Here is a 236654-nt window from a genome sequence, read left to right on the forward strand (position 1 = left end):
GGTTTTATCAAACGTATATGTTTCCCATCAATAGCCCCAAAACAATGAGGAAAGTTGGCTTTGAGATCAAAATGTAATACAATATTGAAGTGAAACTTCTTTATCGGGGTTGGAAAAAAATTTAGTGTAACATTTTTCCGTTACGCGCCATCTTTTGAAGTGAAACTTCTTTATCGACGTATGGGAGAAATTTTGTAGCAGGTTACGCGCCATGTTGCTTTTTGAAGTCAAACTTCTTTATCGGTTGGAAAAAAATTTACACACATTTGTCACATTTTTCGGTTACGCGCCATCTTTTTCTTGTAAAAGTTTGTTGGTTGATCCAAGTTGAAAAAACCACGGTTGATCCGAAGAGATTCAAAGCCATTAGTAACAAAAATATATAATAACGATAACAATGATAGTAATACCAATAATTCTATTACAATTAATGACATTCTGTAATAATCTTAGTACTACATAGTAGTACAGTAATAAGTTAAAATGAAATAATTGTATTTGTATTCATGTCTATGATAATAAAAGCCTTTTGTTAAACTTTATCTAATTTAACTTTATTTAACCAATTTCTGTAAAGTTGCATACAGTAGATCATTTTTCGAAAAATAAGGTCATAAAGAAGTTTCACTTCTTACGTGTGTACACCTAGTACACGCACACATTTTTTATTTTGTTGTTTTTCTACTGTAATCTCTTCTATGTACTGTGGTCGAAGATATTTCCTCACAGCTTGACAAACTCACGAAATAGTTCTAGAAATTGTTGATCTCACGTTTAAATTTGAAATGCAAGTCGTTTATCGAATTTCCACTGCCCAAGTACCTGAAATAGATACACAACAATTAAACAGGATGGCTCATTTAGATCTGCAATCATAGATTAATATTCTTTTCTTTTCTTTCTTTGCAGGTAACGAGATCGTGAAAAAATGGATAAGCGTGAGGGACAACTTTTTCGATATGTAAAAAAATTAAAAGAACAGTTCGTCTGGATCAGGGGCAAAACAATTTAAAAAATATCATTATTACAATCAGTTGCAATTTTTGTTGAAAATTGCCCAAAATAAAACTGACAGTAGCCTTGAAAACGTGCCTGATGAAACGGAACGAAACAAAAACACAACATCATCTTCTCCATCTCAAGAAATGTCCTCGTTACCCCCAGGACCTTCTCGCTACGTGCAAGCCGCAAGAGACAAACCAAGCAATAGATGATTTCGAGGCGCAATCATTAGAGGCGTTGCATGAGACAGAAAACCACTTATCATTTTTCAAAGGAATTTTGCCTTCTTGCCGTCCAGGCTTTACGGAATTACAGACTTTGACATTTCAAAGCAAAGTTATAAATATCATTACCGAAATGCGGTTCGGGGAACAGACTCAATCAACACCATTGCAGTCACGCTGATATCAAACTGGGAAACAGTATCATGCAACACCATTGCAGTCACGCGGATATCAAACCGGGCAACAGTATCATGCAACACAACGGACTACAGTATGGACAACAGTATGGATATCACACTACACAAAATGCCCAGTCACCATCGGGGTATCGAACAGATGAATTCGACGCTCCCTTCTCAGCCAACACTACAGTTAATAATTTTACAGATGATAGTCAAGAAGAAGAATATAACTTTGCTTTGTTGACTAGTAGTAATACTTAAATTAAACTGATTTTAAAGATAATAAATGAATAACTGACGAACATTCTTTTTTAGCTTTAAGTTTATGTATTATTATTTAAAGCGTATGCCCTTAATAGATAAGCTTGTTCAGTGCATATGCCCTTAATAGATAATAGCTTATTCAGTGCATATGACTGCAATAGATAAAGTTAAAGCTTATTCAGTGCATATGACTGCAATAGATGGTTAAAGCTTATTCAGTACGTATGCCCTTAATAGATAAGCTTGTTCAGTGCATATGCCCTTAATAGAAAAAAGCTTATTCAGTGCATATGCCCTTAATAGATAATAGCTTATTCAGTGCGTTTGCCCTTAATAGATAATATTAAAGCTTATTCAGTGCGTATGCCCTTAATAGATAAAAGCTTATTCAGTGCGTTTGCCCTTAATAGATAAGCTTGTTCAGTGCATATGTCCTTAATAGATACGTTTATTCGGTGCATATGCCCTTAATAGATAAGCTTGTTCAGTGCATATGCCCTTAATAGATATGCTTATTCAGTGCATATGCCCTTAATAGATAATAGCTTATTCAGTGCATATGACTGCAATAGATAAAGCTTATTCAGTGCATATGCCCTTAATAGATAATATTAAAGCTTATTCAGTGCGTTTGCCCTTAACAGATAAGCTTGTTCAGTGCATATGCCCCTAACTTCGATTTTGTGACCTTTGGTGTAGACTCTTGAGCCGTGCGATTCAAGTGCACAGACGCTAATTAAAGATTTAAGTTGGCGCCTGGTAGATACTACCGGTGACCCTAGAGCTGGTGCTTTCCTTAACGAATAAGAATCGCAATACAGCGAGGAAATGCTGCCAGCATTAAAGGTACACTGCCACAGGGACCATTTTTTTTTATTAATTTTTAATTATTAATATTATATTTTTAAAATTATTTTATGTGTGAGGATTATAAACGTGAAACTTTTATATGATTGTACACGTCATGTGCGCATACGCACTAAAGTATACGTGCGGTCTATAGATAAGCCCGTTTGAACAATTTTTTAGTAACTCCTATTGTTTTCTGTGTTTTTTCTATCTTGAGTATCTGTTTTTATTTCTTACTAGCTGTACCCTGCCACAATTCGCTGTGGCACATTGTGATTGAATGGTTGTGAAATGAGAAATAAAACAAAGAAAACATTTTATATAAGTTTAATTTTGCAATACTAGTGGAAAAACTAATGAAAAAAATAAAATAACACAAAAATATAGTTTAAAACAATCCTTGATGCGGATTATCGATCTATATATCATGTTAAAATTTCAGCTCGATCGGTGCAGAACTTTTTGAGTTTTTGAAGCGTACACAAACCAAAATGCGCCAAAACTTGTAATACAGGGTCACTCTAGAGTATTTTTTTTATAAAATATTTTATTAAAGATATATGTACTGAATAAGCTTTACCTATCTATTGCAGTCATATGCACTGAATAAGCTTTAATATTATATATTAAGGGCATATTCACTGAATAAGCTTAAACTATCTATTGCAGTCGTATGCACTGAATAGCTTTAACTTTATCTATTGCAGTCATATGCACTGAATAAGCTATTATCTATTAAGGGCATATGCACTGAACAAGCTTATCTATTAAGGGCATACGCACTGGATAAGCTTAAATATTATCTATTGAGGGCATATGCACTGAATAAGCTTATCTATTAAGGGCAAACGCACTGAATAAGCTATTATCTATTAAGGGCATATGCACTGAACAAGCTTATCTATTAAGGGCAAACGCACTGAATAAGCTTTTATCTATTAAGGGCATACGCACTGAATAAGCTTTAATATTATCTATTAAGGGCAAACGCACTGAATAAGCTATTATCTATTAAGGGCATATGCACTGAATAAGCTTATCTATTAAGGGCATATGCACTGAATAAGCTTTTATCTATTAAGGGCATATGCACTGAACAAGCTTATCTATTAAGGGCAAACGCACTGAATAAGCTTTTATCTATTAAGGGCATATGCACTGAATAAGCTTATCTATTAAGGGCATATGCACTGAACAAGCTTATCTATTAAGGGCAAACGCACTGAATACGCTTTAATATTATCTATTTAGGACATATGCACTGAATATGCTTTTCTATTAAGGGCATATGCACTGAACAATTTTATCTATAAAGGGCAAACGCACTGAATAAGCTTTAATATTATCTATTAAGGGCATATGCACTGAACAAGCTATCTATTAAGGGCAAACGCACTGAATAAGCTTCAATATTATCTATTAAGGACATTACATTGAATAAGCTTTTAATATTATCTATTTAGGGCATATGCACTGAACAAGCTTATCTATTAAGGGCAAACGCACTGAATAATCATAAATATTATCTATTTAGGGCATATGCACTGAATAAGCTTATCTATTAAGGGCAAACGCACTGAATAAGCTTTATTATTATCTATTAAGGACATTACATTGAATAAGCTTTTAATATTATCTATTTAGGGCATATGCACTGAATAAGCTTTAATCTGTTAAGGGCAAACGCACTGAATAAGCTTTAATCTGTTAAGGGCAAACGCACTGAATAAGCTTTAATCTGTTAAGGGCAAACGCACTGAATAAGCTTTAATCTGTTAAGGGCAAACGCACTGAATAAGCTTATCTATTAAGGGCATATGCACTGAACAAGCTTATCTATTAAGGGTATATGCACTAAACAAGCATATCTATTAAGGGCATATGCACTGAACATGCTTATCTATTAAGGGCAAACGCACTGAATAAGCTTTATTATTATCTATTAAGGACATTACATTGAATAAGCTTTTAATATTATCTATTTAGGGCATATGCACTGAATAAGCTTTAATCTGTTAAGGGCAAACGCACTGAATAAGCTTTAATATTATCTATTAAGGGCATATGCACTGAACAAGCTATCTATTAAGGGCAAACGCACTGAATAAGCTTTAATATTATCTATTAAGGGCATATGCACTGAATAAGCTAATCTATTAAGGGCTTATGCACTGAACAAGCTTATCTATTAAGGGCATATTCACTAACAATTTTATCTATAAAGGGCAAACGCACTGAATAAGCTTATCTATTAAGGGAAAACGCTCTGAATAAACTTAAATATTAGCTATTTAGGGCATATGCACTGAATAAGCATATCTATTAAGGGCATATGCACTGAACAAGCTTATCTATTAAGGGCAAACGCACTAAAAAAGCTTATCTATTAAGGGCAAACGCACTTAATAAGCTTTAATATTATCTATTTAGGGCATATGCACTGAACAAGCTTATCTATTAAGGGCAAACGCCCTGAATAAGCTTTACTATTATCTATTAAGGACATTGCATTGAATAAGCTTTTAATATTATCTATTTAGGGCATATGCACTGAACAAGCTTATCTATTAAGGGCAAACGCACTGAATAAGCTTTAATATTATCTATATAGGGCATATGGCTGACCGTGGATTCAATGTGCAAGATCTATTTGAAAAAAAAGATGTTGCCATTTATACACCAACATTTTTGAAGGGTCTATCACAATTACCTGGTGTAAAATTAAAACATGATAGACAATTAGCAAAAAATCGTATACATATTGAACATCTTATTGGGCTAACAAAAACATTTAAAATATTAAAATGCCATTATTATCAAGAATATTTTTCATTTGTGTTATGCTATGTAATTTTAAAGAAGGAATTGTGAAATTAAAAGTCCAAAGTAATCAGGGGGTTTTATTGTTTCTAAGTAATTCTTATAAATATATTTATTAAGTAGGGTCTTTTTAAAATATTCCATATAAAATTTGTCCAATACTGTTATCATATGATTGATAAATTCTTCATCCCTTTCCTCGTAAATCACTTTCAGATCTTTATAAGTATAGACTATAACCTTACAGAATTTCCTCCCTGAGCAATACATTTGCCCTTGAATTTGATAGAAATAAGGAGTTCCTTTTATTAAATATGGAACTGTAATATTATTAATTTCCTTGTTCTTGGAGGCTTATGGGCTTGCTGGCTCATACGAGTGCTTAATTGTCATTTTTGATGGGTGATTTAGGATCAAACTTCTAAATCTTTTCTTATATTCTTCTTTGTCCACTAGCATAGAGCATGGGGAAAATATTTTATTTTCCACATTTCTTTTCATGGGTAGTTTTGAAGATATCATAGGAGATTCTGTGAAAACTTTCTGTGGCACATGAAACTTTTGCAATTTTTCTGTTGGCACTTGATGTTTAATTATAATTTTTTCAGGCACCATATGCTCTATGGCATAGAGCACAGTAGCCACTTGTATGCAATGGGCATTTGTGGGCACCACTACCTGCCACAAATTCACATTGAGATTCCTCTTTCGATCCTCTAGCATGTATCTTAATGTTCACTTCATATTGAAGCTGTTTCATTGAAGCACGAGTTATGTCTTTAACAAAGGTATATTCACCTTCTGTAGCTGCTCTAACAACTACTAAAAATCTTGCTTCATACAATTGCAGCCCGTCAACTTGCTTTTTATGGAATCTGTAAAAAAACAGGGTTTCTAATTTATATTTTCTTCTTAATACTTTCAGACTTAGTAAGACAGAAAGAAAATGTTTATTCGGAAAACATGGCAATTTTTCAAATTGATGTTGAAGTTGCCGATTAGGCGGTGGTGAGCTGGACCTTTGTGGTTTGGACTACAGGGATGATTTTTAGTACCTACCAAACAATGTATGAATTCCTCTAAATTACTTACTCATTGTGAAAAAAAATACTTACTCATTGTAATATAATTGAATATGTTGTTTCGTCACGGGAGGAAGGCTTGTGCAGTGTGCTTGCATTGATGTCCCGATACATATACATCAATGGATGGTAAATCCATTTTAACATCATCCGTTTTATGAACTTGCTGTTCACCAAAATTGAAATTTCGGTCGAAACATTCGAGCCTGTAATAAAAAAGAATTGTGATAAGCATATATATTATTTTAAAAATCGCGTAAAAAAATCGCATTTCACTTTTAGAAAAAACTATTATTATCGATTATTTTCATAATAGATAATTTTTTCACTTCCCTACTTGACAGTTGACGGCAACAAATGAAAACTTAAATCAAATAGTGCACGAAAATTTTTAAGGCATTAAGGCAAGATTCTATGAGAAAAAAGAAGCTACTTAATAGTTAATACTACCATACTACTAAACAATTGTTAATTAACTTTTAAGGGAAAATTGTAAACAATCATAATTTCAAATTGTGTGTTTTAACTTGAACTTACTATTTAATGTAATGTGAAATCCACGTATTATATAGAACAAAGTCAACATAGTTTAATAATCATCATATTATTATTTATAAAAGAAAGCGAAGTGATTTTTGATTGAATGTTCGGTATCTTCTGTACTGGAAAAGAGAAAGTGATTAGGTATACGCAATATTTCTCGCGGACAGCAAACACTTTTCTTTAGTAAGCCTATCACCATAATAGAAAATGTTAGAAACTAGTGAAATAGAAGCTGATTTCTTTACTCCTGCGGCAAAGTACGTATTGTTAAGAAGTATTGACGTTCGTTTGTGATAAGACATATAATCAGAAACTTGTTTTAATTTAAGCACCTCTTTGGCCACAATATTCAGCAATACTCAAACAGATCGAAATGATGAAAATAAATCATTGATATATGTTCCTGAAACTCCAATCGCACTGCCAGAAAATCATAAAAGTGCTGGTGATGTGCACAAAGAAACATCAGCATCACAATGTCTTTTTGCTACTTCAGTATCAGCATATGAATGGTATGTGTACTTAATACTTATCCCTATTTCATTGATAATATTTAATTTACAAAATGTCTGACTTTCTTTTCTTTCAATTTAAGTTTTCATTTCCAAAATATGTCTTGTTTCAAGAGAATTTCTTTAAAAAGACCCTAAGAAATGTATCTGATTTTTGCAGTTGTCTGTTTCAGGGTAGAAAATAAGTATAACCTTCGTGATAAATTGGGTTTTGCCATTGTCAAAGATATAAAGGATGATGTTCATAGCCTCATAATTTACACATCTGAAAAAAGAACTCTATCTCTAGCAACTATAACATCAAAATTTGTAATTAATGTTAAAAAAGATGTCAACATATCATACTATGACAATTATAAAAAATATTGGCTTATTTCTTCCGCAGCTAGTAAAATTTCTGATATAGTGAAGTGTTTAGAAAACTTTAAAGTCAATGTGACATATTTAAATGATGCAGAAATTTCTTCACCCAAAGATGTAACAGAAACAGTGCCTGACCAACTACCTAATGAAAGTTTAGATATTGATACTGACAGTTTAACAAATCAAAAAAAAGACTCTATTTTGAAAAGAATGGCAACAATGGGCCAATCAGTTTTGCCTCCAAGTAACAATATTGTTTCTAAGTCCACTGATTCCTCTGATACAAATGACTATGATCATCCTTCATTACCAAGGCATAAGTCAGTAAAATCATTGCCCAAGAAACATTCCACAGAGAAGAATGCATATTCAGGAAAACAATATAATAATGAGTTAAGTAAAATATTACCGAACACATTAAAAATCCAAGATTCAATCATTCCTGTAAATGTTAAAAAGTTTGAATCATTCTATGAAAATAATATGCACAGTTTAATCACAGAACAAAGAATAAGTAACAGTGAATTAAGAATAAATATAAATAGATTATCAGACAAAGTTGACCATTTATGTAATAAGACATTGGGTGGAGGTACTCAATCACATTCATTAAACAATCAAAATGAAATAGTTAACAAGTTGTTAAAAGAATATGAGAGTAAAATTTTTGTATATGAAAAATTTATTAAATCAAAAGGCTTTGAATGCAATTTATTGTTTACAAATGAAAATGAACCATCCTCATCGGTGAAAATAGACAGTATCGTCGAAACAGAGAAGGATAAAGAAAATCAAGCCCTAGAAATTAATGAACTAAACAAAAAAATTGATCTCCTCACAAATGCTTTTTCTCAAATGACTGAAAAACATAAACAACATGAAGAGATTTTACTAAAAGAAATAGATACTTTGAAACAAGACCTAAATGATAAGAATGAAAGTTTATACACAATTAGTAGGAGTATTCAAAGTATTGCAGCCAATTCCAATTCAGAAGAGTATAGTAATAAACTTAAAAATATAATGAATAGTACTTTCCAAACAATATCATCCAAATTCAATGATGAGGATAGTTATTTAGGTACTGTGGTTAAGAGTATAGTTGCAAAAATAATAAAAAAGACAACAATGGAATCTTTAAATGATATTAATTAAGCACCAGTGACTTGACACAAGATTCTTATTAATTCAAATCATGTCTGTGCAATAAAATCCATTGCGGAGTTTACTTGCTATGTGCACAAATACCAATCCTTGTATGGTGAAAGAATACATCTTGAGGATGCATTTTTCAGAGCCATAAATCACAAGAGTGTGTCAGGCATAGAAGAAAATGGATTCAGAAATAGATATAGAAACAGATTATGAGGCTTTCTTTAATCAGCTCTAAATAAATACTTTATAAATGTTACTGACTGAAAATATATTATTCAAATTGCATTTTTATTAATATATTTTTTTTTATATAGTATTCAAGTTTGTTACATTATTTTTATTCTGGTGTTAAAAAGTATTAGCTTCCTGAAGTTTACTGGTCTTAAACTATAATGATACAAAACACTGTTTTTAGAAACTAAATATATAGTGAAAAATCTTAAATATAGAACTTACTCTTGAATAGGTTAATACTTCAAAATAAATAAAATCATATTTTCCGTTCAGGTTTTAAATGTATTAAGTATATATTGCTCTTAGTTCCTCACACTTTGTTGTGAGAATTATGTAAAAATTATATTTGATGTATACAACAAAAAGACTTATTAAAAGTATAAATTAATCTAGCCTTAATATAACACTACGGTTGTTTATTATATATATTATATACTGACATAGATCAATTCATATTTTTAGAAAAATGTGTGGCGCCAAATGCAAAAATTTAAATATCATGTAGGTACATATAAATAATACACTTATTTACGGTTGCGTGGTCACTGTAACTGATGCACGCTGTAAAGCACGCGAAACGTCGGATTTTTTTTTATTATGTAAAATAATTATAAGTTTATAATAATACATAACATCAATCCGGTATAAAAGTGTTTTCTTTAAATGTGTAAAAAATAAGGTAATAAAAGACAATATCATATACATACTTAAGTAGTAAAAAGAATGAAATAAATGTTATCAGTTCATCTCGAAAGATTTACTCCGCTTTCATTATGATAAATTTTTATCAACATAAATAAAATATTGAGAGAATTGTAGTGTATTTTGTTCTTTTTAAGGTATATTAGATTATTATTGTAATAATCATCAATATATTGTTAACAATATAGACGAATAAATTATGAGGGTAGAATAACAAAATAAGACTACGGTCCATAAAAAATCTGACCACTCTAGTTAGTATCTCTACATGGTCTGTGCTTCTACTTTATCTGTAGATACTAGAGTTGTGAAATGTGCAGTCAGCAGTGCCGTCATCGGTCATGTATCAATAATAATCATTTGCCAGTTGCCTTTCCCATTAGGGATAAATTAATATCATTATAATAATTAATAATCATATAAATGTGACAAAGTGATTAATTATATTAGTCTCATTTATTATTTTTCAACTTTTAACACAAGTCTTTTGTTCATTTGTAACCTTAATAACAAATTGCATATAGAGATGAGTTAATACTTAATAATGTATTCCAATTAAATGATGATATAGATTGTTACTGGTTAATAGTACTTTTAATAATTATTAAAATTCACGGATCAGTAAATAAATTATACTTTAAAATTATTGATATATGAATGTCTAAACTATTATTTTAATTACAATGGAAGATCTATCGTCGTCTATTAATCAATATAAAACTCAGGTATGTTGTACTCTTTCAAATATCTTTTCAAGACAAACAAAAAGTAATTTTACCAAATATTTGCATCTATATAGAGGATTTATTTAACCTATTATTTCTTTCTTTCTTTTTAGTTGTTGGTAGTCAAACAAAGCCTTCAGTCTACTAGTGATGCAGCAGAAAGACAATCTTTGTTGGAGTTGCAGTCAGAACTCCAGCAATTAATAGATTTAACACAAGAAAGTATAGATGCACAGAGCCAACAGATTTCAACAGAACCTAGAGAAGAAAATGATATTGACACAAAAAATGAGCTGGATGATGAATATGCTTTATTTATGGTAAAAATATTAAATAGTAACAACTATTTCTATATTACATGCTAACGGCCTGACTCTGCTACACATGGCTGTACATTTTCTTTATTTCAAATTATAACATAATTATATATAGCCTATGTTACTCAGGGATACCATAGGATTATAATAAAAATTTCATCTAGTCTGTAACAAACAAATAATTCCTCATATATATTATATAGTATAGACAGACTCCCATACATTAAATCAAGCTATTAACTGAATACTGATGAGTGCATAATATACTTTTTCTTTACTATGAATTTTACCCTTAATTTCCTACATGAACAAAAATCAGAGGCACAAAAACACACACATCAAATGCAGCTCTGGAAGGAGTATTTTTTATATAATGATAATATCTTAAATATTTTTATTTGTAGAGAGAAATGGCACAAAGTGGAGCTTTTGAAAATGAAGAGAGTAAAGAAGAGCTAAACCAATCTGACTCAAAAAATGATGATAGTGACATAGAGGTATAAATGTATGAAATCCTAAGAATTTGGTCATTGTCTTGTAGAAAAATTACAAAAATTAACTATCAGAACATCTTTAAAAAATAACTAACTATCACAACATCTTAAAAAAATCTTAAAAATTAACCACTTTGTCAATAATGCATTTTTTTGTCATTATTATTTCAATATGATGATTCCATATGTTTTAAGGATGAGCTGTCCTCATTGCTTGGTATGAAGTGCGCAGTATATCACACACACTCATGGGGTGGCCACAGCTTACATAATGCCATGGTTAGTTCAGTTGTTCCACGACAAGATGATGATCAATTTGGTGATTTGCAGGTAAGATGGGCTAAATTATTTATGATCTTTTCACTTAAAAATATGTTTTATTTTGTGCCATGTGTGTACTGTTAAGATGAAACTTTTTGTATATTTCTTCAGGGCGCCTTAGCAATGCATTGTTTTGATTAATATTCTAAAATATGACAATATAATTTTATGAGATTCAGGCTTCTTATATAAATTCTAAATAGTATTTGGGTTAAATTTAAAAATAGACCTACGAAATTCTTAATGTTATTTAAAAAAAATTATAGGTAAGAGTATTATTCACACATCCAACCCACACTGAGATGCTGCCATGTCCCTATTTTTTAAATGGTGAATGCAAATTTGATGATGAAAAATGTAGGTGAGTTTTGAATAATTCTACATTATATAAATCCAATACTGAATTGTTTGTATGTAATTTTTTTATTTGTTGAATGAAGCATCTCATATATTGTTAATGTTTTTAAATGCAATAGGAATTAAAATTCCTCTCTCTTAATCTGTTTTTTTTATTAATTTTTATATTATTTTATATCATTCAAAAGGTTTGATATTTGTTTTAGATATTCTCATGGAGCCATAGTGCAGTTGTCAAGCTTAAAGGAAGCAATTGAACCTCATTATGATACTCTAAAAGTAGGAAGTAGGGTACTGCTTAAACTTAAACCACCTGATGCTGAGGTATGAGCTGACTGCTGCTATCAGCTTACTTTTTTTTTAAATTTCAATGGTGGCCCTATGTTTTATATTTTATTTATTTTATTTTTATTTATTTTATTTTACAATTTTAGGGAAACTTACAGCTAAAAAGGTTCAATAGTATACAATTAACATGATGACGGCCAATTATCAGTTTCCACACTTACACATTATCACATCATTACACACCAACGCTCAAAAAACTCTCAAGGCTATATTAAAAACTAAATCTCAAAGTATCGGTCACAAAGGGCTTTCTTCGTCGCAGTAACACTTGTGCAGAACAAGTCCAAATTAAGCTCCAGACATGCCACATTAAAAGAACGACATGCTCGTAATAGGTAAGAATTTTTCCTGTATGTAGTTCGTGCTATGGGGACGTACAATAAATTTGGTCCGCGCAGAAACAATGATGGTGCGTACAGGCCCACCCTAGATAACAGTTCTGGCAACTCAGCCGCACCATTAAGTAAAGACACTAGGAACGTAATGTCCGATATTTTTCTACGCTCAGCTAAAGGCAAAATATGAAACTTTTTGCAGCGTGTATGATAGTCAGGCAGGTAACAATTAGATTTAAATTGAATGTACCTTAAAAATTTTCTTTGTATACTTTCAAGGCGGTCTATATAAATGTTGTATATTGGGTTCCATACCTGTGAGGCATATTCGAGGTGACTACGAACGAAAGAGCAATATAATATTTTAATGGTTTTAATTTCCTGAAAGTCGGACGAGATTCTTATAATGAAACCTAACGCTTTCGTGGCTTTATTAATGATGCTCTCAATATGTAGATCAAAGAGAAGTTTGCTGTCAAATATAACTCCAAGATCTTTGACAGATCCAACTCTTACTAAAATAGAATCTTGAAGTTTATAGGGAAAGGCAATGGGGTGGAGTTTGCGAGTAAATGTACAAATGTAACACTTAGATACATTCAAGTCGAGCCCGTTTAGTACACAATAATTTTGAAAGCGGTCCAGATCTTCTTGTAAAGAGAGTGCATCAGCGACAGAGTTAATCTGTTTCATGATTTTCATGTCGTCTGCATACAGTAGAATTTTGGACGACTGAAAACAATGTGTGATGTCGTTAACAAATATATTAAAGAGAAGTGGGCCCAAAAGCGATCCTTGTGGGACTCCTGAAGGTATATATCTGGTTCTTGACGAGTATCCATTCAACACCACAGTCTGACATCGATTCTCTACGTACGATGAGAACCATCTGAATAGATTACCCCGTATACCCATGGAAGATAACTTGCTTAAAAGTATGTTGTGGTCGATTTTGTCGAAACATTTGCTATAGTCTGTGTATATAACATCCACCTGGGATCCATTAGCCATGGAGTCTGATATAAAGTCACTACAGAGGATCAAATTTGACGTAGTCGACCGACCCTTTATAAAACCGTGTTGGTATTCACAAAAGTCCAGTTTCAGTGCTGCATATACTTGTCTGTAAACGATTTTTTCCATAATTTTAGCAAATGCACACAACTTGGATATAGGTCTGTAATTTTCAACAGCGGCTTTTGATCCTTTTTTCAGGACAGGTGTTATATACGCAGACTTCCACAAAGTGGGAACTACTCCGGAAGTAAGTGATAATTGGTATAAAATTGATAGTGGTAAAGTCAGGCTATCGGCGCAATTTACTATAAACACTGGTGGAATATTGTCAGGCCCCGGTGACTTGTTTAGATCCACATGTTTCAAGAATCTATATACTTCATCCCTATTAATTTCTATTGACCCGATATCAGTGCCGAAACAAGCAGCCCCCTCGGGTACGGTCTGTGTGTTGATTGGTGGCGAGTTGTTATTGGCAGCGCTCGGTTCCAAAAAATTTGAATAAAAGTAGTCGCTGAACATGTTGGATATAACATCCCCATCCCCAGATGAATGATTTCCATACTGTAGTACAGAGGGATAGCAATTGGACTGCTTTTTTGATTTTACATAAGCCCAAAAAGCTTTAGGATTGCGCTTTATGTTTGATTCTATTCCAGATATATAATTGTTAAACAACTCTTTTTCTAAATCTTTCACTCTCTGTCGTAAAACGACAAATGATTGATGATCCGAGAGGTTTTTATATTTTTTAAACTTTAAATGATATTTAGCTTTCTCCTTTATTATTTTGATTAGAGAGCTATTATACCAGACTGGGAATTTTGACTGTATGGTTACAATTCTTGATGGAATGTAGATGTTACGCTGGTCGTTGATAGTGTCATAGAAATACGATACAGCATCTTCAAAGGATCTACGCCTCAGTTCATAGTCCCAGTTCACGGAATCCAAATTTCGTTTTATGGCATTGTAATCGCCCTTGTTGTACAAATATTGTAAGCGAGGACGAGTGGGTAGGCTGTGCAACTGAACGAACTCGACCGAAATGCAAAGCGCTTTATGTTGGGGATCTTCGCATACCAGGGGATCAGCGCAGCAGGTAACAGTAATATCGTTATTGGATAGTACAAGATCCAAAATCCTATCGTTAATATTGTGGAAGCAATTATATTGTGAAAGATTACAGATATTCAAATTGTCTATAAAATTCCTTTGAACATCTCCCTGTATGTCACTCGGATAGAGAGAAGAGAGATCATTTGTCTGACACCACTTAATATTCGGTTGATTAAAGTCGCCAAGTATTAAAAATGCATCAGAAGGATATTTCAGAACAAGGTCAGCCAGACTATAAGAAAAATTATTCAATTGAACTGCTAATGTATTGCCCAAATTTTCGTTACAAATGTAGACAACACAGATGTGTATTTTATAAGAAATTTTAGGCTTTCTATGGTTCAATGTAAGCGTGATCCATAGGTCCTCGGCAGACGAGCGCCAGTCATGTCGAACATCAGCAGGTATTTCTCTCTTAACAGCTATTAAAACCCCTCCTCCCTTCGATTGTTCGGTAGCAGCATAATTACGATCTCGTCTCCAAACAAGATACCGATTATCAAACAACTCGGAATCCGAGATACCCTCCAAAAGCCACGTTTCAGTAATACATATAATATCATAGTTATTAACACACACATTTCTGTAAAAAGTACTCGTTTTTGTTCGTAGCCCCCGAACATTTTGGTAGAAAATATTAAGCGGAGCCATTGCAAATATTATCATAAAATACAACACAATAATAAATATGTGGGGTGCATTCTAATCGATGTGAATAAATATATTGCCCCACCAATGAAATGCAAATAAGCACCTTACTAGTATACAAGTTAAGTAGAATAGTTAAACTGCACAAGTATGAGCAAAAATAAAATATTAAATTATTGAGATAAATGTTTGTAAGCCTTACTAAGCCAGAAGCAGTTCTAATTCTAAGGAAATAATGTCTATAATCACAAAAACTGCACGACAAAAAGTCATTAGCATTGAGCGATAAGAGAACAAAAGGCGTGCAGGTACAAGCTGAACTGCAAAAAATGCTACCTGCGGTCCTCAAACTTATTGAGCCGATCAAGTAATGTGACATGCCGGACTGTTTAAATATGATTATGTAAAAAACTTTTTTAAGTCGCGTTCCGTATTGATATGATGTTTTGGAGACGATGTGTTTTTTCGTATAAAAATTTTGCACCCTTTCACCCAAACATAGTCATATCCCCGTTCTTTTGCGCTAGCCTTGGTTTTATTTAATAGGGCTTTGTTTTCCAGAGTTAGGTGATCGTTGACGTAAATCCTGCTATCGCCACGTAGTCCTAAATCCACCGCTTTAAGGGCCTTATGATTCTTTGCAGCAGCTACAAATTCATTCTTCAAGTAACTGTTCTGGACAGAGCATATAATGTTTTTGTTATGCTTATTATTACGCGTAGGCACTCTGGCGATGTAGTTGACCTGCTCCTTTTGGATTTTACAGTTAATTGCAGTCCCCAACTTATCTAAGATGTTGAATAAGTTCTCGGCACTAGACTCGGGTACACCCTTAATTTCAATATTATTCATACGTAGACGTTGTTCGTTGTGGTTCTGCAGTTCCTCCAAGTTGTTTACACGGTCCTGCAGGGTCAACAAATCTCCTTTTGTCTTAACCAAGGAGTCAATTTCTTGCTCCAGGGTAGATACCTTCAAGGTTAGAGCCTCAACTGTATTATGAACAAACTCGATAGACGCCTTCATATCCGAGAACTCCTCTCTGATAGTCCTAAATTCCACCAGTTCAGCCTGTATCGCCCTCACGCTATCCACTAATGCTGGTATAGCCTCCATTTGTGACGACAGACGCTTAAGCTCGACAACGATGGAATCAGGATCCGACGACACTGTTGGTTTAGGACTGGCTATTCCTCGGGACTTGCAACTGGAACATTTCCAGGTGGATTTGCGCTCTCCTAGTTTCCGCCATCCACCCTCAGTTATTCCAGCGCAAGGGAAGTCAAACTGACCCGCACAGACAGAGCATGTGGCGCCGTCCCTAGCTTCAATTTCACACCGTTTGCAGGCAAACATATTAATACGAGCTTTGAGAAACACTTTAACACTTGAAAAAATTACGCAAACGAGCGGCAAGCAGTTGTGCACCTGTGGTCGGACTCGAGTCTACCGTCATATTTGGTGGAGTCTACCACTGTCCTCCCCTTGAGTACTTGAAGTTGTTGGTTGACCTAGTTGATTAAGAAGAAATCTCATTGAAACCTATAAAATCTTTACTGGCTACTTATCATTTTCCGGGAATTGAGAAGCTCATTATTTTAAGTGAAAATACACATTTGAGGGGTAGTTCTTTAAAATTGAAGACCACTCAATATATAAAAAATCCCTAAAGAACTTTCTCCCAAACTGAGTAGTGGCTGGCTGGAATAGACTTCCGGAAAGTGTAATTAGTTCACCCTCTTTGGAGTAAAAATAGGTTGGATAATTTCTCCAAATCCTCAAATACACGCGCATCCGTTTATTAAGCTGCTAGTGTGTTTATATACATAATAATAGTCTAATTGTGTCAGACATTCATCCTGTCATTGAATAAGAGTTCAGGAATCAATAGTGCACTTGTGTATCTGAGAAAACACTTGAACACTCTAATATTTCCTGTGTACATGGTCCGTCTCACTAGAAAGAAAGAAAGAAAAAACTTTATTATGCACAATATACAAGATATTTAGATAAAGTAAAGTGCACTGGCCCCCACACTAGGATTCCCTGCGTTGTGGGCAGCCAGTCTCTTCCTTTTGACATGAAAACAGTATTTTATAAGTTATATTAATTATTTCTACACATTTATATTAAAACTATTTTTGTACAATAAGAATATTTTCAGTATCAGAATACGACAGGTTAACATGATATGTTTTGAGATGATTAGTAAATGTATGTAATGTGATTTTTGAAATGTTAGTGATAATTTTGTTTTTAATGAAGTGGTTAAAGATGAAAGGGCCTCGGAAGGAGAAAAAGCGTTGGGCGAAGAAAGTTCGAGTTTTGGGTTGCTAAAATATGAGTTTGCGTTTTGTTTGATGCGGTGCGGTGGGTGTTTGTTTCCAAAAAAGCCTGCTAGAAAGTATGCATCATAGGAATTGGTCTGAATTACACAATTAATACATATTTTTAAATATTGAAATTACATATTGTGAAATAATTAAATAGAGGATCTATAAAAAATAATCAGACCTCGGGCTACTTATTGCTTGTTTTTCTTAAGTATGATTTTTTTGTTGAACTTTATTTCATGGTTTTAGGATGTGACAACGCCAAAGAAATCAACTGAGAAATATCTCTTATGGCATCGAGGGGTTGTTACAAGCATAGATTTAGAGAATAGATTGTGTACTGTGAAACCAGAACAGAGAGTTAACACTGGAGAGAAAAGAAAGTCTTCTAATGAAGAATATCATGTGCAATTTGAAGAAATCTTTCCATTGAGTAGTATGTCCATTTTTAACTATTGTTATTTTTTAATCAAAGAAAAACTAGTGGAGCGACAATCTTAGTCTTATCCTCCAATTTCTGTTCCATTTTTATTATCCTTTAGTTTTTGAAGTGAAACTTCTTTATCGGGGTTGGAAAAAAATTTAGTGTAACATTTTTCGGTTACGCGTCACATTTGACCGTTACGCGCGTCTTTTTCTCGTCCCTACCACGGTTGATTCGAAGAGATTCTAAACCATTAATAAGAAAAATTTATAATAACTATAACAATGATACTAAAAATTATATTACAATTTGTGAAATTCTGTAATAATCTTAGTGGTAATAAGGTAAAATGAAATAATTGTATTATTTGTATTCAAGTCTGTGATTTTAAAAGCCTTTTGTTAAACTTTATCTAATTTAACTTTATTTAACCAATTTCTGTAAAGTTAGTTGCATATAGATAATTTTTCGAAAAATAAGGTCATAAAGAAGTTTCACTTCTAGCGTGTGTACACTAGTACACGCACATTTTTTAATAGCCTTCTATTTTCGCCTTACGAATGTTTTTAAAAACAAAGTCCGATGGTGTCCGTGATTCGAACGCATGACCAGGGTTGAGGGTTGTACGCTAAAGCCATTAGGCTAACATGGGAATATTAAAAAATCCACGAAAAAGAAACTTAAATATTTTGCTTACAATATCAACTATGATGCTATTTATAAGGTACCTCAACTGGACTTAATTATATTCATGAGGTTAGACTGTAATTTTTTGGATGACATGATAACAATATATATACACCTGAACTAGATTTCGGTAAGATTTGTATTCAGTACTTACCTACAAAGTCGTGTTTTTGGCGTCATAATTATTTTTCTAATAAAGTTAAATATTTTAATATAATATGTATATATAATTGGGTACAGGAGGTACTGGTTTTGCAATTAAATTTCTGTTCAAGCTAGTTTAATTGTGCATATAAATAGAAAATTCAATTGGTGCACAGCCGGGACTCAAACATGCGACCACAGGCTTGAGGGATATATTTTTTTTATAGTTGGAGACGACAGCAGTGACTCTGATGGCAGCATCAGTGATACAGAATATCCTGAGAGAAAAGTCACTCGCGTAGAGTCGAACTCCGCACTCATTGCTGACAAAAGCTTGCAGAATAACTCCCCTGCTTTAGGGGAGTGGGAGAAACATACCAGAGTGAGTATGTATTTATTTTTATCCATTTAAATAATAATATTAATATTACTGCTATATTTGTCTCTTTCACTTAAATTAACAAAATTCTTGATCCGCTGAACTGATTTTGATGTACAGGTGAATCTTAGCCACAAGTTTTATAACATTGACGGAAATAAATAGTGTTACACTGAATTTCTTGCTCTCAATTTTAAACTTGAGTGAACTCTATTATGTTCTATAGTGGGTTATATATTATTGATTTTTTATAAAAACATATTATCGATATTATTAAACTGTTGTAACTAAAGTATTCATTTATCTATGTCAAATTGTGATTGTGATAATTGGTGTTTTAATTAAAACAACTTTTCCCTCCTATAACGCATTCTTTGCCATGAAAAATCGTTGCCATGGCAACACGGCATATTTGTAAAACCCATTGTTTTGCTAATAGTAGACTTCCATTACCAGGGTATAGCCTCCAAGCTGATGCTGGCCATGGGCTATGTGGCAGGAAGCGGTCTGGGAGCGACCGGAGAAGGTCGCGTACAGCCGGTTGAAGCCCGCCTTTTACCCGCGGGCAAGACATTGGACCATTGCATGGCTATATCGGAGAAGGCGCGTGCGCAGGATCCTTTAAAGGTATTAAGACTTATTATAGACTAGTAGACTCGGCCAAGCGTTGCTGTGGCTAAGATTTTTGTTATATTACATAGTAGTAAACTATTCAAGAGAAACGGCAGGAGAACACCAATCCACTATGCTTTTTTGGTGGTTATGCCATTATATTGTAGCTTATGTGAAACGTTGGTATTTATTTTGATAAGGATCAATACCTAGGTACGAATAAAGAGCCTTTTCTAGCGGTGGTATTGTGACGTAACTAAGATAGACATTTTTTATAGATAGTGATGTGTCCTGAAAAATTGTAATACATCATTTTGTTCTATAATTAATAGTTTTCGCAGCGCACGCGATTGAAGGAAGTGTTTGTTTATTTTTTTAAAGCTAGGGTTAGTTTACTCAAGTTTTAGTAAGCATCCCTAATTTTTTGAATATAAAACATAACATATAGCCTATGCCACTCGGGAATAGTGTAGCTTGCCAACGGTGAAAGAATTTTTGAAATCGGTCCAGTAGTTTCGGAGCCTATCCATTTCAAACAAACAAAAAATCAAATCTTTCCTCTTTATAATATTAGTATAGATTGGGGCAAGACACAACTATGTACATATAGAGCCAGGCTATGTTTAATTTAGTTATTATAAATTATTATTACTGCAGGGCACTGATATTTATATTTTTTTATATCAATGTTAAGTAGCTTTGTTGTTTGTAGATAGGTTCCCACCTAATTCATTAGTATACAAAAAAAACAGTAGCGCTACAACCTTTGAGGTCTGAGCCTCAGATATCTGTATGTGTCGGGATCGTTGATTTTTTTAAATAGTGATCAGTCTTATGTGACTGACACGCCGTCGACTGTTTAGGTCTAAGACATGCCGGTTTTATCACGATAGCACATAGACAAAAAGCCAATTGGTGCATAGCCGGGAATCGAACCTACGACGTCAGGGATTAACACTATGTTTTATTTGTATGAATAACAAATGTAAAATCATTATAAAATATTTCAATATTTTTTATTAGGTCGAACAACGTTTAAAACGTCTACAAAAGAGGGAAGAAGAAAGAAATAAAAGAGCATACGAAAGAGAAAAGGAAAGAGAACGTCGTAATGTTTTTAACTTCATAAACAAAACGTTAGGGGATACTACAGAAGCAAATGAAGTACCCACAACTTCTATAGACATAAAACAAACTTCAAGCAAAGATTTAAATATAGAACAGTTTAAACTAGAAGAAGAGAGCAGAAGAGTAGAAGGTGAAATAATTAAATTGAAGAATACACTCGGTAGATATCCTGCAAGTACAAACGGACATAGAAGTGTGGCTCAGCAGTTGACAGAGAAAAGTAAAGAGTTGGCTACTTTGAAAAACAAAGAACAACAAATAGCTCGAGAACAGAAACATCGTAAGGACAAACAGAAAATGACTGTTTTTTAGTTATTTAGGTTTATTATTAAGTTTACTAAAGTATTTAATATAATAATAACTACAATCTGTCTTTTATTTAAAAACAATTGGCCGTTGTAATGCGTATAAGTTCTAGAACAATAATTATTGAGGTTTTTAATGAGACAGAAAGCATAATTTGCCACCATTAGAATGTTTTTATTAAATCTGATAAACGAAACAAATGCAAAAATGTATTGGATTCGTCTGCCTCTAAAGGCGGAAACATACTACTAAAACGCGACGCGACGTGTCGTGTCGACACCCGATGACCATCGTGCACATTACCAACACGCGACACCACGACACGCTTGCAAATTCAGAAGTCATTTAGCTGATTTATTCCCCGCGCAATGTGCCAGCAAGTTTTTACCAATTTGAGGTTCAGATTCGAGGAATGTTTGCAGCGCAATGGTGCACACCTGGATGATGTTATTTTTAAGAAATAAATTTCCCAGATGTCTATTTTAGTTTTTTCAAATTCGCAAATCTTTCTGGCCCATCTTGTATTTTTCTAATAAATTGAAATGATTATCAGGGTTTTTGTATTAAACTAACAACATCCTAACTCCGTTTTTGTCCTTGCATTGAGGTAATCTCATGTCATATAAAACAGAATATTGTTTCACCAACTCAATTAATTGTTCGTCGTTCATTTCGCCAAATAAATCCAAAAATATCTAAGTATATAAATTGACATTCGTGTCAAAAACTCGAAAGCATTGACGCATGACGTCATCATCACAACATCCACAACACGCCGATCCAAATCGATTGGATGTTACCGCGTGTGATCACATGGCGTGTTGTCTATGTGCATCTGACCATATTAAATATATGGGATTGATAAGTACTGACATGCGTCGGATGGCGTGGTGTAGCGTCGCGTTTTGGTAATATGTTTCCTTAAGGCTCTCATGGCACCTTGCATAGTTTATATTTTTGGTTATTAAAATTAAATTCTAAATATCAAGCGTTCAAGTATTACGAAATTTTTGACACCCCTCCCCCCCATGTAACGCGCCGTAACGTGTTTCTGTACCCAAGTATAGTAAAACGTTTCGTGAAAAATAAAACCAATATATATTAATTAAAATTTCTATATTTACAGGTGATGTTTTAAATAAGCGTACATGGCATATAATTACAAATTAATATATGAAATATTTCCTCTATAAATTAGATTTTTGTACTATCAAACAATATTACAAAATACTTACACATAAATGGATACTGAGACTAGCAAATAACATTTGCCGATTATTTAGTGACAGTGGTCAGGTATGTTTTAAAACTTATCTAGTTGTAAGAGGTGACAATAAACTTTATACATATTTTAAAATAAAACAAAAAATGGATGACCACAACCTCTATTAGACAAATTCGTTGTTACTTTACAAATTGTAATGTATTTATAATAAACAAAAAATCAAATTAAAAAAAGTGATGTACTTGTTTAAGGTCATGGCTCACCGTTAAGCATTTGACATGACGAAAGTTCTAGCAAATTTTCGATAAGTTTTTTACTTATCGAAAACTGTCAATCTCATAGTAAAATATTCATAAAATTACAATTATAGGGATTAAAAAATACATTATTATTATTAATACGATGAAAAATGCACTTAATTTTATACATAAATTCAGTAATAATTTTAATAACTTTCTAAGCATTTGGGATATTAATGATGAACGAAAGAAAAATTATTGTCACCATCTTACTATTCAGCTAATAGCTTCAAAAGCTTGAAGATAAATTGCAAGCATTAGAATTTTATCTAATTTTAAAATGAGTATAAATGACAACATTATAATTTTGCATATTAAGTGGTAAATGTGCTACATGAGCAAATTTTTGTACTCTTAGACGCATTACTGGAGTTTAGTAACTACAACACAAAATACACTAATAAGATCTAATTTGAGAGAATCGTCTAAAAGACTACACAATCCGACATGACATTTTCTCAGTCAGTATTATCCTAATTACACTCTACTCGCGTGAATTAAGAGCTGGCGGACATACAGACGAAAACGGGTTAAAACATTAGTTTATATGATAATAAAATTATTTACTCATAAATTTTGTACGTTCGTTTATATGTTCCCCAGCTCATCCGTAACAAATATTGCGCTGACGCTGTCAAAGATTCAGCTAAAATATCTATTTCGATAAAAAATTAATACTAATTAAAATGTTTCTGCATTGCAATTTACTAAAATGATCATCACAGTTGTTAAACACATTCTCTCACACACATACACTAGAGAGTGGTAAAATAAAGAGAGACTTTTGCTAAACTAAAATAAGACGTAAGTACATACGAATAGAGTTGAGACTCCTCGCCACCTTGAACTATTGGCTTTGTGATGTCTACTTTTGTGATTATGAACACGGTTAAGCTTAGGTTTCCTAGAAAAGCGGTGCCGTTAACTAACGGCCGTCATTTTACGGTTGTTAATAACGGCCGTCTTTACTTTTTAACATAATGCAAAAACACATAATTTTCGTCCAAGTCACGTTTCCACTCATTGTATTAATTAAATATGGGCACCGCTACACGCGAAAAACGTTGAACTAATGTTTATCACCGCTACGACGGCCGTCATGCAAATAACAGCACCGCTATTTGACGTTACGGTGACACTAAACGTTCTCTAGGAAACCTCCTCCGATGTTATTTATAGACAACGTATGGGTGACGTCACCCAACGCTACATTACGGCCGTTAGAAAACGGCACCGCTTTTCTTCGAAACCGAAGTTTTAGTGAAACGTGGAAACGGAACCTTCAGTAATAATATCGCCTTTTGAAAGTTCAATGAATATTTAGGCTGAACGCGCCTGCGCCTGAGATTCATATCTGTGATGTAAAACTTTTAAAATCTTAAATAATCGAGAATTCTATTCGCCGATTTAACCGTTTCTACGGCATTAAAAACGAGCACATACGTACGCATACTTGTGCAACATTGGTATTCTTTATATTACTACTGCTGCCCCGGCTTTGCATGTACATACTAACTAGTGACCGTATGGGGTTACTAATAATTAAGCTATGTTAATCATAGTATGTACATATCGTCATAGTCGTAGAATTGTGACGGATCTGACAAATAGTAAACTTTACAGGGCAGCCATTTCAAAATAATACATTCATGTTAGTATTATGTCATAACTTTTTTAATTATATATAATTATGAAAATTGGCATACAAACAAACAATAGGGTTTCTTTTGAAACAAAAGTAAATAATAAAAATAAAATACACCGTTTTCTAGAAATTTAAAACACATGATTTTTTTTTAATGTAGCCGTAATATTTAGTCAATGTAGTATCCAAATATGATAAAAAGTGGATTTTGGATATTTTTCAAATCCGACATTGTTCTACGATCATGACGATATACCAGCCGTAGACGAAAAGCGACAATATATTTGTATAAACAATAGTAATATACTCCATGAAATTTCCAAGTATACGCACGCAACTAATGAACCACTACGTGCGCAATCGGTTAAGTACGCAGGCCATGGCCTCTTCTACGTTGTCAAAGACAGGCACGGCCGCGCGACGAGCTAGGTCTGTTAGATAATGCCGCCCCCGGTTGTAGTCTTTTACCGCTGCTTCGCTGAACTGAAACATATTAAGGTAAAATTTTATATGATGAGGAATTTTAGGTCGCAGACTTATTTTTGTAGTATTGTCTTTTATTAATATTACCTTTACACTTTTGAACCAGATTAAAGTTATGTATTATTATAAATTTACAATTATTTTAAATTTAACCGACGTTTCGCGTGCTTTACAGCGTGCGTGGTCACGGTGACTGAAGACAAAAAGTGTTGAATGTCAAAAAGTATCACAGCTGTAGAAAAAGTTGCATTATCTGTATTTATTTCCTATTTATTTTATGGAGTTGGTATCGACTAAAAGATGGAGGGTTTCGGCAGAAATGGCTCACGTAATTGGCTCAAAATTTATAATAATACATAACTTTAAACCGGTTAAAAAGTGTTTTCTTTAAATACTTATTTTTGTACTTAAAACAAACAAGTTAAAACTAACTTGTATGTTTGTAACTAAATTGTATGACACGAAGTAAATAAGGATTGTAGTTCGCTTAACCACGCCAGTTCTTTTTCAACATAGTCATTAGCAATTCGAAAGTGTCATAAGCAATTGTAATATTCAAATTGGATTTTTTTTATCGTTTGCAGTGTTCATTTGCCCTTCTGGACGTAGTGAAAGCCGTGTCCTAATGTTAAATAAGACATGGACTTAATGTGATGCTAATTATGTACTCGAATACAGGCTATTATTATTCTTATTAGTGTTCATTTGAGGTTGGCATACCTCAAATTTCAAGACAGTTTAATTTCCGCACTAGCCTTTTAAATCCAATTTAAATAAAGTTAAATAACAAATCAAAAATAAGAAGTTATGATAATTCATGTGGCTATTACGTTGTTTATTATTGGTTTTTTAAGTTTTCTTTAGTTCATCTGGAAGAGATTGCTTATCGATCCTTCTAATTTATTCAGTTTTCAGCAACAAAATATTAAATTAAATGTACCTGATGCACCGTAGTAGGCGGGGCCTGCATCGGTTGCACGATGAGTAGGGTGTTAGCGGGGCGAAGGCCCATATAGTGCGCCGCTAGCACCATCGTCGAGAAGTTGGGCGATGACGATGACAGCGAAAACACTAACACGCGTGAACCTAGCAGCAGGTCCTCATCAAAGGTTCCTGTAAAGTATCAAATAATTTTTTTTTGTTTTTGTTTGCAAAAAAAGCTTTTTGTATCTATATATAAGAGCGTTCACGTATTACGTCACGCAATTTTTGGAGATTATTGATACCCCTCCCCCCATGTAACGCACCGTAACGTTTTTCTGTACCTAATAGTAAAACTTTTAAACGTTTCGTGTCCACCCAGTGACTCTTTAAATACCTAAAAGTTACCATTATGTGGTGTAAAGTACTGGAAACTCGAAAATAATATTAAAATTAACGCGTAATACAATCCCCGCCCGCATCGTAACGTTTTACAAATAGATAAAAATTCGTTATGTAATACTTGAATGCTCCCTAATTTAGCTAAGATAATTTTTGTATGAAAAAAAAATCGGTTGTCTGTAAAGTCGGTTTACTGACGATAGTTGAACGTGACAACGTCATAAGAAAATACTGATGGAATGGTTGCAATTTTCAAAAGAAAATTTTAATTTTATTTGTTTGATAGATATTTTGTATGGATATAGAGGAGGTAAATGGAAATCACAATTTAATTGATCAAGTTACATTTATTTGTACGCATAAATACAATTATGTCAATTTTTTAACGAACGAACGCTGCCGAACGTGGAGGCCGATTGTGCCTCTTTGTCGCTCGTTCCGCGATCTCGCTTGCACTTCAAGCCTTAAATGGAACGCCTCAGAGCTAGGTAACGCCGCATGAGTCATGTTTTTTCGTGCGTTCAGACGGCTCAATCGAATTATAAGACGTTGTCACGTCAATATATTATCTTACAATATTGATAATATACACAATGTAATAGAACTAGTAGTGATAAAAACATAAGAAATACCTTTAAATGGCTGCGGCGTTACATCCTCCGTGACAGTATAGAAGTCAGATGCGCTCAATCTATCCGTGCTTCTCTCTTCCTTTTTTTCCCTTAGTTCAACGTCCTCTAGCGGCGAAATTGGCGAAGCGGGCCTTGGCTTTTTATCTCTGCACGGCGATTCGGGATGCGCCGGCGCAGAGCGACGAGTGGGCGTTGAAAATAGACGTGTATAGTCGTTGACTCTAGGTATCACGTATGTGAAACCTTCCCGACGTAGGATGTCTTCGGGACGTCTACTGTTTGACTGGAATAACGAAATAAATTTTTGACACATTGATAACGACTTCATGTTTATCGTTTATTTGTTTTTTTTTTTAATTTTAGTCTAGTATTATTTTTTTTACATATTCCTTTCATTGCTAGAAAATCAACTCACTACTACAATCTAAAGTTCATCAGCTCATTATGATACTCTAAAAGTAGGAAGTAGGGTACTGCTTAAACTTAAACCACCTGATGCTGAGGTATGAGCTGAGTGCTGCTATCAGCTTACTTTTTTTTTAAATTTCAATGGTGGCCCTATGTTTTATATTTGGTGGAGTCTACCATTGTCCTCCCCTTGAGTACTCGAAGTTGTTGGTTGACCTAGTTGATTAAGAGTAAATCTCATTGAAACCTATACTGGCCACTATAATGTTCCAGGAATTGAGAAGCTCTTTATTTTAAGTGAAAATACACATTTGAGGGGTAGTTCTTTAAAATTGAAGACCACTCAATATATAAAAATTCCCTAAAGAACTTTCTCCCAAACTGAGTAGTGGCTGGCTGGAATAGGCTTCCGGAAAGTGTAATTAGTTCACCCTCTTTGGAGTAAAAATAGGTTGGATAATTTCTCCAAATCCTCAAATACGCTCATTAGCTTATTAAGCTGCTAGTGTGTTTATATACATAATAATAGTCTAATTGTGTCACACATCCATCCTGTCATTGAATAAGAGTTCAGGAATCGATAGTGCACTTGTGTATCTGAGAAAACACTTGAACACTCTAATATTTCCTGTGTACATGGTCTGTCTCACTAGAAAGTATGCATTATAGGAATTGTCTGAATTACACAATTAATACATATTTTTTAATATTGAAATTACATATTGTGAAATAATTAAATAGAGGATCTATAAAAAATAATCATAAATAAGAAATATCTCTGGCCTCGGGCTACTTATTGTATGTTTTTCTTAAGTATGATTTTTTTGTTGAACTTTATTTCATGGTTATAGGATGTCACAACGCCAAAGAAATCAACTGAGAAATATCTCTTATGGCATAGAGGGGTTGTTACAAGCATAGATTTAGAGAATAGATTGTGTACTGTGAAACCAGAACAGAGAGTTAACACTGGAGAGAAAAGAAAGTCTTCTAATGAAGAATATCATGTGCAATTTGAAGAAATCTTTCCATTGAGTAGTATGTCCATTATTAACTATTGTTATTTTTTAATCAAAGAAAAACTAGTGGAGCGACAATCTTAGTCTTATCCTCCAATTTCTGTTCCATTTTTATTATCCTTTAGTTTTTTAATAGCCTTCTATTTTCGCCTTACGAATGTTTTTAAAAAAAACGTCCGATGGTGTCCGTGATTCGAACGCATGACCAGGGTTGAGGGTAGGGAATGCAATCCCGATCCCGCGGGATTCTGATCTCGCGAGATCCCGTGTAATTTTTCGGGATCAATCCCGAAGCATAATATGACGAGATCCCGTTCGAGATTGACGGGATTGGGAGATGCTTATTTAGTTAGTGCAGAACATACGCTGCGTTTCATTATTCGAAAGCTAGAAGACCTAGAAACTACTCTCTCAGAAAAGTTGGCCTCTGCGATAAAAATCTGAAAAATCCGAATAATTTTCAAGATGATTTGGAGCAAAGGCAATGAGACTTTCCAATTGCCAAGCAAATATCTAAATCAAAGAAATCAAAAAATATAATCACACTATGTATTATAGAGATTAATAGAGAGTAGTAGGAACAAGTAGAAATTAATATATAGTATTAAACGAAGATCACTTGCCACTTTCTATGATTTCAGAGGATTTAAATATGTATAAATTCTACTGCTACACAAACTAATACATTTCACTAATACATACACTTCAAGAGGAATTAGAAGAAACTCTCCGAGCGTCTAAAATTCCTTTTACTTTTAGACGCTAGCTTAGACAAATTAGAGTCAGTAATACAAAAATAATGGATTTTGAAAGTGTGGTGGAACAAGGGGGCGATTTTTTCAGTTTACATAATATACATAATTGCTTATTCACGCTGTCGCCAACCAGTGTTGAGTTGGAGAAAGCATTCTCAGCAGCTGGGAACATCGCAACGAACATTAGATGCCGGTTATCAGATAGCACTCTTGATACACTTTTTTTAAGAAGTAACTTTCAAAATGTACTACTTTTTAATCTCCTTAAATTATATCTAATTTTGTTTTGAATATGTTTATGTTCGTAAAACTGTTAATTATTAAGTTAGTACTAAAGGCCTTTGTTTTCATTCAAATAATATTTTGTTTTAATTAACCTTATTATCACAAACAAGCAGTTTTCATCATATTCAGTCATGTGAAATTCACATTTTTTTAAACATGACGAGATCCCGAAAATCTCGGGATCCCGCAGGATTGATATTTCTAATCCCGCGGGATCTCGAATTTACGATCTCGAGTCGGGATTGCATTCCCTAGTTGAGGGTCGAACGCTAAAGTCATTAGGCGAACATAGGAATATAAAAAAATCCACGGAAAAGAAACTTAAATATTTTGTTTACAATATCAACTAAGATGCTATTTATAAGGTACCTCAAATGAACTTAATTATATTCATGAGGTTAGACTGTAAATTTTTGGATGATATGATAACAATATATATATGTCAACGTAAAATTGTAAATATTTATACATACACAATAAAATTGTCGGTTTCACTTCGATAGATTACAATCTACATAATACGAATAATAATACGCTAAATTGTAAGCAGTACATAAAGGTTCACAATCTTTCGACAGATTACAATCTAACGGTATTTACAATTTTACGGTGACATATACACCTGAACTAGATTTCGATCAGATTTGTATTCAGTACTTACCTACAAAGTCGTGTTTTTGGCGACATAATTATTTGTCTAATAAAGCTATAAATATTATATAATTGGGTACAGGAGGTGCTGGTTTTGCAATATATTTTCTGTTCAAGCTAGTTAATTGTGCACATAAATAGAAAATTCAATTGGTGCACAGCCGGGACTCAAACATGCGACCACAGGCTTGAGGGATATATTTTGTTTATAGTTGGAGACGACAGCAGTGACTCTGATGGCAGCATCAGTGATACAGAATATCCCGAGAGAAAAGTCACTCGCGTAGAGTCGAACTCCGCACTCATTGCTGACAAAAGCTTGCAGAATAACTCCCCTGCTTTAGGGGAGTGGGAGAAACATACCAGAGTGAGTATGTATTTATTTTTATCCATTTAAATAATAATATTAATATTACTGCTATATTTGTCTCTTTCACTTAAATTAACAAAATTCTTGATCCGCTGAACTGATTTTGATGTACAGGTGAATCTTAGCCACAAGTTTTATAACATTGACGGAAATTAATATTGTTACTATTTTAAACTTGAGTGTTCTGTATTATGTTCTATAGTAGGATATATATTATTGATTTTCTATAAAAAAATATATCGATATTATTAAACTGTTATAACTAAAGTATTCATTTCTGTCAAATTGTGATATTGACAATCGGTTTTTTTATTAAAACAACTTTTCCCTCCTATTAAGGGCTATAACGCATTTGTTTGCAATGAAAAAATCGTTACCATGGCAACAAACACGGCATATTTATAAAGCCCATTGTCTTGCTAATAGGGTATAGCCTCCAAGCTGATGCTGGCCATGGGCTATGTGGCAGGAAGCGGCCTGGGAGCGACCGGAGAAGGTCGCGTACAGCCGGTTGAAGCCCGCCTTTTACCCGCGGGCAAGACATTGGACCATTGTATGGCTATATCGGAGAAGGCGCGTGCGCAGGATCCTTTAAAGGTATTAAGACTCATTATAGATTGGGGCAAGACACAATTATGTACATATACATATAGAGCCAGGCTAGATTTAATTTAGTTATTATAAATTATTATAATTGCATATATATATATATATATTTATATATATATTATGTATCAATGTTGAGTTGTTTTGTTGTGTGTAGACAGGTTCCCACCTAATATATTAGTATACAAAAAACCACTAGCGCTACAACCTTTGAGGTCTGGGCCTCATATATCTGTATGTGTCGGGATCGTTGGTTTTTTTAAATAGACAAGTAGGTGATAAGTCTTCTGTGACTGACACGCCGTCAACTTTTTAGGTCTAAGACATGCCGGTTTTATCACGATAGCACATAGACAAAAAGCCAATTGGTGCAGAGCCGGGAATCGAACCTACGACGTCAGGGATTAACACTATATTTTATTTGTATGAAATCCAAATGTAAAATCATTATAAAATATTTAAATATTTTTTATTAGGTCGAACAACGTTTAAAACGCCTACAAAAGAGAGAAGAAGAAAGAAATAAAAGAGCATACGAGAGAGAAAAGGAAAGAGAACGTCGTAATGTTTTTAACTTCATAAACAAAACGTTAGGAGATACTACAGAAGCAAATGAAGTACCCACAACTTCTATAGACATAAAACAAACTTCAAGCAAAGATTTAAATATAGAACAGTTTAAACTAGAAGAAGAGAGCAGAAGAGTAGAAGGTGAAATAATTAAATTGAAGAATACACTCGGTAGATATCCTGCAAGTACAAACGGACATAGAAGTGTGGCTCAGCAGTTGACAGAGAAAAGTAAAGAGTTGGCTACTTTGAAAAACAAGGAACGACAAATAGCTCGAGAACAGAAACATCGTAAGGACAAACAGAAAATGACTGTTTTTTAGTTCTTTATGTTTATTATTAAGTTTACTGAAGTATTTAATATAATTATAACTATAATCTGTCTTTTATTTAGTAGAAGTTCCAGAACAATAATTATCAAAGGTATTAATGACACATAAGGCATAATTTGCCACCATTAGAATGTTTTTATTAAATCTGATAACCGAAACAAATGCAAAAATGTATTGGATTCGTCTGCCTCTAAGGCTCTCATGGCACCTTGCATAGTTTATATTTTTGGTTATTAAAATTAAATTCTAAATATCAAGCGTTCAAGTATTACGAAATTTTTGACACCCCTCCCCCCCCCATGTAACGCGCCGTAACGTGTTTCTGGACCCAAGTATAGTAAAACGTTTCGTGAAAAATAAAACCAATATATATTAATTAAAATTTCTATATTTACAGGTGATGTTTTAAATAAGCGTACATGGCATATAATTACAAATTAATATATGAAATATTTCCTCTATAAATTAGATTTTTGTACTATCAAACAATATTACAAAATACTTACACATAAATGGATACTGAGACTAGCAAATAACATTTGCCGATTATTTAGTGACAGTGGTCAGGTATGTTTTAAAACTTATCTAGTTGTAAGAGGTGACAATAAACTTTATACATATTTTAAAATAAAACAAAAAATGGATGACCACAACCTCTATTAGACAAATTCGTTGTTACTTTACAAATTGTAATGTATTTATAATAAACAAAAAATCAAATTAAAAAAAGTGATGTACTTGTTTAAGGTCATGGCTCACCGTTAAGCATTTGACATGACGAAAGTTCTAGCAAATTTTCGATAAGTTTTTTACTTATCGAAAACTGTCAATCTCATACTAAAATATTCATAAAATTACAATTATAGGGATTAAAAAATACATTATTATTATTAATACGATGAAAAATGCACTTAATTTTATACATAAATTCAGTAATAATTTTAATAACTTTCTAAGCATTTGGGATATTAATGATGAACGAAAGAAAAATTATTGTCACCATCTTACTATTCAGCTAATAGCTTCAAAAGCTTGAAGATAAATTGCAAGCATTAGAATTTTATCTAATTTTAAAATGAGTATAAATGACAACATTATAATTTTGCATATTAAGTGGTAAATGTGCTACATGAGCAAATTTTTGTACTCTTAGACGCATTACTGGAGTTTAGTAACTACAACACAAAATACACTAATAAGATCTAATTTGAGAGAATCGTCTAAAAGACTACACAATCCGACATGACATTTTCTCAGTCAGTATTATCCTAATTACACTCTACTCGCGTGAATTAAGAGCTGGCGGACATACAGACGAAAACGGGTTAAAACATTAGTTTATATGATAATAAAATTATTTACTCATAAATTTTGTACGTTCGTTTATATGTTCCCCAGCTCATCCGTAACAAATATTGCGCTGACGCTGTCAAAGATTCAGCTAAAATATCTATTTCGATAAAAAATTAATACTAATTAAAATGTTTCTGCATTGCAATTTACTAAAATGATCATCACAGTTGTTAAACACATTCTCTCACACACATACACTAGAGAGTGGTAAAATAAAGAGAGACTTTTGCTAAACTAAAATAAGACGTAAGTACATACGAATAGAGTTGAGACTCCTCGCCACCTTGAACTATTGGCTTTGTGATGTCTACTTTTGTGATTATGAACACGGTTAAGCTTAGGTTTCATAGAAAAGCGGTGCCGTTAACTAACGGCCGTCATTTTACGGTTGTTAATAACGGTCGTCATTACTTTTTAACATAATGCAAAGAAACATCATTTACGCTCGTCACGTTTCCACTCATTGTATTAATTAAATATGGGCAGCGCTACACGCGAAAAACGTCGAACTAATGTTTATCACCGCTACGACGGCCGTCATGCAAATGACAGCACCGCTGTTTGACGTTACGGTGACACTCAACGTTCTCTAGGAAACCTCCTTCGATGTTATTTATAGACAACGTATGGGTGACGTCACCCAACGCTACATTACGGCCGTTAGAAAACGGCACCGCTTTTCTAGGAAACCTAAGCTTTAGTGAAACGTGGAAACGGAACCTTCAGTAATAATATCGCCTTTTGAAAGTTCAATGAATATTTAGGCTGAACGCGCCTGCGCCTGAGATTCATATCTGTGATGTAAAACTTTTAAAATCTTAAATAATCGAGAATTCTATTCGCCGATTTAACCGTTTCAACGGCATTAAAAACGAGCACATACGTACGCATACTTGTGCAACATTGGTATTCTTTATATTACTACTGCTGCCCCGGCTTTGCATGTACATACTAACTAGTGACCGTATGGGGTTACTAATAATTAAGCTATGTTAAACATAGTATGTACATATCGTCATAGTCATAGAATAGTGACGGATGTGACAAATAGTAAACTTTATAGGGCAGCCATTTGAAAATAATATATTCATGTTAGTTTTATGTCATAACTTTTTTAATTCATATTCTGTAAATATGAAAATTGGCATACAAACAAACAATAGGGTTTCTTTTGAAACAAAATTAAGATAATTAAATTAAATTACACAGTTTTCTAGAAATTTAAAACACATGATTTTTTTTAATGTAGCCGTAATATTTAGTCAATTTAGTATCAAAATATGATAAAAAGTAGATTTTGGATATTTTTCAAATCCGACATTGTTCTACGATCATAATGATATACCAGCCGTAGACGAAAAGCGACAATATATCTGTTTAAACAATAGTAATACAATAAAAAGACTCAACGAAATTTCCAAGTATACGCACGCAACTAATGAACCACTACGTGCGCAATCGGTTAAGTACGCAGGCCATGGCCTCTTCTACGTTGTCAAAGACAGGCACGGCCGCGCGACGAGCTAGGTCTGTTAGATAATGCCGCCCTCGATTGTAGTCCTTTACCGCTGCTTCGCTGAACTGAAATATATTAAGGTAAAATTTTATATGATGAGGAATTTTAGGTCGCTGCTAAATTACTTGTTTTGTATATAGTATTGTATTTTATTGACATAACTTTTAGACATAGAAAAACACGTAAACCGTGACCACGCACGCTGTAAAGCCCGCGAAACGTCGGTTAAATTTAAAACTATGTAAAATAATTGTAAATTTATAATAAAACATAACTTCAAATCCGGTAAAAAAGTGTTTTCCTATGTTTTGTATATTTCAATTTCAAAAATTCTTTATTTCGTTTCACAAAAATTTATAGTGCTACATATCCAGTGTACGTTATTTCCTGGAATGTAACAAACTTACAACTAGACACGTTTTTACAGCCATTTTGCTTTTTTTTAAAACTTATAAAATAGATAAAACTAAAGTTATAATGTTTCGAAAGGTTTTAACAATAACAAACTATATTTAACAACGAGGTAAACTACCTAGTAATGGAATCTTTAGATGAGATTTGCATTTTGAAATGCCTAAATTGAATAACTAAATCCTGAAAAAAACCTGTTCATTTGAGGTTGGCAATCAAATTTCAAGACAGTTTTATTTCCGCACAGACTAGTCTTTTAAATCCAATTTAAATAAAATTAAATAATAAATCAAAAATAAGAAGTTATGATAATTCGTGTAGCTATTATGTTGTTTATTATTGGTTTTTTCATTAAGTTTTCTTTAGTTCAACTGGAAGAGATTGCTTAAAATCGATCCTTCTAATTTATTCAGTTTTCAGCAACAAAATGTTAAATTAAATGTACCTGATGCACCGTAGTAGGCGGGGCCTGCATCGGTTGCACGATGAGTAGGGTGTTAGCGGGGCGAAGGCCCATATAGTGCGCCGCTAGCACCATCGTCGAGAAGTTGGGCGATGACGATGACAGCGAAAACACTAACACGCGTGAACCTAGCAGCAGGTCCTCATCAAAGGTACCTGAAAAGTATCAAATAAATTTTTGTTGTCTTTGTTTGCAAAAAAAACTTTTTGTATCTATATATAAGGGAGCGTTCAAGTATTACGTCACGCAAATTTTGGAGATTATTGACCCCCCCCCCCCATGTAACGCACCGTAACGTTTTTCTGTACCCAATAGTAAAACTTTTAAATGTTTCGTGACCACCCAGTGACTCTTTAAATACCTAAAAGTTACTATTATGTGGTGTAAAGTACTGGAAACTCGAAAATAATATTAAAAATAACGCGTAATACAATCCCCGCCCGCATTGTAACGTTTTACAAATAGATAAAAATTCGTTATGTAATACTTGAATGCTCCCTAATTTAGCTAAGATAATTTTTGTATGAAAAAAAAAATCGGTTGTCTGTAAAGTCGGTTTACTGACGATAGTTGAACGTGACAACGTCATAAGAAAATTTTAATTTTATTTGTTTGATAGATATTTTGTATGGATATAGAGGAGGTAAATGGAAATCACAATTTAATTGATCAAGTTACATTTATTTGTACGCATAAATACAATTATGTCAATTTTTTAACGAACGAACGCTGCCGAACGCGGAGGCCGATTGTGCCTCTTTGTCGCTCGTTCCGCGTTCTCGCTTGCATTTCAAGCTTTAAAAGGAACGCCTGAGAGCGAGGTAACGCCGCATGCGTCATGTTTATTCGTGCGTTCAGACGGCTCAATCGAATTATAAGACGTTGTCACGTCAATATATCTTACAATATTGATAATATACACAATGTAATAAAACTAGTGGTGATAAAAACATAAGAAATACCTTTAAAAGGCTGCGGCGTGACATCCTCCGTGACAGTATAGAAGTCAGATGCGCTCAATCTATCCGTGCTCCTCTCTTCCTTTTTTTCCCTTAGTTCAACGTCCTCTAGCGGCGAAATTGGCGAAGCGGGCCTCGGCTTTTTATCTCTGCACGGCGATTCGGGATGCGCCGGCGCAGAGCGACGAGTGGGCGTTGAAAATAGACGTGTATAGTCGTTGACTCTAGGTATCACGTATGTGAAACCTTCCCGACGTAGGATGTCTTCGGGACGTCTACTGTTTGACTGGAATAACGAAATAAATTTTTTGACACATTGATAACGACTTCGTGTATAGTATATATTATTTGTTTTTTTTTTTTAATTTTAGTCTGGTATTATTTTTTTTACAAATAAAAAATAAAATAAAATATGTTTATTGTGGAACCATAAGAAAAAGCCGGCGTAAAAAACTCTCGGTACTCTTTTAAAAAAGAAAATCAACTCACTACTACAATCTAAAGTTTGTAAATTAAATTTCGCTTTAAGAAGAATGTGATGTGGAAAACTTTGCCTCTAGTTTACTCTTTACATATGAAACATCTCATTTGTTTGAGAATTATACACGAGTAAGCATAGTTCTTTTCCTAGAACTCATTAAACATATTTGATTATAGTGACAAATGACCTACTGACATCTTTACTCAGCTATTAGTCAAAATATAAACAGTACTATTCGTAATTAGTTAACAATTTAGCGATGAAAGCGCTGTAAAACTAAGTTAATATAACATTTATCACAAAAAATTACATTTCATGATAAATTTACGGATATTTAATTAATCATAATAAACGATACATGGGCAGTAGTTTATTCTAAAACAGAGAGTAAAGAGGCTGTAGCTCGCCCCACACTATCAACTATGAACTCTTAATACCGTGCCTCAATGTCAGCAAATTTAAATATGTTTAAATTTAAATACAGTAATACTCTTTTATTTCAATTTATGACTAAATAACTGATTTTGGTTGAGCCGTAAGAAAGCAACATTCATTTTAAAACTTTACGAGATTAATGTTAACCATAAAGGGTTAACAATAATAATCCCTGCAACATTAATTGTCCCTTTTATTAACTAGCTTTAAACGCCTTCGCACGGCTTATTTATATTTTCGAAATATATGTTTTAAGTATAATTTTCAGTCATTCCAGTATTTTTTATTGTTACAAATATACAAATCTTTATCAAATTAGTATATATACACGAATGGATTCGGTTAAAAATGTAAAAATCTATTTAATAGTCCAATGATTAACATACGCCTTTATATAGAAGAAATATCTTTATTTTCATGATTACTTTCTAAAATTATAAATAAAAATAATTAAAAAAATATAGTAATTGCTAGTAATTCCTCCTTTTATTGTAACCAAACTTTCCACAACCCAGTACAATAGTGTATTACGTTTACCGATACAAAACATAACGTGCTGATAAGTCGGAATGTAAATAACACGAGCATAAATATAAATTACATAAATGACTTTGTCATTATGTACGTTAATTAACGTCATTGAACAATTGACATTGTAATCATGTGTCGCCGTTAATTTTATTTTATCTTTTTAAATATAAAATCATTTTTACTGTTATATTATAAAAAAACGTCATCTATATATCTTTTTGGCCAGTGTTGGCCTAGTAGTTCCAGCGTAGAACTCAGACCCCTGAGGTCGTAAGTTCGATCCCCGACTGTGGACTTTCCTTTTATGTGCGTATTTAACATTTGTTCGAATTGTGAAGGAAAATATCGTAAGAAAACCGGCTTGCCTCAGACCCAAAAAGTCGACGGCGTGTGTAAGACACAAGAGACTGATCACCTATTAGATTGACAAAAGTACAGAAATCTGAGGCCCAGACCTAAAAAAGTATGTAGCGCCATGGATTTTTTTTATCTATATAAATTATTCAAGTTTTATTAATATTCTCACGCGAATTTGTAAAAAAAACTTACGGGGAAAGTTCCTGCAAGGTATACATGATGAGCAGGCGCTCCGAGCAGTGCGGGCAGTCGCTCCAAGCGTCGTTCAGTGCCTGGAGTGAACACGCTATCGGCGCTGCTTGATCCTGACTCCTCTCCTGTCTTTCCGCCATTCTGCATAACATATTGGGAAATGAGAAAACTGAAGTTCTTAACAGACACATTTCTGCGTCTGTTTTATTTGGTTTATGTAGATCACCTATGTGGGATTTTTTATGAATAAGAGGTTTAAAATTAACAGTAGTTTATTAAAGTTTTTTAGTCAATTTTATTTAAAATATTGCCTTTAATATACAACGAACAAATTTATGCACTCATAATATCAATTACAATATATATAGGTATATGTTATCTATATATATAAAAATGAAACCCGTTTTCCGTTGTCACGACATAACATGAAAACGGGTTGACCGATTTGTCTGATTTTTTTTTATAATATACCTTGAAGTACGAGGATGGTTCTTACGGAGAAAAATTAAAAAAAAATTGTGTGAAAAAGTCTAAAAACAACACTTTTCTATATTCCCATACAAAATATTCGTAATAATACTTAAAAGTCAATTTGAACTTTAATACCATAGCATAAAGTTCAAGTGTTAGTGGAGGGGTTCCGGGAAGGTAATTCAGTAGGTCTGAGAATCGGCTTCTATCTATTTTTCATACCCCTAAGTGATAAGGGTTGTCCACCCCTAACATTTTATTTTTTGAACGAAATTTTATTTTTTTTAATGTGCCAGTAAAAAATACATACAACCCTTAATTTTCATCCCTCTACGATCAATCCCTATTTTTTATTATAGTAGATAGTTATTTAAATTGAACAAAAAAAATGTTTCCTAGAAATAATATACGGCAAAACAACGTTTGCCGGGTCGGCTAGTAAAACTATTAAGATTTCTAACCCATGCCCCATCGAATGGAATGAATTAACCTACCTTGGGTATAACCAAAGACAATTTCTGCCCGTGCGCACGAAGCCGTGGATTACGAGCATATCCGTTAGAATCGCGTTGCGCGAGCGGCGACACACGCTCTTGCGTACTTGCTGATTCGCCCGCTTCCTTCTCTTGACCCTTGTTACGTTGGTATTCTGAAATATATTTTAATCATGTTAACTTAATAATAATTAAGCGTTATTTATTCCTTGAAAAATTTTGTCATGTTAACTTAATATGATAATATAGATAAAAGAGTTTCAGTTGTCAGTCGGATTTGTTTGGTGGAAAGTTCGCGTACATTTACTTTTAGTAGGAGAAATACTAGAAAATGTCTTTTGTTATGACTGGCAGGTCATTATAATTTTGATTATAATACTGCTTGTTCAACACGACTTAATAGGAGCGAAAAAATATCTTTATAAAATATCTTTTGAAAAAATATCGGTAGTTTTTTTTTTAAATTGTAACCTTTTACGTCGTAATGTCGAAGACGTTTTTAGCACCGTTTCATTTGGCCACCATTTTGGCTAGCAGCATTTTTTACACGGGCGGAAGTTAAAAATCTCTATCTTAAGATACTAGACAAACACACCAAGTAGAACTAAAATTGAAGCTTAAAACGTAAATAACTTATTAAAGCTGAAATAATGTTGTTATAAAATCCATATAAGTCAACACACTAAATAAAAAAATTAGAAAAACCAATTAGTGTTTTCGCAAAACAAAATTAAACACCAAACTATAACAGCATGATTACATTCGCAGAATTAACGTTTACTGATGTTTCCGCGAAATCAGATAAGTTAAAATTTCTCGTTAATTGTTAGTTTATACGTAGTTGTTTACGCATTAATTACTATGAAATCGTCGTTAATTTTTGAAGTTCTTTGTATCATATTATTTAAATATTTATATAGAGAAACTCACTACAACATCAAAAACGTCAGCCGAAATAAAAACACTAAAAATAATATTAAAGCAGTGATTCAGCGATTATTCATATGAATGTAGGCATATCATAAACTACCCACTTATATACACAATGAAATGATAAAACAAAGAAGCTATAAGGGCGCGCACAGACCGGGCGTTGTTGGTGAAGTGATAAAATCGCGGAGATTTCGAAACGCGCGTCGAACACGCGCTGCTACGCTCATACTTCGCCGGGACCCTTTTAACACAATATTTTAGATATATCAGCGTTCAAAATCAAACATATAATATGTATTGTTCAGAATCCGAAAGTAATAGACTGCACATATACTAACATAAACCTTTTTTTATCTAAGGACAGCAAGGTCACAAGATATATAATATAGTATCAATTAATTTACCTGCATCGGCAGCTAACTCGGCGACGGCTCCGCAGAATGTTTCAAAGTCAATTGTATCTGCGTTTGGTGGTAAAACGCGCTCTGCTACATCTCGGGACGCACGCGTCGCCTCTTTTAACGCATCTATTGCGCGAGCGCGTGACAACCACGCGTTTCGACCGCCAGCTGCATCGTATGCCCTTTTGAGTCGAAGAATTGTGTGGCCCAGAGAATGTCTGGGATGCGTTCTAGCGCCTCGTAGTACGGCCCGGGCGCAGCGTAAAGCAGCTGGGATGTCTGTAAAGGCGGGTAGGCCTCGCCTTTCCACTACTTCTTGTAACGTCGAACGGGCGCGAGACAGCTCTATGTACTCTCTGCAATAATTTGAACTTACTTATGACCCAAATATTTTAAATACAGAATGAACATTTTTGGGTTTAAAATTTGTACTTCATTGTTAGTTTTTCTCACTTCAACATAGGGACAAAAATTACATGAAACCACTTACTGATCTGATATCGTCTCCCTGCCGATAGCCTGATGTCTGGAGTAAGGCCTCAACACCAGCAATAGATCCCTGGGTGCAGCTGCAAGGTGTGCTGCCTCAACACAGGCCGCGACAGCCCGCGTCTCGCTGTCCAATACGAATAACAGCGCACGCGCCTGTGCTTTAGCGCGGTGCTCGACTTCTATTAACTCTGTCGACCAGTCATCTACTTGCTGAAATAAGAAATACTTTACGTTTACACACACTTAATAGGTCGTTCGCTATTTAATACTTTTAGTTTTGAGGTAAGCTAAGTATTGAGCTGTGCTGTAATTGGGATAACGTAGTGTACTTCAAATGTATACATATTGTATTGGCAATTAAAATTTAACATCGTAGCGTCTTGCACATGAAAAACGGATCAACTAGGAGGAAGAAAAGATGACCTACCAACTGTTGACAACTGATGACTACCAATGTTTGCAGCAATGATATTATTAAAACTGGACAAATCGTTTTAATATTTTCTCTTCTTTTGATAGTGTTAGAATAGGATATTGATTTCAGGCGCTAGAAAAAGGCGTAGATTAAGGCAACGAGGAGGTAAGAATAATATTCTTATATACCTACGTAAGATTTTACACAGTAACAATGTAAATTAGCTAACGTATTATTTCGTGATTTATCGTTATCAACATCTCATATTGATAACATAAATTATGTCGGTACAAGGTCGGACGTGATGAACTTTATCGTTCAATATGAACGTGTTTAAACCGATTTCCAAATTAATGTAATGTAATCACGTTCGGGTTAGGAATGTACGCACCTTACAATCTGGTCACGCAGTACCGAAGATATCAGGCACTATATGTATGTGCAATTATTTTTTGTCACCTTACGACCTAAGGAATGTTGTATACGATCAGGGCCGCGCCGCCCATGTGTGCGAAGTGTGCGGTGCACACAGGCGCTAAGGCAATAAGGGCGCCGCCACCGAAATTATTTATACTAACTACACTACAATATTCTTACGTACGCTTAAAGTTTCATTTTACGCTTTGGGTTTTAGTTTACATTAATTACTCAGAGCTTAGCAAATCAAAAGAAAGGCCGCTGCGCCGTGAGTTTTGTGAGTGTGTTTATGTCTTATGATTTCAATAATATGCCGACATACCTTGATAAAATCCAAAATGTACTAATTTTTATACTCGGTAACCAAATTCAACACAGCTTTTCTTTAATAAATTTAAGAAATGTATTAAAGAAAAGCTGTGTAAAAAGGCTTACTATAAAGTCAACGATTATCTAGTTGATAAAAGGGCCTGGGACTAGTGCTATACAGGCTACCTCTAATTAATTTGCGATATTTGTTTTAAAATAAGTGTTGTTTGATGATTTGATATTTTAAAAGAGTACCGAGAGTTTTTTACGCCGGCTTTTTGTCTCGGCCTACACCCTCTGTCTTCTTTGCCGATGAGTAGGGATGCCTACAAATTCAAATTTAATGACGTGGAATAAGTGATACATGTATCTTATGTTCCATAATAAACATATTTTTTTTTTCATTTTTTTTAAATTTATGTCGAATTAATAAATATTTTTCAATAATACTGGATTGTACTCCTGACGTTTCACACGAAGAGCAAATTAGTATGGTAATAAGATTTTATTGGAAATAAGAGAGGATTTCCTAGCTTTCTGCCCAACCATAGATACAACTGGCGCTGGAGTAACGTCATTTATAATAGTCTAGTCAACAAGTTGATAATGGTACAAAATAGAGATACTACTCTTAAAATTATGTGCGATAGCTCATTGCAAAAGTTATAAACAATTAAAGATGAAAAAAAAAATGGCATTTCGTTTTTTGCCAATATTTAATAAACTATTAATATTTAATAAATTTCAAAAGATTCTGAAAGAGGAGGAAATTTCCAATAAAAAACTCTTAGCTCCCGGAACTCTATCTCCATTATTTATAATTTTAATATAACACTGAAAATAGGTCTGCGCGTGACATTTTTAGGATTCGCGCGTGGAGTCAAAAGCGACTACGGCACATTAATTAATTTATTTAAGGTATTGCATATTTTTTTTTAAATTTGAAAAAATTATGGTGTGTTCTGAACACTATAATTAATTTATTCCCGTTGCAAATTTTACTTAAAGTTAATTTTTCAACAAGTTAAACAATTGTTAACTAACGAAATTTTCTCGAACTACCGTCTTAATTGTAAGTGAAAAAAAATGTTTAAATAATGGTCGAAAAAAAATTTCGCTTCGTAGAGCCTTTCCTACATACATACTAAACAAGATCGTGCCATAAAAGTTAATAAAATATTTATACTTTGTTTATAACAATTTTTTTAAAAAGATGGGATTTATTATAAAGATATGTCATAAATCTGACCTTAAAAACGGTTAGATATAACATAATAAATAAGCTATGTAACAATTTAATTCGCGTTTTATTTTTCACGGCAATTGCCAAGCGGACGTTTTACCTATTTAAGAAAATATTCTTTAAGTAAGTATATTAAACTAAAGAAAATTTTTCTTTCGGTCGAAATTAAAAAATAATAAAAAATATATTGAAACCTGAAGATTCCTAAAAAATAGGCCGAAAATAAATAAATAAATAAATAGTTCCCTCAAAGGCCTGCAACACACCCGCTAAAAATGTCTACCTATGGGCTGCGATGACTGCCATTTTTGTCCGTCCCTCAGGCTCGTTTGCCCCCTATAAAAAAAAGGAGGCGCTTCATGGGTTTCGCACACAGGCGCTGCCGGGGGTCGGCGCGGCCCTGTATACGATTGATAGGAATACAAAATAGTGTATGTAACTTCGCAGAACTGTTAATGCTTTTTTTTTAAATTCTATTGTCTAAAATATCTTGTTATTCTATCCTATATCTTAATCTATCTACATTCGTACCTAGAAATTGGTTCGATTCCCTTCTATAAAATAATTGAGTCGGGTTGGTAGGCTAAGACCGTTTCACCGTGACGTGAAGGTATCACCATAATAGCTTAGTTTTGACTAGGTAAATAATGTTTTAGTACCTACGTGTATTTATTTGTAAATTGCCACAGGACTGTTCAAAATATTTTTATTTGTGTACCCTGAGACGAAGGACCTCAAACCAAACAATAAATATAGCTTAATACTTTAAGCTGCAAAAAATTCTACTTAGAAAATATAAACAACTTAAATTCATATTTCAGACTTCCCCAACCGACAAATAAGTCCAGTTCTTGTGCAAAACTAAAGAAAAGATTAAGCAGCGAGATCATAAACGGAATCAATGACTGCTGGAATAGGACACTTCGTGTATATATAATTCCTCCAAAAGTTCACAGTACTTTCGTTTGAGTTTGTTATGGAAGAGCTGAGAACCCTGACACAGGTATTTTTTTACTTAAAAGGGTTCCCACATCTTACACATAATAATGCATATGTACTTATGATGAATAAACACATTTTTTTTCTACTTACAGGATTAAAATATGTGATTCCCATTTGCTTAAGCATCGGTATAGCGATATCCGATCTCCAAGTGGTAGGGTTGCACGAGCCGCCCAAAAACACCTCGCACGGTGCTGGCGACGCCTCGCTACCTGCGCACAAAACAACCATTACTTATACATTTTATTAGCTAAACGGTGTACCATCGAAACAGTCTATAATTAGAGAAAACCCCAATTATGCTTAAAACACTGCCCTTGGCCCAAACTGTTTAATCAAGTATGAAAAATGTTACGTAAAATCTCGGTCGTGCCTGACTGATTTTTTATATACTAATTATATTCAATCGAGATTGGTAGGGGTGTATGTCTACAAAGACAAACGATAAAGAGCTCCATAGTAGTTGAGACATTTGGTTATTAAACATATGATTTTTGAAATATAAAATATCGATGTTATTTTTTATATAATTATCTAAAACTCATACAAACATTTCGATTATCAGAGTGATCTACGAAATAAACAACATAATATTTTGTACTCTTTTCTATTTAGCGACACGGACGCTATTGTCTTTGAAAATGTTTGACAGTTCGCGGAAAAAAAAAGAATTCACATTAAACAGAGCTCAAAATATGCTCTTAACGATGTTTTTAATTTTTACATATAGAGGTCGACTGCTGCTCCAGTGACATCATCCATTACTACGCACTACGTTTATTATAATAACAAGTTAACGCGATAATAACAAAGATATTTTTTTCTTATAATATTTCATAATACAAGTATCACTTTTACATCTGAATATTTTAACGTTAATTGTATGTTTTTGCTACTATTACGAAATGCTGTATGTTATTAATGCAAGTTAAACTAATTAAACATTTAAAAACACTTTGTCAAAACGAATTCTATACCGATAATTATAAAAGAATATTGTTCTGAAAAATAGCAAAAGTGATGACGGACTGACTGCTACTAATTTTAAAGCACTTTTTTATATCAGAGGTGGAAATACATTTCGGCATACTCTGTTTCCTCCAGGCTCTTTTCGAAGAAGAGCACTGAGTGAATATATTACAAGAATGAGACTCGGAATTCTACCATTACTATTACAAAATCATAATTGAATCTGATAAAATTTATTTCCAGTATGTTCTGATTGACAGATAGAAAGTGACCTATAGAATTTTAAAGGTGAACTAAAGAGAAATAGCATACGTAGGTGTTGTAATTATAAGTATAGGATGTTATCACGTGTGTAGCCCACGCTTTATCCAACAAATTCCGCATCTAACCTAGTAACCTCTACGTCACAACTACATATAGTTGTATAAGGAAGGAAATATCCATAACACAGAGTACCTCTTCCAATGTACTAAATTCCTATCCATTTATGTCAATACAATGGATGAGTAGTCTTGATATTAGGGATTTTCGGATATAATCCGTATGTAGTAGTATAGTAGTTCCACAATATATGTAGTTATGGAAGACGGCTCTTTCTGTCTTAAGAGTCTGGGTATCATCATCGTTGTTCAACTTATTATTTTTCGGTAAGGAATAACTTTATGCAGTTATCTTAATGCGTTCATGTAATCTACACACGAATTGTACTTCCGAGTGATAATGTTTACCCTGTTTATGTATAATAATTGTACGCACACATACACAACTATGTTTAAATCAACTGCGATGTTTTGCACCCTTTTTTCTTAGTTATTGTATTATGAGGTCTTTTAATTCCGTTTGTGTGGACAGACATACTTCCTGCATATGCTAAAGCGGCTTTTCTCGGTTATCCAATCGCTTTAGAACTTCCGATGTAAATCACGGAACTAAAATAAAATCGTTTTTGGGTTTATCAAACACCTCGTCAGCTGCTTTTGGCCGGGCCCCTCTTTTTCTGTTTACGATCTTTTAGTCTGGAGATATTTGAATTTATTTTCGTCTATTTGCTGTCTCCGACACAATCGACATCGTTACATGTTCGCAGAGCGAGTTCATAGTAGCGATGTATTATATATTTCGATGTATAGTGATATATTATCCTATATATTATATATTTTATTTTAGTTTCGCCATTATCGAAATCCGACCGAAATAATTTTCTTACGTTATCTAACAATTGATATCATTAAATTTTACAAATTTCCGATCAAGTATAAAGTCGAGGGCAGAATTGTATTGTTTTCTCCTAGACGAAAATTAGGTTCAGAACTGAGCCATAGTAGTTATGGTAATAAATTAGACTATAATTAAACTCGCAGGATTCAAACGATACGCAATTATTGAATGGGACAGTTAATTGTTAACAATTATGCTGTGGCGTCTTGAACACGCAACTAATAGGAACAATAACTGTTAGCTGAATTCCAGACATAATATATTGTCTATTCCGGGTCCACAGAGCGAAGAGATTTACAGTATTTAAAATTGAGTTTTATTGATTTTAGTTTTTTAAAGTGATTTTTCATTGCAGGCATCGAAAAACCTTATAGCTCTGTTAATTAAAAGTTCTTTTGTTATTTGTCTGAACAATATAGGATCTCACTGAGCACACTTCGATCACAATTCTCTAATATTTTTCTAAGCGCAAAATTGACTCTTTTGGCAGCCTCCTTTAGGGGTAAAGTAGAACTCTCTCCGGAAGACATATTAGACGAATATAGGTAACTAAAAATAGATGTGACTAATATAATGATACACCTTAATTTAGAAAGTAAGGTGAATGCTCCATTCAAGTCGTGGTGTCCGTAATGATTGACGAGTTTTGGCGTGGGCTAGCACGAATTCATTCTACATAAAATATACACCTACATAGTGATCGACCACACGACCAATTTTAGTATGTACTTTAATAGAAATCTAATTATATTTTCAAACTCTTAGATAATTATGAAAACAGATATTTTTAAAAGGCCTATAATTTAAAATTACTGATTTATTTGTATCATTATCAACGTAATTATTTCTTCACAAATTGAACAAGGCTGAACAAAAATAGCTATTATCGATTTCACATTTAACGCGGAAGTAATAATAATTTATAGTAATAAAACGCCACAAGCGATTAGCTTATTGAGATGTGGACATCGTATTTCGGTCCGACATCCAGTGCCAAATGTAAACAACTAACAAACATATGGAGCACTTCACATCGCACAATACACCAAAGTGACAATCACTGTCGTGCAATTGTACTAGCACATTATTTTGTAAACAATAGTACCATTACTTGATACTTGTAAATGACTACTAACTATTAAACTTTGCTTGTTTATAGAAATTACTGTAGACGCACAGGGCACGATCATGGTGGTAGGCGGCATTGTAGAACACTCGCGCGACGCGCGCTACTCCGTCTGACGGCCGGCGGCCAACTGACTTCCCTTCCAGTTGAAGCCAACAATTCCGCATTAAAATAATATATTATATTGCAAAACGACAGCAAAATTATGTCTTAATACGTGCTAAGACAATTGCTCGTAGTACTATGCTACGTACATTAATTACGCACTCACACGAGTAGTAAATACAACACGTACTAAATCATCCAATTGTATTCGTTGTTTTAATTGTGTAATTATTCGAATTTAAAAAATGCTTCAACCAAGCTGTCAGCTTACGAACTTACGCTATGTGAAAAATAATTGTAGCACTAGAATTCGGGGACTAAAGCCGGAATTACATTACTAAATGCATGGGAAATCAGTTTCGCGAAAGTAGTATCGATATACCCGAAAGTAATTTCGTAAAATAATTAGTGTCGTGAAATCCTCAGTATCGCAGTAACCATGGCCTCATCAGCATCAAACCTTTATTTTGCTATATTCAATATATGTAAAGAGTTGCTGCGTTTTTTAGCAACAGGAAATTGTTCTAAGTCTTTATCATAAGAATTCAGGGTAGCATCACAGCACAGGCACTTTCGCGACACTAGTTTCACGTCGCATGTCCATCATAAAATTAGTTGCGTGAAACTAATTTCACCAAAAAATCGCGCGAAATATGAAAATATTGAATTACACGTGAAACTGTTGGTAAAAATAATGTCACGAAATTAATTTCATGCCACTAATTTCGTAATATAATTCCGGCTTAAGTGTATGTGTTTTATATTTCGAGTGCCTTAATATTTTACGACGCATTTACTACAAAACCATATTTGGCAATAATAAGTTATATCTTAAATAATAACAATCACAAAATGTAAACACGTCGAGTCTTTATTGTCTTCCTAGTGATAAGGAAGTCTGAATGACAATGATTTGTTTGTCAGCGGTTATTTTAACATTATAATCTTGTGCTAAATATATTTATTATTTTAAACCAAAATCCAGAAACACTGGTATGTCTATTCATCCTACTTACACAAAACAATTAAGGTATTTGCATTTATTGAAAATTTCACATTCGCGTCTAAACTAAGATTCAATTCAAGAATTACTTTTTAAACCTAAAAACTGTTTAAATATTCATAGCGTCAGTTGAAGGGATTTGTAAGTAACCTAAAAAAACCTAAACTTTATTGTAAAATTAGTTTGTAAACGATCCAGTTTAAACTTTATTAACTAACCAAGTCGACTGTGTGTCGTGCAACCTTTTGCAATTTTTATACTAATAATATTTTCTCCAAAATTAAAATACCAGCCTATTTTTATTAAACCTCACATAACCCGAATGCAATTATTGGATACGGCATCTCCATTCAAACGGTTGACATGCTCAGACGCATCGTAGCCGCGTAGCGCTTCCGTACTCCCATTATAGCGTTACGGAAGACTCAGGAAGGTCGGCTGTCACTTATTTATATCATTAGATAAATCTTCATAGTTTTCAAACCATAAAAAATGTAATATTATAAGTATTCAAATGAAGCTTCCGTGTGGGTAGCCATATGGAAAATTAACTTAAATTATTTTAATTTTAGATCCGTAGTATGATATATGCTTTTAATATATACCGATGGCAATTAAGGTTTACAATAAATTATGAAAAGAATTTAAAGACTTGTCACTAGAGTCTTTAAAAAGCGACTTGGTGTATTACTTTTGTAAAAAATGTACTATTCAATAAATGATTACTTGCGTGAGACAGAGTAGTTGATAATAATTTAATAAAGTATGATATGATATGTAAGATACAAATAATATAAGAATTGACTTTGACTAATAATGTAAAATGCAAAATTCCTTAAGACAAATTTGCGCGCCATTGTGTGTGGCAGAATGAGCGAACTTACGATTGTACTTACACATTTGTACCATATTCTTGCAATAAATAAATTAAATTAATATTATAATTATAATTCATTTACGTTATAAAGATATTAATATAAACTGGTCCACATAAAATGCGCTTTCCGCTTAAGTTTTTACCATATTTATATAATTACATCACTTCCTATATACGTCGTCTTATTTCAGAAGAATGTCGAGCCGGAATTAATAAATGACCTACACTAATAAGGAACTAATCCATGGGACGTGTGTCATCAGAATTCTGAATAAAATGACGGTATTTTTTTATAAAAGTCATGCTTATGATTCTGCGCAATATTAAATAGATTACACAGGACATCCGACCCACAAAATACCAAAGCATTTAGAACACAATATATATTGTATTATATTCATAGATTATAATAAAATTGTTAAGAAGAAGAGGCAAAATACAAAATACCATCCGTATGACCTCGACGTCCGTCGTTTTTGCCGCTCACCACCGTTATGTGAAACCAGCTGCCCACTGAAGTATTTCCGAACCAACTCAACTTAGGGGTCCTTCAAGAAAAGAGCATAGGTACCAATTCTTGAAAGGCCGGCAACGCACTTGCGAGCCTTTTGGCAATGCGAGTATGTTTAATTAATACTTAAAAAAAAATTTTTTTTATAATTTGCATGTAGTAAATTATTTAAATTTTTTTCAATCAATATTTTTAATCAGGGTAGTATTATATATTTATCACTATAACCTTCTTTTTTTACTCAAGATGTATATATACTTTAGTGTCACATAAATAATTAATTGATTAAAAACAACCTAACGTTTGCATATTCTATGGGCTTCATACTTTCGATTGGTATAGAATTTATCTAATAATCATACCGGTGAAATGTTTAAAAAAAAATATATTTTTTTAATTAATTAAACATACTCTGGACTGAAATTTGCTAGGCAACCCATATGGTTTATATTTATTGACATATAAAATTAAATATAAAATACGTTTTATTAAATAAGCATCTCGGCGTTGTATATCGGGATCTTAGACCATTAGGACTATCGATAATTGAGTGTTCAGACTAATATTCTTTATTTGTACGAGTAACAATAAAACGTTTTATGTACGGTTGACGTGAATATCGCTATTAATAAACAAAGATTCACATTGAATGACGCAAAACGCTTTTCATCTCTCACTCTTCCGCTGTTTAATTCCAAGTCCATTGTTGACTGTACTAATTTCCAAGTCGGCGCCGCTTTATCAATAAACATGTGGTGGCAACCTTTAAAGGTACACAAATAAATCATCATGATTAAGAGCCCAAAGTAATATAAGGCGTGAGTTGTGACCTTAGTATCGGATGAGGCCACTTAAGTTGGGCACGCATTAACAGAACGGACCCTATCTTCTATCTATAGGTGGATGGGGCTGTTGGATTAAGACCGTCGAACCCCGAACCCCAAACTCCCCACACGTCACTTTAATAAGTTGCCCCGACGGCGGGGTATATGAATGGATTTCTCTACAATTAAAGAAACCCCTAAAAGAAGCCCGAAGGTTCGTCTGGCAGTGTCTACATATTAGAGAATAGGAAAATATGCTTGCCACAAACTTGTCTATGAATATTCATGGAGATCCAAAAGAGCAACATAATTACTACAATCCAAAAACATGAAAATATTCTATCTATGACACATATCACAGTATAATAATTATCAACGTAGCGACACCTTTAATTATATGAAAATAGGTGATTGGCACACTTCCTCCACGATATGTATTTTTGCACTTCTTGCCTAATTAAGTTTAATACATTTTTCTCTAATTTAATACATTTTTTTTCTTTTCTCACAGTGGTTGCCTGGAAGAGATCGCTCGAAAGCGAGGCCGCCAGTTGCCCTCCTTTTTATTTAATTATGTGAAATTTTTATATTGTAATGCAACGAATTATATTTATTTACACATAAATAAATATAATATATAAAACTATATGTTAATTGTAAATACGTATGTATCAGTGTATCAGAGTAAACAAGATATGCTCGGTTATTACGTCAGCTTCATATGGAATAAATAGTGTATTGTTTATGACTTCAGGATCCGTTTACTGAATTATTTACGAAACTAATTACGAGTCTTTATGTTTAATATTAGACAAAGATAATTTAAGTATGTTGAGTCTAAGTATTCATTGACACAACATCTTTGATTCTATACGTAAGAATCGGAATCTATATTTCAGTGGAGGCTGTTGTTATGTCCTTTTTACAATCTTTTTTGGTTTGTGATAACAAACAATAATATGATTATTTTTAATTTTTTTAGTTGGCAAAGTTAGAAACTTGGGTATTAAGATAGTTAGATAGTTGGGAATATAAATTCTTTTATAATTAATTTGTTATGACTGGGCAAATAACCCTTAATTTTCACCCCTTTACTCCTCATTCGACGATATAATTACTATCATAATCTCTCAATAGGGTAAAACAAGTTTTCTGAGTCCGCCGTATACAAACATAATATCACATACAATCAGTCTCAAATAGCACAATTTTAAATTGATAAACGTGGAAAATGTATTTTATTGAGCCTTCCCTGCAACGATACAACCTCCAATCCGATTCAAGTGGATTAATTCAAGTAGGTTACGACCGGATACAGGTTGTTTTTATGGATCTAAAGCCTTTAGTAAAATATCTAATTGATGAGTAAATTATAAATGCATGATTACGGGGTGCGTATATTTGTGGATTAGTACCGTGCGGAACGTTAGTCATCATATAATTTGTGTAAACGCCGTCTCCCATCGACCTTCGACATCAAACAAAGACTTTTCATAATCTTAATATATATAAATTACGTGTCACGTTGTTTGTCCGCTATGGACTCCTAAACTACCGACCCGATATCAATCAAATTTGCACACCGTGTGTAGTTTGCCAACTTAAAAGATAGGATAGCTTACATCTTAATTTATACCCGCAATATTATTTTATTGCAAATTATTTGTTTATTATTTGATAGTCACAATTCTAACAGATGGCGCTGTGTTGAAAGTATCAACGTATCACATAAGCTACAATTTAATGGCATTACTACCAAAAAAGGCATAGTGGTCCCCATGACTGGTGTTTTCCTACCGTTTCCCTTGAATAGTTTGCTACTATGTAATATAACAAAAACCTTAGCCACAGCAACGCTTGGCCGGTCTGCTAGTTTAAATATATATTATTTACGACACGTAAAGCACAGCAGATAAGCTTCACTTGTAAAATAGAAATATAAAGAAAATACTTATTGTAATGTCCGCTCCTAATGGAAACGCTGGGCGAGGTTTTAATGATTTTTCGCAAGTCATAGAGATAATACACAGAACTTGTCAATACGTAAAAAGCCATTAAGTCCAGAATACTAGATTTTTCGAAATAACTTGAAAAAAAGGAGTTGACCCGAGCAGTAACGAAAGTTCGTCTCTGTACGTTGAGAGCAAACAACGTACGAGAGGACGTTGAGATATTTGCTACCGCGGCTAATAAATGGACCCAGTCAGTTATTAGATATCCTTACGTTAACCAACATAAAAAGTAAATTAAAAAACTACTTTTATATGCATTTGTCGTGCTCCGAAACAAGAATGCTATGGTTACATTTATACAATAGTTTTCTAATATAACATATCATGATTTTATTGTATTATTATATAAAATTATTACTTTTAAAAAAAGTTACTAAATTATTTTAATAGTATTGAAATACAGAAATCGATTAGATATGTATTTAAGGTTCAAATAATACCGATACGTTAAAAAATCGTATACAGGTTACGAAATAGCTGCTTGCTTGCTTTATGCAAAATACGTTTAATAATTAACCATACATTATTGGATTTACGTTCCCTAATTGCCATCATTTCATTCAACCTGATAAAAGACCTGTGGCGCTGCAATCTTATATGGGTCTTAGCCTCAGATTGCATCCGTTTCTGTGATCATTTTTATTTTATAGACAAGAAGGTGAGCAGCCTTCTGTCTGACACATATCGTTGATTTTTGTTTAACCGAGCTAGTATAAGATGCGTCTAAGAACTACCACCTTAGTGATGAGAGTCCCACGTTGAAGCCATTAGGCCCATACTACTTTTTACGTAATATTAGAAGGATATATGTTATATAAATATCATTGCTTGTGAGACAGATATATTTAGTTGCACACTGGCTGAATTCACTATTATAATTAGTTCTAAAACGGTTCACTTTAGTTTTTACTTCTTTTGTTTATATTGTGTTTAGTATTAAGTTACTGTAAAAATATGAAATAAGGAAAATAAATAAATGTTAATCGTAATAGTAATCTCTCAGAAAAAACTTGTTCTAAAAAAATAAAAATTATTATTAATATTTATATAACATTCATACACATATTCGCGTTAGATGGCAAAGTTGACAAGTTCTAACCTAACCTAACATAAGTTATTAAATAGATGATTAATAAGACGTTATTTACCCTAATCAGTGAATCACGTAATGACAGCATAGTTGATAAATTGTGCTAATAAAAATAATATTGAAATGTCAAATGGAATATAATTTACCTTAAGGGAAACGGAATTATAATTACTAATGCTCATTAAATTAACCACAATAAGTATTTTGCTCTGAAATGAAAGCTAATTAGTGCATCTTTTAAATGTTAGTCTGGTGTCAAAGATGAACTTTTCGCATCTAATAAAACCTAACATCTGCATGCAAACTTCTGTTGCTTCTCTCAAAAGAACACTTATGTTTTGTAATTTGTCAAAATTATTTAGGAACAATTTTCACCATAGCACTCTACAGTGAACAGCCTTATTGCGCAGCAACAGCCCATTAATCATACTAATCTAATTTTTCCTAATCCTAAAAACCTCTCACATTTTTTGTCGACTTTTAAAAAAACGCGCTAAACTTGTCACCCAGTATTTTGTATGTAGTTTTGCGATTAATAGAGGAATACGTTAAAAATATGACCAAAGTAACTTACCATTAACATGTTTACAGATATCCTTCTCTCTTAGCTCTTTGTCGACACTCCATACGGGCGACTCAGGTTTATTTGACGTCCTGCGAAATGAAAAAACTTAACTTGGGTGTGACATATCAAGAATGTTAGTAATCCATGAGATAGAAGGGAATATAATTTATAAAGGAATTTTATAAAATTACTCCGCTAACGCCCGACTTATATACACAATCGTAATTTATCGTATTAGGATTTAAGCTAAAACAGAGTTTCGACAATTAAGGTGCAATGTTCTAGGATGTTCCGGTCGTGCAAAAATGCGTGAACAATCCATGACCAATATTTTATGCGAGGTCAACGCACGCTGCAGCTTGTGCAGGTTCAAGACCGGCTAAGCCGTGCTGAGCATTGGACGTCATCGACAGAATTATATTTGAGTATCGAGGGCACTAATTGTGGACTTATATTATACGGTGTATATATAAAATAAACAGGTATTATAAAAACCCTTCGGAATATTTTTGTTTATATCACTATCGTATAAATTATATATACAATAAAATAAATGATAAATACAATAAAATACAATGTATAAATACAATGTGAAAGTAATATCAATTTTTTTAAATTGCTTACATCTTAATAATATCCAATATCTAGTGATGTGAAATAAATATTGGCAGGCCGATGTAAATAAACTTGATCATATATTTTTATGCGATCAGATATGAATGATAAATTTCATCTCAACAATCTTAGCCAAAATGATAGGCTTTTCTCGGAAATTGTGCTAATTTTCGTAGTAAATTGATAATTTTTGACTGTATATAGAATTTCCCTGTGAGTCATAAAATTTGCCAAAAGCGGTCTCGTACTTAGGACGCTTAGATATTTTATTGTATCAGTAGTCGAACATTTTCAGGAAAATCTTACATGCACCAAATCACAAAATACATAAATAAGGATGAAAGGGTGTAATACCCCCTAAGACGTAGGGGGATAATGGAGGCTCCGAGACCGGTAAGATTTCCACATGGTTAAACAATAATACTTACTTAATACATTGCATTGCATTTTCTGGCGTAATAGTTGTGATATGGAACGATATATGGACATTAACCAACCAAAATCAAGTAATGTCGACATTCTAGGTTTATATATTACACGGAGATTAATACTGTATATAATATATACCAAATAGCTGGGAGTAGAGAAAGAGTTTCACATACGAATGCGCTTACATTCTTATTTATCTCTTCCTACGAATCCTCTTGTGTTTGAATAACAATTACTGCAAACCAGTAAGCTTTAAGGCTTTAACAAAGATTACGATTCCTTAAGATTGACAACGCTCTGACGAACGTTATAATATGTGTGTATACGCTGAGTCACTTCACAACGTACGGTACCAAGCCACCCTTTTAGATGGTAATCTCAAATTAGTATCATAAATCTGGCAAGATAAAAAAGCGTATTTTTTTTTGTATGTTAATCCACATATTGGTCATGGGGCACAGGGTCGCTATAACATTCCGTATACAAACTTATATTTAGTGCAGGTATAAACTGTAACATTAAACCTAATAACAAAAGAGCGAATAATTAACTTAAGTTGATTTTTAAAGGCTGTGGGGCTTGGAAGGTTATCATGAAAGAGAAGCAAAAGCTACTGGTGGCGGAATGCTGAGTAAAATCCTGAGGTCGGAGGAAGGAGAGCGGGTCATGGAGGTACTGCTGTATCGGCAGTGTGTAGGACGTACTGCAGCTGAAAGCCAGTAATTGGCTGGAGGCAGCACAGAACATGGAGCGCTGGAAGTTTCTCGGAGCGTATGTGGTTCAGCGGAGTGAAGGAGTGATTTTTAAATCAAAGATATAATATGTTATAAAATACTTACGATCTGGTCTGCCTGGAGCACCGTCGCAACTCAGCAGCAAAGACACAAAACTCCCCAAAAGTGAGGATCAGGGATTTCCGTCGAGCACACTGGCGCGCACATACCAGCATCTCAAAAACTGTCAACAAGAGTGTACAGATTATAACATTTGCGTCAAGTTATTAGTACCACCAGACGCGCCGAATTTTCTTATATAAATATTATTACAGGCTAGGGGATCGCATAGAAAACGCAGTAGATCTCTTCACGGGTTTATTTTTTAAATGAATCAACGAGAAATTTGTTTTCACTAAAAAACAGCAAACTACGCGCAGAAATATACTAATTACCACACACAAAATACGGTCACTAGTTACTTTAATTAGGCGCACTTCACACGGTACTTTATCACTTGTCTTCACTATTCGCAACTTTACCTTTTCGACGTTAATCTCTCGGAATCGCACTTAAAACTGAATTGAAGGCTCGCGTTTCGGCTGGCTTATATACCCCAGGGAATAATCTTGAACGAATAATATTCGAGAATTTTCTAGGCAGAACTGGTACTGAGTAGCTGGTATATCCTTATCGCACAATTCTAGAACGTACGTACTCTTTATATCTTTCGCACATCGCTCCTTGTCGTACGGCGTTCTAGAATGTCCTGTTTGGCTTCGAAAAGGTTCCGATCTTTCCACTATTTCGCGTATCATTTCGCCCTTGTATCACACCTAGAAAATTCACTCTAGATTCATATTATCCTTCATCAAAGGGGTATAACCAGTCCTGAAAACGCCTGAAAACGGGTTTCCTCAAACGGTACCACTCTGAAAAAAGAAAGAAAGAAAAAGTATAGTCGTACAGGACTACACTTTTTCTGAAACTATCTTAAAAATGAAAAAATGTTCAGCCTACTAAAATAGAGAGAAACATCATGCAAGTTACAATTTTCTAATATGTGATTGACACTCTCCTGTAACAGTCAGAATTTACATTTCAGCTTGCTGAAACCGATTCTAACTTGTGGAAAAATCGAGAAACAACAGGCAACGCATCTTCGTAACACTAAACCCTCCTTAGACATGCTCGTCTCGACCATCATTACTCCCTTTATAGAGAGCCAATCGATTTCTGTAAACTACTTTCGGTATGCCCCTTGAACCACTCAACATTTTAATGCGATAAGTAACGTCGTTAATCTTTGTAACTATCGTTTTCAGTCAGCTTTGAGCTTATATGATTTTCCTTTGCGTTTTGGGATTTGGACTCGCGAGCTTTCTTTAAATTCTATGTGATTCGTCTTCCTGTCATACCTAATCATCGTAGTCTCACTTGTTTTACTTTGTGAAGCTCGTACGTGTTCATGCATTTTATGCAGTTTATTACGCAGATTCGCTGCATATTCTGTAACACTCTCCAGGATCAGAGGTGGTCGTCCACTTACAAGATCCGCTGGTAATCTAAGTTGTCTCCCAAACATGGCTAAAGCATTTATGAGCCGCATACCGGTATAACATTCAGTATAACGGAATATACTTGTCCCAGTCTATTTTAATGGCTGTATACTAGTTTTGCCAAGTGCCTTTCTAAAGCTTTGATTAAAGCGTTCCACCAATCCACATGATAGTGGATGTAATGGAGTAATCAGCGTCTTATGAATTCCCATTAATCGGCATAATTCTTGAAATATTTCTTCCTCAAAATTTCTTCCCTCATCACCGTGCATCTCCAAGGGTACTCTAAATCTAGAAAATACTTCACTCAACTACTACTACAAGTATCTCAGCTACTGTAACTGCCTCTAGAATAGCGAACACTTCGCAACTAAAGAAAATCCATACTACCCATGATGTACTTATTTCCTTTTTCTGTTAACGAAAATGGTCCAGCTATGTCAACTGCTATGCTTTCAATGGAGCTCCTATATTGTATTGCTTCATACCAGCTCTAGTTCTTGTCTGTGTCTCGAGTACCGTTATAAAGTGGTTGTGTTGTTCCACCATTTGGCGTGTGTGCTATTGAAGGAGAGCCTGTTACTCTATCAATCGGCAAACCTGTTCCTCTAGACTGCGTGTCTGTTCCTACTGATTTTGAGCCTATTCCACCATCAATCGGCTTGCCTATGCCTGTTCTTTCATCATTCGTCGCAGAGCAAGAAGGATGTTGGCATCGTTGACTTTGCCCATCCAACGAAACTTATATATCCCTGGGTTATTCTTGAACAATATTCGAGAACTTTCTAGGCAGAAGTAATACTGAGTAGTTTGTCTATCCTTATCGCACAATTCTAGAACGTACGTAATCTTTATATCTTTCGCAAATCGCTACGTCTTTGTGGTACAGCGTTCTAGAATGATCTTTTTGGCTTCAAGAAAGTTCCGATCCTTCCTCACTTTCGTGTGTCATTCCATCCTTGTCTCACACCTACAAAGTTCACTCTAGAATATCCATCATCATCATAATATCATCAAAAGGGTATAACCAGTCCTGAAAACGCCTGAAACGCCTGAAAACGGGATTCCTGAAAACTGTACTCTGAAATGTATGACTAAACTTGATCCTAAATTGCCTGAAAAAAAATGTTTCAGCCTCCTTAAAACGGGGGAAACATTATGGAAATTACAATTTTCTAATAATATGTCATTGACCCTCTTCTGAAACGGCCATAAATCACATTTCATGTGTGTCACGCTTTAACGAACGTATGGTATATAGTCTAGTCGACAAGTTGAAAATGGAACAAAATAGAGATACTACTCTTAAAATTATGTGCGATAGCTCATTGGATCCGGAATGACGTCTAGAAAAATGTGCTAAAAGCGTGTATTAGCACATAAAAAATTGCAAAAGTTATAGACCATTAAAGATGAAAAAATAATGGCATTTAGTTTTTTGCCAATATCTAATAAACTATTAATATTTAAGAAATTTCAAATAAATATTCTGAAAGAGGAGGAAATTTCTAATAAAAAACTCCTGACTCCCAGAACTCTATCTCCATTATTTATAATGTTAATTTAACGCTGAAAATAGGTCTGCGGTTGACATTTTTAGGATTCGCGCGTGGCGTCAAAAGCGACTACGGCACATTAATTAATTTATTTAAGGTATTGAATATTTTTTTTTAAATTTGAAAAAATTATGGTGTGTTCTGAACACTATAATTAATTTATTTCCGTTGAAAATTTTACTTAAAGTTAATTTTTCAACAAGTTAAATAATTGTTAACTAACGAAATTTTCTCGAACGACCGTCTTAATTGTAAGTGAAAAAAAATGTTTAAATAATGGTCGTAAAAATATTTCGCTTCGTAGAGCCTTTCTTACATACATACTTAACAAGATCGTGCCATAAAAGTTAAAAAAATATTTATACTTTGTTTATAACAATTTTTTTACTTAAACAAAAACTTAAAAATCCATGTAATGATGTTAAAAAAAAAAATTTTTTTCTAAATCATCATATAATCGTTTTTTTAATAATACAAGATATTTATTGATTTGCAAAAAAAAAAATTCCCGCCATTTGTTGATAATTTTTTTTTAAACAAATTGATTAAATCAATATTTTTAAAAAAATTTTTAACACAACTTTATTACAAATTAACAACTTAACAAATTGGTAAGTTAATAAACAATAGAATTGTTGATTAAAAAAAAATTTTTTTCTGTTACTTTATAGAAGACTCTCAATTATGATTTTTAGGAAAAAAAAATTTCTTAACTAATTATTTAAACAATAGAAAATTAAAAAAAAACGATTATAAACAATTAAAAATTGTTATTAAGGAAAAAAATTTTTTTAAAAATCATAAAATTTTTAATGTAATAAAGTTGTGTTAAAATTTTTTTTTAAAATATTGATTTAATCAATTTGTTTAACAGAAATTTATCAACAAATGGCGGGAATTTTTTTTTTTGCAAATCAATAAATATCTTGTATTATTAAAAAAACGATTATATGATGATTTAGAAAAAAAAATTTTTTTTTAACATCATTACATGGATTTTTAAGTTTTTGTTTAAGTAAAAAAATTGTTATAAACAAAGTATAAATATTTTTTTAACTTTTATGGCACGATCTTGTTAAGTATGTATGTAAGAAAGGCTCTACGAAGCGAAATATTTTTACGACCATTATTTAAACATTTTTTTTCACTTACAATTAAGACGGTCGTTCGAGAAAATTTCGTTAGTTAACAATTATTTAACTTGTTGAAAAATTAACTTTAAGTAAAATTTTCAACGGAAATAAATTAATTATAGTGTTCAGAACACACCATAATTTTTTCAAATTTAAAAAAAAATATTCAATACCTTAAATAAATTAATTAATGTGCCGTAGTCGCTTTTGACGCCACGCGCGAATCCTAAAAATGTCAACCGCAGACCTATTTTCAGCGTTAAATTAACATTATAAATAATGGAGATAGAGTTCTGGGAGTCAGGAGTTTTTTATTAGAAATTTCCTCCTCTTTCAGAATATTTATTTGAAATTTCTTAAATATTAATAGTTTATTAGATATTGGCAAAAAACTAAATGCCATTATTTTTCATCTTTAATGGTCTATAACTTTTGCAATTTTTTATGTGCTAATACACGCTTTTAGCACATTTTTCTAGACGTCATTCCGGATCCAATGAGCTATCGCACATAATTTTAGGAGTAGTATCTCTATTTTGTTCCATTTTCAACTTGTCGACTAGACTAATAGAGCGACAGTATGTCGATTTGTACGTATAACTCAACAAATTTCCAGGAATGTATTGAGAAAAATTTAAAGAATCACAAAGCATTGTAGGCCTAGTCGCTTCAGCACACGGGTTTCACCCGGATACATCTGAGGCCCAGGCCTAAAAGGTTGTAGTGGCAATATTAATTATTATAAGTATTACAGACTGTTAAACACAGATTAGTGCTATATAAATATCTACTCTTCTTATAACTATTTAAATATTTGTTTGAAAAATATACACAAATTATTAGTACGTAGATTATGATTACGAACAATCGTGTCGTATTTTTAACCGACAAAAGTTACAGCATTTTTATGTGCATATTTACCACATAGTAAACTCAGTACCATTACTTAGCCCGGATATACCTAGTAATAAATAATTAGAATATTATTTAATAATTACAAAGCGTATTACGTGATGGCTATTAATAAAAGTGACCTCAGTTATCTGACGTCTCTATTTAATAATTAACATTTTTCAAGTAGTTTATAATTCAAGTCTTTGTTTTGTTTGCTTGACTTAAATTTATTCGATAATTAAAATCTATTTATGTAGATGACTTTTTAAAATATATTTTTATTCCATAATTATATAATATGAAAGCGCTAAAATTGCTATTATTCATGAAAGAGAATGCTTATATATTCAAAGAGAAATAAGCGATATTATTATAAATTTGTGTATTTTGTACTGACATCATTTTTTATCTATGTCCTTTAGTCGCACACATAATGGTAAAACTGTAGACATTTTATTGTTAGCTACGAAGTTTTTTAATGGAAATTTTGACGGTACTTAAGCGTTAATTCAGAGCATTTGTGGTTTCAGCGTGCGATTATCAAACCTGTGGTAGTGTGTCAGGCACATAAGACTGAATCATCTACTTGTCTATTAAGTAATATAAATAATCACGAAATTGATACAGAAATCTAAGGCTGATACTATTACTACTATCAAGCTCAATTTTAGTAAACAACTAATCTTAGTCGAAACTTAGCACGAACTTTGACCTCCATATGTAAAAATCCAATAAATTTTTAACACATCCCCCTGTCAAAAGCGTATTGGATAGTGGAATAGATAAGTGTCGACTCATAATCTTATCCTTAAACAACTGAGTACACTAGTCTCAATATAAAATTATGTGTCGACAATACCTACGAGAATATATGGAAAACTTGTAAAACAATAAGCAATAAGGATGTAAATAATGACTTTAATCAAGAAATCAACAAGATTTATGTGACAGGCTTGATACAAGAGGTGTAACCCTTGTAAATTGTTTTATGTGCAATTTTAAATTATTGTACGGTCTGAGATAAAATCACCGCAATTCTAAGATTCCTCTGATTTATAACAATAGTTTGTTTAGTTGAGGCCCTATATATCGAAAACAAAAGCCTTATTCTGCGGGCGTTGGTTTTGCGATGCAATTTTTCGCGATATAACGTGACGATATATTTTATACAAATTTGATTTCGTTAAGTATCCTATACGAATATGTACTCGATAATCACTGTAATTAATTATTAAAAAAAATTATGTAATGGGTAAAACATCATTTATTTAGCAACCAATTTTATAGTCAAATTGTATTCCGACATCGGCCTCCCGTATTGTAGCCCATTCTGTTCTGATCAATCTCTTTGGAAGATCATCTATCCATCTTTTTACTTAACGTTCCCTCTTCTTTTTGCCTTTCCTTGCATACCCTTCCAATACATCTTAGTCTTTTTCTCTATTTTTCTCCTTATATTGAGCCTTGTACATATATTTTCAACAAATTTTCCGACTTCACCGACTTCAGATTTAAGAAAGTATAAGACAAAATAAGTTTTAAGGGCAGCAGCATCACCTTGATGGCAGGAAGTCTTCCACAGTCAGTTTCATGGGACAATTTCTTTTGCAAACTAGCGAACAGAGGAATCGACTCCCGGGGAGTTTTTCCCTAGGAGATACGACCTCAAATTGTTTTAAGAAAGAGTATTCCTCCCACGATGAACCCATTTAAATCTTGACTTATTAATCTATAGCATAATAATCGCATGACATTGTGGTATCATAGAAATAATTAACGATTACAAACCACAATAATCCAACGTTGATGTATTGATAATAATTGTGTAACGTCTGATTCACGAGTGACGTCCTTATCTCGTTCCATCGATGAATGTTCTTCGAAACACATTAGGGTTAGAAATATCAAGAATTAGATGACTAAACTGATAATTACAGCTGTGGATGACGTTATTATACCTAAACCCTTGTAACAAAAGCTGTACAAAAAATTATAAAGTGTATTTAGGTTAATATATATTACAGTATTAAAGTACGAGTAAGAGCTTGCGAATGTAGTTAGCAAAAGGCAATTATTAGGTTAATAAGCACACGCGACCGTTACGACGGAATTTATATGCATTACTGAATAAAATATTAGAGATTATAATATAAATTAGGTGAAAAATTGTTCTAAAAACTATTAAAATAATATTATTCATGAAAACTATTAAATGAATCGAAGAAGGTTTCAATTGTAGATACACTAAATTATTTCGTTTTGTTATATTAGGTACGCTTTTTTAGTATACAACTTACAACCAATAATTTAGATTAGAAAAGAGCAGTTTTTGAAGTATCTTCGTATATATGAACAAAAAACAGGTAAATTGAACAAAGTATGACCGCAAAGCTTAATCAACACAATACTTACCAATGCATCGATAGCGAAAGCACTTTTGTACATTTATTTAAAAACTAATTAAATAATATTTAATGTACAGCAAGTCTAATTACAACGATAGCACTTGATTTTTTATTGTAGTTGACTACACATACTACAACATAAGTTTTATTAATTGTAAATAGAATTTAAATTTAGAGAATCACAAGTTATTACAAATAACACTTACTTACTACAACTTATTTCACCGTCAGTCCAAAAAAATAATGAATATTAAAAGCAATACTCACCCTGAGTCTTAGTAGGATATAGTTCTAAGTCGTTGAAGAGGCTCTGCACGATGTAGGCGGGCGCGGGTTGGGCGGGCGGTCCCACGCGGCACTCCCAGGCATTCGCCACCTCCCTGCAACAAAAACACATTGATCATGTACACGCATTACAATCCTTTATAAGTGCACAAATGACACATTATATTCGCACTTATTATGAGGGTACTAAATGTCAAATTAGGTTTTGTGTGCAAATTCGATGTGATCAGCAGTATTATTGTATCATCGTAAGCATGTATTAAAAAACATACATACATATCGAGACTGGCTTAGCTTATGTACCAATGATTTTCTTATTTTTAGTCTTAATAAAACTAAAGCCTATTTCGTTGTATTTATATAAAATTAAATGTTATAAACACGTTTTTCAAATTATTTACATAATTATTGTTGGATTCAATAATATTCCTATAATAGGTTTATTTTTAATATAATAAAAACAATGAAGATCCTCAACACGTGATAACGATTAACATAAGACAACCATATATGGTACATTATATCGATTATGTAAATTAATAATTCTTAAGCGTGCGCGATAATTTTACAAGCATGCATAAAGAATTTAATAAGAGCTAATATGTGAATCTAATAAATGTCAGGATTAGTCTTTATACATCCTATTAAAATGTGTCTTTTTATATATTACCTTTGAAACATTTCACGAGAGATCACTTTGCATAACTTTCCTACGCTTGGAGCGCGCTAGGTGTTTTGTGATGATGCTTATTGTACGAACTATGGGTTATTACTGTGTACCCAGACATAACAATCTGCTATCATGTTACTATAAGCAAAGGGTCCATGCATTCCCACGTGAAAGCAATACGGCGTATGTCATAGGTTTCTTGTAACGCCCCGTAAGAACGCCGCCTACGCACGAATCGTATCACAACGGCACACGTTTATAAAAATAGTAATATTAATATTTAAATACCACGATTTGTTTACGTTGACGATTTGTTACGCTGATATAAGATAACGTGAATGTCTTAATAAATAGTACCATTAACATTCGTAAACAACAAATCTTAGTATTTATTATATATAAATACTAATCCAAAACCGCGCCCTATAATATGGTACTGTGTCGATTGTCCTGTGACCTTGCCTAGCAATTTGAACTGAAACTCTCTCTTCTCAAATGTATTACTTCTTTTATTATAATATTTTATAAAAAAATTAAATTCAATTAAAGCCTGACAAAGGTGTTTATAATAAATGCGTACATTTTATAATATTACAATAATTAAACAAAGACACTTATTATATTGAATAGAAATTAATTGAACAGTAGTTACATTAAGGGTCTGTTTCACAATGTATGGATAAAGTACCAAATAGCTATGCAACACATAAATTATTTGGAACATAAATTGTGCTATTTGACACTTCATCGGACTCATAACTTATGATGGACTTTATGTGACGAATAGCGCTATCTAACAGTCGTGAAACGCAACAATAGTGTTTATCCTACCCATAAGTAATAAATAGCTAATTTGGAACTTATGTAGAACTTATCCGTACATTGTGAAACAGGCCCTAAACATAGAAATTCAAAGCTTCTCATATGTTGACATATACACTCTTATTTAAATTTCTCATGCATGTGAGGGACAAATATAGCTTTAAAAGATATAAAATAAAGTTAAGAATTCATGCATCATGCAATTTTCTTTAATCTAACTAAAATTATCTAGATATTATAAGGACATAAAAATAATAAAACTTAAGTGCCGCTTTATTGGGAACAAGGTTGATAAGCCTTTTTAAACTCTATGTTAGGAAATCTAGTAATAGTGTAAGGTTTTCGCAATGGTTTCTATATTAAAGTTTACATAACTTTTGTTGGTATTATTTATATGTTTTGACTTATAGCGTAGGTCCTAATAATATGTCATTACGTATAATATTAAACAATAATTGATATTAAGGTGAAAATGACTCTAAAGTTAATGATTTTACACAACAACGGCACATTTCGATAAATAGCTAGTTTTTACAATAATTTGAAGACAACTTACACGAGCAATAATCAAATAACAATTACAACAACAACAAATTATTTATAGTATTGACAAAATTAAAAAAAAAATTAAAATCAGCTAGTGACAATGGATAAATAAAAACCGATATTTTCCGGTTTGAAGTCTATAAAGTACACAAAAATACATACTCTCCAAACGCTTCTTGAAGTTCGAAGTCACAAATACAATCAAGTTCACAAGCACTAGGTAATACAAAAATGAACCCCATAATGAAAAAACAATTGAGAATATTCATAACTTGCGCGTGTGATTACTTCATGTACCCTGTATGAAGTACGATAATGAATGTAGACGTAAGTGATAGGTCTTAGGCTTGACCTGATCGATAACAAGAGTCGCATATATAATATATGACTAAAGTCGTGTTTTGATTAATAACTTTTCCAAGAATTTCTCTTTTACAAGCCGTAGGTACTTCAACAGTCAATTGTACTGAATAAAAGTATGTCATTAAATATCAAATCAAATCAAAATCTTTCATATACGTAACATAATGTACACTTATGAACGTCAAAAAAGGAATACATATTAAATACTTATAATTTAACGCCAGTTCTCAAATCAAGGGCGTTGAACGGAAGAAGGTTGATCGCCAAGTTTTTTGTTTTACACAATGTTTGTAAGGAGCTGCAACCATTACACAATTAATAATAATAAAATAAATAAAAAACAAAGATTTGTCCTCTATCAGCAGGAGGCATGGTGAAATAGGAGCATCGTATCATAGCTTTGTTCACAATTCTTTGGAATAATTAGTATCATTAATCATAGGACATTAAGAATTTGTCGATGAGAATAAAGTTTTTATAGATAATGGTCGATAAAAGTACATAATAATTCGGAGACAAATTGAAGTGCGATCTAAAGTATTCCGTCCAATAGCAATTTTTGGACAACTGTCCAAGGGCGAGTAATTTTAGGGTGATTCAGAGACAATTATACGAAAAAAAGGCTTTTGGACTTTCATAGCCATTATTGGGACAATTTTAGCATTCGTTTTTGTAAAATAACTATTTACCTTCTTTCTATTTCCGTGACCCAGAAACGGCATAAAACTTTTACTTCAAAGTTAATTAATACTTAGTATTTTAGCGCAATTATTTGAAACGTTTCGTTCTATTAACCATATTTAACATTAGGCACTTTAATTTTTGCAATAAAAAACCCTAATATAAAGCAATTCATAACTTATTTTTATGGATATCACGAATTATGGGGAGACCTCAAAGCCCACTTACATGTCTATCTATCTGATAAAATATCACGCAAATTGTTACGATCAGAATTTTCTTGATAAATTACTATCAAAAACGCAATACCAAAGACGCAATCCATTGACAATAATAAAAATGCCTTAATCCCATAATTTTTTATAAAAGTAATTAATATCTGAAATAATTTCAAAAAGACCCTTTCTTTTTGGATTACATTGATTACATTGAGGAGAGACTATACCTTTTTTTTTTTTTAATTTAGTTTCTTAGAAGACTAGGTATAATCGAATCAGTAACCCGCCATCCTGAGCTGGGCAAGTTCACCACACATATACAGCTATCAGGCCCATGAACACTCGAAACAAAAGCAATATAATAATATGTCATGTTTAAGCATATCTTCATTAACGCAAAAGAATGACTTCACTTAAATGATTATAAAAACATTCCATCAATTGTTCGGCTCGCGGCAAACGTAGAAATAAAAGATGAGGTCAGTATGACAGTAATACAATCAGAGTTCAACCAACTCGTCTTTTTGCAACACGATTAATGGTTTACACTAATTGCTATATGAAAACAGAAAAATACGAATAGCGGTTGTGGTTTTTTGTTATTGTGGTCAGAGATTGTAATAATAGATATACATGAAGCAATCAATTACAATCTATGTATTAATGTTACATTTTTATAAACGTTAAAAATATAAATAATTTATTGCTCTAACATCACAACATTGAGTTTTTTCTTCTGCCTCGTAATTATTTCTCTTTTCATCTCGGCGTTAATACAATTTGATAGGAAGAGAAATAATTATTTAAGTTAAAACGCTGTAATAGGAATACATTGCCATTGAAGATTGAAGCAACTCGTTTGTAACGCTTTCGCGAAGGTTTTGACAATTAAATAAATAATAGTTTAAAAAAACTAAAAAACACGCTTTTAAAGCACATCAAACTAAAAAGTGAAAAATAATTCCTAATTTAGGATGAAAATGGTAATGAACAAAAAAAGCGTGGGTTGCTCGATAGACGAAAAATATGGCACAGAGCGCCCCACGCTTTTTCACAATAATACCAGTATAAAGTTCATTACCATTTTCAGCCTAAATTAGGAATTATTTTTCACTTTTTAGTTAGATGTGCTTTAAAAGTGTGTTTTTTAGTTTTTTTAAACTATTATTTATTTTTTATTTTTAGTTAATTTTTTTTTTAATTTTTTTTTTGGATTATTGCATTGTCATCGATCTTTGACAGGTGCGCAAAGTTTGAATTAAATCTGTCCGTTAAAAGTGGGTCAAAATCGAGTCCGAAGGAGTCGGTTACATACATACATACATACATACAGGTGAAGCTAATATAAAGCGTGTAAAAATATGAAACACAAATTTTTACTCCATGCCAAAAAAACATGCTACACCTGCTCATGGTAGGGGAGCCCAAGAGGGGATTTCGGGATTTACTAAAGCGCGGCAGATTAATATATAGGGGGATACCTTGTACCCGGTTAAGTACCTCCACAAAATATGAGGCCCATATATAAGGCCGCCCGTGAAGGAGACAGGATCAGATTAGTAAAAAAAAATTGACCATCAGAAATTCCCGAGCGCGTCAGATTAAGGTAGGGTGAGTTAATTACATCCTAAAAAGTGTATATTTCACTAATCTGACAATTTGAGAGTGACGGAAAAAAAGAGGAGGGCAACAAAGTTGTAAAAAAAAACCGTCATCTCGACATTCTCGAGCGTAGCTAATTTTTTTTTTATTTTGAAGGAAATAATTCAAGAATAATGAAAAATATATAATCTGACGATTTCCGCAAGCCGAAATAACAAAAAATCGTCGATAAAGTTAAATGCGTGCAGCTGCGTGATGCCTACATTTCCTTCAACCGATCGGAATCTACTAAACGGCGTTCTAAATATTTCCCTCAAAATTACATTTCCTGTGAATTTGAACCGATTCGGACCGATAGATTTTGAGAAATTTTGAAAAATCTTAAAAAAATAAGAAATATTTTTTTTTTAAGTGGTTTCTTTATTGATCAACTTCAAAAACTAATCCGCCTTTGAGCTTGAAAAACCACGTCGATCGCCACCAAGCTCGTCAAAAGCGGTTGATTAGTTCGAGAGATATCGTGAACGAAAGAAACCCGAAAAAGTGTTTTTTCGGGATTACTCTGAAATTTGTGGTTCTATCAATAAAAATTGCAAAATTACTTATGATGATGATAAAACTGCGTCGAATGCCGCCAACCGCGTGAAAATTGCATGATCCATTCAAAAGTTATTGCGGTTTGAAAATTCCAAAAATAGTGTTCTATGAAAATTCTATTAGACTTTCGAGCTGGGAGAGCTCAAATGCATAGACATGTTATTTCTTTGAACTCAGCGAGCTCAAAATATCAATTTTAAGCGCCCAGGAATGGAAGTAGCGGGATGTTGCAGGGATGGCCCTTTCGGTGAATCGTTTTTCTAAATTTTTTTTGTCAGATCAGGCGAATCCCTCTAGATAATCGTCAGATTATGAGACAGTACGTTTAGAACATAAAGATGAACCACATATATCTTAATCTGACGCGCTTGAGTATTTCAAAATTGCGATTTTTTTTTGCATATTATGAAAATGGCCGTGGGTTTGCGTCCCATAGAAATCGTCAGATTAGTGAATGAGAGCTTTTTTTTGGTGCACTTAACACTCCCTTAGAAAATCTGACGCGCTCGATAAAAATTTTTTTTTTTTCATTTTCAACCCTTAAATACAACCACCCGCATCATGCAAACGATCAGATTAACATACGTACATTATTAAAAATACGTAGGGCATAGATGCTATCAATATCTGACGCGCTCGAGGATGTCCATGCAACAGTTTTTTTTTACATATTTAACTATCTATAGCCGCTTCCCCCACCGATGAAAAGGAATTTATCATATAACATTTTTTTCTTTTTTTTATCTAAGCTTTGCATCCCAATAGGTCTCTACGACGCTCGAGTAAATCCCCATTTAGCATCGTGGGCTCCCCTACCATCAGAAAGTACCTTGATACTTTTAAATGAGGAATGTCATGGCAGTACTAGGAATTTGAGGCGGAATTGAGATTTTTTAAAACTGCATTGTCAACGCACATACGGAAAGGCATTTTTTTTTACTCTAATTGGTCTGTTAATTTTGTTCGCAAATGCCATTGATAAACATTTTTTCTCCCGGTAAACTTTAACTTATACGAACCCAACGTTAATTATTTCGTAAGCTCATTTAAAAAGAGACACATTAGTAGCTTAAACTTTTAAGCAAAACAGCTTCAATACCCCGAACCTAACTCAAAAGCTCAGATATACTCTCAAATGAATTCTTCAGGTGGAAGCCGCTGGAAAGTGTTTAATTGTCTGAATATACCTTTGAACTTGACCTTGGACCTTTGTTAAAAACATAGAATTACTGTTCTTAATCTTGGGCAGACGTAGTATTTTCTACTCTTAAAAGGCTGTCATTAACATTCAAATTTAGAATTCAGTGTAACTTTTACAATCATGCATGTTGTAAAACCCAAACCAAATATAAAATAACGCTAGTATACATTTTATTTCAATACATTTAAAAAGTCATGCTACCCAAACAGTCGGGCGTTTATAAAAATACACCATGACATCATGGTGAGCGAGAGGGACGCAACTACTCTTCTTCACTCACACATCATGCTCATTATAAAAGCCATAAGCGTGCATTTACTGCTCATTACGGATCAATTAGATACGTTCGAGATGACGTCGATTATACGAGTCAATTAATCGAAGTTTATATCTCGAGACTCTTGTCCAATTTTGAGGTCGAAAAAATCAATCTATATGAAAAAAAACCGTCACGTGCATCAGCTGACACGCTAACGTTTTAGTAAATTTGTATGCAAAATGATACTGTTTTAGTGGCAAAACTAAGATTATCCACACGAATATTATTGAAGCCTGTTGATAAGTGATCTACCCGTCGTATACAATCGATCTTTTCTATTTCGTAATAATTACGTCCTGTTATTTTTGATATTGAACCTGCCCTTGAGACATAGTCTCGGAATCCAGTAGTAATTTTTCCATACAAATTTGCGATAGTAGTCACGTAAAATATTATAGTAAACAAGTGTGTCATCAACAGCTGATCTACGCACACTATGGAATTATCAGCTAAATAATAATCGAAACTTTATCAACCAAAACAATAAATACATTAATAGAAAACTTGGTGCCAACGGGGGGTACACTGTATACATAATTATAACGTTCCGTTACTCGTTAGATGGCAATAGGAACTCGTAACATTCACATACAACGCGCTCCACTTCCGTGTGGATAACGGTGTTATTTTCGAAATGTCTGAGGTCATGTTCGTTTAAGCACGTGATGTCATGGACCAAATTAATTTCTTTCTTCTTGAACGCGATGTAGTTATTTATCTTATGATTCGATCAGCGTTGTAAAGCAACGGTTGTCACGGTCAAAACCTGACAACTTGTATGATGCAAAATCCTGTTTAAAATTTATTGGACAACGCGGATTTAAGTAAAATACGTAGGTAGTGTATTTACAATTATAAATAAACCACCGAACATAGTTCTTATTTTGCGAAACAATAATTGATTCTGGTTGAAAGGTACTAATCACTGTATAGCGATATCGGATACCGGCAGACACATAAATATTCGTGCCATATTGAGGGGTCTTCGGGACTTTACATATATGAAAGTGATAAGGCGTATTAACATACGTTAAAGAAAAATGGTTACAGTATTCATTATTCCTTAAACAAGTATTATTTTAAAATAACCAACTCCTATAATCTTAATATATATAAATTACGTGTCACGTTGTTTGTCCGCTATGGACTCCTAAACTACTGAACCGATTTCAATCAAATTTGCACACCGTGTGCGGTTTGATCTAACTTAATAGATAGGATAGCTTACATCACAATTTATACCCGCAATATTATTTTATTGCAAATTATTTGTTAATTATTTGATAGTCACAATTCTAACAGATGGCGATGTGTTGTAAAGTACCAACGTTTCACATAAGCTACAATTTAATGGCATAACCACCAAAAAAGCATGGTGGTCCCCATGACTGGTGTTCTCCTACCGTTTTCCTTGAATAGTTTGCTACTATGTAATATAACAAAAACCTTAGCCACAGCAACGCTTGGCCGGCCTGCTAGTATATATATATAAAACATAGAAATCGATAAAACATCTATAAAGCCAATAAATGCCGTGAACCCGCGTTGACTAACGTTTTGATTCATGTTTGAAGTAGGAAGTGAAATAAATACCGATGACTATAACTGATTTGAATGTTATCAATATACTTTAAACATGATACGTATTTTTTTAAACAACTGATTAATGTGTATAGGCGGATATAGTCGTATATACATTCGTCGCATCTTTATTGTAAGTTATTTAATAAGATGTTAAGGTATACCAAAAGACTCAGCTGTTTTAACCATAAAACAAAACAAAATAACTATCCAATGTCCAAACATTGTCCTTCGTTGGTCATTGAAAGAACTAATTAAATGTACATTGCTAAATGAAAAATGAAACATGACATTGCAATGCAATAAACTAACAAAATTACTATATTATTAAAAACGTTCATATAAACGATGTTTCTCCATTTAAAATTTTACCTATCTATATCTAGATGATATTGTTATCTTTCAATGATAACATTTTTCTCGGATACTAAATGAGAAACAAAGTTGTGTTGCAAGGGTAAATACATTTTAACAGAAATGAAGTAACAATCGTTTTCTTATTTTAAATAACTAAATATTTAACTGGATGTTTAGAAGCACAAGTTTGAAGGTTGAGTAATAATATCGTTATATATATATGTTTACCCCGAAAATATTATGTCCAAGTCAAACGCCAACTGCCTCAAAGGTGGTAAAATGTATCAGATATAGATCTTATGACATTATCTAATATATAAAATTCTCGTGTCACAGTTTTCGTTGCCATACTCCTCCGAAACGGCTTGACCGATTTTGATGAAATTTTTTGTGCTTATCCGGTATCTATGAGAATCGGCCAACATCTATTTTTCATCCACCTAAATGTTAGGGGTAGTCCACCCCTAATTTTATTTTTTTTATTTTTAGGTATTTTTTTCTGTTTTTATTTATTTATGATACAGCATACAAAAATACTAACAACCCCTAATTTTCACCCCTCGACGATCAACCACTATTTTTTATTATTGTAGGTTCAATAAAGAACTATAAAAATGTTTCCTAGGAATAATATACCTACATGGCAAATCAAAGTTTGCCGGGTCAGCTAGTATCTAAAGTATAAATAAAAAAATAATATACATATGAGGCTTAAATAACTTACCTAGCCAAAGTTCCCGGCAACTTCACAACACCATTCGATTTAGGCGTGTGATTGACATCACTAATGTCATTCGATTTCAACGGAGCTGGCAAATCGCACATAAGCGGCTCCATCCGGCATAAAATGGGTGCCCGCTTCGGCGGAGTGGCTCTTGGGTAAGTGTGATGCTTAGCGCTACTTGACGCTGTATCATTACTCCTCGATTTTGGCAGCGTACGAGCGCACAAAGCTGTCGCAGCATTCTTCAGGTGTGCACGAAATCTGTTATTACTCTGGGTGCTAAGGATAGCACCCTCCATTTTTACGATTTTTTAAAGGAACTCGCACTCAATCCAAATTGTAATCCATTGTTAATGGACCCACTGCACTTTCGTAAATATTATCGAAACATTGTTCTATGTAATATTTTTACATTTCAAAGAGTTTCACTATAAAAATATACACAGGTGAATAAAGAATGTCTCTTAAGCCCAAATATACGTTTTAACAAAGAACAACACTAGTAAATATATCAACCGACACTCAAGACAATTTAATGTGTATTTCGCGAGAAAAACGATTTTATCGATTATGATAATATTATTTATTCATGTAGTTGCGGAAGGCTGCGGCGGTCAGCCGCCGGGGCGAGGGGCGGGGAGAGCGTAGGAGCGCTGACATCACCGTCGAAGCCAGCCGATCTTACATCACCACGGCTCTATCGACAAAGAGCAAAGGCGCCCCGCTCACAATCAAATTATTCATGCGACACTATTCGACAAAATATCTGATCTCATCCTGCTTGAGAGATATATTTTTTATTGATAAGCGAAAATAACATATGGTGCCGTAGTTTATAGCAAAATCTTTTCAAAGCTATAGTGATTTAATAGATTTATAATAGTTGTTTATTTTTTATTTTTACAATGTATTGATAATCCACAGCTTTCTTTAAAGATAATATTATCTATGTATAAAAAAAATATAGCTAAAACCGATTACACTGAAGAACATCGTATGTACTAATAAAGACATTTCACTAATAATTTATTGGTTATTGGTGGGGGTGCGTAAGTGTGTATGGGTGTGTTTATGAATATTTTAAAGTTTTTAAAGAGTATTCCTTCGATTGCATTGAAATACATAACACGAGCTAAGTTTATGTACTATTATTTTTGAGAGCTTTGCTTACTTTTGCTGACAAGTGGAGGGGGGGGGGGGGGGATAAATTGCAGTAACTCTGCTTACGTTATACATAAGCGGCCCCAAATATGTTTACAAAAATGTAACATACTCATTTGGTTGGTACAATAATTGCCATTGCCAAACAAAACGTTTAAACGTTTAGAGTAAATGCAGCGCAACAATAATTTATTAACACCCACAGACATTTCAGTGTCGACGCTATCCAGTCTCATCCTATCCCATCTTGAATAACTTTTAAGATACCTTTACTACATTACATTTGATACATTATGAGATAAATAATATCTCTAAAGAGAGTTTTAGTCAACTATATTTTATTTAAATCTATATACTGACAGTACATCAGCACTGCATGGTCACCGGATAAAAGTTACAAAAATTATAAAACCACCGGAATAATAAAAATCACGATCTAAACGTTTTTTACCAACTGAAGGCATAAAGAAGATAGGAATAAAGAAGATAGGAATAAAGAAGATAGGAATAAAGAAGATAGGAATAAAGTAGATAGGCATAAAGAAGATAGGCATAAAGAAGATAGGAATAAAGAAGATAGGAATAAAGAAGATAGGAATAAAGAAGATAGGAATAAAGTAGATAGGCATAAAGAAGATAGGCATAAAGAAGATAGGAATAAAGAAGATAGGCATAAAGAAGATAAACATAAAGAACACACGAGAACAATCGCCTGATAAAACGGGCGCACGAAAAAAAACGTTATTCTTATAATCGGCGAGTATAACTACCAAAAGTTCTAAAAGAATATGAAAAATAACTTAACAGAAGACCTAAAACATATTTAAAAAAAACAAATTTCTAAAAAATAAACTTTTGTTCCAAAGTTGTCAAAGTATCAACGACGGTGATGTAATGAACAGAGGAGGTGTCCAATATGGATAATTATAAATACTATACTGGTGCAAATAGAGCAATAATAGACTAGTAATTACATAGGTTTACAAAGGTATCATTAGCAGGTAACAAGTATTTAATAATCCAACCTAGTAATTGTTAACGACCTAACAGGTACTCAGATCAAGGCTGTCGCCCACCGGCAGACAATCACAAGAGCTCGATTTCACGATTCCTAAGACGTAATTGTTAAAATTTGATTCGGTTATTAATGTAACACCTGAATCATCACTAAAATCTATAATTATCGCTTCTATCATTTGACATACTTGTGACCGTTACTTCGAGAATTGGCAAAACCTTTTGTGATTTTATTTATCTAAATATCATCACGCTTTTTCACGCATCATCTCCACTTGCTACGGTCCTGACATATGTAAATTTCTCGCTTCACCTATATGCTCATCGGTTATGTACTTTTAACTTGTACCTCCTGGATTTGGTCCAGGTATGTATGTACGACAAGGCCTATCCAACCCGACTTCACTTGACCATATTTTTTTAAATTTTATTATTTAGTTAATATTATTATATACATATGTTTCATTTGGTTATGAAAAAGGAGGTTAGTGTAGTGCGGTGAAATCAAACTATACCTACATCGTTTTTCAGTTCATCAGGCTCTAGGCTAAAATTGTAGGCACGAAGGTACATTATAACTAGCCATTGAGAAAACGTGCTAAATATAAAAACACAAAAATTTTGCATTGAATAATATACCTTTGTTCCTTATTATATTCACAAGTACATACTAAAAGCCTAGTCGAGTTGCAGAGCTTTTATATTAAATTCCGCTTGTATAAAGTACCTTTACCGGTAGAAGTAATATCTATATAATTAGGACTAGGCAATTGCGCATGTAAATCTATACTAATATTATAAAGAGGAAAGATTTGATTTTTGTTTGTTTGAAATGAATAGGGTTCCGAAACTACTAGACCGATTTCAAAAATTCTTTCACCGTTGGCAAGCTACACTATTCCCGAGTGACATAGGCTATGTTTCAAAAAAATTAAGGATGCTTACTAAAACTTGAATAATCTAACCCAATTGGTGTTCTCCTGCCGTTTCTCTAGAATAGTTTACTACTATGTAATATAACAAAAATCTTGTGAAAATTGCGACCTCATTGCAGATGATAGGCGCTCTTTCGCCTAAGTTCTCACGATTTATCAATCATACTACTGTCAACGGATGTGCAAATGTCGCTGACACCGGTGGGTGGTGTGTCACAGACACCAAAGCTGATAATATAAACAGCAAACAAAAAGAGAATTCTATGAATTCACGAAAGAAACAAGTTATGAATGCTTAAAAAATTACCGGATGAAGGGCTCGTAGTCTAAAATTGAGATACGCTATTTCCGTAACAACTGTTTCTCTTACAGGAATCAAGATAGAGACCTCCGGGCCATATTTCATGGCGTAACATGAAGGTGGTACCGCCTTTATTTGCTTGACTGAACTTCAGTGATATGTAACAACTTAAGCGATGTGGTGTAAAAAAAGGGTTTTATTATCAAACATTGCGTTGTTTTCTTTAACATTTTTATCTGACATAGTAATTGATGACTTGTAAAATCTAAGATTAGGCTCTAAACCAATGCATAATGTTCTGTCTTACCAACTAGTAAAAATATTTAATATTATGTTACAAAAGTATAGCAAATATGGGTTCGACGGATTATGTAGATCGAACTATGTCATGTTCCATTTGACCGTTTTTATGCCTTGCATTGAATAATAAATCAATTTGAATATGAATTGACGACCAATATAGTCTTATCCCAACAGCCAATTTACAATAGATGGAGGTCAGATCTTCAAGTAGCTCTATTGTGCTCTCATCATATAGAATTCATGAAATCAAGACATCCTGTCAAATACAATACGGCAAAAAATGTACGCAAATTCATTAATTCTCTATTTATCATCAAATGAATTAAAAAAAACAAGAGCGGGGCTTCCAACCTTTTAGGATTGGGCCTCAGATTTAAATATATCTGTTTCGTGATCATTTGTTTTTTTTCTAATAGGCCTGACACACGCCATCGACTTTTTATGTCTAAGGCATTCCGGTTTCCTCACGATGTTTTCCTTCGCCGTACGAGCGAGCACATAGATAGAAAGTCTATGTGTTCACATTGCAGGGTTCCAACCCCGACCTCAGGGATGAGAGACGCACACTGAAGCCACTAGACCAACACATACATAACTTTTTACACTTTAATTATTATTAAATTAAAATAATAATGAATTAATATTAAATATTTAGTGTTAAGAATTACTTAATTTAAATAAATATTTATGAGAGGTCAAAATAAAACGATCTCCTATTATGGATTTATGGTCAGTAGAAGTGGGCGAAAAGCCTTGTCTACTAAAAAAGTACAGCATTAGCAAAAAGCTATATCCTCCAACACGTACCTCAAATCATCTTGAATATTGTCCTTAATTCCAAAGGTCATGGTGAGAAAAGTGTGATATCTGCGTAAAAAATTCTACGAAAAAATTTACGTTTTGTAGAGGCATTAACATTTATAACATATGTATAGAGTTTAATAGATTGTCAAATTCGTGGCATAAAACATTGCTACTAGAAAATATTTCCATTTCTCTACAACTACATAGTACTATTGCGTGTAGAAGACCAAATAGTTTTTTATTTAGTAATCTTGTGCGTGTAATTTTACAAACAACCCGTTCCGCAAATAATCGCTATGATATCATAGTGCGTCGAAAATAACACGATAGCATTACTAATTTGTTAGTTGGGCAGCTATTTCACCACATAATTTATCAAACAAGGCTCAAACAAGATTTTCAATAGCGGTTATTAAATTTCTTGAATTATTAAATTTTTTTGCGCGACATGTACTTTTTTTAAATTTAAAAAACGATTTTTTTTAGCTTTATGGATATCGCACATGACGCTAAAAGGTGCTGATTACTATCAAAACAATAATTGTTTCGATGTTGTACGAAGGTAGAAGGTGATACGCATACTTGCCTTATAAAATTACCAATGAAATAGACGTAGAAATGTGTCCCAAGAACCCGCGGAGATTTTTTCAATTTAAAGTTCAACTTCATCTTGTACAAATTAAAATATGTATATTTGTGTATATCTGTTAGTAGCTACTGTTGAAGAGAGAAAATTCTCCTTACAAATACTGAAATTAGAGGCTTTAGAGGACTCTGACACTGAGAACCCCTTTTCTTAGGAACAAGCGTAAAGTAGGTTTTATATGTAAAAAACCACGGGTAGTATCATCATCCTTACAGTAAAATATAAAGAAGAAGTATATTGGACTAGTATCGCTCTATACGGGGTTTTTATTGGGAACTATCAATCCACCCCGGCATTTTTGTAGGCATTATGTTTCCGTATTTTAACTTGGCAAATCCGACAACTACGGCACGATTTTTAATTTTTCGGATTAATATAGCCGGTAGGTTAGGTAAAAGAATTTTCAAAATCAGTTCATTCGTTTCAGACATTACCCTCTCAACCTCACAAAATCTATTCATAATTTATTACGAATTACCATAGTTTTCCTATTACAAATATATAACCGTTATAAATTTACAACAAATAGATCACTGAGGAAATTTCATCCGCTTTTTTTTTCATTTCTGGCATACATTCAAAATGGGCGTTCAAACGCCTCTAAAATAAAGTACCATACGTCTATTAATCCGAGAACCGTGACAAGATGTATATATCATACGAGGTATAATGTGTAATTTATATTTATCAATTAATCAAAATCATAAGTTTCCAGCTTTACATAATAAAGATCTTACATCATTCAATACTCGATAAAACCTGATATTATATGAAAATAAGGATAAGTTATTTATTAAATAAGCAGTGTTGGCTTAGAGGCTTCAGCATGCGACTCTCATCCCTGAAGTTCGAACCCCCGCTGAGCACCAATATACTTTCTGTCTATGTGGGGGCTTTAACACTCGCTCGGTCAGTGAATCGTGCGGAAACCGGCATGCCTTAGCCCCAAAAGTCGACAACGTGTGTCAGGCACAAAAGACTGCTACTTGCCAATTAGAAAAGACAAATGATCACGAAACAGAGAAATCGGAGGCCTAAAATCTTGTAGCGCCACCGGCTTTCTTCCCAATTTTATTTGTTTCAAGTTTATGTGTCATCTTGTATAAGATATTATGGGAGGGTGAAGTCCGGTTATCCCCTAATCGTCGAGGCAGAGCAGACATCATTCCTTATTTATAGATATTTTTACTTTATCACAAGGTCTAAGCCAAAGCAACTATTATTTAAACGGCAATGAACCCAGGAACTCACAGGTCACACTGTGTGTAACCAACTCCACAATAAAGGCTATAATTCTATTCGAAGCTAGTTTGTAATATAGGAATAATAATAAAAACACTAAACTGAAAACTCTATAGACAGAGTTTTATTTCCAGTTTTACACAAATAGTGATGAATTTAGGATTTACACGTTACACCAATATAGTACGTTATTTTGCTACGTGACTTATTGAATTAAGTAAATTATTCCAACCTTCAATAACATTAAATATCTATGTATCAGATGTATGATATAAAATACTACATACTTCTATTATTGAAAAATATATTTGTATAGACTTTGGTCTCTTGTATTCTATCAAAACTATTCAAGGAAATAAATTCCGAACGCAAGAACGAAATGCGATTATAAATTCAAATTGACAAAGCCTAAACAGTTTGCAACCGTTAGACTTATCCCATAATTACAACGTCTCTATTCACCTGTGTACATAAGTTTACATCTTCAACTTTCCACTAACACTACCATGTTCATAATCGTTAACACAACGTCACTAAATAATCTTGACATGTTTGTTTAAGCGATATGAATTATTGCGGTGTACGAAGCGACGAGTCGCGAGTCGCACCGCTCGCACAACTGACTGCCCGAGTCGAACGATAGCACGACCCTACTGCTCCTACCCATTCACATTCGTCATCGAAACATCGCGTTTTCTATCGCTAATTCCTAAATAACGTATCGATGGAAATGTCGTTTTGTTCACACATTTTGTAAGTGGTACCGGGCGTACGTTGTTACAACGCTGATAACAGGTATACTAGTACTTCAACGGTTTGTTTCAACATCCACTAAGTAAATACAAACGCGATTGCCGTGTACTATGTAAATATTATAGAGGACCAAATGATTATCAAAGTATAGTTTTAATTTACAAGCACTCTAATGAGATTTATATGATAACTCCATACATACTCGACAGTAGAAATAAATATAACTCGATCCACAATTGTTTTACGTTTTCTGTTTTAAGTATGTCTTTATTCCTTTCATTTTCCAGGACTGTTGATGTTATACGTCTAAATGAGGTCTATTGGTAAACTTATAATCTAATCTAATACCTTGAGTAGACAGTATCGTTCGTGAAAATTACAAATTTGTGGTTTGCATTTCTTATTCTTGCTCAAAAAGTCCGCAGGTAATTCTCAACAAAGTACTAATACCAGGCAACAATGACACACATTTGGGGCATTGTTATAATCAAAGCCCAGAGCAGTCGAGAGCCGGCAATTTCGAAATGATCGCGTGAGGCCAACAGATTGGCGAAGAATAATAATCTAATATCACAAATTGGCCGATTTGAAAAATAAATGACTCCAGCTAAAACATATAATACTGACACATAATTCGCCTCATCACTTGCCTCCGGTGCTTACATTTTTTTAAATAAAATGTCTCTGCACAAAGACATCATTTAACATTACGTTCTAGTCTAACTTAAGACTAGTAAGAAATTTTAAACTAACCTAATGTACTAAAAAGGATATTTAACATAAAGGCCGATTTACATTATCTTAGTGTTTAGGAGAGTGCTTTAGGATAGTACTTTAGTTGAAACATGTAAACGCTACTTGCTTTAGTAAACGCTACGCTAAAGAACTTGCCTTTCAAGTTGTACTAAAGCACTCTCCTAAACACTAAGATAATGTAAATCGGCCTTAAGAAAGAGCACTACTTACAGTCTTTATTGAGGGTGTATCTTAAAGAATAATAATCTTATCAGCATGATCATCTCTATGAATGTAACAACTGTGCCTGAGCCAGCCTGAGCACAAAAGCCAGAAAGCTGTTGAGCTAGGTGTTAAACGAGTACACGGGAAGTAAAAAAGAAATCCTAGAGCAATCAGGGGCCGATCAATTAGTAAGTATAGCGAGGAGAACACCGAGGAATAATGACCAAAATAAAGTTGATCGCGGGGAGCTGGCCACGATATTTTGGCAAGCCGCGTGTCTCGGTGTGATGATGCCATCGCCGCGGAGAATCGTGACGTCACCACACATTTTCCAAACGTGGCCGCCAGACGAAAATAGTCCCCGCCCCGCTGCAGTCCCCGCTCGTACCGTACACCGTCACCGACCGATTTAGCAGCCCGGCTTTGCAACTCTTCTTGTTGACCATTGCTTTAACCCTAGCTCCGCCATTTCTGCTTCATCTACGACTTTCTTTTACAAAGATTAAGGGTTATTCTTGAATAAAAATTCTGCGAAATATGTATTTAATTTAAGTTGGCAACAAGTATGACTTGTTACTATGTATTTAGTACTGAAAAACGCTAAAAACTATAAATATCAGTACTTTTATTAAAAAGTATTGTTAAAACTACTAAACAAATTTTCATACATTTCACAGACCATTTATTATTTAAAAGACTTATTTTCATAGATGCACACAAGTCATAATTGAATGCCAATAGCAAGCCAAACAACCTCTTCAGAGGTTTTAGTATATATGTTAACGTAAAATTGTAAACACCGTTAGATTGTAATCTATCTCGCGAGATTATAAACTGTCGAAAGATTGTGAACCTCAGCTTACTGCTTACAATTTAACGTATTATTATTCGGTAGATTGTACTACACTAACAGGGTTATCATTCAAACTTCTTTGGTCAATTACAGATTAATTTTACTTTCCAACAATTTCATATAACTACCGAATAATAATACGTTAATTTGTAAGCAATTCGTTGAGGTTCACAATCTTTCGACAGTTTATAATCTCGCGAGATAGATTACAATCTAACGGTGTTTACAATTTTACGGTGACATATACAAAGAGAAAAACAGCTCGTATTTAATGTTTTTGAAAACCCTTATTAAGTATAACAAAAAAATATTATTTATTCTCGTCATGAATTATGTTTAAACATCGGTCACGAAATTGTTCTATCCTTGACTTCTGACAGTACTAACCAGGTGTTCTTTTCCGGAATGCCATATAAGACAACGACAAAAAATTCGTTATGATACTGTTTTTGTTGATCCTCACGATATGAAATTTTAATCAGATGTTTGCAAATGGATGTTCTATGCATCTTGATTTTTATTGTACAAACTCCCCCTTTTAATCGTAGTAACTACTTAAACGTTTTCCACATTCCAATAAAAATCTTAAACATTTTCATTACAAGACTGTAAATTAGTAAGTAGATTATGGTAAAAAGTTGTTAACTTAAAAAGGTAGCATGAGAGAGAGAGATTTAAAACTTGATTTGTATGACGTTATTTTAATCAATGTAAATTAGTTTCTTATTTTTCTCATGAATGTAGCATAAAGTATTCACTTGGAAAGCGCGATTCTTAACTCTATACCCTCATTGGTAAACTCTAACATTCTCTCTTTGGTAAATATTTTGTAGGGAAGGTCACCTTTTATTCATAACAAACTTTGTTTATAGTGATGCGGTACATACTATGTCAGAGATTATCTTAACGAACAATTACGACAATGCATTTGGCACTACGCACGGTATTTCGCTACAAGTCAAAACATAGTCTATGCATAATCGAACTAAAATAATACATTTAACATACACAACCATAAAAGTTAAATAATAAAAGTGGGCATTCTAGAAATATACAAAGAAACTCTTTCTCTTTCAAATTTAATCTACATAACGTTACAAAGACACGAATTTTAAATACACACTTACAAAGAAAAACTAATGTGTTTGATTTTCATTACTGCTACCAACTTACGTCCTACCTATACCTCTTTACTCAAGTACGTAATTTTAAGAGCTTGGGCGCTAACATTACATGAGCTTACAAACAAACAGTACAACATTAATGTAGACCGACTTTTAATTGTTAAACAAATATATTTTCGTAAGAATAAAATGTCACAAGCGATGGCAGGACACCATTAAAGGAGTGGTTATAACAAGAAAGACATCTATTAATAAAATTAGCATAACCTTCTTACATATTTCCAGTCACAAAATAAGCTCTTATCATTGCCCAAATTAAATACAACACATATAGAGGACGTGGCGATAATGGTAGGGGAGCCCACGATGCTAAATGGGGATTTACTCGAGCGTCGTAGAGACCTATTGGGATGCAAAGCTTAGATAAAAAGAAGAAAAAAATGTTATATGATAAATTCCTTTTCATCGGTGGGGGAAGCGGCTATAGATTGTTAAATATGTAAAAAAAAACTGTTGCATGGACATCCTCGAGCGCGTCAGATATTGATAGCATCTATGCCCTACGTATTTTTAATAATGTACGTATGTTAATCTGATCGTTTGCATGATGCGGGTGGTTGTATTTAAGGGTTGAAAATTAAAAAAAAAAAAAAATTATCGAGCGCGTCAGATTTTCTAAGGGAGTGTTAAGTGCACCAAAAAAAAGCTCTCATTCACTAATCTGACGATTTCGATGGGACGCAAACCCACAGCCATTTTCTTAATTTGCAAAAAAAAATCGCAATTTTGAAATACTCAAGCGCGTCAGATTAAGATATATGTGGTTCATCTTTATGTTCTGAACGTACTGTCTCATAATCTGACGATTATCTAGAGGGATTCGTCTGATCTGACAAAAAAAAAATAGAAAAACGGTTCACCTAAAGGGCCATCCCTGCAACTTCCCGCTAATTCCATTCCTGGGCGCTTAAAATTGATATTTTGAGCTCGCTGAGTTCAAAGAAATAACATTTCTATGCATTTGAGCTCTCCCAGCTCGAAAGTCTGATAGAAGTTTCATAGAACACTATTTTTGGAATTTTCAAACCGCAATAACTTTTGAATGGATCAAGCAATTTTCACGCGGTTGGCGGCATTCGACGCCGCCTTTTTATCATCCTCATAAGTAATTTTGCAATTTTAATTGATCGAACCACAAATTTCGGAGTAATCCCGAAAAAACACTTTTTCGGATTTCTTTCGTGTACGATATCTCTCGAACGAATCAACCGCTTTTGACCAGTTTGGTGGCGATCGACGTGGTTTTTCAAGCTCAAAGGCGGATTAGTTTTTGAAGTTTCTTTATCGATCAACGATAAAGAAACCACTTTAAAAAAAAATATTTCTTATTTTTTTAAGATTTTTCAAAATTTCTCAAAATCTATCGGTCCGAATCGGTTCAAATTCACAGGAAATGTAATTTTGAGGGAAATATTTAGAACGCCGTTTAGTAGATTCCGATCGGTTTAAGGAAATGTAGGCATCACGCAGCTGCACGCATTTAACTTTATCGACGAATTTTTGTTATTTCGGCTTGCGGAAATCGTCAGATTATATATTTTTAATTATTCTTGAATTATTTCCTTCAAAATAAAAAAAAAATTAGCTACGCTCGAGAATGTCGAGATGACGTTTTTTTTTTACAACTTTGTTGCCCTCCCCTTTTTTTCCGTCACTCTCAAATTGTCAGATTAGTGGAATATACACTTTTTAGGATGTAATTAACTCACCCTACCTTAATCTGACGCGCTCGGGAATTTCTGATGGTCAATTTTTTTTTACTAAACTGATCCTGTCTCCTTCACGTGCGGCCTTATATATGGGCCTCATATTTTGTGGAGGTACTTAACCGGGTACAAGGTATCCCCCTATATATTAATCTGCCGCGCTTTAGTAAATCCCGAAATCCCCTCTTGGGCTCCCCTACCATAAGATAGGTGCACCAATGTCAACAGCCTAATTATAAAATAACGAATTCAGCGACGCTTTCACATTCATTCATTGCTGAAATTGCGACAATCGCTTCACAGAAATCCATCCGCTTTTCTTGGAAACTACTACGAACGCACACACACACACCTTGTGCACGTATACGAACACATTCGCACGCGGCCGTGATAACGCGAAGGCGTGACGATCGTATCAGTGTCATAAACCGACTTATATTGCGTACCCGGTTCGCCTTACAACTAATCAAACAATTTACTCTACTACAGTAGTTATGATATTGTCAACAAAGATGTATCAACATTAGACATTCAAATAATGCCATGCAGTAGAGAAACAAATTGCATTTTTTTACACGGCGTTCATGGCTTGGACATTAAACCCTGCTGTAAAAATTAAATGACTGAAATATTTCTATCAAATGCCCCGGTGCTGGTTACTAAACTTCAAAGTATGTAAAGAAGTCAAAATAAAACACGAAAAAATCTGGAAACTTTGTTGTTATTTTATTACTATATCAGGTATATAAAAATGTAAAGCAACCTTGAATCTCCATTATCCGGATATATATACCGTTCATACGTATGACATTCGAACCTCAAGAAATGTCTATATAAAAAGCTTTTTGAATACAGACCTAAGGATTATTAATAAGATATGTATGAACAAAATACGCAACACTCAGCCATGATGCTACATCTATGCTATATGTTGCTATATGTTCATACAAGATGCATGTTGCGTTCGTTAATAAAAATTGATAGATCAATACTTGCTAAAAAGGAAAGGCTAAATAGATTGATCGTCGAGTCGGGGTCAAGATGATAATAGCGCCGTTTACTGATGATAACACGACATGTGAACTTCTAAACCATAAATATCAATTTGAATATTCTTCTCACAATAGAGCAAATCATATCACTGATTGGGTTAGTCCGCAGTCACTCAAAGGCCAAAGTTAACAGGCAATCAAAATATGTATAGATTAAACATATATATGAAAAAATATTTTTCCTATAGTCATCAACCAACATATTAATGTTAGTTGCTTGTAATATACATACCTACTATGAAAAAAGTAGAAATTTGTGGAAAAGATTATAAAAATAAGAATGATTAATTATGAGACTTACTTGGTAATGCTGGTGGTAACATTGTGGGCGGCCCGGGGCTCCGCAGCCGCGTCCACCATGCCGCAGCATCAGCACCATTACTCATCACCGCCACCAGGCCCCCACCATTAATACTACATGCGGACACATCACAACCCTCACTGACACCAGTACCTGATGCACAATACCAAAGTCTTGTTTGTTCACCTTCACACTGCAGTGCAGCGATGGCATACACTTAACATTACCAGATCTGTAACAAAATATATATTGTGATTTTTTTCTGCATACTCTTAGGCTAGTTGACACTAGAACTTATACTCCATTTTATTACAATAGCATATCCATTATATAATAAGAAAAAACCTTAAGCTAATATAATATATACTGTTGAAGTATAGTAGTAGTAGATGACATATGATGTACCAGCAAAAATTGTGCACAAAATAAAAAAATGCTTTTTTAAAAAACAGTATGTACTAAGTAACAGTTGATAAAATAAATAAATGTATGTAATGTTTTGACATAAATAATTTAAAAAAATCTACACAATTATAGAGCTAAATGATAAGAATATAATTTTATAAACTAAATTTCAGGATGGAGCGGAAGCTTTATGATAAAAACATTCATTTTAATTAGTTAGAGCAAACTTATCCACTAATTGGACTAAAATCTTGTATAAATAAAAATGAAATTTTTACAGTAAATCATACATATAATACATAAATTACCGAATATAAACAATTGAGGATGTGAATACAAACTAGTAGTTAAAATTTATCATTGCCACTATATAAGTGACTGAAATTTAATGTCAGAAATAAAAAGGTATTTTCTAGACAATTCCTAAAAATTTAAAATAGTTTTTAGGTGCCACCATTTATTATTAAATAAATATTTTTAGCAAACTGACAATGTACATGTAAAATTTTATTATGTGAGTAATATGTGTAGCTTGTATATAGCAAAAACAAAATGAATGTAAGATTGGTTATCTTTACCATCGTCTACATAATATCTATATTTGAAAAAATCCATGCTATATACCAAGATCGCTTTTTAAACATCCTTATTCTAGTTCTTTTCAGGGTAGATTGAGATGCTTTTGTCAGATAAAATAATTACTTCTCTTATTTATTCATACTAAAAATTTTGTATATCAACGAAAATTATATAAACATATAATTTAGTGTTACTGCCGAGTTTTTTTCTTCTTTACAATATCGCAAAATCTTGACTGGTAAGTTGACTTGCAATTAACAATTATCCAGCTATCAACCATGACAAAAATAATTCTATAACTCGCTTTATGTACAATACCTATAATACGATAATATGAGATCATCAATACAGCAAATAAATTTAAATATGACTCACCACTTTATATATTAGCTACAGAAAGAGCGTGTAGGTTATCATTATCACACAGTACATTTATAATAGATACGTCATGATGATCGTAAGTAAAAGAACTAGGCTTGTGTTAATATTATAGAAAAGATTGCGAGACTTAGAGATGATTATTATATCACATAGGGTTTCTTCTCTTAGACAGCATTGACTCAAAGAAAAAGCATAAAAGACATACGATTTAACTTATGTATTAAAATTAATTTAATATTATTAAACAAACAACAAAGCAAAGGTACCTACATATTTTTTAAACGGATGACAGGACACAGACTAGTAAAGAGATACTTATTTAAAATTAAGAAATAGACGGAACATTAAACTAAGGACAACAGTTTCTTGAATAGAATTAAATTTGGAAAGAATTTCTTACGTGAGAATTAATAACGTTTGTTTTTTAGTATGACACACGTCTCAGAATAGCCTGCCGCCTCCAGTGACTTCTCTCATGTTGTAAAACTGATGTAACTGCCATCTATCGATTACCCTAGCAATAACATAATGACAATATACGCAGGTCTTCTATGTGCTATCTGTCCCGAAATACTATTGGTAATCTAAACTTTGACAGTTGCATTGACCAATAACTGGCCTTTTGTAAAATTAATATTAACTGGTTATTGGTCAAACCAAATTTAAAAATAGTCTGGGTGGAGACCAAGTGCATGTAATTGACAGATTTAAGATTTTCATTATTAAAAATGTATGTTTGTTAAGACGTCTGCTTTGTCTGGTATAAAATAACAGGAGTTGTCTTATTTTAACTCGTTTATTTAAAAACTGTTTATTATGTCATTGTTAGGTTTGCATTAAGTATAAAAACAGTGGTATTATATTAAAGATTGTTTTCACAATTGTAAATATTAAAAAGATGCTAGCTGTAAAAATAAATTAATGCTACAGAAAACGAAAGACGTCTTTTCAAAGATATTAATTTCTTGATTGTTAACACTGAACAACAGCTCAAGATCAACCTTTGTGACAAATGTCTGCATCTGTTGACTAAAATTTGAAACCTAATAAGCTTATAACAAGGTCAACAGTTTTCGTCCACTTCTGGATAATTAAAATATTTGAGTGTCGGTGTGAATTCCCAGATTCTGTGTAATTGTTAATTTGTTTATCTCAATTGTGTTCGTGTCCGCGAAAATGATCTATACTTTGTTTTTCGCAATCACAACGTTACATGAACATGGATGACCTAAAATGCGAATACGTAAAGAAAAAAAGATGCTTTGCATTGAATCCAGAGGTACCAAATGAGAAAGCAAATGATGACAAAATCATCGAATGCCTGCAATCAGAGGTAGTCAGATTATTCGTTTGTAAAAAGTGTTGCAGTATCAAAAGTGAAAATGTGATGTGTCAAACTGATTGTTTACCTCACAACAGACAGGTGACGGTGAGAGTTTTATAGAAGTGGTTCGCCAGGGCGGCGGGAGGTGGGCGGAATGTCGGACCACTCGAGTCCACACAACGGTGGCTATGATGCTGCTGAGCCCACGAGATTGTCGGTCCGCAAGGACCTGTTCCCTGACGAGAGCTCCGCCAAGTCAGGAACTAGCTCGGATTCGGATGAGCAGGACCAGCTCGAAGACTTTTCCTGTGTCAAACTGGAAACAGACTTCGAACAGAGCATAGATGATATAGCACATCAAAAAATGCAGGTTGTGAATGGAACTATTCCGACAGCACCACGCTCTCGACACAAAAAGCACAAGCAGCGATCAAGGCGTGAATCAAATCAGTCAACACTTAATGGTTATCTTCCTTCAGAAAGGAAGCGAAAAAAACATTCTCGTGAACGCAGTAGGACACATAAGAGTAACAGTGTAGTCTCAAAAGTAAAAGGTGGTAAAAACCTGAATTTAGTAAGTAGTAGTGAGTGTCAACAAGATGAGGATGCAGGTGACTCTGCTGGTGAAAATGAAAGTTCAGAAGATGAAGTGCTAGAAAGAAGTGTTAAGTTGAAATTGATGCCGCGGCTGAGTGGTAAACCATACAGTCATGAACTTAGTCAATTATCCTCTAAAAAGAATAAACGTAAAGACTCTTCTAAGGAGCAAAGGACTCACATAGTGACCCCGTGTAGTGGTAAACCTCGGTCAATGTTAGGACTTTGTAGTTCTCGTAGCAAAAAGAAATCCAAGAAGTCTGAATGTACACCCACTTATCGAAGTCAGATAGTGGATACCAGTACTAACCTAAAGATTAAAATAAGGAAAACAAGTGTTCAAGAAGCAGTGAGTATAGTAAGTAAATCAAAGATATTGTGACACAATTTTTTTTAATATTATTTATAGAATCCTCAGTTTCACCATTTAATAGTGGTTATTCTTTAATCATTAAGTTCTTATCATTTTTAAAATAATTGCTACTGGAGCAGCCTCAAGCATATGTTATTTATTCTGCAATAATATTAAAGCTTTGACAACACTGAAGAATATAACACCTTACCAGTTAGTTATCTTAAACTATTTCCAGTTACATCATTTATTTCTTAATTGTTTTGTTAAGTAGTATAGGTTCATATATAAATTAATTATAGCTATAATTTTTTTAAACATTATTAACATATACTTAAAAAACTTAATTATACAGTTTTTTATATGAAAAAAACTTTTCTTTGATAGTCTTAACATGTTTTTGAAGCATATAACAAGTAAAAGATTGTCTGTGATGCAACCAAATCACTTTCACTTTATACCTCAGGTCAACTTCTGTTCAGCTCTTAATCTATATTTTTAAATGAACTTGTTCTTCTTATTTTTTACAGTTTAAATCAATTCAATCTTTTATAATATTTAAATATTTTGTTGTATTGGATAGTTTATGAGATTTTTACTATGCATGTATTCTATGAGAAACCTTGGTAGGTGGAAAAATGCTAATAAAATATGAAAACCTATTAAATTTTATATTTACCTATTTAATACATAATATAATATAAATTGAAGTTTGTATGATATGTGATTGAACTAAGCAGATAAATAAGTGATAAAAAATAAGTGAAATCTATAAGCATACTTGCTGATTTCTATGTCTTTTATACATGGACGAAATTTTAAGTCACAACTAGTTAAAGTGTGTGGTCATGTTTATTATTTGAAAACAGACATGATAAGGAGAGTGAGGGTGATAAGAACAAACAATCAGTAGCTATTTGAGTCTTGTTGTAAGTTTATAAAGGTTAGGATGTAAAAAAGTTTGTTATATTAGAAACTAGTATTCCAGAAAGCAGGCTGGTAATAACAAACATTTACACCAAGTTACCTATTTGTTTATTTCAATTGTATGATGTTTTCAGCATTATAAGATGACTTCCAATTAATATTATATACTTGTAAGCTATTTATACAACTTGCTGTTATTAATGTAAAAATAATATATGTGATAAGGAAGAATCACTGCAAATAATTATGTGAAAGCTAACTTATATTGATTTTATTCCATGTTTTTCAAAAGCACTTTGTCTGGCTACCTACAGGAAAAGAAGCATATATATTTTGTAGCTTTTGATAGGAGAATCCAAAATTAGAAGAATACCTACATAAATAATATATAAACAATATTTTTTTAAGAACCATATTGGTATTAAATTAAATCATATTTAATACAGTACATAAATAATATTTTAGATCGAACCAGCACCAAAATCAATATCAGATATTGGTCAAAGAAAGTCGAGAAAGAAACGTGCCGCATCGCCCGTCCCAAGCGAGAGTTCAGGCGAAGAGTATGACCCTGCACGTGGCGACACGGCAGCGGCTATGAGCGTCGCAGCGCCCAAACCACGTACTAGACAGAAAGCTCCACGAAAACCTACTAATTCAAAAAGTAAAGGTATGTACTTTGATTTCTCTATTGTTTTGCATTATTTTAATATCTACTCTTTATCTAGACTAATATTATAAATGTGTAGAATTTGTCAGTTGAGATCACACTCAGGAACTGGTTTGAACTTTGAATTGAAAAATTAATGTGACAGACACACAAACACAATAGCAGAACAACAACATATTTTGTCCAAATATGTATAAGTTTTTTATTTCTTACATTCTGTGGGCCTAAAACTTAAAGCATTTCTGATTAATTTATTGTTAAATAATTATAGAAATTATTGAAGTTAATTAATTACTGATATACATATATATACATAACACCTGTTGTATTATATAATACACAAAATTACTGCAAACCTTGATCAGCTGTAGTGTGGTAAATTAAAATAATCAATGTGGGTCAATGATATTTAAAGGTAGATAATGAAGAATCAATTAATATATCACGTTTTTGTACGTATTTATTTAAGCTTATAATGCTGCTTAAATCTAATTAATGCTGGATTACTATTTATTAGCATTTGCATTTATATTATGCTTCCTTGGTGTAGTATTTTATACAAATATAATAATATTATTAAAATTGCATGTATTGTCAACAAAATTTTCTCAAGATTTTATTCTTTGTTTATTACAGCTCAAAAGACTGAAAAAAGTAGAGATAATCCAGCGGTCAGAGACATTGGGCCACAAAGTCCGTGGGGAACTTCCATGCCTGTGGAAATTCTTTCCAAGATATTTGATAATGTAGTTGTACAACAGGGATCCCTACCGACTATTGTAAGGTATGCAAAATCACTTTATTTAATAGATTTGTTATTGGTAAAAAATTGTTTATGGTATTATGCTGATAAGCCATTAAATAAACATATGTATTATTAATGCTTTTTCTTTGAAATCATGTTATCTGACATACGTACGACGTTGTTACTGCCAAAAACATGTTTTTATTATCTAGTATTATTCCTTTAAGTATGTTCTACTAAGAATCTACCCCCTTATAGTCTACTTATAACTAGTTAAAAGTTGCGTATTGCTTCATGAAGGCCTTTTATAAAAATAGCTTTTAGCTTATATATCTTTCCAGTGATGGGTTGCCAAAAATTATAAGCGATAAGGCTGCGCTTGCAGTTAGCCTTTAGATTTATACCGTGTTATATTATCTTCAATGTTGATTTGTGTGAAAAGAAGAGCAAAAACTATCAAAATTGAAATTGTACAAAGAAATATAATACAAGCTGCTCTATTAAGTGCCAAAAAGGCTTCTTTTATCTCTGCATTTTAATAAATTTAAGAAATGTACTAAAGAAAAGCTGTGTAAAAAGGCTTACTTATAAAATTAACGATTATCTAGTTTTTACTGGTAAAAGGGTCTGGGACTAGTGCTAGACAGGCTACTTCTAATGAATTTGCGATATTTGTTTTAAAATAAGTGTCGTTTGATGATTTGCTATTTTAAAAGAGTACCGAGTGTTTTATACGCTGGCTTTTTCTCTCGGCCTACACCCTCTGTCTTATTTGCCGATGTGTAGGGATGCCTACAAATTCATTAATGACGTGGAATAAGTGATACCTGTATCGTATGTTCCATAATAAACATTTTTTTTTTGTAAAATTCAGTACTTATTTATTCAATAATTCCACAATTTAGTAATAAATGTTTATTTCAGATTGGGTAAAGTATGTAAATTATGGTATAGTGTAAGTTGTAAGGCTGACTTCTGGAGAAATGTGGATCTCGCACAACACACTTTAGAAAAATGGAAAACTGATTATAAACTGGTGTGGCTGCTAGAGAACAGATTGTCCCAGTGTCAGACTTTGAATCTTGGTATGTATAAAAATAAACATTGAATACATTTCTATATGTCACCGTAAAATTGTAAACACCGTTATATTGTAATCTATCTCGCGAGATTATAAACTGTCGAAAGATTGTGAATCTCAACGAACTGCTTACAATTTAAGGTATTATTATTCGGAAGTTATATGAAATTGTTGGAAAGTAAAATTAATCTGTAATTGACCAAAGAAGTTTGAATGATAACTAAGTTAGTGTAGTACAATCTACCGAATAATAATACGTTAAATTGTAAGCAGTAAGCTGAGGTTCACAATTTTTCGACAGTTTATAATCTCGCGAGATAGATTATAATCTAACGGTTTTTACAATTTTACGTTAACATATATATATTCCAAGAATAAGATTCATAATACTTTACATCTAGATCAGAGTTCCCCAAACTTTTTTGTGCCGTAGACCCCTTGCCATGTTTTTCCGTGTTGGGTAGACTACTTACCTGATATTGATTTCCTGTAAATTTCTAACTGTAGTGAAGTTTAGTGTTAAAAACTTAAAGTAAAAACACATGTTAATTTATACATTTATTAATTGAATTTAAATTAAAACTACTCAAAATAAAAATTTTGTATCTGTTATGTAAAATATACGTAGCATTAAATAAACATAAAATAAACTATAAATAAAATAACATAAGCAATAAGTCAATATAATGTATATGTTTTGATATTATAAGATAGTATAATGTAAGTAAATAGGTACTATCAGTGTATGTGTTGAGATCCACTATCATGGACCCCCATTTTCATTTCATGGACCCCCAAATTTTTTTTCGTTGAGCTAGACCCCTAGGGGTTGATATAGACCACTTTGGGAATAACTGATCTAGATAATATAAATAAACCAACTCAAATATGGTATAATGTCAATTTCACCTTATAGATCGGAGTCTTCTCTTAAAATACAGTAAACTGAATATTTTTTAATGAATTCTAATAATAATTATGATTGATTTTCAGCTCAATGGAATGTAAATAACGTGACATGGGTGCTAGCGTGCTTGGCGGACTATTGTCCTGACCTTATAGAGCTGAGCGTGGCCGGCTGGAGCCGCATCACGCCTGAACAGCTCTACGATCTATTTCAAGGATTGCCTAAGTTGCAGAGGATCGATTTGTCGTCGTTGGTACGTATAGTCGAATTTTTAATTAGACGAAGTCAACTGACGTTTACGGTGTTGTCAGTTTTTAATGAAATAAAAATAGTGTTGTGACAAAGTCAAAACCCGTGAATTAATGATCGGTGATGGCACTAGTCGCCGCGCCGCGCTTTGTAATAAGACGTCAAAAAACTGATTGTAGTTACATAGTACTAGTACCTAACTTATATCAGAGCACTTTTATACAATTTTGAAATAGATATAATATTCTTTTATTGTTTGAAATGATTGACTATTCACACTCATTGTTCATTCATCTGATTGAACAAGAACTGAACGCATCACTATTACTTTAAATATGGCAACATTATTTTACAAAGTGACATTAGCTACTGTCAGTTGGCTTCGTCTAATTAAAAATACGACTATAATTCTCTTTTTCTATGGAATATTTGGAATGCAACAATCTGCAAAGAAAACAAATGGAATAGCTTTTACTAAAATTTCATTATTTTGTTACCTTTATAAACACAATTGATACAAACAGTATTATAAGAACTAGTATCCTTAATAACTTCACTGTAAATTACAGTCAGAAACAGGCGGCCTAAGTACGTGCTTATCAGCGGCTTCAGTGGCGCGAGTGTTGGAGACATTTGGAAGTAGGCTCACTCACCTTACGCTCGCCAACAACAAATTCTCGGCCTTACAGCAAATACTAACTGCAGTGGCGGTAAGTATTTAAATTACATCCGGCTCGAAGGACCATATTGACTAGCCAGGGTCAAGTTTGTAGTAATAAGATAATTATGAATACTGCATAGTTCAAGCATCAGAAATATAAAAATTTAGTACTAAATTAGATTTAATAATAAATCAATAAAATATTAGATAATAAATAAATAATTAGCCTAAAACGACGTTAATATTTGTATTTCAGAATAATTGTCCCAACTTGGAAGTGCTGGATATATCTGGTGCGCTGGCTACGTCGCATCCAGCCGCAGTACCACTTGAAGCGCTTCAACGTGGTTGCACGAAGCTGCGTGTTTTCCGCGCTGCTAATGCGCAGCTTGTACTCGCCAACGCTACCACCTCGCAACAGGTTAGTTATTCCGGCTTGAAGGACCATTTTGTAAAATAGTGAAGTCGAACTTCAGTGGAAGAAAATACAATTTTGCAACTGTTTCATTGACAAGTGCATTTCTTGCCATTGTATAGTATATATCTGTGGTCATAGATCAGACAATGATAAGTACATTCATTCATATATCGAGTGTTTCATATTTTAATAGTGCCTTCAAGATTTCTTAATAACTTAATTCTGACCTATGGCCACAAATATAAAGTATAGGCATTTTCGTTTGCGAACTAGCGAACTGTTTAATCGACTCCCGGTGGGGGTCTTCCCTGAGACATACGACCTCCAATTGTTCAAAATTCGAGTGTACTCCTCCCTCAAAGGCCGGCAACGCATCCACAAAAAATGGGTGTCTATAGGTTGCGATGACTGCCCTTTTTGGGCGCCCCGCGTGCTTGTTTGCCCTATTATATTTAAAAAAATAAAATTTTGTGTTTACACCGAAATTCTATTTCAATTGAGGCATATGAGCAATTGAACTATATTTCCAAAGTGTTTGTCCACAAATTTCTCAGACAATCATAGTCATTTTTATTTAAATCAATTCCAACTTAAGAGTCTTACCAGTCACAAATTTCATAAAAACCAGCGCAGTAGTTTTTGAGATTTGGGTCCATTTCTTGCTTGACATGCAATATCCTAGGTAAATACTAGGACAAATTAGGACATATTACTTTTACAAATTAATATATTGAAAATGTATTAAATGTAAAATAAATTGGAAATGTATTTATAAATTTTTTAATGGTGTTGTCAGGCGTATTGGTAATATCCAGAAGAGAAGATAAACTTTGATGAATTTGTGATTTTAGATGGAAGCGGGAGGTTGGAGTATGTTAGAAGAACTTTCAATAGCGGGTGGGGCAGCCGCCGAAAGGACTTCGGTTGGTGAATACCGGTTTGGGGAGGAGGCTTTAGCGCGCCTTGTTCGTGGTGCTACGAGACTTCAGCTTTTGGACCTGAGAGGACTTCAACGCTTGACCGATTCCGGACTAGTGCGAGTGCCTGCTTGGGATCTACAGCATCTCTTCCTTGGAGGTATATATATTTTGGGATTAAGACTAGAAGTTACTGATTCAAATTTATTTTAAGTCGAATTAATTTAAACAATCTTAATATATATTAATTAAGTGTCACGTTGTTTGTCCGCTATGGACTCCTAAACTACCGAACCGATATCAATCCAATTTGCACCGTGTGTAGTTTGATTCAACTTAAAAGATAGGATAGCTTACATCTCAATTTTACTCGCAATATTATTTTATTGCAAAATATTTGTTTATTATTTGATAGTCACAATTCTAACAGATGGCGCTGTGTTGAAAGTACCAACGTTTCACATAAGCTACAATTTAATGGCACAACCACCAAAAAAGCATGGTGGTCCCCATGACTGGTGACCCTTGAATAGTTTACAACTATATAATATAACAAAAATCTTAGCCACAGCAACGCTTGGCCGAGTCTGCTAGTTAAATATATAATTGTATCATAATTAGGTTCGGTTTTAAATACGAAGTGAGTTCCTAACAGTTTTGACCAATTTTATATTCTTTAATGTCGTTTACAGTTCGTATAAAACTCCAATACGATGTTGATGTGTCCTTTTTCCTTTTGATACTATACGCGCCTAACGCACTACTTGGTGTGTATAAAGTAAGCATAAATGAATAGATTCTGGCTAAGTGTTGCCACACTTAAAAGAAATTCGGAAATATAAGTTATAGAAATCGTTTCCTGTTCCTATTTTTTTTAAAGATAAAGTGGAAACTCTATTTTCTTTTACATCTTTACTTTATAAGCATTGCTTGTCCTTTGCCCATTGGACTTATTAAATTCTGCAAGTCCGATTTTACTATAGTATTTATGCAACAAAGTGTTCATTGAATCTATAAAACTAAATCGGGCTAGTTACACAATTTATAAAGCGAGAACTGCTGGGCCGTGGTTGATGATTTATTTTTGCCTGCGAATAGCAGAACTATGAAAGATCGGAAAAATTCAATTAAAAATCGGAAAAGTAGGCAGAAATGTCGAGAAAAAATACAATTATTTGGCATTTGCTTCATAGAGTTGTTTGAGTTAAGCTAAAAGGTTTTCTTCGTAACAAATTATAATTATAATTTTATATATTATTATAATTAATAACAGAATGAACGCTATTTATTCAGAGCTTGATATATTCGGAACCGGGCTGATCAATTTAAAGAGCGATGTTAAGCAGTTACCTAATACGCATTAGGCATAAGTATCTTTAAATAAATAGTTAAATTAAAGTTAAGTTTTTTCTTCTCTTTTTTTAAAATGCAATGTTTACCTTAATTATGACACCGTAAATCATATATCTTATATATTAGAATGTAATTTACACTATTTATCAGTGTTTCCCAACGTGGGGCTTACAAAGGGAATAAATATTCGAAAATTTATTGAAATTTGAAATTTAGTATTCCATTGCCTTAAAAATATACTGACAGTGTTTCGTTAGAAAATTCCTAGTAAGTTCTTCCTAAAATCTATCATTTAAGTTTCTTAAGAGAACAATTGAATTTTTTAATATTTAAAATTATGTATGTAATGGCCGGGCCTGGCGATTTTAGAAAAGCTATGGTGGTGCACGTCCCAAAAATGGTTGGGAAATACTAATGTAGATTGGCTTTAATATATAAAAGATATAACTAAATTCATCGGTTTCGGGGGTACGAAGTTCGCCTGTGTAAGATAATTAAAGTATAAAAACCGATAATTCTTAGGATGTAACGTGACACGTCAGAGCACGGCGTGTCTGGAGCTGATCTGCGAGAAGTGGTCCCACAGCCTCCTTGAATTGGATCTGTCGTGGGCTTCAGCCACCAGGCCACTGGACGATGCTGTGTCAGCACTTGCAGATGCCACGGATAGCAGATTACGGTTAGTTACATTGATTATAATACCTGCTAGTGAACTTCTAACGAACTGGTAGTAAATGTAAATTTACGATTAATTTAACTTGACTATTCAAAAGTGTACTTAGTTACCTACTTGAATAAAGATATTTTGAGTTTGAGTTTAATCTAGTTGTCATTTCAGTTTAATAAACATTTTTCCTGTAATTTGTAAATTCGTAATAGTTTTTGTTATTAATATTATTAAAAATGTATACAAGAGGGTGAGATTTTTGCCCTATCTGTTTTTATTGAAACAAAAAGATTCAAAATTCATGGTGTCTGAATCCAAACCAAGAATCTGGGGTTGCTAATTTATCTTTTTAATTCTTATTTTCAGTATCTTGAACCTTTTCGGCTCGTCGGTATCACTGGAACCTGTCAAAAAGGTATTATTAAAATGCACCCAATTAGAATCAATAAATTTAAGCTTGTGTCGAGCTTTGCCCCGAGGCATGAAGCGTCTGTACACCGGCAAGGAATTAGAAGATTTAAAAATCAGTTTTGATCCCGAGAGGGCGAAAAAATCCGAAGAGAAGGTGAAAGAAAATAAAAAATCTAGGAAATCAAAAGTAAATTCTGATAAAGAGGAAAAGAAAGTGACGGCCGAAAGTTCTAGTACTTCGGATATAAAGTCTCCAGACAAGTCTTCCCCTAGCGTATTTCAAGAACCGCGAAAGGTCTCCGACGTAGCTGAGAAACATTCCGCTGTCGAGGCACAAATCAAATCCCCGCTCAACACTAAACTAGTTCCGTCGCCTTCAGAAGCTGTGACGTCGCAAAATGAATCTAAATACTCTTCGTCCATTTCCAAACTATCGAGTCCACTCGCTCAGTTAAAACCGGACTCCTCCTCCACTCCGAGATCCGACCCCATGAAGACGGACTTAGGAAGTCCACATTTTAGTCCCGTCCAGAAACCGGACAGCCAAGTCCCGAGCAGCCCCGATGTCCAATCGGAAATCGTGAAAAATAACGCCTCCTGGAACGTCGGCCCTTTCAAAAGAACACCGAATCACAAGTCTGAAGCGAGTCCTTTAAATAGATTAGAGAGTCACAACAAAATAAAACAGGCTAAAGTCATAGAACAATGCAGTCCCACCACCTCTCTAGAAAATAAACGTAGCCCGGAGACGATGGGTGTGAAACCAGATATAAAAAATCCCAACACCTGGAATTATGGCAGCTACAGTCCGATGCCCAGGCAGGATCAGTTCCCGTCGCAACACAGTCCTTACTCTGCTCAACCGAGTCCCGCCCAACCCAGTCCCTACTCGACTCAACCCAGCCCCTACTCCACCCAACCGAGTCCCTATTCTTCTCAGCCCAGTCCTTACTCCGCCCAACCCAGCCCTGACACGAGCCAAATGGTAAAGACGGATCTTCAGAAGTCTAACGCTTGGAATACCGGAAACTACAGTCCTCTCGCGAAACACCACGCTCCCTTCTCTCCTCACCCCGCGACCCACACGAGTCCAGATCCCGGCTTGGGGGTCAAGAGCGACACTCTAAGAAATAATCCAAACAAAACTCCCGGTCAGTACAGCCCCATGTCACGGCCGCAACACCAGAGTCCCTACTCGCCGCGGCCGGGCATAGATAACAGTTACGGCAACAAAAAGAGCCCCGGCGTGGCCGGCAAATACAGTCCCATGATGCGGGCCGACTGTCACTTGCCCAGTCCGGAAGGAGGGCACGCCGCTCGACCGCACCTGAGCAGAAGTCAGGAGATGTACGGGCGGCCGAAGGCCCCGGACGTGATGCAGAGTCTTCCGACGCCCGACATTCCAACTTCGTGGGGTCTCGACAGATACGGTCAGATGAACACGAGTATCGAGTCGCTCGTGTGGAGCGGTGGGGGGCTGCAACAGCGAGTCGACAGCGCGTCGGTAGCGCAGCCCCAATGGCCGGACCTGTCCGGCTTCGACACCTCGCGGCGCTCCGAGGCCAACGACCCCTGGACCTTGGGGCAGTTCCGCATCGAGCCGCCCCATCAGGTGCACAACACGTTCGTCGAGCAGAACGTGACGTTCGACTCATTGGCGTCCCACCTCCCTTCGCACCAGTCGTTGCCCGCTTTCCTCGACGACAGCTTCACGGAGACGTCCCGCGTGGACTGACGCCCCCGGGCGGAGACGGCGGCCGCCCGGGCCTGACGGACGATTATCGTTAGACATTGTAAATAAGATTATCTAAATAAATTTTAAGAGTAATAAAGCTAGAAATGCATGAAATTATTTTGCGGCCGATTCGTGTTTATAAAATCGCAAATTATTTATTATAATTTAGTGGTGAAATCAAGTCAGAATTTGTAATTGTTGTTGTTTTGTTTACGTTTAAAATGTCGCAATTTTGATGACGATGAGAATTGCGAGTTTTAATGGTGAACTTAATTCTGTTAGTATCTGTGTACGTCGGAGGGGCAACGCTCGCGTCACGAGGATATCGTTGTTCGTATTGATTGTTCGTTGTGATATATTGATAGAACGTAGTGAAGCAATAATAACTATAACGTAATCCTTGCGAATCTTCCGTTGTTACGATGATAACACAAATGTGAAACTGTTATTAATAGAAAACAAACGTATTGTTTTATAAACAAGGATACAATATATTTACAATTTTGACAATTGACATATTATTTAAATTTTAACAGGATCACGAACGCAATGAAGTTGTCATACTTGTTTTATATTTCAATAAACAGAAACTTGAGCATACATTCCGTACAATAGCAACTTAAAATATGGCTATAATGCTTATAAAATGTGGTATTCTTGAGAAAATATTGAGAAAGCAAAACCTGATGGAATAAACAAGACAAAAACAAGGTTCTCTTTATTTTATATCAGGAACTGATAATTTTTATTATGATTTTAAATATATGAACGCACGTCAAATGTGGGGGGTTTTAAACATGATTTTTTTCCTATGAGGCAGCTATTAAACTTAAATAGATTTTTATCAAATAAATAATTTTAGTTGTGTTTGAAAAATTAAACGTTCAGATTAAATTAAATGTATATTGAATAAGCTACTTCAAACAAATTAAAGCTTGTGCCGGAAGTTCAATTTAAGCCAGCTTAGAATCACTTTGTATTAGAACAAAATATTAAATTGTAAAAAACAAACCTCCACGATATATTTGCATTATAGCCTGGTATTGGAATAAGATATATCATTTCTGTATTTAAGTAATGTTTTTTGTTAACCGATAGTAAATATGTAGAATTATTGGTAGTCAAATGATAGCATCGCATTATGCACTTATTTGACAGCATTTTATATTTTTTTACCTAATTTAATTTTTATACTTTTACAGAATCTACCAAATCGTGAAATTTTATAAATTTTTAGTTAGGTTTGTTTGTGAACGTATAACTCGGATTATTTAAATTCATTGAAAGCAAGTACAAAGTGCTATGACAGCAAGTTTCGTTGTATTAAACCCGTGTTTTCACCAAATATTGTTTCCAATACCTGCATAATTAGCCTTAAAATGCCTAATCTTTAAACTGAAGAGAATATTATATAGTTTTATTAACTTATTACAAAATGAAGAATATTATCTACTATACATAGAATGTATAAAATATTGATTTAGGTAAATATAAATTAACGTTAAAATAATTGTGTACTATAGTTTGTATAAAAGTTGACTAATACCTATAAGTTCTGTTATGTAGAGATTTTTGTTTGTAATATTGTTAAAACTACCGCGGACTTCTCACGAGTGGTCCAATTTTTATAATCTAACCAATAAAATATCGATGTGGTTGTCATATTTGTTTTATTTTACTTGATGAAATATCCGATTGCTAAACCCAAACATAAAAGTCTGACGCCATTCATCTGGCTGCAGATCATGAGAGATGAAAACAGCTGTGATGTAATCTGCCACAATAAGGTCGGAAGCATCATGACGTTTAGCAGTGAGCAAGCGATCGGAGGAGGAAACCCAAACAATAATTCAACATAAACATTTGTTAAGATATAGAACATTATTCTTCTATCTTTTGTATGAAATTTGAGTAAAAACTTCTAATTTTTGTATGAAATTTAAGTAAAAAGCTTCACTGCTTAAAGCATGGTAATTTAAAAAAAATAGTGGTAATGTCTGATATAATAAATCCAGATAGAAGACGAACTAAACATTATTTATTTAAATGAACGTTATGTAAACTAAGTCATGTTCGTGAATATGGTGATCTTGAGAAGAATCGCTAAATAACTAAGTTTTATATTATTCTTGTAAAATCTGGCTCAATTATTTTCCAAGGGCCATAATATATAATATTTTACATTATAATAGACTTCAGCGAGTTATTTACTCAATTGATTGTATACATATGAGTACTAATATTATACAAAAACCACAGTACAAATTAACACAAAAACTACGACCGACTTAATTTTTTTCCCCCGTTAGAATACAACAATATCCTGAGTAAGATATGTTTATTTCCAAATTATTTAAAAAAAATAAATGTCCAGCTCTGACAAGCCGCTAGTAAATAAACGACATTTAAATGTAAACGCAAATATCTCGTAAAAATAAAAACCAATAATACAGTATTATAAAAACTTTATTCAAATGCAACAAGCAATTACCAACAACAACCTAAATAATTCACTTTCACGTATACCAAATAACAATAGAATAATTGTATTAAAATTACATACAACAATAGACATTGCATTGCTATTACTAAATTATTCCGAAACGATAAAATTTGTAAATTATGCAGACATAACTGCAAATCAGTCTTCATGGAGGTGACCACTACTAACACACGGGACCCCATATTCAAAATACTATTAGTTATTACTACGAGTCGTACGTTTTAGTCTATGAGCGGCTGTCAAATGGATTTGTATACATATATAATGTACATTACGAAGTAATTCGAAACTTGAATAAAAACGAATTCCGGTAATCTCAACCAACCTTAAAATATCAAATGTATTTTGTATTAGCAGTGCAATATAGTGATTATTATAAATAGATTCAAACTGTGCTAATATCAAGCAATGTGTTAAAATAAAGGCACAATGTAACTCCAATACTCGTCCGAAAACAAAAATGACTAGAAACATTCAGAAATTCATTACATCTCAATAAAGGTAATTCATTAATATCTCCTGATTAAAAATAGAATGCCTATAAGTAAAAATATTTAATCTCGTAATTTTTAAATAAAATAAACACATTAACAATGTTTATTTTGAATTGTTCCTCTAATCGAGCTGTTGTATAAAAGAGTATACATATATAATATATATACAGACACTTTTTTCAGTTTCGGATATGAAAAACTGCCACACACATACTACACATACAAAACAATATTTGTGGAATGTAATTTCGCTTAAAAATCATAAGCTTTATACCTTAATAAGCTTTGACACACACATCTCTTTAAAGGGTAAAGTGGCTAATTAATTACCTCATAACTCAACTGGCTTTACCGAATAAACATCGTAACCATGGAAACGGACACATCTTTAGTCAACGTTATATAAAATAACCACCGTTTAAACGAATATTCGTCTCTTTCTGCCAAATTATGCTTTAATTAAAATTTAGTTATATGAATAAGGAAGTAAGTCGTGTAAAAATTAAAGGGCTTTTTACAGTTAAAAATCCCTTTGCAATTTTTATGGAAGTCCACCTTTACTGCCATTTAAACATAAATTAAGTAAATTTAATTTAATCTGAGATGGTGTATTCTCACCCCTCTTCATAAAAAATACATCATTCTAATTGCACAGTTTTAACTAAAGTACACAGCTGTCTCTTTTTATCACAGCGTAAACACAATTTGATAGACAGAGACGAAATAGTACTTTCGTTAAATGAGTGCAACTAGACATTACAATTATTTATTATGATTTTTTATATGTTAATTCATACTATAATTAATTCCTAAACAAACATAATAAAGCCAGAGATTAAAGGGGAATATATTTAAATGTACGGAGGTATGTTTACGCTAAATGCTATCGTATTCTTCATAATTAAATTCAGCCACAGTTGGGACCAAAAGTCCTTGTTGGCTATTGCCATTTTTCTCTGTTCGTGACTTCTTTCGCTTGTGTTTCTTCTCTTTCTTTTCTGAGCGGTCGCTGTAGTCGCCTTTGTCTTTGTCCTTCGATTTCTTTTTTTTATTTTTCTTTTCCTACATTAAAAAATATTTTATATTTAGTTTTATAACTTTATAAAAAATAAAGATACGGTGATAATTGGTGAACGCAGTTCACTTCACGCGTATCGGCAATTTTGTTCCGAGTGATAGCTTACTTTACGTTCTTTTATTTTTATTTATTTATTTAAACTTCTTTACCTTATACAAAAACATACGTATATAAAAAACCAGCTAAAACAAACTAAATATTCTACGTTACGAGCTTAGGCAATACTGTATTTTGCCGTTTATACTTTGACATTTAACAACCCTCTACTTTTACGGCTAAAAAATATAAAATTTTGAGTGGTTTAATTGTATTTCGCAACTTACCTTTTGATCTGGTTCCTTAGCTATAGGCTCTGGGTCTTCTCCCCCTGAAAGATTGAAAAAAAAATTTAAAGGACTTCATTCCCACATATTTATTCCGAAAGCCTTTTGTCGCACACTTGTATTTGGAACCAGCTACCCGTCGAAACATTTCTGAACCAATATTAAAGGCCGGCACGTGTTCGTTTATTGCATTAATATTTTAAATAATAGATATAAAAGAATACTAGAATGTATTTAAAGAAGTATAGCTTGGTGCCTTTCAGTCCGAAACAGTTGCTTTGCTTTCACTTAAATTTCAAACTCTAGTAACCATCAGCGAAAACGTTATTAAGGAAATAATAAATTTGACTAATATTTGGTTGCCCTACATATTTTATTTTATTAAATACTAGCTGGCCTGGCGAACATCGTACCGCCTAACAGTCGATTCTTTATTTGTTTAAAATACTTATTCTGCTATTCGGGACACCGGTCTAGCTAGTAAGATAAAAAAAAGAAAATTGATAAGACAAAAAATACATTATGTCAAAAAATAAAAATTTACCTTCCCGGAACCCCTCCACTAACACTTGAACTTTATGTTATGGTATTAAAGTTCAAAATTGACTTTTAAGTATTATTACGAATATTTTGTATGGGAATATAGAAAAGTGTTGTTTTTAGACTTTTTCACTAAATTTTTTTAAATTTTTCTCCGTAAGAACCATCCTCGTACTTCAAGGTATATTATTTTTAAAAAATCAGACAAATCGGTCAAGCCGTTTTCATGTTATGTCGTGACAACGGAAAACGGGTTTCATTTTTATATATAATATGTATAGACTAGCCGTTTCGCGCCCGCTTTGCTGGACGAATTAAAATAAATTTTATGTTTCATTATTTTATTTTTTTTCATATTTTTATTATTCTTCTTTTTAACTTCCCGCTAAGAAAATTGAAATATTTCGAAAATCGAGTTTTTAACAGATGTTGACGTTTAGAGGTTCTAGGAAGCCTCCCCGAATGTTTCCGCGGTGAAAAAAAAAATGGTTCCGTATGGATAAATTTTCATAAAAGTAAAACAGCAATAAAAAAATGAAGGAACGTTGGAATTTAATAAATAATAGCCATAAACCATCTAGGAAAAATTTCGCATCGAATGGTGGTAGTTTCATGTCGATACGATGAGTGGTTTAAGCGTGAAAGAGCCTCAAACGAACACCATTTTCTTTTTATATATATAGATAGATAAGACTAGTGGACCCGACAGACGTTGTCCTGCATGATATTTCAAGCAATTAGTAAAGCAAAGTATGAAAGTACCGACTGCAGCGCCATCTGGCGGGCTGATTTGTGAATCTAAACCATTCCCAGATCCCCTTGAACACACACAAAAAATTTCATCAAAATCGGTCCAGTCGTTTGAGAGAAGTTCAGTGACATACACACTCACAGAAGAATTATATATATAAAGATATAGGACATGTTTTAGTAAGCTTATTTTGCAATGACTAAATCATATATTTAAATCATAATTACCTTCAGGTGATCGCCTTGCACTGTAATCACCAGCCCACAGTGGGTACTCACTTAACTCTTGCGCAATAACATTTTTCTCATCTTCCACAGGTAACGCATCATTTTGATCCTCAATTTCCAAACTACCCTCACTTTTAAACATATTTCTTAAACTTTCCTCCCCTTTTTTACTTATTGTTGCTTGCTTAAACATGTTTGTAAGACTATCATCTGTATTATAGTCTGTGACCACAGGTTTAATTTCACTACTATCTATGTCAAGGTCGTCTTGGTCTATGATAACCCTAGGATTTATGGTGTTTTCTTCATCGCTAAAACAAAAACTTATAATTTAGTCTTAGCATTGGTTTGAGTAGTTTTGAGTTTTGAGTTTTTAACACACGTAAAAGTAATAAATGCAATATTAAAGAAATAGTTTTTCTTTGTTTCAATATTTGTGGCAAGAGTAGGTACATACCTCTCGCTATCTTCCTGTACATCTTGAGAGGTATTAACAGGTGCCAGATCCTCCAGAAAGCTGGTGTCCAATGTACCTGCGTAAAACTCATCAAGGGCACCCGAAGATGATACCGACATGTTTGTTGCTGATGGAGTGCTTGGACCACTGGTAATACAAAAATGATGTTGTTAATAAATGTTAAGTACAAATGTCAACGCTTGGCAAGAATTGTAAGTATGTATCAAGAACTGTAATGTATGAGTAACCCGGTATCCTCTTCTAAATAAATTCTAGTATAAATACACATATATATAGGTATGTTATCTAAAGCTGGCGGCTTCAACACATTTACACTTTGTGCTTGTGTAGTATCTGTGAATAAGCGCGAGACGTGATGTCAAACTAAAATGTTGATCTTTACTGTACATGTTGATCTTTTTTTTAAACATTACCAGGGCAATCTCCTAAAATGGTGCACAATGTTTTTAATTATTTTAAGCATCTTAATAAAAACAGTTTAATGAAAAAATGTTATATTTAATTTGACATCAGATGCGACTGTGGTTTCTAAGAGGAGTATTGAAAGAATAGTTAGTGAAATAAAAGTGAAGTGTGTTGAGCTAGATGGAGCTTATGTCGAAAAATGAAAAATTATTTACACAAACTACTCTTTTACGTTCTTAGTCGGGCTTACAACTTTGGGATCCACCATCGTATCACGTATGCACATAATATTTATATGTATTTGACACATTTTTATTTATTTACAACCCACGCAACCTTACTAAAACCAGAGTAGACTAAAATATATAGCTTGGCAAAAAAGTCATATTTTTAAACATACTGTATAGTGAAATTGCATTAGTGTGAGTACTGTGAACGCGCCAGCTTTCGATAACCGACCTATAGTGACCGTTACGAACACCGATGAATTACTGTTATTATAAAGAATTTGTACTAGTTTTTTATAGTTTTTTTGAAAGTAAAAGTAAAGATTGATTTTCTTTAACCAAGCATCTATTGATGCACATTTTCAAGGAATTTTATAAAATAAAATTAACTTTTAAGTATATTTGAACGATAGTCACAATTTCGTCTTTAACGAAAAAAGTTCTTTGTAAATAATAACCAAACTTTTATTTTAGAAACAAAATTTTTACAAATACAGCACTGACATTTGTTTTCGTAAGTTTTTCCTTGTTAATTGTCAGTGAATTATCAAAAAAATTATATTCGTGAGTAACAATTTATTGTATCTTACAACATCATATTATACTGTGTAAACTGTACCTATACGATTTAACGCCAAATCCCCTAAAGCGTCGAAATCACTCAGCTTTGGTTGGTTTAGCTTGTCTTCCATACAATGATTCACTCTACATAGCATTACACCCACCCTCAATAATGGTCCGAGAGCTGGCACCAATTTTTGGGCAGGTATTTGAGGCAAGCTGAAAACTTGTCACATACCTCTCCTATTATATTCCAACACGGAATTGCAGACCTGGCTGGTGAGTAGCGGGGCTAAATCAACCCCTACATTTTTGAAAATATTAATTTTTTTTTCCCAAAAATATATTTGAGGCAATACGCAATTTATATATGTTGCAGTGTAATACTTAATAAATACGAAAAAAAATAAGCCAGATAATTTAATCGGGGCTTTAACATTACCAGACGCGTGCAAATATTTTTTCAAAAAATTATAAAAAATGTTTTTGAGGCAGCTTGAAATTTTAATGGAGTGTTATTTATAACTATAAAATAAAATTCCCAAAAAGACAGATCGTTTCGGTAGGGCTTTCTACCTGCCAGGCGATCAAACAAATAATGGATGGGTACGGGCCTGTACTACTATAGACAAGCTGTAGTGTGAGAGAGAGCGCATATCGATAGCTGTCTTCGTTCTTGCTTGCCGCGTTACTATTGGCTCTAGCGAGGCCACGTGACTTACAATAACCCATGAGGTTTCTAGTTAGAATTTCGGAGTAAAAAATATAAAATTTTCTGAATTTGTACTAAATACATTTTGCATAAAAGTGATTGTATTGATTTATGGACGTTAAAGGGAGATATTTTTGTGATTTCTTTTTTATCTTAAAAAATTAGCCATTTTGCCAATTTTAATGCGAATTTAAACGAAATGAATTGTTAAATATTTGATATTTCCGTAAAAATATTTATTTTTTGAAGAGAATTAAAAAAAAAAATCAGTACAGAATTCATACTGTTGCCCCTACATTCAAAACTAAAAATTGTTTCTCTGACATTATTGCAAGTCAAAATTTATACGGAAATTTAAAACCTTTTTCATCTTAAAATTAATAAGGGTTACGTATAAAAAAAACCAATGATTAAAATACAAAATCGCAAAACTAGATTTATAAAAATATAATATTTCTTCAGTGTTTCAATTATTTAAGTATAAAAAAATTAGAAATAAATTAAATTCGTTTCACGTCAGATATAAATTATCATTTTTCGTCTGTGGATCAGAATCTTCATCAGAACTACTTGAATCTTCGGATTCATCTGTATCAGATTCGGCAACCTCTTCATCATCTGCGAAAAGAAATATATATTTATTTTTTTAATTAATCACAGAAATTTGAATGCAGCAGTTATTAAAAATAAACCATTTATTCTCACCTGTAGTAGATTTTCATCATCGTTATTTTTATTTTCCTCGTGAACAACAGCGTCGAAAACTAATTGCGGCATACACTCTCCGTCAAACCAGTGAAAATCTAGCGTATCCTCATTAAGTGTCCATCCGTTTCTATTAGGTGTCAGAGAACTGGGGAATCGAAGGGGGGAAGGGGGATGTTGTTTTAATTCAGATTTGCATGGAGGTAAAGTAGAGGGATCACAATTTTTTTTTTTTTTTCTGAAAGGTTCATTTTCAGTGTCGGCTTTGTAAGTCGCACAAAATTTAAGAAATCGTGCTTCATTTATATATGATGTATTTTTAAATCCATAAATTTCGCAAACGAATTGTTCTAAGACTGGCAAAATTTCATCACGCGAACTGGTAACATGCGCAACTCCAAGATCTGCTAATGCTTTTTGATAATTTTTGTTTTTAATCAATATTTTGTATGGTCTTATCTTGCCTTTTTGAAAAAATGATGGATTTTAATCGCATCCTGTTAACGCATGAAAACCAGGTAAACTCGTACATATAGATGGTCCTAATTCAATATGTAGTTTGGATATATCGATGTACCTTTTAGAGTTCCCAGTACCATACTCCATAAAAATATTAAGCTCATCGCTTTGGAGATGATCCATGTTTCCAAGCATGATTATCAGTACATCTGTGTCTGAAGTTTTCAGAAGAACATTTGTCTTCGCACTTGTTTCGAGCTTACAAACATGGTGGACAATCTTCGTATCGGCTTCTTCGTGATGGTTACATGCCAGACTCTCATCAACAGTCACTTCAACAACATTATTTTTTACAATATAAGAATAACACGGATATTTAACACCTCCTGACTTTTTTTGAGAGTTTTCTCCACAAAAGCAATCACTTTAGCATCATTTTTTTACAAATAACACAAACTAACTTTTCACTAGACATTTTCTAATTATTTGAGTTTTAAATAGTGTAATAATACCATTAGTAGAATAATACGACTGAAAGTAACGACTCCGAAATTCTAACTAAAAACCTCATGGGTTATTGTAAGTCACGTGGCCTCACTAGAGTACAGGCCCGTACCCATCCATTATTTGTTTGATCGCCTGGCAGGTAGAAAGCCCTACCGAAATGATCTGTCTTTTTGGGAATTTTATTTTATAGTTATAAATAACACTCCATTAAAATTTCAAGCTGCCTCAAAAACATTTTTTATAATTTTTTGAAAAAATATTTGCACGCGTCTGGTAATGTTAAAGCCCCGATTAAATTGTCTGGCTTATTTTTTTTCGTATTTATTAAGTATTAAACTGCAACATATATAAATTGCGTATTGCCTCAAATATATTTTTGGGAAAAAAAAATTAATATTTTCAAAAATGTAGGGGTTGATTTAGCCCCGCTGCTCACCAGCCAGGTCTGCAATTCCGTGTTGGAATATAATAGGAGAGGTATGTGACAAGTTTTCAGCTTGCCTCAAATACCTGCCCAAAAATTGGTGCCACCTCTCCTACTATAACGACAACAATTAAATACAAAAAGTATTTTTTAAATTTCCGAAATTTGTTAAAGCTGCGGAGCTGTTTACGTTGTTTTGTCAATAGGTTCGGTAGTTTAGTTTATGTCACGAGAAATAAACTCGACTACCTACCGAACTTTCCAAGAAATCCGTTCTTTTTTTTTCAAATTGCGCATGCTTGCATGTGCTTTATCACCAAGATCAATATCGAAGGATTTGAATTAAATAAGTAAAGAAATATCACCTAGCTACTGATACAGTACAAAAACAACAGACAATAACGTTCAAATACGAATTGTTTTTATGTAATTACTAACACTAGTCTGAACGTCAAAATAGACAGTCCCGTGAGTGTCGTTATATAGAGTTTACACTGTACATATCTTAATATATATATTTCTTGTGTGCGTGTGTATGTGACTGAACTCCTCCTAAACGACTGGACCAATTTTGATGAAATTTTTTGTGTGTCTTCAAGGGGATCTGGGAATGGTTTAGATTCACAAATCAGCCCGCCAGATGTTAAGGGTAGTCCACCCCTAAATTTTTATTTTTATTTTTTAGACAAAATTTTTAATTTCTATTTTTTTATGATACAGCATTAAAAAATACATACAACCCCTAATTTTCACCCCTCTATGATCAACCCCTATTTTTTTATTATAAATGATATACATGGCAAAACGACGTTTGCCGGATCAGCTAGTATTGTAAAAATGTTTGAAATTTTACTTTGGTTGTACAATAAGGTTGTATTAAAAAAAACAATTAAAGTATACATTACCTCTCCTGTGGTATTCGCGAGGGCGTGGTGTCCATGCTGACTTGATTATTTTTAGGATTCGTTAACTCTTGGCTCACATATGATGTCTGTTTTGGTTTCTCTTCAGAAGATGGTGGCTTTGGAGGCGCGTTTAGCGATTGGGCTAACTGCGAAGAAATATAAGAATAATGTTGCACCTCGCATTATCCGATAATGACCTAAACGTTTATATCTAATCACCAAACAATTTATATGAAAAGGACTTAAATTTGTATTCTTAACCGTATTATGTGCCTTAATTAAAATATATTTTTTGCGAACGGAACTTTTAAGATAATCTCTTCGGTTTATAGTTTCGGAAAATATGTATTGCATTTTTAATGTGTGGAAATTTGGTTACACTTATCAATAGGCTATAAAAGTTATTTCCAAAACCTGTTAATATTATATACCTAGGTATTATACCCCTCGAGATTTTTTTTAATACGTTACACATATGGTCTAACTAAACTTCGAATAGAATTAGAATCGTGTCATTCCACAGGCATTTTTATCTCGCTAAATTCGAGAACGGCTAGACCGATTTGGCTTTTTTTGATTTTGAAATGTTTGTGGAAGTTGAGGGAAGATTTTTTTTTTATTATAAATTATACATGATATATCTACTATTCCTGTGTCACGCATCTCTATATATTTATCACACACCGCAAAATGAGACGAAAAATTGTGTTTCATCTATATCAGAAAGCTTTAAATTGATCGAGTGTATTGCATTTAATGATGTAGATAAAAATCTGTACTAAGGTTCAACCACATTTTACAGAAATATATGTGGGTGATACAAACTGGGTCATCTAGTACTGGAGAGAAATAAATAATTAAATTAACTCACGAGTGGGTTAACACTAGGCGGTACTATGGGCTTCCCGGCCCCGAGTACAATACTCGGCGACCTGTCGTTAATCCGCGGCTCGGTCTCAGTACTTTGACGGCGTTTGTTTGCAAGTCGCTCCACAAACGTATTGTAGTGGCATTCATCAGATCTCTATAAATATTAATATTTTCAAAACTATTATTCTCCTCTTGCGAGTCCCACTCTTCGGAAATTAATAGATTTTTCCCATTAATAAAATAAAAAATAAAATACTTTTCATTACATACAATGTTTTTTTATCACAATAGGCTTTTACATGATGAATTGCTTGAAACTGTATTTTTTTTAAACTACATATTTTACCTGAAAATCATTGAGTTCTTGTTCCACCTCTTCTATATCTTTCTGATTTCTTTGTAATTGTTCCAGTAAACTTGTCTTCTGCAGTCTTAAAAATGGTACACTGAGGAACTTATGCAGAAATCGTAAACCAAAACCATTTCTCATTGATGACTCTGCATACCGAATAGGTGCAGTCCTATATTTGTAAATAAAAAATAAATTTCTTAGTTTGGGAAGGTTGAGTATGTAAATAAAATATAAATTAAAGTTAAACACTCAAATAAATTGAATTCAAATGGTTTTAGTATTATTATAACCTAGATTAGTGATTTCATTTTGAGTAAGCTAAAACAATATTGACGCCTACCTTGTCATTTTAGCATTATGTAATGCTTGTTCAATGTGATGGGAGTGGACTTGACGGTGATGTTGCATATCACAATGATTGCCTAGTAACATAACTGGCATATCAGCTGGAATCCTGCCGAGCTCTTTGACAACATAATCAAAAGTCCTTGAAAACATTTATATTTGTTTTTAATTTGTAAAGCTATTAGCTCAATAATTTCATTAAATTGTCAAGCCAGTGGTTAACAGTAGCTAACAGTTGTTTCATTCTAACATATGGAAATAATAAGTTCAGTTATCATTTAAAATACAAGACCAACCAGGGTTTAGTAATATCCAACATCAATATAACACCAGTAGCATTTTTGTACACATCAAGAAAAGTAGCATCTAATACTGGTGTCTCAAGACCTTCATCAGGTATGGAAACAGTCTGGTTTTCCAATTTCAAGCCCAAAGGAGCTTTTTTCTTAGTGCGCCCTTTATCAACAACTTCCCACACTTCCACCTAAGACAAGAGAGAAAAATAAATGTGAAGTTCTTGTTTTTTAGATTGAAATAAAACTATTTTATTGGTTGTGATAATTAAAATACCAAATTCAAAGGTCATATAGACCAGAGTAACAACACAGTTTTACAGGAACATAATGTATCTTAGTATTTAAAAATTAAACTGTATAAACCAACCTTAACTATAAAATCTGTATTCTTGTAAGTCCAGTGAATAGGGGCAACTTGAATTTGGTCTGTTGGTGTATATTCTTCTTTAAAAGAACCTCCTTGCAGGCGTTGTAAGAGGCAAGATTTTCCAACATTTCTGTCTCCTTTTATTAGTATTTTCACTAAAAAAACAACTACTTAATAATGGTTCTTTGTATTAAGATTCATTAAGCAAAATATAAAGTAAAAATACATACTGTTATAATGAACTCCCCTAGAAAATTTTTTTTGTAAAGAAGAAGACATGGGTAGAGGAGCCGGGCAGCGTTCATCATTGCTACGTGTTAACTTTTTCAGTGCAGAAAACATACTAACCGAATGCTTTATTAGATACTTCTTTTTATAACTTTAATTATACACACATTGATTGATAGAGTTATTATTAAATTAGCGCATACCGTTGAAGTGAAGCAAATAATAATATAATATTATTAGTGTCTAATTTGTTTGGCAAATATCTTTATTCTGGTTTTCAGAGTTCAGACTTCAGTAAACATTTGACATATTATGAAATATCAAATGTCAATTCTCCAAGTGACATTTATTAAATATACTGTCCTTTTCTTTGTCATGACAAAAAACCCGCCTTTTGGCTTGTTTTGTTTATTTTATATTTATCAACAATGCTAGTACTTCGCGTCATCGCTGGCTTTTTTGTTATAATTTATTAGGCGCCTGGTTACTTTAATTTTTAGTAGGTTAGGTTAATTTACTTTTTTTTACTCCATACATTTTCATGACAACAGAATTATTAGTGCTTTTCATGAAAGAAGTCCCGCGGCGATTTTTGGAACTAAATTTGACAGGTCGGCAATGTTGTCATTCGTCGATGTTATCAAGTTCGTTTGTTGTGGTAGATTTTGACGTGATAAAGTCTTTAAAATCGTTTTAGTCGGGTGACATGTTCAGAAACTTGTGTCACACCAAAACCTCACGAGCGCGATCGCAGGTATAACGAGAGAGAGACGGACCGATCTCCCGTCTCATCTCGAGCGCTGCCAGTCATTCCGTGAATGTATGAAGAAAAATGTATATCATAGTCGAATAAGTAAACTTGTCATTTTACACCCGAAATTTATCATCAAAAGTGTGAATAAAACGATAGATTTAATTTAAAATTTGAAAAAATTGTTATCTTCATTAATTCCTTACTTCCCAAAATCTTATATCACCAACAAGACGTTATCACGTAAACATCTCGATCGTAAACCTACTTTACAAACAACCAATATTTTTTTTGTGAGTTTTTAACTAGCTTAGTGCATTTTAAAGATTGATTACAATGCCAAAAGTTGTAAAAAGTTCGGCTCGAGAAATGATATTAAAGGTGAAAGAGTTCTGTGAAGCGGAACATAAGAATCAAGGTGTTTTAATACCACTATACAATGTTCGGAAGAGAGTTGCCGCCATAACAGGTACTTTTTAGAGTTGCCATTTAATAATTTTTTGCTGTATTGATGGGACTTTTATGATATAAATTCGTTTTGCGACAAAATTTAACAAATACATAACGTGATGAAACTAGGTAACTGAAATTAGAACATATATTACATATTACATAAGCATTATAAACTTCACAAGAATCACAAACGAAGGTATTGTAACAACAGCGGTGTGTACTTCAAAAAAAATTGTAACCCAACAATTATGCAATAAAACTCTGAATAAAAAATTGTATTGCTTTTCTTTATCCTATTTTCTCATCTTTTCCCTGTAAGTAGGTAGAACACCGCTAATATAAGTAAATAAAAATATACTTTTTAGATAACAGAAATATTGTTTCATCGAAGTATGCAGAAAATAATATTATTTGATAAATTACATCTGCTAAATGTAAATAAAATAGGTAATTTTTTTACTCATAAATGACAACATTACATCATGCGATTGCAGCGCCGCGCCTGGGGGACTTCTTTCATGAAAAGGAGTAAGGACTATAGTAAAGCAAGCCCACTGCAAAGTCCAGAAAATGGTAGATTGAAGTTAATATACAATGCCAGAGAGGCATGAAATTTAAAATATATGTGTTGTGTTCAAATGTTATTTAATCGGATTGTAAAGACCTGTTACCTATTTGGTATTATCTATAACATAACAAACAGAGTTATACAATCTAAAACTATAATTTATTCCTTAAAACAAGTAGTAACAATTTGTCAATCCCACTTAGACTTCTTTTTTTCAAATATCTCTTTACCATCGGCATCTATAGCTGAATAGTAACCCATTGATTCATATTTCTGCCTCATATATGCTATGTAACCTAAGGCAAGACCAAAACATGCTGCGCCTATACTCATTACCACAATGTTCTAAAAAAAAAGAAATGTTATAGTATATTTGTTCTTAATTCAAACATATTATATATCATATATTTTTAAAAAAGTATTGATGTTTAAACCAATTTAACTTACAAAATAGTTAATTTTTTATATCTAATGTAGCTTTTTTTTATCTTTAGACATTATCAATTTTATGAACATATTAATATTGTAGAATAAATATTTCATTATAATATGATGGTTGTGTAATCAAGAATATATGATGAAAAAAATTGAATTGTTAAAAAACACTCAAATAAATATTAAGAGAATAATTTAAGTTAAGAATTTCAATATTGATATATTAGCTTGCTTGCTTACCGGCTTAGCATAGAGTTCAAAATTTACAACACGAAATGCTGTTGTTGATTTCATAGATCTAATACCATCTCCAGGTTTCTCATGACTGTTTTTTGTATTATCACTCATTATAAAAATTGTATTCATCTGAAAGAAGCCATGAAATATTTCTTCTTATTTTTAAACACTGAATTGCATTGAAACACACATGCTTAGAAAATCGTTAATGTTTAATAATTAATATATTAGTTACAATATTTTCAAGAAATAAAAATTTATGTTGATTTTATCATAATAAATTTGGTTATTAATTACTTATTACCAGTAAAAAATTAAAATCACAGAAGAATATTACAGTCTACAGATAAGGAACTTTGAAGAAAATTAGGGATGTACGATCCCGACTTTGAAAATCACGGATACGCGATGTTGTGCGTTTTCCAATTACAGAGCATAATGCGACTCAGTGCCGCACAATGCCGCATAATGCTGAAGCTTAATTGAAAGTTGGAACTTTGTGAATTAGTTTTCAAGTGCATCAGCAGAGTGCGCTATGTCAGTGTTGAAAAATGTTCTGAATAGAGTTATTATAGCAACCTCATTAATGTATAAATAATGTGATTAACAATAATAATTGGTTGAAAACTTTTTACGCTTATTTTAATAATCAAATTATTTCATTAACATTTTTTTACTGAAATAAGAGAAACCCTTTAAAGAATATAAGGTTTTAACAAGCTAAATTAATAGTAAAATATATAGTTTCATGTAAGAAGTTTACATCATTTACGTTTTGAGTAATTTTTTTAAAATGATTTATAAAAAAAATTATATACTTTTTCAAAAACCATTGCAATGTTTACAAAAGTATAATCCTGTAAAATTAATTTGTTTACAGATCCGAATTTTAAAATAAAATTGTATTCATATTTTAAATGTGGAATATAAAAAAAGTAACTATTTATACCTTCATCCATACTTATATTTATTTTTTTAGCAGTTTGAAAATAACTTAAATTATTTTCAAAATCTACGACGAAACGAAAGCCTTACAAATTTTTCAACAATAAATATATTTACTAACGAAATTTCGATAAATGCTAACTTAAAGAAAAACACTGGTCAATTTTCTGTCACTGTGTTGGTATTTATTGCGAGAAGCACGCGAGAGCATTAGTTTTGAGAGTGCTCAATTGTGCGAAGCGTTGCTGTAGTTGGAACATTCAACGTTGAGCATTATGCCGCATAATGCGCTCTAGTGCTGTAATTGGAAAACGCACATATGATAGTAAAGACATTACCACAGATAAATTTAGACCACCGTGTCGTTATAACTTATAAGTATAATATATATTATACTGTAGCATAATAATATGTACTATGTAGGCGTGAGCCGTAAGGTAAAAACTAGAACTAATTTGGTAAAAACACGTAAATTCTCAATGTTTGGAATACGTAAGAGTAAAAACAATTTTTAGCTCTAGTATAAGTATTAAAAGGAACCAATATTAATAATGTATTCATAAGTTTGCAACCACCAAGCAAAGACATGTCATGTTACATTAGTCAACAAATTATTAAATTGGTACAAAAGGGACTGCTACTTTTTGTTGAGTGATGACGGACAGTCTACTATTTGTTAGGGCCGATTATATTTGCTTTCATATTGTAAATAATCTTTAGCATGTTTTTCTCATTACTTTTTATTTTGAATGTATATTAAATATTGAATATGTATTCTTGTTGATTCAGGGTCACTTGTTAAGATTAGATTGTTTTTTGTAAATAAATAAATAAATTTTAAAGTGAATTTATTGTATTAGGTTATTAATGTAAACTATTAATATGCTTCAGCAACAGGTAGATAATAAAATACTGTTTGACATTGAGATATATCATCTCTATTGTTATCATCATTCCTCTCCATAATACAGATTACTAAGTATCTGTAATAATTAACAAATCATCATGTTTATTGTGATAGTTTCGTTCGGTTTGTCTTATAAGACAAATATGTGTTCCAGAATAAAGCAATACCTTGTACAAGTAGCACTTGATACTGAAGTGGTACATAATAAAAATTAACTATCTGAACCCAAGGCCAAACATAATAATTTGTTTTAAGGATATCAACGTAATTGGTGTTAATATCATCCTCTATTAAATCCCATGACTTCCCTTGTAATGCACCTAATCCAACTAACAGGAAAAAAAGGAAGGTTGGAGCAAAAACAGCTTGGTCTATAAAAACTTTTTTGAGTGCAACAGTTTTACCACTAGATCCAACATGTCTATTCAACAATCCATACCATACCCTTAGCGCAGGGCCCTGTAAGAATACCATACAAATTTAATTAGTTTATGATTATAGAACAATTTATTAATAGATAATATTACATAAATTTCTAACTTACTCCAAAACAGAAGCCTATGGAAGAAAATTTTATAGTTCTAGCATAATCAGCATCTCTGAATGATTTCTTTTCAATAAAAGTCTGTGATATAAGATCTCCAGCTCCCATTAATGTTCCTGTTTGAATAGCTTGTACTAAATAAGGTCTTCTGTTCAGAAGCCTTTGATATATTTGAAATATTTCACGTGCTTTCATGATGGTAACGGGCATAATTGTGTTTATCTTATGTTGTTGTTTACTTTTCTCCTAAAAAATCCTATTACTCAAATGCAAAAGTATATCTTCGTAAACTGTTTACATTTTTTTTCATTTCTCGCACCGACAATATATTTTAAACTCATTTGTGATTTCTGTAAATTCTGTAATTAGTTATATCCATTTACCACAGGAACAGGAATCAGGATTATATTCAGTTGATAACTTAGTGAGACTATGGTAAATAAATAAAACTCTGTCATCTGCCACTAGCGGCCAATTTGCCAAATACTGTCAAATGTCAACCGCCAATTAGTTTAAGTTGATTAAGTTTGAAAGATCCTAGAATATGACAAAATCAAAGGATCAAGAAATTGTGAAATGAAACGGTGGATGTGAAAACGGTGAAAAGTGAATCGCTAATGATTGTAACTATTGTGTGTTAAAAATCCATTGATTACACGTTTTTTCATACTTATTCAGACCTAATAATGGATAAAAGAAAACTATCCACTGCGGGCGATAGTCTCTATCTAATATTACAAGTCCCTAAAACCGCAACGGCAGATGATGTCAAGAAAAGCTATCGGAAATTAGCACTTAAATATCACCCAGACAAAAATCCTAACAACCCTGAAGCATCTGAAAAGTTTAAAGAAGTAAACAGGGCCAATACAATCTTAAGTGACGCTACGAAAAGAAATATATATGATAACTATGGCTCTCTCGGTCTCTACATTGCCGAGCAATTTGGGGAAGAAAATGTCAACGCCTATTTCGTCGTCACAAGTACATGGTGCAAAGCATTATGTGTCGTGTGTGGTATTTTGACTGGTTGTTACTTTTGCTGCTGCTTGTGTTGCTGCTGTAACTGCTGCTGTGGCAAGTGCAAACCTCGTCCACCAGAAGAGTCTGGAGACTACCACACGCTGGAGCGAGATGACTCAGATGGAGTGCAGCCAGTAACTTCACAACCGGGACCTGAAGGCCGTCCCACCGGTGACCAGGCACCACCGATTGTGCTGCCTGCGCCATCGGCTCCTGGGGCCTCAGAAAATACGGGCCTCAATACAGGTGGGGTCAATTACGGCATTTCACACTAATTTACACTTTAATTGTTTGTATGTCATACATTACTAATTTTTGAGTCATTCTTAAATTGTTCTAAGTATATTAGCAATTTGCTGCTTCACCACATGCTTAATTAATGTTGGTAGAATATTATTTAATTCACACTTCCAAGAAATCCTATATACAGCTTTTGCTAATCTTATCAAATATCCAGTAGGTATCATAAAAATGTGTGTAAATGTGAAATTTTTGTAGGGTATCTTATCTTTCGAGTTTAAACTTAGAACAATAGGATGCCTTCAGACATATGAGTGCTGATGTTATCTTAGGTTATTATCACATAAAATAAAAGCTCTTTTAAATATTAATTAGACATTTTTATCTTTATTACATTGGATGGTTCCTTATGGTACTAAGGATATAGATTGTTATAAAATTTGTAACAAGTATTTTATCACAGTATTCTTGTTTTAATATTTTTTCATACATTTACCATAAACATATATTAAAACAAACATTCCATTATCCTATTAAACCTGGTACAGTCTTGAAAGTGAAATCAAAAGGTCCATTCACAGAATGTAATTTTACATTTACTAATGTATATTTTCAGATACCATTGTATCTGATAATATTGATTACTTTGATACTGGCAAGTTACCTTACAAGTGATATTTCTTCCAAGACCTTTTTATTTGATATTAATGCATGACTATATGAAAGTGATAACCATTCTGATTTTTTTACAGAGTAAACCTTTTATGTTCATTTGAGTATTGATTTATAATAAATTGTAACATTTTTAGTGATAATACCTTTTAGCTGTACCGTTACTGTAGATCAAAGTATGATTTGAAAATAATTTTATTCTGTTCTATTTTTAATATTGTATATGCAAGCAAACATTGCTTCCGACAGACATATGAAAAATACTTAATTTATAGCGGTCAATTTTTATGCATTAATAATAGGTAGACATATAACATGTAGTGCATTTGTTGTTTATTCTGTGACTACTGACTTCTATGTCAACGAAAAACTTATGATATACTGTTAAGATTGTAAAAAGGAATAATTGTATAGCTATATACAATATCAGCTATACAAGTAAACTATGTTGCATGTTTAATTTGATATATGTTGGTATTTTCTGTTTCACTCAAGCTAGCTAATTATTTGATGGTAGATAGTTATAGCTGTAATATGACCTTTATTTGTCAGATTTGCTCAATAGAAAAGGGTGAATTGTAGAATAATGTTTCTACTTATCCTTAGCCATAATGATTGTAGTTGCTGATTTAATTAAAGAAACCATTTTATGTGAGCATTGCTTTAATATAAAACAATGTTTTGACTTAAGATTTATAACTATCCTTAAATAAGTGTAGTTCACAAAATACACATTTATAGTCTTTAAGGTATATAAACTGGTATAGAACTTTGAATTTGTTTAAATGAATCATTAACAATCCTAGCTAGGAAAATATTATCTAACAGTTATTTATATTGCTAGCATAAATGATATTTCTCCTAAATATGTTTTGTAACATCATCTAAGATGATGTTATAAGTATGATATTAAACATATAAGGAACATGACATTTTATGTAAATATTAGCAGCCAATTGTCTACTAGGATTTCATTATCATATTTTTTTTAATTAATCCTGCTATTTAATTACTGGATACTGATGGCACTTTGAATGACATTATATGTCTTAGAGATTTATTCAATATTATACATTAATACCTATTATTAATAAAATGTCCTTATTATTCAATTGGCAGCTGATGTCAAGCTAGTCAACAAGAATGTATTGTGGAAAGCGTCATGATATAATTATTGTTATTCTGTAACTACACTGGTAACTTTCGATTTAATAAATATCTGCATAATAAAATCCTCTATTATTCGATTTCGTCTTTAAGTTACCTCTAATTTTATAATGTATAATACAAGTAATAAATTATGTATTGGTTACAGGCAGCAGTATTCCAAAATACACTTGAAGTGTCACCTAGCCTAAACTATAATGTAAGAGAAAAGAGGAACTGACTACCTTTTACCACCACCATGCAAATTATGTAAGCCTTAAGTTTTTTATGTTACTATTTTTTAATAGTTTTTTTTGTAACTTTGATTTAATTCATTTATATGTGGTTATTTTGATTGCAATTCTGTGATAGCCTATTTATTTTTACTGGACTACCTATATTATATTTACTTGAAATGCAGTATTAGCTAAAATGCATTAAAGACAGGCTGTATATTTTATCATTTCTTTAGCTGACTGCACTGTTTTTTAGCTGGCCAGTAAAATACCTAATAGAACTGAGTGGATCTAAGAATTACAAATAAATAATAATTAAAGTCTTTAATTGTGTCATAACATTGTAGTGAAAGACAGTTACTTATGCCGATTTATTAAGTAAAAATAACTGTTAATTTCCAGATTGTTTATATTTTCTTATAATATAAACACCACATCACAGAAAGAAATAAATTCAATAATAAGCTTCGCCTTGATATGGATTTTTTATTTAAATTACTATTATGCTTATGCTTAATCAATATAAAAGTTATCAGGTAGGATTACTTTGAATAATATGTAACATGTATGTTAAGAAAATTTGTCTTGAAGTATTTATCTAGCTGCAACTAATTACTATTATGGCTGAGATGTCCACAATTTTCCTTAATATATTAAAAAAAATACTTTTACGGGAAATTTCAATGAGTAAAACTACTACTCACTAGCTATAGTATAATGTGTTTAGAAGTTTAAGGCATCTATACATTGTTAATAATTTTATAGGTAGGTACAGTATTGCCTATTCAAAGCAATTTGCAAACCTGTTTTCGAACAGGTATTTGTCACCTGCCTCTACTTTCCGTAGCTAAAAATGTATCGTCGTAATGTTATTTGAAATAAATGTGTTTAATTGAATATGGTTCTTTTTATTTATTTTGTTTAATTTTAGACGGGTACTTTTACGGTTTTCAACATAAAACTGGCATACAGCACATGGTGGACCCTTGTAGGCTGAACATAGTATATTATATATAGAAAATAATATTCTAATTGCTTAACGCTCCCGTTACAGTTAGTTATTAGTAGTAGTTATTTGATTTAAATGTATGTTAAAGTAGGACGTAGTTCATGTTGATAAAAATATGGTTAAAAAGATACATCCTATCAAATCAAAAAAAATGTTATATTAATAAGAATCTTTACTTGGAAAACAAAATATAGTTGTTAAAATTGTTTTAGAGCTAGGGTTGTGGGTGACTTCTCTTCCACGGTACATGATATACGTTTATGGTTCGTAAATAATTTATTACTTTAATAAGAGTTTCGTTAAGAGGGAGATAATTTCTAAAATAGACATGCACATGCCTTAAGATAAAATAATTATATTCATATCGTTACGAATGACTGACTCGAAAACAATGTCTTAAATAAAATTATTAAATACTTCAAATAAATAAGTCGCTAGTCACGCATAACCCCGATTAAGAAGAAACTTATCGATATGGAATATTGATTATAAGTGATTCGCATTTAATTTATACGTAATAGTATTCTATGTTTTTGAGTCACTATAAAGATTACGCTAGCAGTGGTCAGTGTTAGCCTAGCGGTTAAGAGTGATTCTGGACCGCCCTTCGTGCGTTCCGGCTCCGGTTTCAGTAAAGGATTTTTTTGGAAATCTCACCTTTACAAACCCTTGAAAACTTGCCTAAAAAGTTAAACTAGTATGTGCCAACAAAGAAAAGTTGAATGGATTATTACTACTCAATAGGTACCTACATAGTATTTTTAAATCGGTAAAGAATATAGTACTACCTGTATAATAGCGCTTGTAACTATTGTATATATGGTGTAATTCTTTTTTGGATTTACTTTGAAAACTTATCCACGATTACGAAGTGTTCTAGTTTTGTTTCTATTTGGATTGGTTAAAATAGAGCACGCACATTAGACATTCAAGGCCAACGGTTGGCTATTTCTTTGCTTTATAAAAGAGTCACTTCTAAAATGCTGGAAGATTTAAGATTTTGGCAAGTTATCAGCTAGCTAAGTTGTAGTTCACGTGTTGACAGTTTATGTCCGTCTACAACGCTCAATAATAATCCTTGATTTTAATTATTTTTAGTTCTATCTTGTCTAGTTCTTTTTGGTATAGGCAAGATAAATATTTTACCAATGGTATGTGTTTGGCAAACGCTTTAACAATTAATTTTAAGATTAAGTCTTCACTTTGAATACCCTGGCGACAATAACTTAGTTTCACATTACTGCCAAGACAGGAACATTAAATATCTTGGAAATTAACCTATTTGGCGCATCACGCAAGCCAAACGTAATTTTGAATGTGTGTTCTGCGGTATTGTGTTGAATTAGGGATCAAATAGCCGCTTTGATGCATTAAATATACCATGTCTTATGAAAAGAATATTGTTTTAATTAAGAAAATGCGAATAAATACAAACTCGTTGAGCTTATATTATTATATATAGTATAGGCAGAATTAAGAAACTGCATACTTAAGTTGATAAAATTATTAATGTAATAGTATAAACCGTGTGTTTGCTACATCTTTTATTAGCGGTTTTTGAATCTCTTCGCATAAATAAGTATTTCTTACAATGTAGATCAGGTGCAATAAATAAATTAAGAACAAGTTATCTTTTCCCTTAATTGTACGAAACTTAGTCATCAAGAGTAATAAAATCAAGTATCAGGTAGTATCGATGTATCCCATTCCGAGGTCCTAGGAGGTTCATTACTGAAGGTCGTGTTGGTGTTGTATATCTCTCTAGGGAACACGATACTGGAACGTTAGCATACTTGTTTCAAATAAAGAACAAAAATTATATAAGCGAAAAAAATTCGTCCGGAAGAGAATTACCGACGATACCTATTGAGGTACTTTATCCAGTATACTCGTAGCAATCATAATTACAAAAAATCATATTGTAAAACTATATATGGCTTGCAGTTTCGTAGATATATTTACCATCAACACAAAGGTAATTTCGATCTAGTAGTTCCTATCAACGAAGCAGAGCCTGAGAGCTGTGCAGTGTTGGCTTAGACTAGAGGCTTGTGGCTACGACTCTCGTCCTTACTAGTACGTACACTACACCAATGGACTTATGTGCGCATAAAACTCTAGGTCGTACTGTGAAGTGAAACCAGCATGCCTTAGACAAAAAATGCGTAGCGGCACAAAAAGCCATTAGAAAACAAATGATCACAAAATAGAAACAGAAATCTGAGGCAAAGCCCAAGGATTGTCACCTCTTAAGCTTTACATTATTAATATCTGAGCACGTATAAGAACATAAAGACCGTTTGTTGTGTATATGCAAGGGTAAGGGACATTTAAAAGTTTTATGTTGTAGAGATATCGTTAAACAAACAGATCAATACGCGCAAGGTTCGTGAGAGGAGGCGCATACCCCATTAATAATTTTCACCTTGACACAATTCAACAAATATTTGTGTAATGTATAATGTTTACGGGAAGTGGCTTTGGCATTTATACTTCTATGATTTGAAGTTAGGCAAGGTTAATAGTTTTAGATTGAACAACTATGACTATAGTATAACAACCGTTAACAAAAATGACTTTTTTAGAGATGAAACCAATTTTTCTATTTGCCTTTAACTTCGTTTAATTTTGATTTATAATAAATATAGGCTAATTTATAAAATTTTTGTTAAATAAAAGAAAGGACGTTTATTAATAATTGTATTTTCTTTATCAAAGTGATTTCACGGGCAGCGCTTTTGATATGTTGTGTATTAAAAATTTATATAAGAATATACAATGTACGTAATTTGTGTATTCTTATCACAGTACAAAGTTGCCATTTAATATTGTGACATTATGCCATCGCACGTAAAATAAATATGGCCGATCGAAAATGATTCTCTGCTCTGGAGTTTCATCCCACTCTATTCCTGTAAATAAATATTTCAAATTAATAGTCAATTGTCAATCGATCAATCAATAAATAAATCAAATTATTAGTCGATTGATTTATTTTCCGAATTTCGCTAACATAATGTAAGATGCAATATGTGTTTTGTAGGAAAGTGCAGAATAACACTGTCTTCTTGTGTTACATATTCAACGTCAAAAAAGTAAATGAATTTTATGTTCTGATAATTATTATTAACCCTTACTGTGTGACCATGTAGAAAAAAAGTACCTATCGTACAATGTTGGAAAGTGGCATAAAAAGATGGCGTTTTTTTTATATATTAATTTGCACGGGCTAGCCACTGTCTGCTCTATCACCCGACTTCGGCTGGTCGTTGATTTATGGGCTGTATAATTAATGTGGCTAAGTAGGAGTAGTAGCACAGTATAATGTCAGGGTCTTAATTTTGGCACTCGGCACAAGTTGCGGGTTGGAAAAATAATAAACACATAGAAATCTTGGGCTGTACTATGGTCATGCCTCATTACTAAACATATTTATAAGTATACACAAAAAAACCGAATTGAATTGCATCAAACATTCTTCTTAATTTCAGGACAGTGTTATAGACAAAAATAAATAATTTTAAATGTGTAATATTAGTTTACGTGCGTAAAACGCTTTCAAGTATCGCGAGCCCTCTGGCATTGAGAGTGTCCATGGGCGACGGTATCACTAAACATTAGGTGAGCCTCCTGCCCTTTTGCCTCCTGTTCTATAAAAAAAAAGTATGAAAAGGTGTATTTTTTGAGTAATGATAAAAAGAACAAGAAATTTGAAATGATTACCGTCATCTTTAAATGCATATCGTCCAGCTTCAGACCAAAACATGATTCTCTGAATGGCATGAGACAATTTTAAACCGTCACATCGTTTGTCCACCAGTCGCGTTATTCCCATCTAGAATGTGTACATAAAAGTAGTACTAAAAAGGACCTTTTCACCAATTAGTTTTTCTATGCGCCATGCGAAACTAATACTTTTACGAGCCAATAATCGATGACATGTGTTGCGCACAGCTGGCTGATCACCTACTCGCCTATAAGCAATAATAAATAAAGAAATAGATGCAATCTGAGGTTATAACCAAGAGTTGTAGAGTTCCTGGTTTTCCTTAAAGACATATTATTCCAAATGATTGGTTTGTGAGCATGTTGACCTAGATTAAACGTGCGAATCTCAATACTGATTGTTTATGCGTTTAATTGTGTTTTTTTAATGTAATAGGAGAAAAACGGGCAGGAGGCTCACCTGATGTTAAGTGATACCGTCGCCCATGGACACTCATATTGCCAGAAGGCTCGCAAGTGCGTTGCCAGCCTTTTAAGAATTGCTACGCTCTTGAAGAACCCTAAGTCGAATTGGATCGGAAATACTTCAGTGGGCAGCTTCCGACTGATACAAATTTTTCTTCCTAAGTGAACAATTAAGAGATGCTTATACGAAGGCACATCATGAGTAAACCGGCATGTCTTACATAAAAATCTACAATATGTGTCGGGCAGATTGGCTATAAAATAAAATTTTAATTAAATACGTAAAGGTGCTATTGACCTATCAAAGACAAAACGCGTTAACATTTCGTTTTACATTTTCTATATTACCTTTAAAATTAAGAGATCTACAAAAAATATACCAACTGTTTGCATTTTAGCGGGTAGAAGCAAAGTCATTCGTAAAGTAAAAAGCGGTAAGGTAGCTGCTATACGCTTGCTCTGCATTACATCAACAATGCTTTGAAGACTTGTGGTTGACATGTGAGCCGCCAGATTTCGGAGGCTTCGCCCCTTAGGCACTACCAGAACAAGAGTCAACCCAGTTGTTGCATATTTTATCTCAAGGGCCTGTAAAAATGTGTCGATTAATCAAACTATTATATTTATTACTGTCATTATTTTTTTACACAATGTAAAATTATCGAAAAAACTTGTGACCTTTATATACCTAAATATTATTTTATTTATGCAGATACACAAATACATTAACTTTTATCACAGATTGATTATATTTAATTTCCAAATGGGTGGTTCCATGATGTATTATCGCAAGGGGCGGATATAGGATCAAATATCAAGCAATAGAAATTGTGAAGTTTTCTAGTTTTACATTCATTTCATTAGTAACAATGGCTCTATACAGAGCCATATTTGTGTTAACATTAGTGGCTTATGTGCCGCGTGCAATTATAGCAGACTGTACTGACGAACGCGAGGACCAGACACCGCATCAAGAAGCTAAATTGCATACTGATCTGTTGCATTCTTACAATACTGACTATCGCCCTGTGAAAGACCACAAAACACCCGTAACCGTCAAAATCCGCTTCGCATTGAAGTATATCAGCTTCGATAGCCTTGAAGAAACCTTCAATGTTCACAGTTGGGTTGCGATGACATGGAAGGACGAGTATTTAAACTGGGATCCATCCTGCTATGGTAACATAAAGGAGCTTCAAGTCGAAAGTCAGTCAATATGGACTCCGCGTATGGCGTTATTTAATGCTGACGCATCGGTTTATCAATCAGATACGATTTATACAACATGTTTGGTGGAAAGCGATGGCTCGGTGACATGTGTTCCGCATTTAACACACTCAGGTATATGTCGTACTTCGCTGCGTAGTTGGCCTTACGATGTTCAGAATTGCACTTTCTATTTCGGCTCTTGGATGCATACTGGTGAGCAGGTGAACTTCACATTTTACAAAACTAGACCAATTGTGATGGACGACTATCAAGATGGTCCAGGATGGAAACTTCTTAATGTTACAAATGAACGCCTCCCGGGAAGTTATTCTTGCTGTCCAAACAGTTCATATCCGATGTTGAAATATACTTTCATGTTAAAAAGAGAAGCGGGTGGACCAGCAGCTATTATTGTCATTCCCTGTATAGTGATAGTTCTTCTTACATTAATATCTTTAATTCTAGACGTAAAGGATTGTACCAGATTATTCTTATTATGCTTCAGTCTTTTCAGTCATTTTACTTTCCTAACGGAAATTGGTTACGACATTCCTAAACATAGTTCGGATACTCCTATAATATTGTTATTCGTCCGAGACTCTATATTAATAACGTTATCTGCAATATTGTTGACGTTGTTTCTGATGTCTCTGAGAAAACGTATTGTACCGGCTCCAAGATGGTTGGTTTCCATAAATCGAATAATTAGTAGCGGTCCTGGAAAATATGTAGTTTTTACAGAATTTGATCCGAGCGAATCCACTGATGTCAAAGTTTTAACGGATGATAATGTAGGCGGTAGCTCTGAGACGGATGAGAAATTACGGATTGCTGCTGACTGGATACATTTCGCCAATATTCTTAACAGTTTTGTATTTATGTTAGTGTCCATTGTCTACTTTATATTGATTTGTGTTTACATTCCCTACGACGATTAACATTTGTTGCTTAATAAAATGCATATCTCGTAAAAATATATATAAAATTACTATTAACAGTGTGTTTAACTAAACTCACTTCAGCATCCCATTCTGGAAGATCAGCATATCCCATGATATCATTGATGCGAATCATCCGAGCGTTTCTTTCGGGGGCTCTTTCGTCATCGTAAAATGGAAACGTTCCATTTAAAAGAGTGGGCGGTGATCTCCAGCGAGCTCGCAAGTAAACCGTTGAGATCAAAACAGCACAAATGCCTTTAGACAATTCGTCTTCCTCAAATGTATTACGCAAAGCCCCACCTGAATCAATTTCAACCTGTTCGAAGGGGTCAAATATGTTAAAAATAAAATACGTTAGGGCTAAATGAAAAAAAAAAAATAAAGAGAAGGCAAAATGCTTAATAAGTATGTATTTATCTATTATTAAACTAAAATTGAATTTTATTATTAAATTTATGGAGAAATTGATTTTTTTTCAACTATTTTATATATCTTTTAATTAAATGACAACAATGTTAACGACTAAACTACGTAAAAAATACTTATTTAAGAAAGAATAAAATGTATTTAAAATTATAAACGGGAATTATTTTTTTATATTATACTATGTTTATTTATAACTTTAATTTATACTAATTGAAGCTCTTAATCCAGACCTGACATTATTTATAATGTCTTCCATTGTTTTCTGTATTTCTGAGCTACCATTGGTCCATATTTAATATTAGAATAACTTACCATGTGATTAAGAGTGGCTGTTAGTTTTTCAGGAGTTTGTGTATCATTTAAATGTTCTACTTTGATACGCCCTGCTGCTGCAACACCTCGGAGGAATTTTTCACTTACATAAATACCTTGTTTGACTACTAATCTTGTTTTGTAACGAAATTTAAGACGATCACTTGATGTAGGTAGCCATGATATTATATTTTTCAGTACTTCTATTTTAGCCTAGCACAACAAATTAGACATATATTGACCACACTAAAGTTAACCAATATAGTTACGCATATCTTAATTGAACGTGGTTTCATACGTGATTCTTATCTGATGATTAACTAAATAATGTGTAAGTCATTATTATTATTAAATGTGACCGAATACTAAGAGAACAATGGCGAGTGAATTTGAAGTTTTATTAAACAATGTAATTAAATACCTGTTCTGGTACATTAAAGCCAGTGCACTCATCTAATTCTCTTCTAGTGTCATGATCCACTTCTGTCGAAAGAGCAATTAGTGCCATTTGTAAAAATAATCCAGAAAGTGTAAAACTGATCCCGTTTACATACTCGGAAGGGCTGATTGCTTGCAAAGTTGCGTACGTTGTCTACAATGTGTTAAAGAAGTTTAAATATTGTTTTTTTACCTCCTTTATAGGTTCGATAACTAACGAAATAATCATTGTTTATTTGGAAGGTACAAAAGAGTCCCGTGCCAAGAAAAATCAACGTAACACTGAAGTATAATTTGTCATATACAGACATATTAAGTCCTAGTTTCTTAAAATGACTAATTAAGTGGTACACCGGTTCATAAAAGACAATTATAATAAATTATTAATGTATGCGTGAATGAATAAATGCACACTTTCTATTTTCGCTATTATAAAGTCAAAGACTGTTTAAATTGGCAACTTTCACTGATCTCTCAAAGTAATTAATAGTCATCGACTGTTTAGTTACTGCTGTTTAATTATAAAATAATACGTACGGCGTAGAATTTCTTTTCAAGTTGATCCAATGAATCTATAAATTCATTTATTAGGTCTTCCTTTGGGTCAGTTCCTAGCCGACTGGTTGAACTTAACTCATTTTCTTTGTTGGAAGATATCAGTTCAGTTCCTTTACGATAATTGAGTATTGGCAGCGGAATCTCATCACTATATAATTCTATTGGAGTGTTCTTTAACAGCCAGTTCCAATATCTAAATAAGCCACCTATTGATTTAGGAACACTAGGGGGAATTGACAAGAATAAATTATACAACTCTTGATCTTTAAATTCTTTGTCCATAAAACGGTGACTGTAAATTCGATCTTCTAAATTATATGATTTCGTCGCTGGCGTTACGTCGTTACTGGATGTTCTATATTTCGGGCACGGCTTCCATTTATAATCCGTAGATAAACAATACTTCTCGTAATTATTAGGAACAAGGGTAATTAGTTCATTCGGCACACTGCTACTTATATAATACTGTGTAAATCCAAAAGTCTGGACGGTATTCACTAAAAAACACGTGAACATAATCACATATGTTTTACATATGAGTGTCATGCCTGCTTAAGAGCAATCAATTATTTGTTCCAATACATTTGGCTCGCTTATCGTAAGTATATTACTGAAAATATACATTAGTTCATTACGAATCTATTCCCAGACTGGCAGATCTTGAATTCGTTTGGCAAGCGAGGTTTTAGTATCAATAATACTTTTATATCGTGCACCACAAAACCGATCAAATGTTCTTATCAAACTGTTCGTTTGCCCATGCATATCTGTAGAAAATACACTTGGTTCCGCACTTGTTAGTGACTACTTAATGTTAATTATTATCGTAACACTAATTAATGTCTAAATTGCATTTGAGACCATCAACCCTTAACAAATGCTTTAATTGCTGCTAAACTAATGAATAGTCTTACTTCGTTTAATTCTAGTTTTAACTGCCAGCACCATCAAAATTTATGAACATGTTATATGTAAATAAGAAACCAAATGTATTAAATCGTATATTATTAAGTTATAAAAGACCACAATTCGACTTATTATGAGTTCGATTAGAACGTATACAGTTATCATCTGTAAATGTTGTAAAAGTGTTCCAGAAAAAGGTTATCCTTTTGAGTGTTATGATTGCTAAAAATGGGTGGTCCGCAGTAAAATCTTCTGAAAAGTCCTCACATAACCGTTCAACTCCACCCACTGGAAAATTGGCTAATTTAGAATTTAATTATACCAAATTATCGAGCTAAATGCCTACATTTTTGCGATAATGATTGATATGAAATGTTATCAATCTTTAATAAGCAATGGTAATGCTCACGATTTTATCTACTAAGCCTTAGAGAGCGTTCAAGTATTAAGTATTTCCTTTTGTAAAACGTTACGTTGCGGGTCGGGGATTAAATTACGCGTTATTGTTAGTGTTATTTTCGACTTTCCAGTACTTTACACCACATAATAGTAACTTTTAGGTATAAAGAGTCACTGGGTGATCACGAAACGTTTTACTATTGGGTACAGAAAAACGTTACGGCGCGTTACATGGGGGGGGGGGGTCCAATAATTGAGTGACGTAATACTTGAACGCTCCCTTACACGCTTTTTAGTAATATATTAAATTGAGTTCAAATCCTTCACATATTGATAACTTATATGTTTTTCTGGATTCACATAGCATTAAAGTTCTAGGAGCATCCATGTTTTCGTGTAGATTAAATAAGTTTACTATTCATTAAAATCAAATCAGCCTAATTGCACACTTAACTAAAGTTCCATTTCATCTCCTTCTGTCTTATTTTGTTTACCCTGTGAGGAATAGATATGTACTTTAATTAAAACGGGGTTATATAATAAAGAAACAAGGGATTGACTTTATTGCTATTATGTAAAGATAGTGTTGCCTTAGTTGATTGCACACACATTTACAGACTAACAAAATGAAATACTTCTACATACTTTACGAAATATTTTACTCTACATATATATTTTTAATAAGTCTAAGTTCCAGATTATATACGTTATACATATACATATAACATCGTGAGGAAGATAAGAGCCGAAAGAAAAATGGTCAGTAACAGAGGACAATATTTTCGTCGGCTTGTAAAATAACAAATATCTTTTAAAAGTCTTGTCGATATCACCGGTAAGAAATAAAACAACATTATATATTATTAAAATATATTAAAAATAAATATACATTTACTTTAAGCGTGTAAAAATAATACTTATTGTAAGTGCACTTTGTACCGTTATTAAAATCTTTCCCATGTTTGACATGGTACATGCTCATATAAACGCAATATATTCATCAACATTCAGAGAGGAATAGGAACTTTATATTATTTTACTGTTGTACAGTGTGACATATTAAACGCTGTCTGCGTCATATATTTGTATGACGCATTTTTGTTCTGCGCGTTACCACCAGAGGCGCTGATTTCAAATATTTGACGAAGACGAACGATAGCATACAACAGAGATTAATTTTAATTACATAAATGCAGATTTTTAACACGATATACATAAAATCTCACGATAAAAACATTGTGCTTACTAATTGACATTTTAAGAAACGTATAAACAATAACAAATACATTTAAAAAAATTGTGCGTAAAACAATTATTGCTTTCCACGGTAAATAGCTTCGAAGTACACTTCATTACCGACAAGAATCACAGCCAAGAATGGACGGTCCGCTGTGAACTCTGGCGTCGGTGGCTCGATCATAGCACTACACATCATCACACCCATCGCTGTAAAGTAAATCCATCACCGATTTTTAAAAAAAATATTTATACAACACAAAAAATCAAAAGCTTCGATATATCACACAAACAAAGCTAAGCAGAAATCATAAAAATATATATATGAGACATATGTTATATTTAAGAATTTCTTATGAATTGTTGCATGATTTTTATTTCTTTAAGTTCTCACAGATTTCATGATATAGACATAAATTAATTCATGAACGCAAAATTTTGTTATTTAAATACATACCAGCTAGCTATGGAAAATATTACTATACACTAACAATTAACTTAAAACAAATACAATAAAACTATAAAAAAACAACTATCTTAAGTCATATAATTCACAATTATATTTTATAGTACATTAATACAATTTTATAAAGTTTAACAATTTGTGATCATTTAAGAATTATCGTATATTTAATATTAATTTCGTTAAAAAAGAACAGATTACTTTAAATTCGAATTGGCGCAAAATATATCTTTTTTTCAGGAACTACTTAGAAATTATTTACCCAAAATATGCCGTACATATCATAAAAGACAATCATAAATACGCTTTATTATTATATTATCGAAATTAGATTTAATTACAGTAATTAAGTCTGCAGTGGATTTCGACAATGGATTTATAGCAGAAAACTTCACTATTCCAAAGGTCAAACCGATATTTATTTAATCCTATTTTTTTCTTAAGGGAGTCTTAACAGAGTCAATAGTAACATTGACGCACTCAAAGCTGCCAAAATATTATTTCAATAAAATAAATTTTCGTTCATTGAATTGTTTTTGGAGTTTATTCGTTACAAATATAATTATAATAAACATATTTACGGTTTTATGAAATTTCTTATTCGTATTTAATCGATAAAAAGTGCACGATACAATAACACATTTACGTATAGATTAATATTTCGCGAGTGTTTTATTTCGATCTTGTTTAATGCTTTGTGTTTTTCTTGTTTAGTGAGACTAAACTTAATATTATTTTACCATTATACAAATCAATTCCGGCCACTTATGTTATCAGCTTTATTATAAAACGTAGACTAAAATGTTTGTTACTTTTGCATGTAAAAAATTAACAACCAATGACAGTATTTTTAGACAACGTTTTATAATAAAGATTAAATGTCGAGATAAGGCGGTTAAAAGTTTAACATAGAATTGTCTTAATGGGCGCGAAAGGCGCCAACGAAGTATGTTGTGAGCTGTTTGTCCAGGATGGCGTAGAGGAAAGGTCGGTCAGCTTTGAATATGGGTACTGGCGGAGGCATACACCGCATCATCATCACCATGCCTGCGGAGCACGTGACTTGCTTGGGATTTACGCTAGTACAGCACTTTGCTTACACTAAGACCCGTAGTCAGAGTCATTTAATTATCTCGAATGGCGATTTCATAAGCTTTTTTCTACAATTTTTCTGTGAACTTATCTTGACTAATGGGATAACCGTTATTACTAAACGACTCTGAGCATAGCTGTTAGTGTTACGTTATCAACGAGTTAACATGCTTGGACACTATTTAACTTGTCAAACATCAAAAGGAATGTCTATGATAACTGTTTTATCGCGAGAGATTAAAAAGCACTCAGTAAGCTGTTAAGAAACCATAGACAAGTATTTTGTGAACACGGACAATGACCACTTTAAACACGCAAATGCTCGAGCTTGGTCACGTGACATTACAAACTCCATAGACAAGAAGAGAAACAAATAACTCTCGTCTCTTTGTTATCTCTACTCGACATGTTAGCTAGTTGATAACGCTTTTAGCAATATCCATCGAGCAACATAACGCGCAATTTTCCTGACGCTTGTAATATTAACGTTGTCTTAGAGTTCGGTACGAAGCTGTGTCCTGTCTGGTTTATAGCGGGCCACAAACGCCATCTGGCCTTTGATAATGACGCACCATAGGGCTTCTCTTGTCGCCGCGAAGATTAGCGGTGGTGGATTCAAGGAGCGTCGAGTTCTGACCACACCCACTGTCACGGCACACCCACATTTATTACAACCACCAAAATAAATGAAAATAAACCCACACCCTAAGCTATGCGTCTCTAGAAGGTGGCCGGGTATCCCGTATGGGTCATAATTCTAGGCGGGACGGGTAAGATACGGGGGCCCAGCCCCCCTGATAGACACGCTAAGTAAGCTAATAGTAAAGCACACGAATCTTCCATTTAACTACTATAGAATTGACCCCGTTTTAAATTACGAGAATTAGTTTTTCAATAATTAAATCATTACAAGTTTGCCATATAACACTTTCACCACAAGTATATATTAAGTATGGTTTTGAATTCTAATCCTTCATTCTGAATTCTACTTGTTTAATATTTATATACTATAATAAAATAAGAACAATTACTACCCAATCAGAAATTTTAAATAATATATATTCAGTAATACAACGCTATACTGTAAAACTTTAACTTTATCAAAGAACAACCAAACAAATATAAATTTGACACGCGTTTGTACATTTAAGAAAACCCCTTCTAGTTCTACTATATACTGACCAACTTCTTTGCCGCACTATAAAATAATGAATTTTAAATGGCTTACTACATGCGTGATTCTAAGCTGTTCAGTACGTGAACCAAACAAAAACATTCTTATGGTACTGTTAATATACAACCAATCAAATTTAGGATTACCATACACCTTATATGGATAGTCTTTGAGTATTAATAATATACATACCAGAGGCAGCAGCAGCTTCTGCTCCTTCTTCGTTGACTTCAATGAATGCTTTTTGCACTCCCTTAGACACAAATAACTTCTCGCCACTATCTAACATCCTGGTAAGTCCGGAGTCTGCAGGCTCGAATATAGTTTTGATTCCGAGCTGGAATAATAAGATAAATGACATAATATTACGAAATGTTTTTACGCAGAACATGTGAAAACTATACAAATAAATAGTTTTTAAAAACATTTTTGTAGATGGTTAAAAAGGTTTCAAATACCATTTTTATTGTCTCTTGAATGTGCAAGCTTGTAACTATAAAAACCCACAACCACGCATCTCTTATGGGATCTAACCGAGTTAACTATAATGACGGTAAAGTGCGCATTTTCTGGCGATATATGGGACGACGTTGTATGGACATAAAGACAAAGCAACCAAGTCGAGAAATGTCAACGTTTTAAGTGTATAAGAGTGACAAAAAACTGTAATTAAAAAATTCAACTATTATTGTAAAAAAAAATAAAAAAATCATTTGATCATATAGGTAACATAATGTACACTTATGACTCGTCAGTAAAGAAATACATATTAATGCTTCTAATTTTACATTTACTGCCAGTTCTCAAATCATGGGCGTGGAAGGGAAGAGAAGAACTGTCAAAAAACTCTCCGTTACTCTTTTTAATCGCCATTTTTTTTACACAATGTTTGTAAGGAGCTGCAACCATTACACCATGTTCCACATGATATATTAAGTAATTATGAATAATAATATAAATTATCAGCACGAGGAATGGTGAAATAGGAGCACGCACTTACATTCTCGTGGGAACAACACGCAAATAATAGTCGAAATAACTAACATCACCGCATACACGAATTCAAATACGACCAGTCACCACAAGTAGCACCCGTTCACGAGTATGACGCATGGCCAGCCATCGGCCCCCTCGCCATATTTTAGGGAGAGAGACAACCCGACGCACAGGCCTTGCACATCGGTTCTTTTCAACAATACAAGCATATAATTCTACATAGCTTTTTGGGTAAGTACCATCTATTCTACTTGATATAATGTTGATTCGTTGACGTCAATATTTTCGCTAGTTAGGTATATATAAATTTTTGCAACGAAATGTTAAGAATTATGTCATGGAAAAATGTAAGGACGTATGACTAATTTATGTAAATGCTTTTTAAATAGTTTGGCAATAGATAACTGGTAAGGCGATAAGGTAAAACACTAATATTATTGGCTATTTGTATTATTTCGTATTTTGAAATAATTTGGCAGCACTGTGCTTAAGCGTGCAAAGATAAAAAATTATCTCTAAATTACATTTTTCTCTCAAATCAAAAAAATCCAAATGCCGAAAAAATCTCTTTGCCACTCTTTTAGATCTCTTGAGTTCGGTTAAAAATCCAACTATGGTTCGATGAACTCTAAAGTTCTTTGTGTCAATTAATAAATGCATATCCTTATAAATTATGTTCAGAAATGCGTAGATACCGCAAAACTACGATTTTGATGTACTTGGACTGAAAGTTCCATCTCGATACGACTTTAATTTCCGAAAAATTTGTGGACAAATACGTGTTTGGAAGCTTAAATAAATCATTATATGTACTCAAATATTAAGCAATTCCCACAATATCACATACAAAATAACGATTGTCAATGGTCGGACAATTTACAAAACCTAATGTTAGTGCTGTATATAGAATAGTTATGTACATACATAGAGTAGAAATACGGTAGAAAGCTCTAGAATAGACACTATCTAGAATAGACAATACCTTAGGAAGAACTTCCATGAGGTCAATCTCGGTCTCAATCTTGAACTTGGGGATCGTGACATCCACTTTGGTCTCCTCCAAAGTCTCCACATCAGCCAACAGGTCATAACCATCAGCCAGCTTCTTAATAACATCATTCAAACCGTCGACCTTTTCCGGTAGGACGACCAGCATACTGGCTTCCTCGCCCTCATATTGCATTTTTAGGTACTGCAAATAACAATAATAATAAAAGCTAAAAAAAATTGTATGGAAGTATTAGTGGGTTCCATCTCGACTAGCTGTTTCGAAATATGTCGTATATCTACTAATAATTTATTTATAGGCAAATTTCTATAGAAGCATTCTTTTGTAACCAGAAACCATTAGTTGTATAGTGTTGAGAGGTGTGTACGCACTGAATTTTTCCCAAACCTTTATTCGACTGACGCACGTGCTAGTAAAAATTATATGCTACTAGCTGACCGGGCAAACGTCGTTTTGCCATGTATATCATTTATAATAAAAAATAGGGGTTGATCGTAGAGGGGTGAAAATTGAGGATTGTATGTATTTTTGTATGTTGTATCATAAAAAATAGAAATTAAAAATTTTGTCTAAAAAATAAATAAAAAAATGTAGGGGTGGACTTACCCCAAACATTTAGGGGGATGAAAAATAGATGTTGGCCGATTCTCATAGATACCGGATAAGCACAAAAAATTTCATCAAAATCGGTCAAGTCGTTTCGGAGGAGTATGGCAACGAAAACTGTGACACGAGAATTTTATATATTAGATTTGCAGTGTGTGGGGGCAAATTAAATTCAGCTTAACTCGAATTTATGCATAACGTGAATCCGGGAATCCGTTTACTAAAGGGTTTACTGTGATCATTTTGTTAATTACTATTGATATAATAAAGACATTGTTCCATTCAAAAAAACGAAGGCAAGGACATCATTCTTTTGTTTAAAATGGCCAACATGTACGTAACCTTGAAACGACACAAAAAGTTTGCAACGATTTCCTATTTAAAAGACACATCATACAAATAAACGATTACTCGGCACTGGAATTAAATGTAATCAGTTAATATTTTCATTACTCAGAACGATAAATTAGTCATTTATCAATAACTCTGTTTTTATAAAATTATCGGAATTTTATATCTGTTACAACAGTGATAGAAAATTGGCTTGCTGCCAAGAATTTTTGATGTTTATTTAACTTTGCTTATTTCTGAATGTTTAGAGTGCTATTAGTCTGTCGATTTCAATAAAACAATGAGAGCTTCAGTAATTATATAATTTACACGTAGATTAAATGTTATCGAAATTGCCTACAATCGATTTCAAGATAAAAAAATTCAATGAAATCTCTCTATTTTTATTATATATAAAATCTGAAAGTTGCTTAATGTACCGCATGTTTATACATTGATATAATAGTTTCATGTACCTACAGAGATTAATATGGGCGCAACATAAATAAGTTTTAACTACCTTTGTTACTTATTAGGCTCACAGAATAGTTCGATTTCACAAGGGTAAAAATGTTATATTGATGAAGCGCGAGCATACGAATAGGTATGTTAGCATAGTAAATTTTGTGCAGTTCAGCGCGAAATTGACAGAAACGTAAATTTAGAATACGTTTTTAGAACAAATTTTTTACTTTTTACACAAATATGCAGCTAGGTATGAATGGTCATACTGGACGCGATATATTATTAGTTAGTTTATACTTCGATTGTTCATGGATGAAATGACAATGTTAAATTTATTAAAAAACTAGCTGACCTGGCTAACTTCGTTCCGCCCTACAACCTTATAATATCGTTGTTACTTTAACTTATTTTAGGATTTCATTAATGTTAAGTATTACATTAATACAACTTTTTTGCAAATACAGAAATGTTTTATTGCTTGCCATTGCGAAAGAAGAATGGCAGTTTTACACATTAGGCATCTTCACTCTAGCGTCAATATGGCGATACTGCATGTTAAGCACTTTCTGATATCCAACATCTTTTGATCAGGATCAAAGCATGGTTATGCATCTCCTCATTCACTTCAAGATCGGAATTTCTTGAACTGACACGAATTCGACGTAAAATGATGCGTAGTTTTGTCAACAGATGGCACCATATGGTTTTTGCATTCGTAAAATTAATTAATTAATTTATTGTTATTCGATAACTTATCCGATATTTCTGCTATTCGGGACGGAAACAAATCCAACAAATCAAAAACCATGGCAATCTGTCCAGCCGTTCTCGAGTTATAAGTGTTGTAACAAACACGACTTTCTTTTATATATATTAGGGTGGTCCTTATTCCTAAGAAAAAAATTTTTTTTCTTTAATTTCGCGGGGCACCACGTAATTTGGATATATACCATAAAAAAGTGTTTCAGTATTTTTTTTGAAATTTTTAAATGATATTTAGAGGTCGCTACCAAGGTTTGAATTTTAAATAAAAATTGAAAATCTGTATTTGTTAGAATTCTTTATTTTTATACCCAGGTCTTAAAAATGTTACGAAATTATTGTTATTGTTATTAATTAAGATATTATATAGATAACTGATTTGTTTATTTTAAAGATACAAGGGTTGAATTGTTAGTATTAGGGAACTTTATCCTATACTTTTTTACCATCAAAAGCAAATATTGCTTTTGTTCTTCATTTGTGGTAATTATTTTTTTATATTCTTCCATTCCTCTCAGCTATGTCGTTCACTACTCGCAATAAATGAACGATATTTTTGGCAGCTATATAATCAGCGTCTTCGTTCCAGGTTTCGACGTCTTTTAAAAAAAACATGGTGAGAGATCTAGGGTCTGGAAGAATCTTAAGGAATGACTACTCACGAAGTTTTCTATTTTTTTTGTCGATATGTGCGATGTCAAGGTTTATTCGTTTTAAGCAATCTTCTGTGCCTTAAATTTTGAGTACTTCTACCATTTTTTTCTTTTCTTGAACTGAAACTTCGTCATTGAAAAACGCAAGCGAAACTATATCTTCTGACAAATTATTTAAAATCTTTATCTGCGCATCAGTAGCTATATTTTTTTTGAAGCTTTAAGGTCTATTAATAATTGTAAGTCGTTTCTTGGTGCTGACTGACTCGAAGACTGCTTGATCAATATTTGACATAAATCAGCACCGTGAAAATACATATTTCTCTCACAGCCTTTTCGTCCTTCTTCGTTAGCTTAAACTGATGCTTAAATAAATACATTTTTAAACTGTACAAGGCTCTTGCCATCCACCTAGCTCGATGAAGACCAGCAGGTCTCTGAAATGAAACGCTTTTGTCAGGTGCACCTCCTAAGGAAATGATAGTAAGATTCAACAGTTCTCTGTAGTCATCTCGAGGTTCATGTACTTGAAGTTGCTTTTATGCAAACGAAATCCTGTCTGCGGCCACTTCTGCAAGAATATTTGCATCAGCGTCATCAGCTGTTATTGATTTGAAGTCGCTTTGGTCAATAGTGTTACAATTGTTCTTAAATCTTTTGAATTATTGTATATCAGGAGCACTAGATGGGGCAAGCGATTGATCCACTACAGCTGACAACATAATTTCCATTATGTGGTGACAACAAGCAAACCAAAGCTTATTTTTATTCATTTTGCGCTCCAGAAGGACGAATACTCCACGCCTTAAGCCGGTATTTACAGCAGTAGAGTCAAAATATTGTCTAACATTTTGCTTTATAACTCAAATTCCATGACTTTATAGCTTCATAGACAGCTGGACGCACAAGCTTCGCTTGTTCCACGTTCCAATTTTGGAACAGCGAGTAGTTGATAAACTCCATATCCTGATGTCAAAATTGGCAGCCGATCTTTAGTTTTGTGTCCAGTAATATCTTCTAGAAGTTTACCGTCCCAATGGATTGTTAATGACGAATTAGGTTTAAACTCGCTTTTGAGCGAATCTGCACAGCATTGCGATTTTTGACCCATTACCGACGCATAGTAGATCTATTGACAAAAAATTACACGACGAAGTCTGTCATTCAATTTAGAGACATCAAGACTGGTATCTAATTGACTGTTAATAATATAAAAAAAAATTTATTTGTAAAAATTTTGACAGCTGGTAGCGACCTCTAAATCTTAACAAAAACAAAAACAAAAAAACACGTATTTCATATTTAGAGGTATATAATCAAATGAGAAAGTGCCCCGGAGATAATTCAAAAGTCGAAAAATAAGGACCACCCTAATATATATAGATATCTAATTCTAAGCGTGCGAATCAAGATGGCTTCAGTATTTTTTACAAGGGAACGTGTTGGCGGAACAAAGTAAGCCCAATTTTGTAACCTTGACAGTAATGGAATGTAAAGCTAGCGTTTTTCAATTAGCAAAAGTGACATGATTCATGAAAAAAGCAATATTGTAATTTTTACCTAATAATAGAAAAAACATCTTCAATGCGTAAACTTTAGCTAACCACGACCTGATGTAATCTAAATATTAATTTAACTTATTAATACGATAAATTATACACGTTTTAACAAGTTTTGTTTGTTCCTCGCTTAAATGGGTCCGAATTATTTATTTATAATCATCAAAACTAAAATTTTATCCGAGAAATCAATACGAATAAATACGGGTATTTCAATGGCAAAAAATTTGTTGTACTAATGCGATTGTGACTTTATAATTTATAGTTTGCAGATTTTAAAACAACAAAACTATGATCTATGGGCGGCACGAACGCCATAACGGTGAAACATTAAGAAATCATATTATGATTAAAGAAAATATAATATTTTTAATTTAATATGTATATAAAGAATATAAGTTAACAGAAAGTTCAGTAAATACCTGAACTCCAAGATCCTTGCTTTCACCATAAAAGAACTCTTCTTTGGCACTCATCATCGGAATGTCCACTGTGGTACTCTCATCAAGGTAGAATGGACGGTCATATGTCATCATCTTATGGAATGGTTTCAACCAGGTTCCCTGTTCACAACAATGCTCTTTTACTAATAATAATTATAAAACTTGATAAAAAAATCAGATTTTCAAAAGATTAAGAATACCAATTTTAATAATTATAAATGCAATTCAAATCTAACTATTGGAATCTTAAAGAATAATTTAATTTGACCTAAGACCAATAAAAATCAAAACAATAGGTCATCTTTATCATTAAAATTACAGTGACCTTCAAAGTAATTATCTACATACCTTAAAGTACAATGCATTCACCAAGACAAGGCGAGTGTCGCTGTTAACGCTGTCAGATGTTAATAAATCCTTAATGCGTTGATTGGTTTTGCTCTCCACCTGGGAAAGGATTTTCATTAAAAAGGGAATAAGCATGAAGCAGCTGCATTTATATAAGACTTTTAAGAGCATCTCTTTAACTCAATACTAAGAAATTAATGTAAATAGAAACATATATCTCAATTTATTTGTTGGTGAAGTCTCGATAATTTAAAATTGAGTTTAGCAAAAAAGTACTTACCCACTTATTGATTTCTTGAGCAGCCTTTCCACTTCCAAAGTCAATTGTTTTAAGGCCAGCATCAAACACTTTAATAGCATCACTCTCAAGGGCACTGTTTAGCTTGTATCCCCCATCTTGTATATACACTCTGTTAGCCACATTCAAAGTAATACCTTTAATAGATTTCAATTGAGATGACATGCTAGAGAAAGATGAGCGAATCTAAAAAAAAATCTTCATTAATATTTAATTTAAGCATATAAACAAATGACAGTTGAGTTAAATGAGATATAACTTTTTCAGCCTATAGAAGAGTCTGTCATGATCCCACTGAAGCCTAGACAGGGTGTTGCTTTACCACAAAGTTGAAACTTACAGCATCATCTTCAGGGAATCCAAGGGATTGCAATATCTCTTCATGTGCTGGACCTTCACATCCCAAAGCCACAAGAGCAAGAATGTATTCAGCAGATAATGGAGATGCAACCACACTGGTTGACTTGTCTAGTTCCTAAAAAATATTTAAAGCTAAAATCACTATTATAAAACAAACTTCCTTAAATAAATACCCCAAAAGTAATTAATTAAAATTAATAAATAATATTATATTTAGTTGAGAATTGGTATTTTATTTGTACAGCTACAAAACATTTACATTTAATTACTTTGTGTTTTCTATCACTATTAAAAATATAAAAAAAGGGTGAAGTGTAAAAAGATAATTCAAATATAAAACAATGAGCAGATTTTTAACACAAAATTCAACTATTAGCATACTTACATTACAGAACTTGGCAGAAAATTTAGCGATGGATGAAGATAGCGTCTTTGAATCCATGATTGAAGATGCAACAGCTTTTAAAAATATTGGTAGTACTGAAAAATATTTTAATATGTTACACGTCCGTCGTCACTCGCGGCTGTATGAATATTAGTTGGAATAGCAGTAGCACTGTGCTCTTAATATATCCAGACTACACACTAGAAAATTATATGAATCATCAGCAATCGGACGCTGTTTTGATGATGTCATTCGAACAAAACCAATAATATTTTTATTTTTTTGTACGCGTAACTCATGCCAAAAAATTTATTACTATCTTAGGAATTTTAGTTAATATATTTGGACAATTTCGTAAATAATCAAGTAAGTAATACACATTTTTTACTTACATAGTACACTGTAAAACCGCATCTGACAAAAAATTATTTACAACTATACGAAGTGTCTCATAATTGTTCTAATCAAAATCCGCTTGTTATCGCACTGATTACGGATAGTATTTACTTGATAAATCACAAACTGCTTACTAGTTACTATTATTTATTGATAATCGCTATTACGATACTGCAATAAGTTTCGTTGCCGGCTATTGATTTGTTTACCTTACGTGGCTTTAAGGTATTTGTTGATAATAGTAATTTTTTTTTTTGAGACTTCAATGATAAATAAAGTTAGACAAGCTTTATACTTAATACAATTTTGTTTTAATTTACTTACCAATTACAACTAAATTAATCTGAATTCACAAACTACAAAGCCTGATTTAAAAACACACTATAGTTATAGTCTACTATCTACTATCTAGTGACTATATATTATTATCTATGCGATGGAACATTATTATCGAATATGCATGGAAACTATAGTCTATCATACAGACTAAATTCTATCACTATAATTCACCACAGAGCACATTCAACTGTCAGACAAGTGTTTCTGGAAATTGGACCTAATTGTCTGTGATGTACATACTGCGTAGCTCAACTTCTAGTGCGTAAAGTAATTATTCTGTGCTCCGTAGACGGAATCACTTCGGAAAGATTGAAATGTAAGTATGGAAAAGTAGACCATCATCATAATAGGTATCTGAAAAGTTGAAAACATGTGAATTGAAACTTTCGTTCAACGACGCTTTCAATATTACATAACTCTCTGTAGGTACTTGAGAGATAAATTGATTTTTTTCGGGTATATAAAAATTAAAATATTTTGAATGCGCAGTGTTTTATTGGTTTATAAAATACGTGATCCTGAATTCGTTTCTTATAGTAACAACATTTTTTATGGCTCAATAGGTCGATTAGCTGTTTTCCTTTTGTTAATAAAGGCTACATGCTACAATTACCCTTACAATTATAATCAGATTTTAATATTTTAATTCGTTTCAATACATTGTAAGACTAACTTATTGAATTAAACAATGTATCATTCAAAAGTATAATTAGTTAAAAGTTTTTTGAGAAACGTCCTATGTTCTGCAAATGTGTTTATTATCTACAATACTAAAAACCTTTTCGGCTTCAAGTCTCATTTAAAGCTACTATGAAAGAAAAACGTTATTGTGACAAGCTGGCTTTCACTATTCTTAAAAGCAGAATACAATGTTCGTCAAAATTAATGCATAAACACATTTTTGATATGGAAAATTAATAAAACTCTTATATTTAAAAATTACAAAATTACAAAAAAACAGAAATGTACAAAAATGGAAAGAAATTAAGTTCTATGGGCAAACTGTTTGCCCGAAAGTACAGTTTATGCTGTCCACCGCGAGGTCCTTCAAAACCTGGTTGTCAATGCGGATGTCCGACATGCCCTATGCCCGGACAAGGACCGAAGATAACGCCCAACCCATGTTGTCGTCCCAGCATTATCCCTCCAAACCCTTGCGTGCCTCGCTTTCACCACGAGAAAGATTCTTGGAAGAAATATAAATTCCTTACGTTCTTTGTTGGCTTTCCTCTTATAATAATACAAGGTTTTATTTGCTATAATCACACGCTGCCTGAAAAAGGAGAATGTCGGGACTATGAATACATGCGCATACGCAATAAAAAATATCCATGGAGGGACGGTGTTCAATCTTTCTTCCACAACGATCACGTCAATCACGTTCCTGGTGAATGTACTCCTCCACCCTTGGATTGCGACTAAGAAAATAAAACAAATAAAACTGTTAAAAATCAGCGTAATTTTTCATTGAAATTTGTATGACTACCTTTTTTAGCGTGATAACAATGATCTTGCGAAAACCGGCGTCACGGATTTTCATACCTGATGCTCATGCATACTCAAGAGCCCTAACTGCTATAACTGCTATAGCATAGCCTTCTCATACAAAAAGCACCTCAGGCTTAAAAGAGAGCGTGTTCCGGAACGAGTCCCCAGTTTTGAATCTACGCGCCGCGCCGGCTAGCCTATGTACCCCCTGGTCTTTACCTCTGTCGCTCACTAGCCTTCTGCTGCATTACATGTTCACAGGACAAGGAGCTAAAACCTACCGAACTCAGACTCAATTAAGAGGTTTTTTGTTTGATGTGCAGTAAATAACCTTACTTCAATGTGTATGTACTAATTAAATAGTGGAAAAGCTTAAATTAAGATCAATGCAACTCACAAAACTGGACATATTTGAATAGAGAACCTTGCTTAATAATGCTACCGCGCATATGAAAATATAAATAGATAGCCTCAAAACTTAAGCTAACTAGTTGGGTTCTGGTATGCGCACGCACGTCAAGGCGGGTGGCTAGGGCGGGTCAAAGAAAGCAGTAGTCGAGCGATCAATAGCGCTGCTGACGTCAGTGTAGCGTCGGGCGCGATTGGCCCGCCCGGCATTATTAAATAAACCTCCCGAGAGAGTAGCGCGCAGCGGGCCAGCACCGCAGCACGCGGCGGGCGCGCCATCGCTCGCGGCCGCCCGCCATGGCCGACATGCCGGACCTCTCGCACCTCACGCCCGAAGAACGCGCCATCATCGAGGGCGTCATTATGCGGCAGCGCCAGGAGGAGCAGCGCGAACACGAAATTATGAGGTGTGCTCTATTCGACCTTCGACCCCTTTAGCGTAATGTGTATTCTGTGACCGAAATCAGTGGTGTCGTGGTAAAAACCAACGCTGTCACCCTGCAGACACATACGCGTACCTCGAGTCTATAATGGTTAACAAAAATCGACCGCAGAGATAAAGGTACGAGTTAGCGCATCCTGCATAGTCGAATCAATTTCCAACGTTTCGATCAAATCTTTTATCAATAAAGTGACGCATCGTTGAGTGTTGCTTTCAGCAAAGTTAATCGAATTAAGCAAAGAATTTTATAGTCTTATTCTCTATTAGATGTAACTAACATACCTACACAACCTTAATACACATTTAAGTATTTATTACCTACTTTTATTTATAGTTTTAATCAGTAATTGTTAAAATAAATTCAAACCGCTTTCAGTAAACGTAAAATAAATCAGTATGACCTACTTTTTTCATTTATTGCGCTAACATAGTAGGAAAATGTAATGCGCATACTGGGTCGGGACTTACGAAGTTCGAAAAGATTTTGCTGCTATCTTCTCCTTTCTGATAAATGTGTCAAGATCTCTTATTATATGATTTGTTAATTCGGAAAATAATGTGAGTTTTATTAGATTTTATTTTGTTTTTATTTTATAAATTTGCCAAGGTTTGACAGGATGCATTCCTTTGCTTTGCTTTAGCTTTAATGTAATATTGATTGCTATGTATAGCTAGAAAAAGTTATTATTATTTCTGGATAATAGCTGAAATCGACCATAGTAGTCTATGGGAAATAACATACTGCAAAAAATAATAATATAATAATTTAGTTTTCGAACCAGTGCATTTTCAACAAAGACATGATCTTTTAAATAAAATAGCTTCTAAAGAAAAACGCTTTTTACCGGATTAAAGTTATGTATTATTATTATAAATTTACAACTATTTGTTTATAATAATAATACATAACTTTAATCCGGTAAAAAGCGTTTTTCTTTAAATGTGTAAAGGTTATGTTAATCAAAGACAATACCAAAATAGCTTCTATTCGATTTAAACAAAAAAAAATTATATTAGACTGATTTCGCAAAAGCTTCCGACAAACTTGCCAAGCCAACTAAGTCAATAAAGGCTTTCTGACTTCAATCCTTGCGTACTAATAGTTTTACTTTAACTTTCCATCATCTTAATTTCCTTATTTTTTGTACTGACAATTAAATTAAATTAATGTTTTTTCAACGTTTACTAGGTAGATACCTACTTTGTTTAAAACGTTTCAAAGATTCTCCATCTTTTATAATTAACCCCAAGTTTTTTCTAGCCTTATTAATAATAACACGTTTCTGTAGATATGTAGATTTATAAATGTTATTATGGGATTTTTTTAAATATTAAAACTTTTCGAACCTTTCAGTCTTCGGTCAATAATAACAATGTCCCGAAAGTCGCAACTTCATGATAAATAAATACCATGCCAGTATTAGCTATGAGGATTATAGTTGGTTAAATTTATATTAACTCAAGTATTCTACCTACATGTCATATTATTATAAAATGTTTGTACCCCAATACATTTAATAAATAAAAATCTTTTCTCTTCTTTATAATGAGATATCGATAGTCTCTCTGATAAGATTAATTAGGTACATTTTAATCATGCCATTTAATTTACTTTTGCACTTTTTTGCAGCTGGGATGTATAAGCGACTCCCTCTAGGCTTAGATCGTAAAAAATACAATGATCAAAATTGTGACAAAGTGCCAGAATTTCGATTTTTTTTTGTAATACAAACTGTTGTTTTGCTTGCAATATGGATAATTTCCCTCAACTTTATAAACGTATGTTGCACAGACGAAAACAAGACGAAGTAGCGGTTCTGGAGCAAACAATACGTACCAGGAATGAGATGCAAAGGGCTGCTGGAGTGGAACTGGCAGCCACATGTGAAATTTGCTTGAAGACCAAATTCGCTGACGGAGTAGGGCACTCCTGTCATTATTGTCGAGTGAGGTGCTGCGCAAGGTGTGGGGGCAAGGTCACTTTACGCTCCAACAAAGTCAGTACTTTCGCATCGTAAAAACATTTTTTAAAGATTTGTGCAATGACAGTGTAACAAAACATAAATGTCGAAGCGTGGAATAAAATCGGAATGAGTATCTTTGTGATATCTAAAAAATATGTTTCTCTATACTGTTTTCTAAAAATGAGGCATCTTCTAAATTCGTTGCTTTGTAGTTTCCGCTATATGAAGACGACCTGTGGTAAATGCACATAATAATTCACAATTTTATTATGCAGTTATAAATAAAATATTTTTTATACTTATTTTAGAATTGTCTACAGCTGTAGGCTATTGTGTGTTTTTTATTGTTTTTTTTTATTCCGCATTCGACAAAATTGTTTTACAGGTCATATGGGTCTGTATTCTCTGTCGTAAAAAGCAAGAACTGTTATCAAAAACTGGACAATGGATTCACAAAAGCACTGGCCACGATTCAATGCTATGGAGAATGGAATCGGACTTAAGAAATTTACCATCTCAGGTAGATTCAACATTAGATAAAAGACCCAAATTAGAGAGAGCGCACAGTGCAGCAGAAAAAGAGAATCAACCGTTGCAGAGATCTAGTAGTGCCCTGCGCCGGCAGTACAGTCAACAAGAGGCTAAGTGCTATGGGGAACTAGAAGGACTCTCTAGGACTCACCCGCATCTCGTACACTCAAGGCAAAAGTCAGCCTACGGGATAGACGACATGGGAACCCCACATCAGCCAACGCAGCTATTGCCTCTACCCCACACGCCTGCCTTACACCCTCCGATGCCGCCGAGATCCTCATCTTCTGATGACGAAGTTCCAGAGTGCGTTTCCGATGAAAACGACGAGTACCGGGACCGCGGTGAGTGATTTACCCGCTTTCCATTCACCGTCCTCCTCTCCGGAATGTCATGAGTCCTTGCCGAGGGTTTTTTTACTCCCACACTACACAACGAACACACCAATTGCGTACATGCACATTACAATACCTCACTCATAATCGTTCCTAACATTATGCAAAGGTGTTCCGTGCGAGGTTTTACTATTTCAGTGTTTTCAGGCATCGCAAGGTAAAACGTTATAATAGACGCATTCTTGTTAAGATCTTATTATACTTTCAATAGTTATAGTAATATTTAGTGATGATCATATTCATTAGACAGGTAATCCTAAGAAACAGGCGTAGGAATCGTTCATAGAACTTTTTGATAACTTAGTTATTATTTGCAGATAGCTGTTTAGAAAATGATACTTAAAAATGATATTTGTAAAACATACACGTTCCAAAAATTCTAGACTATGTGTCAACCGTAAGCGTCTAGCACAAACTCGTACGCGCCCGGTCTGCGAAGTCATCGATCGTACTCCATGAATTTCTTGCTTCAATACCCCATCCTGTTTATATTACAGGTAGAGATAAGAGCTGCCCCGTTGCTGGTGCGAGAAAGCAGCGCCAAGCGATGTTAGATGAGAAAATGAATAAATTTTTATCGGTGAGAAGGACTGGGGGTTTGCGTTGTAATTTATGCTCAACGTTAGCTGTTTTTTACCTATCGATCTCCTTAGTCGTTTTCGTCGTCTTGTACGTCTTTGGTCTACCATCTGTGATCGCTGTTCATTTCTTTGTCTGCCCATACTTCTTTCGAGTAACGATGTTATTATTTAAAGTGTAAGTATATTTCTTACTGGCGAACGTATATTAAAGAATTGGTCCTATTACGATATATTAAAAAAACTTAATCAATAAATTTACTATACGTTCGTTATATTCCTTAAAGTAGGCTAAAAAAGTCAGCGAGAATTATTGTATGGACTTACTTAACTTAAAATAATTTAAAAACTTGTATACTTTTTCTTCGCCTAATTTAAGGAAAACGCATGTTGGGGGAAAAGAAGATTGTAATATATATTTGGTGATATGTTTGTTAGTTTTGGTGGAGTGCATCTTTGGTACTTAATTATTGTTTGTATGATTGGGATAACTTGTCACACTTTCTTTCCGCTTATGCGTTAACACTGCTTTGACTGCGAAACATTAACCAAGATCTTAAAGCCATCATCACTTCTCAGAAATATGTACAGAACTTAGGCATAATTTGTTAGACCCTGAAAAAAGCTTTGGGGTATACATCATTAAAATAAAACCCACAATCGATCCGGGCGCGTACGGGCGCGCAAGTCGTTGAACGGTGAGATTAGCGCGTACTACGATGCTATTTGTATAATATCGTTCATAGGAGATCTTGAGGCGTGCGCTTCACTTCGGAATCCAACTCGCTCCAACGTGACCTCAAACAACTATTACAATTTAACTAATCATTCGCCGGCCTCCTACATACCCGAGGGACGCGGTGTCCTCGATACTGGTAGAAGTGTCCCCACAGGCGGACGAAGTTTTGACTCCGTCACAGATTGTCGTTGGCGCACTAGGGAAGACGCTGAAAATGCATATTTACGCCCATACACGCGTGACGAACCTCAACGATCCGATCGTGCTGTATATAAAAGTGCATATCTGTGGGAAGACTCCACAGATAATAGACGATTTACAGAAAGAAGAAAAAAAACTGTGAGGTTCGATGGGCACGAGGGAGCGGCGACATTCCCGCGTGGTGGACGAGACTCCTCTGGGGTCCCACATGACTGGGCCTCTTTGCGTTGGGAATCTGAAAGACAAACCAGTCAAGATTCTGCTACGAAAGATTCGGGCATCGACACATCTAGCACATTTACTTCCAGCGAAGATTCGAACAGGGGCGAGTGCCCTAAGGTACACCTCATGGCTACATTTTGGCTTGCTTAATTACGACTAGAAAGAAATCAAAGCTTCAGTTATGTTTATTTTCAGTTCTACTATTATGTCTATACATATAGGAAACAAACATTTTATGTTACCTTACGCATCATTTGAATACATGTATTGTAAATAAAACGTGTAGGAATTAATGTTTGGCTGTGGCATGTGTGCACACCTTGGCATGACTGTAATTCTGTATTCATGTGCGATGCATTTGCTAGTATTGCTGAAAATTTCTGGATAAATTTGAAGTAGTTGAAAAAAAAAACCAATTTGCCTTATATTCTGTGAACGTTTTCTGCAATAGTTTCCATTGAACTGGCAAGTGTCACCTGATGGTACCCGAATGGTCGGTCACATGGTACTTCGAAAAAGTGTGGTTGAAGGAAGTTCACACTCCTCATCAGCAATTCTTGGGCTCAAAGTTGTTGGTGGAAAAATGCTACCTGATGGTACTCGTGGAGCTGTGGTAGAAAAAGTGAAAAAAGGATCCATCGCAGATTTGGAAGGCCAGTTGAGAATAGGTGAGTTTTCATTTCTATTTGACCAAATCCACACAAACTGTCTGTCACTTTTAGAAAACCAATGCACATAATAAATAACGATTATATTAGCGGTAGTTTAAATTTTTATTATAGTAACAAGGGTTAGCTATAGCTTAATAATACACATGCCGGACACATTATTTGTCGATCAGTTCTTCACATCTATCGCTTCTAGGGGACGAAGTATTGCAGTGGAATGGCATGCCACTTCAAGGACGAAGTGCTGATGAGGTGACAGCAGTAGTGGCTAATAGCAAGCATGACACGCACGTAGAACTAGTGGTGACACGGCCACTGGCATCTGCGCGACTGCTTGCACAGCCTTGGAGGTCTCATAAAGGTGGGCGATAACCGAAAGACGCTTTGCTTTTAAGGCCACATATTAGCTTTACACCTATTGTCTATGGTACCAATTTAAAATATTATTCCAACTTAAGATAACAATACAATAAAACTTTTATGGTTTGAATTATAAGATTTTAAAGGATAGAATTAGATTTAGTTGTATTTAATTGGTATTTTTTTAGAAGTTTACACGGAGGTGCTTGGTGGCGCTGAAAAGCCAAGTGTTTTAGTAACATCACCAGGGTCACCTGATATATATGGACGAAGACGTAATGCCAGACAAAACAATCAAAATGCATATGTTGCTGGTCGAATACAGGTACTTGATTTTTGACCAACATAAAAAAGTACATGATTTTGTCGGAATTTCTTTATTTTCTACCCTAATTATTGTATTCATTTTAGTTAAAAATCTACTTCGACATGGCAGCGCTACAGCTTTTAGTCACCGTAGTGTCTGCTAGCGGCTTGACTCCTAGAGCAGACGGCTCGCCACGATGTCCTTACGCGAAGATATTTCTTCTACCGGACAAAAGCGAGAAAAGCAAACGTAGAACAAAGACTCTAGCTAATACTTTGGAGCCAAGGTGGAACCAGACTTTCGTTTATTGTGGAATACGTTTTAGTGATATAAAGAAGAGAACTTTAGAGGTAATATAAAGCGATGAGCAGACATTATCTACAACAAATGAAGGTTTAAATCAGTCCTTTGTTTGAAAAATAAACATACCCATTGCTCATTAATAATAATGCGTTTGGTTTAAACAGTCAGCAACCGCACTTCACAACGTTACCGCAGTAGATTTGCTTAAATTTAATAGGGTTTTGACTGAAGTTTATTTGCAGGTCACAGTTTGGGATTTAAATCGTTACGGGCCTAACGATTTCCTTGGTGAAGTTCTTCTAGATCTAGAAAATATGCCAATGAATCATGAACCAAATTGGTACAAGTTAAAGCCGCATGATGAATTTGCTGGTTTTGGGGTAAGGATATTATATTTACATCAAAAGAATCCCACCGATTTGCAATAGAAGTACCATCACTAGAAGTCATGTCCATTTCACAGAGATATCGTGAAGATGAAGCTGATGGCGAGCATCTATCTCCTCCATCTACGTCCAATTCTCGCTTGTCAGACTCTGACACGCCCAGCGAGTGTGACTTGAGGAGACATCACTCTCTCTCCAGTCTTGCTTCTAGCTCGAGTCCGACACCACCACACGAAGTATGTGCACATACGTAGAGATGTTTATATTTAATCATAATACATCGAATTGACCATGTACATATAAAAAGGATTTGCAGGTGGACGGAACTCGTTGTAGTCGACGCGATATGTCTCCCGCCGGTCGAGTGAGGACCACTTCCGTAGCTAGGGAACGGGTATGCTAATAACCATAATTATAACATATATATATGTATAATTTTTCTCTATTTAAGTATAACTTCTAGATACATTTCTGTATGTAATTTTATCCGCAGGGTCCCAGCTACGTAGGTCGGTCGCAATCAGCGGCCGGAGGGCGAAGCGCCTCACCGCGGCGTTCCCTGTCTCCGCCCAACGACAGGGACGCCTACCGCTACACAGGTCTTCCACGAACATTCCCAATCATTCTTATGTCTGATATGTTTTTTCATAAATCTTGACATGACAACTTAATACAAATACAGTTCCAATAAAAGTAACAAATGAGAATGTGACTAAGTTAAGGCGACACTTTGAAACTCATGTTTTATTTAGAATTTCTGAAGGTTTTACGGGTCATCGCTTTTCAAAGCGTCGCTTATCAATTACAATGTAAATGGAGTGAACAGCGGGCAGTACCCCGCACGGAACACTATAAAGATTTGCGCGTTCATTACTATACTCACCAACTTTATCTGCCTTCACATTTTTATTTCACTGTCCGTCCTATCCTCAACCTGTGAGCACGCTGAACTCATTTTATATGTCGATGTTATTATTTATTATGATTTAAGCAACTAACTGCATGATTCAGCTATCCGATTTCTATTTCAACGATAACCTTCGTAAGTTTTTATTTTACATATCTAATAAGCTTTAATCATGGACTCATAGCCTCTTGAAGTGATGTAGATGTATCGTTTCTTCGGGTCTATAAAGTTTGAGTACTATTTAAAATAACAGCAACTAATGTGGTGATTTGGTTAATATATAGTGTGTGAAGATCGTGACGCCACCCGTTTGCCCACACACGCGTACGCTCCACGCTTTCAATCACGATCTGCAACGGCTACCCCAACGACCAGCCCTAAGAAACGCCAGTTGCCTCAAATACCACATCAGGTAAAGAAACAGAATTTATAGGGCACACAACATAATCAGCTTTAGCAATAAAATCAAATGCGTAGAAATTATGCATTAATTGCATTATTGTATGTATTCCTATAGTACATACACCCTTTGACGTGTTCTGAATTAAAAATAACTTCTTTGAGAAGAAGAGAGAAGAAGATATTGCGAAAAAGGGGACTTGTTACTTAGTAATTATTATTAGTTCCCTTTGAAATAATATACATTTATAAACAGAATACCCAGCGAGCGATGCGCGCGCAGGTGTCCGCGGACCTGGAAGAACGTAAGTGGATCGCCCCGCATCACATTGGCGCCACACTCACCTACCGCAGCACGCCACAAGGTCAATACACCCACACATACAGACATACACTACGATAGGCCCTAGTCATCACTTATAATCATTATTATAGATACGGCCCCGTGCCAGAAATCTATGGAGGTCTATCAGATTCAGAGAAATAATCAAAAATAAATCTCAAATTACATTCACTGGTAGTCCCAATCATATGTTAACCTCTCATATTAATAACCTTATTGCACGAGTAATAAATTTCTGTTAACCACACAACGTCACTCCATAACAAAAGCTTTGCTTTTGTAGTGTTTAGATTTTAGTGTAGATAATCTGAATGAATATACTAGAAATATTTAATTGGAATCTAAATTGAGACATATCTATTTAGATTTTGTAACTTGCAAATTGGACGAATAGGGCATTTTGTTGAAATCATTAGGGTGGGAAAGGCACTATGCAGGACTTTCGGATTCGGAATTGGCATCACGTGGTGGAGGTTGGGCGCCAAGACGTCGCTTGTCTCCCGATGCGGCCGCTGGAGACTCGGACATCGAATCCGTGGCCTCGGTCACTTCTAGTGCATTCAGTACGCAATCTGAACGACCACGTCCAACCAGGATGCTTAGGTAATGTCTACCACAACATTACCATTATGATTAATAAATGCATGTTACACAGTTTTCACATACTTTTACAGCAGGAAACGAATATTTCGACTTAGTAAATCCTCATCCTGTGATAGCTTTGTAGAACCCCCTTCTCATATGTCCTATAAATATAAGCCTAGCACATGGAGTTCTTACTTAGGTCGTAGCTTGGGGAATCGGTATAAGCCTGAATTCTATCCATTAATCAACAAAACCTATTCTAAACCTCACTTTCATAGTAGCATACCTCGTAGCCATTCCATAAGTAGTTTAAGAAATAGTTTTCGCTCCTTTGGCAGAGCTTTAAGCTGCCCTGAACCAGACGAAAGTTTATATGAATATAGCAAAAATTACGTGTCTGATATTATTAAAAAGAATTTAAAATATCCGAACTATACCATTCTTCCCGATATAAGTAGAGTAGTAAAATCGTCATTAACTAAGTCTAATGGTTATAAATACTTAGACGAATATCCGATTGAAAATCGAAATGTAAACACTGACGATTTAAGACATAGAAAGACTAATTTAAGATTATTAAAACATTTACGCGGGTCCTTTAATTTTCAATCTTTCGACGACGAAATCTTCATTAGAAGCAAATTACCTACTATTGATGATCAAGATGATGAATTAGACCATTATCATGGATACGGAAGTGACAGCAGTTTAGCAACAATGATACACGTCAGTATTGATAAACCTAAAAATGATATTTATCAAAACGATTTATTGACAAATCTAAGTACCGTAAGCAGTGCTACCAGAAAAGGTTTATCACTAGATTTTAGTACGATTTACGGGCGTAACTCCTTGGATAAAGCATACTATAATTCAACAGTCATTACAAGCCCACATTACGATACACTTAACAAAATAAATACCAACTACAGCAAAAATTATTTTAAACGCAAAGGTATATATAACTCGTTATTGACCAAGATTCCATCTCCTTCTTCAATTAAATCAGTGACACCTGATGATATATTCGACTTATACAATAGGTTGTCTGCATACGATATTCTAGATGACAAAAATGAAGACGATATTATGTTACATAAAACTAAACCGAGATACAAGAAACGCGTAAACATGGTAAGCATAAATGAAATTCCGACTGTACAAGAATTTTATTCCCCCGATACTCCTACTCCTCTTTCGAGCCCAGACTTCAATACGTATAGGGAACCCAGAGTAGTTTCCAACACTCGTCCCGCATATCACACATATCCAAAGAATCATGTAGATCAAGAATTTAGGAGTAAAGCTAATTCGTTCTCTAATTTCTCTTCCCCAAATCACGGCTCATCTCATCGCGCTCCTGCTACGCATTTACCTCCTGATGGCTCATCTACGGCTCCTAATACGCCACCAAAACAAAACGAATCACGAGATGGAAACGAATGCACACCGAATGAAAACACTAAACGGAAGAGTATTGTTGAAACGGAATCACAATGCAGTAATGACTATGGCAGTCGAGATAATGGCCGCAATAATAATCAACCGCCTACCCTTGAGAGGCGAGAGTCAAGGCATGGGCAGTTTACGCGCAGTTTAAGCAACACCGATGCACCGGACGAAAAAGCAGGTAAAAATATAGGTTAAAGCAGGTTAATTTTGATATAGAACTGTAGCCATAACATGAGCATATACGTTCGTTTTAGATGGCAGTTTAAGTGATACAGCGCTCGGTGGGACTTCTGAAAACGAACCAGCGGGTGACGATGCATTATTAAAGGCTGAGCCACGTGATTACTTTGGACCTGGAATGGGCAAAAAGAGTAATTCAACGTCTCAATTATCAGCTACAGGTGATATGTGTTCTGTTTACAACAAAATTATCTTTTATTTCTCTCTATTCCTCAATTTGTGAATAATATCTTACCAGTAATAACCAGATATGTTATCAACATCGACAGGGCGAAAAAGACGGTTAGGTTTCGGTAAACGCGGAAAAAATTCCTTTACCGTTCAACGCAGTGAAGAAGTGGTTCCTGGAGAGTTACGAGGAGGCGCTGGCGTATCCCGGGCCTCCTCGGCCTCCAGTGAGAACGAGGACGACAGGTTGGCACTGCTCATAATGCCAACATTGACATAATAGTGACTTATGAGGCGGTAGAATCATTACGGCCGCGATTATCCCACATGTCACATGCATCAAGATAACTTTTTATGTGCGCCATGTTGCTTTGTAAAGTCAGCTACGTAGTGGCTTTTAGTGGCATAAAAATACAAAGATAGTATTTGAACTACAGGTGTTGGCGAATCTTCAGCTAGAATAGAATGCTCGATAGCTAATAGAATTAGTGTTGATCAGGTTAATGATTAAGTGATGAGCATTCTAGTTTTTGCTAAAGATTGCTCAGTCAGATCAAAGATCTCTTATAATGATATCGTGTCAGAATATTACGTCTTTTTCACTATTTTAGTTCAAGAATGTATAGTGAATAATTATAAATATACCTAATTGTACAATACCTAGTAGTCGTGTAGTGAATGTTGTGGGCCACCGTGACCGTGCTTTTCGCGTAGAAGGCGGGGGCGGCGGCCGACGCAAGCGCAGCGCAGTGGTGACCAGCTTCAAGCGCTCGCACGAGGTGTCGTCCAGCCTCGTCTCCATATGTAGCTCTGAGGGATCCTCGTAAGTCGCCCGCTCGTCCGTTCTTTGCCAACGATCTCTATCTTTGTGCCATCGATGTTGCTCGTCGTCTTCTTCTACCCTCTGCCTTCGTCTTTTTCGCATGTTGCAATGTATCGGTGTTTTTATTCTAATGTACGCACGCACGAATTCGCACAGGCAAGCACTAGGCTCTACCGTCAAATTTAAGGCGCGGGGACGATTGCTTTACGAAGGTTTGAATGTTTATGAGTGATGTCGCTTAATATTCTGTATGCACGACTGTGATTGGTGAGAGGTGGCTTTTTACAAACTACGCACAACAATTATGTGTACTCAATAACTCACACGCCTACACCATATATCGTTTTGTACATGCATGCCCTACACAATTCTTTATGGTGGCAATATTATTGCATAAGCTGGTGAGTATTTAAACCAAAACCACAATTATAGAAGAGAAGTAAGTGGAAAGCGCGAAATAAATCACAAGTAGGAAAGGAAGAACCTTATTATACATTCATTTTAATGTCCCTAAAAGTTTAATCTACCAATCTTTCTTCTCAAGAATGTCTTACCATCAGCTTCATATTATAAACAGTGTATACTATAAAACAAACGTCAAAGGACCATAAAACCATAAATAATTTGGCAATTGACAAATGCTTGTTTGAAGGTGTTGATTTTATGGTACTTGACTTTGTTTCTATTCTGTCCCCGCTCGTTTTTAAATGTTTCTTGCTGTACTCGTTGACTACCGCCCTCTCCATCACTATTGTATCAATGTTGTTATATGTTTAACTATTCTTTACCTTAACCAGTAGTTAGTTTTAAATATTTCTAATCTTTACTTCTTATCGTATTTCGTAATGGAATACTTACATAATTATATTTTTGTTCTTGAACTTCTAGTTCTACTAAATTTAAGCAATAAAATAGCAAGTTAATGAAACAGCTCTTAGTTCCACTTCAATGCCATTGAGACAGGTGTAATTTGAAACTTTTTGGGTTTTGGTGCTTGTTTGGCCGATTGTAATAGTGTTTATATCCTATATATATATATATATATATATATATATATATATATTATATCTAGAATTTAGTACAGAATCAAATAGAGCAATATAACTATTGTCTATTTCTTTATACTATCGACCCCACATATATTTTAGTATGAGCTTTAGCTACAGATACAAAATGAAACTTGCCGCAGTCTGACAGTCAGACAGAAATTACGGAGGGAGTAAAAATTATTGGATTTGCGTTCCCTAATTGCCATCATTTCCCATAAAATCTGATAAAAGCCAAGAGGCTGATTGCAGATGGATAAAGAATAAAAAAATACAAAAATACAAAAGCAATGATTAAGTGAAAACAATTCAGCTATATCATATGTCAAAAATCATTTATTCATGTAGGTAACACAATGTACACTTATGAACGTCAAAAACAGAAATATATATTATATATAGCCAGTCCTAATAAAAACTTGATTTGTGCTGTAAATTTTTACAAAAGACCTGTTAATAAAGTTTTTGGAGTGCCATCTAGTGACGGACTTGTTTTATATAATTAAGCACGCAAATTCACAGATGGTCGCCGGGTATGCGAGGCTCGAGTTCGTCTGATGGAGGCGGTCTATCTGACTTCATTGATGGACTGGGTCCAGGACAGTTGGTCGGACGGCAGCTATTGGGAGCACCCACTTTGGGAGATGTTCAATTGTCTATGTGCTATCAGAAGGGCTTCCTTGAGGTACTTTTGTGTGGCAATTATGACCAAATTCCATATGGAAACACATATGCACGCAGAATATTTTTATATGTGATGACTAGCAACATACATAAAGAATTTATTTAAAACAGTGTAAAAAAAATCGTGTGTCCAATTCACACGTGGTAGAAGTGAAACCTTCAAAAACAAAGTTTTTATAATTAAAATATGTAAATTAGACTTTTTTTCTATCTAAATGTAGGATCTTTTCTTTAAAAAAATATATATTTTAATGTTAAATTTTTATTTATAACTTTAATATCAATCTTTAATTTGGTAAAAACTAAAATAATAAAAGTTTGAAATAAATAGATCCAACGTGGGAGAAAATGAGATAGGAAGCATTATACAGTGTATAAACTTTTAATTAAGTGTAGTACGAAGTTTTCACTTCAAAAAGTTTCTATAACTAATGATTTGTAAATAAAATTGATAAATAATCTAATTTTATAATTAAACTACTTACTTGACTTACTTATTTAATTTTCATCAAATCTGTTTTTTTTATTTCAGAAAATGTTTAAATACACACTAATTTAAAGTTTATACACTGTATAATGCCTCCTATCTCACTCTCTCTCACGCCAAATCCTATTAATTTATGTGTCTGTCTCTTTTTACTGTCGCTTTTTCCGTTGCATCCGGTTTGAAATCACAACGATTCTAAAGAAGTTCCACTTCAATAAGATTTAGATACTGTATGTAGCTAAGAAAATATCGTAACCATGGTAACGAACACACATTATCGTTAGTGCAGGTTTTATAAAAAGTATAAATTGCACAGGTGGAGGTGATCCGCGCGCGGGGGCTCCAAGCCCGTCAAGGCAGCCGTACTTTGCCGGCGCCCTACGTTAAGGTATATTTAGTAAGCGGCAAGCGATGTATCGCTAAGGCCAAAACCAGTACAGCTCGACGGACCTTGGACCCGCTGTACCAGCAGACCCTTACGTTCCGAGAGAACTTCAAAGGGTGTATATTACAAGTGAGTCAATTGATTTTAAATAACCTTTCTACGGTATTTAATAAATAATTTTCATTAATGGGATCTTAATTATTTTGGGACCAAACTTTTTAAATTTGTTTTAATTTTCTATTTATCAATTTTAAATTCTTATTATTACTATGTACGTTAAGAATATTGTATATATTATGTACTGTATATTTGTGTGTTTGAAATAAAAATATATTTTTATTATTATAAATCAAAATTTTCTCTTTTCGAAAATCTTTTATAATATGCCGTCAAATTAATTCGAGATTCTTAATAATGTATAAAATTAAAAGCGAAGAATCCAATTCAAGTCTAAGTATATCTCAAGTCCATTAGTTTAGACTACATTATATCGGTTAGCAGTGTAAAAGTTAATTAAAATATTAAAAATTAATTTTATTATTTAGGTAACAGTTTGGGGCGACTACGGTCGCATCGAAGGCAAGAAAGTGTTCATGGGTGTGGCCCAAATTATGTTGGATGACCTCAACTTGTCCAATATTGTTATTGGATGGTACAAACTTTTCGGGACTACGTCTTTGGTGAGTCTATATTTAAAAAGGCTCTGTGTTTCAAAATCAATAATATATTGTCTCGTTACCAGGCCATAAAATTATAAAAAAATAATAATAATAATAATATATTATCGATTAGAATAGATATGTTAACGTAAAATTGTAAATACCGTTAGATTGTAATCTATCTCGCGAGATTATAAACTGTCGAAAGACTGTGAACTCAAGGTACTGCTTACAATTTAACGTATTATTATTTGGTAGATTATAATCTATCGAAGTGAAATCGTCAAATTGTGAAACGGTACGCACCTCGCGCGCTGATTGGTTGAACGGAATATGCCATGGTGGCGACCATATTTGTTTGTTAATTCGTTTGTTGTCGAATGTAAACAAACGGTGTTTTGGTAAATGTAAATTGATGTCGTCTTGAAAGTAACTCACAGCTTTAGGATGTTGAAAGTGAACGTGAAAAGTTATATGAAATTGTTGTGGAAGTAAAATTAATCTGTGATTGACCGAAGAAGTGCAGTTTGAATGATAATTAAGTTAGTGTTGGTCTCCAAACATAGTCTAAATTACATACATTTTCCGTGTTTTAATATTTTTTATTCGCTAGATTATAATCGATCACAATTTTTCGACAGTTCACAATCTCGCGAGATAGATTACAATCTAACGGTGTTTACAATTTTACGGTGACAGATATAAGAGATATTTATATAACTTTAATTTAGACTATTAATTAAATGTTTTTTCTCTTCCTTTGCAGTAACTGTGGCTGGCCGCTATGGCGGTGTCGGTGAACAATATCAATAATAATAAAAAGTTATATAAAGTCCAAATAATACATCTAGTGATACTGCTTTAATATTATAAACTGCAAATGTCTTGAATATAGAAAAAATTTCTATAAACGAAAGTTACATGTAAATTATTTTTTCTTTCGGAATGCCTACCGGAGTTATAAATAGTTAGCATTTTATAGCAACGGATGTATAGTGTACTCGATAATGTAAGTATTAAAAGCCAAATAAGACTGTGTGTTTCCTTTGACCCTTTTACAGCAAGGAAATCAAAGTTATGTTACGTGGAATTTATTTACGATATTTACTTGATAAAACGTGTCCGAAATTGATATTATTTCAATTTGCCCTTAACAATACATATTTTATTTACGTTAAGTGGTGGTGAAAACGGGAATAAAACTTGAAAAATTAAAACGCTCCGTGGTAATTAGAATGAAATGGAAGAATGCCAAATCTTCGTTCGTACTGTCAGAGACGAAACTACTACTACTTGAAAATGTTTTAGGACTACAAATTTTTTTTTGGCTTAAGCTTAGGTTTCCTAGGAAAGCGATGCCGTTATCCAACGGCCGTAATGTAACGTTGGGTGACGTCACCCATACAGTCTATTAATAACATCGGAGTAGGTTTTCTTGAGAACGAGAGTGTCACCGTAAAGTCAAATAGCGGTGCTGTCATTTGCATGACGGCCGTCATAGCGGTGATAAACAGTCAACGTTTTTCGCGTGTAGCGGTGCCCATATTTAATTAATACAATGAGTGGAAACGTGACTTGGACGAGCGAAAATGATGTTTTTTTTTGCATTACGTTAAAAAGTAAAGACGACCGTTATTAACAACCGTAAAATGACGACCGTTAGTTAATGGCACCGCTTTTCTAGGAAACCTAAGCTTAGTTAAAATTTAAAAATAAGCATTATACTTTTCCAAATCTTTATACTAATATTCTTGATAAGTGACCTTAAAAGAGGGCGTGCGCTTTTAAATATAAAAATTCAAGACAATTTATAAAAATTGTTTATTCTCTGTCAAGTATTTTACATAACATGTATAATTTTCACTTACGCTATTCATTCGAATCTTACATACTTATTGCGGTTCTACAAAATTATTCTAATACATCGCGGGTCCAAGGGTCTTAAAAAAATACATATGTGTAAAACTACCGTGCAAAAGGCACGTAACAATGCTTCCAGATCACGAATTACAATTCTAACAGGAGATACATTTTATACATTTATTTTAATAATTTGATTTCAAATTACATTGTTGAATGAATTACAGAATATTTTAGTTTTATCTGGCAATTAGTGTCTGGAAGTACTTAGGTTAAGGTTAATAATTATTATTCTAAATGAAGTTTAGTGCAGTACTTGTTTTGTTTGTTTTGAGGGCGAAGCTCCCGGAAGTCGACCTTCGCCTGCTCGCTTTACGCCCGTTGATTTGATATCTGAAAAAGTTAGTAAGGAACATTTATAACTATTGTAAAACATAAAAAAGTCAGTAATCATTTCGAGTTGTGAAATCTGAAGTTACCGAGTATTTGACTAATTATATTCCCTTTATTTATGAAATCAAAAAGGATTATTATTATTATTCAGTTTTATATAAAAACTAGTGGACCCGACAGACGTTGTCCCGCATGATATTTCAAGCGATTAGTAAAGCAAAGTATGAAAGTACCGACTGCAGCGTCATCTGGCGGGCTGATTTGTGAATCTAAACCATTCCCAGATCCTCTTGAACACACACAAAAAATTTCATCAAAATCGGTCCAGTCGTTTGAGAGAAGTTCAGTGACATACACACTCACAGAAGAATTATATATATACTAGCTGGCCTGGCGAACATCTTACCGCCTAACAGTCGATTCTTTATTTTTTTTTAATACTTATTCTGCTATTCGGGACACCGGTCTAGCTAGTAAGATAAAAAAAAGAAAGTTGATAATACAACAAATACATTATGTCAAAAAATAAAAATTTACCTTCCCGGAACCCCTCCACTAATATTTGAACTTTATTATATGGTATTAAAGTTCAAATTGACTTTTAAGTATTATTACGAATATTTTGTATGGGAATATAGAAAAGTGTTGTTTTTAGACTTTTTCACTCAATTTTTTTTTATTTTTCTCTAAGTAAGAACCATCCTCGTACTTCAAGGAATATTATTAAAAAAAATCAGACAAATCGGTCAAGCCGTTTTCATGTTATGTCGTGACAACGGAATACGGGTTTCATTTTTATATATATAGATATAATAAAGATACACACCTTGCAGCCACCTGACTTGAGTAGCGGGTCCATAGCCTTTATCGTTCCTCGCTGCAATACGGAATATGATCGCGGGTTTCGCTGACGAGTCCACGTGGGCCGCGCCCAACGACGACTGCGGGACTACGCACGTGTTCGCTTTACCGCAATACACGCGTACGAAGGCCAGCTGGTTCTTTGATTCCTGAAAATTTTTCATTAATATAAGAATGTTAATTAAATTAGATCAACATTTAAGAACACAAACAAAAATTGTCTACGGCTTTTACAGAAATGTGTGTTGAAAATAGACTGGAATCGTCGTTACATTAATGATTCCTATTTTTGACTGATTCAAAAAGGAGATTTATCAGTTTGAATTATAAGAATATTCTTTAGGCTTCAAAACATAAAATGTACTAAATTTCGTGTAGGTCCACATTTTCTCGGAAACTAAAGTTTCATCAAAATCGATTCAGTATTTTTGAGATATGGGTATGCATGTGTTTCTGGAGGAGATTTGTACAGTATCGATTCAAGTTTGGTTATAGTAAGCCTGTATTTTTTACTGAATTAATAACTGTATTATTTTTACTAAATACACAATTTTTCTTTCTATTATATTGATAACTTTTCAATTTATATTTATGACATATTGTCAATTACGTAATAATAAGTAGTAAAATTTTTAAAGAATACCAAACCAAATGTGTTTGAAGTGCCGTAAGTTTACTCACATTAGCATTATAAACATAAAAAAATGTGTGCGTGTACTAGGTGTACACACGTAAGAAGTGAAACTTATATAAAACCTTTGTTGTACGCAGAGCCATAATTGGTTTGTTTTAAGTTTAGAGGTCCGAAACTATTTCTTTAAACACAGTAAATTTGCCCACTGCCTAGCATACAATTTACAAATTAATTGCTGCAAATTGCGATTAGCAAATTTCAAGTCGAAAATGTAATCCGTTGTCAAACTTCAAAGTCAAAAACATACCATATGTCATATTTTAACGCCGATAAAGAAGTTTGACTTCAAAAAGCAACATGGCGCGTAACGGAAAAATGTAACGCGTAACGCAAAAATGTTACACTAAATTTTATTCCAACCCCGATAAAGAAGTTTCACTTCAAAAATTCAATTAAATCAATGGCGCTACAACCCTAATTGGGTCTGGGCCTCAGATTTCTGAATCTGTTTCATGATCAATTGTCAATATAATAGGCAAGTAGGAGATCAGCCTTCTATGCCTGACACACGCCGACGATTTTTTGGGTCTAAGCCTGTCACGATGTTTTCCATCACCGTTCGAGCGAATGTTAAATGCGCACACATAAATAAAGTCAGCCAGGGATCGAACCTACGACCAATGGAATGGGTCGCACGCTGAAGGCACTAGTCCAACACTGCTCAAATATAAACATAAATCATTAAAATAACAATTATAATTTATATTTCTATACATTCCTTACAAAATAAAATAAAATGCATCGATAAGCGCGTTTTTAGCTGTCCTACCTTTTGTTGTGAACTGGAGCGTACAGCAAGATATACGGAGTACTCGAAGATGCCTTCGGCTGCGACCTGCGGAGGTTCCCATGACAAGTGTGCGCCCTCCACGGACTTTGAAATTTTGATGGCAGAAGGTGCGCCCGGGAATCCAGGGAGACACGTTTTGAATGCTGCTTCCTGTAATAGAAACATTGCAAAATCTTTAAAAAATGTATATAAATGTTATGTTGCTCGGGCAGATGCATTTTGTCCGTTTTTACACGTTTTATATTAGCTTTACCTGTATGTATGTATGTATGTAACCGACTCCTTCGGACTCGATTTTGACCCACTTTTAACGGACAGATTTAATTCAAACTTTGCGCACTTGTCAAAGATCGATGACAATGCAATAATCCGAATAAAAATTAAAAAAATTAAACTAAAAAATAAATATACATAGTTTAAAAAACTAAAAAACACGCTTTTAAAGCACATCAAACTAAAAAGTGAAAAATAATTCCTAATTTAGGCTGAAAATGGTAATGAACAAAAAATACTGGTATTATTGTGAAAAAGTGTGGGGCGCTCTGTGCCATTCGTCTATCGAGTCAACAATCGAATTATTTTTCACTTTTTAGTTTGATGTGCTTTAAAAGCGTGTTTTTTTAGTATTTTTAAATTATTATTTTTATCGTAAAAGAGTCAGTAGGTTTGTGCTTTCCTACCAAATAGCATTTGAAAGTACGAAAAATAAAGGGTAAAGTAATCCGCATAGTAAAACGATGGCTTTATGGGGGTTTAAAAAGCGTTATGGAGTAAAATAACTTGTGTACGTGTGTACAACATGGTGCGTCAGACGGGACTAGTGCGACGTCATCTTGCATAAATCTTAGGTTTCCTAGAAAAGCGGTGCCGTTCTCCAACGGCCGTAATGTAGCGTTGGGTGACGTCACCCATACGTTGTCTATAAATAACATCGGAGTAGGTTTTCTAGAGAACGTTGAGTGTCACCGTAACGTCAAATAGCGGTGCTGTCATTTGCATGACGGCCGTCGTAGCGGTGATAATGGTGGCGGTTTTTGCATTATGATAAAAATTAAAGACGGCCGTTATTAACAACCGTAAAATGACGGCCGTTAGTTAACGGCACCGCTTGTCTAGGAAACCTAAGCTTAAGCGCTTTGGTGGGATACTAAAATTGTGAATATTAAGTTTCAATTTTTCAAGCCAATACTCAACAAAATTAAAAATACAATAATTGTAGAGGATCCACTAGTCACTAATGAATAATCTGAAATAATTTTCAGAATCTTGTCAAATAGCACATTGTTGTTTCGACACTAATCGAAAACAAAACAGCCGGCCAAAAATAAACAGAAGAAAAAAGATTTTTATACTAGTTTAGTTCATATTCCAAATCGCTTCTCAATTTTAAGATTGCTGTTCTTTCCTCAATTTTAAGTTATTGAAGTGAAAATTCTAATGCGTCAAAGCGAGAGTGAATGCGTGGCACTCGAGCGCATGCGCGTAGTATACCTGTTACGGGCCAGCGCGAGCTTTGGAGAGCGAGCGAAAGAAAGATACAAAGGTAAAAAGTAGGAGAGAGAAAGAGAATGAGTCGGTAGATCATGGGATCTGCGCGTGGTATTCTTGCTATGCGGCGAAGTAAACAGTGTGAGCGTCGTGAAATTAGCTGAAATAAGTACTTGTTCTATTTAAATTTGTAATATTCACTATTTTTGTTTTTAATTTATAATATTCAATATTTCATTTACTTGTTATTTTAGTTTGATTTGATAAACATTAAATTTTTTTTTAATTTTAGTAGTTTCACTTCTTCCGCGCGGTGGGAATCCACTCACTATTTTTAAATTTTTTAATACGGTTTAATGGGTGTAAATTTTGCGGGAAGATGGATTAACATGAGATTAAACATACCTCACTAAAGTCCCCTTTGCCACAGGAATTAATGGCGGCGATCCTAAACTTGTACGCTGTGCCGTGCTCCAATGGCGTCGTGGACAACTCAGTGAGGTCTGGCAGATTGTCCAACGATAAATTTGATAGCTCTATGTTCGGATCAGAAATGTAGTTTTGAACCTGGTAAAAAGTTAAAAATCTGTATGTACAAAGTCAAAAAATAGCATCATTTAAATATATTATTCTATAAACATATAGTCGACCTAAACTCTTATAAAAAATCTTTTAAGGTCTGGGACTCAGGTGCGTGATTGTTTGTTCCTAATAGGAAGGTGAGTAATCAGCCTTCTGTGTCTGAACCACTCCGTCGACTTATGGGTATAAGCGATGACATTCCTCACGACGTTTTCTTTCCCCGTACTAGCGACTTCTAAATACGCATATAGAAAGTGCAACACTGCTCTTAAATTTTAGAGTTGCGGTTTCAAAATTTTAAAAAATCTAGATAACGAAGTAACGCAGAACTTGTTAAGCATTTAAGACTAGGTTTGCCAACTTTATACAAGAAATAAAGTATATTTCGGTCTCAGTCGGATAGTGTTAGGCTAAGTTCAGATAACCGCGCGTAGTTGGAGCATTCACGTGACGGTATATGTACGCGCGCCAGTGTGGCTTCAACATTGATTGACAATGGACGTGGAGGAGGCAATTTGCTTATGGATTTTATAAAGAAGACTGAGACGTCGTAGAAGAAGACAAAGACGATACTGGGTGCATCCAATTTTAAGTGACAGACTTTCTTCCAGCCTGTTTGTCACTTTGTATCCCGACTTGAGGTTACACGTAGATAAATTTTTTAACCTTCTTTTTATTATTTTATTTGAATAATCTTTAGAATTGAGATTCCAAATTGCATCTATTTCTCAATTTCGTCGATAAGCAAATTGATAGGCACAATTTCATCTTCGGTACTCATTTTGCATCGATCTATGTGTCTTTCCGTCTCAAGCCGCGCGGATCAACTGAACAGGTCGATACAGGTTTGTAAAAATTGTGGCGCGCGCGGCCGCGTGGAAGCGCGCGGTTCAAGATTTTGCGCGCGGGTCGGAGCGCGCCGCGCTTTGACATTCGGTACCGCGCGGTAATGTAGACGTTAATAATAAGTTATTATACATGTAACCTTTTTTAATAGGTTAATGTAAAATAATTAAGAGGAAAGATTTGTATGTTGATACTGACATATTTATAAACTACTTGAGTCATTTCAAAACTTGCTTTTTATGAATTCTATTACCGAGTAAAATAGGCTTCAGATTATGCTTTATGCACATTTTCATGAGATTAAAGCACATGAATATATTTAAGGAAAAAATAATATATTTCCTATACAAACTCTTGTCTATATTGTATTTTATATAAACTCTTTTGTAATGTTGTCTTTGCCGTCTGATCGACGATGTATAATTTATGTCACTTGACATAATATATGTAAGACATAATATATGTAAGATATTTTAATTTTAATACTATTATATACATTTAAAGTATACTCACTGTAAATGTAGTTCCTTTCACAATGCCAACTGTATACCATGTGTCTTCTTCATTTGGTTTTTGTTCTTCTTGTTCAGGCTGAAAAAAAAAACTTTTATATGAATTTACTAATCATACAATTTTATTTTGTATTAGTATTGTATTTAAGTGGCGTCCCTAATATCTCTGATATAGAACCGTTTTTTGTTAAAGCTACGGTTTCCTAGAAAAGCGGTTCCGTTATCGAACGGCCGTAATGTAACGTTGGGTGACGTCACCCATACGTTATCTATAAAAAAACATCGGAGTAGGTTTTCTAACGTTGAGTGTCACCGTAACGTCAAATGGCGCTGCTGTCATTTGCATGACGGCCGTCATAGCGGTGATAAATAGTAGTTCAACGTTTTTCGCGTGTAGCGGTGCGCATATTTAATTAATACAATGACTTGGATGGAATGATGAACAATTAATTGATTTTGTTAAAAATCATGAAACTTTGTACAATATAAAATCCAAAGAGTACAGATAAGCTCAGATGAAGCAAAATTTGGGGAACGAAATTGGAATAACACTTCAAAAATACGGTCGCACTACTTTCTAAGAAACCACAGCTTGGCCACCGTAAAGACGGCCGTTATTAACGGCACCGCTTTTCTAGGAAACCGTAGCTTAAGAAATATAAGGCTTTGAAATTACTAATAGATAAATACCTTCCGTCATACACACCTGTTCTTGATTGTGATGTAAGGCAGCACTCGCAAGGGTGGCCAGCGCGTGGGCAGCATCTGTGGGCGGGATGGGCGGCTGCCCATTTGCCCCTGAGCTGCTCACGGCCCCCTCTTCGGCCGCGCCACCTCCCGATGACGACACCCCCCCGCTCGCTCCTTCCTCACCCTCAGCCTCGTCAGTTACCCCACTGCCTGCCACTAAAGTATTCATATTGGCTATTAATTTATCTAAATTACGATGATCTTTCTATAGAGGGCATTTAACAGCTACTTCATTAAAAAAATCTACGAATCTTGTATGTAGTTTCGTCGGTTCGATTTCCGATTTTTTTTTACAGAGGGATGATGATTTAATTGCACTTAGATTAGTAAAATAATAATGTGTCCGAGTAGGTACCATTGAGTAATGCTTAGTTAACTGTTAGTTTTTATTAACCGACTTATAATAAACCCAAGTATTAATTACTAATAAACCCGGTTATTAATTAGACATGTATTTTTTTACAATCGTATACTTTGAAGATTTTAATCCCAAAAAAATATACGATTGTAAAAAAATACATGTCTAATTCATTCTAACCATTCATTTGTTTATTACGCGTTACACAAGTCAGTGAATAAATTTTAGAAAACTCACCCCATACTAAATATCCTTGCCTTATATATGTCACCGTAAAATTGTAAACACCGTTAGATTGTAATCTATCTCGCGAGATTGTGAACCTCAACGTACTGCTTACGATTTAACGTATTATTATTCGGTAGATTGTAATCTATCGAAGTGAAACCGTAAATTTACAATCTTAAAATTGTCAAATTGTTAACTGTCCGAAGGCTGTCCCTGATTGGTCGGCTTTATCGTTCTATGTCCATAGAGTTAGGAATGAAACACGGCAAATCAGTCAAATAAACTGAATGCACTTCAAGAATTGTGACATCAAGTATTTATTCATTACTTAGTAGGTAATCAATTAACAATTTAACAATTTTAAGATTGTAATTTGACGGTTTCACTTCGATAGATTACAATCTACCGAATAATAATACGTTAAATCGTAAGCAGTTCGTTGAGGTTAACAATCTTTCGACAGTTCACAATCTCGCGAGATAGATTACAATCTAACAGTGTTTACAATTTTACGGTAACATATATATGACATGCCATTATTATTATTATTTTTTTATAAAACAGGGGGCAAACGGGCAGGAGGCTCATCTGATGTTAAGTGATACCGCCGCCTATGGACACTCTCAATGCCAGAGGGCTCGCGAGTGCGTTGCCGGCTTTTCAGGAATCGGTACGCTCTTTTCTTGAAGGACCCTAAGTCGAATTGGTTCGGAAATACCTCAATGGGCAGCTGGTTCCACAAAGTGGTGGTGCGCGGCAAAAACTGCCTTGAAAATCGCTCAGTTGTGGAACGGCGGACGTTGTCATATTTAAATTCTCTAGAGTAGTAAATTGTAAAATACCTTGCAATAAGTTAGGAGATAGAATAGCAGCTCCGTTTGCTGTCATTGTGAGTATTGGCAAGGACTCACTCACAGCGGGCATTGTGTCTGCCCCTCCTTCCATTTCAGATGTATCTGCATCACTAAAACTGAAATTATAAGTTTCTTTCATTTAAAAGTCAGATATCATATGATTAGAATCAGAACTTACAAAAAAAATTTAAAATTTTTGGATTGTTAACTGCTGACAGTAAGAAATATAATATTCCATAGGACCCATGCTTTTTTACTAGAGGGATAGATAGATAGATTATGAACTTTTATTAGGAAGATGTTATGTAGAAGAGATAAAATATGAATATTTTATTAGGAAGTTCCAAGTTCATAATATTCTTTAACATTAAATTATCATAGATTTTCCTTAAAAATAAATTATTTAATGCTTCTGTTAGCATATCATGTTATCTACATAGATTTTCCCTTTTTGCCTTGTCTAAGCATTCATTTTAAAGAAATAGATTAATAAGTTTCAAGTTTCTCTAACAAATATAATTTTGAATTTTCCTGAATATAATACTCACTCATTAGTGGGTTGCGGCAGTATTGTGAAGGAATGGAGTAATGCAGGTCCATTGGCTGTGGAAGAGATAAGAGTTGGCTCTCCCTGCCCACTGCTTGTTATGTCAGCGACTTCTGGAGTGCTAGAACTGTACAGAACCACAAAATATTTTTCATTCACAATAACAAATAATATCATCTACTACTTACAACACTAATAAACATCTGTCTCCTACTTGTTATATATGTAACTAATTGTAATTAATTTTTTGTATGTTAGGACCTAAAGTAAATTTTTAGCTATATTTTAAACAATAATCATTATATTTCAGACAGTATACAAACAATAATAAATTATAGGCCTAAGCCTTTGTAAACTGGGTTTCACCCTGTCTAATGGTGAAAAGATTGAAAAAACCGACTAATTTTACTAGCATTTTATTATTTCAAGCCAAAATTTTATGAATATCTCATGAAAAGGCGATTTTAGGACTATACCTAAATATAAAATACATCTTCTATGATTATACCTAATAGCTGTTCCAAGAATGTCCTGTGCAGCACTGCTGATATCATTAACATCATCGCTGCTGGCAACTCCTTCTCCACCACCCATATCTTCATCCATTGTACTTGACTCATCTGCTAACAGATGAATAAAATAAACATTTATATGAAGATATTAAAGAAAGAATGAATTAAATAAATAAAACTTATATACAATTTTATTATAAAACTTTTATGAAAATATATTTCATAACTAAATTGATGAAAAGAAAAAACCAAATAAACAAAAAAAACAAACCATCGTTAATAATTGGTGCAGTATCACCTTCAATAGGCATTGCAGAGCTGATTGATTGGTCAGGAGACTCTTCTTGCTGTTCACCTCGTTCAGCCGTATCCTCATCCAGACCTTCTTGTTTTAAAAGGAGATCTAAGCCCTCACTCTCTTGAGGAGAGTTATCTTCAGTCACAGCCTATAAAACCAATAATATTATTATCACTACTATTTATAAACTCTATAAATTAGTTTACACTTCTTCAGAATATATATTTGAGTAACTACTAGAGTTTCTTCCAGGCTAGCAAAACAGATTTTTTTATTAAATATGTAATAGTTAGACATCTCAAATCACAATATGTAATAGTCTGACATAGCACAGACTTTGTTGATGCTCTATAAATCTGTAGTACATCATTTTGCTAGGATATAGGGATTTTTATTAGGATTTTAAACATGTTTTTATATTCAATCGTCCAGTATTGAAGTATAACCAGCGGCACGTAAGTCTAGCGCTGGCCGATACGTGGAGGGGATTGCTGCGCATATGTACTGTCGCGCGGGGGACAAAATGCGACTGGAGAGCCAATCGACGCTCTTCATTCCGCTAGCCCCCCTCAGGTACCTTATTTTTTACTTCTGCGCAATAACGGTCAGCGCTAGAGTTTCGTGCCGCTACTTATAAAGCTAGGTAAACATTTTCAGGATGGAGTTGCAGAGATACATACAAAACCAAAGTTTGATAAAAACAAATGTCTTACGGGAGTTGATAAACAGTTGTCTCCAATGTAAGCAGACTCATCCCCAACTGCTCCAGGAGTTGTTTCATCTATATCCATTTCATCTTCTGCTTCTAGACAAACAGTTGGTTACGGGGTAAATTAATAAAATATTTAAGAAACAATACACAGAGAAACAATACTTCAGGTATTTTACTTACCTTGATTGCCTTCTTCACCAACTTCTGGTTCATCATGATCTGCCTGCTCTCCACCTTGATCCAGTTCTAAGAGATCACTGCTACTTGTGGGTGCTCCTCCATTTGTAGCTAGAATTTTGTACAAATAAAACAGAAAGACAAAACAATTCTTACATTAGTCACGTTTTAACGTTAAACATGAAATATTTTACTGAGGCGTGAGCATCGCAGCGAGTCACCTAACATCAAACTCATGCTTATTGGGGTTGCAAAATATGTATTCACATCAATGACGAAAACATGGATTACCTGCACCCTCTGTTGTTTCAACCGCATCAGAATGCTCGCTGGTAATGTTATCTTCCGCTATTTCATCAATTGTTTCTGGTTGATTTTCAACCAAAGGAGACATTTCCGCGCCATCGGAAACATCACCATGTAATTGAGCTTCTGCATCCATTTTGCACAATCTATTATACAAGGATTGTTTTTCACAAATAAAGATTGATTTATGAACCCCAATTAACAAATAAAACCGAACATTCTCAGAATAATTCACAAATTCATCTACTATTTGACAAATTCAAATAATCGTCCAATGTCCATAGTGTTTAGCGGCTAGCCAACTTGGCGTCACTTTTTGACGTTTTAATATAAGTCAGTTGTCAACAGACGAGAGCTTTAAATATGACACTGAATAAGAGAAAACATTAAGTGTGTTTTCCAATTACAGCACTAGAGCGCAATATGCGGCATAATGCTCAACGTTGAATGTTCCCAGTTCCAACTACAGCAACGCATCGCACAATTGAGCACTCTCAAAACTTATGCTCTCGCGTGCTTCTCGCAATAAATACCAACACAGAGACAGAAAATTGACCAGTGTTTTTCTTAAAGTTGGCATTTATCGAAATTTTCGTTAGTAAATATTATTTATTGTTGAAAAATTTGTTTCGTCGTAGAGTTTGAAAATAATTAAAGTTATTTCAAACTGCTAAAAAAAAAAGGGTGCGTGTACTTATGTACGCGCGTAAGAAGTTATACTTCTTTGGCATTATTAAAAATAGTTTTTGATTGCATGCAAATAATTAATTACAATTAAATAATCAAAGACTGGAAAAGGAGTCATTAAAGTCAATAAAGTTCAGTTTACATTTGAAAAATTAAATAAATAAATATTTATTATTATTCTCTTACATTAAACAAATAAAACACTACTTATCTTTAAAACATTTTTATTTCATTATACTATTTATTTTTAAGTGACTCTAATGTCTTCATCAGAATTTCGGTTTGTAATTTTAAATTAATCATTACTTGGTTGTGCATCTACGAGGCTTCTCCAAAACTAAAACTACTTGCTTCTGCAACAAATAAGAGAATATTAATTTAAGCTCTGTCCATGCAAAACTTAATTTTTTTTATAATTCATATTATAAATGTTTTAACACATTTATATTAATATAATTATATAAATGTGTTAATAATATAATTTGTAGCACATGCTTCAGACCTGGATGGCAACTTTCTTTTATTCTATTTAGAGATAGAGATAATTTAAATATAATACCGGTGTCTCCCTTATAGGTTTCTTTGGAGTTGTTTGGGGATTCTTGTTGTTCAGTTCGACATGATTTTCTTTAACCTTTCTTTAATCCTACAAAATAATGAAATTGTTAAGTTATGTTGTCACTGTTGTGCACACCTTTGTTTGGCTTTTTTAGTATTCAAGTTATGTCAAAACTGATTTATTACCTTGTCATTGTTGGCTTTATTTGCTTTTGGGATATCAATTGTTTCCAAAATGATTTTATTTGTAATATCCTGAAATATATAAATAACATTTATTAATTTAAGTATCATGGTGAGTGGTTCGCACTCAGGCATTAAGGTGTATTATACCCACTGTCCATTATAGGTAAGTGGGAATGGGCTCACTTCTGGCTGGACAGAGTTTCGGTACTACAAGTGCAACATGGATGTTTTGAGGTATTACAATATCTCTAACTACCCTGTAGGGGAATAAAGTACTGTTGTGAGCATATGCCTATGCTTGAAAGGTTGAACCTTAAACATCACCATACATCATATTTATAATTAACATTCCTACCTCGACACCATCACAATCAAATTCATTGAAATCTACTTCAAACCGTTGCGGTATCATCTCTGCATATCCATTGTGTCTGGAGAAGGTGATGGTGGCTTTGTTCCACCTCCAGTTTTTGATGTTTCACGGCGATAAGATGACAACTCTTTTTTTGTATTCAATTTAGTGCACTTCCACTGATTCATCAATTGTTTTTTGTCTCTTGTCCTTATATTTGCTAGATTAAATCTGAAAAATTACATGTTTTGATTGAATAATGTGGTCATTTTTTTGAGATGCAGGTACTTATTAAAATGTTTATTGTCGTAGAATATTTCTAAAAAGTTGCTGTAACAAACGCAATAAACAAAAGCAATGAATAATGGTTCATGTTTCAGTTTTAATCAACAATAATACTCGATAATACATACGGATAGTTAACCTCAATTGTATTGAAGCACTCAGGAAGGTTGGCACAGTTTTTTCACAAATATTTTATCATATTAATTAGTATTGATTTAGATATTCAATTTAAATCACTTCTGATTATAATTCAGACGCACATATAAAATTCGCACTTGTATAATGAAAATAACTAGATATATAATCTTTAATTTTAAACAATAATTAAAACTCCTATATTTGTTTAAAAGGTAAATGTCATTGTCAGATGTCATGGTCATTCAAAATTCTTGTTAAGCTGCTAAGCTAAGAAATAGAATATGCGTGAAGTTAGCTCCACGCATATTCTATTTCTTTTTACTTGTAGATTGTCTTATTTCCATCTCGCTCGCGCACGCTATATCACACTCCCAATTTTGTGTCACAGGTGCGCGCGCATCTTAAAATTTCACTCTCATCAATTTTCCATAACGCGCCTAAAGAAGTATAACTTCAAAAATATATAAGTATGGATGAAGGTAGTAACTTTTTTTATATTCCACATTTAAAATATGAATACAATTTTATTTTAAAATTCGGATCTGTAAACAAATTTATTTTACAGGATTATACTTTTGTAAACATTGCAATGGTTTTGAAAATAAATATAATTTTTTTAGAAGTCATTTAAAAACAATTACTCAAAACGTAAATGATGTAATCTTCTTACATGAAACTATATATTTTACTGTTAATTTAGCTTGTTAAAACTTTATATTCTTTAAAGGTTTTCTCTTTTTTCAGTAAAAAATATTAATGAAATAATTTGATTATTAAAATAAGCGTAAAAAGTTTTCAACCAATTATTATTGTTAACCACATTATACATTAATGAGGTTGCTAACTCTATTCAGAACATTTTTTTGAAGTTATACTTCTTTAGGCGCGTTATGAAAATTTGATGAGAGTGAAATTTTACGATGCGCGCGCACCTATGACACAAAATTCGGAGTGTGATTATAGCGTGCGCAATCTACAAAAGAAATAGAATATAAGCTAACTTCACGCATATTCTATTTCTTAGCTTAGCAGCTTAACAAGAATTTTGAATATCCATGACAATTGACATCTGACATTGACATTTACCTTTTAAACAAATATAGGAGTTTGAATTATTGTTTAAAATAAAAGATTATCTATGTATCTAGTTATTTTCATTATACAAGTGCGAATTTTATATGTGCGTCTGAATTATAATCAGAAGTGATTTAAATTTAATATCTAAATCAAAACTAATTAATATGATAAAATATTTGTGAAAAAACTGTGCCAACCTTCCTGAGTGCTTCAATACAATTGAGGTTAACTATCCGTAGGTATTATCGAGTATTATTGTTGATTAAAACTGAAACATGAACCATTATTCATTGCTTATGTTTATTGCGTTTGTTACAGCAACGTTTTAGAAATATTCTATATATCAATAATTGAGAACAAAGATTTAAGCACGAATACTAATAAGGAGAAAATGAAGGCTTGGAGCGATATAACAGAGAAGTAAACATTTTAATAAGTACCTGCATCTCAAAAAAATGACCACATTATTTAATCAAAACATGTAATTTTTCAGATTTAATCTAGCAAATATAAGGACAAGAGACAAAAAACAATTGATGAATCAGTGGAAGTGCACTAAATTGAATACAAAAAAAGAGTTGTCATCTTATCGCCGTGAAACATCTAAAACTGGAGGTGGAACAAAGCCACCATCACCTTCTCGAGACACAATGGATATGGCAGAGATGATACCGCAACGGTTTGAAGTAGATTTCAATGAATTTGATTGTGATGGTGTCGAGGTAGGAATGTTAATTATAAATATGATGTATGGTAATGTTCAAGGTTCAACCTTTCAAGCATAGGCATATGCTCACAACAGTACTTTATTCCCCTACAGGTAGTTAGAGATATTGTAATACCTCAAAACATCCATGTTGCACTTGTAGTACCGAAACTCTGTCCAGCCAGAAGTGAGCCCATTCCCACTTATAATGGACAGTGGGTATAATACACCTTAATACCTGAGTGCGAACCACTCACCATGATACTTAAATTAATAGATGTTATTTATATATTTCAGGATATTACAAATAAAATCATTATGGAAACAATTGATATCCCAAAAGCCAACAATGACAAGGTAATAAATCAGTTTTGACATAACTTGAATACTAAAAAAGCCAAACAAAGGTGTGCACAACAGTGACAACATAACTTAACAATTTCATTATTTTGTAGGATTAAAGAAAGGTTAAAGAAAATCATGTCGAACTGAACAACAAGAATCCCCAAACAACTCCAAAGAAACCTACAAGGAAGACACCGGTATTATATTTAAATTATCTCTATCTCTAAATAGAATAAAAGAAAGTTGCTATCCAGGTCTGTAGCATGTGCTACAAATTATATTATTAACACATTTATATAATTATATTAATATAAATGTGTTAAAAAATTTATAATATGAATTATAAAAAAATTTAAGTTTTGCATGGACAGAGCTTAAATTAATATTCTCTTATTTGTTGCAGAAAGCAAGTAGTAGTTTTAGTTTTGGAGAAGCCTCGTAGATGCACAACCAAGTAATGATTAATTTAAAATTACAAACCGAAATTCTGATGAAGACAGTCACTTAAAAATAAATAGTATAATGAAATAAAAATGTTTTAAAGATAAATAGTGTTTTATTTGTTTAATGTAAGAGAATAATAATAAATATTTATTTAATTAATTTTTCAAATGTAAACTGAACTTTATTGACTTTAATGACTCCTTTTCCAGTCTTTGATTATTTAATTGTAATTAATTATTTGCATGCAATCAAAAACTATTTTTAATAATGCCAAAGAAGTATAACTTCTTACGCGCGTACATAAGTACACGCACCCTTTTTTTTTTCAACACTGACTTAGCGCACTCTGCTGATGCAATTGTGCGTTTTCCAATTACAGCACTAGAGCGCATTTTGCGGCATAATGCTCTACGTTGAATGTTCCAACTACAGCAACGCTTCGCACAATTGAGCACTCCCAAAACGAATGCTCTCGCGTGCTTCTCGTAATAAATACCAACACAGTGACAGAAAATTGACCAGTGTTTTTCTTTAAGTTGGCATTTATCGAAATTTTCGTTAGTAAATATTATTTATTGTTGAAAAATTTGTTTCGTCGTAAATTTTGAAAATAATTAAAGTTATTTCAATCTGCTAAAAGAAATAAATATAAGTATGGATGAAGGTATAAATAGTTACTTTTTTATATTTCACATTTAAAATATGAATTCAATTTTATTTTAAAACTCGAATCTGTAAACAAAAATATTTTACAGGATTATACTCTTGTAAACATTGCAATGGTTTTGAAAAAGTATATAATTTTTTTAGAAATCATTTTTAAAAAATTGCTCAAAACGTAAATGATGTAAACTTCTTACATGAAACTATATACTTTACTGTTAATTTAGCTTGTTAAAACCTTATATTCTTTAAAGGTTTTCTCTTATTTCAGTAAAAAAAATGTTAATTAAATAATTTGATTATTAAAATAAGCGTAAAAAGTTTTCAACCAATTATTATTGTTAACCACATTATTTATACATTAATGAGGTTGCTAACTCTATTCAGAACATTCTTTTTTTTCAACACTGACTTAGCGCACCCTGCTGATGCATTTGAAAACTAATTCACGTTCCAATTAAGCTTCAGCATTTTGCGGCATTGTGCGGCACTGAGTCGCATAATGCTCTGTAATTGGAAAACGCATTTTGAAAACTAATTCATGTTCCAATTAAGCTTCAGCAAAATGCGGCATTGTGCGGCACTGAGTCGCATTATGCTCTGTAATTGGACAAAGGTTTAATAAAAGGTATAGTTTCATGTAAGAAGTTTACATCATTTACGTTTTGAGTAATTTTTTTTAAATGATTTCTAAAAAAAATATATACTTTTTCGAAACCATTGCAATGTTTACAAGAGTATAATCCTGAAAAATAAATTTGTTTACAGATCCGAATTTTAAAATAAAATTGTATTCAAATTTTAAATGTGGAATATAAAAAAGTAACTTTTTATACCTTCATCCATACTTATATTTATTTTTTTTAGCAGTTTGAAATAACTTTAATTAATTTCAAAATCTACGACGAAACAAATTTTTCAACAATAAATAATATTTACTAACGAAATTTTCGATAAATGCCAACTTAAAGAAAAACACTGGTCAATTTTCTGTCACTGTGTTGGTATTTATTGCGAGAAGCACGCGAGAGCATTACTTTTGAGAGTGCTCAATTGTGCGAAGCGTTGCTGTAGTTGGAACATTCAACGTTGAGCATTATGCCGCATAAAGCGCTCTAGTGCTGTAATTGGAAAACGCACTAATGCCGGCCATACACACTACGGTCTACCGGAGAGGTAATCTGTGCAGGTATGCCTGCGCAGGTCAACCGATCAATGGTAGCGTGTATGGGGACGTTTCGGTGTATCGGAGCGTACACAGGTACACCGTACGGTGTCAGTCGAAAGAATCGATTTTCGATCATGCGCCGGTCGCCTGCGCAGGTTCAAAAACCTGCACAGGTCTATTCCCACACACATTCCGGTCTACCTGCGCTGGCATACCTGCACAGGTGGACCTCTCCGGTAGACCGTAGTGTGTATGGCCGGCATAAGTCCCATAGTTTAAGGGTTCTGACTATTAAAATCGTGATACTTTGCGATTTTAACGCCCACCTTATCGACTCGGGTCTGAAACCAGCGATCACGCGGGAAGATACTGTCGTGTCTTTGCTTTGGCATACGATTGATAAAAATGGTCCCTGCGATCTCGCGAATACCAGATGTTGATTGTCATAAATCCTCTTTGTTGATCTTTCTGCTGACTTTGCAACTGCATAACTACTAAATCTCTGTTGACTCACCATTAGGATTATCGGGTCATGGCGAGGTCCGGAGAACTACGCCGTTCACATGCCTTCCCAGACCTCGCTTCACGAGCTGACGCCGCGGATAACAGAGAACTACAACTTTTTATTCAATTCTCTACGGTGCCGAGCTGTGGTAAGTCCCAACCCTGGTATAAACGCTCTTGCAAGGCCTTGCGTTGAAAGCGTGAATGCTTTAATGCTTGGGCAGAAGCAGCGACATCCTGTGATACGACTATCGGTGAACCTTAAAAAGAATATAAATCAGCCTCGTCCTTCAAACGGGAAATCGTTAGGGCAAAGTTAGAGACATGGCGTGAAATTGGCCTGCCTCCCTTTGGGAACTCGAGCATTCTGGTCGCTTGCCAAAGCTGTCCTAAGGGAATCTCTGTCAACCCTCTTTGGGTGACCATGCGTCATACTTGTGAACGGTGTATGCGGTGATGTTAGTTATTCACCATGCCTCCTGCTGATAGACGACAAGTCTTTGTTTTTAATTTATGTTATTATTATTTATTACTTAAGATGTCATGTGGCACATGGTGTAATAGTTGCAGCTCCTTACAAACGTTGTGTAAAAAAAACATGGCGATTAAAAGAGTGGCTGAGAGTTTATTGCCAGTTCTTCTCTTCCGTTCTACGCCCTTGATTTGAGAACTGGCACTAAATGTAAAGTTAGAAGAATTTCATAAACATTTCTATTTTTGACGTTCTTAAGTGTAGGTACATTGTATTACCTATATGATTAAATAATTTTTTTACTTTTACTTTACAATACACTGAAATTCGATCTCTGAAATTTTATTCCAGAAACGTGCCATCTGCATCTACATATGCATATCTAACGAGTAAAGCTCTACCTTCCTTACACATTCATAAGTCGAGCGGGCATTTTGGCATCCTTCCAATGGTGCTGCGTACTTGTGCTATAGTCCTAACGCGCCTTTGCGCTTTAATACATACGCTCCCTATAAAAGGTGATCGCTCTGATCCGTCCAACTATCGCCCGATAGCTATAACCTTGTTTTCCAAAATAATTGAAACGATTATTAGAGGCCAGCTCCTAAGATATCTATAGAGCCACAAGCTGACTAGTGATGATCAGTGAGGCTGTTATCGTGGGCGCTCAGCTGGACATTAAACATTTAATTTTATTTGAACGTATAAGAAAGTATTTCGCGCCTGTCAACTATCAAGTAAACTCTCGTCTCTCACAAGCCACAACTCACAAGAGTCACAAGCAGTGTGACCGTTTTTAGTATATTCAGTATCAAATTGGAATAAATTGGGCTCCATGTAACTAATTTAGTATTTCTGAAGTTATACTTCTTTAGGCGCGTTATGAAAAATTGGTGAGAGTGAATTTTACGATGCGCGCGCACCGTGACACAAAATTATCAGTATGAAGTTTTTAAACCAGCCGGGCGCCGAGCGTGCGCGAGCGAGATGGGAATAAGACAATCTACAAGTAAAAAGAAATAGAATATGCGTGAAGTTAGCAGCTATGCCAAGAATTTTGAATGTCCATAATGACGGAGGAGGATAAGGAGTTTTTATTATTTTTTCAAAGAAATTTAGCAATGCTTTTTCATAAAGACCTATTGTTACTTAGTTAAAAGGTTATGAAACATACCTAGTTATTAAATTGAATGAATAAAATAATAAATAATAATAATTATTATTATTAATATTAATTAATAATTGAATAATATACTAAATATTATTAAATTATTAACGTTAAATATTTATTATTAATTATTTAATATTTAAACAAAAAAATAAAGAAAGCCAAAGAAGTTTAACTTCTTACGCGCGTAAATAAGTACACGCACCCTTTTTTTGGTATCCTTTCTACTATATTCTGGTAATTTTTGGTACATTTAAACTTTCAACATTTTAAAACACATTTTGATATATTTTTGGGCTGGGCGGGAAACACTCACTTCCATTCGTTCGCATTTCGGTAAAATTAAAAAGTAAATAATATAATAATAAGTGTTTTATATAATAAAAAAATCCTCTTTTTCTTTTAGTATATTTTTAGTGTAATTCAGCATGTGTTTTGGTGTTACATATTAGTACTGGCACCTTGCAGTTTTGATAGATCGCCATTTTTTAAAACGGTCACACTGGTCACAAGTGTCATTTTAGTTTTTAATTTGTCATTCGCAATTTGTAAGTTGTAACGGGGTTACGGATTTTATTAAAAAATAATTTAATAATTTAACGGTAAGAACTAAGATTGTTTAGTCTTTAGAATCAATTAGTTACAGTAATATTAAATGGACATGTTATAAAATATAATTGGTAGTATTACAATTTATTATTGTGATTATTTGTTCGATACCGGCAGTCATAAGTTCTCTAGGTTCCTTATTCACATGTTTAATTAATTATTATCAAAAATGTAGGTGACGTCATATAGGTACTTTGTTTCCAATCGTTGATATGATTATTATTTGATTATTCGTAAGGAATACTCGTGAAAGGTTAACCCCTAATTTTATTGAAGGTTGTCTTTTGATTTAGATAATTAAATTTTTCGTTTTGTTATAGGAAATTATAATGGATTGGCTAGAATTGGTTTCATCAAATAAAATTTTTGGGGGTCTTCAAAAGGTATTCTCCCATCAGTCGATTGAGCTTAAATGCAAAATGAATTTTTCTGTTTATTTTCCTCCGCAAGCAGAGGGTGGTGATGTTAAATTACCAGTAATTTTCTACCTATCTGGGTTAAGCTGCTCAGAACAAAACTTTATTACAAAATCTGGTTTTCAAAGGTACGTATTTTATATGTAGGTATTATAGTAAAATATTATAATAACATTATTTTAGATAATTACCATATGTAGTTTTAGTTAGTAACATTTGGTCTTAATAGTTAGTAATCAAAACAAAAAAATCATTAGCGAGGTATGGCAATAACCAAAATTTAAAGCTATGCTCATGCTGTTCTTTGTGATCAACACATTCTGGATACCATTGGGCTATGCCACCCTTTTCCAAATGATGGCTTTAAAAGCTTGTTCCAGTCTTGGTAAACATTTCTGATGCACTGTAGAACCTTGGCAAGCCTAATAGCAACCTAAATGTGTTGTTATACTGAATATGCAGCATATTCAACACCCATAGTTTTACAAGTATTTAGCTTTATAGTAGCATGAAGTACTAGATGTTTGAGACTTAGTTAAAAAAGTACAGGTTATTCGAACTTACATACAAATATGAAGAAATACTTACATACCAAAAAATAATAGTTATTATTTAAAAACTTGTTATCATTATGTAACTTTATTATATTTGACTGCTTGACCTCATGCCACATTGAGAATTATTATTATTGCATTATCTTTATTATCAAATTATATGGTCATTTTTATATAATATGCACTTGAAAGATAAAAAAACTTAAGAATTACCATTTTTATGTAAATGATAGTTCTATACCCAGTACTTCTATTAAACTATTAAATTAAAAAGTATTTAAATATAAATTGTCAATGATTTTAGATATGCAGCGGAACATGGAATCATTGTTGTTGGCCCAGACACTTCACCAAGAGGGGTTAAAATACCTGGAGATGATGAATCATGGGATTTCGGGGTTGCTGCTGGATTTTATTTAGACGCAACAAAAGATCCTTGGTCTAAAAACTATAGAATGGGAAGCTATGTTAATAAAGAGCTTTATGATTTAATATTAAGTGCATTTGAGAATGTAGTTGATGCAGACAGAATTGGTATAATGGGCCATAGGTATGTTACCTCTACTATATTATAGAAAAAAGATAAATTAGTATATAAAAAAATTGTAAAGCGATGTGAAAACTTTTGTCTCATGTAAGCTAAGATGGTAAAATAATACATTTTGAATTGATTTGGTTATTGGATTGGGACATTCAAATAAAATATATATTTATTTGAATGTGTAAAGATAAGCTTCTCTTATACCTTCAATGTTAAATCTTTGTTTAATTTTCAGTATGGGGGGTCATGGTGCTCTCACTTCCGGATTAAGAAATCCAGGCCAATATAAATCAATAAGTGCATTTGCTCCTATTTGCAATCCAAGTGCCTGCCCATGGGGTGTTAAAGCTTTTACTGGTTATTTAGGTGAAGATAAGAGTAAGTGGGTGGAATGGGATGCTACCGAACTTGTAAAGAAGTATGTTGGACCACCACTTACCCTTCTAATTGATCAGGTACATTTTACTTTGTGTATGTTTAATAAATAATGTTTTCAGATAAATTATAAGGAACATACCTATTTTCAAGTTTGCATAAAAGAAAGAAAAATTACTTTTTGATTACAGGGTGCTGCTGATAACTTCTATATCCAAAAGCAACTTATGCCAGAAAATCTTGTTGAAGCATGCCGTTCAGTTGGGATGCCTGTCATTTTGAATTTACGCGAGGGATATGACCATTCCTATTATTATATTTCCACTTACATCGGTGAACATTTTGATTTCCATGCAAAAATACTGAAGGCATAATTTTTTTAATGTACAGTTCAAGACTGGTCCTTTAAAGTCAAGTCTGATATGGCTATATCTGAAAACTTCTTCAAAGTGTGCAATTCGTAGTGATAAATGTATATACATATTTTTAAACAGGTAAACTTTATGAACTTATTTTATTAATTCCATGTAAATATGCACTCAAAGTCTAAGTTTTATATTCATTGTTGGTGTTGTTGCTTTATCTACCCCAAATGCATTTAAGTTTTGTAATTAATACAGGTGTAAGAATAAAAAAGTTTTTAAAACTGTAAGTTCGTTTTATTGATAACAATGCCATTTAAAATATAATCTATCAAAATAATTTGAAACATGAAGTCACAAAAGTGGTTTTGTAAACAGTTCTGTGTTTAAATTAATACTATCTAGAATCTTTTCTAAAGCTGTGGTAATATTGTAGAAACTTATCTCGATTACCCCAAACGTGTAGGCCGCCCCAATAACACCATGCCCTGCAAAATTTTATATTAAGATATTACAATAGCAATAGTGAGGTGAACTTGATGTAACCCTTGAAGTCCTCTCAGAGATCAGGATCACTGTCGGTGTCACTATTGGAAGTTACAGAGTATGGGTTGTAATCTATTTTACAAATGAGAATTAATAAAAAGGTATATTTCTGTGTTAAAAATATAGAGCTGGTACAAGAGTAGAGTTTTATTTTAAATATATATTTATTATATGTATAAAAAATTGAAGACTTTTTCTATAAACTATGAATTAATATACATACATGCCAAATAATGCTCCACCTAAATGAGCTGCATGGTCAAAGAATTTCCACCCCAAGACAACTCCAGCTAAGTCAACACTCATAATGACTTTGATTGCCTAAGAACAATAATAACATCTTGAAAATTATCAACTTAATTGGTTTAGTCATAAAATTATTATGTGAGAGTAAAACTATGAATTTATATAATCCTTAAAAATGAGCAGACATGCACAAAGCATGGTACAAAATTAATGTCACCTTTAAACCTAACTGTTTTAAATAAAGTTCTGTAATACTCACAGTGCCAGCAGCAAAGGTGTACATTGGCAAAAATATTATGCTCAGTTTGGTGTCAGGATATTGCACACATACATAAGACAACACTGCCATGATTGCTCCTGACTGAAAATAATATATTACAGTATTTGCTATATGTGTAATTTTAAACTTAGCCTTTTATAAGGTGAGTTAGTTTAATTATAAATTGAAAATATTTGTAGAAAATATGAAACTCACCGCACCAAGACTAAGACCAGGTTGATTTACCATAACTTTGTACAGAACACTGGCAAAGCTGCTGATTACACCAGCACTCATATACATTGCTACAAATTGCTCTTTTCCCAATGCTGCAATGCCAGCTAGATGTACAAAATGCTTAAATAATTATGGGTAAATACAGTGTAAACTCTATACAACAACACTCATGGGACTGTGCCTATTTAGATGTTACAAAGATTTGCCATTAAATGAATAGAAAATTCTGTATTAGAAAAAGAAAGTGTATTTCACTCTAGTGTTAGTAATTACATAAAAACAATTCGTACTTGAACGCTATTGCGTTGCCTGTTATTTTTGTTACTATACCAGTAGTTAGGTTGTATTATTTTATTTATTTAATGCATATCTGGCGATATTACGGCATCTTCGTGATAAAGCACATGCAAGCATGTGCAATTTGTAAAAAAAAAGAACGGATTTCTTGGAAAGTTTGGTACGTATGATGCGTAGCAATAGTCGAGTTTATTTAGGACCCTAGGACAATAAAGCGACAAAATAACGTACACAGCTCCGCAGTTTTAACTAATTTCGGCAACTTAAAAAGTACTTTTAGTATTTAATTGCTGTCATTATTGAGGGTGGGTTGATGCTATGTCGTGTGTATCATTGTATGATAATATGCACATTAAAACTGCCATGAATGGTAAAGAATCGTGAGGCAACTGGCATGCCTTAGACCAATTTGATGTGTTTCATATGCAGAAGGCTGATCACCTACTTATGCTTATTAGATTTAAAAAAAATAGTCACAAATAGATAAGGAAGCAAAATGTTTATCATAACTATCATAAATTGTTTAAAACTATTGTTCTCAACATACCTGGCATGAAACTATATAAAACATACATATTTGCAGCTAAGTGAAATCCTGAATAATGACTAAATGTTGATAGAACCATAGGAAGACACACTGCACCTAAAACAGTTTTTATTTATATATTAGGAATATGTTTAATAGCAAATTTAAAATCTTAAATTTAATAAATTCTACACTTAGTAAAGAATAAAATACATATACTTACTACCAGAGGGATTTGAGCAGAAATATCTAATCATAAAGGTTTGTAAAGCTCTCACACGCCAGGCTCCAAAAACTAATAAATTAGCAGCAAGGATAGGATAAAATACTTTTTCATTAGTTCTTAACGAATCCCACCATTGTCTAATTGGACCTGGCTCAGATTTCTGTAAAACATATAAAAAATATTTAATTACTCTACCATTTCATAGCATATAAATGCATAGCTGTAGGTATTACACCCTATTCAAACAACATGCATGCAGCATGTGCATTTTAAATTAAAAAAAAAAACAGTTTGCATGCTTAAAAGAAATGTAAGGTTAAAAATTATATTTTAGCAAATTTTCACACCATACCTGAGAGTTTCGCCTTTGATGAGAATTGAGCCAGCTATTTGGTCTTCTAAGAAAAGCTTTTGCATGAGATCTAACATTTTCATATTCCCATATAACACAGCCAGCTAAACTTACTCCTGTTACCTAAATAAATTTCATTATGTCTTCACTAAGATATTAAGTTAAATACTAATTTAATAACAAATTATTATATTGCATTTGCAATGATGCAAAGTTTTAAAATATTTAATACAGTATAGGTAAAGCAACTTACCCCTACAGTAAAAAGCAGTGGTTTTACCAATGAACTAGCATTTAAAGGACCCGATTCAATTTGTGGGATTTCTAGTGGGTTTGGTTCAATAATGGGGCGTCGTGCACTGCGCCGGGAATTATGAAAAGGTTGTCTTAGTTGGAACTGAGCATATCCAATATTATTAGGCTTCTTCAACAACATGGGTTTGCTGTAATTTAAACGATAATAAGCAATTAACGTTTGGCTCTAGGCGTTTTGAATCCAAGTCGATAATATTATATTACCAGCAAAACTTTAATTCTGCCGCAGACAAAACATTCCGAACAAACATAATTTGATATTAACTTGGTTTTTTCAATAGTACATAATTTTTCTACAAGACAGAATTTTTTAAATAGAGTTTAAAAGAATATTGTAGTTTCGGTTTTATGGAACTGAAATAGGATTGGAAAATATTAAAAATTTTCTGTTTTGTTTTTGACTGATGGTTACTAGTAAGTTGTAGTTTTTTTTGATATTGACTGATAGACTTTGATATGTCAAACATCAAAGTCATATGATATAAAAATAATTCGGTAACTGTTTTTTTTTTTGGAGAACAACGGTAACTGTTTATTTTTTACTAATTCTACAGATTCTGTGATGGAGAAAAAGAAGAAATTAGCCCAAACGGCGATTGTGTTACTTGTTGCGTTTTGGACATAGAGAAATTATATATATATATGTCGCAGCCAACTTGCTTAATTAGCCGTTCAATTAACAGCCTAGCTGTTTAACTAAACGGCGCCGATTAACTAGCGGCCTGAAATATATTCAGCCGTACCAATGGTTACAACTTTTAAGAAACTGGCTGGCTAATGCTTTGGCCATTCGTCCGATAGAGTCAATATTTGGAAGAAATAAAAGAGATGAAAAATATCACATAAAAATATTTCTTTTAAAATTAAATTGCTTGAGTTGACTCAAATTTCATTATTATTGTCACTATACTCTTCCATGGTACTTGATGTTTTTCATGAAACTTTGTTGAACAGTTTGAAGAGTTTCGTTTCGAGATTGAGAGTGGCAGAAAGTGGAATTAAATTTAAATTAACAGTCAACAAGCTGGGCAAGTAAAGAAACGAGATCGATCCAAGTCATTTGTCTAGCCGTTTAATCAACTGGCTGAACATCTTTCAGGCTGCTAGTTATGCTAGGCTAGCTAGGCGCCGTTTAGTTAAACGGGCTAGGCTGTTAATTGAACGGCTACTAAGTGCGTTTTCCAATTACAGCACTAGAGCGCATTATGCGGCAAAATGCTCAACGTTGAATTTTCCAACTACAGCAACGCTTCGCACAATTGAGCACTCTCAAAACTAATGCTCTCGCGTGCTTCTCGCAATAAATACCAACACAGTGACAGAAAATGGACCAGTGTTTTTCTTTAAGTTGGCATTTATCGAAATTTTCGTTAGTAAATATTATTTATTGTTGAAAAATTTGTTTCGTCGTAGATTTTGAAAATAATTAAAGTTATTTCAAACTGCTAAAAAAAAAAAATATAAGTATGGATGAAGGTATAAATAGTTACTTTTTTTTTATTCCACATTTAAAATATGAATACAATTTTATTTTAAAATTCGGATCTGTAAACAAATTTATTTTACAGGATTATACTCTTGTAAATATTGCAATGGTTTTGAAAAAGTATATAATTTTTTTTAGAAATCATTTTAAAAAATTTACTCAAAACGTAAATAATGTAAACTTCTTACATGAAATTATATATTTTACTGTTAATTTAGCTTGTTAAAACCTTATATTTTTTAAAGGTTTTCTCTTATTTCAGTAAAAAAATGTTAATGAAATAATTTGATTATTAAAATAAGCGTAAAAAGTTTTCAACCAATTATTATTGTTAACCACATTATTTATACATTAATGAGGTTGCTAACTCTATTCAGAACATTTTTTTTTCAACACTGACTTAGCGCACTCTGCTGATGCATTTGAAAACTAATTCACGTTCCAATTAAGCTTCAGCATTATGCGGCATTGTGTGGCACTGAGTCGCATTATGCTCTGTAATTGGAAAACGCACTAAGCTAGTTGGCAGTGACATACCTATATTGGTTTAAAAATTTACTTAGTTAACGTCATACGTGATTTAAAAAAGGTACATTTAAGACTACGCGGTGGGGCCAAAGAATAGCCCGACTACAAAAAGATATTTTTTTTTTTTATTAAGATTACATAAACGTTAATATACTTTTTCATACGATTTTAAAAACCATTTCGGATTATTTTTTAGTGATTATTGAATCTATACAAATTGTTTAGATTCTGTCTGCTTTACAAATGAATACCTATTAAATATTCATAATTTTAACGCTTCTCTAGGCAAGTTGGCCGATCACCGCAACAGTATCTATTTTGCCATGAGGTAACATGCCTCTATACACGTTTTTTACTTGTTCATTATCATTTTTTATTTACGAAAATACACATAATATATTATATTACAATCAAAAACAGTCTTCGACAAAATTAGTATGTTCCTATTAGGATTAGACAAGCGAAATTAATATTTTTATTATGGATTTTTTGGTAAATTAATGGTAATTTCAAGTTTTACTCCGTAACTTTTTTTAAAGCCATGTTTTAATATAATATAATACCGATACTTTCAATAACACTTTATTTTACATACTGTCAAGTGTCAACTACACTCAAAGAACAAAATGGCGGGATGAGTAGCTTGTTTTTTATTTTTTAATACAGTTGCTCAAAAAGGGGCGTATTGCAGGGACGTATAGCGTTCGGGATGTGGGCTATTACACACTCGTGCTTTTTCTTTACCTTTTCCGAACTAGTGCGTTTTCTTTCCCAACTGTCAAGATAATGTCTATTAAAAAGAAAAAAACAACCACGAAGTTTTTACTAAAAAAAATCATAGAAGTTTTTATAATTCATGCAAATATTTCAAAAAAGAAGCTACTCATTTGTTTTAATATCAGATTTAATGATTTGATTCAATGAGTTTTAGGTTAGGTTTCATTTCATTTCATCTCATTAAATTTCATATCAATAAAAAAATTCTACTGAAGATTTGGCTGTATGGGCATAGTTCCCTTTGCCTACCCAGAATGGGTGAAGAAAAAAAAAATCTCTGCTCATATTCTTTTACAGTTGGCGCCATTTTCCAAAAATTTTCTTAGCTAGTTTAGTTGTTTGTTATATTATATATTAAATATACATGAACAATCATACGAAATTAATAATAGTTTGTCTCAAACAGTAAATATGCAACCTAAAACTTCCCCAGTTAGTAAAAAAATTGTAATTTCGATGAATATGTGAATTATACCTTTTATAAGAAATAACTGATTAGTTAGTTGAGGTTATTGTGTTTTAATATTTTATTAAATTGCTTAATTTTTTCGCAACTGTATTAAAAATAGTCGTTCAGTACACGTGCGGAACCATCATTGCAACTTGTTCCGACTGTCAACCCTCACCTTCGGCAGCGCCTCGGCTCGGGCCTCGGGTAGACATTTGTCGGAACTCTTTGCAATGACAAGCTTTCCGCACTCGTAATGAAATATACTATTTCTCCATGAAATTGTATAATTTAATAAAAAATAACAGTAATTAAATTACCCATGCTAAACAAATACATATGTAAAGTAATAATAGTATAATAAAAGTATTGAATCGCGGTGGGTCGAGGTGGCGCAAACCGCAGTAGTCCACCTAATCACAAATCGTTTTGGTAATCTTTTTTAGGCTATCTATTATAGGGTTTTTGACTCGAATAAAGAATAATTTTGACCTGAAAACTAATGTTTACGCAAATAATAGTATTCTTTTTATTATTCACATAATGGTTTATATTGGGTAAATTAAAGACTACACAATTGGATTTGGCAAGCATAACTGGTTCCTTCTAATGTCTAATAGTACCTAGGCTAATTAAAAAAAAAAACAACAAGAAGTTTGGCGCAACTGTAAAATCCATCATTAACACAACTCAATTCAAGAATCACTTATTATATATATATAGTTACAGTATACTGTTACTATGATTTATATATTCATACTAATAAAAATTACAAATTTAATATTATACAAGTGTTTAAATACATTTAAAAACTTGAAAAGTGCCACGATGGATACTTGATAAACCACAATCCCTAATTTAGTTTATTCTAATAATATGTAATAAAGGAACAACATGTAGAGAGCTTAATTAAGGATATAAACGTTCTAATAAAACTGCTTAATACAAGGACGTTTGACATCGTAATTATCCATGACGCAGGTCTGAAGACGCTATTGCTGCAAACTGAATTCTACCTATTGATGTCAAAATTAAGTACATGTTGAGACTTGAGTATAATAAGGTTTACGTACTCCACTGTTATAGGACTGTTTCTATGGGGTTTGCAAACAGCCGCGCCTTTGGTTCCTTTAATAAAAGCCGATAGGGGGTTTTTAGAGGGGTGATACTCGCGCATGCTCCATTCAAACGGCTCTAAAAACCTCGGCTCGGTGCGTGTTCAGTACAGCTGAGCGCTTCAAGTGCAAAAAAAATATTGAATACTAAGGAGAATTATATTCTTCAATTTTAATAAGTGAGTACTTAATTATTGTTTATAAATATTTTGATGTGAAAATCGTAAGTGCGTAAATAGCATCGTTTAGTGGATTTTTGTCTTATGCGTTATAAATAATATGACATAATTGGCATAGTATAAATGTTTGATAGTCATATACTCGTAAATGTGATTTTAAGTGAAAGTGATTGTATTTTAATCTTTTTTGCTCAGTTTCGTCATCAAAAATAAATCGATATTATTTCGTGCCATGTGGAAGCATATTCGCAATGCCATAAGGTTAGAATAATTTTAGATGATATCCACGTTAAATACACTACATTTAATCTATTTAATTAATCATTACCTTAATAATTTATACCTTATAATTTTCTTATTATTATAGTCTACAGTAGGCTGCCTTCTAAATAGGCATATAGTTACGTCTGTCTGCAAGATGTAATCGTTTTAATTTATTAAATGCTATTTGAGTTCCGTAATATTCTAAATTTAAATAACAGAGACAAATCCGGGAGTAATCTTCTTTAAATCTCGTTAGGCCGCGGAATTTAATAACAAACGTTCATCAAACGAAGCAAATTAATTAATTGCCGCAATTATCTTGCCTTTTGTAAAGCATTCTTTTGTCCGTACGTTACACAGATCATTATTTAATAAACTAAGAATCTATCTAGGAATTCGTATTTTACTCTTAAGATAGGTCCCATACTGCGTGATTCTATCTGAGGAGATTTTATCGTGTAAGCGATAAATCTATCAATAGATCTATAGGGTATCTTACCCTTGAACTAGTTGTCTATGTTGTATAAACTAATTGGTTATTAAGCTGCGGCATTTTAATTTAAGCCATGAATAGATTTTAAGTTTGCTCTGTGTGTGTAGTCCCGTGACGATATTTTTTCTTTTTTAGTAAATTTGTCAGACTTCTTGCTTTCTCATTTTTCTGAGGTGAATGTTCAAGGTACTGAAAGTGAATTGTTAAAGCCGAGGTTCAAATCCACAACCTCGCAGTCGTTAACCTCTCGGCCTATAATGTTCTGTTTATATTATTTTTCAGAAATGAAGCCTTTAAAAGAACTGCAATATTTTCCAAGAAGGGTTTCGAAAATATCTACGTTGTGACGCACGCCACTTAAAAACTAAATTTGAAGAATATACTCGTAGTAGACAGGAAAGATCGTAAGGTTAAGAATGTTAAAGATTTTTAAATTTTGTAATAAAAGTTGGATGTCAATAATTTTTTAATTGTTAATATTTTAATAAGTGCAAGTAGCGTTGTGTCACTGTGAGCTAAATTCTGCCTTTTAACGATGTTTTTGTTAAAAAGTTAGAAATAAGAGTTGTAGAAATGGAACCATACGCCGATGATTTATTATGGCTTGTGGTGTGTGGGTTTATCGTGGCGTTCATATTAGCGTTTGGTATTGGCGCCAACGATGTGGCTAACTCGTTTGGAACCAGTGTTGGCTCCAAGGTTCTAACGTTGACGCAGGCATGCATCCTCGCAACAATATTTGAAATCGCTGGAGCAGTTTTAATAGGTATGTGACTAAAAACTTTATCATAAACATACTATATAAGGCTTTAAATCTTTTGTCTTTTTAAATTTTGTGCCCCTTTGTAATCTTTTGTCCTTTTGACTTTTGTGCCCCTTTGAAAATGTAAAGGTTATTTTTATATTTTGCCACTTACACTGTTTCTATTATTTTCCTTATAACATATCTCAACTTATATATGTGCGGTCAAAAACTTCATATAAGTAGAAAAAAATATCTTTCGAAGTTTGGTTCATGTACGACTAATTATACCATACAACCTATTAACGAAAAGTCCATAACGTACACATTTCCGGATTCATAGCATTAATAACTTCTTAATGATAGCGTAAGTATGTCTGTCTAGTCTATGGATTTATTAATGTTTCTGTTTTTAGGTTATAAAGTGTCAGATACGATGAGAAAGGGCATTCTGGATGTCTCACTTTATGCTGACGGCGGGGAGAGGTTGTTAGCTGCTGGGTGCCTCGCTGCCCTAATTGCAGGTAATATATCTGCGATATATATATATCCAGATTTTTTAGGGCAAACACAATACCCGGGTATTATGTAAAATATTTATGAGGAAGGTTTAGGTTAAGTGAATAATTTTCAAGGTTTCCTTTCGCGCGAAGCTGGGAAGTTATAAATAATAATACTTATACTACACATAAAATAGGTGTTAAATATTTTGTACATATGACTGGCGTGTCACGTTGTTAATAAATGACAAGAAAAAACATTCTTATATTAATTTGGAAAAGATATATATAAACACTGCATATTAATTTAGGAATCTCAGTGATAACAGCTATCCAATAACAATTGATAACACGCAGTCTTAATGTTTAGGCGCAACCTGGCTCATTGTGGCCACAGCTCTTCGCCTGCCCGTGTCTGGAACACACTCCGTGGTGGGTGCTACTGTCGGTTTTACTCTGACAGCTAAAGGTCCAATTGGAGTGCGATGGTCTACGCTCGGTGCTATAGGTATGTATATTTAAGGTTATTAAATTAAACGGTAAATATTTATCTGTATCCGTTTTGTTAAATTATTATTAAAAAAGAAACGAATGTCTGATGAAACAATAATTGGTAGATTATGGAAATAATGAATATTGATTTTTTATTACTTCGTAACTTCGTAATTTATTTTATTTTGCAATTAATTACAAACGTATAGACTATAGTTTTTGTATGCATTACGCATATGTTTAAAAATCGAGTGTACTCCTCCCTCAAAGGCCGGCAACGCACCCACTAAAAATGGGTGTCCATGGGCTGCGAAGACTGCCCTTTTTGGTCGTCCTGGAAGCTCGTTTGCCCCCCTATTATATATAAAAAATATAGAAATTTAAAAATAATAAATTATAACAACACATTGTAACAATTAAATTTTTAGTGCAGGAAGTTCACCAAGAATGTTGAAACAACTAGTGCTTTCAACTTTGTAAAGGTTACTACACAGTAAATGACTACCTGGAAGATAAAAACGCTTGGCAATAGTTCTAATTATATTCTTATAATTTGATTTGTTATCTTTGAAGAACACTTCAAAGATAACAAATCAAATTTCAAATCAAATCAATTTTCATAACATATGAACACGTGTGTAATGGTGAATGTGGTAAATCACAGAACAGACTTTTTTTTTTTTTACTTATGTAACTTTAATGACGTTGTGGTTTATGACATTTTCCTTTGAATAGTTGTAATGTAAAGGGAGGGCAAAACTTGCTGAGTTTCTTGCCCGTTCTTCTCAAACAAGGCCTCCTGGTAGTTTTGCGAACGGATGGCGTAGTCTTGCTCTTTCGTGAATTTTGTAAACGTTGCTGACATTCATAAGCATGCTCTAAGAAGCATCTAAATTGAATAAACGTATTTTGATTTTGATTTTGTGATTTTCTATATATACAAAGCTATAATATATCTCTATTAAGTAAAATAAGGTTTCTAAGATGTACACGCGTTTTATTGATTAGTAAATCAATCAGAGAGATGAAAATGTAAAACGATGTGATGGTACCTACGCTCTATTTGAATATGATTGCCCAGCAGCATCTCTTGTATAAAACTCGTACGCGTTGAGACGCAACATAATCCGTCATGTCAATCGGATGTATTGACATGACATGATATGATATTAATTAAATGACAAGCGAACGGAACGTTTCATCTCACGTTTTAGTTTCAGTCACACCTCAGGGGCTTAAGACAGAATCACTTTTTAACAGGATTGACCTACAAACACCAAACACCCATCCCGAAAAAAAAAAATCGAACACTAGCTGATAACAAATTAAAAGCCGTTCTCGCGGCTTAGCCAATTCAGATTAGGTTAAAAAACCGCATTCACCGGGGAAGGCGAGGTCCCTCAATTCGTGCTTTGCTCACTCCAGTGAGCTTCAGTCCTGGCCTTTAAGACACCATGTGGCAGCCCAAGCCAAGGTCCAGGCACGTAGGAGATGCCCTTGATATATATATAGATTCATTATTATTATTATTGTGCTAGTCTCGGGATGATGCCATTTCGCCCGAGCTCGCCAAAACAGCCCGAGCTGAGGTCAAGGCCCTTCAGGCCAATAGCGAGCTCGTCATTGTCGTATTGTGTGTCGAGCTCCAGTTCTTTTTGTAAAGCAAGTAAAACGACAGGACAGCTTTATAATTTGAATATAGTAATGAACATTTATGTTTTTAACTCCTAAAGCGTGTTAATAAAATAGTATTGATATGAATTTTAAACATTTCAGTGCTGTCCTGGTTTATTTCCCCCGTGTTGAGTGGTGCGGTATCAGCGGTTTTATTCTGGCTGGTACGCAGGTTCATTCTTCGAGCATCTCAGCCCTTAACAACTGGATTAAAAGCTCTCCCGTTCTTCTATGGAGCCACTGTCGCTGTTAATGTGTTGAGTGTTGTACACGATGGGCCGAAACGTAAGTGTTTGAATATTTGATATTGTGGCAATATTTAATATTAATAATGACCCATATAATTAAGTATATGTATATACAATCTGTACAATAGTAAGGGCGCTGCTTAAGAGTATATAACTTTCATCACAAAAGATTATATTCGCCCTACACCCTAATGCGTTTAAACTTTTGTTCGAGGATACTTTCGTGTTTTCTATTCTTGACTGACTTCAAAAAAGGCGATTATCACTTAGATTTGTATGTATGTGATATTATTAGATTTGGAAAATGAGGTATGATTTTGGCTTCCAAGAACGCGTGATAAACTTATGTTTGTGTGTCCGCAAATTTAATTCAATTATTCCAACTAAGGGACAATTCAAGTCAAAATCGGTTCAGAATTTGATGGTTATCATTACTTAATTTTTTTCTGGTATTTGAGTTTTGAAATCTAGGCGATAGTTATGAGTTTTCGGTTATTTCAGTTTTGGCGATGGATAAGATTCCACTGTGGCTGGCTCTGGCAGGTTCTGTAGCTCTTGGTGCAGTGATTGCAGTCTGTGTTAGACTATTCCTAGTGCCATACTTCCGCAGGAAACTTATTCCCAAACCAGTTAATTTTGTGCTCGGCGTGTCTAATGGTAAGTATAAGCGCTACAACCCTTAATGGCTCATGGCCTCAGATTGCATTTGTTTCTTTGATCGTTTTTATTTCATAGACAAGGTCAGCCTTCTGTCACGTATAGTCGATTTTTTATTTGAGACATGTCGGTGCCCTCACGATCTTCCGACTGAGTGATAAATGCGCACATATATATTCCATTGGTGCAGCCGGGGTTCGAACCTGCGAATTACGACCTTATGATAGGCCAACAATGCACTTTATATTATTAAAAAACACACTTTTATTTTTAACTATTTTAAATGTGTCATGGCCTCCGAAGCGCATCATTTAGCGCTCCCTGTCCTGCCAATTGCTGGCTTTCAACTACACCAGGTCCTCCTCCGCTCTGACGATCCAACGGTACCTAAGCCGTCCTCATTCTGTAAGCTTCCTTCACCGCCCGAACTTGGCCAATGCGCTCAAGAGACTATTATTAAATCACTCAACCATTTCAATCCAACAGTTTTTCACTATTACTAAATCACATTATTCACGTATCGTAAACTCGTAGAAACAACTCCAGCAAACACGCCAACAAACTGCGGTAAAGGCGTTCCCCAGCGTCCGACATCATTACTCTCTGAAGACGGGAAGGTTCTAGAAGCAATAGCAGAGAGCGCCGAAATGGTTACCCTAAGCGATGCGGACAAATGTTCCCTCGGTGTCAGAGAAATGAACGTCAGAAACGCTCTATTAGCAACAATGGACGACTGCAGTATTCTCTCCAGAAGTCTCAGCCCGCCTGATAAGTCCCGCTTGCAATTGATAGACGCAGACCCTCAGATAAATACCCTCAAATATATCGATGAGACTCTGAGCTGCTGTAAGAGTCTGGACTCTACTCAGCTGGTGGGGATGGGTGAGAGCTACGACTCGAAGAATGGATTTATGGACTCGTGTGATACAATAGCGAGGGCTGAATTTGGGAGGATGTCTGCGGTACGGGCCATGTCTTGTGCCGTTGAATTTGATACTCCAAAGATTGATAGGGTAAATATTATGCGTTATTCTAATTAACTGTATATATATTGTTTAATGTTATACCACTGACCAAGAAATCGTACATATTAAAAACCAAATATAATTTATTCATATAGATAACACAATGTCGGTAAAATTAAATGGCAATTATATTTTTTCAATTTATACTGCCAATAAATCATTCTTTCACATCGCCATTTTTTGAAAAGATATATGTAGGTATACAGTATCTAACAATTACGTATGCTATGTTAGGGGGTCATACTTCAAGTCCCCGAAGGCGGCAGCGCCTGGAGCATAGAGTGCGAGGGCAGAGGCCTCCCAGCCATAACACCAAACTCCAGTGCAGCGCCCTTGCTCCGGGCCACTACGCCACCACCGGTCGTCCCACCCCCAGCACCACCGGATACCTTGAGGCTGTTCTCATTTCTTCAAGTGCTCACGGCTACCTTTGGCGCCTTCGCTCACGGTGGTAATGATGTAAGGTAAAATTTTTCAATATTTTAATGTAGTTAATTTAAAAAAAAATCCAAACAATAAAAAATTTTTTTTGGGGTGGACACCCCTTATCACTTAGGGGTTTGAAAGACAGTAGCTGATTCTCAGACTTACTGAATACGCATAAAAAATTTCATAACAATCGGTCGAGCCGTTTCGGAGTAGTATGGGAACGAACATTGTGACACGAGAATTTTATATATTAGATATAGTATCATGTGTTTAGAGTCCCATTACTTAAATACATACAGAACAAACATCAATACCTTAATTTTTGGCAATAAAATTAAGATTAGTAATAGATATTGTTATATACATTATTAGATTTTTATGTAATAAATAGTGTTATTAATTCGCATAAAAAGTATGAAATAAGTTATTTTTATGAGCATAAATCTCTTTTACAATAACGATTTTTTTTCTCATTTTACAACGTATACTGTTACAGCAACGCTATAGGACCTTTAGTGGCTCTATGGTTGTTGTATTCAGAAGGAGGTGCGCACGCGCGGGCTGAAACACCCCTAGCGATATTAGTATTTGGGGGCATCGGTATCGCTCTTGGCTTGTGGCTTTGGGGCCGAAGGGTCATACAGACGGTTGGGGAGGATCTTACCAGCATAACTCCTGACACGTAAGTATTTCTTTTTTAATTATTACATTTAATTATAACATCATAAAATACAAATAATAATATTTTTTGTAAAATATACATGAATGAAACGTATTTTTATCGTTATTACTCTAACTATAATTTTTTTTAAAATTAATTTCTTCGATAATAAAAACACGTGGCATTTTAATTTACAATTCAATTTGAGATTTCCATAAATTATTTTGCATAAAATATAAAATACTGTATTTCATAAATTCTCTAAGAAATTTTAATTTTAATAATAGAATTTCTATAAGGTAATTTCACCCTTCTCACTCTCTCCTAATCGGTATCAATCGCTATCTCCCTTTTCTTCGACAAAAACGCTGCACATCTTCGTGACGTTCCGTCAAAATGTTATCCTCATTCTCCTAAAGAAGTTTCCTTCAAAATAATCAGGAAAAATAAGCTTAAGAATATTTACAAAATAAAAAAATAATGGAAATTATTATTAAGCACTATCAAACTATTGTCAGTTCACAATCAAAATACAATAGGTCCAGTAATGTAATTCGTTGAATAATGTCATAATATATGAAAAATTACAAAATAAGAGTCAAGTGCAACACATACTTAGGTAAATAATAGTTGAACCCTATATAAAAAAAATGTGTGCGTGTACTAGGTGTACACACGTAAGAAGTGAAACTTCTTTATGACCTTATTTTTCGAAAAATGATCTACTATATGCAACTTTACAGAAATTGGTTAAATAAAGTTAAATTAGATAAAGTTTAACAAAAGGCTTTTATTATCATAGACATGAATACAAATACAATTATTTCATTTTAACTTATTACTGTACTACTATATAGTACTAAGATTATTACAGAATTTCATTAATTGTGATAGAATTATTAGTATTACTATCATTGTTATCGTTATTATATATTTTTGTTACGAATGGCTTCGAATCTCTTCGGATCAACCGTGGTAGGGACAAGAAAAAGATGGCGCGTAACCGAAAAATGTGACAAATGTATGTAAATTTTTTTCCAACGCCGATAAAGAAGTTTGACTTCAAAAAGCAACATGGCGCGTAACCTGCTACAAAATTTCTCCCATACGTCGATAAAGAAGTTTCACTTCAAAAGATGGCGCGTAACGGAAAAATGTGACGCGTAACGAAAAAATGTTACACTAAATTTTTTTCCAACCCCGATAAAGAAGTTTCACTTCAAAAATATTTATACGACCTTAAAAAAATACACAGCAACTATGAAATTCAATTAAATGACTATTAACAGTTACACAACACAAAAAAAGAAATAACACACAAATCTTTAATTTATTGTCACAAATCGCGCAAAACTTCTCCTAAAGGCCGATTTACATTATCTTAGTGTTTAGGATAGTACTTTAGTTGAAACATGTAAACGCTACTTGCTTTAGTAAACGCTACGCTAAAGAACTTGCCTTTCAAGTTGTACTAAAGCACTCTCCTAAACACTAAGATAATGTAAATCGGCCTTAAAGGCGCCGACTGTGTGGCGCTTGTAATCAAGTCAATCATTGAACATCACAAAATATTCTTGCTGTTTATGTTCTATGGAATAAAACTTTTATAATGATCATATAAAAACTTCATAAATAAATACAGGGGGTTCACAATAGAGCTGGGTGCTGCGTTAACAGTTCTAGTGGCCAGTAAGGCTGGCCTCCCTGTATCAACTACTCACTGCAAGGTTGGTTCAGTAGTCTGCGTGGGATACTTCTCGGAGAAGTCTGTTGATTGGAGCTTATTCAGGTATGTCGCAAATTTATTCATTATTTTGGCTCGTTTCACAAACGATGATGATTATGGTGATGTCTAGTGGTTTCACCCCTTCATTATAACAAAGCTTATAACTAAGATAACATTAGGGGTAGTGGGGTTGCGACGCTGGATTAACAAGAAACTAACTTGACTTATTGAAGAGTTCGTAAATCTAAGTGAAACTTATGTAGGACATTATCGGAAACGAAAATGGTTTATTATAAATCATGATTGTGGTAAAAACTAAAGGGCTCATTTTGGCTTCAAGTGTGCGATGATTGCTTACATTTTGTTTACGCTTCTAAATATTAACTAAAATGTAACTAAACTAAATACATAACTAAAGTTAGAAACTAAAAATTTGTTCATAATGGTAAATGTCTTAAATGTTTTGCTCTTTTCTACTACTAGATGAGGTTAAACGTTCTATAACAATAGTTCATAGAATGAGTTATTCAAGTCAACGACAATTCAAATAATCGATATAAATAACGATTTAAATAATCTTCAGTTCAAAAATAGTAGATTTTTGTATGATACCGTATTATTTGTAAGTGCTATTTCCCCGTATAAGTGCTTAAGGCCCTATAAGAAAGAGGCCCTTTTGTAGGCAAAGCTATTAATCGAGTACTAACCTGAACAATTATTTAAAGAGTGAACAGTTGAAAAGACTGATCAATTGAATTGAATGTAATTTCTTTAGAAACGAAAATCCTCATATGTTCTTGAGTTAGTACATTTGTTTATATTGGGAGAAGGTCTGAATAAATATCTTATTCAAAAAGCTAAATATCTTATTGCACTAACAAAGCACTCTTTCGTCTCTTTCTGTCTGTGGGTTTACGCTATGCTGAAAAGAAACAGACTGTTAAAATGGGAATGCAACAAGACTGAGCATTTTTTATGAATAAGGGGGTAAAAGTTTGTTATATCGAAACACTTAATTAACAAGTGTGTATATATATATACATATATATATATAAGATGCATGTGAATCCCGACACACAAAGCTATCGCATTTAACTTTTTACTTGTATTTTTATGATAACCTAAGTAATATAAATGTCACCGTAAAATTGTAAACACCGTTAGATTGTAATCTATCTCGCGAGATTATAAACTGTCGAAAGATTGTAAACCTCAACGAACTGCTAACAATTTAACGTATTATTATTCGGTAGTTATATGAAATTGTTGGGAAGTAAAATTAATCTGTAATTGACCAAAGAAGTTTGAATGATAACTAAGTTAGTGTAGTACAATCTACCGAATAATAATACGTTAAATTGTAAGCAGTAAGCCGAGGTTCACAATCTTTCGACAGTTTATAATCTCGCGAGATAGATTACAATCTAACGGTGTTTACAATTTTACGTTAACATAAATATAATAATAAGCAAAGTTTCATCTAAACTATGAATACCGAAGGGGCATGGGGCATATGTGTGAACTTGCAGCGTGTTATATGCCTGTAAAAATAAAAATAAAAATTTATGCCGTATATCGATCCATTATACGCCGTGTGCGTTAGTCATTTAGTAAATATTTTTGATATCTCAATCGATTTAAATGCGTAAAAAATGTCCATTGTGTTTCAGGAACATAATATTCGCGTGGGTGGTGACGGTACCCGCTGTGGCGGCCATTGCGGCACTCTCCATGCTTGCCCTTGAAGCATTTGTTGTTTAAAACACGTGTAAAAAAACCCTGTAACTGGAATTTTAATAAACATATATATTATTAGCTTGATACTGAAAAAAACTTCTATGTGGTTTTATTTATGTAAGATTAATGTTGACTACATTGGGTTTGTCAGCGTCTGATATTTTGAAACAGTCAAATGGGTACTGGTGATTTTATTATATGAAGAAACTATCTAGGAAAGTAATTGGCCAAACATTTTAGTACAATCCAGTTTGGCGAGTGGTTTAAGCGCGTGACTGGGTTTCGTATGAAAATATTACAGGCGCAGAAGTTTTCATACAGATATTATACGCGATATATTTGAAAAATACTGTAAAAATTATTGTTAACGATACTAAAATTTAAGCAACTGATTTGATTTATCAAAACTATTTATTTAATAATTACGGTATTTCCATTTTACAGGGTTTTCACTATACAATAATTCAATAGTATCTTCTATATTATTATTTAAACAGCAGCAATAAGTCAATTTGTAACAATATTGATACGGGCGAGTACTGATTTTCAAATCTATTTTATTATGCGTGAACAAATTAAGAATAATTTAGAAGTACCCATCGCTTTGATTGATTAATTAATAATGTCGCTAAAAATATCAAATTATTAATAAAAACGTCTCTTGAAATAGTCTCTAGTTGCAAGAGACTGTAATCCGATTTAACATTTAAAAAAAAATTACAATTAAGTACGGGATTAATAGAAGAGAATATAATTAAGGGCTCCCACACAAAACTGCGAATTCGCACGAACGCATCGCAAGAAGTTCCGATCTGCTTCGCATCGCGCATTCTTGCGATATTACGTCATCCTTGGTGACGCCATTTTGGTCCGCTCTGAGACAGCTTTAGAGAAAGACGCGCCTTCTTTGTTTATAAAAAATTGCGGAATATGATATGGATTTTTTAATATTTTTAATTGAGGAGCGTCCCGTCCTTTGGGACACAAGTGATGAACATTATACAAATAAATTTATTAAGCAAGATGCGTGGAAGAGCGTCTGGAAAGTTTGCATCAGAGTTCATAATCGTAATAAAAGGATGAACCCAGAATCTTCTTTTTCTTTTATATCTATTTAACAATAACAGCAGTGCAGTTTTGTGTGGGAAGTCCTAAATAACAAAACATTCGAGTTGGTTTAACCAGTGTCGCAAACATTTATATCCTCGCTTAATTGCCACACTGAGCTTTAAAAACAATGTCCTTTCGTGTGTTAAAAAACAGTACCAGCCCACGTCAATAACGCGATTGTAGAATTTCCCGTAGCAACCCTTAGTAATCTCTGAAACGGAGCTTTATAAATTCAATTATGTAATCAATTTAAGTATTTTTAAGGCATTGCATTTGTTGTTACATGTCCATAGATCGATTAATACTATACTAAATTAATAAGAAATAATTTTAATAATAGATTTTCGAACACAAAGGTTTTCTAAGTTGTCATCGGCGTCGTGCTTATTATGTTTGAAAAATGTATAAACAAAGATTGTACCTTAACTTGAAAATTAAAACTTTTGATTTTACTATCATTTATAAAAAACAAAAAAAAAATTGACATTGAACTACACTGATCAACCATATATGTAGCTTATTTCATATATTTCCTATATCTATCCTATATATAAATATATAATATTATAATAATAGTGTATCTACAAAAATTTACTAATTTATTTTAAATTCTACAACCGCCGGACATAATTGTCATATTATGGTCACAGACTGACATTTCCACAAATATTTTATAATAAACACTGTCCTTTTTTCATGCTTAAGGCTTGAAAAAAAAATGAAGCAGACGCTGTAAAAAATATTTCATTTGTTCTACTTAAAATTAAGTTAAATTTTTCACTCTGCGCCATATTATATACCCCGGACCAAAATTATATAAAATATGTTATTTTTATAGTTTAAACTTTCCGGTACTCTATTTCGAATTCTGTATAATTTGTGAGATTAAATGCCTCCTATGTAGTTGAAAATTGTTGAATAAAAAAATTAATCATGATTTTGTTTTATTTGATTTAAAATTAGAAATAATAAACATATGAAAAGAGCTGGTAAATACCTGCTCTCAAACAGTTGTCTTAAATTTTCGAAAATAATTTTTGGTTATCGTTTTCATAATGATCTCAACTCAAATGATTCAAAACAGTAATCCAAATATTTTTTGGAGTTTTACGACGGTTTTTTGCCCTAATTAATGTGTTGTACGATAAGACTCACTTATTCCCGACAATCAATTATAACAACATTCATTTAAAGCATACATTCCTGTGTACTAAACACTACGTTGGATTGTAGATCTCTCAAATAAGAGGCCCACATCGGGTAGCCATCGAATTCCTGTGTTTTAAATATGCCTGGAAACCATACCATAGCTACAAAGTACATTATTATAAGTACCGTGAAATGTAAACACGATATGGATCTTGACTTAAGAATTCGATCACGTGTTTATACTTTGTTGATTCCTGAGAATTAGTTGGTGGATTATTTCATCTCTTAGTATGCAAAATGCAAATAGTCAATTGCATAACATCATACAGATTCATCGGTCTTTTTACACGCTTTATATTAGCTTCACCTGTATGTATGTATGTATGTATATATGTATGTATGTATGTATGTATGTACGTATGTATGTATGTATGTATGTATGTATGTATGTATGTATGTATGTATGTAACCGACTCCTTCGGACTCGATTTTGACCCACTTTAAACGGACAGATTTAATTCAAACTTTGTACACTTATAAAGAATCAGCGACAATATAATAATTTCATAGGTTTATCTCGAAAAAAACAATGAAATTTTTTTTAAGTCCACAAAGCAATACGATTAAATTGAGACAACACGTATTGCTGCTAGGACTAAAAAGTGGAAAATAAATATAGTTAAAAAAAACTATAAAACACGCTTTTAAAGCACATCAAACTAAAAAGTGAAAAATAGTTCCTAAATTAAGCTGAAATCGATAGACGAAAAATATGGCACAGAGCGCCCCGCGATTTTTCACAATAATACCAGTGTTTTTTGTTCATTACCATTTTCAGCCTAAATTAGGAATTATTAAGTATATCTATAGTACCTAATTTCTAAGATTCGAAGTAGGTAACATAATTTTTTACTATATTAATTTTCAAAATTCACAATCATTTATTCTAATCTAATTATAATATTAAATATCGCTTTCTCTCTCACTCTCATATAAACTCGTAGCAGCGTATCTTTGATTGTCCATTGTGAGCATAACTCAATGAAGCAATTTTGTAGCGTACGCTTAAAATTTGACCTTCATCTCAACAAATTTAAATCTCAAACGTATTGAGGATTTCGTTTGTTGTAGACTTGTTTTGTGTAAACCTTCATTTTTCGTTTGCTTCGGGGAATTACTAAGTTCAGTTTAATTAAGGTAAGACAACTGAATGTTTAATTAAACATTTCTTAACTATATCCTATCCTGCTCAATCTTGACTTTTGTAATTCTTGTATTTCTTATTCTTTTGCATTGAATCGCAATTCATGAATCCGTGAGATTAGCTTTTTAGTTTGAGTTTTAGTTGAGATATAATTTTTTTTATAAGATAAAGTTATGCACTTCTTGCTCTTTACCTATCATATTTTTTTTGGTTTTTCCTTGCCTGAAAGAGATCGCCTGTTAGCGATAACGCCGGCCGTTGCATGCCTTATAATTTTGATGTATAATGTTATTTGTTTTTGTATAAAATGTAACGAAGTGTGAATAAATAAATGCATATTTAATCTTAAAGAAAGAGGTTTACACAGTATTTTTTGTGGTTAAACGGGAAATATCTATGATTTCCAAATAGAATAGATTATATAAATAAGATGTACTTAAAAGAAGTATAGACCAGTCTGAGGACACTGGTCTATACTTAAAATAATATTATTTTTAATATTTATATAATAAATAATTTTATTTTTCCTTTAATTTTTATAATATTCTCCTCCCTTTCCAATAGGTCTCATCCTACTATTAGTTTTTCACTTTTTATTTTTTTTAAAGGCTATCTACCCTGGTCTAGTACTGATTGTACTTGCTTTATTTTCAGGTATAACTGATGAATTCCATCATGATGGATAAACAACATCTCTATGATGTGAAAGATGACAAAGAGGTATTTTTGCGCCCAATATGTGTAAAAAGGAACAGTACCTTTTAGTTTCGATTAAAATAAAACGGTATTCGTGTTTATGTTTTTAGGATATTACGTTGGAGACAAATCGGCCACAACTTGTGGAGACCAAGGCTTCTATTACGGTAATTAACTTATCGTTTAAATACCTACAAGTTTGAGCTCAATATTTACATCGGAACGAGTTTATGTTAGAATCATTTAAAACCCAATGTGAAACCCTTAATATTCTATCTAGAAAATTTACGTTCAAAAACATTTGCAAAGAATATTGGAATTAACAGTACATTGATAACAATGCATGTAACTTATCGAATAAATCATTATTATTTGAATTAAAACTTTAATTTTTATTGAAGTGAAACTTCTTTATCGGGGTTGGAAAAAAATTTTGTGTAACATTTTTTCGTTACGCGTCACATTTTTCGGTTACGCGTCACATGTTTCGGTTACGCGTCACATTTGACCGTTACGCGCGTCTTTTTCTTGTCCCTACCAGGATGGATTCAAAGAGATTCTACACCATTAATAACAAAAATGTATAATAACGATAACAATGATACTAAAAATTATATTACAATTTATGAAATTCTGTAATAATCTTAGTGGTAATAAGGTAAAATGAAATAATTGTATTATTTGTATTCAAGTCTGTGATATTAAAAGCCTTTTGCTAAACTTTATCTAATTTAACTTTATTTAACCAATTTCTGTAAAGTTGCATATTATAGATAATTTTTCGAAAAATAAGGTCATAAAGAAGTTTCACTTGTAACGTGTGTACACAGTACACGCACATTTTTTTTAGTACTATCAAGTACCCAAGTCTTGTTCTATCCCGTAATACGATTTCCGTGGATTTATATAGTTATATTCTATAAGTTTTGCATACATTATTTATCCCTACAAGTTTTTGTGTGCTTTAGGCCGTCTTGCTCGGCCCAGAAACTTCCACAATAAAATGTCCTCATTGTGGTAGTACTGTGAAGACCAGGGTTCGTTATACAACTACTGCAAGGACTCATATAGCTGCTGCCCTTTGTGGATTAATATGGTATTATTCTCTTTGTGTATATTATATTATATTTTCAATCAAGAAATGGATATGAAGGAAAACCTTACTTTACTTTACTATGTGTAATAGTCTTTTAATACCCAGTAGAATTTTTTACATAATTTCTATCTATCTTTTCTATGTCTAACATTTAACTGGATTACTCTTAAATTCCTTGTTTTATAAGAACAGAGATACATTTTTAAATGATTAAATCTTGGATATCACCGTGTCTTAAACTTGTTTCATGTAGGACAGCCAAAAATTCAATACTCTTGTAATCGATTTTGTTTGTACAAAAAATGTTTATGTTTATTATGTTTTAATGTTTCGCCATTATATTTATTTTACAGTTGTTGCTGCTGCATCCCGTATTGTTCAAGCTCAGCAAAAAACACGGATCACTTCTGCCCTAGTTGCTTCAAATACCTTGGCACTTACGAAAAATAAGGACTAAATTAAGAGCTACCAATGTGATAAGAATGAAATTTGTGCCCGAAACGTAACATTAGATATATTTACTGAACCTTGCCTTTTTTTGTACCAATATAATGTGAAATTGAAATGTAATTAATGATTACTAACGTGAAACTGTTATCTTTCTGTAACATTTGCTAAGAATAATATGTATCTAAGTTTTAACATTCACATATCGACGTAGGAAAGCATATTTGCTGTAAGTAGACAAAATACCTAAAGTGACATTTTCCTGCCATTAGAATCAGAAAAAAAAGCCGCATCGAATGACCCGGGTCCCGTATCTCTACGATGAAAAAAACTTTACATACGCCGTTGAAAACGTCCGTACTTATATTTTTTTTAGCAAGATTAAATGCTGTAGGTAGACCAAAATCTAGTCATTTCAGACATTTTGTACTTACAGCAAAAGAAAAACTGCATTTTTTTCTTTACAAATACTTACCTCTTCCCATTTAAAAACTTAACGCTACTTACAGCATTTCAGCGACGTGTGATTTTTACATTCGTTTACTTACAGCAAGTTTAGGGAACCTACAGATTTAGTTTTTTTACGACATTTTATTTCAACCAAACATTACATTACCAAATGACCCACTGCATTTCTAGATCTAGAGCGTTTTAAAGGTTTGTGATTTAAAAAACTGTTTGCTGTAAGTAGCCAAACATACTTATAGTAACTTTGGATAAAAAGTTTACATTGCAAATGGTGACTGGCAGTTAAATAAATATATGTTTCAAAAATGGTAGCAATATCATGGATAGGTCAGACACTATTAATTTTTTTCCGAAATTAATAAAGTTTTTTGGCTCTGGTGAACAATTGCAATATGTCTACTTACAGCAAATGTGCTTTCCTAAGTCGATATATGTTCAATAAATTACTTTACGTGAATTTTAACGTAATCTTTTATTCACACAGGGCAGATCGCGTTTAAACGATACAGTTTTTATTATTCGTATGAACTATGAGTCACGGATTGTACGGTACTATACTGTATTGGATTGGATTTTAAATCTAATAATTATCTTACGTCTCCTTTATATGGCAACAGTGAAATCTGTAATTAATTAGGTACGGCAGCTGTTGCAGAACATCCAAAACTTAAAGCTGACCTGCCAGATCGTTTTAAAAATATGTTGCCGCAATCCGCATTGGTTGAAAGAAGTAACAAGGGCTGAAAATCTCATTTAGCATTCCTACGGGTATGAACAACCATTATGGCAGCAATACGTGGAAGTGCTTAATTCCAAGACTTTTTTAATGAGCTACCAGATACGTAACAAAACAGCCATCTAAACGTACGTTCCAATTTAAAAGAATTAAATAATTTTACATAATGCATAACAAAGCGACTCTAATGACTCATAATAGGAATTTTAAGTGAATAAACCAATGATGATGATTTTTTTTGATGTAAACAGTGTTACACAAGACCGAAACTTATCGTATTATTTTGTATATTTTAACAAAAACTATGCAACATCGATCAGCACTTACTAACACAGCGAAGTAATATACGTAATGTATATTAAAATTAAAGCAAGTGGCTGAGGCTTTTTATAGGGCTAACTTTTACGAAGTATTTATTACTACTTGGAATTGATTTGACAGTGCACAAATAAGCTTACGCAAACGTGAAATATTTTTTTTGTCAAATCACCTTTTTGTTCCTTTTGTTAAATTAATCAGTGAGGGTTTTCAATTTTTGTACCACGCGGTCTTAAGTTTGCGACATTCTACGGTTTTTGGAATAACTATATCTATCTGCGTCTCCCGTACTTAAAAACTGTGTTGGATACATACAGAAGTCATAGTCCGTGTTAAGTCTCGTTTCTGAACCTTAAAGTCCTTAAAAAAGACATTCAGAAATCATTGCTAGTCATTTATCAATTGTCTTTGAAACTACTTCAAAAATTGATTTCTATTTCTAACAGTTAAGTAAGTTATCAATAAGTTCTTTTGTTTTTGTTTTTTTTTTTAAAAACAATAATTAATAAAAAGCTCTAATTGAAATATTAGTGTTTCGTCGAGGCAGAATACGAATTTCCACTCGATGTTCGTTGTTCCAACTTCCACAACTGAGCATTATTTTAGTCAGTTTCTGCCACTCACCACCACTGTGTGGAATCAGCTGCCCATTGAAGTATTTCCGAATAAATTAGATTTAAAGTCCTTCAAGAAACGAACGTACCAATTCTTAGGCCGACACTGCATATATATTGGCGGCAGTATCGCATAAAATGAGGTGAGCCTCCTGCCAGTTTTCCCCCTGTTATACACAAAAAAATATATAATTGTTCAAACTATTTTTAAGCAAATTATTTTATTAAAAGGGTTTTGCTCAGCAAGTACATATAATGTGCTGATCGTGGTAGTGGCGATAAGAGGCGGCAGTGTCATGCCATTATCATTATCCGGTGTTGCTTACAGCCCGCCATACATTTGATTAATAAAAATACAGGCTAATTTTTGCACAGTTAATCATCGTCGTGCAGCCATTTACTAAAATCACCATGCATACTTTTCGGACGGTTCCAAATGGCCGCCATACCGCCGAAAATGATTTGGATTCTTGGAAAGTATTTGATAAAATGCTCAGTAGAGAAAATGCTGGGAGTTGCATTCAAAACTACTGGACCACTAGACAAATATATCTACATTTAAAAATACTAATAAATAAAATGAAGATAATGTTCCTGACAGTCCAAATAAATATTTTATGTCGTATCATACTGTGTTTTTCTTCTGTGTTTTAAGTACGATACACGTATTCCATTAACATAATTTTAAATGTGAAATTATTGTCATTTAAATAGTCGTAAAACGCTTTATGAAAAATCAGTGATGTTGAACACCATTCACAATGTGAATGTCGTCATAACTATTCCCCGGGTGTAAAGGCCGGAGAATAGTTATTAGGAGAGTGCTTTAGGATAGTACTTTAGTTGAAACATGTAAACGCTACTTGCTTTAAGGCCGATTTACATTATCTTAGTGTTTAGGAGTGTGCTTTAGTACAACTTGAAAGGCAAGTTCATTAGCGTAGCGTTTACTAAAGCAAGCAACATGTTTCAACTAAAGTACTATCCTAAAGCAGTCTCCTAAACACTAAGATAATGTAAATCGGCCTTTAGTAAACGCTACTTGCTTTAGTACGGTTCTACTTGACTTTCAAGTTGAATCAAAATAGAATCGCTTTTTATTTTTGTTTCAAGTTCCCGCGCCGCGCACCTCCCGAGATCTTCCCTCGTTGTGTGTAAACACGCAATTTAGGAGAGTGCATAAGTGCCGTGAAACGCGTGCGTGTTTTTTGATTTTTAAAGATGGCTAAATGGTCGGAAGATACAACTATCAAATTTGTGTCTGAATATGTTGTTCACGAATGTTTGTGGAACGTTAAAAACAATTTATACAAAAACAAACCGGCTAGGCATTCGGCATACACTGCCTTAAAAGAAGCTATTTTGTTTATTATTTATATTTAGTTTATTTATTTCGAATAAAATCTATTTGTTCCATAACTACAGTTAGTATTTTGCGTAGAATAGAGCGTATTTGCCGACGTCGTTGCGCGTTCATTGTGGCGCTGTAATGATACTCTACTGGAAGAAATGTAAACGTTCACTCGCAACGCACTAAAGCACTAAAGAACTTGCCTTTCAAGTTGTACTAAAGCACTCTCCTAAACACTAAGATAATGTAAATCGGCCTTAAGACAGACCTTTCCTAAATCAACTATATGAAAACCAACATATACTATGTATATTAATATAAATTAATAACATGAAAAGTAATATAACGAATCTCTTGACTTGACGTAAACACACAAATAATTAGTTTTTTTTAACATAATATTAATATAGAAAAACATTTAAGCGTTTTCAGTTAAGTTAATAATAACGCAACCGCATAAGTTGTAAATATTATGTTGTAGCACATTACCAATTCTTCGACATGCGAGTGGCTTATTCACAAATATTCGAAGACGAAAAAAAAGTTTTTAAGCCCACGGTCCTCAACAGAATATCAAACCCGTATAATATACTATGACGAATAAATTTTTAGTTTTCCTTAGAGTTTTCCCTGTGTTATCATTGTCCAAAATAACTGAAACCGTAAATTATATCATAATTATATTTATTGCAAAAGAGTATAGATGTTTTCGGACCAATTTTATATTTAAATAAGTTATTAGGAATATTTAAAAACAAGTGCGCTTCACGGGTAAGAAAATTATGTTAGCCGTTGCTTTATTTTTTTTTAAGAAATGTTTTTGATATAACGATTAACGACTATAATATAATAATTTGTGTAATGATCATGCATGCAATTATTCGTTGCATTACAAACTGTTCAAAAACCTTTAATACGACACTCTTTTTGCTAAAAAGCGATCTGTTCTTGTTATAAACAAAAAATATAATTATTATTATTTCGTTGATTGACAAACGTACGGTCAATATTGTCTACTTAAGGTATTTTCAATGCCCAGTTATAATTCTATGCCAACATTTACTTATGTTGTGAAGACAAACAAATGTACATATATTAGCTGAGCTGATCTGCCAACTTCGATAGATGGACTATCACATAATGATTTCTTTTAATTTAATCCAATAGTTTCTGAAATGGCGACGCCTCAATGGAATGCAACAGCACCATCGCCCCCATCTTATCCGGAGGTACAAATATATGTAAAATAATGTTCTATCGTGTAATCTATAAAGCTTTATTGCATTGCATAGATCTAGCAGTTGATTATTTTCGTAGTTTTTCAGTTGTTTAGCCTTTTTATATCTACCAATAGTATAGTCCGTGTAGACTATAATATCGAATGATATAAAAAAGGTGTATGGATAATTCATCATCAGTTTCATCAATTGAATACCAAATTATAATTTTCATTTTCTAGCTCACTAAATTGATTAATTAGATTGATAAAAATAGAGGAGTTTTAATGGAAGAATTGAGGTAGTACATGATTCCAAGGGAAAATGACAATTGTTTCGAAAGGATACGTTACTATTGCTCACAGTTAAAAAATGTAAAGATTAAAACAAAGAAATCAAATTAAATGTATTAATTGTAACCTCGTTTGTTGTCCTTCCAATGGGCCAACACATTTCTACGTCTGCCTATTATGCTTAATAATTATAGTTTCGTCAGGAATTGAACAGAAACACACTGTTTTATTTTAGACTATACAGTCCAGTGCTAATATGTCTGGAGCGATTGCAAGAAATCGGATCGTCCACCCTGCACCTGTGGTAATAACAAAGTTAAATATTCTAAAGTCGTATACACATAAATAAAATTTACAGTGCTATGTGTCAAAGCCCTAGCGTCGGTGTTATATAGTGAAAATTCATTGAATACATTCAATCGTCAAAGAGAACGGCAAGACGTGTTAATGTGGATACTTCTACCATAAGGGCGCAATCCAAAGAATCTAATGATAACAAAATTGGGCGATACAGTTTGGCGTTGTAGTAACGAATTTATCGTCAACATCAAATTAAATTATATCACTAGATAGATAAAAGGCCAAAGAACTCATTACAATAATCCAGTAGGTACAGTGATGCATCCAGCATCGCGTGCGGTTAATAGGGAAACGCCGCCATTTTGAGGTTATTTGCAATTAGTATAAATTATAACTTGGAAAAGCTACGATATTTGTTACGTACGTACGAGCAATTTATACGATTGTATTAATTTTAATACGAATATTTTTTTCCAGAATATCCCACCACTGGGTCCAAAAAGGTGCAATATCAAATGCCCCTTTTGCAATATTCAGGTGATCACGGCTATATCTCATACTACAACTACTAGAACTCATACTTGCGCGCTTAGAAGGTACACTTCGTTTTTTATTTTCTTTTAGCGATAAGAATTAGGTCTGAAACTATCCCTTAAAGACGAAAGTTGAGGTGCAAATGTTTTCTCCGAACTTTGCATCATTTATTTAATAGAAACAGAAAAAGACAAATAATATATAAAGTAAGAGTATATCAATATGAAGTTGACAGCAGACAGGAAGGCATAGTGAATTTAAATTATTAATAATTGTTTCTGAAATGAAACAGTAGATGAATGCGAAAACATGTCGACATCAGCGATGGCATCGAGTTAAGTACACATTCTGTAGAGATGCGCGGACACCAATATTATTAATAAATATTTATAAATTTTCAGACGTTTGTGTTTTTAAGGTTTTGGGTGATGATGAAAAAGTTTACGATAATTGGTTTTACAATCTCGTTCAGGGTAATGTTCTGGTAACGTGGACCAAACGGATGTTGCTACGTACCTACTGTAAATGATGCGCATTTTTAATTTTTTAGGTTTTTTTTTTAAGATAATTCACGCCAATTGACCTAGTCCCATGCTAAGCTGGTGAAGCTTGTGTTATGGGTACTAGGCAACGGATATACATACATATTATACATAGATAGACATATAAATACATATTTAAACACCCAAGACCCAAGCACAACACCAAATGCTCATCACATCGATGTTCGTCTCAGCCGGGGATCGAACCCAGGACCCATGGATTCGCAGTCAGGGGTACTAACCACTAGACCAAGGAGTCGTCAGGTTTAGGAATATTAACTAATTTATCAATCAACGCAAACTAATATCTGTATGTGATTTACTGGATATTTGAGCTTTAATATATACTATTTCATACATACCCTATATATACGTAAGTTATTTTTACAGCCTTTGCTGTTGCTGTATACCGTACTGCATGAATTCAACAAGAAACACCGATCATTACTGTACATCTTGCCACGCGTTTCTTGGTACCTACGAAAAGTAGCTACATACAATATATTCATCATTCAATTTGGCTAATACGTCACTTAGTGTATAAAAAGCGCAGACTATGTTTGTAATCTACTAATATCTTGATACTGTCAAATATATTGTTTTAAAATTTCACAATTAGTATCATTTTTTGCCTACTGATGATTATGTTTGAAAGTACTCCTCAAAGGGGATGTACAACCATTACAAGTAAAGAATTCTTTAGACCAGTGATTCCCAAAGTGGTCTATATCGACCCCTAATCTACGTCAGCGAAAAAAAATTTGGGGATCCATGAAATGAAAATGGGGAAGAAAAAGATTAACCCTTACAAAATTGACGCCAAATGTTGATAATTTATTATTAAAGCATCAGGTTCATCCTTGTCACTAAAAATATTGACTTATTGCTTATGTTATTTTATGATTATTTAATGCTACGTATATTTTACATAACAGATACAAAATTTTATTTTGAGTAGTTTTAATTTAAATTCAATTAATAAATGTATAAATTAACATGTGTTTTTACTTTAAGTTTTTAACACTAAACTTCACTACAGTTAGAAATTTACAGGAAATCAATATCAGGTAAGTAGGGGGTCTACCCAACACGGAAAAACATGGCAAGGGGTCTACGACACAAAAAAGTTTGGGGAACTCTGCTTTAAACCCTTAAAGAGACAGTACACATGTCTGTTTAATTGATTATGTTTATAAGGATCTTCAAATATTTCTATTCTGGAAGCTCCGTGGAGCGGATGTTTTGGTTTTACACAGAGTGTTGTAGCCTTTATAAATATGAAGCCATAGAGAAATGGCATACACCTGGCGAGTTGATACGAGGATTCGATAGCGTAATTTGTAAATATAATTCCACTCATAGATTTGAAGATAATTACACGCTTTATATTAGCTTCACCTGTATGTATGTATGTAACCGACTCCTTCGGACTCGATTTTGACTCACTTTAAACGGACAGATTTTATTAAAATTTTGCGCACCTGTCAAAGATCGATGACAATGCAATAATCCGAAAAAAAAAAATAAAAAAAATTTAACTAAAAAACACGCTTTTAAAGCACATCAAACTAAAAAGTGAAAAATAATTCCTAATTTAGGCTGGAAATGGTAATGAACAAAAAATACTGGTATTATTGTGAAAAAGCGTGTAGACCAGTGCCGATAATTTTTGAAACCTAAAAAAATTACAGTAGGATGAAACCCATTAGAAAAGCAGGGGAATATGATCAAAATGAAAGGAAAAATAAATTACGGTCGATCTGAGGTCGGGAAGGGGTAGGGGGGGAGTTTTAAGGGTAAAAAACGGTTTATCTCGATTTCCGGCAAAACTAAAAGTCCTATCGAAGAAAGTTAAATGGCAAAGTTGTAGGTAATAAAAAGATCTAAAACTTTTGTATTCACACATTTTTCACATAACCTCAAAATTTATGTGAAAAATTCAAAAAACCAAGTTTTTGGTTTTTAATTTTTATCTTTTACAAAAATATTTTTTTTTTAACGAAATTTGGTGAAAACTTACCTTTCTATGTCCCAAATACGCTGTAATTTATTTGATTAAAAATATTTATTTGTTCACCTTATTTTGAATTAATATCGAAAAAACACCCTAATTTTCAATCGAAAATTCTGACGTCAAAATTTCAGCTTTTTTCAAAAAGTTGGTGTGCATTCAGTTCGTTGAAATCTCTTCTTTCTTATGGTAAAAAAATATTTATATATTACCATAGTAAATCTTCTCAGAAAACGCAAAAAATCGTATGCAGTAACGCCCAGACACGTCATCCCCTTCCCTACTTCTCTATGAATCTTCTTTAAACTATAATCAGATGCCTATTTATTACTATTTTAAGATAACTTATATATACCTGAGTTACCTAAAAAAAAAATTTAGCCTTTAGATGGGCTAAAATTTTCGTATTTCATAGAGAAGTAAGGAAGGGGATGACAGGTCTGGGCGTTACTGCATACGATTTTTTGCGTTTTCTGAGAAGATTTACTATGGTAATATATAAATATTTTTTTACCATAGGAAAGTAGAGATTTCAACGAACTGAAAGCACACCAACTTTTTGAAAAAAGCTGAAATTTTGACGTCAGAATTTTCGATTGAAAATTAGGGTGTTTTTTCGATATTAATTCAAAATAAGCTGAACAAATAAATATTTTTAATCAAATAAATTACAGTGTATTTGGGACATAGAAAGGTAAGTTTTCACCAAATTTCGTTAAAAAAAAAATATTTTTGTTAAAGATAAAAATAAAAAACCAAAAACTTGGTTTTTTGAATTTTTCACATAAATTTTGAGGTTATGTGAAAAATGTGTGAATACAAAAGTTTTAGATCTTTTTATTACCTCCAACTTTGCAATTTAACTTTCTTCGATAGGACTTGTAGTTTTGCCGGAAATCGAGATAAACCGTTTTTTACCCTTAAAACTCCCCCCCTACCCCTTCCCGACCTCAGATCGACCGTAATTTATTTTTCCTTTCATTTTGATCATATTCCCCTGCTCTTCTAATGGGTTTCATCCTACTGTAATTTTTTTCACTTTTTATTTATTTTAAAGGCTATCTGCACTGGTCTAGTGGGGCGCTCTGTGCCATATTTTTCGTCTATAGAGCAACCCACTTTTTCACAATAATACTAAACTACTATTTATTTAAACTATTATTTATTTTAAAATGTAAGATGTACCCACTGTGTTCTAACATTGATTACTTACTATATTATCATATAATTATTACAAACGATTACAGATTATTGCGAGTTATTACCGTGTCGCTATATATTAACAATCCTTACAAGTATAACCAATGGTCAATTAATGATCTGACTGCCCATTATGATAATAATCGATGACGCTTTTGTAGGAATAATGCTAACCATTAAACACAATTTTTTCTTTATTAGATTACTTGTCAATCCACGGGCGCCTGCTTGGAAGAATATAGAAAATGAAATGAAATCAGTGGCGCTACAACCTCTTTAGGTCTGGGCCTCAGATTTCTGAATCTGTTTCATAATCATTTTTTAATCTAATAGGCAAATAGGTGATCAGCCTCTAGTGCCTGACACACGCCGTCAACTTTTCTATGTTTATGTACTTTACATTGGTGCACAGCCGGGGATCGAACCTGCGACCTCAGGTATGAGAGTCACACGCAGAAGACACTAGACTAACACTGTTCATATGAGAATGGAAGAATATAGAGAATGTGATATTTTTTTGGTATCTAAAATCTAATTATTTTTCTTTTAAGGATATTTATGTTGTTATTTTCATATACAGTCGAAATAGTTTTACGTGTGTTGAAGTCACTAACAATTTGCCAGGAACAATCTTTGGTTTAGCCGTTTACATGGCAGGTTTCTGTTTCTAGCACGATTAATTCGCAATAGACAAAAAATAAGAATATATAAACATTTCATATAGGCGACCAGAGTAATGCGCGAAGTCACGCGCTTACCTACTTCCATAGTACACATTTGTACCTTAATCATGAAATAGTAGGCGTGAATATGCTAAGCCCTAAGGTGAAAAAGATGACTCTTCGCCAATGTTTCTTTAAAATTTAGTAGCTACTCATTAACAAAGAAAACTTTTTGTTCATACAAACTTCATGGAATTTACATGTACCATAACGAAAATTATTAGCTTGTTTGACCGCAACGCTGGTTTTGACGTAATTCAAATATCAATTACGCGATAATAAAAAAAAACCATTCGCGCATATGTGGAACCAGCTACACGTCATAATTATTCCAAAAAAATGTCCTTTAAGTAGAGAACGTAACAATTATTGTTAATGGGCCGGCGACATACTCGCAAACCTTCTGCGTTGAGGTGAGCCTCCAGCCACCTATTCTAAAAAATCTCGGTGATATGTGAGAGTACATAGAAATAAAAAACCATAGATACTATAAAGGTTTTATTTAAGCAACATATTGATTCGTAAGTGCCCTTAGCAGTCTGGCCCGTCTGATAGCTGCGGCTTCTCTTTGAATATCTTCACTATTATTAGCGTTAAGTTCTAAAGCCCCAGCGGCTTTTACGGTCCGGGCCTTTCTGCCTCCTTCGCCACGCCGATTATGTAGGGCAACGGCAACTTCTAGAAGCGTGCCATCCCATAAACAGCCGTAGTAACCGTCCATTGCATCCGCGGCGTTGCTGCTCTGAAAGTGTTAAGTTTACCATAGACTAAATAAAATAAGGAATGGATTCAGAGACAAACCTAAAGCCGGAATTAATAAAGCATACTTCGACTACGTTCACATTTAACGTAGAAATTGGTTTTGTTTGAGCTCTTATTAAACATGTACTCGGTTAATTTAATGTCCAGGACTATAAATTCAAATCCTGAAAAGTCTAAGCACTATTTATAAGACGATTTGGTCTCGTCTCTGAATATCCTAATACGTGTTTGACATACGGGAGTGACACTTAGCGCTAAGTCTCGCCTCTGAATCTCCTATTACGTTTTTGACAGACGGGAGTCATACTTAGCGCTAAGTCTCGTTTCTGAATCTACTAGTACGTTTTTGACAGACGGGAGTCACACTAAACGCTAAGTCTGGTCTCTGAATATCCTAATACGTCTTTGACAGACAGAAGTCACACTTAGCGCTAAGTCTGGTCTCTGAATATCCTAATACGTCTTTGACAGACGGGAGTCACACTTAGCGCTAAGTCTCGTTTCTGAATCTCCTAGTACGTTTTTGGCAGACGGGAGTCACACTTAGCGCTAAGTCTCGTCTCTGAATCTCCTAGTACGTTTTTGGCAGACGGGAGTCACACTTAGCGCTAAGTCTCGTTTCTGAATCTCCTAGTACGTTTTTGGCAGACGGGAGTCACACTTAGCGCTAAGTCTCGTTTCTGAATCTCCTAGTACGTTTTTGGCAGACGGGAGTCACACTTAGCGCTAAGTCTCGTCTCTGAATCTCCTAGTACGTTTTTGACAGACGGGAGTCACATTTAGCGCTAAGTCTGGTCTCTGAATCTCCTAGTACGTTTTTGACAGACGGGAGTCACACTTAGCGCTAAGTCTGGTCTCTGAATCTCCTAGTACGTTTTTGACAGACGGGAGTCACATTTAGCGCTAAGTCTGGTCTCTGAATCTCCTAGTACGTTTTTGACAGACGGGAGTCACACTTAGCGCTAAGTCTGGTCTCTGAATCTCCTAGTACGTTTTTGACAGACGGGAGTCACACTTAGCGCTAAGTCTGGTCTCTGAATATCCTAATACGTCTTTGACAGACGGGAGTCACACTTAGCGCTAAGTCTGGTCTCTGAATATCCTAATACGTCTTTGACAGACGGGAGTCACACTTAGCGCTAAGTCTCGTCTCTGAATCTCCTAGTACGTCTTTGACAGACGGGAGTCACACTTAGCGCTAAGTCTGGTCTCTGAATATCCTAATACGTCTTTGACAGACGGGAGTCACACTTAGCGCTAAGTCTCGTCTCTGAATCTCCTAGTACGTCTTTGACAGACGGGAGTCACACTTAGCGCTAAGTCTGGTCTCTGAATATCCTAATACGTCTTTGACAGACGGGAGTCACACTTAGCGCTAAGTCTCGTCTCTGAATCTCCTAGTACGTCTTTGACAGACGGGAGTCACACTTAGCGCTAAGTCTGGTCTCTGAATATCCTAATACGTCTTTGACAGACGGGAGTCACACTTAGCGCTAAGTCTCGTCTCTGAATCTCCTAGTACGTTTTTGACAGACGGGAGTCACACTTAGCGCTAAGTCTCGTCTCTGAATCTCCTAGTACGTCTTTGACAGACGGGAGTCACACTTAGCGCTAAGTCTGGTCTCTGAATATCCTAATACGTCTTTGACAGACGGGAGTCACACTTAGCGCTAAGTCTCGTCTCTGAATCTCCTAGTACGTCTTTGACAGACGGGAGTCACACTTAGCGCTAAGTCTGGTCTCTGAATATCCTAATACGTCTTTGACAGACGGGAGTCACACTTAGCGCTAAGTCTCGTCTCTGAATCTCCTAGTACGTTTTTGACAGACGGGAGTCGTTTCTGAATCTCACTCGTCCCTAATCTCTCATTTATGGAATTTTGTCACGTAATACTATTGACTTAATTGCTGTGGTTAATAATAACAATTTATTTGCAAGAATATGGTACAAAAATGTTATCGTGGTTGTTACATATCCATTACTCCCTTTGCCCCGCATAACCAATACCTATACCCCTCTGACGCAACACCATTATAACAGGAAGCGGATAAGAGATACCAATAGCCTTGATCGGATAACTCACATCGGACCGGTCAAATTCTCAATTAGTAATAAGTCCATAATATAGATTATTTGTCGTGCACCTCATATCGTGCCGATTAAATAGTCATATTTAGTTAAGTCTCAATTATTGTATTATTAATTAATTAAAGTATTTTAAATACATTTTGTTTTTTTTGCGATTTACCGCTGGCCTTGACTTAATTTGGTACTGTATACTAAAGTTTAGCATATTTTGCCACACATGGTGTGCAAATTAGCCCTAAATGGAATTTCCCATAGAAGTTACATACATTATGAGTCATAGCATTATACTCAATTCTTGTATATTATTTGTAGTGATAAAATATCACATTTTTAAAATATATTATTACGTTATCAAATTAATATTAATTATAATGATTCACGCAAATAAACATTAATAGAATAATATTTTTTTTTAAAGTAGTACATTTAGTAGATTTTTAAAAACACTAGTCGGAAGATCTTTTAATGTTTTTGGTAAATTATTATAAACCTTTTGATTGCCATACATAAGGGGTTTTTCCTATACAATTCCAGATTAATTTTTGGCCCAGTAAATTTCTCCTAATGTCTACTTCGATAGATGTCTATTCCGCTGACTTAAAAATATTTATGTTTTTTTTTTGTTAAAGACCAGTTCGATTCTCGGCTATAAAAAGCACAGAAGGTTCTAAGTTAGTTATAACTCACTTCACACTAAAAGGAATGAAATATCTAAATTTCATGTAAAAAACACATTACTGTATTCCCTTACATTACTTTAAAGTTTTATTCGTAAAAGTTAAAGAAAATCTCCGCCACTCTTTGAAAATGCGTTTTCTACCTGCAAACTACGTCATTCACTTGATACTTTGAAACAAAATGTAGTAATAATAAAAGAAGGGCATAAACTAAACTGAATTATATGTATCTCAATCATAACAAGGTACAAACAGGTGAACAAGAATAGGTGCTTCGATAAGAAATAGAGGAAGAAATAAAGCATTCCTCAAATTTTAGACTCTAAAGGACTTTACAAAATAAATAGTACATAAGAACAGAGTGTATTCTTCTCAAATCAGTCGTAAAGCAGTCATTTTACGATTTGGCATTCTGATAAACAATAAACTACAAGCTCCCTCCTTATCAGAATGCCAAATCGTAAAATGACTGCTTCACGACTGATCGAGCGCGACCGCCGCTGCGAAAACCGCTGTGAGAGTTCGAAAATTGAGTTACTAGATATTGGATATTTTTATGTTAAACATCCTTTTTAGTAAATAAGGTTTGTTTTAATTACTTATTAGTCTTAAGTTACGCTAGATCGTAATGTTAAATGATGTCTTTGTGCACACAATTTATTTAAAAAAAAAATGTGTGCGTGTACTAGGTGTACACACGTAAGAAGTGAAACTTCTTTATGACCTTATTTTTCGAAAAATGATCTACTATATGCAACTTTACAGAAATTGGTTAAATAAAGTTAAATTAGATAAAGTTTAACAAAAGGCTTTTATTATCATAGACATGAATACAAGTACAATTATTTCATTTTAACTTATTACTGTACTACTATGTAGTACTAAGATTATTACAGAATTTCATTAATTAATAGAATTATTAGTATTACTATCATTGTTATCGTTATTATATATTTTTGTTACTAATAGCTTCGAATCTCTTCGGATCAACCGTGGTAGGGACAAGAAAAAGATGGCGCGTAACCGAAAAATGTGACAAATGTGTGTAAATTTTTTTCCAACGCCGATAAAGAAGTTTGACTTCAAAAAGCAACATGGCGCGTAACCTGCTACAAAATTTCTCCCATACGTCGATAAAGAAGTTTCACTTCAAAAGATGGCGCGTAACGGAAAAATGTGACGCGTAACGAAAAAATGTTACACTAAATTTTTTTCCAACCCCGATAAAGAAGTTTTACTTCAAAAAAAAGTATTTACAGTCATGTTATCCTAGATTTATGGGCATTAAGTGTGTATATTTACCTTTTCCGCAAAGCACTTGAAAGCTGTAACATAGTCTGGATCGTCGGGCAGCTGACATAACGCGGCCGCCTGCGCAGGCGATGCTAATGCCTGACAACATCGCGCTGCACGACGCGTTATACTACCTTCGTCTGGGGCACGCTTCGCGAAGTGCCAAGTACCGGCAGCTAAGGCGCAAAGGTAACGTCTAAGAGCCGGTGCCCAGCGCCCGCAGGCCATTTCCACGTCACCATATAAACGTAACCTGGATTTCCATAAATTGTATAGGATATTGGATATTAAAATATAAATGCATTAAGCTACCGTTAAAACATAAACTGACTAAAAGTCCCATCATATGTGAAGTAATTTTAGAATTATTTAATTTATTAGGATATTATTTATATTTATGCTAGAGTAATGTAAGTCTTTAATTAATAATTGTTAAGTTAGATAATCAAATATAAATGAGCATTATTTTCTGTTTAGTAACAGTTTGTGAAAACATTACAAAAAAGTCAGTGGCGCTACAACCTTGTTTATGTCTGGGCCTCAGATTTCTGAATCTGTTTCATAATCTTTTGTCAATCTAATAGGCAACTAGGTGATCAGCCTCTTGTGTCTGACACACGCCGTCGATTTGTTGGGTCTAAGGCAAGCAGGTTTCCTCACGATGTTTTTCTTCACCTTTGAGCGAATGTTAAATGTGGACATAGAAAGAACAGTCCATTGGTTAACAGCCGGCGGTCGAACCTACGACCTAAGAGATGACAGTCGCCAACATAACACAAAAAACAGAAATAAAAATACAGTGTATTATACTCTTTATAACGAAAAATTCTCTATAACGAAGAAAGCTGCTCGCTTGAAATTCGTTATAAAGAATTTACACTGTATATTAAAACAACTTCTTTAAAGCAAATAGTCAATATCTTAATAAATTATAATTAAAAATACAATATAAAAAAAAATCACTTACCACGACGTATTATATTAAAAAAATCACTTACCACGACGTATTATATTAAAAAAAATCACTTACCATGACGTATTATACGGATAATACTTCAAACTCCTCTCCAGTAATTCGGTGATCGTTTCCAATACATATTTCGAATTATAGTTATTTATATTCGAAATATTCGAGGGCCACAGATTCGTGTATTCCACGACTAATTCCACTGACGTGTCATCTATTATTAAATTGTATATCCTCGCTAGAAGGGACAACACTACGCTGACAGCTAAAGGCTCTCTTAGGGTTGCCAGAAACGCGTTAAACGCATTTCTCGCTTCGGATGCCGTGTTTGGCACATCCCTGGAATGTGAGGGCAAGCCCCCGGCCGTTCGCTTCACGGGACCGCTTGTTCCATTGTTATATATTGAGAGCGCTGAAATATAACGATTTGTCATTATTAGTGAACAAATATTAAAGAAGACCGCACTTAGATACTGTCAACTGTCAAATGTACCCAACATTATATCTTAACGGATTTTTCTGGAACTGATGACAAGAACAATGAAGAAATTTATGAGACATACACTTGAAATCCTAAATAGATCATCATATCCGATATCACATACACCCTGTAAGTGATAACCTAATCTTTTTATCTTTGTTATAAATGCATTACTCAGTATGATGCTGCTCACTCTATGAACATCTTTTTATCTAAAAAATTATTCCTTTAAACAACATCTACTCGAACTCTCCTATACTGAAACGTATAGTATTCTTATGTGCAACAGTAGTTTAATTATAAAATTGTAAGTGTTATGTAGAATTATTATGTCAAGTACCGTTAATATGTCAAATGTCAATGTCAGCTGCCCACGACACAGGGAATCCTAGTGCTTTATTTTTTAACTAAACATGTATAATAAAGATATTTTCCTTTTCTCATATGAAAGTGAGATACATTATTAAAACAACACGGCGTACCGAGTGCTTCTCTCTACTCAGCAATGGTAATCAATGAGTCTGTATTTTTCTTACCATAGTCCCAGAGAGGTCTTGGAAACTTCCTACCAGCCTTTCCCCGCTGTAGTTCAAAGCAAGCTGCGCAGACGGCCGCGGCCGCCTCACCAGGGCCTGACACGACGCCAGCGCCCTCCCACTCACACGCATTTACCAGGCATATCCAACAACCTTCCAATACCTGAAATTACCATCGAATTACAACCACACGACAATTGTTAGTTCAGTGGATTTAGACGTATATTTTGGAGGCCCTAAGTTTCGTTAGATACAATTTTCAGTTAGGCACAGAAAGCTCAAACTGACACTGAAAAGAATATATCGAAGAACGCTTAATGAAATTCTTTGAAGTATTTCTGTAGATTTTAAACAGTTTATTAAATCAACAATGAGTTTTACATTCATTATTTATTCTTTGAGAGATGTTAGAAACGTTGAAGCATGTGTGTATCCTTTAAATCAATGTCTTCTGAACTGATGCACATTAAACCCGATATTTAAACTGGCTATGAAACACTATTTAAAAACTCTTTTTTGGTAACTTCAAAAACCTACCTGTGGTCGCGGCACAATCCCATCCCCAGATGTCGCTGCAGCGATACATGCTTTACATTTATTAGCAAGTGCCGATAAATTCAGTCTGTGATTAGGCCATTCACTCAACAACACATTCACTTGCAAGAACAGAACTTCCCACGACAACTGTCGACACAGACGATATAATGTTGGATCAGACCCAACACCTAGCTGGCTCCTTGCCTCATTTTCCAACACTGAGAGTAACGAAAGTGCCGTCCTGGAACACCCAGCTTCCACTCTCGCCCGGGCCAGCCCTGACACTATATACCCAAAGTCTTGCATGAAACCTCTTGGCAATGATATAAATGCCATCCCTAACCCTCCCGGAGGCTTCCATGAAGGACTCAGCTTCCACAATGGCGAAGACGGCGACATAACAGCGAGTTTCACTAAACGCATTCTGATATCTTCAGCCGTAGATGCTTCAACTAGCCGCTTCTTCAACCTCCCCATTTCCAACTCTGGTACAGTTTTGAAATCGAAATTCGGCATCTCCCAATCATCAGTGAGCAATTCTCTTGGAATATCCATATTTTCGTCATCCACTGCGTTTGGATCGTTTAAAATGTCATCCAAATGTTCGTCACATATTAATTTTCGCCGAACTCTCTCTGAGGCGTCTCCGACATATTTTTTTAGATAGTCATCTATTCTATCTATTGGTAGCTTGCAGTTTGATGTGGCTAGATGAAGGAAAAATATCCGAAGATTTTCCCAATCCTTTTCAGACAAATCTGATGTTAGAACAGGCCCCATTGCCCAAAAGAGAAGATCAAAGTACTTGATGCCGATGGTTTTGAATTTGTTCAAAAATTCTGGGTGAGTCGAAGGTATTCCGCCCTCTAACGCGTATCTTATGGCGTTCAGTACCGACACTCTGTTTAAAAGATCTCTTGCTACAGTAAATGCTCCACTAGAGGCAGATCCTTGTATATCAAGTTCAACCACTTCTCTATGGACCAATGGTATTTCTCGAGCCAAATTATCAGCTTGCAAAATGCCGATAATACCCGCATAATGATTCGCGATAGACTCCTGAAGTTTCTGAAGTAAATGTGGTTCTTCATTCAATAGCTCATATCCCAAGTTCAGAGCTCTTATGTAGCCCAGAATATCCTCCTTCTTCATACTTGCATAATATAAATTTTCCCAGGGCATTTCTTTATGGATACCACCATAACCATAGGTGGCTATTTCTCTTTCTAAGAGGTTGGAGTTTTCTCTACAGCCTAAAATGTGCTTTTTAGCTAAATCATGTTGCCCATAGAAAAAGTAATTATAGCAAAGATCAAAGTGAACTTGCATTGCTAACTCGTATTGGCTAATATAAATATCACCAGCATTCCAATCATGATTCATATCATCAGAATCTTCTGTTAGATTGACAAATGTCTCCATAACGGGTATTTTTATTTTTCTTGACTCTCTTCGACCAAGAGTTCCTTCATAGTATGCTATAATACCTTCTAAATATCTTATACTTTGCATCCTAGATGATTCACACATACGCAATATTTTTTCAAAGTTTTGATTTAATGGATTGTATGTTATATCCCCTTGGGCGCCAGGCCTGGAATTTTAAAAGTTTTTTTTATTTATACATGTAATGGACACAAGATAATTCTCTAAAAATATATGTTGCTATATTGAAATGAAATATCTCTTGAGACTTTGTGTCTTCCAACAAAACAAAAGTTTTCATGTTGAAATTCACAGAATATGAATATCAAATTTAACTAGACATTAATTACAGCACAGTAGAAAAATAGAGTACACTTACAAATGAGCATATGGCAGCTTGGACGATTTCATAAAAAGTGCAGACTTGACCGGAAACCTTAGCACCCATCTGTGATATAAAGTCAGTGCAAATTGCACATGTAGCTGTTGCAGAAGGTCAGATTGGATTTCCTAAAATCATAGTTTAAAAATACATAGTTGCTATTTAAGAGGAACAGTTACTTAAGCTGTTATGACAAAGTTTCATATGGAAGCTAAAATATAATTATTGTTCTAATATTTGATAAAATTTTAGTGAGAGATAACTTCTCAGGTTCATTCTAGAAATATTATTTAATATAATATATAAATAATTACCAAAGGAGGAACAGCAAAAGCTGTATCTGTTGCCATAAATACAAGATCTTGCATAAGTTGCTGTTGTATATGAGGAGGTAAATTTTTTTCCAAGACATCTGAAATCCAATAAAATGTTTTATATTTTTTATATGCATATCTGCTGTATGAATTCCTGTACTGTATTAATTTTACTGTACTGAATTGACTTATACTGTATTACAAAACAAATGTTAATAAAATACATTCAAATTTAATAATATATTAAGCCTTTATTGTTTATAATGTAAGAAGGCGAAGCCTAAAGAATATTAAATAGCAAAAAAATATACAAAAATGTGAACGCAGTTTACCTAATTGAGTGACAACAGAATAGTATTTCTTATTTACCTATAAGAAAGCAATGCAATTAGATATTCTATACATGTATGTTAAATATCAGATTCATCAGAAAATTATCTTATGAATATTTATAATAAGTCATTGTATTGTAATGAAATTAAGAAATTCTTGTTAGTAACTGTAACTGTATTACAAAGGAAAAATATACCTAAGTTCCAATTAAGTGTGGGCGCAACTTTAAGTGCTAAAATCTTCAATGCTAGTTGTTTTCTAGTGAATTGTAAAACAGTTGGTGTACTTGGAGCAGGACTTGATGGCCCATCAACATCTACTACCCTATCACTTAATTTAGAATTTTGATTCTTAGCATCAACTGATAGAAATTCTTCTATTAACTGACATCCTGATGGTTCTGTGGAGATTAAAAATTAGTAATAAGTGACATTAATTAAAATTAAGTAATAGTGCAAATACTTAAATTCTCGGATAGCTACAAATGCACTCAAAATAAAAGAAGACCTTTATACATTTTATAGATCTCATAGAAATACTATGATTGTTTAATAATTCTTTTATATTATAAAGTTTCAAAAGTAACTTACCTGGATTAGGTTTATTCAAATGTCTTTTCAGTAATGTAGGATCAAGAAGAAACTCAAACCATAACACAGTATCTGGTGATATTGGTACTGTTCCTGGCCTAAGAAGATCCACGTCCATGGCTAATTCTTTGATATGAAATTATAAAAAATACATTTTTCCTTTGAAATACACTTTGTAAGTTTCTAACAATAATGCACTATCAGTGAAGGAATTCCATTAATAATAAAAAGAGTGTAATGAGCTCTTAAGTCTTAACTTTCGTGATTCGTCTCTCAGATTTTTCTTTATTTTTCTCGATGTACTCTGTAGTCTGTTGTTGAAATTTTGACATTTGTTCGCCGACAGTTATATTCATTAATGAAACTGACACCAGAGTGCAGACTGCAAACAGCAACTATAGACTTGCTGCCTCTTCTTTTTTTTTGACTATTGGAAAAAAACTAGAATTTTTCGAAACAAATCGTTTGAAAGTCGTTATTAATCCGACGAATTCGACTAACGCCCACGCACTTGGGCCGCCGGTACCAGAGCTATGACCATAATTTTTCATTTTTTCATTTCGTAACAAGGCCCCTGAAGAACCGCCATACTGGTACAAAATAATGACCGACTATTTTGTGTTACTATCTCCCGGCCTATATTATTTTAATATTATAAATGCGTACTAACGTTGATGTTCTTTTTTCCAAATTTCATGAAATGCTTGTATTTTGATGTTTGATACATAGTCGTCCTTCTGAGCTATATCATTATTGTCGTATTTTAATCAATAATTAGTCATATCGTAGTACTCTATAAATTTAGAGTACTGCTCGTAATTATTCAGTGCATAGAAACATAAAAAACATGTTGTATGCATATTTTTTTTATCTTAGTAACCACATATAAGTTTTACACTATTAAAGTATTTTTTACCCAACGAACGCTAACCGTAAGCTTGACGTTAAGACGTTGATATTTACTTCCAATGGATTAATTTATACTAAAGGAATTTAATAACAAAAATATTTAGCAAATTGCACTTCAATCTATACGATTAACTAACAGAAAAAAATTCTTGCATATTTCAAGACTTTTTCAAGTATTTACTAAACGATCGACTAGCGCTAGACTGTCGTCAGGACTCTGGTGTTTACTTTCGATAGATTAGAAATATTGTGCACTTGATCGATGTGTTATCAATAAGTGTGTGATAAACGCCTATCTACGCTATCCTTCGTTCACTGGCGGACTCTCCCGTTATTGACTGACAAAAACAATGTTTATAAAATTAAAATAGTTGAAAATATGTACGAATGTGAATAAAGAATATCGCCAAAAGTAAGTACTTCATTAAAATAACTTAAATGTGGATTGTATTTTCTATATTATGAGGTTTATCTATTTCTATTTGTAGCAATTTTTATTTAACTGTCATATAGGTACATTTTCAGTGCTTAACTAATATTTTGCTATATCATTTAAACAGCTCATAAGTTTTGTATTGAGTATTCATAAACTTTTGGTATTCAGGTAGAAACAACTTTAGAACCTTTGGAACTTGCAAGCATGAACTTGATCATGCGTAGACAACGTGAATTAAGTTAGTGTGGAAAAGTGGTATAATTTAAAGCAAGGATAATAATTAGAGTAATCAATACCGTAATTGGTTTGCTTTCGGGAATGTTTTAATCCAGCTCCTATCTTTTTCAGTGGATAACATGTATCAACAAATCACTCAGAGTTCAAATGAAGTCTGCATCGAGATGGACCTGCTTCAAGTTGGATCAGAGCCTGTAGGCATGCGATGCCCGCATTGCCACGAAGAAATTATGACAAGAGCTGACTACAAAAATAGTTCAAAGACACATCTAGCTGCTTTAATACTTGGTTTATTGTTTTGGTCTGTACCGCTTTATAGACTTATGTTAATCGAATCTATAGGATTTGGGAATGCTTTCTGGTTCGAAGATCTATTTCTTCACTATGGACATTTAAAAAGGTTTTCCTACAGTAATGTTAAGCTAGGTTAAAAGCATTGTAAAACATTTAATATAAATACGTAGTCAATTAGGTAGCCACGATATTTTGATGAAACAACATCGCAACGTTGGTAAAAAGTATATTATCGCAAGATACCATTAATACGTCTGCACATTTGAACTAATTAGTATAGACGTAAATAGTTAACATTACGATACTAAACCGTTCCACGACTTAGATAAATGACTAGATGATATATTTGCTGATAAACTATGTACATAATAGAATACAAGGTTATAGAATAGTATATCGTCTATAATGGAAAGAAAGTATATGACAGATTAATTTTGGTGTTTTCCGTTACTTCTATTGCCTATATTTGACGTTTCGCTTGTTTCATAGTCATCTTGCTACTTTGAAAACGCTGAACGTTGAAAAAGATGTTAAAATATGAATAATAATTTTAGTTTTCAGTTTTTTAAATTACAGTTGGTTTCGGCACTTATTTAAAAAAAAACAGAACAGGGTGCAAACGGGCAGTAGGCTAACCTGATATTAAGTGATACCTCCGCCTTCGGACACTCTCAATGCCGGATGGCTCGCGACTGCATTGCAGGCGTTTTAGGAATTGGTAGGGTACCAATTTTACTTGAAAGGCCCTATACGAATTGGTTCAGAATTACTTCAGTGGGTAGTTTCTTTCCACTTAGAAACCCCACCACGAAAAAATTGTTGCCACAAGTGGCTTTAGCAACAAATACAATATATATATATTTATAAGTCCACCCTGTTCTTCTTCATGTTCACTAGTAAGCTGTTAAGTCTATTATGTTTTATTAAAATATCTTAAAATGATTTACAGGTGGCTTTGCTGCTGTATATTACCGTACTTTATTAAAAGATGGAAAAACGTGGAGCACTTTTGTCCGAACTGCCGACGATTCCTTGGAGTTTATACAAGAAATAAATTATTTTAGCGTTGTTTATATAGTTTTTTATAATTAAATATTGTTGGTGTTAAGTACACCCAAACTTATATTTAACACAATAAAATAAATAAGTAATAAATTCAATGT

At 33.5% G+C, this 236654-nt stretch overlaps 18 protein-coding genes and 5 long non-coding RNA genes across 60 annotated transcripts in view; 12 read left to right on the plus strand and 11 right to left on the minus strand.

Annotated features, from left to right (window-relative positions):
* The window catches only part of LOC125056073, a 6126-nt gene extending 4645 nt beyond the window's left edge, over positions 1 to 1481 (plus strand). The window contains exon 6 of the long non-coding RNA XR_007117999.1: positions 910 to 1481. This is a non-coding gene — a long non-coding RNA (uncharacterized LOC125056073). The remainder of the gene's footprint in view (positions 1 to 909) is intronic.
* Positions 1482 to 6011: 4530 nt separating this feature from the next.
* On the plus strand, positions 6012 to 9496 carry LOC125055834 (repetitive organellar protein-like). 3 transcript variants are annotated; one of them, XM_047658474.1, is made up of 4 exons: positions 6012 to 6129; positions 6267 to 6408; positions 7296 to 7478; positions 7652 to 9496. In XM_047658474.1, the coding sequence occupies exons 2-4, from the start codon at positions 6383 to 6385 to the stop codon at positions 8994 to 8996; spliced, it is 1554 nt and encodes a 517-aa protein (XP_047514430.1). In that variant the 5' UTR covers positions 6012 to 6129; positions 6267 to 6382; the 3' UTR covers positions 8997 to 9496. The 3 variants fall into 3 exon arrangements, with proteins under 3 accessions (XP_047514430.1, XP_047514429.1, XP_047514431.1); XM_047658473.1 differs by lacking the exons at positions 6012 to 6129; positions 6267 to 6408 and adding an exon at positions 7082 to 7223; XM_047658475.1 differs by lacking the exons at positions 6012 to 6129; positions 6267 to 6408 and having other exon boundaries at positions 7341 to 7478; positions 7639 to 9496.
* Positions 6081 to 7077, minus strand: LOC125055836. Its single transcript, XR_007117959.1, has 3 exons — positions 6961 to 7077; positions 6457 to 6629; positions 6081 to 6216 (listed from the first exon to the last, which is right to left on the minus strand). It is a non-coding gene; the product is annotated as an uncharacterized LOC125055836 (long non-coding RNA).
* An 840-nt stretch (positions 9497 to 10336) lies between the features above and the next one.
* LOC125055833 (zinc finger CCCH-type with G patch domain-containing protein) lies at positions 10337 to 32272 on the plus strand. Of its 3 annotated transcripts, XM_047658471.1 has the most exons (11): positions 10405 to 10657; positions 10771 to 10977; positions 11379 to 11471; positions 11664 to 11798; positions 12056 to 12150; positions 12353 to 12437; positions 27704 to 27736; positions 28493 to 28679; positions 30564 to 30718; positions 31148 to 31318; positions 31804 to 32272. In XM_047658471.1, exons 1-11 carry the CDS (start codon positions 10616 to 10618, stop codon positions 32218 to 32220), a joined length of 1620 nt encoding a protein of 539 aa, XP_047514427.1. In that variant the 5' UTR covers positions 10405 to 10615; the 3' UTR covers positions 32221 to 32272. The 3 variants fall into 3 exon arrangements, with proteins under 3 accessions (XP_047514426.1, XP_047514427.1, XP_047514428.1); XM_047658470.1 differs by lacking the exons at positions 27704 to 27736; positions 28493 to 28679; positions 30564 to 30718; positions 31148 to 31318; positions 31804 to 32272 and adding exons at positions 18196 to 18382; positions 19429 to 19583; positions 20037 to 20207; positions 21216 to 21687 and having other exon boundaries at positions 10337 to 10657; positions 12353 to 12470; XM_047658472.1 differs by lacking the exon at positions 27704 to 27736 and having other exon boundaries at positions 10410 to 10657; positions 12353 to 12470.
* On the minus strand, positions 24163 to 27550 carry LOC125055835. Its single transcript, XM_047658476.1, has 3 exons — positions 27234 to 27550; positions 26219 to 26391; positions 24163 to 25278 (listed from the first exon to the last, which is right to left on the minus strand). Exons 1-3 carry the CDS (start codon positions 27544 to 27546, stop codon positions 25144 to 25146), a joined length of 621 nt encoding a protein of 206 aa, XP_047514432.1. The 5' UTR covers positions 27547 to 27550; the 3' UTR covers positions 24163 to 25143.
* A 2552-nt stretch (positions 32273 to 34824) lies between the features above and the next one.
* LOC125055831 lies at positions 34825 to 89673 on the minus strand. Of its 8 annotated transcripts, none has more exons than XM_047658462.1 (14): positions 81546 to 81718; positions 74675 to 75069; positions 64976 to 65088; positions 57288 to 57405; positions 55414 to 55493; positions 45195 to 45316; positions 41717 to 41928; positions 41230 to 41582; positions 40980 to 41066; positions 39893 to 40047; positions 38928 to 39068; positions 36935 to 37217; positions 35955 to 36127; positions 34825 to 35163 (listed from the first exon to the last, which is right to left on the minus strand). In XM_047658462.1, exons 2-14 carry the CDS (start codon positions 74971 to 74973, stop codon positions 35029 to 35031), a joined length of 2271 nt encoding a protein of 756 aa, XP_047514418.1. In that variant the 5' UTR covers positions 74974 to 75069; positions 81546 to 81718; the 3' UTR covers positions 34825 to 35028. The 8 variants fall into 8 exon arrangements, with proteins under 8 accessions (XP_047514418.1, XP_047514417.1, XP_047514420.1 ...); XM_047658461.1 differs by having other exon boundaries at positions 74675 to 75102; XM_047658467.1 differs by lacking the exons at positions 74675 to 75069; positions 81546 to 81718 and adding exons at positions 87893 to 88124; positions 89658 to 89673 and having other exon boundaries at positions 34827 to 35163.
* A 382-nt stretch (positions 89674 to 90055) lies between these two features.
* Positions 90056 to 103063, plus strand: LOC125055830. Its single transcript, XM_047658460.1, has 10 exons — positions 90056 to 91536; positions 92923 to 93127; positions 93764 to 93911; positions 94797 to 94957; positions 95947 to 96113; positions 96679 to 96819; positions 97027 to 97191; positions 98040 to 98265; positions 99981 to 100137; positions 100492 to 103063. Exons 1-10 carry the CDS (start codon positions 90736 to 90738, stop codon positions 102269 to 102271), a joined length of 3951 nt encoding a protein of 1316 aa, XP_047514416.1. The 5' UTR covers positions 90056 to 90735; the 3' UTR covers positions 102272 to 103063.
* A 1656-nt stretch (positions 103064 to 104719) lies between these two features.
* Positions 104720 to 116577, minus strand: LOC125056180 (rab-like protein 6). Its single transcript, XM_047659173.1, has 11 exons — positions 116031 to 116577; positions 115801 to 115955; positions 115434 to 115621; positions 115133 to 115279; positions 114787 to 114961; positions 114442 to 114594; positions 113571 to 113716; positions 108645 to 108791; positions 108188 to 108498; positions 106670 to 106713; positions 104720 to 106330 (listed from the first exon to the last, which is right to left on the minus strand). Exons 1-11 carry the CDS (start codon positions 116140 to 116142, stop codon positions 106145 to 106147), a joined length of 1764 nt encoding a protein of 587 aa, XP_047515129.1. The 5' UTR covers positions 116143 to 116577; the 3' UTR covers positions 104720 to 106144.
* Positions 110033 to 219908, plus strand: LOC125056191. 2 transcript variants are annotated; one of them, XR_007118020.1, is made up of 5 exons: positions 110033 to 110137; positions 217578 to 217639; positions 218156 to 218224; positions 218698 to 218816; positions 219687 to 219908. It is a non-coding gene; the product is annotated as an uncharacterized LOC125056191 (long non-coding RNA). The 2 variants fall into 2 exon arrangements; XR_007118019.1 differs by lacking the exon at positions 110033 to 110137 and adding an exon at positions 216982 to 217181.
* Positions 117861 to 118850, minus strand: LOC125056188 (small integral membrane protein 8). 3 transcript variants are annotated; one of them, XM_047659192.1, is made up of 3 exons: positions 118777 to 118850; positions 118476 to 118613; positions 117861 to 118145 (listed from the first exon to the last, which is right to left on the minus strand). In XM_047659192.1, exons 2-3 carry the CDS (start codon positions 118599 to 118601, stop codon positions 117990 to 117992), a joined length of 282 nt encoding a protein of 93 aa, XP_047515148.1. In that variant the 5' UTR covers positions 118602 to 118613; positions 118777 to 118850; the 3' UTR covers positions 117861 to 117989. The 3 variants fall into 3 exon arrangements, with proteins under 3 accessions (XP_047515148.1, XP_047515147.1, XP_047515146.1); XM_047659191.1 differs by having other exon boundaries at positions 118476 to 118601; positions 118777 to 118823; XM_047659190.1 differs by lacking the exon at positions 118777 to 118850 and having other exon boundaries at positions 118476 to 118770.
* Positions 120249 to 121256, minus strand: LOC125056187 (protein Mpv17). The gene is made up of 2 exons (XM_047659189.1): positions 120869 to 121256; positions 120249 to 120783 (listed from the first exon to the last, which is right to left on the minus strand). Exons 1-2 carry the CDS (start codon positions 121076 to 121078, stop codon positions 120427 to 120429), a joined length of 567 nt encoding a protein of 188 aa, XP_047515145.1. The 5' UTR covers positions 121079 to 121256; the 3' UTR covers positions 120249 to 120426.
* On the plus strand, positions 121420 to 125082 carry LOC125056186 (dnaJ homolog subfamily C member 5). 2 transcript variants are annotated; one of them, XR_007118017.1, is made up of 3 exons: positions 121420 to 122137; positions 124119 to 124219; positions 124588 to 125082. XR_007118017.1 is itself a non-coding variant. In XM_047659188.1 (2 exons), exons 1-2 carry the CDS (start codon positions 121555 to 121557, stop codon positions 124142 to 124144), a joined length of 609 nt encoding a protein of 202 aa, XP_047515144.1. In that variant the 5' UTR covers positions 121421 to 121554; the 3' UTR covers positions 124145 to 125082. The 2 variants fall into 2 exon arrangements, 1 of the variants encoding a protein (XP_047515144.1); XM_047659188.1 differs by having other exon boundaries at positions 121421 to 122137; positions 124119 to 125082.
* LOC125056181 (glia-derived nexin-like) lies at positions 127881 to 134648 on the minus strand. Of its 4 annotated transcripts, XM_047659176.1 has the most exons (7): positions 133249 to 134645; positions 132695 to 132865; positions 132274 to 132486; positions 131612 to 131851; positions 129770 to 129973; positions 128918 to 129029; positions 127881 to 128106 (listed from the first exon to the last, which is right to left on the minus strand). In XM_047659176.1, exons 1-7 carry the CDS (start codon positions 133813 to 133815, stop codon positions 127997 to 127999), a joined length of 1617 nt encoding a protein of 538 aa, XP_047515132.1. In that variant the 5' UTR covers positions 133816 to 134645; the 3' UTR covers positions 127881 to 127996. The 4 variants fall into 4 exon arrangements, with proteins under 4 accessions (XP_047515132.1, XP_047515134.1, XP_047515135.1 ...); XM_047659178.1 differs by lacking the exon at positions 132274 to 132486 and having other exon boundaries at positions 133249 to 134224; XM_047659179.1 differs by lacking the exon at positions 128918 to 129029 and having other exon boundaries at positions 128015 to 128106; positions 133249 to 134648.
* On the plus strand, positions 130222 to 131589 carry LOC125056182 (acetylcholine receptor subunit alpha-type acr-16-like). Its single transcript, XM_047659180.1, has one exon. It carries the CDS (start codon positions 130255 to 130257, stop codon positions 131530 to 131532), a length of 1278 nt encoding a protein of 425 aa, XP_047515136.1. The 5' UTR covers positions 130222 to 130254; the 3' UTR covers positions 131533 to 131589.
* On the minus strand, positions 135434 to 147587 carry LOC125056183 (antichymotrypsin-2-like). Of its 4 annotated transcripts, none has more exons than XM_047659182.1 (9): positions 147146 to 147405; positions 146754 to 146848; positions 146349 to 146483; positions 145991 to 146194; positions 145711 to 145809; positions 145342 to 145482; positions 140518 to 140727; positions 138732 to 138876; positions 135434 to 136020 (listed from the first exon to the last, which is right to left on the minus strand). In XM_047659182.1, exons 1-9 carry the CDS (start codon positions 147165 to 147167, stop codon positions 135887 to 135889), a joined length of 1185 nt encoding a protein of 394 aa, XP_047515138.1. In that variant the 5' UTR covers positions 147168 to 147405; the 3' UTR covers positions 135434 to 135886. The 4 variants fall into 4 exon arrangements, with proteins under 4 accessions (XP_047515138.1, XP_047515139.1, XP_047515137.1 ...); XM_047659183.1 differs by lacking the exon at positions 135434 to 136020 and adding an exon at positions 136722 to 137320 and having other exon boundaries at positions 147146 to 147409; XM_047659181.1 differs by lacking the exon at positions 135434 to 136020 and adding an exon at positions 137367 to 138010 and having other exon boundaries at positions 147146 to 147412.
* Positions 147667 to 165691, plus strand: LOC125056176 (regulating synaptic membrane exocytosis protein 2). Of its 15 annotated transcripts, none has more exons than XM_047659162.1 (22): positions 147667 to 147804; positions 151619 to 151823; positions 152176 to 152665; positions 154041 to 154573; positions 154908 to 155124; positions 155321 to 155485; positions 155673 to 155809; positions 155896 to 156141; positions 156337 to 156474; positions 156558 to 156716; positions 156788 to 156874; positions 156974 to 157079; positions 157672 to 157799; positions 158043 to 158151; positions 158546 to 158732; positions 158804 to 160344; positions 160421 to 160567; positions 160655 to 160820; positions 162966 to 163128; positions 163931 to 164128; positions 164545 to 164679; positions 165425 to 165691. In XM_047659162.1, the coding sequence occupies exons 2-22, from the start codon at positions 151674 to 151676 to the stop codon at positions 165425 to 165427; spliced, it is 5205 nt and encodes a 1734-aa protein (XP_047515118.1). In that variant the 5' UTR covers positions 147667 to 147804; positions 151619 to 151673; the 3' UTR covers positions 165428 to 165691. The 15 variants fall into 15 exon arrangements, with proteins under 15 accessions (XP_047515118.1, XP_047515123.1, XP_047515122.1 ...); XM_047659167.1 differs by lacking the exon at positions 147667 to 147804 and adding an exon at positions 149631 to 149791 and having other exon boundaries at positions 160217 to 160344; XM_047659158.1 differs by lacking the exons at positions 147667 to 147804; positions 160655 to 160820 and adding exons at positions 149647 to 149791; positions 161289 to 161397.
* Positions 166464 to 177739, minus strand: LOC125056189 (host cell factor-like). Its single transcript, XM_047659194.1, has 13 exons — positions 177412 to 177739; positions 177124 to 177231; positions 176945 to 177036; positions 176205 to 176379; positions 175930 to 176041; positions 175423 to 175548; positions 174863 to 174990; positions 173391 to 173590; positions 172686 to 172763; positions 171150 to 171311; positions 169236 to 169406; positions 167738 to 167921; positions 166464 to 166911 (listed from the first exon to the last, which is right to left on the minus strand). Exons 1-13 carry the CDS (start codon positions 177560 to 177562, stop codon positions 166823 to 166825), a joined length of 1776 nt encoding a protein of 591 aa, XP_047515150.1. The 5' UTR covers positions 177563 to 177739; the 3' UTR covers positions 166464 to 166822.
* On the plus strand, positions 186649 to 189323 carry LOC125056185 (S-formylglutathione hydrolase). The gene is made up of 5 exons (XM_047659187.1): positions 186649 to 186781; positions 187109 to 187332; positions 188063 to 188308; positions 188535 to 188754; positions 188866 to 189323. The coding sequence occupies exons 2-5, from the start codon at positions 187118 to 187120 to the stop codon at positions 189046 to 189048; spliced, it is 864 nt and encodes a 287-aa protein (XP_047515143.1). The 5' UTR covers positions 186649 to 186781; positions 187109 to 187117; the 3' UTR covers positions 189049 to 189323.
* LOC125056184 (presenilins-associated rhomboid-like protein, mitochondrial) lies at positions 189312 to 192478 on the minus strand. The gene is made up of 9 exons (XM_047659186.1): positions 192245 to 192478; positions 191979 to 192168; positions 191726 to 191848; positions 191371 to 191533; positions 191169 to 191264; positions 190304 to 190428; positions 190088 to 190189; positions 189806 to 189903; positions 189312 to 189524 (listed from the first exon to the last, which is right to left on the minus strand). The coding sequence occupies exons 1-9, from the start codon at positions 192289 to 192291 to the stop codon at positions 189434 to 189436; spliced, it is 1035 nt and encodes a 344-aa protein (XP_047515142.1). The 5' UTR covers positions 192292 to 192478; the 3' UTR covers positions 189312 to 189433.
* On the plus strand, positions 196239 to 209268 carry LOC125056178 (sodium-dependent phosphate transporter 1-A). 3 transcript variants are annotated; one of them, XM_047659170.1, is made up of 11 exons: positions 196240 to 196573; positions 197613 to 198096; positions 198489 to 198596; positions 198943 to 199080; positions 200841 to 201023; positions 201488 to 201643; positions 202178 to 202656; positions 202903 to 203132; positions 203594 to 203779; positions 205401 to 205547; positions 207155 to 209268. In XM_047659170.1, the coding sequence occupies exons 2-11, from the start codon at positions 197904 to 197906 to the stop codon at positions 207243 to 207245; spliced, it is 1911 nt and encodes a 636-aa protein (XP_047515126.1). In that variant the 5' UTR covers positions 196240 to 196573; positions 197613 to 197903; the 3' UTR covers positions 207246 to 209268. The 3 variants fall into 3 exon arrangements, with proteins under 3 accessions (XP_047515128.1, XP_047515126.1, XP_047515127.1); XM_047659171.1 differs by lacking the exon at positions 196240 to 196573 and adding an exon at positions 196681 to 196834; XM_047659172.1 differs by lacking the exons at positions 205401 to 205547; positions 207155 to 209268 and having other exon boundaries at positions 196239 to 196573; positions 202903 to 203127; positions 203594 to 203722.
* Positions 210482 to 212432, plus strand: LOC125056190. The gene is made up of 4 exons (XR_007118018.1): positions 210482 to 210677; positions 211339 to 211404; positions 211491 to 211547; positions 212349 to 212432. It is a non-coding gene; the product is annotated as an uncharacterized LOC125056190 (long non-coding RNA).
* Positions 218823 to 219605, plus strand: LOC125056192. The gene is made up of 2 exons (XR_007118021.1): positions 218823 to 219304; positions 219561 to 219605. It is a non-coding gene; the product is annotated as an uncharacterized LOC125056192 (long non-coding RNA).
* A 3804-nt stretch (positions 219909 to 223712) lies between the features above and the next one.
* Positions 223713 to 233895, minus strand: LOC125055918 (integrator complex subunit 8). Its single transcript, XM_047658661.1, has 9 exons — positions 233616 to 233895; positions 233222 to 233425; positions 232693 to 232790; positions 232376 to 232506; positions 230572 to 232165; positions 230035 to 230197; positions 229081 to 229429; positions 228060 to 228303; positions 223713 to 223971 (listed from the first exon to the last, which is right to left on the minus strand). The coding sequence occupies exons 1-9, from the start codon at positions 233731 to 233733 to the stop codon at positions 223732 to 223734; spliced, it is 3141 nt and encodes a 1046-aa protein (XP_047514617.1). The 5' UTR covers positions 233734 to 233895; the 3' UTR covers positions 223713 to 223731.
* Between the last annotated feature and the right edge of the window lie 2759 nt (positions 233896 to 236654).

The sequence above is a fragment of the Pieris napi genome, chromosome 14, assembly GCF_905475465.1.
Source record: "Pieris napi chromosome 14, ilPieNapi1.2, whole genome shotgun sequence".
NCBI lineage: Eukaryota > Metazoa > Arthropoda > Insecta > Lepidoptera > Pieridae > Pieris > Pieris napi.

Coding starts and splice junctions, on each gene's coding strand:
- LOC125055834 (XM_047658473.1), top strand. CDS start 7,174: ATGTTAGAAACTAGTGAAATAGAAGCTGATTTCTTTACTCCTGCGGCA. Junction 7,224..7,295: donor TTCTTTACTCCTGCGGCAAA/GTACGTATTGTT, acceptor TTTTAATTTAAG/CACCTCTTTGGCCACAATAT. Junction 7,479..7,651: donor TCAGTATCAGCATATGAATG/GTATGTGTACTT, acceptor TGTCTGTTTCAG/GGTAGAAAATAAGTATAACC.
- LOC125055833 (XM_047658470.1), top strand. CDS start 10,616: ATGGAAGATCTATCGTCGTCTATTAATCAATATAAAACTCAG. Junction 11,799..12,055: donor ATCAATTTGGTGATTTGCAG/GTAAGATGGGCT, acceptor AAAAAATTATAG/GTAAGAGTATTATTCACACA. Junction 12,471..18,195: donor TTAAACCACCTGATGCTGAG/GTATGAGCTGAC, acceptor TCATGGTTTTAG/GATGTGACAACGCCAAAGAA.
- LOC125055835 (XM_047658476.1), bottom strand. CDS start 27,546: ATGTGTCAAAAATTTATTTCGTTATTCCAGTCAAACAGTAGACGTCCC. Junction 26,392..27,233: donor AACGCCGCAGCCATTTAAAG/GTATTTCTTATG, acceptor GATACTTTACAG/GAACCTTTGATGAGGACCTG. Junction 25,279..26,218: donor CGCCTACTACGGTGCATCAG/GTACATTTAATT, acceptor AATATGTTTCAG/TTCAGCGAAGCAGCGGTAAA.
- LOC125055831 (XM_047658462.1), bottom strand. CDS start 74,973: ATGGAGGGTGCTATCCTTAGCACCCAGAGTAATAACAGATTTCGTGCA. Junction 57,406..64,975: donor ATATCCTACTAAGACTCAGG/GTGAGTATTGCT, acceptor TCTTGTTGACAG/TTTTTGAGATGCTGGTATGT. Junction 55,494..57,287: donor TGCTCCAGGCAGACCAGATC/GTAAGTATTTTA, acceptor TTCATTTCGCAG/GACGTCAAATAAACCTGAGT.
- LOC125055830 (XM_047658460.1), top strand. CDS start 90,736: ATGTCGGACCACTCGAGTCCACACAACGGTGGCTATGATGCTGCTGAG. Junction 94,958..95,946: donor GTGTCAGACTTTGAATCTTG/GTATGTATAAAA, acceptor ATTGATTTTCAG/CTCAATGGAATGTAAATAAC. Junction 96,820..97,026: donor AAATACTAACTGCAGTGGCG/GTAAGTATTTAA, acceptor TTTGTATTTCAG/AATAATTGTCCCAACTTGGA.
- LOC125056180 (XM_047659173.1), bottom strand. CDS start 116,142: ATGTTTTCTGCACTGAAAAAGTTAACACGTAGCAATGATGAACGCTGC. Junction 115,622..115,800: donor ATACAGATTTTATAGTTAAG/GTTGGTTTATAC, acceptor CTCTTGTCTTAG/GTGGAAGTGTGGGAAGTTGT. Junction 114,595..114,786: donor AAGAACTCAATGATTTTCAG/GTAAAATATGTA, acceptor TAATATTTATAG/AGATCTGATGAATGCCACTA.
- LOC125056188 (XM_047659192.1), bottom strand. CDS start 118,601: ATGAATACAATTTTTATAATGAGTGATAATACAAAAAACAGTCATGAG. Junction 118,146..118,475: donor TTGAACTCTATGCTAAGCCG/GTAAGCAAGCAA, acceptor CTTTTTTTTTAG/AACATTGTGGTAATGAGTAT.
- LOC125056187 (XM_047659189.1), bottom strand. CDS start 121,078: ATGCCCGTTACCATCATGAAAGCACGTGAAATATTTCAAATATATCAA. Junction 120,784..120,868: donor CCATAGGCTTCTGTTTTGGA/GTAAGTTAGAAA, acceptor GTATTCTTACAG/GGCCCTGCGCTAAGGGTATG.
- LOC125056186 (XM_047659188.1), top strand. CDS start 121,555: ATGGATAAAAGAAAACTATCCACTGCGGGCGATAGTCTCTATCTAATA. Junction 122,138..124,118: donor AAATACGGGCCTCAATACAG/GTGGGGTCAATT, acceptor TATTGGTTACAG/GCAGCAGTATTCCAAAATAC.
- LOC125056182 (XM_047659180.1), top strand. CDS start 130,255: ATGGCTCTATACAGAGCCATATTTGTGTTAACATTAGTGGCTTATGTG.
- LOC125056181 (XM_047659176.1), bottom strand. CDS start 133,815: ATGACACTCATATGTAAAACATATGTGATTATGTTCACGTGTTTTTTA. Junction 132,866..133,248: donor TTGAAAAGAAATTCTACGCC/GTACGTATTATT, acceptor AACACATTGTAG/ACAACGTACGCAACTTTGCA. Junction 131,852..132,273: donor CAGCCACTCTTAATCACATG/GTAAGTTATTCT, acceptor CCCTTCGAACAG/GTTGAAATTGATTCAGGTGG.
- LOC125056183 (XM_047659181.1), bottom strand. CDS start 147,167: ATGCGGTTTTACAGTGTACTAT. Junction 146,484..146,753: donor TTTCTGCCAAGTTCTGTAAT/GTAAGTATGCTA, acceptor AATATTTTTTAG/GAACTAGACAAGTCAACCAG. Junction 138,011..138,731: donor AGAAGCTGCTGCTGCCTCTG/GTATGTATATTA, acceptor GTGCCGTGACAG/TGGGTGTGGTCAGAACTCGA.
- LOC125056176 (XM_047659154.1), top strand. CDS start 149,682: ATGGCCGACATGCCGGACCTCTCGCACCTCACGCCCGAAGAACGCGCC. Junction 160,821..162,965: donor AGTGAGAACGAGGACGACAG/GTTGGCACTGCT, acceptor GCAAATTCACAG/ATGGTCGCCGGGTATGCGAG. Junction 164,129..164,544: donor TCAAAGGGTGTATATTACAA/GTGAGTCAATTG, acceptor TTTATTATTTAG/GTAACAGTTTGGGGCGACTA.
- LOC125056189 (XM_047659194.1), bottom strand. CDS start 177,562: ATGGATGCAGAAGCTCAATTACATGGTGATGTTTCCGATGGCGCGGAA. Junction 172,764..173,390: donor TACATCACAATCAAGAACAG/GTGTGTATGACG, acceptor TTTTTTTTTCAG/CCTGAACAAGAAGAACAAAA. Junction 167,922..169,235: donor GCTCCAGTTCACAACAAAAG/GTAGGACAGCTA, acceptor AAAAATTTTCAG/GAATCAAAGAACCAGCTGGC.
- LOC125056185 (XM_047659187.1), top strand. CDS start 187,118: ATGGATTGGCTAGAATTGGTTTCATCAAATAAAATTTTTGGGGGTCTT. Junction 187,333..188,062: donor ACAAAATCTGGTTTTCAAAG/GTACGTATTTTA, acceptor CAATGATTTTAG/ATATGCAGCGGAACATGGAA. Junction 188,309..188,534: donor ATTGGTATAATGGGCCATAG/GTATGTTACCTC, acceptor TTTAATTTTCAG/TATGGGGGGTCATGGTGCTC.
- LOC125056184 (XM_047659186.1), bottom strand. CDS start 192,291: ATGTTTGTTCGGAATGTTTTGTCTGCGGCAGAATTAAAGTTTTGCTG. Junction 190,190..190,303: donor CTGGTCTTAGTCTTGGTGCG/GTGAGTTTCATA, acceptor TATTATTTTCAG/TCAGGAGCAATCATGGCAGT. Junction 189,525..189,805: donor GGTGGAGCATTATTTGGCAT/GTATGTATATTA, acceptor AAAATTTTGCAG/GGCATGGTGTTATTGGGGCG.
- LOC125056178 (XM_047659170.1), top strand. CDS start 197,904: ATGGAACCATACGCCGATGATTTATTATGGCTTGTGGTGTGTGGGTTT. Junction 201,644..202,177: donor TGTGCTCGGCGTGTCTAATG/GTAAGTATAAGC, acceptor GTAAACTCGTAG/AAACAACTCCAGCAAACACG. Junction 203,133..203,593: donor CACGGTGGTAATGATGTAAG/GTAAAATTTTTC, acceptor ATACTGTTACAG/CAACGCTATAGGACCTTTAG.
- LOC125055918 (XM_047658661.1), bottom strand. CDS start 233,733: ATGGACGTGGATCTTCTTAGGCCAGGAACAGTACCAATATCACCAGAT. Junction 233,426..233,615: donor TTTGAATAAACCTAATCCAG/GTAAGTTACTTT, acceptor TAATCTCCACAG/AACCATCAGGATGTCAGTTA. Junction 232,791..233,221: donor CACACTTAATTGGAACTTAG/GTATATTTTTCC, acceptor ATTGGATTTCAG/ATGTCTTGGAAAAAAATTTA.